Source organism: Heterodontus francisci, chromosome 15 (assembly GCF_036365525.1).
Source record: "Heterodontus francisci isolate sHetFra1 chromosome 15, sHetFra1.hap1, whole genome shotgun sequence".
NCBI lineage: Eukaryota > Metazoa > Chordata > Chondrichthyes > Heterodontiformes > Heterodontidae > Heterodontus > Heterodontus francisci.
The window spans coordinates 31694343-31982700 of record NC_090385.1 but is presented as its reverse complement, the minus strand read 5'-3'; the positions used below and the strand labels follow the sequence as shown (position 1 = coordinate 31982700).

The 288358-nt window shown below is 42.3% G+C and overlaps 1 protein-coding gene across 1 annotated transcript; it reads left to right on the top strand.

Moving 5' to 3' along the window:
- Nucleotides 1-57443: 57443 nt before the first annotated feature.
- Nucleotides 57444-279753, top strand: kdrl (kinase insert domain receptor like). Its single transcript, XM_068047355.1, has 30 exons — nt 57444-57829; nt 94117-94213; nt 121172-121392; nt 141180-141307; nt 156871-157030; nt 158611-158750; nt 161310-161469; nt 165750-165867; nt 175140-175315; nt 180662-180818; nt 181684-181801; nt 190285-190393; nt 204089-204397; nt 211296-211442; nt 222288-222419; nt 223872-223978; nt 225700-225835; nt 227068-227172; nt 230259-230372; nt 232721-232809; nt 233665-233830; nt 234945-235042; nt 236286-236408; nt 236509-236620; nt 247533-247632; nt 248831-248936; nt 253973-254103; nt 254279-254369; nt 264322-264422; nt 273555-279753. Exons 1-30 carry the CDS (start codon nt 57760-57762, stop codon nt 273766-273768), a joined length of 4035 nt encoding a protein of 1344 aa, XP_067903456.1. The 5' UTR covers nt 57444-57759; the 3' UTR covers nt 273769-279753.
- The last annotated feature ends 8605 nt before the right edge of the window (nt 279754-288358 follow it).

Here is a 288358-nt window from a genome sequence, read left to right as displayed (position 1 = left end):
CCGAGTGGATGATCCATCTTGGCCTCCTCCTGAAGTTCCCAGCATTACAGATGCCAGATTTCAGCCAATTCGATTCACTCCACGTGATATCAAGAAACGACTGAAGGCACTGGATACTGCAAAGGCTATGGGTCCTGACAATATTCCAGCAATAATACTTGTCCTGGCACTGAGATGATTGACCTCCAACAACCACAACCATCTTCCTTTGCGCTAGGTATGACTCCAACCAGCAGAGTGTTTTCCCCCTGATTCCCATTAACTCCAGATTTGCTAGGACTCCTTGATGCCATACTCGTTCAAATGCTGCCTTGATGTCAAGGGCAATCACTCTCACCTCACCTCTTGAGTTCAGCTCTTTTGTCCATGTTTGAACCAAGACTGTAATGAGGTCAGGAGCTGAGTGGCCCTGGCGGAACCCAAACTGAGCATCACTGAGCAGGTTATTGCTAAGCAAGTGCTGCTTGATGGCACTGTTAATGTCACTGCAGGAGTTCCTCAGGGTAGTGTCCTAGGCCCAATCATCTTCAGCTGTTTCATCAATGACCTTCCTTCTATCATCAGGTCAGAAGTGGGGATGTTCGCTGATGATTGCACAATGTTCAGCACCATTCGCGACTCCTCACATACTGAAGCAGTCCGTGTAGAAATGCAGCAAGACCTGGACAATATCCAGGCTTGGGCTGATAAGTGGCAAGTAACATTTGAGCCACACAAGTGCCAGGCAATGACCATCTCCAACAAGAGAGAATCTAACCATCTCCCCTTGACATTCAATGGCATTACCATCGCTGAATCCCCCACTATCAACATCTTAGGGGTTACCAGTGACCAGAAACTGAACTGGAGTAGCCATATAAATACTTTGGCTACAAGAGCAGGTCAGAGGCTAGGAATCCTGCGGCAAGTAGCTCACCTCCTGACTCCCCAAAGCCTGTCCACCATCTACAAGGCACAAGTCAGGAGTGTGATGGAATGCTCTCCACCTGCCTGGATGGGTGAAGTTCCAACAATACTCAAGAAGCTCGACATCATCCAGAACAAAGCAGCCTGCTTGATTGGCACACCATTCACAAACATTCACTCCCTCCATCACCGACCCACAATGGCAGCAGTGTGTACCATCTACAAGATGTACTGCAGCAACGCACCAAGGCTCCTTAGACAGCACCTTCCAAACTCGCGACCTCTACCACCTCGAAGGACAAGAGCAGCAGATGCATGGGAACATCACCACCTGCAAGTTCCCGTCCAAGTCACACACCATCCTGACTTGGAACTATATCGCCGTTCCTTCACTGTCGCTGGGTCAAAATCCTGGAACTCCCTTCCTAACAGCACTGTGGGTGTACCTACCTCACATGGACTGCAGCGGTTCAAGAAGGCAGCTCACCACCACCTTCTCAAGGGCAATTAGGGATGGGCAATAAATGCTGGCATAGCCAGTGACGCCCACATCCCATGAAAGAATTAAAAATAAACATTCACGACTCCTCAGATACTGAAGCAGTCCATGTAGAAATGCAGCAAGACCTGGACAATACCCAGGCTTGGGCTGATAAGTATCAAGTGCCACACAAGTGCCAGGTAATGACCATATCAAACAAGAGAGAATCTAACCATCTCCTCTTGACATTCAATGGCATTACGATCACTGAATCCCCCACTATCAACACTATCAATGGTTACCATTGACCAGAAACTGAACTGAACCCGCCACATAAATGCTGTGGCTACAAGAGCAGGTCAGAGGCTGGGAATTCTGCAACAACACCAAGGCCATACATTGTTTACTTTTTGGTAGGGCATAACCCATGTCCACATATCCACTTCATTCTTCTGCTGATCATATGGTTTAGCTGCCGAGAAATTGAAGGGTAATGTTGCGGACAGGTGGGAAGTGGTGTGGGTGGCTTCCACTTTTCACCTCTCAACAGACTGCAGATAGTTTTTTTCAAACAAAAAAGTGTTTAGTCCCTGCATGTTTTAAGGGTCAAATAAACAGACAAACTACAGGATTTCTCATAAGTTCACAAACTCATCTAATCACGCATTCACACACATGCACACACACAAGAAAAGATAGAGAGTAGAGGGTAGCATGCCATTGGAGTTCAATTGTTGTAAAAAGAATTCACTTTGAAACCTTCTTGGCTTTCCGGGAGGAAGTTTGAGCAACGTTGCAGGTCTGAATGTTCCTTGTCTTGGAATTGACGAAGTGTCACAGACTCCTTTGGGTAAACCTCAGTTTGATGTTAGTGGTGAAAGTCCAGGTTCAAATTTCTCGGATAGGGAGTTTTCAAGGTCACCTTGCAATCTACTACCTAAGTAGTTTAAAGATGGTGCTGACAGGGCTCCTTGCTTAGCTGGATCGATCTCACAGCTTCTCTGGCTGGAACAGCTTCTCTGGCTGGAACGGCTTCCCGTCTCCTCGCTCAGAGAAGTCACTTCTTTTAAGGTAAAAACTTCTCAGGTTTTGCTTTTAGTCTGGTGACTCGAGATGCTCTCCCCTGAGGTGTTCATACAATGTTCTGGGATGTGGGGACCATTGATACATAATGGTGTCTGAATGTGATCCATTTTGATAAATAAGTGTTATTTCACACCTATTATCTTGGCCTTGGCTTCAGAGTCAGTCTGTCTGCAAAAGCCTTTGCTGGCCCAATTTTTGATGCTCGGAGTTGTTCGCATGGAATGGACTGTTTTACTTGTCAATATGCCTCCTCAAGGCGATTCCAGATGTTAATAATGATCCTGTCTTCAGCAGACGAACATGTTAATTGGCAGTACAGGAGGGGATCACCTGACCTCTCCCTTCATGTTTCCGGGTAGCAGAGTATCCATTTTCTTGTAGCTTCGTTCAACAGTTTACTTTTATTTCATAATTCCTCCATTTCATTTCATATGTCATCACTGGTCCCTCTGTTAGTGTGACAGTAATCACACCCCGACAATTTATACATGCTTTCTACATTTTCCACAATGGTCACTAGTATTGAAGTTTACTGTCTGAAAAATGTTTTCTTAGTTTACAGTCTTCACTTTTAGGCAGCCATCTTCTACTGCCATATTACATTCCAGAAAGCCTGTTGGTGAAGGATAGAACTCCTAACCCAACAACCACAGTTTCAATCTACGTCTATTTATAGGTACACAAGGGAATCCCCAGGTATTGCCTACCACCTGCAAACAATTAAGCACAGTTAATATACAATTAACAATGGAGAGCAGATTTTTGGATGTTTATGGAGGTATACAGTGTGTACCATCTACAAGATCAATGTGTAGATTTATAGTCTATGTCATGTTGGTACATCCATAGTGCTGTTTGGGAGGGAGTTAATTGCCATTCAAGGGCCTCCTCCCACCACCGATGGAATATTACCAGCAGTGGGTGGTTCAGTAGCTCAGAAGGCCACTCAGTAAAACCTGGCAGCCTCCCTGAGGGCTGTGAAGCAGCCCTCCTGATTGGGCACCCTGTGCCGTCCCTACTGGACACAAGCCGTCCCTACTGGAGCACTTGCCCTCCCCCTCTCGACCCCACCCCCCACCCCCCCCCCCCCCCCACCGCTTTGCCAGGGCCTAGCCGATTGTCCCCGATGAGGCCCCACACACTTACCTGCATTCCGAGGCCTGGTCCATGTTGCCAGTCCTGGCTGGGTGCAGTCCCAGCAGTGGCCACCACTCCTAATGGCGCTGCAGGGTCTGAAGAGCTGCCAGATCGCTGGTTGGCCAGCAACTCGTGGAGCGGGACTTTCTGCTTCCAAGGGGTGGAAGTCCCGCCCGAGGCCAATTAGGGGCTTTGGCCATGTAAAATCACGGCATTACTTCCAGGCGGGGCGGAGGTGGGCTCGCCAACAATATTTCCTGTTTGTGGGCGAGGCCTCTAGCCCGACGTAAAATTCCGGCCATGGTGCAGGAGCGAAGGCTTCATATTCCGAGACAATGGACCTTCATTGGGAAATTCCATGGCAGGAGGAACCTGTTCAAGCTGGATGGGTTGCATCTGAACATACCAATATCCCAAAGGGAAAGTTAACTAGTGCTATGGGGAAGGGTTTAAAGTAATTTGGCAGGAGGTTGAGCATGAAGATATATCAAAGAGTAGAAACAAAGTGCACAGAGGACTGGGACGAACAGTTAAAATTAGAAATGATGCATAATTATGTGGAATCATAGAAAATACAAAAGCGTCTAAATTAGGTTTGAAGTACATGTGTGTCAATTCACAATGTCCAAATAACGAGATTGGTGAGCTGCACTCCCAAAGAGCCAGGTGAGAATATGATGAAGTTGTGATAACTGAGGCCTGGATCAAAAATGTGAGTATTGGATATGAACATACGAATTAGGAGCAGGAGTAGGCCACTCGGCCCCTCGAGTCTGCTCCGCCATTCAACAAGATCATGGCTGATCTGATTGTAACCTCAACTCCACATTCACACCTATTCCCAATAACCTTTCACCCCTTGCTTATCAGAAATCTATCTACCACTGCCTTAAAAATATTCAAAAACTCTGCTTCCACTGCCTTTTGAGGAAGAGAGTTCGATAGATTCAGAACCCTCTGGGAGAAAAATTTCTCCTCATCTTTGTCTTAAATGGGCGACCCCTTATTTTTAAACAGTGACCCCTAGTTCTAGATTCTCCCACAAGGAGAAAACATCCTTTCCACATCCACCCTGTCAGGGCCCCTCAGAATCTTATATGTTTCAATCAAGTCACCTCTTACTCTTCGAAACTCCAGCGGATACAAGCCTAGCCTATTCAATCTTTCCTCATAAGACAACCCACCCATTCCAGGTATTAGACTCGTAAACATTCTCTGAACTGCTTCCAATGCATTTACATCCTTCCTTAAATAAGGAGACCAATACTGTACACAGTACTCCAGATGTGGTCTCACCAATGCACTGTATAACTGAAACATAGCCTCCCTACTATGTATTCAATTCCCCTCGCAATAAATGACAACAATCTATTAGCTTTCCTAATTATTTGCCATACTTGCATACTAACCTTTTGTGATTCAGGCACTAGGACACCCAGCTCCATCTCAGAGCCCGTCAATCTCTCACCATTTAGATAATATGCTTCTTTTTTATTCTTCCTGCCAAAATGGACAATTTCACATTTTCCCACATTATACTCCATTTGCCAGATCTTTGCCCATTCACTTAACCTATCTATATTCCTTTGTAACCTCCTTATGTTCTCTTCACAACTTACTTTCCTACCTATCTTTGTGCCAAAAAACAAATGCAGCAACCATATCTTCGGGCCCTTCATCCAAGTCATTTATATAAATTGTAAAATGTTGAGGTCCCAGCACGAATCCCTATGGCACACTACACGTTATATCTTGCCAACCAGAAAATGATCTATTTATACCTACTTTCTGTTTCCTGTTAGCTAGCCAATCTTCTATCCACGTCAATATGTTACTCCCTACAACATGAGCTTTTCTTTTCCGCAATAACCTTTGATGTGGCACCTTATCAAATGCCTTCTGGAAATCTAAGTACAGTACATCCACCAGTTCCCCTTTATCCACATCATATATTACTTCTTCAAAGAACTCCAATAAATTAGTTAAACATGATTTCCCTTTCACAAAACCATGTTGTCTCTGCCTGATTACCTTGAATTTTTCTAAGTGCCCTGCTCTAACATCGTTAATAATAGCTTCTAACATTTCCCTATGACATATGTTAAGCTAACTGGCCTGTAGTTTCCTACTTACTGTCTCCCTCCTTTTTTGAATAAAGGAGCTACATTGGCTATTTTCCAATCTAATGGAACCTTCCTCGAATCTAGGGAATTCTAGAAAATTAAAACTAACACATCAACTATCTCTCTAGCCCACGACTTGTAAGACGTTTGACAATATTACTTATTTTGTCAAAAAAAGTCTTTATCCTTTCCCAGTTGGTGTAGACCTCATTTGTAGTTCTTCTTGGGCAAATATTATGCAGGTATATCATCATCTTATTGCTGGCTTATTTGTACCCTTTTGCCACCCCTTACAAAGATGGCCGAAGTCTCTGAACCTTTGTCTTTCACCACACCATTAACACAAGGATCAGTGCTAGGGTCTCAACTATTTACTATCTATATTAATGACTTGAAGGAAGGGACAGAGTGTAGTGTATCCAAATTTGCTGATGATACAAAAATAGGTGGGAAGGCGTGTTGAGATGAGGACACAAAGAATCTGCAAAAGGATATAGATAGGTTAAGTGAGTGGGCAAAAACTTGTCAGATGGTGTTCAATATGGGGAAGTGTGAGGTAATCCACTTTGGTAGGAAGAATAAAAAGGCAGATTATTATTTAGATGGAGAAAGACTACAAAATACTACAGTATAGAGGGATCTGGGTGTTCTTGTACATGAAACACAAAAAATTAGCATGCAGGTGCAGCAAGTAATTAGGAAGGCAAATGGATTTTGGCCTTTATTGCTAGGGAGTTAAAGTTTAAAAATGGGAAGTCTTGTTACAACTGTACCAGGTGTTGGTGAGGCCACACCTGGAGTACTGTGTACAGTGTTGGTCCTTGCATTTAAGGAAGGATATACTAGCATTGGAAGCAGTTCAGAAAAGGTTCACTAGGCTGAGTCCCAAGATGAAGGTGTTGTCTTTTCAAGAACGGCTAAACAGGTTAGGCCTTTATTCATTGGAGTATAGAAGAATGAGAGGTGATCTTATTGAAACATATAAGATTTTAAAGGGGCTTTACAGGGTTGATGTTGAGAATATGTTTCCACTAGTGGGGGAATCTCGAACTAGAGGACATAGTTACAGAATAAGGGGTCACACATTTAAAACTGAGATGCGAAGGAATTTCTTCTCTCAGAGGGTGGCGAATCTCTGGAATTCTCTACCGCAGAAAGTTGTGAAGGCTGGGTCACTAAATGTATTTAAGGAAGAAATAGATAGATTTTTGAAATCTCAGGGAGGCGAGGGTTATGCGGAGCAGGCCCGAAAGAGGAGTTGAAGCCTGGGACAGATCAGCCATGATCTTATCGAATGGCGGGGTAGGCCTGATGGGCTGAATGGCCTACTCCTGCTCCTATTTCTTATGTTCTTATACCATTTGCCTTTGCTCCATGACCATCTGGTCAGTTATTCTCTGTGACCTTGTCTATCAGCACTTTCTCTTTGGTTATCTCTTGCCCCAGCCCTGCTTAATATGCTTAAAACCTATTATATTTCTAATATTTTCCAGTTCTGATGAAGGGTCACTGACCTGAAACTTTAACTCGGCTTCTCTCTCCACAGATGCTGCCAGACCTGCTGAGTATTTCCAACATTTCTTGTTTTTATTTCAGATTTCCAGCATCTGCAGTATTTTTCTTTTATCTCACGAGCCACTTCTTTTAACACCTTCGGATGAAGTCCAGCTTGTCAGCCCACAGCTCTAACAATTTGCTCATTACCACTTCCCTGGTGATTGTAATTTTCTTGATATTCTTGAGTGCAAGGTAGTCAGGAAAAATAGGGAAGGAAACAACAGAGGAGGAGTAGCAGTTTTGATGAAGGAAAATATTACGGTGCTAGAAAGAGAGAGACAGTATCTATTTGGTTGGAGTTAACAAATAATAAAGGAGTTATAATGCTACTTCCCATATTTTACATGCGACCAAGTAGCGGGAGGGAGATATGGGAGCAGATTGGCAAGAAAAAAGTACTGAGAGGTGCGAGAACTGTAGAGCAATGATAACAGGAGACGTTAACTAACCCAATATTGAATGAGGCAGTGATTGCAGAGAAGGGGAGGAATTTCTAAGGTCTGTTCAGGAGATCTTTCTTAATCAATATGTTTCCTGCCCAATGAGAAAAGAGACAATGCTGCATCTAGCCCTGGGGAATGAAGTGGATCCAAGGAGAGAATTTCACAGTCAGGGAGAATCTTGGGACTAGTTATCATAGTATCATAATGTTTAGATTTGTTATGAAGAAGGAAAAGAAACAATCAAGAATAAAAATACTTACCTGGAGGAGAGCTAATTTCTGAGAATGGAGGAGCGATCTGGCTGGGGAAATTGGAATGTCAAGCCCAGTAAAGGCATGTCCTATTCATAATAGGATGTTGAGAGTAGTGAGGTCAGGGATAAGGTTACAAGGACGCAAGAGGGCACTGGCAAGCAAGAACTTGGTTTAAAGTGTGTCTACTTCAACGCCAGGAGCATCCGGAATAAGGTGGGTGAGCTTGCAGCATGGGTTGGTACCTGGGATCTCGATGTAGTGGCCATTTCGGAGACATGGGTAGAGCAGGGGCAGGAATGGATGTTGCAGGTTCCGGGATTTAGATGTTTCAGTAAGAACAGAGAAGATGGTAAAAGAGGAGGGGGTGTGGCATTGTTAATCAAGGAGAGTATTACAGCGGCAAAAAGGACGTTTGAGGACTCGTCTACTAAGGTAGTATGGGCCGAGGTTAGAAACAGGAGAGGAGAGGTCACCCTGTTGGGAGTCTTCTATAGACCTCCGAATAGTTCCAGAGATGTAGAGGAAAGGATAGCGAAGATGATTCTCAACAGGGGCGAGAGTAACAGGGTAGTTGTTACGGGGGACTTTAACTTTCCAAATATTGACTGGAAATACTATAGTTCGAGTACTTTAGATGGGTCAGTTTTTGTCCAGTGTGTGCAGGAGGGTTTTCTGACACAGTATGTAGACAGGCCAACCAGGGGCGATGCCACATTGGATTTGGTACTGGGTAATGAACCCGGCCAGGTGTTAGATTTAGATGTAGGTGAGCACTTTGGTGATAGTGATCACAATTCGGTTAGGTTTACCTTAGCGATGGGCAGGGACAGGTATATACCGCAGGGCAAGAATTATAGCTGGGGGAAAGGAAATTATGATGCGATTAGGCAAGATTTAGGATGCGTAGGATGGGGAAGGAAACTGCAGGGGATGGGCACAATCGAAATGTGGAGCTTATTCAAGGAGCAGCTACTGCGTGTCCTTGATAAGTATGTACCTGCCAGGCAGGGAGGAAGTTGTCGAGCGAGGGAGCTGTGGTTTACTAAAGAAGTTGAAGCGCTTGTCAAGAGGAAGAAGAAGGCTTATGTTAGGATGAGACGTGAAGGCTCAGTTAGGGCGCTTGAGAGTTACAAGCTAGCCAGGAAGGATCTAAAGGGAGAGCTAAGAAGAGCAAGGAGAGGACACGAGAAGTCATTGGCGGATAGGATCAGGGAAAACCCTAAGGCTTTCTATAGGTATATCAGGAATAAAAGAATGACTAGAGTTAGATTAGGGCCAATCAAGGATAGTAGTGAGAAGTTGTGTGTGGAATCAGAGGAGATAGGGGAAGCGTTAAATGAATATTTTTCGTCAGTATTTACAGTAGAGAAAGAAAATGTTGTCGAGGAGAATACTGAGATTCAGACTACTAGGCTAGATGGGATTGAGGTTCACAAGGAGGAGGTGTTATCAATTTTGGAAAGTGTGAAAATAGATAAGTCCCCTGGGCCAGATGGGATTTATCCTAGGATTCTCTGGGAAGCCAGGGAGGAGATTGCAGAGCCTTTGTCCTTGATCTTTATGTCGTCATTGTCGACAGGAATAGTGCCGGAAGACTGGAGGATAGCAAATGTTGTCCCCTTGTTCAAGAAGGGGAGTAGAGACAGCCCTGGTAATTATAGACCTGTGAGCCTTACTTCGGTTGTGGGTAAAATGTTGGAAAAGGTTATAAGAGACAGGATTTATAATCATCTTGAAAAGAATAAGTTCATTAGCGATAGTCAGCACGGTTTTGTGAAGGGTAGGTCGTGCCTCACAAACCTTATTGAGTTTTTCGAGAAGGTGACCAAACAGGTGGATGAGGGTAAAGCAGTGGATGTGGTGTATATGGATTTCAGTAAGGCGTTTGATAAGGTTCCCCACGGTAGGCTATTGCAGAAAATACGGAAGTATGGGGTTGAAGGTGATTTAGAGCTTTGGATCAGAAATTGGCTAGCTGAAAGAAGACAGAGGGTGGTGGTTGATGGCAAATGTTCATCCTGGAGTTTAGTTACTAGTGGTGTACCGCAAGGATCTGTTTTGGGGCCACTGCTGTTTGTCATTTTTATAAATGACCTGGAAGAGGGTGTAGAAGGGTGGGTTAGTAAATTTGCGGATGACACTAAGGTCGGTGGAGTTGTGGATAGTGCCGAAGGATGTTGTAGGGTACAGAGGGACATAGATAGGCTGCAGAGCTGGGCTGAGAGATGGCAAATGGAGTTTAATGCGGAAAAGTGTGAGGTGATTCACTTTGGAAGGAGTAACAGGAATGCAGAGTACTGGGCTAATGGGAAGATTCTTGGTAGTGTAGATGAACAGAGAGATCTTGGTGTCCAGGTACATAAATCCCTGAAAGTTGCTACCCAGGTTAATAGGGCTGTTAAGAAGGCATATGGTGTGTTAGCTTTTATTAGTAGGGGGATCGGGTTTCGGAGCCACGAGGTCATGCTGCAGCTGTACGAAACTCTGGTGAGACCGCACCTGGAGTATTGCGTGCAGTTCTGGTCACCGCATTATAGGAAGGATGTGGAAGCTTTGGAAAGGGTGCAGAGGAGATTTACTAGGATGTTGCCTGGTATGGAGGGAAGGTCTTACGAGGAAAGGCTGAGGGACTTGAGGTTGTTTTCGTTGGAGAGAAGGAGGAGGAGAGGTAACTTAATAGAGACATATAAGATAATCAGAGGGTTAGATAGGGTGGATAGTGAGAGTCTTTTTCCTCGGATGGTGATGGCAAACACGAGGGGACATAGCTTTAAGTTGAGGGGTGATAGATATAGGACAGATGTTAGAGGTAGTTTCTTTACTCAGAGAGTAATAGGGGCGTGGAACGCCCTGCCTGCAACAGTAGTAGACTCGCCAACTTTAAGGGCATTTAAGTGGTCATTGGATAGACATATGGATGAAAATGGAATAGTGTAGGTCAGATGGTTTCACAGGTCGGCGCAACATCGAGGGCCGAAGGGCCTGTACTGCGCTGTAATGTTCTAATTCTAATAACTTTAAACATGGACTGTATCCAGCATCAAATCTTCTAATACTTAATTTTCCTTTCTTTAAAATGAACCACAATGGACATTAAAAGAGTTCCATAAGATGCCAACCAAGGGCTAGCTGACCTTTGTAATGGAATGAGCATGGGTAAAATGCCTCCCTTGAATGGCAGACCAAGATGAAACCATTTATGGAATTCACACCTATTTTTTGCAGTCTGACCCAAAACTCACTATCTATGGAATACTGAACTCACTGTCTCTGAGCTCGAAACTTAACAAAGAGAACTCTAAGAAACCAGTTAAATCATAAGTAGATGTGAAGGCCACCATCTATTCCCAATGTGTCGCAATAGCTTTGAACTTCAAATCATTCTGGATGGACAATAGGAATAATGACCAGATGGTCACATGATTGAAACTAAACAAATAACGGATCTTATTACTCCAAACACCAGGGAGAAACTGGTCAGTCAGCATCAACAGCTGCAGAGAAAGCAAAGAAGGCAGTACCATCACGCCTTAAAAGAACTGGAGGCTGTAACATCTTAAAGTCTCCATGCATGCTCCTTTTCAAGTCCACCAGTACAGAAAACCGACCTCTTAGTAATGAGACTGCAAGCAATTAATTTTGTGACCTGCTGAAATTCTGCCTCTTCGAGAGAATCTTGCAATGACTTTGATATGCGATTCTGGCTATCGAATCCACCTAACTACACTTCAAGATTGAAAACGACTTCTTCACTGGGCCCACAATGCATGCCTTTTTCCCAAGATGAGCCAAATCACATGACTTATGATCTATTCCTTTGTTTGCAATTGATAAAAGTGCACTACCTGCTTTAATGGCGTTCTTTCTCGAGAGTGTGTGTGTGTGTGTGTGTGTGAGTGGTGAGTGAGTGACGTAGTGTTAGACTTTCGGGGTGAATGTGTCAATAAAAATAATCCTCTTTATTTAAACCCACGAAAAGTGTGCTGCTGCTCATTCAAATTGGCCATACACTCCGGAGTTAAGAAACACATACATCTCCCTTGTCAAAAACACATTGATTACGGTCAGTAAAGGGAAGAGAACTGGGGTTTCAGTTCTCTCTCAATCCTGTCTGTAACAGGAAGCAAAGTCTAGCAGGCAGAAATTTTTTTTATTCATTCACTGGATGTGGGCGGTGGTGCTGGCAAGACCAGCATTTGTTGATCATCCCTAATTGCCCTTGGGATGGTGCTGGTGAGCCACTTTCTTGAACCACTGCAGTCCACACCATTCTGACTTGGAACTATATTGTTGTTCCTTCACTGTCACTGGATCAAATACCTGTAACTCCTCCCTAACAGCACTGTGGGTGTACCTACACTGCATGGACTGCAGCAGTTCAAGAAGGTGGCTCACCAGCACCTTCTCAAGGGCAATTAGGGATGGGCAATAAATTCTGGCCTTGCCAACAATGCTTACATCCCATCATCCCATGAATGAATAAAAAAAACGTGTTGGACTCTCCCATCATTGAGATTGGGAATATTCATGGAGCCTCCTCCTTCGGTTAGTTGTTTAATTGTCCACCACTATTCACAACTGGATGTGGCAGGCCTGCAGAGCCTTGACTTAATCCATTGGTTGTGGGATCGCTTGGCTCTGTGCTGCTTCCGCATGCATGTTTAGGATGCATGTAGTCCTACGTTGTGACCTCATCAGGTTGACACCTCATTTTTAGTATGCATAGTTGCTCCTGGCATGCTCTCCTACACTCCTCATTGAACCAGGATGGATCCCCTGGTTTGATGGTAATGGTAGAGTGGGGGATATGCAGGCCATGGGATTACAGATTGTGGTGGAATACAATTCTGCTGCTGCGAATGGCGCACAGCGCCTCATGGAGCTTCTAGATATCTTCTTGAGTCTATCCCATTTAGCATGGTGGTAGTGCCACACAACAGGATGGAGGGTATTATCAGTTTGAAGATCGGACTTCTTCTCCACAAGGACTGTGTGGTGATCACTCCTATCGATACTGCTATGGACAAATGCATTTGCAATAGGTAGATTGGTAAGGGTGAGGTCAAATAGATTTTTCCCTCACCTCCTGCCACAGGCCAGGTCTAGCAGCTATGTCCTTCAGGACTCGGCCAGCTCGGTCAGTAGTGGTGCTACCGAGACACTCTTGGTGATGGACATATGAGTCCCCCACCGAGAGTACATTCTGTGCCCTTGCTACCCTCAGTGCTTCTTCCAAGTGGTGTTCAACATGGTGGAGAACTGGTGGGACAGGACATACCCAGGGATGATGATGGAAGAGTCTGGGACATTGGCTGTAAGGTATGATTCCATGAGTATGACTATGTCAGGCTGTTGCTTGACTAGTCTGTGGAACAGCTCTCCAAATTTTAACACAAGTCCCCAGATGTTAATGAGGAGGACTTTGCAGGGTCTGCCTTTGTCAGCTGTAATTTACTGGGTGCCTGGGAGACATACTAGGAGTCGGGGGAGTCCATAGAATTGTGATAGAAGCAGGAGGAGGGGGCAGAGGGCCTATTGCCTTCTCATCACAAACCAGTTAATTGCCTTTGAATCATGCTGGGTGGGGTGCTTCTAAGGGCCAAGGTGGAGTCCCCCTCACCTTTCCAGCCCAGTACCAGAGCCCTGCCAGCATGACTGAATTCAGTCCACCGTTTCCACTGCATACGTTGATGCTGGGTGGTCTGTCCTGTTTTATTCTTTTTTGACATTTCTGTGGTGTTTTGATATAACTGAATGTCTTGCTCAGCCATTTCAGTGGGCAGTTAAGAGTCCACTTCATTGCCGGACCAGGTAAAGATGGTAGATTTCCTTCCCGTAAGGGCATTAGTGAACCAGATGGATTTTTAAACAACAATTTGGTGGTTTCATTACCACTGTTACTGACTGAGACTAGCTTTTTATTCCAGATGTATTAATTAATTAAATTTAAATTCCAACAACTACCATGGTGGGATTTGAACACATGTCTCTGGAGTATTAGTCTAAGCCTCTGAGTTACTAGCCCATTGAAATTGTCACTACAGTACTGTGGATAGTCTTTAAAGGGAAGATAGTTCAGGCACAGTCTAGATGCATTCCCACAAAATGAAAAGGGAAGAAAACCAAAGCCAGAGCTCCATGGATGATGAAGGAGTTACAGAGTATGATGAAGCAGCAAAAGGAGCCATATGACAGATGTCAGCTTGATAATACAAGAGAGAACCAGACTGAATATGAAAAGTACAGAGCAGTGAAAAGGAAACAGAGGGGCAAAGAGACGGTATGAGAATAGATTTGACAGCTAACATAAAAGGGAATCCAAAAGTCTTCTATAGGCATATTACCAGTTATAGGTTCTCACAGGAGCATTAGGGCCGATTAGGATCCAAAATGGAAATCTACTGGTGGAGGCAGAAGATATGGCTGAGTATTTTGCATCGGCATTTTCTAAGGGAAAAGACTTTGTCAAAGCTATGGAAAATGAGAGTTTGTTGGGATATGAGATGAGATAAAAATAGATACAGAGGAAGTGTTAGGGATGCTGGCAGTATTTAGAGTGGAAAAGTTACCTGATCTGGATGAAAGGCTTGCTAGGTTGCTGAGAGAAGAAAGGGTAGAAATTGCAGAGGTGCTGGCCACAATCCTGCAATCCTCCTTAGATACAGGGGTGGTGCCAAAAGACTGGAGGAGTTCAAATGTTACACACCTATTCAAGAAAAGGGGAGAAGGATAAATCAAGCAATTACAGGCCAGTTAGTTTAACGTTGGTGGCGAGAAAGCTTTTAGAAACAACAATCCAGGAGAAAATTAACAGCTTCTTGGACAAGCAATAAAGGAGAGTCAGCACAAGTTTGTTAAGGAAATATAGGGCTGGATTTTAAGAGCCCATTGCCGATCTCGGTGGTGAGCTCACAAAATGGCGGCCCACGCATACAGGCTGCACGCCAAAGAGCCACCGTGATCTTAAGCGCGGCAGCTGTGGGTGGCCCACTGCCGCCCGCCCCCCCTACCCAGAATCACATGAAGGGGGCGGGCTATCTAACCCTGGCAATGGAGTCAGCAGCCTGTGCACAAGCACTGGCGCCCTTTTTAAAGGGCAGCCAGCCCTTCTGGCATATTTAAATTTTTAAGGAAAGATCCCCCAAAATTAAATAAATAAATTTCTTATGTCCCTTTCCCACCCCCTCCAATAACAATTACAGTAACTATTTGCCCTTCCCCCAAAACACTCACTTTTTACATCTGACCTTCCCCCCTCAAACTGCACAAAATTTAAGGTTCAACCCTCCCCACCATCCCCTAACCCCATTACGTTTATTTGACCCCGTTTCCCCCTTCCCCCACTCCCGGGACTGACAAACTTACCTCCTTCCCCCTCCTCACCAGTGAGGCGCTGTGTTTCCCCAGATAGGCATCTGAAGGTGTGGGAGTGCCAGCCACCGCGCTGCGCCTAAGATCATGGTGGGCCCTCAAGATTGAAGGTAAGTGTATTTAAATGTATTAATTTTATTGTTTTGCATATTTAATTTGTGGTCCCATCGCCCAATGGTGGGGGAGCTGCCATGGAGCCTTGCCGCTGACGGGAGGATCAGGCTGGGCCCAGCCCTGTCGAAGTCTATGGTGGCCCTCATCAGGAGCCATCTTCAGGGCCCCCCACCATGGATCACAACGCTGAGGGCTTGTTAAAATCCAGCCCACAGTGACTGACTGAGTTTCTCAATGAGGTAACAGAAATGATGCATGAGTGCAGAGCGTACAGAAAAGATTTACTAGAATGGTTCAAAGGCTGAGAGCTGATATGGATAGACAGAAGATGTTGGGGTTGTTTGAGCAGAGAAAGCTGACAGAAGAGTTAATAGAGTCATTTGAAACATCTCTACATTTCACTTTTGCATGGCTGTTTCAGATTGTTTTATAGAGTAGAGGCTTTTCTGCATTTGTACATAAGATCAATAGAGTTGCATAACTCTCACACCAAGAATGGGACTATCAAATTAGGAAGAATTGTGCAGCCTTTCGAAAAAGGAAAATCAAAATGAGCTGTTGAACATTTTCTATGCTACAATCAGGAGCAATGATTATTGGTGTTAAACACAATTTTTGAAATTATAGAGAACTGCGCCTGAATGAACAATTTCAACAATTAGAATGTGCATCTTTAATCACATTGGCAGTATGTACCATTGCTTGACAACTCATGGATATTTATATTCTTGTTTTGATAGGAGCAATTCTAATCCTTATGCCAGACCTGAATATTTGCTTTGAAACAATGACCGAGTTCTTGTTTGAACTTCCAGTACTATTCAATCCCATCATCCTTTTCTGCATCAACACAGAGCTGCGATCTCAGTGTCGATATATTCTGGGTCGCAAGTCTTCTATCAGTTTTGAAAGTCAACAACGTTGTATAATGTTAAACTCAAAGCCAAACCATGGTGGAGAAGAACAGGTAAAATGTTAACACTGGAGATTCTCAGAAATCACTGAAACCTACTTTACTAGAAGCTGTAAGTAAAAGAATGCCTGGAAGATTAATTAAGATGATACAGAGTCCAACATTGTCACATTCTGTGTTCAATTGTTTCCTTCAATATTAATGATTCTTTTTAAGTGTCTGTATTTTTAGTATCTGTTAATTGTTACCATGTTATACTCGTACTATATAACGTGATGAAATATGCGGTGGAGATCGCAACTTACCAAGGCTCCTTCAACAGTACCTTCTAAACCAGTAGCCTCTACCACCTAGAAGGACAAGGACAGCAGATGCATGGGAGCACTACCACCTGCAAGTTCACCTCCAAGTCACTATCCATCCTGACTTGAAAATATATCGCTGTTCCTTCACTGTTGCTGGGTCAAAATCCTGGATCTCCCTCCCTAACAGCACTGTGGGTGTACCTACCTCCCATGGACTGCAGCGATTCAAAAAGGCAGCTCACCACCACCTTCTCAAGGGCAATTAGGGATGGGCAATAAATGCTTGTCTTGCCATCAATGCTCACGTCCCAAGAACGAATAAATAAGATCAGATTAACCTATAAGCTTGTTATTAGTTCTTCTGTCATGGTATTCCTTCCCTCAAATCCACCTGCCACGAGAAAGAGCAACAGCTTGAGAAGGGGGATAAAATGTAAGACGTGTTGAAGGTCCTCTTTCACAAATCTTTACTGATGTGTTTAAACAAAAGAACCTTTGTAAAAAAAAATCTGCAAGAGCTTTTGAATAAGGTTGTTAATCATATTACTGTTAAAAGGAACCTTCTGTTGACCAGTCATAGAGTTGTACTGATAGGGTTTAAGTGATTGTTATGAAGACACCCATGTTCCAGATCGCCTAGTACCGCCAATTGAAGTAACCAGTTTGGTGTTCTAAATGCATGCATTCTTAAATAACTATTTTAACTTTAATCCTTCCTAGAGCTCAGATGCCCTAAAGTAATGAAGTGAAACTATTAATTTCTATCCTAGGCTCTTCCTGGTAGTTCAGCAGCATTGAACTGACAATTGTTTATCACTATCCACACATATATGAACTTGATCTAACAGATGGCTTCTTCTCTTGGGATTGCTATTTGGTCTGTCATAAGCTGGCGTTGATGGAGCCTCATCTCCTTAACAAGAAGGATGGTTGAGAACAACAAATTGAAATCATTTAAGAATCAGCTAGAAGTTATAATAGAAGGATGGTACCGGGGGCTAAATTGGGAAGTGTACACCCGTTTTATAGATGCTACACAGCCAACTAAGACTCAAACGTGGGATCTGTGATGAGCGCACACATTTCCGATGAGAAGTGCGCAGGATGCCATTTTGATAAAGGGGCTTGTGCGTATGCCTAACAACCGGCAGCAACAAGCAGAGCAGTGAAATGATGATGTGCATTAGTGTGAAAAGCTGGCTTGAAACCCCTGGAGCCATTTTGCATTTCCACACTCTAGCCAATGCTCTGGCTTAACCTTGCACAGCTCAACACAACACTGAAAGGAATAAAGGACCCCCCTCCACTGACATTATTTAAAAGGATCAAGATATGCTTACAGGGTAGTAGCGGGATTATTTCTTCTAGCTAATTTTGTAATTGTACACGTTTTTGGAGGTTTGTTATATTTGGCTTTCTTGCATGTTCAGCCATTTTTCAATATATTACAGCATAGCTTTCAATTCACAAAGGATGCCCACCACTTCTTGCAACAGCAATGCATCTCCCCTTTAAGAGGTGCTGGTTGCCTTTAAGTAGTGCTAGCCACATGCAATATCTGGCCCCAAAGTCGATGCATGCAGCCAATGAACAGCGCAGGAAGTGCAGCAATCATGTAAAACAGCATGCAGCACAAATTTAATGCATTGCTCCAATGCAATAAATGGGCACTGGTAAATCGCATGCCATGATCTCCACACCCATTTTCAGGGGTTATCCAATTTAATTCCCTCGTGTTTAGTATTCTAGAAGGATAAAGTCAAATTGGCCGAAGGTTTGGATGGCGAAGGCCCTAACTTGTGGTTTCATGATCTTCTCCAAAATAAAATGTTGCCTGTTTTTGCCTTTTCATCGGCACTCAAATAACTCGTACACTAACATCACCAAAAATCAGATCTGTTATGCACAGCTCCCATTTTGCCTGTGAAAACATATTTACTTGTTCAGTGAAGTCTCTGGAGCAATCTGCAGATGGAAACAATCCTGGACATAATTACTTTGGTGGTATATGCTTCATAAAATAAATGATTAATCAATCACCAATAACAACTTCTCTGAAATGTTTTGCATTAAATCATCAAATACCTATTTCAAACTCTTTGTCAATTATTTCTTATACCAGTGTCAGCAACTTGATTCTTCATAGCATAGTAAAAGAATTTAGAAATCTGCAAGTTGATAGTCTGCAGAAAGAAAAACTTCCTTTCGCAATTCTGCAAACATAAACAAAAGTTACTGACCTCCTCTGGCACTGCTGAATGTGAGTCAAATGTAGCAGTGGGGAGGTGAGGCTCCTTGAATTTGGTGACACAGGAAGGGAGTCCTGGAATTTGGCAGCATGGGAAGAGGGTTCTTGGAGTTTTGGGAGCACTGGGGCTAGGGAGCAGTTCAGGGAAGGGGAAACAGTGAAGTGACCGAGGAGTATCTCGGTATCTCAGAAAGTAGTTACAGTAGGAGGAATCATAGTGGCTACAGCCACACAAACATGTCAGAAGCTGAATCACAGCTGCAAGAAGAAAAAAGATAAGAACTGCAGCAGAGGGTAGGTACTGAAGAGCTGCAGAATCCTACCAGTAATAGTCAGCCCTTCAGGAGAAGAGATAAAATAAAAAGGGTGAAAAACACAATGACAGGACTATTTATTTTTAATAATACTTGCAGTTAGCAGCATGGTAATGCTGCAGTCATCACTCACCTTGCCACCTTCGGCTTTGTACACAATCATGATAAAGTGGCTTGACTATGTACTATCATAATGTTAACACTCCTTTAATTAAACAAAGTCATTGAAATGCAGTTGCCTTTGAAGACTTGTTCCTATTTTCTGGTCTGCTGTCTCTATGCCAGGAGATTTTTGGATTTTCTGACTTGGTTTCTGATTAATGTAGCATTTTTGCCTTGGCAGCCACACCACTCTCAGTTGCTGTACATTTAGGCACATTTTCAGAGCTCTCCTTTGCCTGAATGCAGAACATTGTAGAACTAGTGGTTTAACTTCAGGCTGTGCCATGGTCCAGAACAGGCACCTGTTACCTACAGTATAAAGACGCCACTTGTATTTTTATCGGTAGTTTAATTTATATGGCTTCTGCCAAAATCCAGTAGCTAATGCAATGGAGAGCAACCCCTCCATTCCCCCCATCTTTTCTGTTTTGTACACTCCCAGTAATATAGTACTATTGGCAGTCTCGGTATATTGTAAACAGGAACTCAATCCTTGCGCCCCGTCAAACATTTCAAAATCCGTCATTGCACAAAGTTACAAATTAGTGCCCTTCAGTGTTTCTTTTTCCTATAACACAACTGATGGAATATTGGGTACAACTGCAACTTAAGTCATACAAATCTCATTCTAACTACTTCTTTTTATGTATCATATGTGAGGTTGTTGAGTTTCAGTTTTCACATTAAAACATACAGAATTGGAGAATGTGATCCCAAAGCACCAATACAAATCCTGTAATCAAAAGGAATTGAACTGATTCAGACATCTTTATTGTTGGCCTTTATTCAGAGCTGTTTTTTAGTTGCAGATTGTTTTCTGAGTTGTCAACTTTTATGGGGCTGAGGCAGCTTTTTATTGAGGCTGTTCATAGCACTTCCGAGTCTCGTAGGTTTGAATGTGGTGATTGAGTATAATATACAACTCAGGGTTCAGGGGGACCTTTTGAGCAAATTCTGGGTTTATATTTCCACAAACTTCATGCCGAGTTAAATTCTGCTATGACAAACTGTTATTAGAACACTGAAGCTGTGATGCACCGACCTGTGATCACTTCAGGTACAGTTCCCTAAAGGGAGCACAGAAGCACTAAATATACCCGATAATTTAGTGCAGGAATCTTCCAACATCCAGTTACATATCATCAAGTATTATCAATGTCAGGTTGTCTGGGATAGTATTACTGCCATCTGTCATAGACTTACTGGGTGGAATCTGAGCAACATTGTACTTAAACGAGGGCTGGGACCCCGATGGTGTCTGAGTCCCGTGTGACTGCACGATCTTCCTAGAGGCAGCCAATTAACAGGCCACGTCCAGGAGCCTCATCCAATTAGGGACAGCGGGCAGTCTATACAAATGGGAGGGCCAAGCAGAGTGCCCGAAGTTGTGGGCGGCTGACAGCTCCACCAGGAGAGGTGGGCAATGCCATTGCAGGTAGAAGACCACAAAGGCGCCTCAAGGTGGAGGTGCCCTCTGAAGACATATAAAGTTGGTAAAAATAATTGGCCACTGCTGCCAAGCCATCACTGTGGAGGGGGCACCCCTCCACAGCATGACCTGTGACCACGGCTGGGGACCTCTGAACCCCAGCGGGAGAGGGGGCTTTAAAGGAGGCACTGATGACACTGGCCTGCCACTGGGAAGCCACCTCCAGGCACTTGCCAGGAGCCAACCTCAGTGGAGGGCCCATCTTCACGGCAGATCACCAATTTGACCCTGAATGGGCACTTAATTGGTCTTAATTAGTTACCTACTGTTGGCAGGCAGGTAGCTGGTGCTGATCGCTCAGAGGCAGGAACGCATCGGGTAAACAACCCGATGTGCAAGTTTCAGAAATTCCCTGTCCTCCCGCCTCTAGCTGTCTCTGCGCAGCTGATAAAATTCCGCCCACTAAGTTCCATAATGATGTTCCCGTATCCTGGAATTACCTTCTCTAGCCATATGTTAAAATAGGAAAGGATAGAAATATTAAGGAGTTCATCATGTAGCAACAAGGAAGGGGAGAGTGAGGAAGGTGTCAGGATGAGGGGTTTCATTTTATGGGGTTTTGGCACCAATTCTGGGAACATGAGAACTACTCTGCAAAGATGGGCTCCATCTGAACAGGAATGGTACTAAGCTGTTGGCATAAATAGAGAAGTGAAAAGTCATTTATACTAGGAAGGAAAGGCAAGAGAGAAAACAAGAACAATTAGAAAGAGCAAATAGAAAAGTTAGAAATGGAGGAAATAAATATACAAAGAAAAAAGGATAGCATGCAGAAAAGAGAACAGGAGGACAGTCAAATCAGCCATTTATAAGTAGGAAAAAGACTAAATATTCAAGGTAAAAGGAATATCTATAAATATGAACATTCTTTGGCCTCCTTGTCTCGAGAGACAATGGGTAAGCGCCTGGAGGTGGTCAGTGGTGTGTGGAGCAGCGCCTGGAGTGGCTATAAAGGCCAATTCTAGAGTGACAGACTCTTCCACAGGTGCTGCAGAAAAATTTGTTTGTCGGGGCTGTTACACAGTTGGCTCTCTCCTTGCGCCTCTGTTTTATTTCCTGCCAACTGCTAAGTCTCTTCGACTCGCCACACTTTAGCCCTGCCTTTATGGTTGCCCGCCAGCTCTGGCGAGCATTGGCAACTGACTCCCACGACTTGTGATCAATGTCACAGGACTTCATGTCGCGTTTGCAGACGTCTTTAAAGCGGAGACATGGACGGCCGGTGGGTCTGATACCAGTGGCGAGCTCGCTGTACAATGTGTCTTTGGGGATCCTGCCATCTTACATGCGGCTCACATGGCCAAGCCACCTCAAGTGAACAAAAATAGATAAATTACTAGAAGGAGTGGGATAACAACTAAAATAGGAAATGCATACATAATCTTGAGGACAGAAGGTAGATACAAGGGGCTATTGATATGATGGCAGAATGAGCAAAAAAAACAAATGAAATTCAACATCAGTAAATGTGATGTGGTATATTTTTGTTCAGAAACGTAATAATTATAACACCGCTGGGCGGTGTGCTGGAAAAATAATTTTAAATAGTAATTAAGTAGGAATTGCAACAAGGAAACAAAAGAACAGACATTATTGGGGTTCAGGTTCACAAGACTTTAAACATAGATAAGGCTATAAAAAATGGAATACTGTCTTTATTTACAAGATGTATAGAATATAAAATTTGAGATTAGTCATGACTCTATTTAAAACCTGATATAAGGCCTCATAAACCCAAAAGTCCAGGTTTCCCCACATGCTGTGGAAATGTGCATTTATTTTTTGACGGGATCTCCGCCAGGGCAGGGAACACTTCAGAGCTGTTCCGGGGGGGTCCAATCCTGGTTGGGGGGCTCCAATCCCTGATCGGCACAGGGATGGGTGGAGGGTGGGGGAGTGGGCTGTATGGATGGCAGACATGGTCTGATATGGATCCTTGCTCCTCCTGGGCCACAAGCAATGCTGTCAGGGCATTTACCTTTATCCCGAAGCAGTCTTTGCCTCCCTTCAGCTGCCTGATTTCCTAAGGCCTGGGATGCCAGGGTTAAACCTGTAAGGGAAGTTACATGTGAGGCTGTCAGCCTCATTATAATATTTAAATGGACAACACGCCTCCTGGGAGTGGGACTGTTAACTGCCCATTGATTTGCCTCCATTAAACCCAAAAATGGGCAGGTTAGGGTCAGGTTTGAGATTTTTAAAGCTTTTACATCCACCTGAGTAAAGTACTTTGAGATGGCCTGAGGTCAGGAAAGGTCAGGCCTTTTCCCAGTAAAAAGGATCTGGTGGCCGCTGTGTCCCTGAGAATCACTATGGACTTGCTTTCCCCACTCGAAGGATATGTGGTTACGTTCCCTTCGAATACAAAGCCCCGATAACCTTCAGGAATCCTATTAACCTTTCCTGCACTGGCCATTGCAAGCTTCCTGGGTTGCATTCTTATTGCAGTTCTGTGTTTTCCAGGGCCTCGTCTTCACTGAGTGGGTGTGCCCTGATTAATCCTACCGGTTTCCCCCTTAGTTTCCAGCAGTCAGCTTTTAAATGCCCTGCCTTATTACAATGGAAGCACACAGGTTTCCGGGTCTCACTCTTGCTCACAGCACCTTCCTTTTTGGCTGGAGGAGGGCCACCTGTGTCTCCTGCTTTCCTTTCTCTTCTGGGACTACCTGGGCGGATATCACCTTCCCACCTTTTGTCCTTTTCAGATTTGTAGGGGTGATTAGGAAAGGTTCTTCCCTTGGAAACCGACTTATAAATTAAGCAACTCATAGGCCAGAACGACCACTTACCAGGCCCCTTGAACCCGCTACTCCTCTACATGGATCTTTATTGAGAGTGGGAGAGAGTTTTTAAATTCCTCTAACAGGATTACTTCTCTGAGAGTCTCATAGCTGAGCTGTATTTTAAGAGCTCTTGGCCACTGGTCAAAAGTCAGCTGCTTACTTCTTTCAAACTCCAGATTAGTTTGATTGGCTTGCTTTGTAAGGGTTCTAAACTTTTGGCGATAGGGTTTGGGTACTAATTCGTATGCCCCGAGGATAGTATTTTTGGTCAGTTCATAATTTGATGAACTCTCATCTGGCAACAAAGAATAAACCTCATGGGCTTTTCCAGTTAGTTTGTTTTGAAGTAAAAGAGACCAGGTCTCAGCTGGCCATTTTAACTGCCTGTCAGTTTCTTGAAAGACACGGAAAATTCTTCCACATCTTCCTCATTGAATTTTGGAATTAATTGAGCGAGTTTTAGCAATCATATACCCAGCCCTCCATATTGGCCATGCTTTCACTCGGGTTACTCTGCCGCCCCTGAGCTAACTCAAGCCGCTTCAACTCTCACTCTTCAGATTCTTTCCGGAATATTCTTTCTCTCTCTCTCTCCTCTCTCTCTTTCCTTCTCCTGTCTTTCTTTCTCTCTCTCTCCTGCCTTTCTATTTCTTCACGTTCCATCTGTTAGGCTCTTTCTTTCTCTCTCTCTATTTCCTCAAATTCAAGTTTCCTTTATTCCAATGTATCTTTGCTAACAATATCCTGTCAGATACTGTTTTTAACGCTGCTTCTGCTTCTTCTGATTCAAGGGAAAAATGGTTGGCCACTAGCCTTGGGAGTTCAGACTTCCTAGCCTTGCCACATTCAGTGATCCCACACTGCTTAGCCATTTTTCTCAACTCCTCCATAGACAGTGCTTTTAATTTATCCCAAGTTACTTCACTCTGGCTTGGAGAGCTACTCACTTCAGCTGCAAACATGTTAATATTCAATCACATACAACCACAAGAAAACCTGTATTGTTATTTTGCCCCTTTTGATTGGGAACAATTTGGCTTCCTACTTCCAATTTCACTCATTCGTCTGTGGGTAAAATCCTGGACGCTAGCACCCAAATTTCAGTTACGACCAGTTGAGAAATATGTCTAGGGTCTGTTACTATCTTCACCTGGTCTTATTGTAAAAGGGTTCAATTTTTAAACACACTGTGTTTTGATCTCCCCCTTTTGTGAATCCTTATTCATAGCTTTCCAATTAGAAGACAAAGAAACCAACACACCAGGTTTTCTCAGGTTTAAAGGAGAAAAGTGAAATTTTTAAAACTTAGATTTAAACTCTAACACAGTTGACATCTACAGATATGTGATGCACCCACGCTAGCATGCACACACAATATACACATGCAGATAGGGACAGAAAAGAGAAGAAAAGATAAAGTGGAACAGTTTGGAGGCAATATCTTGTTACTGTGCTTTGAGCTCACGGTATAGTCCTTTTGTAGGTAGTTCTTGTGTTTTGTTGGGTCTCAGTATTCTGCTTAAACCTTGTTCATGTAGGAGACTTTTCTCTCTTTGAAATTCATGTGTTTTCACAAGATTCAGTTCTGTTGGAAGGAGATGGGAGCAGGCAGACAGGAGAAGAAGTCATTCTTGCTTCAGTTCCAGGAGCACACAGCGCTCTGAGTTCAAATTCTGATTTTCCAGTTTAAAACTCCCCTAGTTGGCGAGCAGGTGGTCATGTGACCGACTGGTTTGACCAGGTTTCTTCTGTGTATTGGGGCGGGACTGGTTCCTTTGTTTCAACACTCTCTGGTACTATGCAAATGTCCTTCCGGCCAGGGGCTTGCAATTTCATGTTTTAATTTTCATGTGGAGAAATAATGTGTGTCTCAGTCTTGGGTAGGTGGGAGGCTTGCCTGACAATGCCCACAGATCCCTGAAGGTGGCTGGACAGGTAGATAATGTGGTCAAAATGCATAAGGGATACTTGCCTTTATTAGCGGAGGCATGGAATATAAGAGCTGGGAGGTTATGCTGGAACAATATAAAACACTAGTTAGGTCACAGCTGGAGTACTATATGCAGTTCTGGTCACCACACTATAGGAAAGATGTGATTGCACGAGAGAGGGTACAAAAGAGACATATGAGGCTGTTACCTGTACTGAAGAATTTTAGTTTTGAGGAATGCTTGGTTAGGGGAGGGTTGCTTTCTTTGGAACAGAGAAGGCTGAAGGGAGACCTAATTGCAATACATAAAATTATGAGGGATATAGATAGAGTGGATAGGAAGGTCCATTTCCCTTGGTTGAGGGGTCCATAACCGGGGGAATAGATTTAGGGTAAGAGGTTTAGAGGGGATTTGAGGGGAATTCTTTTCACCCAGAGGGTGGTGTGGATCTGGAACTCTCTGCCTGAAAGGGCAGTTGAGGCAGAAATCCTCATAATATTCTTAAAGTACTTGCATATGCACTTGAAGTGCCTTAACCTACGAGGCAATGGACCAAGAGCTGGAAAGTGGAATTCAGCTGGGTGGCTACTTATTGACTAGTGCAACCACAATGGGCTGAATAGCCGCCTTCTGTGCTATAAATTTCTATGATTCTATGAACCTTAAATCATAATCCAAAACATTTTACAACTATAGAAAATAGCTAAACAGCATTAATTTACGCAGTTGATCAGACTACAGGGAAAAGTACAATTTGTTTCAATGTTGCATTCAGCAGTAATTAATGGTATGTGGTCAAAAAAACAAGACTGACAGGATTCTAGCATGTCCCATATCTGATGCTTGGATTACATTGCAATATTGAAATAGAAATGCAGGAACTGATGATACCTTGCTGAAGTACTTAGAAGATTACACTTGACCTTTCATCGTGAGAGACAACAATGAGGAAACAGACTTGACACATGGTAAATAATAGTTTGGGTAATGTACAATGCTTTTATAGAGTTATTTAAAGGCAGATTTACGCTTCCTTCATCAAGTGAGGCTAATGATAAATACAGGAGGTTGCTCACCCATTGGAGCCAATTTGTCTGAGCCAGCCAGTGTTAGGCAAGGTTTAGTTGTCTGGAGCCAGTCACATCCGTTTGTTTCTGCAAGCATACGTAGTTAATATCAAGATTTACTCAACCAGTGAACAGGAACACAAATTTCCACACCCAAAGCAGCTCTTGACCTGTTCAGCCCATTTTCTAATTGATTCAGTTATGTATATTATTGTTAAAATACTGACCAAAAGCAGCTTGCTTTTCATTTTTTTAATAGAGTAACTAATAGATACTTTTATTTTCCAGATTCATTTTTTACAAGCCTGCTTGCAACTTTAAAATATAAACAGAAAATACTGTAAAAAAAAATAGTCAGTCAGCATTTATGAAGAGAAAAATCAAGATGTATAGGGATAGAAATTAGTCTGAGCCCAGAATGTGTGCTCAAAGCAAAAGGTTTGAAGATCAATAGAAACTGGTCCTTGGGCCTCATCTGGAGAGACCTGCTGCTTGACGCACCTCCACAGGCAGCTCGCTTGATGGGGAGGTACAAAAATGTACATTGTGTCCACCAACATTAATCCAGTTTAGTAGATGATTGCACCTTTAAGGGATAGACTATTGCTACACTTTAGCATGTTCTTCTACTTGTGCAGATGGCCATGCCTTTAAGAGATAAACTATTATTAAACATTGACGTGTCCATTTAGTTGAGCAGATGGCCATGCCTTTAAGGAAGGGATTACTGTTGCACATTGGACTGTTCTTCTGGTCGAGCAGATGTCTGTGCCTTTAAGGGAGGAACTATTGTGGTGCATTAGTGTGTTCTTCTACTTGAGCAGATGGCTGTGGCTTTAAGGGACAACATCCTCAGAAAGGACTGATCAATTCTAATTGTATCTCAAGCTTGAATAATCCTAAATCTGAACAGAAATTGTGTCCTCAAGTGCCAGCATGGTATTACGTTTTGATATGCAGTGTTAATGTTTTGGTACAGATTTCAGCAAAACGGAAATGTCCATTGTGCTTCCATTATTGTGTTTGTTAAACATATGGAAGAGAAGTGTTCTGTTAATTTCATCAGTGTCAAAACTGAATGCTTCTAAGTACATGGACAGATTTAGTTAACATTACAATGAAACTTTTACCTCAGCATTTTATCCACCCTCATAGAAAAACCTAAGCCATGATTTTTAACTCGTTGTAGAAATTGAGGGCGCGAGTGGCCGAAGCTGGCATCTTGAAGCCCCAGAGATTCTAACTTGCCAGCTCCATTTGATAGCTTTGACAGTTATTCCTGGTAGGAATGATGTCACTGCTGGTGGGCAGCAGTTGAAATTGGCAGAGGGTCAGGCTGCCGCTGGAGACCTTTGGGAACAGTCCCTAGCAAGGTAAGTTAGGAATGGAGAGGATCAGTAAAGCTTACAATCAGGGGAGGGGGAAGCCCAGGGTAGAGGAAGCCTGAGATATCCTTTAAAAAATAACAAGTGCTTAACTGGGCCTCCACCAATGGAGCTGTAGGATGGTGCCTGCCACCAGCTCTCACTGGAGAGTTTGAGGCCGCACAGCCCACAGTCAGGCCCATGTTTAAAATAGCATGCATGTCCCAGCGCCATGACTTGGGCATGAGTACATGCTGGTTCTCCATGGGGCTATCCAGTCAATCCCACTCCCCTGTAGCCCTGCAAGTTTATTTCTTCCAAATGGCCATCCAATTGCCTTTTGAAGTCATTGATTGTCTCCGCTTCCATCACCCTTGTGGGCAGCAAGTTCCAGGTCATTACCACCTGCTGCATAAAGAAGTTCTTCCTCATATTCCTCCTGTATTTCTTGCCCAAAACCTTCAATCTGTGTCCCCTGATCCTTGTACCATTAGTTAATGGGAACAGTTTTTCCTTATCTAACTTATTAAGCCCGTCATAATCTTGAACACCTCTATTAAATCTCCCCTTAGTAAAACCCTTGAAAAAGTTATGTCTTTTTGAATGAGGTGCAACAGGGTTTTTAACAGCATACAAAGTTCGTAATTACTGCTGAACAGTCTCACTGGCTCTGAAGTATAATTTTATGTCTGTTGTATGTCACATTTCTCCATCATGATAAGAAATTCCACATATTTTATTTCTTAAATTTTGTTAATGATATTTTATCTTCTACCTTCATCCTATAAATATGTCCCAATCATTTATTTTGCTTTCTGTAAAATTTGAAAATTCAAAGCAAAGGGATTTATTGTTTTTTCCTTTCTGGTTTGCTGTGTGAATACTTCAGTGCAATTGGCTGATTACCCTGCTTGATGACATCACTGCTGCAGACCTCCTGGTGATCCCCTTGGCTTGGTGCCAGATTCAAACTGATGTCAGGAAAAGGGAAATCAACACCACAGAAATTGCTAGATCTTTGTGGGCCGCTTTCTTTGGTGTCAGGGGCAAACATCATTTGGGGCGGCACAGTGGCGCAGTGGTTAGCACCGCAGCCTCACAGCTCCAGCGACCCGGGTTCAATTCTGGGTACTGCCTGTGTGGAGTTTGCAAGTTCTCCCTGTGTTTGCGTGGGTTTCCTCCGGGTGCTCCGGTTTCCTCCCACATGCCAAAGACTTTCAGGTTGATAGGTAAATTGGCCATTATAAATTGCCCCGAGTATAGGTAGGCGGTAGGGAAATATGGGGACAGGTGGGGATGTGGTAGGAATATGGAATTAGTGTAGGATTAGTATAAATGGGTGGTTGATGGTCGGCACAGACTCGGTGGGCCGAAGGGCCTGTTTCAGTGCTGTATCTCTAAATAAAATATAAATAATCATTGCATTACCGTTGACTGCAAAATCCAGTCCAATATTAAGGAACAATTCATTGCACATCTAACCCTCTCTGAAACTAGTTAAATTAAGTTGTACGTGCAAGTAAGTGAAAAGAGTGAAATAAAACCACTAGAATGTTTGCTTCAGTGTCAATTGAACCTCTTCTCAGTTCAAGTAATTCCAAACTGAACATAATCAGTCTTCTGTTACTCAATAGCAGATATTTGACTAGTAAACTAGTTATGACAATAAGAAGGATCCACCTCAGTTATTGTTTACTTTTGTCTATCTCTACAATGCTTTCTGTATTCAAAGTTGCACTGGTGCACCCTCCATACTTTTTCATTTGGAAAATTGTTCTAGTGCCGAATTCATCTCACCAGTCAAAACGACACAGGCATCTATATGCTAGACATAGTTTCCTCCATTCAGACTGTCTGATCACAAATTCTCTCAAAGATTGTAGTGCTATTTGCAACCACAGCATGTCTGAGCTCCATTCTCCAAACGTATTAGGAGTTCTTTTATATGTGTAAACCTGCAGTCCCATTGGCAGGCTCGATATCTGCCCGTTGGTCTGCTGCTTTGACATATGTCCTAAGGGTCTCATGCAGAGAGTACTAAGATTTCAGTCTTGAGTGTAACAATATAAACTAAACTTGTTTGCTGGGAACAATTTTGTGCAATTTCTCATCATGTCAATTTCTCAGCTGTACAAGCCACTCCTTAAAATCCCCAGACACTTTCATAGTTTCACTTTAAGAATTTTAATCTACATAAACAACCAGACATTCTTTGAAGAAATCACAAAGATCACCTATTAATGTAAAATAAAATGTTAAAATACATACGAACAGATGACCACTTTTTTGAGTTCTGTTAACTCAAAAATCTATGACTTTAGTATTGTGAACATTTCTTAAGGGAAAATCATGTTTACCTCTCTTGCTGGAGTTTTTTCGAGGAGGTAACAGATAGGGTTGTTGGGGCAATGCTGTTGATGTGGTGTACAAGGACTTTCAAAAGGCGTTTGATACAGTGCCACACAACAGACTTTTGAGCAAACTTGTAGCTCATGGAATAACAACGATGGTAGCAACATGGATACGAAATTGGCTGAGTGACAGGAAACAAAGAGTAGTGGTTGATGAATGTTTTTTGGGCTGGAGGAAGGTTTGTAGTGGAGTTCCCCAGGGATTAGTTTGGGACCCTTGCTTTTCCTGATATATATTAATGACCTAGACCTTGGTGTACAGGAGGATAGTGTAGAACTTCAAAAGAACATAGACAAGTTGGATGAATGGGCAGACAGGTGGCAGATGAAGTTCAATGCAGAGAAATGTGAAGTGATTCATTTTGGTAGGACGAACATGGAGAGACAATGTAGAATAAAGGCTACAATTCTAAAGGGGGTGCAGCAGCAGAGGGACCTAGGTGTATACGTGCATAAGTCATTGAAGGTGGCAGGACAGGTTGAGAGAGAGATTAATAAAGCGTACAGTATCCTGGTTTTATTAATAGGGGCATAGAGTACAAGTGCAAGGAAGTTATGTTGATCTTGTATAAGACACTAGTTTGGCCTCAGCTGGAGTATTGCGTCCAATTCTGGGTTCTGCACCTGAGGAAAGATGTGAGGGCATTGGAGAGAGTACAGAAAAGATTCACGAGAATGGTTCCAGAGATGAAGAATTTTAGTTATGAAGATAGATTGGAGAAATTAGGACTGTTTTCCTTGGAGAAGAGAAGGCTGAAAGGTGATTTGATAGAGGTATTCAAAATCACGAGGAGTCTGGACTTAGTAGGTAGAGAGAAACTGTTCCCAGTCATGAAAGGATCGAGAACGAGAGGGCACAGATTTAAAGTATTTGGTAAGAGAAGCAAAAGTGACATGAGGAAAAATGTTTTCATGCAGTGAGTGGTTAAGGTCCAGAATGCATTGCCTGAGAACGTGGTGGAGGCAGGTTCAATTGAAGTATTCAAAAGGGAATTAGACTGTTATATGAAAAGGAAGAATGTGCAGAGTTATTGGGAGTAGGCAGGGGAATGGAACTGAGAGAGTTGCTCTTTCAGAGAGTCGGTGTGGACAAGATGGGCCGAATGGCCTCCTTCTGCACTATAACGATTCTGTGATTCTGTGATGTAACAGGATGGAGACTATGTGACTAATGCTCACAGTGTGTACACATGTTTAGAACCAGGAGCCCACTAAAATCTTTGACATTACACAATTTTCGAAGAGTTTGAATAATTTGAAGAAGTGCTGAATTTGAAAAGGAAATCTAAATATAAATGAGCAGATTCAGATCTATTTAATAAAAATCTAAGAAAGAGGCAAGAAATATTTCAATTTATATAGCGCTTTACCATGTTGTTGTACTGTCTCATAGAAGCTCACATAATTGGGGTGGAATCTCCCTCTGTGATATAGCGTATGGATGTTAATGTATTTGTATGAAATTCCTTTTATCAATGATTTTTGTGCAGCATTAACCTTAATACCTTTCTTGAAATATGGGCAAACAATTTCCATACAAAATTGCTAAGTATCAGTACACATTCACATGAACTCCCCCACCAGGAGAATAAGTTTCTCTCCATATATCCTAACAATTCCTTTCAAAGTCCTAAAAACCTAAAAAAAAAACAGGGAACAGAAACCTAGTTTATGTAACCACTCCTCATAAACTAACCCTCGGAGCCCTGGTAACATCCCAGTGAATCTGTGTTGCACTGCTTCCAAGGCCAATATATTCTTTGTAAGCTGTGGTGGCCAGAATGGTATGCATTACACCAAGTGTGGTCTAACCTGTGTTTTGTATAGCTGTGCAAAATTTGTTCCCCTTTATATTCTAGCCCTGTAGTTTTCGAGGCTAACATTATATTAGTGATTTGTGTACATAGACCCCTAAATATATTTGGACCTCTACTGTTCCTAGCTCTTCAAGATTAAAAAAAAGCTTGGTCCAAAATGGATGGCCTCACACTAATCTACATTGAAATCCATCTGCTACAGTTTAGCTCACTCACTTAATCCATCAATGTCTCTTTAATTTTGTGCACCTGTCTAAATTAATTACTATGACACCAAATTTTGCTGTCTAAACCATTAATAAACATGGTAAATATTTCAGACCCAGCACAGATGCTCGTGGGACACCACTAGTCACTTCTTTCCAATTTGAGGTTCCCTCTCTGCAATGATGGCCTAGCAGCTCAGGCTACGGTATATTTTGTACCATTTACAAGTCTTCAGAGGACACCTCCGTCTTGAGGTACCCTCGCTGTCACCCATCTCGAAGCTTGGGCACTCCTATTGGCCCTCCTGACTGCAGACCCTGCCCACTATCTGTAATTGGACAGGGCTGCCGCAGGCAGCCTCTTAATGACCACCTCCTCGAAAATATCCACCAGGGACCCATGACGGCCACTTCCAGGTTCCCGACCCAGAATTCAGCTCGGCATCGGGATCAAGACCCTGGAACTAAAATTCAGCCTGTTATCTCTAATCTCTGCCTTAAAGAAAGAAAGACTTGTATTTATACAGCACCTTTCAAAACCTCAGGATGTCCCAAAGTGTTTTACAGCCAATGAAGCACTTTTGAAGTACAGTCACTGCTGTAATCTCCTAACCAGATTAACATTTGTCTTCAATTCCATGACCTTTAATTTTAGCTAAAAGTCTCTTATGCGGAACCTTATTGAACATCTTCTGGAAGTTCATGTAAACTACAACCGCAGACATGCCTTTGTCTACAATTTTAGTTACTTCTTCAAAAATGTTGAATTAGGTTTTCTCACCTAGTTCTGTTAAAACCCTAGGGTGAAAACCATCGGGTCCTGGGTTTCTCTAATACTGTATATTAGTATTTTTCGAGTACTGTTTTCTTACTTATGTTAACTTTAGCAAGTTACAGTCCTTTGGTCACCTGCTCTAATATCTCCTGCTGTGACTCGGTGTCAAAATTTGCTTGATAATATTCCTGCAAAGCACCTTGGGACATTTTACAACATATGAAGGTGCAACAAGTTGTTGTTGTTGCTGTTGTAATGTTGATAATATTTTAGTTAAAAACTGAAAGCAGGCAAGCCATGCTAAATTTTCTAGGCGCCTCCCTAAGCAAGGCAAAATCCTGTGAATGCAACGGCCCGTTTGTCAGCAAGATTAGTAAATCACAATTTTTCCCTGGATATAAAGTGTAACAAAAAAGTAGGCATCAGTAAATAAGATCAATGGTGACAGAAATGAATCAAAAACTCAAATTTTAGCTCGGCTGGGAGTCATGGTCCTCATGTAAAAGGAACAAAAGCCATTTTTTCTCAGACTGTGTAATTTGCTGCATTTATTGACCATCCTTTCATGCCCTGAGAAGGTGGTGGCTGTCTTGCTCCTTGAACCGCTGCAGTCATTGTAATGATGGTGCTCCCAGAATGCTATTAGGTAAGCAGTTCCAGGACATTGACCCAGCGCAGATGAAGGCACTATGATATTTATCCATGTCAGGATGGTGTGTGACTTAGAAAGCAACTTGAAGGTGATGGTGTTTCCATGATCACCATTTGGTGTTAGATGTTGCAGGGAAGGGAGAGGCTGTTGAAGTTGGTACATTGCTGCAGTGGATTGTGTAGACAATACATACTGCAACCACAGTGTGTTGATAGTGGAGGGGTGAATATTGAGACCATGGCAGGAGTGATGATCAAGTGGACTGCTCTGTCATGGATGGTATTAAATTTCCTGAGTGTTGTTGCAGGTGTACTCAAGGTGAGTGGTAAATTGAGCCTGTGGATAATGCAGAAACATTGGCGATCAGGAAGTGGACAGCATGCCCCACCTAGCCTCTATTCGTGCACCCCACAGTTTTGATATGGCGAGTGTGGCTAAGTTTCTGGTTAGTGGTGACACCTCCTAAGATGTTGATGGTGAAGGAGTTAGTGATTAAAAACATACGTTTTACTTATCAACCCAAATGCTCCTGGCTGCCCTGACCCAGCAAAACCTCCACTGGCATCTCACCCATAGAAATGAATAAAGAACAGTGGACAAATCAACTACTCTTAATACAGAGAATAAGGATAAATATGCAGTGCTCTTAATTTGAAATTCATTAACCCACATACTAAAGTGCCATGATTTTACGACCAAAGAAAGTACTGTAGAATTGCACCCAGTCATGGAATTTCTCTCAAACCATATCTTCCAATTTTCATTGCAAGGATATTGGAACCAATGACTGCTGTACCAATGCCAGCGTTCTGAGTTAACTTATGCCAATTCACACCAATCATCCAATCTTTATTTATTTTCAGCTCATCATTAATCATGTATTCCATACCTTGTACACGTTAACTTCAGGCAATGACTCAACCCATGGATTTCAGTTGCTTAATCTGCTGCTTTTGCAAAAAAGTAAGTGTCAATTTAGCAGATAAAGTGTGCAGAGTGTGGATGAGAGATAATGAGTTGCAATTCAATGGGAATCAGAAAATTGCTGTCAATTAACCCAGAACACTAGGTATCATATTGCTACATGGATAGAAGTACTGGAGAAAGTTTAGTAATATGTGTTGCCTGCATCTTTTGCGCATCAGCATTATGGGCACCAAGAAACAAATTCTTCTTTGGCTTTGCATCGTTGCCGATGATTGACATCTGCTGCTCATCTTTTGGGAGTCTTCAGGTGGGTATACTATCCAATTCAAGCAAGGCATTACCAGTTGCAATGGGGCATCAAAGGTCATCATACGCTGATGTGGGGCCTACTGCCGCATGCTCCTTCCTGCAATGGTGCTTTTCTGTGGCAATCTGAAGACATAGTTCTTCAAATTTCTGTGCTCCAGTGTGGAGACTTCAGCACCAAGTGCTTTGGTTATGTGCAGACTGTTCCCAGCTGTTTAAATCAATCTGGCATGAAATGATGTCTTGCTTCCATACATCCTTGTATCTTAGCTTTGGCCGCCCAATGGGTCTACTGGCACCATCAAGCTCTCCATACAATGTATCTTTTGGGAGGCGACCATCATTCATTCTGACAATGTAGTTGACATTGCTTGAGCATTGCCAGGATACTTTCTGAATTAGAAAGCTGCAATAGATTTACTAAATTGGTCCCTGGGAGGAGGGGGTTGTCCAAAGATAAGAGGCTGAGTGAATTGGGCTTATATTGTCTGGAGTTTAGAAGAATGAGATGTGATCTAATTGAGATATACAAGATTCTGAAAGGGCTTGATAGGGTAGAAGCTGATAGATTGTTGCCGCTTGTCAGGGAATCTAGAACATGGGGGCGCAATCTCAGGAGAAGGGGCCAATCATTCAGGACAGAGATGAGAAGAAATTACTACACTCAAAGGGTTGTGAATCTTTGGAATTCTCTACCCCAGAGGGTTGTGGATACATTTAAGGCTGGGATAGATAGATTTTTGGTCTTGCAGGGAATCAAGGAATATGGGGAGTGGGCAGGAAAGTGGAATTGAAGCCCAAGATCAGCCATGATCATATTGAATGGCGGAGTAGGCTCGATGGGCCATATGGTCTACTTCTGCTCCTATTTCTTGTGGTCTTGTACTTCTGTATTGGGATTCTATGCTGCCAATGGATCCCAAGGATCTTTCTGAAGCAATGCATATGAAATGAATCCAATCTGTGTTCCTGCTTCTGATCTATAATCCAAGTTTCAACAGCCATATGCAGGTGTTATAGATTCTTAGTTGGGTAGCAATTATGAGTTTGGGACTTTTCCAGGCTCTTTCCTGAAGCTTTCAAATCCTGCAGCAGCTCTACCAATATGAGCTGCTATCTCCTCATCAAGCTTCATTTTACTTGAGACCGTTGACCCCAAGTAACAGAATTTGTCTACATTGTTCTGTTCAGTGTTGATAAGTTGTAATGCTGCTTCGGACTGACCACCTTGAGTCATTGTCACTGTCTTAGGTAGGCTGATCACGACCCCAAATTCCTCTGCAGCAGATGATAAGGCACTTAGAATTGACTGCAGGCCCTCAGCTGAATGAATCACAAAAGATGCATCATTGGGCTTAGGCATTGAGAGAACAAAATTGAAACTTCTTTGTCACTAAATTGGCAAAGATTGATATAAATTGTGAGGAAGATTGCAAAAGTCTGCAGGAGAACACAGATAGTCTAGCAGGATTGACAGACGGTCAGACAGACAGACCCGTTAAGTGTAAAAGTGCAAAGTATTACATCTTGGAAGTAATATACTTTAAAAGGAGCAGCAGGGATCTCAGTTGACTGGGATGTGAAATTGAGGCTGAAGATGAGCCATGATTGTATTGAATCAGAGCAGTCTCAAGGAGCCGTATGGCCTACTGCTCCTATTTCTTATGTTAAAATCTTTATCCAGAAGAGCATAAAAGAGTAGGTGGGAGAAGAAGATGCCAAACAGTATTGGTGCAAGAACACAATCCTGCTTTACCCCACTCAGTATTGGGAATAAATCTGATGTCATTTCATCGTAGATGATTCTTCCTTTCATTTCACAGTGGAAAGATTTCACAATTTCGAGTAGTTTTGGTAGACAACTGATTTATTGAAGAAAGGAGAATAGATCATCTCTGCTAACCAGATTGGAGTCTTTGCTCAGGTGTACAAAAGCAACATGTAGTGGCTTCTGCTGATTTCTGCACTTTGCTTAAAGTTGTTTCAAGGTAAAGATCATGTCCACAGTTGAACGACCAGCTCTGAACCCACATTGGCTTTATAGATCGGTATCATTCACAAGTTTTCGGAGGCGACTGAGCATTGTTTCTGACCATACACAGTAGTGAAATGCCACTGCAGTTGTTGCAATCAGACTTCCACCTTTGTTCTTGTACATGGTTATGATTTGGGCATCTCACATTTCCCAGGGAACTTCTCTTTTTCATCACATGCTAATGATAACCCAAAACAGTTCATAATGCAGACTAGGGCCTCCCAGCTTGTAGAGTTCTATGTCAATCCATCAACATCCGCCGCTTTACCAGATAGCTTTTTTTTTAATGCTGCTGTAACATCTTCCATGTTGTGGGGTGCATCTAATTCACCTTTAACCGGTTGGTCAAAAAAGCACAGTGGTTATTCACTTATTGCATTTTGTCTATTGTACAGATCCAGATAGTTCTGTACCCAATGGTCCATAATTCTTTCTTTGGAAGTGATTATTTCTCTGGTAGTAGAGAAGATCTGGTGATAACAGGGCCCATCGCCTCTTTAAGTCCGGTAAACATTCCATGTGCATCATCATTTTCGGCATACGCCTGGATACGTTAACAGAGATCAAACCAGTATTCTCTCATATGTCTACGACTGGACATTTTAGGTTTATTCCCTCATTTGCAGTTTATTTGTGTTGCTAGAGGTGTCCAAGTACTGCATTCTTGCTTTCTTTTTTGCTTCAATCATTGAGGTAAATCAGCTTCATGAGCTTTGAAACAGTTGGCATTATTTCTTTTCCTTACACCATGATTATCTCTTGCTATTGTGTACATGGTATCCTGAAAGGATGTCCACTCCTCTTCTGAACTCTAAGGTTCACTGGAATAGGTTTTTCAGCAAGGGTGTCAGCTAATGCTTGCTGAAATTCCTCTCTCTTTTGGCTATCCTTGAGGAGTTGCACATTTATCCATGGATGGGCTTGATGTTTATACTTTTTTTTTGAATAAAATGGAACACTTACAATAGACAAGAGCATGATCAGTTCCACAATGAGCACTATGCATAGATTTGGAGAGCTGGACATCCTTCACAACCCGACATCGGACAATAATAAAATCAAGATGATGCCAGTGGGTGGAATGGGGGTGTTGCCATGTTACTTTCCACCTGTGTTTCATAGGAAACAGTATATTTGTGATGACTAAGTTGTGATTGCTGCAGAACTCTTTCATTTGAATTCATAGCTCCAATACCATGGCACCCAAATACAGATGGTCATGAATCAAAGTCTTTTCCAACACGTGCATTGAAGTCTCCCAAAAGAAATATTGTGTCACTTTCAAGTACATTTGTCAACAGTTGGTCAGGCTCATCATAAAATCTCTCCCTTTTCTCTAACTTGTAGGACATAGTTGGAGCATAAGCACTGATGAAGGTACCAAACCTGTTGGATTTATTGGGATTTATATAGACATGAGTCTTTCTGAGTGACACTCATCAATTGTTTCAACCAATTTGTTTCTGGTGGCAAAACATCCTCCATGGTCAAGCCCTATCCCATCAGGCTTCCCAAAGCAGGAGAAGGCATAATAATTTTCACAGAGTGAACCAGTTCCTGTGAACCATCTTTCACTCAGTGCCGCACAATTGATGATCAAATGGGACAGCTCATAGCTGATGTGTGCCGTCTTACAAGGGAGTGAAGCATCTCTAATACTGTCTGTTAGGGTTCAAACATTCCAACATGCCAAATAATGCTTTTTTCAGGAACTGTAGAAGGTGAGGCAAGGCCTTTTTAGTCCTCCTTTTATCGGGCCATCACTGCAGGGGGCAAGCAGGCCATTTCTACAAAGAGCTGCTTGGCCACCTAGGGTAACTGTGCAAGCTGTGTAGTTGTTTCATCTACACGCGAACAGCCATCACTCCCTGGCCGCTTGAGCTAACAGGACTTCTTCTGTTTACAAATCACAGGTAGATGGGCTAGCAAGATGTTTCCCTGCACAGGTGAGATAAGAGCAACAAGGTTAGTGCATGAGCCAAGCTGCTCTCTCTCAGCTAACGCACCTTACCCAGTGGTAAGGGCTAGCAAAGATGACTGACAGTACATCAGCTGCATCACGATGCTGGAGAAGATGAAATGTGCTCCTTTGCAGGTCGTGAAGCTCCAAGAGGAGCAGTAAAGATGATGGGTGCCCTCTTCTTCTCGTGGCGCTCAATGGAGGGTATGGGCACAAGGGCCTCTCCAAGATAATTTCTAGGGGGCTTGGAGCTCACCCATAACCAGAGGTTATTTTTACGAAAACCAGTGGTGACACGAGGATCCAGTGACTTGACTCATGGAGGAAAAGAGATTTTTAATTGTGCTGTTGGGCATTACTTCACTTCTCAGTGAAACCCAGGGGTATTTCTCAAATTCAAGATGAAAATGAGACCCAGCACTAAACCCCTCAATTATGATCCCTACCTCAACATTACCCCCACAATGAGACCCCCACCTCAGCACTAAGCCCCCTCAATTAACCCCACACCTCAACATTAAACCCCTACAATAAAATTCCCACCTCAGCACCAAAACCTCCTCAATAAATCCCCACCTCAATAAAACCACTTCAACAACAAACTAAATCACCTGTATTTGAACACTCTGCACTGTAACATTTGTCCCTCCCTCCCTCAGCTCAGGCTTCATCTCACCTGAGCCCACACTAGGTCACCAGCTCCCCCTCTCCTGGAACCTAGGCCTGGCTCTGCCACTAGCCAACCGGCGAGCCCAAGCCCCCAGACCAAAGGGGATAAGAAAAGACAGCCACAACAAATAGGCAAAAAGCAGCTGCAGCTCACTGCTAACCCCCACCCCCTCAACCCACTATCTTCCACCTCTCAGGCCTTCTGATTCCATGGAAACCCAGGCCTCGCTCAACTCTCTCAATCTCCATATTCTCATACCACACCATTCGGTTGGGTTTGTTGATGATATTGGCTTTGACCTGCTGCAGAATTCCAGGAGCTCTGCATATATTGTTCCAGCAGTTTTAAGTATTAGTCCTTTAAAAAAATTGAATCAAACAAATAAAATACTCGCCCACTGAAATAAATGAACTGACAAGTTGGGTACAAGTATATTAGTTGTTGTATGTTTCATGCTCAAAGCAGTGACGTCTAATCACTGATGTGCTATTTTGAGTTTTTTTTATTTGTTCTTGGGATATGGGAATTGCTGGCAAGCCAGCATTTATTGCTCATTCCTTGAGAAGGTGTTGAGCTTCCTACTTGAACTGCTGCAGCCTGTGTGCTGTAGGTACAGACTGCAGCAGTTCAAGTAGGAAGCTCACTGTGCTGTTAGGGAAGGAGTTCCAGGATTTTAACCTGGAGACAGTGAAGGAACGGCGATATAGTTCCTAGTCAAGATGGTGTGTGACTTGGAGGGGAACTTGCAGGTGGTGGTTTTCCTATGCATCTGCTGCCCTTGTTCTTCTAGATGAGAGGTTGCAAGACTGGAATGTGCTGTCGAAGAAACCTTGGCAAGTTGCTGCAGTGCATCTTGTAGATGGCACACACTGCAGTCATGGTGCACTGGTGGTGAAGGGAGTGAATGCTTAAGGGGATGGATGGGATACCAACCAAGCAGGCTGCTTTGCCCTGGATGGTGTCAAGCTTCTTGAGTGCTATTGGAGATGCACCCATCCAGGAAAGTGGAGAGTATTCCATCACACTCCTGACTTGTGTCTTGTAGATGGTAGAAAGACTTTGGGGAGGTGAGTCACTTGCCAGAGAATACCCAGCTTCTGACCTACTCTTGTAGCCACAGTAATTACGTGGCTGGTCCAGTTAAGTTTCTGGTCAATGGTGACCCCCAGAATGTTAAGGGTAGGGGATTCAGTGATGGTAATGCTATTGAACATCAAGCGGAGCTCACTAGATTCTCTCTTGTTGGAAATGATCATTGCCTGGCAATTGTGTGCCATGAATGTTATTTGCCACTTATCAGCCCAAGCCTGTATGTTGTGCAGGTCTTGCTGTGCATGGGCACAGATTGCTTCATTATCTGAGGAGCTGTGAGTGGAATTGAACACAAAGCAATCATCAGTGAACATCCCCACTTCTGACCTTATAATGAAGTAGCTGGAGGTGGTTGGGCATTATCTGAGGAACTCCTGCAGCGATGTCCTTGGGCTGACATGATTGACCTCCAATAATCACAAGCATCTTCCATTGTGTTAGGACTGACTCCAGACAGTGGAGAGCCTTCCCTCTGATTTCCATTGACTTCAATTTTACTTGATGCCATACTCGGTCAAATTCTGTCTTGATGTCAATAGCATTCAATCACACCTCATCTCTGGAATTCAGCTCTTCTGTCCATGTTTGGACCAAAACTGTAAAGAGGTTTTACAGTGAATCACCCAAGTGATCCTGGTGGAACTCAAACTGAGCATCAGTGAGCAGGTTATTGTTGAGTAAGTGCTGTTGGATAGCACTGTTGATGACACCTTCCATCACTTTGCTAATAATTGAGAGTAATTTGCGAATTGGATTTGTTCTGCTTTTTGTGGACTTTGCTTTATGTTGAATGTTAAGAAGTGGCAGAAAATATCCCATAGTATTTTATGCTAAAAATATTTGGATAAGAACATTAACAGCAGGGAATTTATTCATGCAGAAATGATTAATCCTTCAAAGGAATCTCAGATTCCTTCATTTTCAATGCAAGATTCACACAGGCAGACTGTTCACCGGAAATAGATAATTGTACATGGGATTGGATTTTGCTCAGACCCAGTAACTGTAAATTTTCCATCTGTGCTTAATTACTACTTCACAGTTTTTAAAAATATTTTCCTCTCATAGAGGTTTTGATAAATTTCAATATTCAAATATTACTCAAGCAGATCTTCTGTGTGGTTCAATTCATTTCCCTCACTATCTGACTGCATAAAGTAATAAATACAGAAAAAATATGGGAAATGCATAGCAGGTTGGTCAACATCTGAAAATAGTGTTTAAGTAGACGCCTGTTTCAGAATCTGTCATGGTCCCATAGGGAAATGGGTCTAGGTGGCACAGAGGGTGCTATGTTCTTTCATCACCAAGATATTTAGACAGCATCTCACAGCCCTATGGCCTGTATCACCAAGAAGAAGAGCAGCAATATCATAGAAACATTGTCACATTCAAGTTTCCCTCCAAGGTATATACACTGTCATTTTTGGGTCAAAATTCTGGAATGCCCTACCCAATACCATTATGGGAACATCGAGGATTGCAGTGGTTCAAGAAGGCCTACCAGCACCTTCACAGAGCAATTAGGGATGGACATTAAAAATATGACTTTGATATCATTGCCCACATCCTGAAAACAAAAAAATGTATTGGAGTTTGCACAGAAATCGAGTTCAGACTCTCCCCTTGTTATAAGTAATACGAATTGAATCTGGGGAGTCTCAATCTAATTGCAAATGTATGCAAACTGCCAGCATAAAACAATCCCTAATCCAGCACAAATTTGCACAGATTTGCTAACCTTGCTCAGAATAGAACGATTAAAGATTGTCATTTTTCTAAAAGTGTTTTTTTGCCGCAATCTCAAGAAAATACTTGACTGATTTGAAGTCTAAAGCAGAGCAGGAAGCCTTATTTATTTGTGTTCCTTTTATCAGTTTCAAGGCACCACATTCTTTAAACAATATGCTTCTCACTGTACACACAAGTTAAGGGAGTGGGTTTATTATTTGAAGCATAGGAATACTGAGTTTAAAAATAAATTTGGGAATGCGAGTCTCATCCTGTTCCCACAGGTGGTCAGGTCCCACTTTAAAATAAAACGGTGGTAATTTTCCACTTTTATCTCTGTTTTAAAGGTATTTCATATTATTCTACTTTTATGTCTCCTTATATAGTTTTTCATTCTCTCGTGCGTTTGACAATCTAGCTAAGATGCGAAACTTTGGTAAGAATGGCCTATATCTATATCCTACCATAGCATGGGAGAGCCTGTTTGAGCAGCATCATGATGTGCCTTAAGCTACAGCTGCTTTTGTTAACCTAGGTAACTTGAATTTTTTATGCATCATTACGTGTTCTAAGCTTACCCCCAACATCAAGGTTTATTAAAAAGACATCCAGTATGACTATCCACTATACACTTACATTCATCATCTAGGTTCATGTATAAGTCACTTCCTATTTCTGTGTTTGAAGAAAAAATTATTGTTACTAAAATTACAATGCCTTGCATAATTAATATTTGCAGTTATTAGTAGTATTTTACAAATACCCATCAGAGCTGTCCGTTGTTAGCAATTGCTCTGCCAAGTGTGGAACTGAGCCATAGAGATCAAGAAAGTCTCACGTACAATCCTTGGTCTATGCTGAGTTAGCTGATCTTAGCTGAGGTGATGGTAAGGGACTGGCTGAAGTCTCGCTGGAGAAAGGAGAGTAAAAGAAATCAGCGTATGGCTCAGCTTCTAATTTGACAAATGCTAGCAACCGTATTTATTCTCCCATTATATTACTACTTGTTCTCCAGTAACTGAGTGCAGCATTGGTTGATCTATTAATATTCATGAGTTTCATTTGTAGCCTACTTGCCAGGTGTAATCCATTTCTATCTCTGCATTATTTTTAATCCCTATCTGGTTTCCTACCAAATCAGTTAAGCTCACCTCATCATGTTGAGTTTGGCCAAGTAATGCATCCAAGTCCACTATCTATTGCAATACTTTGAAGTAATGGAATGATTTGCACCACTTTCTCTTGAAAGATTAGCACTTAGCAATCTATCTGCTAAAGGGAAGGTTTTAAAGGTTAGGATGAAGGCTCCTGTTAAGTGTAGTTTATTATCACTACAGTGAAAGACCGTGATATTGCACCGTACAGAGGTTCCAGGAATCAGACAATTTCAGCAATTATATAACTGGGCAACAAACAGTAGGCAGAATGTCACTCTCTTCCTACCCACTCCTCTCCACCGTAGTCTGCCTCCAATGCCATTACATTTTTAGGAAAGGATAATTCAGATTTTTGTTAGATCAAAGCTGAAGCATATTTTACAACATGCCAAATGGACAGACAGCTTACAAGGTAATTACTGATGAGAGAGATCATTCTTAGTTCAGCAATTCTAAAGTACATGAACACTCCACATACCCCACCCCGCACAACCACCACTCTCACCCCACATTCACCTCCACGCCTATTTCTGAAAACCCATGCACTGATCACTTTTTATGTGAGAAACTTCCTTCTGAGTCCTAAAATTGTCTTTTACCAAGTTAAATCTCTGTCCTTGTCTGACCCATGTAATGTATTTTAAAGTAATTTTCTGTATTTACTTTTCCTCTATTTACTTTTTTTCCCATTGTATCAAACTAGAGATCAATGTGCTGGGATCACAATGTAGCATTAACAACAACAACAACAACTTATGATTATATAGTGCCTTTTATGTAGGTTTTAAGAAGTGTCTTAAGCATCAGTTTTGGAACCGGGGGGATCTATACCAATGGGACGGTCTCCACCTGAACCGATCTGGAACCAGTGTTCTAGCAAAACGGATAAATAGGGTGGTCTCTAGGACTTTAAACTAGTGACTCGGGGGGAAGGGAAAGGGAAAGCGACAGGGAGTATGATGGTAAATAAAAAGGTAAGCAGCAGGTTAACATGTGTGCAGGAGGGTTTAAGTTCAAAGCAGACTATGAAAGAAGCAGAAAGGAAGGATAACTCAGGAGTTATTATTAGAGATGTTGGAAATCATGAGGGTAAGAAAGCTAGCATAAAGGCACTTTACCTGAATGCTCGTAGCATCCGTAACAAGGTTGATGAGTTAACGGCACAAATCATCGCGAATGAATATGATTTGGTAGCCATTACGGAGACATGGTTACAGGTTGGTCACGACTGGGAGTACCAGACTATTCGGAAGGACAGACAGGAAGGTAAGGGAGGTGGTGTAGCTCTGATATTCAAGGACGACATCAGGGCGGTGCTGAGAGATGATATAGGTTCTATGCAGAATGAGGTTGAATCCATTTGGGTGGAAATTAGAAACTCTAAGAAGAAAAAGTCATTGATAGGCGTAGTCTATAGGCCACCAAATAATAACATCACATTGGGGCGGGCAATAAACAAAGAAATGACTAATGCCTGTAAAAATGGTACGGCAATTATCATGGGGGATTTTAATCTACATGTAGATTGGTCGAACCAGCTCAGTCAGGGTAGCCTTGAGGAGGAGTTCGTTGAGTGTATCCATGATAGTTTTCTTGAACAGTATGTAATGGAACCGACGAGGGAGCAAGCTATCCTAGATCTAGTCCTGTGTAATGAGACAGGAATAATTAATGACCTCATAGTTAGGGATCCTCTTGGAAGGAGTGATCACAGTATGGTTGAATTTAGAATACAGATGGAGAGTGTGAAGATAAAATCCAATACCAGGGTCCTGCGCTTGAACAAGGGGGACTACAATAGAATGAGGGAGGACTTGGCTAAAGTAAACTGGAAACAAAGATTTTATGGTGGGACAGTTGACGAGCAGTGGAGGACTTTCAAAGCAATTTTTCAAAGTGCTCAGCAAAAGTATATTCCAGTGAAAAGGAAGGACTAGAAGAAAAGGGGTAGTCTGCCATGGGTGTCTAAGGAAATAAGGGAGGCTATCAAATTGAAAGAGAAGGCATACAAAGTGGCCAAAAACAGCATGAAACTAGAAGATTGGGAAAACTTTAAAGGTCAACAGAAAGCCACAAAAAGAGCTATAAAGAAAAGTAAGATAGAACATGAGAAAAAACTAGCACAGAATATAAAGATAGATAGCAAAAGTTTCTATAAATATATAAAACGAAAAAGAGTGGCTAAAGTAAATGTTGGTCCTTTAGAGGATGAGAAGGGGAATTTAGTTATGGGATATGATGAAATGGCCGAGGCATTGAACAGGTATTTTGTATCGGTCTTCACAGTGGAGGACATTAATAACATGCCAGTAATTGACAAAGAGACGAACGTAGGTGAGGACCTGGAAACAATCATTATTACGGAAGAGGTAGTGTTGGGCAAGCTAATGGAGCTAAGGATTGATCAGTCTCCTGGCCCTGATGGAATGCATCCCAGGGTACTAAAAGAGATGGCGGGAGAAATAGCAGGTGCACTGGCGGTAATTTTCCAAAATTCGCTGGACTCTGGGGTAGTCCCAGCAGATTGGAAAACAGCAGATGTGATGCCACTGTTTAAAAAGGGAGGTAGACAAAAGATGGGGAATTATAGACCGGTTAGCTTAACCTCTGTAGTGGGGAAGATACTTGAGTCTATTATCAAGGAAGAAATAGCAGGGCACCTCGATAGAAATTGTCCCGTTGGGCAGACGCAGCATGGGTTCATTAAGGGCAGGTCATGCTTGACAAATCTTTTGGAATTCTATCATGACATTATGAGCAAGGTGGACAATGGGGACCCAGTGGATGTGGTGTACCTAGATTTCCAAAAGGCCTTCGACAAGGTGCCGCACAAGAGGCTGCTGCATAAGATAAGGATGCATGGCGTTAGGGGTAAAGTATTAGTATGGATAGAGGATTGGTTGACTAACAGGAAGCAGAGTGGGGATAAATGAGTGCTATTCTGGTTGGCAATCAGTCACTAGTGGTGTGCCTCAGGGATCGGTGTTGGGACCGCAATTATTTGGAGTTGGGGACCACGTGTAGGGTGTCAAAGTTTGCAGATGACACTAAGATGAGTGGCAGAGCAAAGTGTGCAGATGACTGTGAAACTTTGCAGAGGAACATAGATACATTGAGTGAGTGGGCAAAGGTCTGGCAGATGGAATACAATGTTAATAAATGTGAAGTCATTCATTTCGGTAGGAGTAACAGTAAAAAGGATTATTACTTGAATGGTAAAAAGTTACAGCATGCTGCTATGCAGAGGGACCTGGGTGTCCTTGTGCATGAATCGCAGAAGGTTGGTCTGCAGGTACAGCAAGTAATTAGGAAGGCAAATGGAATTTTGTCCTTCATTGCTAAAGGGATTGAATTTAAAAGCAGAGAGGTTATGTTGCAGCTGTATAAGGTACTGGTGAGGCCGCACCTGGAGTACTGTGTGCAGTTTTGGTCTCCTTACTTGAGAAAGGATGTAGTGGCACTGGAGAGGGTGCAGAGGAGGTTCACTAGGATGATTCCGGAGTTGAGGGGATTGGTTTATGAGGAGAGACTGAGTAGATTGGGATTATATTCATTGGAATTCAGAAGAATGAGGGGGGATCTTATAGAAACATATAAAATTATGAAGGGAATAGATAAGATACAAGCACTGGCAGGTGAAGCTAGGACAAGAGGGCATAGCCTCAAGATTAGAGGGAGCAGATTTAGGACTGAATTAAGAAGGAACTTCTTCACCCAGAGGGTTGTTAATCTATGGAATTCCTTGCCCAGTGAAGTAGTTGACGCTTCTTCAGTAAACGTTTTTAAAGCTAAGGTAGATATCTTTCCTGCAATAAAGGAATTAAGGGATATGGTGAGAGCGCGGGTAAGTGGATCTGAGTCCACGAAAAGATCAGCCATGATCTTATTGAATGGCGGAGCAGGCTCGAGGGGCCGGACGGCCTACTCCTGCTCCTTGTTCTTATGATCTAAAGAAGAAAGCAAGGTAGAGTGGCAGAGAGGTTTAGGGAGGATATTCCAGAGCTAAGGGACTAGGCAGCTGAAGACGCAGCCACCAATGGTGGAGCGATTAAAATCGGAGACGCTCAAAAGATCATAATTAGAGAAGCACATATATCTCGGAGGGTTGTGGGGCTGAAGGAGATTACAGAGATAGGGAATGGCGAGGCCATGGAGAGATTTGAAATATAATGGTAAGTAAGTTATTCCCTTACAGTAATTAAATTCATGCCAGCTTCAATCAATTCCACTATCAGTACTTGAATTTGTGAATCTATAAGAAACATCCAGAAAATAAAAGGTGACAGAAACAATAAACAGTACAGTGTGATGTAGCAAGTGAACTCATGAGAATCATGAGAATCATGGGGGAGGCAGTGGCATAGTGGTGATGTCACTGGACAAATAATCCAGAGCCCAGACTAATGCTCTAGGGACATGGGTTCAAATCCCACTATGGCAGATGGTGAAATTTGAATGCAATTAATAAATCTGGAATTAAAAAGCTCGTCTAATGGTCTAAAGAATGGGAGAAGTGGGATTGCTCTTTGAAAGACTTGACACAGACCCAATAGGCTGAATGGCCTCCTTCTGTGCTGTACTATTCAATAATTCTATGATTTTACTGTATCATAAGATAGTAATCAGAAACTGGTGGTAATGGGGAGGCTTTCAACACCGCTCCATGGCTTTGCAGGGTTGTCAAGAAAGAGCTCAATGTACCTCATACAACGAAAGATAGGTTGCTATAGGGAGAGGAGATAAATTAGGAGAGAAACATTGGGTTGCAAATTACAAAAGACTCCTTGGCCCCAATTCCTCCCTGCTCACAAGCATGAAATTGAATACAATTTATCTGAATTTTCATCCATACAAATGTTTCAAGTTTCTTAATAGACATTAAATGTATATTTAATTGTAATGGTAATGAGATGCATATGCATGCATAATAACAACAATTTTATTACTTATACACAGAACAATCATTCAATTTTCTGCTCTGAAGGTAAGGCATGCTTGCACCAATTCAAAACGTACTTGTAACTTTTATTTAATATAGATCAGGCTTGTCCAACATATGGCCCATGAGCCAGAATCCTACCCACCAATGGTTTCAATCTAACCTGCCAACGATGAGAAATTTCAGCTGGAAATCTGCTATTGGATTCTACCGGCCGCCACAACTTGGCTGACAATGGCTGCAGCTCCTTTCCTGACATAGAGGAGATGCCTCACTGCACGTGTCCTCCTTCACCGAGCTGGCAAACACTCTTCAGTACCTGATGTCCTGGTTCCTTTAGTAACATTTGGCGTCACATGTCTGCCGGTGCTTCCCAAACTCTGTTACCAGTGCAGCCTTGCCACCCTTGAGTTTGGGCCCCAGGCCCAGCACTGGCCCCGCTTGCATATGGACCTGGCCTGGGCCTCAGGCCCCGAGCTGTTCTTTTCCACCACCATCTCTGAGGAGAAGCCACCTGAGGACGCAGCCTGGGAGCAGGGTGCTAGGGTAACTGGGCCCAGGAGTGGGTTGGGGGTCACAAAGGGAAGGGGAAAAAGAGACACACACAGAGACAGAGAGAGACAGACAGAGATAGAGAGAGAGAAAAACAGAGACAGAGAGAGACAAAGACACACAGAGACAGAGAAAGAGAGATACAGAGACAGACAAAGAGAGAAAAACAGACAGACAGACAAAGGAAAACACAGAGAGAGAGAGACAGAGAGAGGCACACACACCCACAGAGACAGACACAGAGAGGGAGAGAGACAAAGAGAGGGAGGGAGACAGAGAGAGAGAGAGAGATGGGAGAGAGAGTGATCAAGATCACTCATGACAGAAGGACATCGACCTGGAATACTCTGCATTGCTACATCAAGTGTGCAGGCAAACATTGTTCACTTCAGCAAGCAAAAACAATGCCAGGTATCTCACTAAATCAGTGTTCAGCATAGTGACGAGAAAGTAATAAATTAGTCTTCTCATTTAAAGCTTGTTCACAAAAATGCACATTTTTTGTTTTGATTAATAGTAAAATAAATTTCTAATACATTTATCTTTCCAAAATTTGCTCACTGGCCTCCTATGCAGGACAAAAATTATAACATAGCCCCTGTCGCGAAAAGGTTGGACACCTCTGATACAGAAGAACCACTTACTCACTGGACTTCAAAAAGCAACATTAAAATGACCTTTTTTGCCGTAACAAGGAGAGGTTCAGGTAGGATCTAATTGCACATAGATTTAGGAGCCCAGTGAAGATCCAAGCTACAGGACTTCAGTGGAGTTCCTGTAATTTTTCATTAAGAAAAGGAATTTCATGACAATATTGATGGCATAGTCAGTCTCCATCTAGCTGTGCCATGATGTCTGTTTGGTGCTCATTGTAATATTAATCTCTCTCCAGAGGTGGCACTGGATCACCTCAGTCTTGCATCTCCCAGCTCTTTGGTCTGCATTGCAAAGAACATTCTACGATCTAACCAACTTTCTCTCTTTCCTCAATTGCCATAAGTTTTGCCATTTAGCTATGAATTTTAATATAAAATTAAAACATTATATAAAATTAAGAACAGAATGTATGACTTTAAAATGGGAACTGAATTGCATCTCTGCATCCTGGACAAATTATAGACCACCCTCCACCCATGCTTCCCCTAAAAACTATACTTGGTCTTAACTCCCAATGTCCAACAACACAGGATAGTATGCATATATAATTCATAATGTATGTTCCAGTTCATAATATGTGAAAAAAATATATTTAATACAGAAATCATGCTCTCTGGTGGCTCAGTGGTTTCATTCATTAAGTTGCTGAGTCATCCAGACCAGAATGGCCAGTTTACCTGTCACCACCAGTAACCACAACCTAGATAGCACACAATAGTAACCAATCATTAGAAGTTACCTAGGCAAACCCAATAGCCAGGTACAAGAAACACCTGTTTACCTTCAACAGCTATCTAAATAACAGCCAGTCAGTTCACCACCACTAACAGTAGCAGCCAACTAGCCATGAGACATCAGTCATGCACTGGCAACATGCCACAAGAATCAGACAAGCTTTCATCAGCAGCCAGCAACAACAACCCACCCATGTACACCCATCAGCCAGGTGCCACCCATTCACCGGCATGCCACAACATATTCAGTTCGTAGCCAGTCACCAGCTGCCTGTCACCAGTTCTTAGTAACTGTCAATGCCCAGTGCACTGCCAATCATCAGCAGTCAGTCTGTCGTCAGCTCCAATGATAGAGCTGGCGGGATGTAGAAGAAAGAAAGTTGGGAGATGGAGATCTGGTGTTATGACTGGCTGAGGAGGGGTCTTAGGCACCCCTTTCCTAGTTTGGCCGTAACAGGGTTTAATTTTTTTTTAAACACAGTGTTTTTAGCTTCACCTCAGAGAGTCCTTGCTCACTGCTCTCTAATTGTAATTGTGAAGGAACCAATCAGACAAGATTTCTCAGGTTTAAACAAGAAAGTTTATTAACCTTAACACTCTAGCTCAGTTAAAACTGCTAAAAATATGCAACGCAACCACGCTAGCATGCATGCGCGATAAACACACACACAAATAGATACAGAGGAGGCGAAAGAATTAAAGGGGGAGGGTTTGAAGTAGTAGATGGAATTCAGTTACTGTTTTTGGTTTGGATGTAAAGATCTTGATTGGAGTTAAGTCTTGCAGTTCTCATTGGGGCCCAGTGCACACTTTTAAACTTTTTTCGCTGGTACCAGAAGGCTGCAGGGGTCTTCTGTCTTGAGGCTTTAGTTGCTTCTGTGGGTCCTTGGAACATTGCTGAAGAGACTAGGAGAGAGAGAGAAATCTTGCTTTTCTCTCGTCTACATAATTGCAGTCTGTCTCAAAAATGTACTGTGATGCACAATTCAATCAATTCCCATGTTGGCCAGCAGGTTAGTCATGTGACCAGCTCTTTGTTTGACACAGCATCGCCTGCGATGGTTGTTGATTCTACAAAGCTTACTAGACACACTCAGTGGGAGGGAGGTGGGTGGAGTGCTGGCTCTTACACAGACAATGACTCTCAATGCTTTTTGATCATCACGATTGACAAAACCCATCTAGCTAATTGAATCAGGGAGCACTCCCATTGTCTCTCTATGCAACTGTCTCTCACAATGCAAATGTGATGCCATGTTTTCAGCCACTGCTTTGTGTTTCTTTCAAATAATTTATGTTCAATGTCCAGGAAACATTCGAATAGTGTCCCATATGATGAAATTAATATGTTTCCATTTGGCAGGTGTGGTTTCCATCACAATTGGAGAGAGAAAGTCTAAAATCACAAGTTGGAAGCTGAAGAAAGCCCAGGGTTTGGAACCTTGAGAAGTGAAGAATTGTTGGACTTAGATGCCTAGCAGGGCAAACATCAACAGCTGGAAGGAATTGGAAACTGATGGGGATATGCGAGGAGAGGCTGTAAGTTGAAAGTCAATTTGCTGGGAGAGGCTATTAAGAGGAAAAGTAGAAAGGTTGGAAGCTGGAGGCCTGTGACTATGGGAAAAAATGTCAGGGCTTGGAAGCCTGGGGGAGACTTCAGTATGCAGAGATTGACCTGTGAAAGAAACTGAAGAACAGTCTTCAAAAAGTGTAATTGCACCAATTATTGTTTTTTCAGGCATACAGAAACAACTAGATTCCATTCACACCCATATGTCACCATCCCATTTATGCTGCCCATGTTTTCGTCCAATAAATTAAGAAATACTGTAAAGTGAGTGGCTGAATCATAGAGTTCAAGAATATCCTAGCTTCAATGTGTGGTCTGTGCTATGTTAGCTGACCTCAGCCACACTATTGGTAGGAGTATTAAATTGTCTTCAAGGTGAGGAAAATTATTCGGTCTTCTAACTTCAATTTAAAGAGGAGAGTAAAGATAAAAAGAGAAAGGACAAATGGAAGAAATGTGTTAGAAAGTAAAGCAGTATAAGAGATCTGAGAAAAGGAAATAAGTATGCAAATTAAAAGGAAGAATTTGAAAAAGAGAAACTCAATGAAAAAAGAGAACAAGGAAGGAGTGATAGAAAAGAAAATGTAACCTAGTAGGATAGATCAAAATTGTGGGGAAAATTACAAAAAAAATAATGAATGAAAGACGAGGCTGAAAGGAGATGGTGAGGAATAAGAAACGCAAAAAAAAGTAAGGAAATTAAATTTACTATCAGTATGGGTATAATGGTATCAACAAACCCAATGCACTAATATATTCAGCTTAGCACAATTGACAACTGTCTCACTCCTGGGTCACAAAGTTGTGGATTTGACCCTCATACCAGGATGAGAGCTCCTAATCTAGGCTGATATTTTAGTGTGGTGCTGAAGGACTGTTGCATTGTTAAAGCTGATATACTTTGAACGAAGCATTAAACTGAAGCCTCATCTGCTTGTTCTCTCCAAAAACCCACAGCGCTACTCAAAGAAGGGCAGGGAATTTTCCTAGCACAGGCCAATTGTCAATCATTGCCACCTAAAAAACAGATTAATAAACTCACAGAGCTGGATTTGAAGAGCCTGCCGCCGAGCTCAAAAAATGGTGCGGGTCACACGGCGAAGAGCCACTGTGATCTCTTGCGCAGCAGCTCATTTAAGGAAGAGACAACCTCAGAGGACGCAATGTCCCATTACACTCCCGCACCTTCCACCAGTGCAGATACACTCACCTTGGTGGGAATCCGTTTGGCTTTAGAGTCTGGGTCACAAGCTGGTGTAAGCACCACACACACACCCGAGCAGCTGGCTGAGGCTGAGAAAGGCAATGCCTCTGACAGTTGGAGGACGGTGGGTGTCCAGGCCCATGCTGAGCCCCAGGCTGATGATCATCGTCTGGTTTCAACATCACAGGACATGCTAGAGTTGCAGGGAGAGGTAAAGCAACATCTGGAGGAGATGCCACAGGCCATGCGCCACTTTGAGTGGACGATGGGGGAGTCCATCCATGCCATGACAGCTGTGATGTCCCAGACATGTGAGCACATGGCTTCCTCCATCGAGAGGTTGGCAACCTTTATGGAGAGCCAGATTCCAATGATCCACACTGACCTGCAAACCCTCACCTCAGCATGAGCTAGCGCAGCAGTGGCTAGGCGAGAGAGGGACCAGGGGCCTGAAAGAGTGTCTCTGCTCCTGGTCCTTCTCAGGAGAGCAGTGAGGTTCCCATGAGCCTTGAGAAGGAGGAGGCGAGCCTGCGCATCAAATCTGGGGGCCCCCCCTTGGGGTGATTCCAATGTGGACACCGCCTCCTCAGTCCCACCGCTGGTGAGTCTAGCTCCAGCAGCCACGACATCTGAGAACAGTCCTGCACTGGTGCAGGATGCCCTCAGGCAGCCAGGTCCCTCCAGGCCTCAGGCACCAAGAGGACGACCGCCAAAGTCATCCAAAGCCAAAGGCCTTTCTGATCAGCAGCCTTCCTCCAGTCAAGCTGCTAATGCGGAAGTAGCACCGCAAAGGAGCACCCGCAAGCGTTTCAAAAAGACACCATGGCACGCTTGGGTTTTCACGGGTGACAGGCCTATATAATAATTCCTTCTCACTAAATGTGCTTTTCTAACATGTGTCTCCTTTTTACTGTGTGATTGACGCATGCCAGCATGTATCGATCATGTCGCCTCCCATGAACATCATGGCCTGACAGAACTGCCAATGTATGGAATAACATCATTGCCATGCCAGTATGTGTGATGTGACACCGCATGGATGCAGTAACGTTAACAATGGCTCAGTCAGCTGCTGCCAGTAATGGTGGAGACACAGATGTCACACATGCAGAAGACTGCAGACCAGATGAAGGACGGTGGTGTGTGGCATGGGGAGCATATAGTGCACTTCAGGGATTATGGAAGCACTCAGCAATAAGGCGTTGTCATGCATCCATTGCTCGCTACTCCCCATGTATGCGTTGCATCGATGTTCTCCATCCTCCCATGCGCGTATGCTGCTGCAAGTCCTCTGTGTCCTCATCATTCGAGGATGTCTCTTGCTCCAGTCTCTCATCAACCTGCAAGGCGTCCCCCCTCTGTATTGCAAATTGTATAGAGCACAGCATACAGCAATGATGCGCACTACCCTTTCAAGTAGTACTGTAGGGCCCCACCCGATCTATCCAAGCAGCGGAAGCGCATCTTCAGTGTGCCGATGGCCTGCTCGATGGTAGCTCATGCCGATCCGTGGCAGGTGTTGTATCTCTCCTCTGCATCGCTGGTGAGGTTTCTCACCAGCGTCAGGAGCCATGTCTGCAAGAATAGCCCTTGTCCCAAGAAGCCACCCCTGGATCTGAGCCAGTGCAGTGAAGAGCCGCGGCACATGGGACTGGCGCAGGATGAATGAGTCATGGCAGTTGCCTGGAAAACGGGCACACACTTGCCTGAAGCACTTCCTGTGTTCACATACTAGCTACACGTTGAGCGGGTAGAAGCCCTTTCTATTTAGGTATGCAGCTGGTTGCCCATCTGGAGCCTTGATGGCCACATGTGTGCAGTCTATGACCCCTTGCACCTGTAGTAATGGACCCAGGTCTGAGGGCCCTCTGGGCCTGACTCTCAGGATCCGTCCTGAAGCGAACATAGTCATTGGCCCTCCGGTACAAGGCATCAGTGACCTCCCTGATACAGTGTTGTACTGCTGACAGTGAAACCCTACATAAGCTGCCGGTGGATCCCTGGAATGATGCGGAGGTGTAGAAGTTAAGAGCCGCTGTCACTTTGAGGGCCACGGGCATAGGGTGTCCACCAAAGCACATTGGCTGCAGGTCATCATTCAGCAGTGCACAGAGATATGTCACCGCCTCTCTGGACATTCACAGTCGCCTCTAACACTGACGCTCCCACATCTGCAGGTATGTCATGCAGGGCCTGTAGACTCACTGTTTTCTCTGACCTCGAGTGTGCCTTGGTGGCTGCTACTGCTCGGTTCTGGGAGCTTCCACATGGGCTGCGCCTGACACTTGGTTCCGCCTCCAGTGGATATGGCTCCTCACGGCATGTGGATCAATAAAGACCGGGTGGAACAGCCCTATCTCTATGCTGGAGGTCAACCTGGTTCCTTCAGTAGGTCAATGACACCTATCAGGGCTGAGAGTGATGTGAATTGGTGCTTCAGCTGTGTTTTAGCATCAACTATATGGTATGGAATGACATTGCCCGTCTTAGCTTTAAATAAGAGTGGGGAAGCATGGCCACAGTCATATTATTGCAGTTGCCTCTATTGGCCCACCAGCAACATGACCTTAGACCGGCTACCATTTGTGACCCCCATCCCACATAAAGGAGTCATGGACAGCCATTTTTGCCCCCTCTCCCAAACATTCATGCACGCAGAGTGGCCCCCTTCACGGAACAAGGGTACAGGGTCGCTCCCTTCAAAACTACTGAGCTGAGACCCCTTCACATCACACAGCCACCCACCTTCACAGGCTCTGACGACTGACGCCTTTGTGCCATCGGTTTTTCACGATGTGAAAATGAAGGTACATGAGTGCCGCATGTCCCGCTGAAGATCGTGAACTGATGGCTGAATCGCAGCGGCATGCATAATAATGTATTCAAATCGGGTGCTGTTGCTGAGCGGCGGGGGTGGGGGAGAGGGCCACCATGGAGCCTCGCCCTGCCAGAACAATCGGGCTGGGCCCTCCCAGCATCGAGCTCTGTGGCGGGCCACTGCTGCAACCATCTTCTGCCCCCAAACCACACCCCACCCCCCCCACACCCCCGGCCCCGGCCCCGCCACGGAGCCCAACATTGGTAAAATTCAGCAAATAGAGTCAGAGTAATTTACGACACAGAAGGAGGCCATTCAGCCCATCGAATTAAACTACCCATTTTATTAGTGTTTGACAATTATTACAGGTACAAAATAACAACCATGCTTACTAACATAACAACAGTCACTGCAGTTCAAATGTAATTCACTGCACCAAGTAACTGAGACCTTACTATGATGTGATAAGGTGTCATATAAGTACAAGAATTCCTTGCCTTCTATTCCCTTAGAAGTACCATGTGACAAAATAGTGCTGTGACGTAAAATATATGGATTTCTTTTCTCAATGAATAAAATGCAAAAGCTGCATGAAAAAAACAAAGAAAAGGTATAAAAGGTAAACGAAAACAAAGTGTAAAGCAGGAAATAAAGTACATCAAACTAGACACGAAGTAAAGTAAGAAGAAGAGAACTAAAAGATAAAAGACACTGACAAACCAAGAGAGTTACTGTAGGAAGTGAAGTTTCTGCTGTGCAATCATATCATAGAGGGTTAGAATGTTAGATTTAGATGAGGAAAGATGGGAAGAAGCTTAAGTGGAGCATAAAAGCCAACATGGACTGGTAGGGCCAAATCTGTGCCATATGCCCTACGTAATATTATGTATATTCAGCAACTTCTTGTCATACTTTGATATTTAAGCTATGGATCTGTGTTTTGGAAGAAAAAAACACAAGAAAAATCACACAGAAGAGCTTGGGAGGTATATTTAAACCCTTTGGGTCTTAAATGAAAGCATCCAAATTTTACTGCAGTGTATTTAATAGTAGCAGCTCGCATTGCTGCTGTTTGAGCTCTGACAGTAAATGGGCTCCCTCTGGCAGTAGCTGACGTAGCTGCCTTCCGCTGTTTTACACTATAAAGGATCTGGAGGCTGAGAAACAGCCCAGCACCACCTAAACTCAGCTCAGATTTCATTGAACTGTGCAGTCAGATAGGAAACAACCAAGCAACTTTTTAACAATGCTCCTATCCCTCAGTGGAATTGGCTTTGTGGTGGAGTTATGATGAAGCATTTGGGAGTTTTAAGAGCTGTGGGAAATTGAAAGTTTCATAAAGTGAGAAACTCAAGATCTGAGACAGAAAAAGACACAGCACCTGCCTCTTGGGATCCTTTTTAAGTGCATAATCTGCACTGCACTGAAATTTCAGTAGGAATCTTATTGGAATTGCACATAGAACAGATCCAGGATAGGAATATCCTTTTCAGCTGGAATGAAAATGTACCCTGGATTTTTCACAGCAGCAGTTTTTTGTATCCAATGGGGATTCATTTTGATCCAAGGTAAGAAAGTAAGGAAAGATTAGAGCTCTGTTTATTAATCACATATTAACGTGGAATCCCTAGTACTTACTTGTTTACTTTATCTTATTGCTTTCACTGCAGAACAGTAAGTTTGTATCGCTATGTAAGCACTTCCCAGCCTCTCGCCTGAAGTGTTGAATTTTTCAGACATATGCATCTTGGCATTCTTTCAGTGGTGAGGGCATTTGGGAAATAGTAAACAATTAAAGTCATAATACATGTGTTTGTTTAAATACAAATAACAGCTTGATTTAAAGGTCCCGTGTGCTTTCTGCCTCTACCAACCTTCAGCCCAACTAAGCTTTTTGTCCCAAAAGTTGGTTTCTGTTAACCCTTAACCTACTAAGCAAGCAGGGCACTAATGTGGTTAACAAAGCAAATGTTGTGACTGACATGCTAATGATTTTGCATTGAGACTTTGATAACTTGCTTCCCCATTTTCTCAGCTATCTAAAACTTTTAATTTGGCAAACAAATTTTTTGAGTCTGGGAAGAATAAAGTAACAGGTCCATGTCATGAAGAAAAGCATAACTACTCAATCTATTCCATTGCTTGATTATATCCATCCAGTGCTAAATCGAAGGAGCAAAAGGTAATGCAAGTCATAACAGCAAGTCACACAAGAGCGTGCAGCTTTTCTGTATCGATTTTCAATTAAGTATTTTCAATAGGATGTAAAGCTAATTCTTTACATCAAATATGTTTCGCTTTGTGTCAAAACTATTTGTATGCAAGGAACACTGACTGTACTTGGAAAAGGATTCAAACCCCTAGCCATATACATGATACAGATTGTGACCTTTTCTTTATATTCAGGTGATACAAATTGGGCTATAAATAATAAGGAAAACTGATTATAGGCAATGTGGCAGAGCGGTCTACAAAGTTGTTTAAAAACAGATATAATTAGTGTGAGGAATGCATGGATAATTAGATAAATTTATTAGGAGATAGAAAGGAAATTTGAAATAAAAGCAGAGAATGTGCGAAGTACACAGTAAATCCATTGAGATTAATGTTTCAGGTAAAAACCCTTTGCTGAGACCAACATCAATCGGAGAGACTGAAGTGTCTATTCTGATAGATCAGCTATGCATTTCCAACTTTTTTCTGATTTTATTGTCTATATTATTTATAACAATACTTGCATTTACTTAATATCATGTTGAAAAACAATAAAGGGTTATATACAGAGTTGTTTCTGGAGTTCAGTGACTATTGTGTGGTTAAGTGCTGAAGCCATTCTGCACCTGCAACATGTCTCAAATAACATCGTACTAATGCTTCATGTGTTTTTGGTGGTATTTATTGGGGGAGAAATGTTGGATAAAACTCTAGGAAAACTCTCTACTTTCTTTAAGCATTGCGATGGAATCTTTAACATGTTCCCAAATCACTTGCGTAGGCAGGTATATCCTTGGTTTATCACCTCATCCAAAGCCCAGGTTATATACTTGCTTCTACAGGGTTTGGATATGAGTATTTTAACAGCATTTTTTTTCTTCAATTTAGATCTATAAAAAATTATGAACCATTTGAATTTGAGCCAGTGTAAAATTAAATATGTTAATACTGTATAGTATTCCCTCCGCAATGATAGTCATCATTAGGAGGTCCCAGTCCCAAACGTCTGTTACCTTACCTAATTGAATGTCTAAGACTGTTGACGGTTTGTTCTCTTAGGCTTGAGGTTATGCTGTGGACCAATAACATATGCATTTGTCTCAAATTCCTCTTTCCACTGCTTTCACATGAGCTTCAACCTTTTTTAACTAAATGGGTAACACCTCCACTAAAATAATGGACAATAGAATTTCAGACCAATGTTAAGTGTATGTATGTCACTATTCTACAACATAATTACTAGGTCATCATTTTGAAAGTTTTCATGAATTACATCATTTGACAAAAAATGTTTCATCTCTGTGCTCTGTGATGCAGTGCAACTAGAATAAACAATGCAAATAAAATCACTTTTATTTCATGCCAGATGCCTTTCTGGAATAAGTTAATGTGAATTCTGTAGACCGACAGCAGGATCTTGTGCTGCATAACTTCACTAACAAGTCCGTTCTGAATGTAAGATTAAATATAACTCATTTCCATTCCACCTTTATTCCACCACCCTATTCTTTGATGACTCTTGCTGAGCCAAGGCACCAAGAGAAACTCATTTTAAGGGGTAACTGTCATATGTTTCGATAGGCGTAGGCTCAATTTCTGGACTCTTCAGGAACTGCTTGTGCCCTAAATGAAGTGACCACGGATGAAATTTTAAACTGGCAAACAGCAGAATTCCTATTAAGTAAACTATTGACAGATTCTGATGAACATTATTGGCTTTGCAAGTTTTTAAATTAATGAAGATAGCATATTGAGCAATATAATTATGTCAACATGCAACAAAATGGCATGGTTGAAAATACCCATATTTAATCTGCTAAATCCTCTTGCAAAACTTTCCACATCCTGGTGGAATTTTCTCTTACTGGACTCCAGTAGCTGTGTAATCACACTCCCACCTAGAATTTTCTGTTAATTTGCAAACTCTACACTAATCAGGTGCCACTCTAAAGAGTATAGTTAGTGATCCTGTGCTCCCAACAGGCAGCCACGCTTGAAGTGGGGATGGGTTTGAGAATTGGAGCTATATTGTAGTAACCTAACCATGGTTTGTGACTCCTTCAAGCATAGCTCCCACTTTGGAGCATGGAGTGCTAAACTTATCCAAAAGTGTTATTTGCGTCCTGGAGTTTTTGTGTTAATTCCCTTTGGGAAATAAAATCAAAACTTATCAAAATGTTCTGCTGAAATAACTGAAAACACTATCTTTAGTTACCTGATAACATTGCGGAAAGCTCCCTGCAGTTTGCAGTAAATAAAATACTGTTTCAGCTTTCTAATTACCTCAATAGCTTCAAAATTCACAAACTACATTTGGCTTTGAGAAAAAGAAAGACTGAAAGAAAGAAAAACATTGAACAAATTGATAATTTCCTCTCAGTACATAGTCACTGCACATTCTGTCCAATTGCTTTTTAAACATCATGAACCAAAGCACTCCTGCTTATATCCAGACAATGCCCATACAGGCATGCACACCAGGGAAGGAACAGGTCTACTTAGCTATGATTTCTACCCTCCGCCCTTTGGTTCAATAGCTGCTGACACTTATTATTCAGGCTCGCACATAATGAGTGTCATGTTGGTGATGCATCAGAGGTTGCTAATGCCTGTTGAACCACATCATAGCATAAATAATAATTTTATAGCATGAACAGCTAGAAGAGGACCAGTAACTGGAGAGATGAAAAGACAAACAATGTTTAAATTACATAGCAAAATTCATCCATAACTAGTAGCAATGAAATCTGAAGGTACATGCATGTTTTAACCAGCTTCCAGTCCTTTTCTAAATAGTACAAAACATGCTGGAGTGTTCATTAGTGCTGACATTGGTGAGACATTTATAGTATGTGTGTGTGCCCTTTTGAGTTTCCATAGAGGCAGTAGCTTTTGAAAGTAAAAATCTACCAGGCCCCTATTCATTTACAGCATAGATACTGATTCCACTTGCCCTTTTCTATTTGCCATGTTGCTGTCTATAAAGGTTAATCTCAGTCTGCCCACTTTTCCAGCCTTCTGTAAACAGTTTTAATTTAAATGTGTCATAAAATGTGACCACTCTCTGGAAAAGCTACTTATAAATGGCATTACTAGTGGTAAGAGAATGTGCCAGACCACTTCCAGCATCTGGGCAAGAGAAGTGAGCCAGATAAATGACCCGTGTAGATAGTACTTAACAACATTTTGAGAGTCTAACTACAGAAGGAGTTCTTAAGTTTGTGCTAAAAGTATCTGACACTCCTTAGGTCAAAAGGGGGCATCATTTTCTGTTGATGGGATTAAGTTTTCAAATAGTCCCAACAGACTGATGTCCAAGCTCATAAAACTATTGCAGAATGACTCTGGTTTAAAGAAATTCCAAAATAAACACTCTCGGCATGACTCACCATAGTGCTGCAACAATGAATTCCAATAACCTAGTTTGAAAAGAGTAGCAAGGCAACCTGAAAGTTAAAAGTTAACAGAAGTATTGTTTTAGATTCTGTAAGGACTTGTACCTTAACCTAGAATATTGAGTTTTGTTTGAATTCTTCAGAACACACTTTTTGCAGTACGTGCCAGTTAATTGACACCGTGCTAGAGGAAATGAGCATTTAAAGGGCTCAGATATTGATTTATTCCTCATGGTTTCTGTAATGTTTGCTTAGTAAGGACATTTGGAAAAAGGTAACATTTGCCTGACATTGAGGTGTTCCTATTAGGAAGCATCTACCACGGTTTCATGTTTTTTTGAAAAGATTATCTATATACACATATTTTTGTAATTGTTGTACAGTTTGATTGTACAGTGGTCGAGGGAGAATAAATTTGTACTTTGACTGTGTTAGCAAGACTGTGTTTTTACTGGAAGCAACATATGTTTATTTGTGACATATTCCCCATAGCAGAGAGATCAATAATGAGGGAGCATAGATTTAAGTTAATTAGTAGAAGGATTAGGGGAGAGTTGAGGAGAAATCTTTTCACTCAGAGGTTGAGGGGGATCTGGAACACACTGCCTGAAAGGATGGTAGAGGCAAAAACCCTCATCACAATTATAAAGTACTTGGCATGCACTTGAAGTGAGGAGAGGGTCTCAGGCTCCCTTTTTGCCCCTTCTCTGGTTTGACTGCAACAGGGTTTATTCTTTTTTAACAAAGTGGTTGAGCTTACCACCTCAGTGAGTGTTTGCCCCATTCCTCTAATGTGATTGCAAAAGAACCAATCAGACAGGTTTTCTTGAGTTTAAACAAGAAAGAGGTATGTTTATTACACTTAACACTCTAACCCGATTTAAAATACCAAAAATACGCGACACATTCATGCACACATTCACACGAGAGCCGCACACACACAAATAGATTTCAGAGGGAAACAGATTTGGTGGTTGGATTAAAGTCCAGAATAAATGGTATTTAAATACAGTACTGAGTCTAATAGCTCTCAGCTGAAAAATGTAGTCTTGAAGTTCTCGCTGGGCCACATGCACGATGGTTGGCTTGCTTTGCTCAGGGCTCCTGAAGGCAGAAGGATGGTGGTTTCTCTTCCCCTGGTTACTGACTGTAGTGGTCTATAGGCTTGGGGGGGGGGGCAGTTCCCAGTTGCAGCCAGATCTTCTCTTGATGTTTTCTGGGGAGAGAGAGAGAGAATGAGAGCCTGCTTCGTTGATGGCTTTTCAGTTACTGCCTGTTTGCTGTCTGTGTGACAAAGTTTACAGTTTCTTCAGAGCTGAGCAGGCAGTCACATGGCTCTATCAAACGCCTTTGTTTTTAATGAGGTTTCTTCCTGGAATTTTCTCAGAAATTCAAGGTGCTATATGCCTCAAGATGTCCAGTCACATGTGGAGGGGGTTGGCTCTTTCAAAGTCAATGGGTGTAGATAGCCTTGACGACATGTTGATAAAGCCATTCTAGGTAATTCAATCACTGAGAGCAAGCCATTGTTCTAGCTGGGCTTGGTGAGACTTTTTGTCTCCAGTTTAATCTTCTGGTGCTTCAAATTCCAGTTTTTTAAAAGTTAACTTGTAGGATTTTTCCGTTAAAAGTCTAAATAAGGTTTCAACCGATTCAATTAAAATTTCCCATTTGGCATATCGGGTTTTCATGACAAGTGCCATAACCTACAAGGCTACGGACCAAGAATTGGAAAGTGTGATTAAGCTGAATCACTCATTTTTTGTCTGGGCTAAGAGGCCTCCTTCTGTGCCATAATTTTCTATGACTCTATGTTGAAAGTCAATGGAATTTTATCTTGGTTCTTGGAGTTCATTTCAAAAGGGAGTGAAAATTGTTTGGTGGGGGAATGGAAACATATGGGCTGGATTTTGTTATCGCGCTACCAGGAGCGGCAGTGCGTATGCAAAATGTCGGCCATCCCGCCTGTGACATTCGCAGCCGCGCCACCGCAATTGCACGATGGGCGGGCACTAGCATAATAACAGTGGCGTTCTCTCCCAATCACATGTCAGGGGTGGCACTGGTGACACCATTTATGGCATCTCCTGATGTTGGACTGCAAAGTTCAACCCCACCACCTCGTCCTGCCCTCACAGTACCCACTTGCAGAGTTCCACCTGTTCCTGATTGTTATCCCCAGTGAATCCTGGTGGAAAAGGCAGATGTGGACATTGGGTGAGAATGGAATTGGGCTTGTTTGTGATGTCCTCCAAAGTCAAATATTCTGATAAAGCTCACTATCTAAGTCAATAAATGAGGAATGGTAATTTAGGTGCAGTAGTGAATAACTTTTGGCATCTGACGAATTGTATCCAAGTTAGCAGCTGCAAGAGGATGGGAAAAAAAAGAGAAGTCGGGGTAAAAGGAAAACTGGGGGTCAATTCTGGCCTGTAGTATAAATGGGTGTAGTGGCTTGGTATTGGGTGGTAGGGACCTTTAGATTAGAGACCACTCTTAATATCCAAATCCGGATTTTATGACATACATAGGAACGTCATAGCAATTGTGAGGAATGTTCCTCCTGGCCCCACAAAAATACATGGCCCTGCTGGCCCCTACATGGATCCCTTCACCTCCATGCATCAGCCCACCCTCCCCTGAGGCATGGACTGTTAGCTGGCTCTGCATAAGACATGGCCAAGTTCCTACCCTCCCCAGTCATTAAGCTGCGTTGCAGCATCATTTCGGCACTCACAGCTTGCAAGATCTATACAAATGAGGCTCGGCTTCAAAATGGCTCAGGCCTCATGACACGTGGGTGATGAGTGCCCTCTGCATCCTGACCTTTGATTCTGCTCTAGAAGTTAAATATGCCAAGTGTTATTAAAACAGACAAATATGCATGTTTCCTATTTTTATGAAGCCACTGTACAAATGCAAGTTTCTTTACTATTGTTGGTTGTTGAAAAGCTAATAGTGGTTCTCTGTATGGATCACTTTTCTGCACTTAGCACATGTAAAATATTTCTGAAAGATTGAACTTGTACAAGACTTTGCAGCATTTTTTAAAAACACAGATTTTAGCAGGGTAAAGCCTATCAGAAAATGATGTATATTTTGTATTCTGTTAGTTAGAGAGTAGACTTATCTTAAAAGGTTGTTTGAAATGAGATGCTGTGGCAAGGAAAGTAGAAGACATCAAATAAAGTTAAAATAAAATGGTACAATTAGAACTATATAGAATAGTTTGCTGATGGTCTGTCCAGTTAGTACTGGATTGAGTGATTTGTAATGAAGTAACAGCAGGACTGGAAGTGAATTAACAGGACTAAGATCATAATTTACTTAGAAGTGAAACTATTTCTAGTTGATGTTTCCATCTTCAGCACTGGCCAATCACAATGTAATCTGATGGGCAGTCTCATTCCTAATTCAGTCTCAGCTGATTCTGTGGCATGTATCTGAGAGTCCACAAAATGTCAGCATAAGAATACAGAATCATTTTGACTCAACTGGAAGCACTTTCAACTCTGAGTCAGAACAGGCATAATCTAAGCTCATACCCCATTAAAATATTGAGAGAGTATTCATTTTGAGAGATTTTGTCCTTTGGATGAAATGTTAACTGAGATCCTGGTTGCCTGCTCAGGGATGTTCAAAAAAACTACAGGTGGTTTTTTTGAATCTTCAGCCAGGCCTATGTTGTGTTTTTGGGCCGACAGCATTAATGATAGGGTCTTTGTTACAAAGAAGTACAATCATTTATATCATTTGGAAATTACAATTTAATATTCAAGATGTAATAAGCACTACTATCCAGATTGGCAAACGTTATCATAGTGCATTAAGATGTTAAACAGAGTAGAGAACTAGTAGGACTTTGATGTGTTAATACGAGATCAAAAAAAAATTATAGGTGGTAGTGCAATTGATAAGGCCATTATAAGGCAGACAGGATCCTTTGTTTTGTGTCAAGAGGCATAGAATGAAAAATCAAAGAGATAATGTTAAACTTCTAAAAAAAATCTGTTCAAACTGAGTTGGAGTATTGCATGTATTCTTGGCTACTACATAGGAAAGATAGAAAAGCGATGGAAATGTTATAGCATAGATTCAAGAATATTATCACAGAGAAGGGTTATAGCTGGTAGAATCTTGAGTAGTTCGAGCTTCTTTCATGACAGCGCAGAAAATTGAGAAGTGACTTAATAGAGATCTTATAGATGATAAAGGATTATGTTAAGATAAATGTGATAGATTGCTTTATTGGTTGGTGAGACAATAATGAGAAAGGTTAAATTTAAAATAAAACCAGAAAGTGCTGGAAATACTCAGCAGTCAGGCAGCATCTGTGGAGAGAGAAGCGTTTAAGGTTAAATTTAAGTTAATCACAAAAATAATTGAAGGAGAGCTCACAAAATGTTAAACAGAAGATAGTCACAATGTGGAATTTCTGCTACATGCAATTGTTGAAGTAGAGTTTTAGAAGGGCCTATGAAAGGAAATTAGACAGTTTCTTGAAAAAAAGAACAAACAGAAGAGATTAGGTAGTTATATGGAGAAAAACACTAGCATAGATTTAATGGGTTGAATAACCCGTTTCTGTCCAGTGAAATTCTCTGATTGTATGATTCTATGCATTTGGTAATTTTGACTGGGGTGTTGGATAATTTCCCAGAACATTAACAAGTAAAAATGGTAGCCATTAATGACTTTATATTGCCTAGAAATAATTTGCTTCCTTTTTTCTACTTCTGTTCAAACTGGAACATTTTGCAACTCTGTTATATTTCAGAAATGAAGCTCTAATGAAAATATAAAAGATGATGATTATATAAAGGACAAATTGATCATTTTTTAATTCATTCATGGGACGTTGGCATTGCTGGCAAGATGAATATTTATTGCCCATCATTAATTGCCCTTGAGAAGGTGGTGGTGAGCCACCTTCTTGAACTGCTGCAGTCATTGTGGTGAAGACACTCCCTCAGTGTTGTAAGGGAGGAGTTCCAGCAATTTGAAGGAGAAACAATAGATTTCCAAATAAGGATGATGTGTGGCTTGGCGTAATGTTGTTCCCATGAGCCTGCTATTCTTCTAGGCGGCAGAGGTGACTTCGAAGAAACCTTAGTGAGTTACCGCAATGCATCTTGTAGATGGTACACTCTGCAGTCACAGTATGTCGGTGGTGGAGGGAGTGAAGATTTAAGGTGACGGATGGATACCAGTCAAGCAGGTTGCTTTGTCTTGGATGATGTCACTTGGAGCTGCACTCATCCAACAAACTCCTAACTTGTGCCTTCTAGATGGTGGACAGGCTTTGGGGAGTCAGGAGGTGATTCATTCACCACAGAGTATCCAGCCTCTGACCTGCTCTTGTAACCACAGTATTAATGTGGCTGATACCGGTAAGTGTCCGGTTGATGATGTCCCCCAGGATGTTGATCATGGGGGATTCAGCAATGGAAGGCAGTTAGACTCTCTCTTGTTGGGATGGTCATTGCCTGGCACTTGTGTGGCACAAATGTTACTTGCCATTTTTCAACGCAAGCCTGAATGTTGTCCAGGTCTTGCTGCACATGAACGTGGAATGTTTCATTATCTTCATAGCCTTCAACAACTACAACCATCTTCCTTGGTGCTGGGTGTTACCCCAGCTACTGGAGAGTTTTCAACCTGATTCTCATTGACTTCAATTTTACTCGGCTTCTTGATGCCACACTAGCCAAATTCTGCCTTGATATCAAGGGCGGTGATTCTCGCTCACCTCTGGAATGCTGCTCCTTTGTCCATGTTTGGACCAAGGCTGTAATGAAGTCTGGAGTCTATTGGCACTGGCAGAAGCCAAACTGAGCATCAGTGAGCAGGCTATTGGTGAGAAAGTTCCATTTAATAGCACTGTTGATGACATCTTCCATCACTTTGCTGATGATTGAGAGTGAACTGATGGAAGGTAATTGGCCAGATTGGGTTTGTCCTGTTTTTTGTGGACAGGACCTACCTAGACAATTTTTCACATTTCTGTTCATGTGACTATACTGGAACAACTAGGCTAGAGGCGCAGCTAGTTCTGGAGCACAAATCTTCAGCAATACAACCAGGATAATGTTGGGGCCCATAACCTTTGCTGTTTCCAGTGTGATCAGCCATTTCTTGATATCTATGGAGTGAATCAAATTGGCTGAAGACTGGCTTCTGTGATACTGGGACCTCAGGAGGAAACCGAGATAGATCATCCACTTGGCACTTCTGGCTGAGGATGGTTGCCTTCAGCCTTAAATAATTAACTAAATGCCTTAGGATCAAAACTGGTAAATACACTATTCAAACTTTATTCCAAAGTGATAACAAATTACTTCTAACAGTCAAAGAGTGAGTGTGTTTTTTTCTAGGTGTTACATTTTCTACTAATTATTATAGTTAGCCATTTTGGAAGATTTTCTTTATTTGACTGGCACTGTTTTGGAGCTTGAGTGAGTTCATTGTATATTTTGTGATGTAAGCAAGCGACATAGGAAAAGTCATTAAAATGCACGATTAAAATTGAATTCATAAACAAATCAAAATGAAGGGTTAGCTAATAAATGAAAAAGAAAAAAGTTCTATTTTTGACTTTTAGGTTTGAAGCACATTTCAGAAATAAAGTCCTTTGTCGTTCCTTGTGGTGTAATAATATTATTTCAAATCATAATGAGACTAGTTGCTGTGGCATGAAATGAATAGGCTGCAGAGACAGGAAATAGTCTCTGACCAGTCTGCACCAATAGATAAGGGAATTCCGCAAATTATTCCTACTGCTCTCAAGCTGTGACAAAGGATTTCCTCCTTAAGTGTTCAATAGATTACTGGGTCAGAGCTCAACATTTTCTAAGATTTGTAGTAGTTTTGTCTCCAATTTACTTAACCTTTAATTCAGTGTTTACTTAAATTTGTCATAGTTCTTGGTGAAATTCAATAGAAAATGAAAAATATATCTGCACCAAGTGATGTTATGACAAATAATGATTTATTCAGCTTCAAGTTATAATGTAAATTATCCAAACTAAAATAAATAACAATGAATGCCAATGCACTGCACTACATCAAAGAACTGAAGAACTCAAACTAAGAATTCTTATGGGACAAAACTATAGTCCTGTCGTCACCTCCCTGTTTTGAACCAGTAAGTCCAGTTTCTGAGTTGACTGTCTGGTAATTTCTCTAAAGTGTAAACTATACACTCAAAGGGGTTGAAATCGAGCTGTGTGACATTAGTAACAAACATGTTAATGCATTTGTGTGAAATTCCCTTAGCCTGCTGTTTTAACAAAAACGTGAACTAATTTATTTTGAATGTAAGTGTCAACTTGGCTCAGTTAGTGGCACTCGCACATCTGAGTCAGAAAGTAGTGAGTTCATGTTCCACACCACTCTACAACTTGAGCGCCTAATCCAGACTGAACCTTCAGCACATATTTGTAGGTTCTGGATTTTGATAGAAACATTAAAACAAAGCCTGTCTGTTGGGTAGTAACTCCTGTAGCATTGTTTGAAGTGGAACAAGGAGTTCTCCCAGTTTCCTAGCCAAAACTCCTTTGTTAACCACTAAAAGCAAATTCACTGATTAGTCATTACATTTTCTGTTTATGCCTCTCATCCATAGTCCAGTTGAGTGAGACTGCCCTCGACTGGTTCAATTCTTATCTATCCGGTGGAAAATCACCTACAATGGCTTCTTTTCCTGCTCCCACACCATTACTTCTGAAATTCCCCAAGAATCTATCCTTGGTCCTCTCCTATTTCTAATCTACATGCTGCCACTCGACGACATCATCCAGTAACACAATGCTAGTTCCACATCTACGCTGTTGACACTCAGCTCAAGCTCACAGCCACCTTTCTGGAACTCTCCAGTGTCTCTGATTTGTCATGCTGTTTGTCTGACATCCAGTCCTGGATGAGCAGAAATTTCCTCCAACAAAATATTGGGAAGATGGAAGCCATTGTCTTCAGTCCCCGCCACAAAATCCATTCTCCAGGCACTGACTCCATCCCTCTCCCCGCTTGCTGTTTGAGGCTGAATCAGACTGGTCACAAACTTGGTGTCCTATTTGACCTTGATATACCCTTTCAACCACATATGGTTCAGTTGGTAGTGCTCTCCCCTGCAACTCAGAAGGTTATGAGTTTAAGTCCCACTCCAAAAGTCTAAGTGGAAATTTCAATGTCAAAGATGATGTTTTTTTGGATGAGATATTAAACTGAGGCCCCATCTGATCTCTCAGGTGGACATAAAAGATCCCATGGCACTATTTTGAAGAAGAGCATGGAGTTACCCTGTTGTCCTGGCCAATATTTATCCTTCAATCAACATCACAAAACAGATTATCTGGTCTTTATCACATTGCTGTTTGTGGGAGCTTACTGTGTGCACATTGACTGCCTCATTTCCTACATTACAAAAGTGACTACACTTTTAAATATTCATTGGCTGTAAAGTGCTTTGGGATAACCTGTGGTCATGCCAGACACTATACAAATGCAAGTTATTCCTTTCATATCTGCTCCATTGGATTGGGGGAGAGCGAATTTTAGTAAAATAAGGCAGGATCTGGCCAAGGTAGACTGGAAAGAGTTACTTGTCGGGAAATCTACAGAAGAGCAGGATATGGAGAGGTTACAGGCCCAACATGTTCCCTCTAGGGTAATAGGTAGGAGCAACAAGCCCAGAGAACCATGGATGACCAGAACATTCAGGGAACGATGAGAAGGAAAAGAGAGGCTTTTAGCAAATACAAGGAGAGCAAATCAACGGAAGCATTAGTGGAATACAGAAAGTGTAGGATGGAGCTTAAGAAAGCAAATTAGGAGAGCAAAGAGGGGATATGAGAAAGCTCTGGCTGGTAAAAGTAGGGAAATCCCAAGATATTCTATAAGTATATCAATGGGAAGAGGATAACCAGGGAAAGAGTAGGACCCATTAGGGACCAAGGGGGAAATCTGTGGGTGGAGCCAGAGGACATTGGTAGGGTGTTGAACGAATACTTCACATCTGTCTTCACCCAAGAGAATGAGGATGTAGATATGGAACTCGGAGAGAAAGACTGTGAGGTTCTTGAGCAAATTGTCATAGGGAGTGACAAGGTATTGGAGGTTTTGGCAGGCTTAAAAGTGGACAAATCTCCAGGTCCGGACAATTTGTGTCCCAGAATGCTGTGGGAGGCGAGGGTGGAGATTGCAAGGGCTCTGACCCAAATTTTTAATTCCTCTCTGGCCACGGGGGAGGTGCCAGAGGACTGGAGAACAGCTAATGTGGTCCCACTATTTAAGAAAGGTTGTAGAAATAAGCCAGGGAACTACAGACCAGTGAGTCTCACGTCAGTGGTAGGGAAACTATTGGAGAAAATTCTGAAGGAGAGAATCTATCTCCACTTGGAGAGGCAAAATTTGATTAGCATGGCTTTGTCAGAGGGAAATCATGCCTAACAAATTTGATTGAATTTTTTGAGCATGTAACCAGGTGTGTAGATGAGGGTAGTGCAGTTGATGTAGTTTACATGGATTTAGCAAAGCCTTTGACAAGAACCCACATGGGAGAGTTATCAAGAAAGCAAATGCACATGGGATACAGGGTAACTTGATAAGGTGGATTCAAAATTGGCTTAGCTGTAGTGATGACAGAAGGCTGTTTTAGTGACTGGAAGCCAGTGTCCAGTGGTGTACCACAGGGATCTGTGTTGGGTCCCCTATTGTTTGTCATTTATATGAACAACATAGATGACTATGTGGGGGGTAGGATCAGTAAGTTCGCGGATGACACAAAAATTGGCCGCGTGGTTAACAGTGAGGTGGAGTGTCTTGAGTTACAGGAAGATATAGACGGGATGGTCAAATGGGCAGAAAAGTGGCAGATGGAATTTAACGCTGAAAAGTGTGAGGTGATACACTTTGGAAGGAGTAATGTGACATGGAAGTATTCAATGAATGGCCTGACACTGGGAAGTTCCGAGGAACAAAGGGACCTTGGCGTGTTTGTCCATAGATCCCTGAAGGCAGAAGGGCAGGTTAATAGGGTGGTGAAAAAGGCATATGGGACACTTGCCTTTATCAATCGAGGCATAGATTACAAAAGCAGGGAGGTCATGTTGGAGTTGTATCGAACTTTGGTAAGGCCACAGCTGGAGTACTGTGTGCAATTCTGGTCGTCACATTATAGGAAGGATGTGATTGCACTGGAGGGGGTGCAGAGGCGATTCACCAGGATGTTGCCTGGGAGGGAATATTTAAGATATGAAGAGAGGTTGGATAGGCTTGGGTTGTTTTCGCTGGAGCAGAGAAGACTGAGGGGTGACCTGATCGAGGTGTACAAGATTATGAGGGGCATGGACAGGGTGGATAGGCAGCAGCTGTTCCCCTTAGTTGAAGGGTCAGTTACGAGGGGACACAAGTTTAAGGTGAGGGGCAGGATGTTTAAGGGGGATTTGAGGAAGAACATTTTACCCAGAGGGTGGTGACGATCTGGAATGCACTGCCTGGGAGGGTGGTAGGGGCGGGTTGCCTCACATCCTTTAAAAAGTACCTGGATGAGCACTTGGCACGTCATAACATTCAAGGCTATGGGCCAAGTGCTGGCAAATGGGATTAAGTAGACAGGTCAGGTGTCTTTAATGCATCGGTGCAGACTCAATGGGCCGAAGGGCCTCTTCTGCACTGTATTATTCTGTGATTCTGTGATCCATCACCTAATTCCATCTCCGTAATATTGCCTGTCTCCCAGCCTGCCTCAGAATATCTGCCATTGAATCCCTCTTCCATGCCTTTGTTATCTCTAGACTTGACTATTCCAATGCTCTCCTAGCCAGCCTCCCATTTTACATCCTATATTAGATTAGATTAGAGATACAGCACTGAAACAGGCCCTTCGGCCCACCGAGTCTGTGCCGAACATCAACCACCCATTTATACTAATCCTACACTAATTCCATATTCCTACCAAACATCCCCACCTGTCACTATATTTCCCTACCACCTACCTAATCTAGTGACAATTTATAATGGCCAATTTACCTATCAACCTGCAAGTCTTTTGGCTTGTGGGAGGAAACCGGAGCACCCGGAGAAAACCCACGCAGACACAGGGAGAACTTGCAAACTCCACACAGGCAGTACCCGGAATCGAACCCGGGTCCCTGGAGCTGTGAGGCTGCGGTGCTAACCACTGCGCCACTGTGCCGCTATATAAACTTGAACTCATCCAAACCTCTGCTGCCTGTGGCCTAACTCGCACCAGGTCCCATTTAACAATCACCCCTTGGCTCCCTGACATTCATTGGCCCCAGCTTTCTCAGCCTTATTTTCAAATCCCTCCATGGCCTCACCCCTCCTTATCTCTGTAACTTCCTAAAGCCTTACAACCCTTCGAGATCTTTGCACTCTTCCAATCATGGCGTCTTCTGCACCCCAATTTTCATCGCTCCACCATTGGCAGCCATGTCTTAACCTAACCTCTAAATTCCCTCTCTAAATCTCTCTGCAGCTATAGCTCTCCCTCTCTCTCCTGCTTTAAGATGCTCCTTAAAATCTACCTCTTTAACCAAATTTTTGGTCACCTGTCCTAATATTTCCTCCATAGTTGAGTGTCAAACTTTGTTTGATAATGCTCCTGTGAAGAGCCTGAAGACATTTCACAATGTTAAAGGCGCTATATAAATGCAAGTTGTTGTTTTTTTGAAACCTTATTAGGTGCAAATTGGCTGCTGCATTTGCTTGCGTAACAGTGATTAGATTTCTGAAGTAATTTTATGGCTGTGAAGTACTTTGGGATATCCTGAGGATGTGTTGTAGCACTATATAAGATTTTTCTTTCAATAGCAAATAGTGGAAGCTCGTTAACACATTTGTTACTGACTTTGCATGCAATTACATTAACTAATTGATCTGTTTTTCTTTTAAAATGTAAGTCATTATGTCCAATGATATTTTATTAGCAGCGTCACAACATTGGAACTATTGTTATAATCCCACCTCCTATCTGTCCATTTCTGTCCGCTATTTAGTTTTACATTTGGCAAAAAATGCTTACCCTATAGAACTATAGCTAGCAAACACAGAAGAAATTGGAAATTTTTATTATGCTTCGGTTAGGCTGAATAGCCTCCTTTTGTGCTTTATGATTCTATGATTCAATGTTTCTCATATGGTTCGGTTAATCATACTGTGAACTCCTAAATAACTTAAAAGGGTGTGACTATAACACTAGCCTTGGCCAAGTGGTTTTCAGTGCTAGGATTTATAAACCAACTGTGGCTCTGGTGGATTACCACAGGATGAGGATGGTGATATAAAATTACACAGTACTTGCTCACTCTCTTCTAGTTATTAATGCATTAAGAGTCTTGTGTACACACACATTTTCTGTCAAATAGCAGTTAATTTCTGCAACATTTTTCTGCCATACTACTTTCTGTCACTCTTTTACCAATTCATTTTACCGACTTGAGTCCTCCAAGGTAGGTGATATTGTTGCTTTCTTTAACTTTAAGGCCTCCCAATTGCATTTCCAAGACAGCTGGTGTGGTTTTTGCTGTGGCATCCATCTAAGAAATACTAAAAACAGTCCACAGAGCTAATGCTGCCAAACTCCTCCCTGCTGCACTCTTGTGGTTGCTGCCTTCACCTCAGTAAACAATAACTTCCCTCCCTCTACTGTGACCTCCAACCTGACCATGAACATCACTGTTGCCACTCAAAGCTGCCTCATGATTGTACTCGCGCACCATTGGAGGTGGAAGTAAAATAAAGCAGCAAAAAGGGTGTATTGTGAAGGAATCCAGCCATAATGAGGGGTTATAAGGTTAAAAGTTATTTTCCTGTAAATGAGGGATTAAAAATTTTAAAATGATTCATCTTCCTAATGTTTAAAAGAATCTTCGAGCTGGATTTTGTTCACCCCCAGGTGTCGGATTCTGTGGCGTGGGGTCCTGAAGATGCCTCCGGTACCCCGACGCCAGGAGGGGCCGGGAAGGCTCGTGGCAGCCCCCCCGCTGCTTGTCAACGGTACCCTAATTTGAATATTTAAATAAATGAGAATGAATGAATTAATGAAACTCACGTTGCCGTCTGATGTCCCACTGCGATCTTCAGCTCGGTGGCTGGCACTCCCGTACCTTCGGATCCCCGTCCAGGGGAACAAGGTGCCGCATTGGTTGGGGGGTGGGGGAGGTAAGTTTATCAGTGCAGGGGCGTGGGAAACAGGATCAAATTAACGTCATGGATGCAGGGGATGGTGGGAAGTGTTGGAGTTGAAAGTTTGGGGGGGTGGAAGTTAACGTTCAACTTTGTGCAGTCTGTGGAGGGAAGATCAGAATTCAAATGTAAGTGTTTTGCGGTGGGGGGGAGGACAAATACTTACTGTAATTTTTATTGGGGGGGTTGGAAAGGGGAGTTACAATTTTATTTTGAAAATTTTGGGGGGGGTTCACTTCAAAAATTCAAATTCACTGGCTGGGCTGGATGCCCTTTAAAAATGGTGCCGGCGCCTGTGCACAAGCAGCTGATGCCATTGTTGACGACGGACAGCCCACCCCCTCCATGTGATTGGGGGGGGGCGGGCTGCCCCGGCTATTTAAATGAGCCGCCACGTGGAAAACTGTGGTGGCGCTTCGGTGTGCAGCCCATGCGTGCGAGCCACCATATTTTGAGCTCACTGCCAGGAGTGACAGCGGGCTCTTAAAGTCCAGCCCATAATCTCGAAACACAGTTAGATGGCTCATGAAAAATTAACCATCACAACTTGCTACTAGCCTGTCTTCCTTAGAAATCAAAGAGGCCAGGACCTTACCTAGAAATTAACAGATATACAGCCTTATTTTGGAAATAAAGGGGGACAAACTTACTTACAGTTGAGTTAACACCCCATATGTAAGAAATTAGTTATGCAACTCGAAAAACAGAATAAATATTGGGAGCACACATTGAATTTTTAGATTTGTTAAACTCGCTGCAGCATCTCTCAGGGTAAAGGTACAACTGTTGGAATAAGCCAATGATAATGCTCCCCTTAACTGGGACAGAGGTATCTTACTAACTCTGTAATCTTCTACTCGGGGATTTCAGATAAATGTTACTTTAATAATTGATGGATATCTTACTTAAATATTTTACAGGCACAAAAGTTGGATTTAAAAAATTGGATTCTCTACTAAAAATAAAATTGTATTTTGTATCTTTTCCTAGAACTATTAACGTTGCGATTGACTGTCTCACCAACTGTGAATTGCATATTTGGTTCTTTAATAAAGTTTTATATAACTTAGAATTTATATTATCTCACATAGTCTTCTGTATTGCAAACTCATGAACCCATCTCCATACACTCTTTGGTGGGGTGGTAAATTACTGAGGAGAGATTCGCAGAGCGTCATAATATCCGGGTTATTATTCTCTGGCTGTAACTTGTTAAAAGGGCTATCTGAAGGGCAGTAGTAGTCACAGCTGATTGCTTTCCTTTAGGGTGAGTTAGATCAGTCCTTCAGACCCATTCAAGTGTCTTTAGGATTTGGCTTTATCAAACTTAAGTTGAAAATGATCATCTGAGAAGTATGCCTGATCCGGGATAGCCTCAAAAAAGGGTGAGGATTGTAATCCACCACAGTATGACAGATGTTAGGTTAATAATACAAGGGAGAACTAGACTGAATATAAAAGTTCAGAGCAGAAATGAAAATAGAAATAATGGAAGCAAAGAGAGAGACTGGCAGCTAACAAAAAAGGAATCCAAAAGTCTTCTAGGCATACAAATAGTAAAAGGATGGTAAAGGGAGGAATAGGGTCAATTTGGGACCAAAAAGGGGATTTATGCATAGAAGCAGAGGGCATGGCTGAGGTCCTAAATGAGTACTTTGCATCTGTCTTTACCAAGGAAGAAGATGTTGCCCACATCATAGTAAAAGAGGAAGTAGTTCAGACATTGTGTGGGCTAAAAATTGATAAAGAGGAGGTATTAGAAAGGCTGGCTGTATTTAAAGTTGATAAGTCACTAGGACCAGATGAGATGCATTCGAGGATACTGAAGGAAATAAGGCTGGAAATTGCAGAGGCACTGGTCATAAACTTTCAATCCTCCTCCGATACAGGGGTGGTACCAGAAGTCTGCAGAACCGCAAGCATTACATCCTTATTCAACAAAGAATGTTATAATAAGCCTAGCAACTACAGGCAAGTCAGTTTAACGCTCGTGGTGGGAAAACTTTTCAAAGCAATAACCTGGCACAAAAATTAACAGTTACTTAGACAAATGTGGATTAATTAAGACACGCCAGCATGAATTTGTTAAAGGCAAGTCATGTTTAACCAACTTAATTGATTTTTTTTAATGAGGTAACAGAAAGGATTGATAAGACTAATGCGGTTGATGTGATGTGCATGGACTTTCAAAAGGCATTTGATAAAGTGCCATATAACAGGTTTATCAGCAAAGTGAAAGCCCATGGAATAAAAGGGACAGTGGCAGATTGGATTTGAAATTGGCTGAGTGACAGGAAACAGAGAGTAACTGTGAACAGTTGTTTATCAGACTAGAGGAAGGTATAGAGTGGGGCTCCCCAGGGGTCACTATTAGGACCACTGCTTTTCTTGATCTACATTAATGACTTAGACTTGGGTGTACAGGGTACAATTTCAAAATTTGCAGATGTCACAAAACTTGGAAGTATTGTGAACCGTGAGGAGGATAGTGATAGACTTCAAGAGGACATAGACAGGCTGGAGGAATGGGCAGACGTGTGGCAGATGAAATTTAATGCAGAGAATGAGGAGAGACAATATAAAACAAAGGACAGGATTCTGAAATGGGTGCAGAAGCAGAGGGACCTGAGTGTATATGTGCCCTAATCTTAAGGTGGCAAGGCAGATTGAGAAAGTGGTTAATAAGGCATACGGAATCCTCGCTTTTATAACTAGAGGCAGAGAGCACAAGAACAAGATAGTTATAGAGAATCTTTATAAAACACAGGTTCGGCCTCTACTGGAGTATTGTGTCCAGTTCTGGGAACTGCACTTTCGGAAGGATGTGAAGACATTATAGAGGTGCAGAAAAAATTTATGAGAACGGTTCCAGGGATGAGAGACTTCAGGTACATGGATAATTTGGAGAAGTTGGGGCTGTTCTTCGTAGAGAAGATTAGGAGGAAATTTGATAGAGGTGTTCAAAATCAGAGTAGATAGAAAAAACTGTTTCAATTGGCGGAAGGGGACACTGATTTAAGGTGAATAGCAAAAAAAAACATGCAGCAAAATTTTCACATAGCGTGTGGTTAGGATCTAGAATGCACTGCCCGGGAGTGTGGTGGAGGCAGATTCAATCATGACTTTCAAAAGGGAATTGGATAATTATCTGAAGAAAAAAAAATTTTGCAGGGCTACAGGGAAAGGGCGGCAGAGTGGAACTATCTGATTTGTGCTTGCAGAGAGTCAGCACAGATACAATGGGCCAAATGGCCTTTCTCTGTGATGTAACCATTCTACGATTTTATGATTCTACCAAAATCACAACCCTGCCTACAGCCCAGCAGTCACTCTCCTGGAATGCCATTCTGTGTTTCTTCCTTAAGGACTTTTAAAGCACTAAAAATAATGAAGTACCTGAAGCTTCTTCGCAGAAATGGCTGGGAACGAGGTCTTTTGGTGCCATGTGGAGGGAGAACCAGTTTCAACTTGAGGCACTCCCTACTGTGACTGGACCTTAAGCCCTGTCACATGATCTCAGGGTGGTTCAGGGCTTGTTTGGTTGTGGCAGAGAGCAAAGCTGGTTGCAGTGAAGAAAGTGGTTAAGGGGATTGGCAGTGGCAGGGTGTAATTAGCTATGCTGCTTGTCACTGTAATAACATTCTTCTCTCTGAATTAGGATGTTGTGAGTTCAAATGCCATCCTAGGATTTGAGCACATAATCAGCAGTCACTCTCCTGGAATGCCATTCTGTGTTTCTTCCTTAATGACTTTTAAAGCACTAAAAATAATGAAGTTAAAATAATGAAATAATAAAGTTAACCATTTGTGGTACTGAGGAACTGCTGCACTGTTAGAGACGAACAGGGTGGTCATGTTTAACTTCCAGGATTGGCATTAACATGAGTTCTAATGAAGGGTCACTGACCTGAAACATAACTTTGCTTCTCTCTCCACAGATGCTGCCAGACCTGCTGAGTATTTCCAGCATTTCTTGTTTTTAATTGGCATTAACATGGCCCGTAGATCAACTGGCCCATTACCACTGACAATCATCCTGGTTTTTCAGGCAGTAGATCCCTTTTAATAAGCAAATTGTAGCACCATGATGTACATCAGATCTCGACTGTCATTTTAGGACGGAGCGATTTGGTGCATTTGCCGTGCAGTTTACATTTGGGGTTTTTCCCTCTCTGAAGCAAACAAGCACCCTAACATTAAAAATCTGTTTTATAAATTATTTTAAGTATAATAATAAACACCATGAAAATGCTTACATTTCTCAAAGTGTTAATGGTATAAATGTTAACCCTGTTGAAGATCAATGTGATGACTAACTGATTTTCCAGCCCCAGGTTTCGATCCTCAGTCAACGTTGAGTAAATTGTTCTTAATCAATTGTTCTTAGTACTATGGAAGGGAGAATGAGGGTCCTGTTAATAATTTCTACCCCAATGACCTCTAGAGAAAATGCTTATGTGTGCACATCAGGTAAAACAATGTTTGGCCTTGGCTGAGATACACAACATGGAATGAAGTTCACACATGAAGAATAGTTATTTGCATGAAGTATTAGAGGGTTAGCTGGCACCTTTGGAAATATATCCTGGATAAATCAACTACCCCAAGTAACCATTCTTCATTTCTGAGCAATGAGAATATCTGAACCTGGAGGCTGTTCCAGCTAAGATCTCTCCTAATCTCATCTAACATCTACATAACTGTACGTTATAGCAGGGCTCCCTTGGAGTAAACCCTGGTTGATCTTCTTTTTCATAATCAAGAGGTACTGCTGTTAATAGTGTCTCAGCTAATTCACTGCAAAGTAGGAATCAAATCAGTCTAGGTAATGTGGCTTGGTACTCTACCAGGCACTGATTTTACCACCAGCCAGCTGAAAGCATACATGAAGACACTTTGTAACAGCTGATCATGTTTTCAAACAGCCATTAACTACCTTGTTGAGGGAGCAAGTATCTATCTTTAGTGGCTGAATTTAAAAAGAAGCATTAATTAACCACTCGTTCCTATTCCGTACATTTTTCCTTACCCTGAGGCTCAGATGTTCTGAGTGCATTAATTTAACATTATCATGATTTAAGATGAGCTGCAATAATTAGCTGTTCCTAACTAAATCAACCTGACAATCATTAACAATTTAACACAAAACAAATCTGTCAAAGGACACACATTTTAATTGCAGGGAAGAAATTCTTGACAGTTTCATGATACGGTTATTTTGTACAAAAACAAAGCCACTGCTATTACTCCGATCAGGAGAGCTCAGTTACTCATAGTGGGTTGAGCTGAATAACCAGAGTTTCAAGTAGGAAAGCAGGTGTTTCCAAAGGATTTGGAACATAGGAACAACTTACATGCATTTGGGATTTGCATAACACTTTACTATCATTTCAATCACAGCCATGTTGTATTGTACATTATTCAAGTTAACATTCATCTTCGAAAGGCATAATATACACCGTGGGGATTCCTAGCTCCCCAGTTCCAACATCAGCACCCATAGTGCCTACTCACTACCCTTGCCTTACCCACATCCAGCAAACCATGACCCAGCATCCCTGTTCATATTAAGCACCTGTCAATGAAGGGAGAGCTCTGGCTTGTCAATCCAGTGGATGTAGAAGCTCACTGTTTAGATCTTCAAGTGCCATACAGCCTAAGTACCAGCAAGCTATAGCTTGAAGTGCCCTATTGTCAATAAAGTATGTAAGTTCACTAAAACTTTTTTTTTTTAAAAGGAGATGCTTCATATCATTGTCATTCAATTATAATATAAGGCTGAAAAACCCAAGGTGCAGGCAGATAGATGGGTGACTGCTACAAGGGGCAGGCAGTCAGTGCAGGAATCCCCTGTGGCTATCCCCCTCTCTAACATTATACCGTTTTGGATACTGTTGGGGGGGATGGCCTATCAGGGGAAAACAACAGCAGCAGCCAGAGCAGTGGCACCACGGCTGGCACTGTTGTTCTGCGGGGAGGGACAAAGCGCAGAAGAGCAATAGTTATAGGGGACTCGATAGTCAGGGGCACAGACAGGCGCTTCTGTGGACGTGAAAGAGACTCCAGGATGGTATGTTGCCTCCCTGGTGCCAGGGTCAAGAATGTCTCTGAACGGACAGGGGGCATTCTGAAGGGGGAGGGTGAACAGCCAGAGGTTGTGGTACACATCGGTACCAGCGACATAGGCAGGAAGAGTGACAAGGTCCTGCAGGGGGAGTTTAGGGTGTTAGGTAGAAAGTTAAAAGACAGGACCTCTAGGGTTGTAATCTCAGGATTGCTCCCTGTGCCACGTGCCAGTGAGGCAAGAAATAGAAAGATAGTGCAGCTAAACACGTGGCTGAACAGCTGGTGTAGAAGGGAGGGTTTCAGATATCTGGATCATTGGGATCTCTTCCGGGACAGGTGGGACCTGTACAAGAAGGATGGGTTGCATCTAAACTGGAGGGGCACTAGTATCCTGGCTGCAAGGTTTGCTAGCGTCACTCGGGAGGATTTAAACTAGTGTGGCGGGGGTTGGGAACCAGAGCAGTAGGACAGCAGGTGAAATAATTGAGGGGGAACTAGTAAATAAGGCCAGTAAGACTAAGAGGAAGAGCAGGCAGGGAGATGTTGCTGAGCACAGCGGGACTGGTGGTCTGAAGTGCATTTGTTTCAATGCGAGAAGTATAACAGGTAAGGCAGACGAAAGTAGAGATTGGATTAGTACTTGGAACAATGATGTTGTTGCTATTACAGAGACTTGGTTGAGGGAAGGACAGGACTAGCAGCTAACTGTTCCGGGATTTAGAAGCTTCAGGCGGGATAGAGGGGGATGTAAAAGGGGTGGGGGAGTTCATTACTGATTAAGGAGAATATCACAGCTGTACTGCGGGAGGGTAAGGCTTCCACTGCTATGTCCAGACTGGCCAAGAGAGTGTGGGAAAATGGCGCACTGACACGGAACACAAAAGTCCGAGTGTATCAGGCCTGTGTCCTCAGTACCTTGCTCTACGGCAGCGAGGCCTGGACAACGTATGCCAGCCAAGAGCGACGTCTCAATTCATTCCATCTTCGCTGCCTTCGGAGAATACTTGGCATCAGGTGGCAGGACTATATCTCCAACACAGAAGTCCTTGAAGCGGCCAACACCCCCAGCTTATACACACTACTGAGTCAGCGGCGCTTGAGATGGCTTGGCCATGTGAGCCGCATGGAAGATGGCAGGATCCCCAAAGACACATTGTACAGCGAGCTCGCCACTGGTATCAGACCCACCGGCCGTCCATGTCTCCGTTATAAAGACGTCTGCAAACGCGACATGAAATCGTGTGACATTGATCACAAGTCGTGGGAGTCAGTTGCCAGCATTCGCCAGAGCTGGCGGGCAGCCATAAAGACAGGGCTAAATTGTGGCGAGTCGAAGAGACTTAGTAGTTGGCAGGAAAAAAGACAGAGGCGCAAGGGGAGAGCCAACTGTGCAACAGCCCCAACAAACAAATTTCTCTGCAGCACCTGTGGAAGAGCCTGTCACTCCAGAATTGGCCTTTATAGCCACTCCAGGCGCTGCTTCACAAACCACTGACCACCTCCAGGCGCGTATCCATTGTCTCTCGAGATAAGGAGGCCCAAAAGAGAAAAAAAGACTGCGGGAGGACACCTCGGAAGGGTCATGCAGCGAGGCAATATGGGTGGAGCTCGGGAATAGGAAGGGTGCAGTCACGATATTGGGGGTTTACTACAGGCCTCCAAACAGCCAGCGGGAGATAGAGGAGCAGATATGTAGACAGATTTTGGAAAGATGTAAAGGTAACAGGGTTGTAGTGGTGGTTGATTTTAACTTCCCTATATTGACTGGGACTCACTTAGTGCTAGGGGCTTGGATGGGGCAGAATTTGTAAGGAGCATCTAGGAGAGCTTCTTGAAACAATATGTAGATAGTTCAACTAGGGATGGGGCCGTACTGGACCTGGTATTGGGGAATGAGCCCGACCAAGTGATCGAAGTCTCAGTAGGGGAGCATTTCGGGAACGGTGACCATAATTCCGTAAGTTTTAAAGTACTTGTGGATAAGGATAAGAGTAGTCCTTGGGTGAAGTTGCTAAATTGGGGGAAGGCTAATTATAACAATATTAGGCAGGAACTGAAGAATTTAGATTGGGGGGGGCGGCTGTTTGAGGGTAAATCAAAATCTGACATCTGGGAGTCTTTCAAACGTCAGTTGATTAGAATCCAGGACCGGCATGTTCCTGTGAGGATGAAGGATAAATTTGGCAAGTTTCGGGAACCTTGGATAATGAGGGATATTGTGAGCCTATTCAAAAAGAAAAAGGAAGCATTCGTAAGGGCTAGAAGGCTGGGAACAGACAAAGTCCTTGAGGAATATTAAGGAAGTAGGAAGGAACTTAAGCAAGGAGTCAGGAGGGCTAAAAGGGGTCATGAAAAGTCATTGGCAAACAGGATTAAGGAGAATCCCAAGGTTTTTAATACGTATATAAAGAGCAAGAGGGTAACCAGGGAAAGGGTTGGCCCACTCAAGGACAGAGAAGGGAATCTATGTGTGGAGCCAGAGGAAATGGGCGAGGTACTAAATGAGTACTTTGCATCAGTATTCACCAAAGAGAAGGACTTGGTGGATGGGAAGGGAGTGTAGATAGTCTGGGTCATGTCGTTATCAAAAAGGAGGAGGTGTTGGGCGTCTTGCAAAGCATTAAGGTAGATAAGTCCCCAGGGCCTGATGGGATCTACCCCAGAATACTGAGGGAGGCAAAGGAAGAAATTGCTGGGGCCTTGACAGAAATCTTTGTATCCTCATTGGATACAGGTGAGATCCCAGAGGACTGGAGAATAGTCAATGTTGTTCCTTTGTTTAAGAAGGGTAGCAAGGATAATCCAGGAAATTATAGGCCAGTGAGCCTTACGTCAGTGGTAGGGAAATCATTAGAGAGGATTCTTCAGGACAGGATTTACTCCCATTTGGAAACAAATAAACTTATTAGCGAGAGGCAGCATGGTTTTGTGAAGGGGAGGTCGTGTCTCACTAACTTGATTGAGTTTTTTGAGGAAGTGATGCAGATGATTGATGAAGGAAGGGCAGTGGATGTTGTCTATATGGACTTCAGTAAAGCCTTTGACAAGGTCCCTCATGGCAGACTGCTACAAAAGGTGAAGTCACATGGGATCAGAGGTGAGCTGGCAAGATGGATACAGAACTGGCTCGGTCATAGATGACAAAGGGTAGCAGTGAAAGGGTGCTTTTCTGAATGGAGGGGTGTGACTAGTGGTGTTCTGCAGGGATCAGTGCGGGGACCTTTGCTGTTTGTATAGTATATAAATGATTTGGAGGAAAATGTAGCTGGTCTGAATAGTCAGTTTGCGGACGACACAAAGGTTGGTGGAGTTGCGGATAGTGATGAGGATTGTCAGAGAATACAGCAGGATATCGATCGATTGGAGACTTGAGCAGAGAAATGGCAGATGGCGTTTAATCCAGACAAATGTGCGGTAATGCATTTTGGAAGATCTAATACAGGTGGGAAGTATACAGTAAATGGCAGAACCCTTAGGAGTATTGACAGGCAGAGAGATCTGGGCGTACAGGTCCACATTTCACTGAAAGTGGCAACCCAGGTGGATAAGGTAGCCAAGAAGGCATTCGGCATGCTTGCCTTCATCGGTTGGGGGCATAGAGTATAAAAATTGGCAAGTCATGCTGCAGCTGTACAGAACCTTAGTTAGGCCACACTTAGAATATTGCGTGCAGTTCTGGTCGACACACTACCAGAAGAACGTGGAGGCTTTGGAGAGGGTACAGACGAGGTTTACCAGGATGTTGCCTGGTCTGGAGGGCATAAGCTATGAGGAGAGGTTGAATAAACTCGGATTGTTTTCACTGGAATGACGGAGGTGGAGGGGCGACATGATAGAGGTTTACAAAGTTATGAGTGGCATGGACAGAGTGGATAGTCAGAAGCTTTCTCCCAGGGTGGAAGAGTCAGTTACTAGGGAACATAGGCTTAATGTGCGAGGGGCAAAGTTTAGAGGGGATGTGCGAGGCAAGTTCTTTACAAAGAGAGTGGTGAGTGCCTGGAACTTGCTGCCGGGGGAGATGGTTGAAGCAGGTACGATAGTGACGTTTAAGAGGCATCTTGACAAATACATGAATAGGATGGGAATAGAGGGATACGGTCCCTGGAAGTACAGAAAGCTGTAGTTTAGACAGGCATCAAGATCGGCGCAGGCTTGGAGGGCCGAGTGGCCTGTTCCTGTGCTGTACTGTTCTTTGTTCTTTGTTCTTTGATTCCCAGCTTTCTTTTTTCCGGAGGTAGAAAGCAGGAGTCTTGCACCTATTCTGTCTGCGGTGCTGACCCTGCAAAGGGGAAATGCTTTGTATAATGAGTCCAAGCTCTTCAAGGTTAAGAGTATTGTGTGCTATCTTGCTTGGCCATTTCCCTTTCATAATGTATAAATTAGGCAAGAAATTTAAATAGAAAGCATATTGTTTTCACTAAAGGCTCCATATGAAAGGAACTGAGCTGCCAAAAAATAAATAATACATGTTGCCGCAGCTGGAGGTCCCTCCAACTTGCACTCTTGTGCAGTGTTATCAGAAATGATGATAAAGGGGGTGGGGGGCTTTAGTATAAGCAGTCGACGGACCAAGTGTCCTTAACTATCCTATGATTCTTTTAGAATGAAAGATTCTACAATTGGTATTTTTCAAGTAAACTGTTACACTGATTACAACCTAACTCAGTTGTAGGAAATTTCCAGGAAATCAAGCTGTATGCCAACAGAGAAGGAATAGCTTGTCACTGATCATACTGTTCAGAAGTTCCTTGGGGATTGTCCCAATCAGTTGCCATAACTTAATCAGTTGATCAAAGGAAACCCTTTCTATTGGTGTATCTGCGTTTCTGCCCAAGTTATACTGGCCAATTGGAAGAACCCCCAAGGAATTTTCTGGCACATATCTCTTTCTTGAGAACCTTCTAAATGTTGACCTCCAAAGTCCATTAGATCACAAGAGATGCTTCTTCCTTTCCCTCTTTAAAATAATTCAAGAACGCATACACTATGTATGATTTCAAATCTGCATTATCATTTGGTGATAATCTCATTTCGACCTGACTTTTGCCACATATGAAAAAAAATCTTCTGTTAACTTGAGATATGTAAAGCAGGATAATCATAATGTCTTGCATCAACAAGTTCTGTAAGTTTAAAATCAAAATAGTGAACTGGGTGATGCAGTGAGTTAGACACTCACCTTCACCTTGGAGACACTTAAAGTCCAGCCCAGAATGATGGAATGAAATGTTCTCCTTTCAGATGATTAAGAGGATTCAATATGAAATGAGTTTGGGCAAAAATAAATTAGAACAATATCATCCCAATTCCCAGGAGGCATGTCAGAAAACTGTTCTTAATTCTGAGTAATTGTCAATATTTCACTTGGCTCAGTGGTCATATTTTTGCTTCTAAGTCAAAAGTCATGGGTTGGAGGACTCCTGGCACTTTAGCACAAAATCTGGGCTGACACTCCAATGCTGTGGTGAAGGAGTTAGTATTATTGGAGGCACAATCTTTTGGATGTTAAACTGAAGTCCGATCTGCTTGCTCAGATGGATTGAAAAGATCCCATGGCTCTATTTAAAGAAGGGTAGGCAAGTTCTCCTGGTGTCCTGGCCAGCATTTATCTCTCAACCAATACCACCAAAAACAGATTAACTGGTCATTTATCTCGATGTTGCCTGTGAGATCTTGCAGCATGAAAAGTGGATGTTGTGTTTCCCTGCAGGGTCTACATTTCAAAAAATTCAGGAGCGACCAAATATTTCGAGGCATCCTGAGGACTTGAAAGACACTATATAGAGGAAAGATCTTTTTTCTTTCCAAATTGGCAAACTCACTCAGACCACAGAACAATGGATTGGAAAGAGGAAAAATGTCTCACTGGTTTAACAGATGGTACCCTTCTGAAGTTAGAACTGAGGCATGTTGTTGAAACAGAGTTATGGGAGCTTTACTCTGCATTTAAATTCTGCTTTCCTATTTTGCCTAGCCCATCAAGCCAAACGTCCCAGCATCGCCGCTCCCCCAACCTTAGCCCTGAGCCTATGCCTTTCTCCAGTTTCTCACCTATCTCCTCTCATGCTCTCTTTCAACTCATCTTGCCCATGACATCCACCTCTTGCTTTCTCGACCCTAAACCCACAAAAATGCTGACCACCCAACTTTCCTTCCTGGACATCTCCCAAACAGCAATGAGATAAATGGGTATTGTTTTTGATGTTGTATATTCAGTTTGGAAAGAACATTATTCAATTGTTTTATGAATACCTTTTAGTATCTAAGGCAATGAAACTCACAGTGCACAAGATAGATGAGCTAGTGCATAACAATTATCCATCCAGAGTATAACTCTCCTCCTCCCCAGTAAAAATCTTAAAAACACATGTTGCTGTTGCCAGAGAAAATAAAGGAAGTTGAAATCATTTGGTCAACCCAAATATTCATTTTGTTACCCCCAATATTGTGCTTGTATTTGTTATGACTGAACAAGAGTTGGACACATGAGTTATTTATCTCACTATGGCAGAAAACTAGAGGAGAATGTTTGATTTTCTTCATAATTAATCAGCTAACAAAATTACTAAAGCACTTTTAAATGAGGGAATTCTGAGAGGCCATTTAATTTGCAAATTGTGCTAATGGAGAATGAAAACAATATGCCATTTTTCGTTAAAAGATTAATTTTGCCTCCATATGGTCTCAGCTGTGACAGGATATGATGAATAATGGCATAGGGACACATTCTATGCAATTATGTGGTTTTGGAGTCCTTATATCATTCTCTGATAGAAGCTCATGTGCAGCATTAAATACAAGGGCAGAGTTCTGACAGTGTTGTTCATTACAGTGCTAACTTCCTATAAAAGCCTCACGTCACACTATAGTGTATGATTGCTATAACATTCAATTTAATCTAAGCTTGTAATGTGATTCCTCATGCACTCATCGTGAAGTCGCCATTTCAGACAGCAGAAAAATATTAGGGAGTCGGTCTCTTAAAAAATTATACAGATAAATGCAAGTGAGGCAGGCTATTCAGCCCATCCAACTTCCATTCAAACATATTGGCTTGGCCTACTAGGTTGCATACCACGTTGTTCTGGTTTTTTCAGAGCAATATGGCTGTTAAGGGCTAAACCAGTACAAAAGATCAAAGAATTTCGAGCATAAATGCCATCCAGTATATCAATTTTCTGCTATATCTTGCACAAGTTTAAAAAACATGGCACTCAAAACCAGACCTGAACATCCTGCAAAACTGGCCAAGCCCCCAGAGCATATTAATCACCGTGGCATGTTTCTGCTAATTGTGCCCAGTTGCAGTTCTTTGAGGAAGATCTTAAAATTAAGCCTCTTTTAGGTGCAAGGACACAAATAGAAATGTTTTAAAGCTTTCTTTTTAATTTACTAAGAAACTGACTACTGTACACGAATGTAACTGGCCAAATATACATATAGATTTTAAAATTGTTGCCAGTTATTTAATATCAGGTTACTTGCAGGTCGTGGACTAGACAGTCTGATTAAAAATCCTTATTTTTTTGTGATAAAACCATTTCCAGCTGGATGAATAAATCTGCATGTTAAATATATGAAGGAATATTTTTTAATGCAAAATATTTTAAAAACATAAGGTTATAAAATGCAGCTTGATTGCTCTGGTTAATGGAAGATTTCACATTCAGGGATACACAAATGAGTTTGAGTGGAAACTTGAGCAAAAAGAAAACTTCTTAAATCTGGCGCAATTTTGAATAGAATTTGCACCCAGATCGCCGATTGTGCCCAAAACGGAAATTCATGGCCATTGTCTCCTTTATCACAACTTCAACTTGTTTTTTTCCGGAATCTTTCCCTCTACAATCCTACCTAGAAGGCTATTTCAGGTAGTCATCACCCTTTGTGTAAAGACGTGCTTCTTGATATCAGCCCTGAACCTGCCTTTAACCGATGTCACTTTGTACCAATGTCACTTTTTCTTGTAGTTCTGAATTTATATTTTCCATTCCATTTTGTATCTTGTATATCTCTACTTTACCTCCCTTCATAACTAGACAGTATTGGATCTTCTATTTTTTTCTTGTAAGTCGTAATCAGCCTTGTGGTCCTGCTTTGCACAGTCTCCAGGGCTTAGATGTTTTTCTTGTGACTCAATGACTATACCTGATGGTACCCGATCCACCACCTTTAACATTCACTCCCTTCACCACCGACGCACAGTGGCAGCAGTGTGTACCCTCTACAAGATGCACTGCAGCAACTCACCAAGGCTCCTTCGACAGCATCTTCCAAACCCGCGACCTCTACCACCTCAAAGGACAAGGGCAGCAGATGCATGGGAACACCACCACCTGCAAATTCCACTTCAAGTCACACACCATCCTGACTTGGAACTATATCACCGTTCCTTCACTGTCGCTGGGTCAAAAATCCTGGAATTCCTTTCTTAATAGCACTGTGGGTGTACCTACACCCCAAGAAGTGCAGCAGTTCAAGGAGGCAGCTCACCACCACCTTCTCAAGGGCAATTAGGAATGGGCAATAAATACTGGCCAAACCAGCAATGCCCACATGCCATGAACGAATAAAAAAAACTGGATAGAACAAAAAACTGAATTGGATAAATATTTGAAAGGAATAGTATTGCAAGGCTATGGGCAGAGAGGAGGGGAATAGGACTAATTGGATGGCTCTTTCAAAGAGCTGACACTGGAACACATTGGGCCAAATGGCCTGATTCTGTGCTGTATGGATCTATGATTCTATGAACTGAACAAGTATTCAAGGTGTGACTAAACAAGATCTCTGAGCAGTTTCAGAATGATGGCCTTAGACTTGCAATCTAATGATTTGACAATAGTGCAAGGTTCTCTGTTAACTTTGTTGATTGCTGCTCCACACTCACTGAACACGCAATGTTGTTATCACTCCTAGATCTTTTCAGCCTCCCCACGGTTAGTTTGATATTTGTCCATTTGGTATCATTATCCTTTATTATAGAGTCTTAAAAGGGGATAATAAAAGAAGCACTTCAGTAAAATAGGACTAGTCTCCGCATAAAAAATAATATTATTCACTTGAAAGCAAAAAGGTTTACAGCATAGAGAAGGCCATTTGGCCCATCTCTTTGTTAGATCTATCCAAAACTAATCCCACTACCCTGCTTTTATCCTCCTGGCTTCGTATCTTTCTCAGATTTCAAATTTTTATCTGATTGTCCTCTAAAAGACCCAGTAGTCTCTGCTTCAACAATTCCCTATTACAAAGCATTCCACGCTCCAAAAACCTTCTGAGTAAAGCCATTTCTGTACACTTTTCTCCTAACTACCTTAGTGATCATTTTAAATTGATGCTGCCTTTGGAAAAGATTTGTGATGGTTAAAAGCATATAAAATATGGACAATTCAAATCCAGATCCTGCTGCAAGTACCACAATATGTAGTTGGTGTTTTTGCATGATTTGTAATGAATAAAATTTGCATTCCGGATAGGTGGAAAAAGAAGTATTTTTCTGCTTCTGCTTTGAAAGGTTAGATTCTTCCCCCACCCCTCCACTTGAGAGGTGCTTAAGAGCTAAGGCCATGATTATAGGTTACACTCTTATCTACATAGTGTTTGTTTCATCAAAGCTCGACATTCACTTGAAATTTTGTTGGTTACAGTGCATTCCGAGCACTTCAAACAGTAATGAAAGAACACAGAAAGGATACAAAAGTAAGAGATGCAGTTACTGCAATCTTATATAATGAATGTAATTTTTGTTCAAGCATGCCACAAAATAATTAAAGGGACAGGGTACTGTTTTTCTGCTCTATGACCTGAAGTTCATGCTTGTCAAATGTAGGTTCTTCATATATCCTCTTATGCATTCCAGGCCTCTAGGTGTATAATTTATAGGTGGGTAGTTTCCATATAATTCAGCTAAAAAGCTGCTGTTCATTCCTAAGCCCTTTCAAAGGGCATGATAGGCAAAACTTTTGCACTGATTTTGCAGTGTTTGCGGCAATATATTGTTATATATTGCATCCAGTTGCCGGATTTTCCTCCATCTCTTGAAAGTAAAATGCAGACACTGGAAGAGCAGCCAAGAGCTGATTTTATCACAGTACAATACAGAATTTTTAAAACTTATGTCGTAAAGTACCCATGGTCGTTTGGCGATTACACGTATTTTTACACACAAAAGACGGCAATGGCGTTGGAATAAAGACTTCATAAACTCATTTCACAGAGACAAATAGTGCCAGAACCACCAGCTACTTTGCGTCATTTAACATGACAATTTACAATGGTAAATGTCGACAGAAAAGTGTAATGCAAAATGATAACAACGGGTAGAAAGGCTTGTGAATAGCAAGTGTGTGCCCTATGCAAGATTTATAATAATGTATAAATACTGTCTCCTTATCCCTGGAGAAGCGATGCAAGTTAGAATCTACTCTTATGCTCAAAGAAAATTTCAACAGTGATTAAAATGGGAGAATGTCAATTTTCTGATAGTGCTGTTTCTTTATCCAGTATTCAACTGCTTCCAAAATCAATAATGACAATTAACTCAAGTGGTAACACTCTTGACTCTGATTTGGAAAATTGGAGTTCAGGTCCCATTCCGTGTTCTGAGTACATAATCCTGACTGGCATTGCATTGCAGTACTGAGGAGTGCTGCATTATGTGAGGTGCCACCCATTAAATGGGATATTAAACCAACATCTTGTCTGCTGCTTCTGGTGACTCAAATGGATATCAAAGGTCAATTGGCAATTTTCAACGAGCAGGGAGTTCTCCAGGTGTCCTGACCAACATTCATCCCAAAATTGATATGAGTCTATTCAAATAATCTCAGATCCCATATACTGGGTTACTTTAGATTAGATTAGATTAGAGATACAGCACTGAAACAGGCCCTTCGGCCCACCAGGTCTGTGCCGAACATCAACCACCCATTTATACTAATCCTACACTAATCCCATATTCCTACCAAACATCCCCACCTGTCCCTATATTTCCCTACCACCTACCTATACTAGTGACAATTTATAATGGCCAATTTACCTATCAACCTGCAAGTCTTTTGGCTTGTGGGAGGAAACCGGAGCACCCGGAGAAAACCCACGCAGACATAGGGAGAACTTGCAAACTCCACACAGGCAGTACCCGGAATCGAACCCGGGTCCCTGGAGCTGTGAGGCTGCGGTGCTAACCACTGTGCCACTGTGCCGCCACTGATGGGGCAGTGCACAGAAGAATGCTGATGGGTATTCACAGTGAAATGTTTGGTGCATTGGCAGACCTGCCAGAAAGCCTGTGATCGATGACAAGGAGGATAGAGGAGACTGGCACCAAGTTGGCACAGGGCTTTGAGCAGAGTTTGGAGCCCATCCTGTCCAGTGTGGCCAACTCCAAGAGAACACTTGTGGACCCAACCACAAGGCGGAGTGTGATATCTCTGTACCCATTGTCCACTATTTCAATGGACATATTAACTCATTTCATATGGTTGGACTAAGGCCATCAGTGAAGTAGAAGACAAAGGAATGTCACATAAATGTGTTAAGCATTCATTTGCCCAGAATATAAACAGTAATTTCTACCCTCTGGTTGTAAAAAGAGAGTGATAGTGGTAAGCATGTGTTAAATGCATGTTTGATATCTGATGTACACTTAACTAAATTAATATGTACTTACTTATCAAAGGTAGAAATTGACAATAATGCCAAGCAGAAATATTTGCTAAATGAGCAATCTAGTAGCAGGGTGTGAGAGAAACTAGAGTCATGATTCTTGACATCTAAGCAGAAACATTTTTCGACGAAACTTGAAAACTTTCCTTCTATGCCTGCATCTGCTATAGCTTGTAACATAAGACAAATTGGTTTTGAATATAGCTTACATTAATTTTGTAATTACTGAAGTTAGTTACATAGATAATGTAAAAGACTTTTACTGATTCAAGGCCACAGATGAACAAAATAGAATTCAGGACTATAAGAGAAGTGATCCAAGTCCGGTGGGGGTGCGGGGTTCTCAACAGGGCTGCAGTGGGCTGAAGCTTTTTGTGGAGCACTCCTCAAAGTTTTCTGGACCATTTTTCTTTGAGCAACGTACTATGATTCCTGTAAGAATCGCTAGTTAGGCTGCGCAGCACCTGCTATAACTGAGTTAGAATGTGCATGGTGCACGCTCCACCTATATATGCCTTAATTTTGCTTTTGAATCCCCAGTTTGCATAGTTAAACAGCCTTATGCCTTTTTCAGGCATGTGGGCTGCTCGTCCATTTACAGGCCTACCTGAATATTTCTCTAGCTAGACTTTGGGTGTCAAAGCAGCGGCTGAAGTGCCCTCTAATTTTCAACTCCTGGACGCCCATTTTCTCAGGCACAAAATGGGCAGTGGTGTGTTCAATTTCTCCCCTATATAGTTTGCAGACACATATCATTGATGGGACATCTCACAGTGAGACATTTCCTCTTCAACAAAAAAGGGAAACTGGTCACAGCTCCCTGTTTGAAGTGTGCTAACCAATGATACTTCACAGGACAGAAGTCCACAGTCTAGAGCCCAGCCTACTTGATAAACTGAAGAAGATCTGATGGCAAGTGATGTCGCTGAGAGATAGTGGGGAGGAGAGATAATGAAAAGGGTTTTTGCAAGTTGATCCTCCATTCTCAACATTAGGATGGTTGTTTAGAATTACCATTGTTTAATCCACTTGATGGCACTTTGGCCCTGGCAAGTTTATGTAGGTTTTGGTCTATTTGAAATCAGTCATCCACCTTTTATTTTGCTTTTCTATATGGATGACTGATGTTAAGTATCAACAAAAACAGTAACTTGATCATACCAATGAAATGTGTGAAACTCACCAGTTGATGCTATCAGTCACTTCTTGTGATCTTTTTAATCAGCGCTCCACTAGGGTTGGCCCTTTTTGAACCACATGGCAAATGGTATGTGACTAAATGCATGCTATGGTATTTCTTTGTTCAGGTTCAGCTCCTCGAGTCAATCTGATCGCACCAAAACTGAATATATCGGATGAGCAGCTGCTCATTAAAGTAAATGGAACAGTCACGATCACATGCAGGTGAGGTTACTTTTTTTTTAATCAGGTACTTCTTTCTGTTCACCTTTTCTCTCTTATCTACCTCCCCTCCTTACAGAATATCATCATTCTAACTGGCATTTTAGAGATTCCATTGGTGATTCTACCCAATAGATCAATTAATGCATCCAAGTAGGTTAGGTTAAAGTGATTTATGACTTTAACCCCTTATAGGGACTAAATAAAATCAAGAGTTCATCCCTATGAATCTCCTTTAATTAAGTTCAAAGCAGACAAATTCTTATAGACACTTATTTGGGTCCAAAGAATTGAATTAGCTTTCCCTCAAAAAAATTACCATCTTTCGGATAGTCTATTTTTAATAATTATGGCTGAGTCATAAATATCCCAGATATTATAAGGGTCTGGGAAACTCTCTTCAATATGTATCTCTCCACTTAAAGAGACACAGAGAGGGGTTCTTGTAGTTGTATACAGAATACTACATGAGATGATTTATTAACTTTTATATATTTATTTAAGAATTATTATGCAATACACTTCTAAGTGGATATGTAATCACAATATCAACTATTTCTAAGAGATGTAACACATAATCTTATTTCTGACATAGAATCCAAAAGTTTAACCTTGCTAATGTTACAGCAGAATATCTTAGAATATCCATCAAAATTTAAAGGAAACTTTTACCTTAAATTCCCCGATAAAGGCATAGGGTGAGAAGCATTGTTTGAGGAATTCAACACTTCTAATCATTGCTTCAAAAACTCTCATGTGTATACCATTGCTAAGGTGTCATATGACCTCTTAACATATAGGTGTTACCTTCTTGTGTGTGTTCTAATTGCTTTCAAGATCCATATTTGGTAGTATCATTAACTAACATCGCTACTTAATGTTTTGCTGGTATTCCCCTGCTCTTGAAGTTGTGAGCATTTATCTGGTCAAAATGTTTATAATTTTGCTTACTTGACGTCTTGTTCCTGTAAGTCCATTCCATTTATTGTTTTATTATCTATAATTGCCTTTTTTATGGTACCATAATGCAACCTTTTGAGCCGATCTGTCTGCATCAACAACCCCATAAACTAATTATGTTTATTGCTACCTCTTACTGATGTCACACAGGATATTTCAATGTGTGTGTTTATCTTCCAAGTCCCTGACAACAGAGACACAAATGGATTGCCGAACTTGTTTCTGGTTCATAACAGGGACCTTGAAAGACCTTGAAATTTTAACTCTATCTTCTTAAAGGGGAATGTCAGTGAGTCTTGAAAACTGACCATTTATTCAATCTTTAATTCTGAAAGGTATAATATATTAACTATATCTAAATGCTACCTAATTAAGCCTATTATACCTATATTCCATCAAAAACCCCTCTTGACCCTATAAAGGCGAACAACAAAAATAGGTTGTTTAAACTAAACAATGCCTAAAATATAAACATAACCTATTATGTAAAACAGTGCAATAATACAAAAGACTACATTGACAACAATCATAGTCTACGTTTTACATGGATCAAAATTCTCCAAAAATAAATCTTTTAATTCTATCACAAAGTTCAGAATAAAACTATGCGAAGCATCCACGATCTGAGGTCGCAAAATGTTCAATAAGATGACTGTATCTCGACAAGTGGAACATCAATGATCAATCGATTAAACCATGTGATGAGGTAGAGAAGGAAGGTTCCATAGCTGCCACATGATCTTGAACCAATAAAGTTCTGTTGATAGAAACTAAAATGTGCTTTAGTCTATTTTCAGTCGCATTCCAGCCAACATCCTCACACCAGGGATAAAATGAAAAGAGCTTAACATCAGGGAATTCTGAGGTCACCTGGATAGAAGTGTTATTCAGAACCTGATTATCTTTATAACAGGTGTACTTTCCATCAGAAGCTAACTTGGCGATACAAAGAACAGCCATTCCGCCATGTTTTCCTTAGTACCATCACACACTCTTCCAATGTTATGATGAATAAGAACATCACTTACATCACCTCCCCTCCAAATGTCACTCAGGATAAATGCAGTAAAATGTTTTATTTCTGCTTCTCTGCAAGAAATCGCATAGTGTGAGGTGTTCAAGCAATAAGACATCCCTGGCATGTCACATGCACTGCCTGCAGCTGGAAGACCTGGAACAAAGAATCCTCCAGTACCTTAATCCTTGCTGTATGTGAGAGCAAGTCCCATCACTGCGAGTCTGCAGTACTTCATTCCCTTCGCATAGTGTTTCCTCCTTCAGTCGTTGTGACTTGACTATCACTCGTTGCGCCCAGTGTTGTTCCCTGTGAAACCAACGTTTGAGGCACTGCGAGGTCCTACACGGGGGAGAAACAGTTATTGACGCAGTTAGTTGCAGTTTGATTAGCGTTGTTCCAGATGCCATCCTCCAGGCTAGGTCCTGAAAGATAGTGTAAAACTGCACCTTGTACTGTTCCTCCATTCCTGTACCCTTCAGGAAACCTCTTCAGGTTGTCCACAGAGACACTTTTAAAAGAGTGCCTCCCATTCGGCTAGTTAGCAAATATTTTGACAGTTCTTTCATTAATAACAGAATGTATTTGAACAGGTTTCTTCCATTTAGGTCTCAAATCTGTTCAAACTTTCTCAACTTGAACCCACCCCCTGGTTACAGGTTGCCAAGCTTTGTTAGCTACCTGTTCTTGTCTATTCTCCTCTCTGATCCTTTGATCAATTTCATGAATTTGATCTGTTATTTCTTGTTTCAAATCTAATTGTTGCTGTCAGGTCAAGGAGTCAGAAAGCATAGAGGCAATAAAAGAATTGCGAGTAAGTGGTATATGCATTTCAACACCATACATTAAATAATACGGTGTTATAGGGAACACTATCCCTGATGCACAGATAGGCACTTTATTTAGTGATAACTGTACCTCCAGAATGATGGCGGCCCACTTATTCTCTCTGCTTCTCAACATTTTGGTCAAGAGCTTTTTTACTTTCTGTTTTTTATGTTCCACCAGTCCCGCTGACTGCGGATGACATGGTGTGTTGTGCTCTAACTCAATCCCCCTTTGCACACTATAGTCTTGGAAACCTTGGAAACAAAGGCTCGGCCCTGATCAGCATGTAGGATTTTGGGTGAATCAGCTACAGTAATAATGTCAGTAATAGCATTAACAAGTGCGGTTTACGAAACAGTTTTTATGGGGATCCAACAGCAGAAAGAAGTGCAGCCATCAACACAAACGAGAACATGTTTATACCCTATTGATGGGGGTAGTGGTCCAATGAAATCAACAAAAAATGTCTCCATCGATATATTAGGCTTCACAGGAGCCAATGGTGGCAGTTTAATAAGTGATGAGTTGTTGATCAAATTACATGTCTCACAATTTGCCACATATGATTACAGGCTTTAAGCATGCCTGGCCACCAATATAAAGAGTCAATTTGCAGAATGTTGTTCAGGCACCACTATGTGCCTGACCTATACCCTCGTGAGCTTCTTTTACAAGCTGTTCCCGTTTGTGACTCGGGAGCACCTCCTGGACATCCTTGGGCAACTTAACCAGTACAATACCAGTGGGGCTCTGAATAGAAGCACTTTGATGGATATTCTTTTGGATTTTCTTTCTTTGAATCTATTAGCTGAATCAGTTCCTCATCCTGATGAGCTGCCCATTCAGCTCTAGTGATTATATTAACTATGGCAGGCCCCTCTGAAGGGGGTGTATTGCAGACTGAATGTTTTGCCTGTCCATCTGCAAGACTGTTGCCCTTTGAATGTACTGAACCAGTGGTATGCCCAGGTACATGAATTATCTGACAATTAAGTTTCTCTTTTTGCAAATGGAGAATATCTTCCCACAACGACTTGTGTTTTCTGGGTTTACCTTTATGATTGGTAAAGCTTGTTTGCTCCCAGAACACAAGGTCTTGGTTGTAAGCCCGTTTACGATAGTCACTATCTGTACAAATTAATACGGGCTTAATAGGGTCTGCCTTTTCTAAAGCATAGTGTAATGCTGCAGCTTCAGCATACTGTGCTGTCCGTTGGCCAAGGGACATGGACAGCAATTCTTCCGGATAGAAAGAATAAGAATCCCAAAAGGTACCTATTACTATCCCCATCCCAGCTAAGGATTGTTGCGATATCCCTTTTTAAATCATCATTGATGACCCATCACAGTAAATAACCTGATGAAATCTGTAAGTCATTTCAGATGTACTTGTTTAACTCCCTCCTCGGTATCATCATGGGATTCGGCAATCTACTAAAACAAGTTGATGGATCACCCAATGGAAACATTAAGCCAATAGCTTCTTCAATAGCCATTATATCAGAACCGAACCTGAACTAGGAATTAAAATACGTCAGGACCTCATTTCAACTAGGATTTAAAGTGAACTTCAAAGGAAATTTCCAAACCTCAAAAGTAGAATGAGGAAGTTCTGATTTAAGATCCATAAACAGTGATCAAGAGTTTGCCATCTCTAGATTCTTAAATCGGGGTCTTAATACCACTGACAGTAAACATTCCTTCCGTACTTACAAATCTAAAATAAACATTAAAGACTAACATATAAGTACAGGATTCAGATAACAGCAAGACACATTTTTGTGCGCCAACTGAAGTGATTTATGACTTTAACCCCTTATAGGGACTAAACCAAATCAGGAGTAAATTTTTATGAATCTCCTATAATTAAGTTCAAACCAGACAAATTCTTAGACATTTTTCTGGGTCCAAAGAATCGAACTAGTTTTCCCTCAAAGAAAGAAAACTAACAGAGAATATTACCATTTTTCGGATAGCCTATTATTAAAATAATTATGGCTAAGTCATAAATCACTTCAAGCGAACCAGATTGCTAGTTTTATCATAGTGGTCCATCTAATCTTGCAGCTTGATTGAAAACTGACTGATTGAAAAAGTGTGACTGTATCAACTACCGCTGAAGCTTGACTCCCTCTTCTCTATTCATAACCAGCACAAAGCAAATGGTTATACATTACTGTGAGTTCAGCCAATATGTTAACATTAATAAATTAAAACCAATTAGTTATAGATCTTAATACAAAAGCAAAATATTGTGGATGCTGGAAATATGAAATAAATAGAACAGAAAATGCTGGCAATACTCAGCAGCTCAGGCAGCATGTGTAGAGAGAGAAACAGAATTAACGGGCGGAATTTTCTGCATTTTGTCCCTGTTGGAATGGCGGGATTATTTGTAGGTCAGAAACCGAAATGGTGAAGGAACAGGCTTTGCCGAAGCTCTTCCCCAGAGCACACCTCTGGGTACCCCGACCAATCAGGAAGAGTGGGTGGGATGATGCGTCTATGCTGTCAAAGGAAGGATTTTTAATTAAAGGGACCATGGCATGGGCTACAAGGGTTCACCAGCACTTGGATTTTTGTGGCTGCAGCAACCACAGGAATGGAGAGGAGACCTCGGAAGACTGCTCCCCCATTTTCTCAGTCTTACTGGGAGGCTCTGCCTGTGAGATCTGAAGGGCTGCAGTGAGGAGAACTTTCTTAAGGATGAGAGGAAGAGGACAACCTCTCCAACCGAGCAGACGTGGATGGAAGTGGCCGAGGAAGTGAGCAATAGGAGTGTGGCCCCTCCAACCAGGAGCGAGTGCAACAAGAAGATCCATACCTCACAGTCTCCCTTCACAAATGTTGTCCTTTCCTCCTCTCTACATAAGCTATTATGATCACTCACCACTCTCACCTCTCTGTTTTCTCTCCTTGCAGTAGAGATAACATGACTTGACGAGAGCCAGAGACCTGGGATGGAGGTGTCTCTCCAGTAACAGGCACCTTGACAGCCACTGTCAATGCCCTCATGCTTCACTGGGAAGGAGGTCTTGTTCCAGAACACTTCAGATGTCAGCATCAATCTACCATGAGTGCCTGAGCTTCCTAAGGCACTTGTGCTCAGATATGTTGAGATAGCTGATCCTGTGCCCGTAAACCCTGTATTGGGGGTCTCACCTCCTTCCAGCAGTGTCCATCCCATCTGCCCTGTGGAGGGGTATGCGGCTGAGGAGAAGGCAGCTGGTGCTGCTGCTGGTGTTGCTCCTGTTGCTGCTGGTGCTGATAGTGGTGATGTTGCTCCTACTCTTGCCCATCATCAGAGGTGCAAGGTACAGCTGCATAAGCTGCTCCCATGCCGTGGTGAAGGCAGCAGCAGGGAGTGCAGCTGAAGGTCACCAAAGTGCTAGACAGATGAAGTGCCTTCCAAGAAGTTGGCAATCACCTGTCATGCATTGAGAGAACTCTCTTAGAGAAGAAGTGCTTTGAACAGCAGCCTTTCACCTGGCCATGGCTGGAGCCCTTCAGTTTCATTGATCAAAGCTTTCCCAGCTTAGTAGTTTCACTGAAGAAGCTCTACCCACTGTGCACTCACCTCAGTGATCCTGGCGAGTTGCTGACAGGTCAGAAACAGATGCCGTGGCTGGGAAATTAAGTGGCTTTTTAATTACCTTAATACCCAGCAGATTCAAGGGGGCTCCAGAGTCGCCTTCAATCCCACCCAGCAGAAAGCCGGAAGGGGGTGGCATGATGTCAGGATCCTGACCTGATTTCAATTTCAGGGGATTTAACTTCCAGTGCACACGCATGCCCACATCTTTTATCCATCTCCCCATTCCTATTAGACATTTCATAATACATTTGTGTTACATCTTATCACATCAAAATATTTCAAGTATTTCACACAATTTAATTATTTTTGCAACATTAGAGACATATAAGCAACACAGCCATTCTGCATTAGCAATATCCCACGAACAGCAATGTGGTGAATGACCAGTTTATTGTTTTTCTGGTACTATTCGTTAGGAAAGGAATGTCGACCAGGACATAGACCTCCATATTCTTTGAGCAGCGTCATAAGTTCTTTAGCATTCATCTGAACCACAAGCACAGTCACAGGGCACTTTGGATTAACAGTGAGAGTCAATATTTGAGTCTATTTTGCCAGATTACTTTTTAAATTATTTTTATTGCACATCAGTCAAGAAATGTCCAGTTGTCGAGCATTTTCTCAATTTTGGCACTTCTTTTGTTCACTGTTGCAGATTTTACAACAAAACATCAAAACCAGACCAATTCAAACTTATTCCCACCTTTGTAAAACCATTAAATCCTTCACATGAAGTTCAGTGCTGCCTACAGAGCAGCAGCTTGTCCTGGTTATAAAAGTATTGACAGAGGAAGAATCCATGACGATACCTTACATGATAAGATTAGATTATAGATACAGCACTGAAACAGGCCCTTCGGCCCAATGAGTCTGTGCCGACCATCAACCACCCATTTATACTAATCCTACACTAATCCCATATTCCTACCAAACATCCCCACCTGTCCCTATATTTCCCTACCACCTACCTATACTAGTGACAATTTATAATGGCCAATTTACCTACCAACCTGCAAGTCTTTTGGCTTGTGGGAGGAAACCGGAGCACCCGGAGAAAACCCACGCAGACACAGGGAGAACTTGCAAACTCCACACAGGCAGGACCCAGAATCGAACCCAGGTCCCTGGAGCTGTGAGGCTGCAGTGCTAACCACTGTGCCACCCTAATAACCATTGGAATGGCTCCATATATATAGGAAACTAATACAAAACTGTATAAAAATTGATATTTAAAAAATGATAATGAGCACTACAAAGTGACCAAAGGGCTGGCAAACAGGTAAAAGCCAGGAAATGTTTGAAGTACCTGCCTATTAGATGCTTCTGACACTGTCGTCTACCCATTTTGGGAAAAGTATTGCAATCTAGAAGGCACCTCCAACACTTCATAGGACTATCCGTCCAAATTATGTGAGTTACCTACAAACCTGAAGGTGTTACCAAGTGGTTTAAGATGATACATTTTCAGTGAGTTCATTTCAAACTTTCCTATTTCCCAAAAAGAACAAGCCAAAATTCCTCAAGCTTTCCTGAAATCAGTTTGGTTCCTCATCTCTTTACCATCTATGAGGCATAATATCTTTAAGCAGACACAGCTGAATGCATCGTGAATTACTCAGTGCCTATGCAACTGTTCTACCTAATTGATGAATTGCCCAGCATTGAGTGTTCTTTCATTGCTTGCAAGACAAAGTATTTGTTTTACACCAAGCAATGCTCACACCTGATCAAAATGGACGAAGCAATGCATTATTCAGGAGATCCTGTCAGATAAGTAATACTTTGCACAAAGACATCTCAGAATGTAAAAGCAGAATGTAAAAGGGTTAAAAGAAAGTCAATTCAATGTTTGTGAGGTTGGTCAATGACTTTTAGTTAACCTTTTTAACAACACAAACTACAATTTGAACCTAACTTTTAAAAAAAAGACTAGGGGAAGGAATAAGGTTAAATAAACAGTGTACAGGACTGGGACAGGGTGGGAAGATCTTAACATAACAGGGAGCAGGATGGGAGAGATGAGATATCCTGAAAACAGGATGATTAACTACCTACATATATGCAACCTGACTTGATTTAAATGTGCAGTATCTTTTCAAACTGACAGAGCAAATATTTATCTGTGGCCCACTGATTTGGTAATCAGAATCTTAGAACATTTCTCGCTCAGTCATTTCAGGTCTATGTTAAAAACGACAGAGCTGACTATTTTATACATTATGTTTTATGTTGTTTCTGAAATAAAAGCAAATATATTTATATCAGGGACAAGATATGTCATTTTGTTTTGAAAGTTAGATACACCTCTGAGTGATATCTAAAATAAACTTACAAAAAATTCTTGCAATTCATGCTAAATCATACACTTAAAGGAGGCATTTCAGTCAATGAAAAATATACTTCAGATAGGAATTGTACAAAATTCATCAAGCTGCTTTGAGGTCAGAAAGCCAAAGGTTCATATGAAAACTGAGAGATACAATAATGAGGTCTAATGGCTTATGGACATCATCCAAACCCAGAGAATGTGTTTTACTCTAGAACAATTCACACAGTATTTTATATTCTTTATAATAAATCATCTTCCAGGAATGGTAAAATCATTGGCAAGTATTCCCATTTGAATTTCCCATTGTGCCCAAAATATTAAAGAAGCAACTGGAGCGATTCTCTGGTGACAACATTGGAGAATGGGGCAGACCCTGGTTCAACCTGAACTCTGTCTCATTTTTTTGATTCAGTTGGAGGCAGGACTGCATCTTTTGTACACCTCCCTCATCATCATTCGGGCAGGTGAGGGGAGATCCTGGGCTACCCCTGGAATTCAACCCTATACACCCTTAAAAGGCATCATGTCATGTTATGCCATGGAGATCATGTCAGCTGAGAGTTGAAGTGAATTCCACTTAGACCCCAGAAACAGATTGTGGGGGATGGGCGGGTCCCATGGTGATAAAGAGGATCCGAATCAGCAGGGCAGGCGGTGGTGCATGTTGGATGGTAGACCATGTGTTCCAATTGCAGTGGAGGTGGTTTCCATGGTGATCCAAAAGATCCCAATAATGGTGGTGGTGGGGGGAGGTGTTGGATGGTGTCCCAGGATTCCTGATTGTGGTGGGGGAGGGGCAGATAGTTGTCCAGGGGATCTGATGGTGTGAGTTGGAGAAGGCTGATCTCAGTGGTAGGGGTTTACTGGGTAGCTTTTTGAGCCTGGGGCCCACAAGCAGTGCTATAAAGACACTTGGCTCATTCATTCAAAGGAATGACTGTTAAAATGAAGGTAAGCATCCTCATTAGAATATTTAAATGACCAGCCCATTTTCCAGGATCAGATTGGTCGCCTGCCACTCATCCTACCTCTGTTGAGTTCCTATTTTCAGACTAATTGCATTTTAACTTCTGACATGACCCCAACAAACCCATTGTTGGGAGTTAAGGTTCAGCCATGCTGTTTCCTGGATTATGCTATGCAGTAGCTGCCGTTAAGGAATTTATTTTGGGGATTGTTTTGTGTTGTGTGTCATGACCAATAGAAACTGGACTGAAGCTGTCCATTCTGGAAGGAGAAGGCAATAATCCAGGGGGTATATTTCCATTGTGTTATATATGTAACAAAATCATAACCCTATTTAGAAATCTGCATTTACAATTTTGCTGCACATAGTGCACAGAGGAAATTTTGACCCTATAGGCTGGTTTTTAGTTCCAAGGTCCCGATCCCGACACTGAGCTGAATTCCAGGTTGGGAATCTGGAAATGGCCATGGCGGGAACTGGGAGGAGATTTTTGATTAGGTCAATTAAGAGGCCACCTCTGGGAGCCCTGTCCAATCAAGGGCAGTGGGCTGGTTCCGCAGTCGGGAGAGCCAATGGCAGTGCCTGAAGCTCCGAGCGGAAAGGTAGGCACTGCCGCTGTAAGTGGAAGAACGAGAGGGCACCTCAAGATGGAGGCACCCTCTGAGGACTTTAGAAAGTTTAAAAATAAAATGTGGCCACTGCCGCCAGGCCGTCATTGTGGAGGGGAAATCTTTCCACAGCGTGACTTGTGACCATAGCAATGACCCTTTGATTTGCACTATGCTGGGGCAGGGGAGGAATTAAATAAGGCATTGCTCCCCACCACCCCACCCCTAGTCTGCCACCAGGAGGCCTCAACTATGTGCCCATCTGCTGTCTGGAAAATTCCAAATGTCATGTGATGAATGCCCTCAATAGACACTTTAATTGGCCTTAATTGGCTACCCACTTCTGGGGGGGTGGGTAGCTGTCACCCCACAAAAGTAGCTTCACTTGGTCAGGGGCAAGAACATGCTGACAGACCAGCACACTGGCCAGTAGCACAAAATAGCTGGCACACCCGCCTCCAAGCCTGCCTCCTTCACTGAAAGAAAATCCAGCCATTTGGTGTTTACATTGGAAATTAAAATGTCTGGTACTGTCATGTGACAAATAAAGACATTTTATGTATTCCTTTTACTGGATAATAATGTTCATGAGTATACTCTAACATGTCTTGTAAAACTCAAAATGAATTTAGAATAACCATGTGTTCTGCCTGCAGTAAAAGCATTGTATCTATGACTGTTGTTCATTGTTCAGTATTTTATAATTTGATATTTTCAGAAGGATCACTTTTAAAATTATTTTTATTCAACAAAACTGCCTTTCTGACCTATTTTGCTCATCTTTCCTCCAAGTGTAGGTTATAGCTTGAGAGAGAATATTCAGTGAACTTTGTTTCTTGCTTAAAAAACTTTCATCCCTTACAAACTGAGTTCTATTTAAATAAGTATATCCTTAAATCAGAGAGATTATTATAATTATTAGCATAAATGGAATGTAATGGGATGTCCAACTTAGCTCGGGGAATTCACTGCAATGTAGAAAATAGTTTTATTGATTTTTTTAATGACTGCCCTCATATTTCATTTTATTTGTCACTACTCACCAAGGCTTCCAGCTCACTTCACAAAGCACAATCCTTACTGGGTGGACAGTCTCTATGTGGTGAAGCTGTTATTAGTCAAAATAGATACAATATCCAATTGCTTGGTGGGTCTTAGGCTGGAAAACTCCATTTTCAGCCTACCAGGGGAAATTAATTCCCATACTTTGGTGAGTTGAAAAACAAAGCAGCAGTCTGTGTGTAGCAGTTTATGTTAATCCCTCCACCTCTGATCTCCCATTGTTCCTTTCTTTGATTTATTTCTGATCCTTTCTGATCTGTTGCAAAATTACAATAGTACGGTTGCAATTATATAGCAACCCAGATTTTGCTGGAGAAGGGCACCTTGTTAGACTTTAGATGTTAGATGAAATCATAGACTCATTTTTTTTTTCCAAAATATACTTTATTCATAAAAATCTGCAAAAATTACATTCCCAAACAGTTTAAAACAGCATCAAGTCAAAAAATACAAACAGTGCAAAGGTGATCAGTTTCCTTCTATACAATCATGAGTTGCCTCACAACCCTTCCATTTCATTGTCATGCCATATACATTTTTACATTTACAGCACACAAAATTTTCCCGATACAGTTCGAGGGGTTTCCCATGAATCCAGCCCTTCAGTTCAGCTTGGTGGGGGGGACCTTACACTGTGGTCTTTCCCCATTGAGCCTTTGCTGTGGCTGCCCCAAGCTTTAGTGCATCCCTCAGCACGTAGTCCTGGACCTTGGAATGTGCCAGTCTGCAACATTCGGTGGTGGACAACTCTTTGCGCTGGAAGAACAGCAAGTTTCGGGCAGACCAAAGGGCGTCTTTCACCGAATTGATAGTCCTCCAGCAGCAGTTGATGTTTGTCTCGGTGTGCGTCCCTGGGAACAGCCCGTAGAGCACAGACTCCTGTGTTACAGAGCTGCTTGGGATGAACCTCGACAAAAACCACTGCATCTCTTTCCACACCTGCTTTGCAAAGACACATTCCAGGAGGAGGTGGGCAACCGTCTCTTCCCCACCACAGCCACCGCGGGGGCATTGTGCAGAGGGGGCGAGACTTCGGGCGTGCATGAAGGATCTGACGAGGAGGGCCCTTCTCACCACCAGCCAAGCTACATCTTGGTGCTTGTTTGAAAGTTCTGGTGATGAGGCATTCCGCCAAATGACTTTGGCGGTCTGCTCGGGGAACCATCCGACAGGATCCCCCGTCTCCTTTTCCTGTAGGGCCTTGAGGACATTCCGTGCAGACCACTGCCTGATGGACCGGTGGTCAAAGGTGTTTTCCCGCAGAAACTGCTCCACGAAGGATAGGGGTATGGGCCAGACCTGCGCCACGTACAGCAACAACGTGAGTGCCTCGCACCTGATGACCAGGTTCTTACCCACAATGGAGAGAGATCGCTGCACCCACATGCCCAACTTTTGTCGTACCTTGGCTACTCGATCCTCCCAGGTTTTGGTGCACGCCCCGGCCCTTCCGAACCATATCCCCAGCACCTTCAGGTAATCTGACCTGATGGTGAAGGGGACAAAGGATCGGTCAGCCCAGCTCCCAAAGAACATGGCCTCGCTCTTGCCGTGGTTAACTTTGGCTCCCGAGGCCAGTTCAAACTGGTCGCAGATGCTCATCAGTCTGCGCACGGACAGCGGATCCGAGCAGAAGACGGCGACGTCATCCATGTACAGGGATGTTTTAACCTGAGTGCCTCCGCTGCCTGGGATTGTCACCCCTCTTATGCTCGCATCCTTCCTAATAGACTCAGCAAAGGGTTCAATACAGCAAACAAACAAGACCGGGGAGAGAGGACAGCCCTGTCTCATAGAATAGTTCAACTGCTGCTACAAGTTGCTGGACAATTTGAATGTTGATAATGGTGAGCACCATTAAACTTGTGTTAATTTGGCTGCAAAATACAGGCCAATGATTTATCATGTCAAAACATCTCAAAGTGTTTGACTTAAAGCATTACTTTCAAATTACAATGACTGTTGAGGAAAGGGTTTTAGTTAGAACATTGGGCCAGGCCTTGCTCTTATACAAATAGTGCAATGAGATCTAAAATGCTACACTTATTTTTCAAGATTAAGTTTCCCAATTCTAAGTTCTGGTAATGCCTTGATAAATAATTCAGGTTAGTTTAGGAAAAGTTCTGCTCACTATAAAATAACTGCATTCAAGCCACTCATTATTCTGAGCTGGTATCACTGATCCTACAAAAGCACTGTAATTATTTCCATTGAAGGGAGACTACATTTATTGTAACCCCTATTATGTCTTCATTTGCTCTTTTCATGATGCTACCTTTTCCTTTTTCTGTTGAAGGGCTGAGGAAGGGTATGGGCAACACATTTCTCTAGCAAAATGTGAATCCAATTTGAAAATAAAAATTTGGGAAAAAATATAGAATCATAGACTCATAGAATAGTTACAGCACAGAAGGAGGCCATTCGGCCTGTCATGTCTGTGCTGGCTCTCTGCAAGAGCTACTCTGCTGATCCCATTCCCCTACCCTTTCCCTGCAGCCCTGCAAATTTCTTTACATTCAGGTACTTATCCAAGTCCCTTTTGAAAGCCCTCCACCACATTCTCAGGTACTGTATACCTTAATATATCTTAAATGGCATGATTTTAAATGGAGTAGAGTAAGAAGACATCAGTGTGCAGAAACAGAGCTTATTAAAAGTTGCAGCGCAAGTAGATAAGGAAATAAAAAGGCAAACAGATTCCTTGCATCTAGCAGTATGGGAACAATTTTCAACTGGAGCGCACATTGTCGAGTGATTTCAGCAAGAGACCCAAAACAGCTTTGTGCTCATGGCCTCATCTAAATATTTTGGAAAAGCTCAGCAAGCATATGTGGGCAGCTCACCACTAGCTGGTGTGCACAGGAAATTTGGTGGCTTCTCCGTGGAACTAAGCCAGAAGTCAGGTGCTGGCAAGTGGAAGTAATCCAGGGAAACATCAACTGAAGAGTTAGCAGTGACCCCGAAGGCTTTTGTGCGGCCAGGATGAGAATTCATGCACAACTGGCCCATTTGCTGCTGAAAACCTCATTCATGCCTTTGGTCGCCAGTGTTATAACAAAGCAATCACTTTACATGTCCTTGGCTGCTGGTTTAACTCTCACCACTGGGTGACACTCCGAGATATCTGCACTCCTTTAATTCTGGCCTTTTCAGCATCCTTGATTTTAATCAATCCACCATTAGTGGCCACACCTTCAGTTGCCTAGGACCAAAGCTCTGGAATACCCTCTCTACACCTGGTTGCTTCTACACCTCGCTTTCCTCCTTTAAGACACTCCTTAAAACTTACCTCTTTGGTTATCTGACCTAATATTTCCTTATGTGAATCGATGTCATATTCTGTTGTATAATGCTCCTTACATTAAAGATGCTATATGAATATAAATTGTTGTTGCTGTTGTTATCAGACACAGACTGAAACTGTGATTGTGGGTTAAGGGGTGCATGTTTGGAACGTGTTTCTCTGTAAATAAATGCTTATAAAAGTGTGCAAATATTGGCTCCAATTCTATCCTTCACCATCTGGCTTTCTAGAATATAACAGTTAGAATGTGAATTTCTCTTCCGACAAACCATAAATTCTTTTTAAAGGATTGTTGTTTGGAAAAAAGGAATATTAAAGGGACTGAGCAGCAAAAAGATTAGAGTCTGAACTGGAATAAAATGTTGGCACAGACTTGATAGGCCAAATGATCTGTTGCTGCATTGGAATATTCATAAATTCTACAGGTAGATGTCACTCCCTGTGAACAGGGGGACATACACATTGTAAAAGCAGAACAACAACTTTCTGCTGAATCGCTGTCTTGTTCAAGGCACTACTGGATATTCCGACTGAGGACTGGCAAGAACACACCAGTAGAGGTTAGCCAGTCAAGGCTAAGATTCAAATTCCAGCCCAATGAATGCATGTCAAGGAATCTGCTGCCGGATGATCTGCAGACAGCATTAGTCTCATTATTGTGCATTCATTACTTAGCTACTTCATTGTCTGAGTTACTCCCCCCTGCAATTTGCATTGGTTAGTTATTTACCTCTTTTTCCATTTTTCATAACAACAGTCCAAACATCCTACTTCCAGCTGAGAATTTGACATATGTGACAAACTCTTTGATGACATCTGACACCAGTGATGATCTGTAGTACTTTGGAGAACTCACCCAAGGGCCAATAGCTGCGTGCAATCACATTTTTTTCTCATAGAAAGATCCTGCCAAATATATGATGTGCTTCATCACCTAAATGGTGAGTGGACCCAAGAGTCACCCAATGGTGAGAATTAATACAGCAGCCAAGGACATGTAAAGTGATTGCTTTGTTATAGCACTGGCCACTATCCCACACAACCCACATCATTTAAATTGTAAAGTGGTTCCGAAGAAAGATGGTAGCAAGTTTCTGCACTTCAACTATCATTTCTGAATCTTTTGAATCTTTGAAGTACATGCCAGGGCTGAGAGAGCTTGAATTAAGAGCATAATGTGTTGGCCTGGCATATTTCAGAATTCAGCCTATTCTTAGCAAGAAAAGAATTACAGTTATTTCACAAAGCATTAAGGTTATTTTACCCTGTGTGCTTACACATCTATCAGCTGAAGAGTGCAAAGTGGGATATGAGAAGATAGTGGAGCGTCCTGTCATACTGTTTAAAGGAGCAGTGGTTTTAGGAGAATATATTGAGAAAGCCTTTTAGTGCACACAATTGCATTGTATTTATAGCACAAAAACAGGTTATTCGGCCCAACAGGTCCATGCCAGTGTTTATATTCCACACGAGCACCTGCTCACCCTTCTTCATTTAACCCCATCAATATATCCTTCTATTCCTTTCTCCCTCATGTGTTAAATGCATAAATGTTATTTGCCTTTATTATTCCTTGCAGTAGCAAGTTCCACACCTAAACACTCTCCAGGTAAAGAAATTTCTCCTGCATTCCCTGTTGGATTTATTAGTGACTATTATATATTTATGGCTCCTAATTCTAGTCTGCCTCCCCACCAAGTGGAAGCATCTTCTCTATGTCTACCTGATCAAAGACTTCCATAATCATAAAGAATGCTACCCGTCCACTCTTTTCTAGAAAATAGATCCCCAGCTTGTTCAACCGTTTCTGATCAGTGTAACTTCTCAGTACTGGTATCATTTTGGTAAATCCTTTTTGCACCTTCTCCAAAGCCTCTATATCCTTTTTATATTAGGAGACCAGAACTGCCCGCAGTACTCCCACGTGTGGACTAACCAAAGTTCTATAAGAGGGCAAAAGTGGTAGAAAAGCATTTTGGTCACAATAGCTTCATTAGTCAGTCTGAAAGGCAGAGCAAATATAGACCTGTTAAGGCACAAGTGAATAACGCAAGGCTGGATTGCATCTATTTTAATGCAAGGAGTCTTACTGGTAAGGCAGATGAATTGAGGGCAATGATTAGCACATGGGATTATGATATTATTGCTATCACAGAGACATGATTGAGGGAAGAACAGGACTGGCAGCTCAATAATCCAGGTTATAGAATCTTCAGGCGTGATGGAGCGTGAAAGAGGAGGTGGCATTGCACTATTGATCAGGCAGTCAATTACTGCAGTAAGCAGGGATGATATCTTAGAAGGTTCCTCAAATGAAGCCATATGGGTAGAACTTAAAAACAAAATGGGGGCATTCACTTGGCTAGGAGTGTACTACAGGCCTCCAAATAGTCAGGGAGAGATAGAGGAGCAGATATGTAGGCAAATCTCAGCGAGGTATAAGAATAATAGGGTAATATTAGTAGGAGATTTCAACTTCGCCAATATTAACTGGGATAGTCTTAGTGCAACAGGCTTAAAGGGGGCGGAATTCTTAAAGTACATACAGGAGAGCTTTTTGAGCCAACACTTAGAAAGTCTGACAAGTGAAGGGGTGGTACTGGACCTAATCCTACAGAATGAAGCCAGACAAGTGGTAGAAGTGTCAGTGGGGGAGCATTTCGGGGATAATGACCATAACTCTGTAAGATTTAAGGTAGTTATGGAAAAAGACAAAGATGGATCGGAAATAAAGGTACTGAATTGGGGGAAAGCTGATTTCAATATGATAAAACAGGATCTGGCCAAAGTGGACTGGGAAAGCTACTTGTAGGAAAGTCTACATCAGACCAGTGGGAGTCATACAAAAAGGAAATAGTGAGAGTTCAGGGCCAACATATTCCCGTAAGAGTGAAGGGTAAGATCAGCAAGTCCAGGGAACCCTGGAATGTCAAGGGATATAGAGGATTGGATAAGGTAAAAAAAGGAGGCTTATGGCAGATTCAAAGTACTGAAAACAGCAGAGGCCCTACTGGAGTATAGAAAGTGTAGGGGGGTACTTAAAAAAGTAATTAGCACAGTGAAGAGGGGGCCTGAATAAACACTGGCGGGCAAGATAAAGGAAAATCCCAAGGCGTTTTATAAGTATATTAAGGGCAAGAGGATAACCAGGGAAAGAGTAGGGCCCATTAGGGACCAAAGTGGCAATCTGTGTGTGGAGCCGGAAGATGTAGGTGAGGTTTTAAATGATTACTTTTCATCTGTGTTCACTATGGAGAAGGACAATGAAGGTGTGGAGATCAGGGAGGGAGATTGTGATATACTTGAACAAATTAGCATTGAAAGGGAGGAAGTATTAGCGGTTTTAGCGAGCTTAAAAGTGGATAAATCCCCAGGCCCAGATGAGATGTATCCCAGGCTGTTACGTGAAGCAAGGGAGGAGATTGCAGGGACTCTGACGCAAATTTTCAAATCCTCTCTGGCCACAGGAGAGGTGCCAGAGGACTGGAGGACAGCGAATGTGGCACCATTATTCAAGAAGAGTAGCAGGGATAAACCAGGTAATTACAGGCCGGTGAGTCTAACATCAGTGGTAGGGAAACTATTGGAAAAAATCCTGACGGACAGGATTAATCTCCACTTGGAGAGGCAGGGATTAATCAAGGAGTGTCAGCATGGCTTTGTCACGGGGAGATCATGTCTAACAAACTTGATTGAAGTTTTCGAGGAGGTGACTAGGTGTGTAGATGAGTAAAGCAGTTGATGTAGTCTACATGGATTTCAGTAAGGCTTTTGATAAGGTCCCGCATGGGAGATTGGTTAAGAAGCTAAGAGCCCATGGGATCCAGGGCAATTTGTCAAATTGGATCCAAAATTGGCTTAGTGGCAGGAGGCAGAGGGTAATGGTCGAGGGTTGTTTTTGCGATTGGAAGCCTGTGACCAGTGGTGTACCACAGGGATTGGTGCTGTTTGTAGTATACATTAATGATTTAGACGTGAATATAGGAGGTATGATCAGTAAGTTCGCAGATGACATGAAAATTGGTGGTGTCGTAAATAGTGAGGAGGAAGGCCTTAGATTACAGGATGATATAGATGGGCAGCTAAGATGGGCAGAGCAGTGGCAAATGGAATTTAATCCTGAGAAGTGTGAGGTGATACATTTTGGGAGGACTAACAAGGCAAGGGAATATACAATAGGTGGTAGGACCCTAGGAAGTACAGAGGGTCAGAGGGACCTTGGTGTACTTGTCCATAGATCACTGAAGGCAGCAGCACAGGTAGATAAGGTGGTTAGGAAAGCATTTGGGATACTTGCCTTTATTAGCTGAGGCATAGAATATAAAAGCAGGGAGGTTATGATGGAGCTGTATAAAACGCTAGTTAGGTCACAGCTGGAGTACTGTGTACAGTTCTGGTCACCACACTATAGGAAGGATGTGGTTGCACTGGAGAAGGGGCAGAGAAGATTCACCAGGATGTTTCCTGGGCTGGAGCATTTCAGCTATGAAGAGAGACTGGATAGGCTAGGGTTGTTTTCCTTAGAGCAGAGAAGGCTGAGTGGGGACCTGATTGACGTATACAAAATTATAAGGGGCGTAGATAGGAAGAAAGTTTTTCCCTTAGCGGAGGTGTCAATAACCAGGGGGCATAGATTTAAGGTAAGGAGCAGGAGGTTTAGAGGGGATTTGAGGAATTTTTTTTTCACCCAGAGGTTGGTTGGAATCTGGAGCACACTGCCTGAAGAGGTGGTAGAGGCAGGAGCCCTCACAACATTTAAGAAGTACTTAGATGAGTATTTGAAACACCATACCATACAAGGCTATGGGCCAAGTGCTGGAAAATGGGATTCGAATAGATAGGTGCTTGATGGCCGTCACGGACACGATGGGCCGAAGAGCCTGTTTCTGTGCTGTATAACTCTATGACTCTATAACATACTGATGCTTTTTGATGTAATTTAATTTTAAAAAGGCCTGTGAAATGCTTTTTCATGAAGGCCATTAAGCCACACCATCTTTTCCTTTTATGATGTAACTGGAGATAGTGAGAGCAATAGAAGTGGCACTTCATAGCAACTGCATATCTTTCAAAATGCTACTGCTCAACAAATATTGAAAAATACAACGATGTGAGATAAAGCTTTTTTTAAAAATGAATGATCATGGAACATTGCTGATCCTTGATAATACGACTATTTTTAATCCCCACCTCGACCAATCACTCACCATCTCACTATCTTATGTTCATTTTTTCTTCCTTCTCATTCCATCTTCTCCTTGATGAAATCAATATTTGCCACCCATCCTCCTCCTCTGCAGGCTTTTAAAAGACAGTTTTACATCATCTATTCATTACTTTTTAACTTTCTTCATGTCTGTTCAACATTGATAGAAATTGCATTGATTTAAAAATAAAGCTACACCAGCTACTGATCATCTCACCAGCATTTTGTCCCAAAATGTTACCTGCTATCAACTTTATTAGTTCTTGTCCCAACAATTTCAATTCTGGAAAACTTATTCTTCTTGTATGACAGGAAATTAAATTAAATACCATAAATGTGTTTTGTTAATGTAGCTTACACAGTAATTCAAGAAATAATACAGGTTCAATTTGAACACAGAGAAATGGGTTCAATCTATTTCTATAGTCCTATATAATTGGAAGAATAAATTGCTTGTTTCTTTGTAGTTTATACCTATGTCATAAAGTATACTAATCATTCACCTGCAAATTCATTTATATATATTACAGGTATTATATATATTATTGTACCACCATATTACACTGCTAGCTGTTGCTTTGCAACAGACAGCTGGGCAGCATTTGTTATCAGTAGAATCCTCTATCAGTTTGGAGAGCCCACCCCATGGGGCGATAGGTGTATAAAGTTACACTCTACCAATTTAGCTCAATTATTCACACTCTCCCCTCTGAATAAGCTTGTAGGTTTGAGCAGTGAGCCAGTGAAGGGGGGAGGGTTTATGACCCACCCACCCTACCACAATCCTCCTCCCCATCCTATCTCAAACGGTTTGGGGTTGGCCAATTTTGTAGGTCAGGACTCAACCAAAAACCCTAACTGCAAATAATTTATTCACTTACTCTGCTGCTGAACCCCCCATCCATGCCATTGTTACCTCTAGACTTGACTATTCCAATGCACTCCAGGCTGGTCTCACAGATTTTACCCTCCATAATCTTGAAGTCATCCAAAACTGTAATGAGAAGCTTTTTATGTTGTCTGATGCAACATAAATGAGATGCATGGAATCCAGGTTGTTGAAGATCTCAAACAGGTTTATTGAACAGCTAAACTATATTACAGTACAGAGCTCACTACAGGACCTGCCTCTTGGTGTGAGACTGGCATGTAGTCACATGACTGCATTCTGGAACATAGCTCATTAGCATACTAAAATCTTAAAGGGCTATCACTCTTAAAGCCAATTACACAACAAAGTTTTCTGCCCATGTCCTAACTCGCACCAAATGCCATTTACCTATCATCTTTGTGCTCACTGACCTACATTGGCTCCAGGTCAAGCAAAGTCTTCATTTTAAAATTCTCATCCTTGTTTTCAAATCCGTCCATACCCTTACCCCTCCCTATCTCTGTAATCTACTCCAGTCCTACAACCCTCCAAGATATCTGCGCTCATCTAATTCTGATCTCTTTAACATCCTCGATTTTAATCACTCCACCATTGGTAGATGTGCCTTAAGTAGCCTAGACCATAAGTTCTGGAATTCCCTCCCTACACCTCAGTGCCTCCCTAACTTGCTTTCCTCCTTTAAGACACTCCTTAAAACCTACCTCTTTGACCAAGCGTTTGGTCATCTGACCTAATATCTCCTTATATGGCCCAGTGTCAAATTTTGTTTCATAATGCTCCTGTGAAGCACCTTGGGATGTTTTATTATGTTAAAAGTGTTAAAGGTGCTATATAAATATGTGTTTTGTAAGATGTTAAACCAAACTCTTGTTTGCTGTTCAGGTGAATATTAAAGTTGCCCTGGTTCTATTTGGAGAACATGAGAGAGCACTCCCAGTGTCCTGGCCATATTCCTTTCTCATCCACTACAGATTAACTGAAGACCTATCTCATTGAAATGTGTGCGATGCTGTTGAAGCAGATTGTCTGCCATGTTTGTCTCCTGTATTCAAAAGTATTTCATTATGCGTAATTCCCCAAACCCATGGTTCTAGCCGGGAGCCACACTTTCAGGGAGCATAGGCCAGAATATCAGGTCCGCAGTGTTGTAACTCTCTCTCCAACCTGCATTTTCACAGATGATTCCACAATCTGTGTAAGTGTTAGGACTGTTGATAGCGCTCACCTACTTCAGGTAGTTCCTAATGTGTTGGGAGATTGGCTTCATGACTGACAAATGAGCTATAACCTAGATAAATGTATTTTTATGCATGTGGGCAGGGCAAATACTCAACATTCATACACTATTTATAGAAAAGCATTAAAGAAGGTGCAGAATTAAAGAAGTTTAAGCGTTCTAGTTCTTATACCTGTTACAACCAGGTGAGAAAGGGGTCTAGAGTTCCCTTTCAGCCTTCACCTGGTCTTACTGAAACAGGGTTTAATTTTAAACATACTTTGTTTTTAGCTCCCCCTTGGTGAATCCTTGTTCACCACTTTCCAATTATAAGGCAAAGAAACCAGCACAAACAGGCTTCCTTAAGTATAAAGAAGAAAAGTTGAAATTTATTAAACTTAAACTCTAATTCAGTTAATGCCTACTGATACACGCCATACCCCACGCTAGCATGCATACACAATACACACATGCAAGTAGAGACAGAAAAGAGCAGAAGAAAAATAAAGTTGTCGTGCGAGGGAGCCGTGGTTTACGAAAGAAGTTGAAGCGCTTGTCAAGAGGAAGAAGAAGGCTTATGTTAGGATGAGACGTGAAGGCTCAGTTAGGGCGCTTGAGAGCTACAAGCTAGCCAGGAAGGATCTAAAGGGAGAGCTAAGAAGAGCAAGGAGAGGACACGAGAAGTCATTGGTGGATCGGATCAGGGAAAACCCTAAGGCTTTCTATAGGTATATCAGGAATAAAAGAATGACTAGAGTTAGAGTAGGGCCAATCAAGGATAGTAGTGGGAAGTTGTGTGTGGAATCAGAGGAGATAGGGGAAGTGTTAAATGAATATTTTGCGTCAGTATTTACAGTAGAGAAAGAAAATGTTGTTGAGAATACTGAGATTCAGGCTACGAGGCTAGATGGGATTGAGGTTCACAAGGAGGAGGTGTTAGCAATTTTGGAAGGTGTGAAAATAGATAAGTCCCCTGGGCCAGATGGGATTTATCCTAGGATTCTCTGGGAAGCTAGGGAGGAGATTGCAGAGCCTTTGTCCTTGATCTTTATGTCGTCATTGTCGACAGGAATAGTGCCGGAAGACTGGAGGATTGCAAATGTTGTCCCCTTGTTCAAGAAGGGGAGTAGAGACAGCCCTGGTAATTATAGACCTGTGAGCCTTACTTCGGTTGTGGGTAAAATGTTGGAAAAGGTTATAAGAGACAGGATTTATAATCATCTTGAAAAGAATAAGTACATTAGAGATAGTCAGCACGGTTTTGTGACGGGTAGGTCGTGCCTCACAAACCTTATTGAGTTTTTCGAGAAGGTGACCAAACAGGTGGATGAGGGTAAAGCAGTGGATGTGGTGTATATGGATTTCAGTAAGGCGTTTGATAAGGTTCCCCACGGTAGGCTATTGCAGAAAATACGGAAGTATGGGGTTGAAGGCGATTTAGAGCTTTGGATCAGAAATTGGCTAGCTGAAAGAAGACAGAGGGTGGTGGTTGATGGCAAATGTTCATCCTGGAGTTTAGTTACTAGTGGTGTACCGCAAGGATCTGTTTTGGGGCCACTGCTGTTTGTCATTTTTATAAATGACCTGGAAGAGGGTGTAGAAGGGTGGGTTAGTAAATTTGCAGATGACACTAAGGTCGGTGGAGTTGTGGATAGTGCCGAAGGATGTTGTAGGGTACAGAGAGACATAGATAGGCTGCAGAGCTGGGCTGAGAGATGGCAAATGGAGTTTAATGCGGAAAAGTGTGAGGTGATTCACCTTGGAAGGAGTAACAGGAATGCAGAGTACTGGGCTAATGGGAAGATTCTTGGTAGTGTAGATGAACAGAGAGATCTTGGTGTCCAGGTGCATAAATCCCTGAAGGTTGCTAACCAGGTTAATAGGGCTGTTAAGAAGGCATATGGTGTGTTAGCTTTTATTAGTAGGGGGGTCGAGTTTCGGAGCCACGAGGTCATGCTGCAGCTGTACAAAACTCTGGTGAGACCGCACCTGGAGTATTGTGTGCAGTTCTGGTCACCCCATTATAGGAAGGATGTGGAAGCTTTGGAAAGGGTGCAGAGGAGATTTACTAGGATGTTGCCTGGTATGGAGGGAAGGTCTTACGAGGAAAGGCTGAGGGACTTGAGGTTGTTTTCGTTGGAGAGAAGGAGGAGGAGAGGTGACTTAATAGAGACATATAAGATAATCAGAGGGTTAGATAGGGTGGATAGTGAGCGTCTTTTTCCTCGGATGGTGATGGCAAACACGAGGGGACATAGCTTCAAGTTGAGAGGTGATAGATATAGGACAGATGTGAGAGGTAGTTTCTTTACTCAGAGAGTAGTAAGGGCGTGGAACGCCCTGCCTGCAGCAGTAGTAGATTCGCCAACTTTAAGGGCATTTAAGTGGACATTGGATAGACACATGGATGAAAATGGAATAGTGTAGGTCAGATGGTTTCACAGGTCGGCGCAACATCGAGGGCCGAAGGGCCTGTACTGCGCTGTAATGTTCTAATGAAAAGTGGAAAGTTTGAGGCAATATCTGAAGAGTTTTTGTTACAGTTCTTCGAGCTCACTGAAGAGTCCTTGATTGCAGGTAGATGTTGCTTTTCGTTGGGGCCCAGCATTCTCCTTAAACTTTGTTTGCTGTAGGAGACTTTTCTCTCTTGGGGTTCATGTGTCTTCAGTGGATTCAGAGGCTTGTGAGAAAGAGATGGGAGCAGACAGGACAGAGATCTTCTCAGTCCAGGAGCAAACAGCTTTCTGCCCAAAACCGTTAGTACAAATTCAAAAAACTCGGGTTGCCCAGCAGGTTAGTCATGTGAATAGCTGGTTTGACCATGTCCGTTTGTGTATTCGGCCATCTTAGCAGTCAACTTGGAATGCGAGCTCCTTCACCTTCAACGTCTGGTGATAAAAAGTCCATCATGGGTTGAATGTCAGGGAATGGCTGCTTTGTCCTTCCAAACACCATCTGTTAAAATGCAAATGTCTTTTCCAGCCACAGCTGGTCTGTTCAACAAGTCCTCCCCTCACTCCAGTAACAGTTTAAAATCAATGTTCATGACAAAATTAATGTGCCTCATTCTTAGCAGGTGTGGGGGCCTAGAATGACACACCTCTAAAGGTACATAAACAGTGCCATGAAGTAATAGCTGGAGCAAATAGGGTGTTGGAGTGCATTCATGAACAATAAGACAAGATATACTATTTTGTCTTCATACAAGATCTTGGTCAGGTTTCACATGGAATACCATGTCCAGTTTTGGTCTCCTCATATGGTGAGTGATATTGAGGCTTTGGAAAGGGTGCAGAGGAAGGCCAGTAGACTAATTCCCAGTTTAAAGCAACTCAGCTATCAAGATAGGTTGAAAGAGTTGGGACTTCACACTATAGAGAAATGTAGAATTAGGGGTAATTTTGTTTGAGGTTTTTCAGATGACAAATGGAATAGATTGTGTTTCAGTTGACAGTTTGTGCCAATCAAATAAGTTCATGAGGAGCGGGATCACAATTTTAAGTTGTATAAGGCCAGATCTAGGTTAGATGATAGTAGATGGTTCTTTTCTTAGAGAATATTGGACATCTGGAACAGGCAGCTGGCTCATGCAGTGGACACCAATTCATTGAATTCTTTCAAGCGAGTGCTGGGGCTGTCTTTGCTTGGGTCAGAGATCACCTCTTACAAAAGATAGGTATTCAGGGAATTCAGGGCCAGAGTGATCTTCTGGACTAATTTGATTGTCCAGGTGGTTTGGAAAGGAATTTCCTTTTCTCATATTGGCCTGTGATTTTATGAGAATATAAGAAGATAAGAAACAGGAGCAGGAGTAGACCATTCGGCCCCTCGAGCCTGCTCCACCATTCAATACGATCATGGCTGATCTTCTACCTCAACTCCCCTTTCCCATCTGCTCCCCATATCCCTTGATTCCCTGAGAGACCAAAAATCTATCAATCTTAGTCTTAAATATACTCAGTTATGGAGCATCCAGAACCCTCTGGGGTAGACAATTCCAAAGATTCACAAATCTCTGAGAGAAGAAATTATTTACTCATCTCAGTTCTAAATGATCAACCCCTTATCCTGAGGCTGTGCCCAATGTTCTAGATTCCCCAGCCAGGGAAAGCAACCTCTGAGTGTTTACCCTGTCAAGCCCCTTCAGAATCTTTTATGTTTTAATGAGATCACCTCTCATTCTTCTAAACAGCAGAGAGTATAGGCCTAATTTACTCAGCCTGCCATCATCGGACAGCCCTCTCATTCCGGGAACCAATCGAGTGAACCTTTGCTGTGCCACCTCCAAGGCAAGCCTATCTTTCCTTAGATATGGAGAACAAAACTCTGCATGGAACTACAGGTGTGATCTCCCCAAAGCCCTATATAATTGTAGCAAGACTTCCATATTATTGTACTCCAATCCCCTTGCAATAAAGGCCGACATGCCATTTGCCTTCCTAATTGCTTGTTGTACCTGCATGCTAACTTTCTGTGTTCATGTACAAGTACGCCCAAGTCTCTCTGAACATACGAGTATACCCAAGTCCCTCTGGTTTTGTCTGTCTTTTTTTACCTCCCCAGAGGATCACATGGTTTCAGATGGGTTGTGGTGATATTATGATACACAAGGTATCGAAACTGCGTGTGATAACCTGAATGGTACAGAGAACCTTTATCTGTCCATCATTGTTCATATGTTGATACATCCATAGGCACGTATCCAACCCACTCTGAGTGCTGGATCACAGAATCTCCACTATAGTGTGATGCACTTTGAGTTTTGAGGTGATAAGAGCTGTATAAATTGAAGTAATCAGGATGTATTTTCCCATAAGAGATAACCTAGCTGAGGAACTGATGAGCTTATAATACAAAAGGTTGATCACAAGTTTGTGTCATTAGTGAGATAAAAAATGGAAAACAAAGCAAATAGAACTGTACTAATAATGTAGCTCTTATGTCTGTGATTAATTGTAGCCATTATGGTTTATCAACAGGGGGCAGGCATCCTTGAACTGGTCTGGACCCAATCATCCTGATGCTGCAAAAGACAGATTAAACATAACCAACTACAAGTGTAATGACAAGCAGAAGTATTTTTGCAGCACCATGACTTTAAGCAAGGCTCACCGCAATGATACTGGATACTACACTTGTGAATATGCCACTTCTGCAGCCAATGAAAACCTTAAATCCCAAATCTATTTCTTTGTCACAGGTAAGAAAACCAGTTTAAAGTCCCCTTTGTCAGTAACTGTGAGCCTTGTCTGTCTGTATATGGTCCAAACAAATAACCCTATCAGGGAAAGCCCCGAATGTGATACAATGGGGCTTGGTGACCCTTCAGCTGTAAAATACAATAAAATAACACAGGGAATGTCTAAATGAGTTTACTACTCAATGAATAATGGCTTAATTGAAACAATAGTTTCTTATATAATAGAAAACATAGTCTACACATATTGAATAATAGTCTGATTGAGTTAATAACTTATTGGCAAATCAATTTTCCTGCAAGCATGAATTTTGAATTGTTAGGTTGGTCTTTTGGGATGCTGTGGTGTGGAGAAGTAGGGCACATGTTGGCACCTGTAATTCAAGGAAAAATGCAAACTGGAAACTCGCTACTCCCTTAAAGAGAGAAAGAATGTAGCAGTGAACAAGTTACTCCAGTCATCTCCCGCACACCTGCTAGTGGTACTTTTCCATCGCAGAATAGCATTTTGTAAGAGGAAACCAACCTATGGGAAAACAGAAGTAAAAACTGGAAATGCTGGGAACATTCAGCAGATCTGGCAGCATCTGTGGAGAGAGAAACAGTGGTAATGTTTCAGATCTGTTATCTTTTATCAGAACTGGGAAAAATTAGAACTGTAGGCTGGGATTTTATCTGGGCGACGGGGGTTTCAACATCCAGAAAATACCATGCAGAGAGCCCCGCGTCACCTCTTCTGCAGGAGGCCCGCCGAATCTAGAATCAATTAGGCACTTAAGTGGATCGTGGCAGGCCTTTGACGGAATCAAGGACCTTAGCGATGGCAGTCCCGCCCTCTGAGAGCTGCCAGCCAATCAGAATCTGGCAGCTCTTTAACTGAGCGGTGCCACCATGGAGGCGGTGGCTGCTGCCAGTGCACACCTACCCAAATCCCAGGAGTGGCGCTGGACCCAGGCCACAGGGAAGTCAGGGCAGGATAGGTCTTGAGGGGTGGGGGTCATGTGGAAGGGATTGTAGAGGGTTGGTAGCAAGGGCATGGGGGTGGCTCGCAGTGGCCCCTCCTCTTTCCCAAAGATGGGTGCCTTGTTCAGGCACTGTGCCTTTTAATGAGGTACACTCCACCCTACCCCTGGAGCTGGCAAGCAGCCCACACAGTTCCCCGTGTCATCCTTCCCGTGCGGCCACAGGGCCGCCCATCAGACAGCTAATTGCAGCAGCGGCAAGATGAGGGCCTTAATTAGGCATTGGGAATTAATTTTGGCAGAGGTGGGAAGGTGGTGGGGTCTCCTAAAATTCCCACCGTAACAGGTTTTGGGAAAGTAAAAAGGGGAGAATAGGAAGAAGAACAAAAGGGAAAGTTTGTGATAGGTCAGTGGGGAGGAGAGATTACATGTCAAGAGGTTTCATGGTACAAAGCCAAAGGGAGTGGTGATGGGACAAGTAAAGAAACAAAAGATGTATCTAGAAGAGGTGTGAATGGTAGGATAGCAGCTGTCTGAAAGCTAAGTAGAGAAATTAAGAAAGAAGCAAGAGAGAAAAGCAAGCCAGCAAAAAAAAGAAACAAAATGGGGGCAGAGGTTATTATCTAAAATTGTAGAACACAGTGTTGAGACTGGAAGGCTGTAAAGTGCCCAATCAAAGGTGTTCTTTGAGTTTTTGCATGTGATTGTTAGATGGGTGCACTGGTGGAACCTAACAAATCTTGCCATAATCAGGGTATCCCACGCAGCAATATGCACCATTGGTGGTGCATTGTCCACATCACCTCCACCATCTCCTCTCCCACTTCCTCATCTTCCTCCTCGTCCTCGGCATCGTCTGAAGAGGCTCTGTACTCTGGGACCTTGTTCCTCCTGCAGATCCAAAACGTGCCACTATGCAATGTTGTGTAGAGTGCAGCACTCCACGACCATTCTGGAGACCCTGGTGGGTGCGTGCCGAAGGGTGCCTCCAGATCTGTCCAGGCACCTGAAGCACATCTTCAGAATGCCGATGGTTTGTTCAATGACACATTGGATGGTTTAATCGCTCCTGGGCCTCATTCCTTGAGCATTTGAGAGCTGTCATCAACTAGGTTTTCAGTGGGTATCCCTTGTCTCCAAGCAGCTAGCAGGTAACTCTACTTCCAGGTGTGAAGCCGTTTGGGCAAGTGGGCTGCCGCAGGACACAAGCATCATGGCAGCTGTATGGGAATCTTTCACACACCTGCATAAAGATCTTTTTGTGGCTGCACACCAGCTGCACATTAATTGAGTTGAAGTCCTTAAAGTTGGCGAATTCTCATTAGAGATCTATGGATGCTTAATTGTGACATATCAGTGATGCACTGCACCTGTGGAAGCCAGCCAGAGCTGCTTCCAAGCACTCATTCTGACCTTCAACATCACAGGTGAGGTTGACATCATTGCCAGCCCTGGCAAAGAAGCTGTCTTACATATTTGTGTCTCCAGCAGAAATCTAGAAGGATCCAGAGGCTAAAAAAGTTAAGGATAATGATGGCATTGACAGCCACTGGCAAAACATGGCCACCAGGTCCAACTGGCAGCAGGCCTTGTTCCACAGGCTCGAAATGTCTTCCACCACCCAATGCGACACCCTGAGCCTCCTGATGTTCCAACATGTTGATGAAGCTTATTCTCTGGCTATAGACCGTGTATGCTGCATATGGCCTCCTGCAAGCTGCACGTCTCTGCTCATCCCTTCTGTCCTGTGGAACTGCAGGCTGTTTTTGCTGCAGGCTCTAGTGCTCCTACTGCTCCTGCTGCTGCTTGTGCTCATCTTGGTCCTCAACAGAGGTCCATAATAACACAGCATAAGCGGCACTCATGCTGATCTGATAGGTCAAAGCTCTAAAGTGCAGATCTGATTGTTGCACCTCCAAAGTGTGAAAGGTCACCTCTCAACACAAGCACTGTGAACAAAGCCTTTCAGCCAAGCAGGCAAGAAAGCAATGGTCAGTACACAGTACTCATTGGCATATTTCCCTGTATGGCTTCCACCCCTTCAGTTGCCACCTTATTCTCGCCTTGCTTTCACTGGCAAGTTCCAGCAAGCCCGGGAAACCTGTAGAGCCAAAGTTAAACTGCAAACCCATGTTAATATTGTACTAAGTGAGCAATTAACATATTGAAATTAACAATCCACCTCTCCCATCGGATTGCACACAAACATCCTAATGCACTGGAGTAAACATCCCCCTAGCCAAGCTAATCCAGTAGAGCTACAACACTGGCATCTACCCAACAATGTGGAAAATTGCCCAGGTATGTCTTATCCACAAAAAGCAGGACAAATGCAATCCGGCCAATTACTGCCCCATCAGTCTACTCTCAATCATGAGCAAAGTGATGGAAGGTGTTGACAACAGTGCTATCAAGCCCACCTGCACCTAAACCCATGAGCTCACCAACATTAAAATTCCCCCATAAATGCTGACGAATGGAATATTTTTCCACTTTTAGCAATCAATATGAATGTAAGGCAATCATGCTCAGGTATTGCAAGAGGAGGAAAGAACAATATAAGATTCCACTGCTTTACCTCAATAAAGTGCCAATGTGGTTTTCATCCATTTTCTACACCAGCCTTCCTGAATGAATCTACTAGCTGCTTGGTGGTGCTGTAATACGACTAGTTCTGTGCCATGAACCAAACCTACTAGGAGCTGGGTTAAATGATCCAAAATCATTTCAGTTATTTCCTTTACTACCATAAGAAAAAGGAAACTTCTACTTGCTCATCTGGTCTAGATACAAACCCGTCTTTCAGGTAACTTCACAGCAACAAATGCAAGTAAGGGCCACTGAAAAGTATTGTAAACCACCTTGCCAATCTTGAATTACTTTATTTGAACCTTACTTCAAAAATCATTCTCAGAACTTGGCAATCACATGTAGCTGGAATATGCAAACCAAATAAGAGGTGAACTCTTAATCTATAGTAGGTTTCACAAGAAAGGATGTGTGATGGGGTCACATAGTCTAGACTCAAAACCACTGTTTCTCATATCATGACAGTTTTAAACAGAAATACAGGAACATATTTAGCAAAATGCAGCAAGGGATACTGGGACATAGGACATGGTGAGTTGAGTTAATTTAAGTGCAGATTACTGAAAGGAAGTGTTTGCCCCCCCCCCCCCTTTGTATTCTCTTCTACTTGGGAAATGAATTCCAAATGTTTCGGAAATGCTGGCCATTCTCTATTATTTCCTGTTCCTCCTTTTTTTTAAGTTCCCAATATAATATGACACATCAGTGTCAGGATCTTTCAAAACTGACTGACTAAGAAGTTCCAAGAGAAGTGATACCATGTAACGTCATTTAGTTGTACATTTATTTACTGAAAGTCAGTCTTTCTTCCTCTTGATTTACTCTTGTTGAAGTCATTTGATAATTAATAAGTAGATTCAAAGGTCACTGTACGGTAACAATAGCACATTTCCAAAATTTCCAAAGCTGAAAGAACCATTTTAGGTGTATGCTGTCAATTTCACAAGCCATTTGTATCAGAGCTAAAGTGTTAGTGACATAACCATGAAAAGGAGGATAATATAAGTACCAAAGTTCAACATCAGAGAATGAAACTTTGGGAAAATTCAACAACAACAACAATTTGCATTTATATAGAGTCGTTAACATAATAAAATATTCCAAGGTGCTTTACAGGAGCAATTATCAAACTATTTATTTACACTGAGCCACATAAGGAGATATTAAGGGAGGTAACCAAAAACCTTGACCAAAATGGTAAATTTTAAGGAGTTTCTTAAAGAAGGAGATGGAAGTAGAGAGGCAAACAGGTTTAGGGAGGAAATTCTAGAGCTTTGGGCCTAGGCAGCTGAAGGCAGAGCCATCAATGGTGGAGGGAATAAAATCTGGGATTTGATAAAATCAAGATAGAGTAGGTCCTATTAGGGACCATAAGAGCAACCTTGTGCGGAGACGGAGGACGTAGGTATGGCTCTTAATGAATACTTTGCATTTGTTTTCACAAAAAAGAGACATTGAAATCAGGGAGGTGGAGCGTGAAATATTAGAAGAAATAAGCATAGCAACAGAGGAACTTTTAAGGAGTTTAGCATCTTTTGAAGTGGATAAAACCCCAGACCCAGGAGAAACCGAGTAATTACAGGCCAGTCAGCCTTAGCCTTAGCGGTGGGAAAATTATTGGAAAAAATTCAGAGGGAGAGGATAAATCTTCATTTAGAAAGACATGAATTAATCAAAGACAGTCAGCACAGATTTGTTAAGGGAAGGTCGGGTCTAACTAAAATGATTGAATATTTTGAGAAGGTAACAAGGAGGGTCGATGGGGGTAGTGCATTAGATATAGTCTCTGGATTTTAGCAAGGCTTTTGATAAGGTCTCTCATGGAAGATTGGTCATGAAAATATAAGTCCATGGGATCCAAGGTGAAGTGGCAAGTTGGGTCCAAAGTTGGCTCAGAAGCAGGAAGCAAAGGGTAATGGTTAATGGGTGTTTTTGTGACTGAAAGGCTATATCCAGTGGGGTTCCGCAGGATTCAGTACTAGGTCCCTTGCTCTTTGTGGTATATGATTTGGACTTGAATGTAGGGAGTCTGATTAAGAAATATGCAAATATTACAAAAATTAGCTGTGTGGTTGATAATAAAGAAGAAAGCTGTAGACTGTAGGAAGATATTGTGGATTAATCAGGTGGGTGGAACAGTGGCAAATGGAGTTTAATCCAGAGAAGTGTGAGGTAGTGCATTTGAGGAAGGCTAACAAGGCAAGGGAATACACAATAAATGGTAGGATACTGAGAAGTGTAGAAGAACAGAGAGATCTTGAAGTTCATGTCCACATATCCTTGACAGTGGCTAGGCAGGTAGATACGGTGGTCAAGAGGCATAAGGGATACTTGCCTTTATTAGCCAAGGCATAGAAGAGCTGCGAGGTTATGCTGAAACTGTAGAAAACACTATTTAGGCCACAGCTGAAGTACTTCATGCAGTTCTGGTCACCGCACTACAGGAAAGATGTGATTGCACTAGAGAGGATTTATGACAATGGTGCCTGGACTGGAGAATTTTAGTTATGAGAAAAGATTGGATAGGCTAGGTTTGTTTTCTTTGGAACAGAGGAGGCTAAGGGGAGAACTAATTAAAGTGTATAAAGTTATGAGGGGTCTAGATAGAATGGATAGGATTGCCATATTGATTTTAGTTGAGGGGTCCATAACCAGGAGGGAATGGTGGGGATCTGGAACTCACTGCCTGAAAGAGTGGTAGAGGCAGAAAGCCTTGTCACATTTAGAAAGTACTTTGATTTGCACGAAGTACTGTAACCTACAAGGCTACAGACCAAGAGCTGGAAAGTGGGATTAGGCTGGAGGGCTCCTTGTTGGCCGGCATGGACATGATGGGCTGAATTGCCTCCTTCCCTGCTGTAAATTTTTATGATTCTATGGATGCGCTAGAGGCCAGAATTGGAGGAGTGCAGCTATTTTGGAGGATTGTGGAGCTGGAGGTCACAGAGATAGGGAGAGATGAGGTCATGGAGTAATTTGAGCACAACTATGAGAATTTTAAAATTAAGGCATTGCCACACTGGTGACTGTGATATACCCTAGAGCAGAGACTGGATAACAGTGTGTACAACTTTGGTAATTCCATCCCAAAATGCTAGAATCACAGCCTCATTTCTCTGTTGATTCTAACGGTTCATTCTAGAATCTGTGGTGCTAACTAGTGATCAACAGCCCACAATGCAATACTGCACTAATTGGCAGTAACATTGCAATCTCACTCAGAGAGGCTGTAGGATGATTGGATTATTGGAAAATGCCACACTTTTGCAATAGGAAATGCTCCTCTGAGATGAAGACTTAATGGAGCTTTACTATGCATCTGATTGTTCTATGCCTCACCTGGGAGTGCTTAATGCTGATCCTGGATATTCTAAATATGAAAGTGTTCCAATTCCAAGCACGAATTCCCCTTGCCTTAACCAGCATGGAAATGCAACACTTCAATTTGTTCGAATAAACTAATGAATTTCTTGTGGCATTGCTCGCAGTAAGTTGGACAATAATGGCATTTTGTAATCTCAAGAAATTTATACCATGAACTGTGCAATGTTGCACTGATGCTAAGGTGCAGCTGTGTTTAATTTGACCTATTCCTTTAATATCACAAGGTATATTTGTAAAGAGGCACATGCCTAGGTTAATTGTAGGTTAATTACTGGTGGTGAGAAAAGTTCACAGATTGGTAGATTCTTGCAAGTCAGCAGAAGTCTGTTGTATCAAAAGTTTAATAAAACAGTGATATCTAAAATGTGACAGTTGAGTATGATGGGTGCACCAAGCCTTTGAGTGAATATTTTGGAGCATTATCAATATGGATCGAGAAGTGTGCAGGATAATCAAAATAGTATTATTTGCTGTGTATGGTTTCAATACAGGCAATCCCAAGATCTGAGTAAAACTGCCAAGAAGAATTTAAAACCATTTCAATGTGTTCACATTGGATATATAATTTTATCTGCATGACTAGTTACTTATTCGGTTCAATCTTTTCCAATTTAATTAGCAGTTTGCATCAAACCTAATGTAAAATTGTTATAGTTTATGATGCATCTGTTGTGACCTTCACAATCTTTCCTTTAGAACAGTGAGCACACAAATTACTGAGTACTGTATTTTTCTTGAAGATGTGAGGTGATGAAAAACAGGTTCCCAGTTTTAAAAAGAATCAAATACATTCCACAGTGGACAGCTTTATGTATGACATGAATGTGTTCACTGCAGACCCTCAAAATTCCAAGCACAGGAACAGTATAAAATAGTTCCAATATGCCATGAATTATATAGCAAAAATGGAATGACACTGTTTCATTAAGAATATGATTTTGGTTCCTGTATCAGCTAACCATGCAGGAGGATGTTTAAGGTGTAACAATACTAGAATTGTTACCCTGAGATGAGTACTGGTGTCATGAAGACCTCCACCTTCCAAGAATGAGGCATATTAAATTTTGTCATATGGACATTAATTTTAAACTGTTGCTGGAGTGAAGAAATGACTTGTTTTACGAGAGATCACCGGACACTTGGCTACAGGATATTTGCATACTAAAAGACAGTGCTTGGAGAGACAAAAGAATTGCTCACTTATTCAATTAGTAGAGATTGGGCTGGGCAATGGTGATCCACATTTTGTCGGGGTGGGAGACAGCATTACACCACCCCCACTGAGAGCTTTGGAATCTGCAAACACAAGAGTGGTTAAGCCATCTGGTCACATTACTAACCTGCTGGTCCAGGCTTTTTGAATGAGATACAGGGCAGTTTGAATTTAGACTGCAGATTGCAACTGAAGCTGGAACAAGACAGCCTCTCTCTTGGCTGGCTCTCTTTCGCTTTCTCACAAGCCTCCAGACCCAAAGAAGACACGTAAACCTCAAGAGAGAAAATACTCCTATATTGAAACAAGTTAAAGCGTGCACTGGGCCTCAATGAACAGTAAGACTTACCAGTAACCAAAGACTCCACATTGAACTCAAAGGACTGTAAATACCTACCAGATATTGCCTCAAACTTTTCCCCTTTATTTTTTCCACTTTTTCTGTCTCTATCTGCGTGTGTGTTTATCATGTATGCGTGCTAGTGTGGTCACGTCGCATATTCATAGTTGTTAACTGAATTAGAGTTTAAGATTAATAAACTTCCACATTTTTTGTTTAAATCTAAGAAAACCTGTCTGACTTCTTTGCCTTACAATTGTAAAGCAGTGAACAAGGATTCACTGAGGGGGACCTAAAAACACGATGTTTCTAAAATTAAACCCTGTTACGGATAAAGCAGGCAAAGGCTGAGAGGGAAGCCCTAGACCCCTATCGCACCTGGTCATAACAATTGGGTATTGGATGAATCCCTAACACTTTCACCATAACTCCTTGTCAAGAAACCTTTCCACTTAGTCTATGCCTAGGAATGAATAACATAGGCTTGCTGAACTGTCCCACATTACTAGGTTCAGATTATATTAGCATTCACACTACCAACTTCCCATCAGGATCTGCACAAGCTACTGAGTGACTAAATTAACCTTTTCTTGACAACTATCTAATAGGAAGTCAGACCATAGTCATAAAGTAACAATAATTTATTAGCCCTAGAATCATAGTTAGCAGTAATTAGGATTAAAAATTGGGTATGTAAATAATTAGTAGATATGGTTCATTTATGAAACAAAAGCGATTACAAAGGCAATTCAGTTATGTCACACTATCTCAGCATTAACTGCATGCTGATAACTTTACATCTGAGATCCATGTCAGAGATTGAAATAAATTTGTGAGGTTAATTTAGGATTAGACTCTTTAATAGCTGAAAGTTAACTTTAGATGGCTAGTCTATTGATTAGATTCAAGTCCATATGTTTGTAGTTACAAATGTTTCCAGAACTTGTATAACCTCGTTGTTATGTGATGTGGATGACTGGTTGCTTTGCTTTCCTCTGGGAAGATGAAGTTAGCCTTCTGAGACATCAGAGTGATTAACTACTGTCCTCATGTTAAAGATGCTACATAAATGCATGTACTTCTTGTTGTAGAGGTTCTATCTGTTTCTCCTGGATCCTCTGCTCCTGGATAAATTCACCTTCCACACAGCTAGCTGCATCTGAACAAGCTGGCTTAAATCTCACCTCCCTTGATTTCAAGGTGGCTGGTACATCTTGGTGTCATACCTGTATCTGGCTAGTATCTCAGTACAATCTTAACTTCTGTAACCTTTTTGTCATGTTTTCTTTCAAGGATGCACTTTCCAACATTGCACTTCTATAATAGATTGACAAAGATCTCCCACACCTTCTACTACAAAGACTACAACAAGAACTAAAACTAAACTTAGAACTGATAACTGAGACTTCAATGTCAGGAAAGACACCTTGTATAGCTCTGATTTCCAAGGAGTCTCCCCAGTTCTAAAGATCAATCTGAGGGGCACATGTTAAAAGAGTTTGGCACTTCTGGTGTCCATCAGCTCAAACAACCCTTGTTTTTTTTTTATTCGTTCATGGGATGTGGGCATCACTGGCTAGGCCAGCATTTATTGCCCATCCCTAATTGCCCTTGAGAAGGTGATGGTGAGTTACCTTCTTGAACCGCTGCAGTCCTTGGGGTGTAGGTATACCAACTGTGCTGTTTGGAAGGGAGTTCCAGGAATTTGTCCCAGCAACAGTGAAGGAATGATGATACAGTTCCAAGTCAGGATGGTGTGTGGCTTGGAGGGGAACTTGCAGGTGGTGGTGTTCCCATGCTCTTGTCCTTCTAGGTAGTAGAGGTCATGGGTTTGGAAGATGCTGCCGAAGGAGCTTTGGTGAGTTGCTGCAATGCATCTTGTAAATGGTACACACTGCTGCCATTGTGCATCAGTGATGAAGGGAGTGAATGTTGAATGTAGCGGATGGGGTGCCAATCAAGCAGGCTGCTTTGTCCTGGATGGTGTCGAGCTTCTTGAGTGTTGTTGGAGCTGCACCCATCCAGGCAAGTGGAGAGTATTCCATCACACTCCTGATTTGTGCCTTGTAGATGGTGGACAGGCATTGGGGAGACAGGAGGTGAGTTACTCACTGCAGAATTCCCAGCCTCAGACCTGCTCTTGTAGCCACAGCTTTCATATGGCTAGTCCAGTTCAGTTTCTGGTCAATGGTAACCCCCAGGATGTTGATGGTGGTGGATTCAGCAATGGTAATGCCATTGAACATCAAGGGGAGATGGTTAGATTCTTGATGACCCCCAAATCAATGAAACATCAGTACCTAGACATACCAGGTCACTCATTTACCTCTCAACTTCAGGCCTTTTCTTATTAAAGGGTCATGCACAGTTTCCAGACGTCTTTATTTTCCCCTTACTAAGCATGGCTTATGATCTTGATAGCTTGTTTTCTATATTTGGTAAGGAATATTTTGTTTGTATAAAGCTTCATGCTTAGATTAGCATTGTCCCTTTCCTTTCCTAGTATTTTGACTGCTCACTCCATTTAGAGGACACAGTTAGGGCAATTCTTTGGGCATTTCTCCTACAAGCAAAAGAGAAAGGTCAGAGTCAAAAGTTCATTTTTTTCCAGCACAGCCGTAAGATTTGTCAATCTGGCTCTCATCAGGGTGAAGAATGTGAATGTTGCAGAGTGGAAAGTTCAGTGTTAAATTAAGGGATGTTTGGTAGAGTAGACTAATGGAAGAAAAAGAAAAGCAAGACTTGCAGTTATATAGCACCTTTCACAACCTCAGGATGTCCCAAAGCATTTCACTGCTGTAATGTAGGAAAGACAATTGATAATTTGCACATAGCAAGGCCCCACAGACAGTAATGTGATAATGACTAACTTATCTGTTTTTAGGTGTTGATTGAGAGATAAATATTGGCCAAGGCACTGGAGATAACTCCCCTGCTCTTCCTCTAAATAGTGCCATGGGATCTTTTACGTCCACTTGAGAGGGCAGATAGGGGCTCAGTTTAACATCTCATCTGGAAATGGCATCTATGACAGTACAGCACTCCCTCATTATTGCACTGGTGTGTCAATCTAGATTTTGTGCCCAAGTTACTGGACTAGGATAGTGACTCAGAGGTGAGAGTGCTATCACTGAGCTCAAAGAAAGACGAGAATTTGGGCAAACCAAATAATTTTACATCGGGCTTTTTTCTTTAACCAGCAGAGAAGACATTCAACCCATCAGACTGAGAAGCATTTGTATCCAAGTCCCAGAGTTGAAAGGCAATTGCACCATTCAGTCATGCTTGCCACCTTTCACCACATGCTGTAACTAAATCCAAAATATCAGGGCAATATGGAGTTATGAACTATCAGAATAGATCCAAAATGAGCCAGTTTGCATTGATCCAGTTTCAGGAATGATTTGACAGCAAATTAGTAACAGTAGAAAACTGATAGTTGTACTATACTATCATTATCCTGCCAAATATATTTCTGCAGGAATGTAAATTGAGCCTAAAATCATGGTAGAGAGCAAGGGTCTGCAACCATTTTTACCTGAAAAGCCTTTTTTAAAGAAAAATGCCCAAAATAAAAACTATGGGCTGAATTCTATAGGCCCGCTGCCCAAATCACCAGTAGGTGAAAAAAATGGCAGGCTGCACGCCAGAGAGCCGCTGCGATTCCAAGCACAGCGGCTCATTTAAATAGCTGGGGTGGGTTGCCCCCTGATCAGGTGGAGGGGGCAGCCTATCTGTCACTGGCAAATGCTTCAGCTGCCTGTGCACAGGCGCTGACACCACTTTTAAAGGGCTTTGAACACTTTTGGGATTTTTAAAAGAAATCAGGAAATATTAATTAAAAAATTAAAACTGGTATTTTTGCACCTCTTCCCACCACCCCCCACCCCCCCCCCCCCATAACTACAATATTAAACACTTGCCCTCTCCAGCCTAAAACACTTTCCTTTTTCAAATGACCTTCCCCCCCCTCAAAGTGCATCAGTTATAAACTTTACCCCGTCCCACCATCCCCTCCACCAATGAAAAAACTTTATCGCTGCTTCCCGCCACCCACCCCCCACCCCGCAGAGAAAAACTGACCTGCTTCCCCCTCCCAACCAGTGTGGCCCCTCGATTCCCCAGACGGGGATCGGCAGGTATGGGAGTGCCGGCCATCCGCACGAAGATTGCAACGGAACCAGAGGTGGAGGCGGGCTTGCGATTAAGTCAGGTATGTAGATCTATTTAAATATTTAAATTACGGTCCCATCACCAAACGGTTTGGGGGCCGCCATGAGGCCTCTCTGCCTCCGTGGAGATCGGGCTGGGGCCCCGCCGGAGTCGGGGTCCATGGCAGGCCTCATCTGGGGCAATCTTCATGTCCCCCCGGCCACAGTTCCCGACGTCGAGGCCTAAATCCAGCCCTATTGATTGGGAGGTACAAGATGAAAATTTGGCATTTCTAAACCAAATATTTGGAAAATTGCCAGTGTCCCTGGTAGAATCCATAATTTGCATATAGAATAAATAAAATACCAGCATTGAATTCATGTTCCAATAGAAACAAATTGAAATTAAAATAGACCTAACTCAGAATGATCGCATTTATTGACTTTTTTTAACTCTAATTTTGTCAGTAAAAGTCATCTTTTAAATAAACTTTAAGTGTAGAATTAAGACAATTTTTCAGCTATTGATTCTCATTGTAAAAAAGGCTTCTAATTGCACATTCAAAATAATTTATCATCTCACCTACATTAGAAACAATGATGGTTGCAACCATAAAACTGGTTCCTTGAATCAAAGGCAGTATCTATAACTATGGTGTAACTATACCATTCAAAGAGGTTTATTTAGAGGACGATGATGTTTTTCATAAAGATAATCATTTGAAACTGTAAAATGCAGCATAATGATTATCCCCTCAATAAAAACACAGCTCTTACTTTTCTTGACTTAATTTTCATGTTAATGCAATCCAACTGGAAAAAAGTTGGGAGCCGCAAATGAGATGTTAAAGAACCTCATACTTCTGCAGAACTGCAGGTTGCAGACGCCTGGTGTGGAGCAACTGCATCACACTTGATTGATCTGTTCAGTCTCTAATTGAGATTCCCCAAATTTTATTCTTGCTCTTATAGTGCAGGAATGCACAGAACTGAAGATAAGTACAATACAAATCACAAAAGAAACATTATGTAGTTTGTTCACCAAGAAAACAGCAAAAATAACTTGCATTTGCATCGCGTATTTAGCATAGTAATACTTCCCAAGGTGCTTCACAGAACTGTTATCAAACACAGTTTGACACCAAGCCACTTAACGGCGTATTAGGACAGAAAATATATAGTTTTTAAGGAATGTCGTAAAGGAGGATAGAGGCAGAGAGGTTGAGGCAGGGAATCCAACGGTTAAGGCCTTGGCAGCTGGGGGAGCAGAGGAAAGAAAAGGAGAGGAAATATAAATATAAAAAGAAACAATAGTAGGCTGTGCTATGTGATAACATCTCATTTTGCAAGATTTGTCATGAAAAGTCGGATTGTTAACCAATGGTGAATGAGAATGTGGAAAATGAATGTTGCATTGAAAAACAAGGGGGGTATTTCATTATTTTGTCACCAAGTCAGAATCTTTATATCTAACCAACTATTCCTCTTTGCCTTTCTACTATCTCCCTATTTATGCATCACGCATTTTGAGACTTTGGACAGTCAGGAGACTTTCAGGCCTCTAAATTCTGACCCGACACAAGTTTGGAAATTCCAGAAGTGAGGGATTAAGGATAAGAATCTGTATCCCATAATAGGATATTATGTTGTGACTCCATTATACTGCATTACTCCATATATAGAAACATAGGAGCAGGAGTCGGCCATTCAGCCCATTGAGCCAACTCCATCATTCAATACGATCATGGCTGATCATCCAGTTCAAAGCCTTTTTCCCACACTATCCCCATATCCCTTTGTCATTGGTATTTAAAAATCTGTCTATCTCTGCTTTAAACATACGCAATGACTGAACTTCCACAGCCCTCTGGGGTAGAGAATTCCAAAGATTTACAACCTTCTGGGTAAAGAAATTTCTTCTCATCACGGTCCTAAGTGGCTTCCCCTTATTTTGAAGTTGTGTCCCCGGCTCTAGACTCTCCAACCAGGGGAATCATCTTACCTGCATCTACCCTCTCTATCCCTTTCAGTATTTTGTAAGTTTCAATGAGATCACCTCTCATTCTTCAAAATTCTAGAGAATACAGGCCCAGTTTTGCCAATCTGTCTTCGTAGGACAGTCCTGCCATCCCAGGAACAAGTCTGGTGAACCTTCGTTGCACTCCTTCTATGGTAATAATATCCTTCCTAAGGTAAGGGGACCAAAACTGTACGTAGTACTCCTGATGCAGTCTAACCAAGGTTCTATACAATTGAAGCAAGACTTCACTACTCCCGTACCCAAATCCTCTTGCAATAAAGGCTAACATACCATTAGTCTTCCTAATTGCTTGCTGCAGCTGAATTTTAGCTTTCAGTGACTTATTGATGAGGACACCTAGGTCCCTTTGTACATCCACACTTTTGAATCTCTTACCATTTAAGAAATACTCTGCACATCTATTCCTCCTACCAAAATGGATAACCTCACATTTTTCCACAGTATATTCCATCTGCCATGTTCTTGCCCACTTACTAAGTCTGTCCAAATCCCCTTGAAGCCACTTTGCATCATCCTCACAACATACATTCCCACCCTAGTTTTGTGTCATCCATGAACTTGGAAATATTACATTTGGTCCCCTCATCCAAATCATTGATATATATTGTGAACAGCTGGGGCCCGAGTACTGATCCTTGCAGTACCCCACTAGTCACAGCCTGCCAATGTAAGAATGACCCATTTATTCCTACTCTCTGTTTTCTGCTTGTTAACCAATCCTTAATCCACACCAGTATACCTCCATACAACCATACCTCCTATCCCATGTGCTTTAATTTTTCTAATCAGCCTCCTGTGGGGGACTTTATCAAAAGCCTTCTGAAAATCCAAGTATACTACGTCCACCACTCCCCTTTATCAATTCTGTTAGTAACATCCGCAAAAAACTCCAATAGGTTCATCAAACATGATTTCCCATTCATAATTCTATGTTGACTAGGCCCAATCAGATCATTATTACCCAAGTGTCCATTTATCACATCCTTTAGAATAGATTCTAGCATTTTCCCTACTACAGATGTAAGGCTAACAGGCCTGTTAGTTTCCTGTCTTCTCTCTCCTTCCCTTCTTAAATAGTGGGATGACAAATCTGCAGGAACTGTTCCAGAATTTATAGAATTTTGGAAGATGATCACCAATGCATTCATTATCTCCATAGCCACCTCTTTCAACACTCTGAGATGTAGAATATCAGGTCGTGGGAACTTATCAACCTTCAGCCCCATTAATTTCCCCAATACAACCTTCTTACAGATATTAATTTCCTTCAATTCCTCATTCTCCCTATTCCCTTGGATCGCTAATTCTGGGAGATTTCTTGGATCTTCCTCAGTGAAGACAGACACAAGTCACAAAGTAATCATTTAGCTTCTCTGCCATTTCTCTATTCCCCATTATAAATTCTCCTGACTCTGCCTGTATTGGACCCACATTTGTTTTAGCCAAATGTTTTATTTTTACACACCTATAGAAGCTTTTACAGTCCATTTTTAGGTTTTTTGCTAGTTTACATTCATATTCTATTCTCCCTTTCTTTATCACTTTTTTGGTCCTCCTTTGATGCATTCTTAAATCCTCCCAAACCTCAGCTTTACGACACAGTGGCGGCACAGTGGCGCAGTGTTTAGCACCGCAGCCTCACAGCTCCAGCGACCCGTGTTCAATTCTGGGTACTGCCTGTGTGGAGTTTGCAAGTTCTCCCTGTGTCTGCGTGGGTTTCCTCCGGGTGCTCCGGTTTCCTCCCACATGCCAAAGACTTGCAGGTTGATAGGTAAGTTGGCCATTAGCAATTGCCCCTAGTATAGGTAGGTGGTAGGGAAATATAGGGACAGGTGGGGATGTGGTAGGAATATGGAATTAGTGTAGGATTAGTATAAATGGGTGGTTGATGGTCGGCACAGACTCGGTGGGCCGAAGGGCCTGTTTCAGTGCTGTATCTCTAAACTAAACTATTTCTGGCAATTTTATAGGCCTTTTCATTTAATCTTCTACAATCCTTAACTTCCTTTGTTAGCCACGGGTGACTGACTTTTCTTTTTGGGTTTTTGTGCCTTGAAGGAATGTATAGTTGCTGTCAACTATGTAACAATTCTTTTAAAACTATCCATTGCCTATGTACTCTCATACCTTTTTAATGTATTTTCCCAATCCACCTCAGCCAATTTGCCCCTCATACCTTCATAATTTCCTTGGTTCAAATTTATCACCCTGGCTTCAGATTGAACTACCTCACTTTCAAACATAATGTAAAATTCTATCATATTGTTCTCACTCATTCCTAAAGGTTCTTTTACAACAAGATTATTAATTACATAATACTAGATCTAAAATAGCCTATTCTCTCATGGTTCCTCAACATACTGCTCTAGAAAACCATCCCTAACACACTCCAGAAACTCGTCCTCCACAGCATTAGTGCTCATTACATTTACCCAGTCTATGTGTAGATTGAATTCACCCATGTATTAACCATGCTACATGCTTCTCTAATCTCCTGATTAATACCATGACCCAAACTACCACTACTGTTTGGCGGTCTATAAACAACTCCTACCAATGTTTGCTGCCCCTTGTTGTTTCTTAGCTCCACCCAAACAGATTCCACATTTTGTTCTTCCAATCTGAGATCCTCCCTTTCTAATGTACTGATCCCATCCCTTCTTATCAGCGCAACACCACCTCCTTTTCCTTTTTGCCCATCCTTCCTAAATGTCAAATATCTTTGAATATTCAGTTCCCAGTCTTGGTCATCCCGTAGCCACGTTTCCATAATGGTATTTAGATCATACCCATTTACCTCTATTAGTGCTTTTAAATCATTTACCTTGTTATAAATTCAAGGTAGATCCTGGCAGGCGAGAAAAATAAATAAATACATTTCTGTATGCACAACTTTCTTCACACATGTTTCTGATTAAATATAAAAATAGAATAGCCATTTCTATTCCCAGTTCCCTGTACAAAAAATTTTCAAAACAAGTGCGAAGTAAAAGCAAAACCTCTCAGTCATTTAACATGCCTGTGGTTTTTCTGTGAAGTAAGATGTGCGTCACTGAATCCATTGGACATCAGGCTACATTCAACTCTTACTTACATCTGTTTTCTCTGGTATCAAGCTATGTGACAGTGGCTTTGCTTAAAATAACCATTGTTCACCATTCAACCATGGAGAGTAGGAAGGAAGAAAAATATTCCTTATTTCAGTCAAATTGGAATACAGCACCTTTGCTGAATTCAGCGTTCTTTCTACAATAGTTTTTCAGTCTCAGTCCTGGCATATACCTCACATATGGATATTTAAATTGAATTATGCTATTAAAGGCTAGTGACACTGTTGTTGGTGAAAGGACTCCTTAAAGCTTTTGAAGGGCTATTTTTTGTGAATTAGGAGTTTGCCATCGATGCAGTCCTACCACAGGTTTTCATACAAGAAAGCAAAGAGGATCAAGGAAGATGGGCTCGAGAGATGAGCTGAGACCAGAACTGGACTTTGCACACCTGATGTTATTGCAACAACCATAGCTGCAGGCTGCGGCACATCTCTCTGTTAATGACTGGCGGGAACTTCCTGCGCTGTTCAGCACATAGATTGTTACGGAACTGTGCCATCTGCTGTAAGGAAACCTGAAGCCCAATTTCACTACAAGGGTGACATTGCCAGTGGCAGCCAACTGTCTCCCTCAACCGTCATGCCTCTGTTCCCTTTCAAGATAGCTACAGATGTATCAAACAAGTGACTGGTGCATTTATGAGCAGGGTCAGTACTTACAACTCCCTTCCCACCAAATGGAAACAGTCATATGACATAGCTGCTCACACTGCTGCATTTCAGAAACTGCAGGAACCATCACTGATATGCACACAAGCCCCTTGCAGAGCTCCCCCTGTTCACATGCAAGGCCCTTGCAGAGTTCCCTCCATTCATGCACAAGCCCCTTGCAGCGATTTCCATTCCCACACCCCCCCCCCCCCCCCCGTTCACACACAAGCCCCTTGGACACTCAACATAGTGGCAATGGTCGCTGTAAATGCCACTTCCCCATGCCACTCTGGTTAGGTTACCTTGCTTTTAGCAGCACTCAGGACTGTTGCCTTGGTGGTGCCAGCTTTTCAAAGTTGCAAAACTGAAGGCATGTGCATGCCGCGCGCCAACCAGAAAATTGAGAAACCTTCGTTGGATTGCAGTAAATTAAATTTAAATTTATTTAAAACAGCATTTACAATTTTTAAATGATGCTGCCGACACGACAAGGCATCAGTACCACCATGGTACTTCCGCACCTCCAACAAAATTGGCACACTGCTGAGATTCTCCACTCCCCCAGGCCACCGAACCCACCTGCGACAAGAGAACAAAATTCAGCCTAAATGCAAATTATTGATGCTGATTCCAGACTCCCAGCACAGAACCCACATTCACAGGAAGTGCTATTGGGAGATAGGGTTACAATACGGTAACCCCAATTCCCTGATTCATGTTCCCTGCAAGTACAACTCGCTATTGAGAATATGGAATTGACTCAGAATACTCAGAATTATTACAATGCAGAATGTCTCAGCTCACTGTGCAGCCTTGTGATTTATTATACTTACTGTAGGTAACATACATTCACTTGCCTTGTCTGTGCACTTCCTATCAAACTGTCCGGTCTTTCAGCTGCAATTCCATTTTTAAGTTCAAAGCTATAGTTTCATTCGTAAATTCACTGTAGGAGGAAGAGAAAGAAAAGCAATCAGCAATTTAAATTACCACAGCAGTGAAGGGGCCAGATTGGAACATATTGTGTGAACAGTCTTGCAAAGTATATCAGGCCATGTCCTGGTGCTCCTTGTTCCCACCCTGGGAGCTTACATTACAGAGCTTCTACCCTACATAGTAGGATCAGTACATCCTGTTTGTGATTACAAGAATCAAGTTGAAATTTTAAAACTTGCAAAGGAGATTCAGCATTTAAGGGGTTAAAATCCTCTTTCATAAAACAATGATAATATTGACCACACTTGTGCTGGAATGTTTTAGGAAACATCTGTGCCTTTAAAGTATTATAAATTAGTGTCTAATGTAAACCTAACAGTGTGTTTTGTACGTGTGCTTCTCTTTTAAAAAAAGATCATCAAAGTCCATTTGTGGAAAGCAGTGCAGAATATCCGAAATTGATAAAGTTTGATGGAAGCAGTGAGATTGTGGTGATCCCCTGCCGAGTCACCTCGCCAAACCTGCAGGTCTCCCTGCTGATGGTAAGAGACTTAAAAGAAAAGTTTTTGTAACTGCTTCAGATCTGGAACAAACAAGTTATGTAATGTAAAGTGTCCTTCCAAGAAATGTTATATAAAAGCAGAAAAGGCTGGAAATGCAAAGTAAGTCCGACAGCATCTAAAAAAGAGAAAAGTAGGATAACATTTCATGTGTTGACCAAATCATTATTTGCCATTTCTCTTTTCAGATCCAGACTGATCTACTGTACAATTTTGTCATTTTCTGATTTTATTCCAGATTTTCATCATTAACTTTCTTTTCTCTCCAAGAAATGTTGCTTGTTGCACCAACAAGTGTTAGTAGGCACATATTCTTGCTATGTGATTGCTTTCTAAATATTATCCACTGGTATACTGAAATCTCTTTGAAATAGTAACATTCTGATCATTTGTGCCTAAATATTCCTGAGAAGCATGAAAGTTCCCTGGTTCTTGGCCTGTACTAAATTAACTGATCTCAGCCTTGGTGGTGATAGTGGTGCAATAATCAGGCATGGCACCTCTCCCAAGTCTGGCAGGAGTAGAGGCAGAAAGTTGTAATTTCACACGTGTTAACTTTGCCTAAGGTTTCTCTTGCTTTGTCTGCCTGAAGAGTGGGAGAAAGTACTGGAAGCAGGAGCCATCATTCACAGTAGCAGCAAGTGCCTTCTATAAAACATTTGGCCCTATGGTTTTAATGGGGAACATTCACCAGTGCTATGAATGGTGGAATACCTCTGCTTCCATGGCTGTATTTTGCCTCATCTCATTCAAGAGGAAGCACTTACAAATCCATTAGCCAGATGAGTTGTGAAGGGAGGAAGAGAAATGCAGAAAAGAGAGACAAAGGAAGAAAACAGAAAGGTCAGAAGGAGAGATACATAAATATCATATAGTCATTGACTGTAGTCCATGTGACAGATACAGCCTGATAATTTAATTCATGTTTATACTTTTATCACAGTAACACCGATAATGCCTGAAAATTGTGCACCCAGGATTGGTCCAATATCGACAAATGTAGCTACAATTGGCCTCCATTAATTTGTCTAGAGAAGTGGGGAAACCATCATTTCAGCTGCTACCCAGTTACCAAAACTGGAAAGTGTGGCTGTGAACATTAATTGAGAACAGGATTGAGCTTGGTTATCATGCCCTCCACAGTCAAATAGTCTATCAACACTCACCATCTAGGCTCATGCATAACATAGTGGTGGACTGCCAATGCCCATGATACAATACCCCAGCATGTCATCATCTCTAGGTCAGGAGAAGAGGAAGTGGAGGCAAAGAGGAGAAATAGCAATACAATGCAAACATTGCATTGAGAAAAAATAGGTTCTCTACGTTGATAAAGGATCTAATTTTACTAATTTATTATCCAAATAAATTAGTTGTTAATTCTGACTTATTTGGACTTATAGGGATATACAAACAAGACTGGAAGAGACCATTACAGTTCCTACATCAAGTCTGAACATTTGAAAAGTGGCATGCAACACAGTATCTGACATACTGTTCAATCCCTTACTGCTCAAATGCTTACTCTGCCAAATATCTATTGAGTTCCTTTCTGACTTTGCCAACATTTTTCACTCCAGTACCTCATGAGACAGACAGACTGTTCCATATATTCACCATCCTCTGAGTATAGCAGTTAAATTTAAACAGTGTTCACTTCCCTTTTTCTGAACTTGAATTCAAACCACATGCCGCAGAGTTTATGATTACAGAAAACATATTATTAGCTTTCAAGCGACCTGTAACCCTTAGAATCTTGGATACAACAATAAGGTTTCCCTTGAGCTGCCTTCTCTCCAGTATAACATTTTCCATTTCTGTAGCCTCTCTTCAGAGCCTACTTCAAAATATAAATGCAGTTGCCTTTCAGTGTGCCTTTCCCAATGACCAGATCTTTCCACAATGATGCAGTAATCAGTATAACACTTCCATACTCTCATCATTTTGCATTTTTCCAGCAGTTAATCATTTTTGATGATGTTGGTTGAGAGATGAATGTCGAGAGAATCCTGCATTGTCAGATGGGGCATCTTTTGTTTGAAATTAACCTGAAATCCCATCTACCCATGCAGATGGACATATAAAATTTCATTGTATCTTTTTTGTGAAAAATGGACAGTTCTCCTGATTATCCTGGCTGACATTCATCTCTCAACCAACATCATCAAAAGTCAACCTTTTGTGGTAGGTTTGTGGTACCTTGCTCTGCACTCGTTGGCTGCTCAATTTGCCTGCAAAATAAAAGTGATTACATTCCAAAATCTAACTTATTAACTGTAAGTCACTTGGTTGCCTTGATGATGTGAAAAGTACTATATAAATGCAAATCTTTATTGTGTTTGCACTCTTTACTACTGCTGCATGCAGCATGATATGCTCAGTGAGTTATTCTCGCGGATACCTCTCTCTTGTAGACAGGTTTCGTTTATCTTGTATGTCAGATCTTACTCTCCTTCCATACTCTCATCATTTTGCATTTTTCGGCAATAAATAGTATCTTCGATTTGTTAACAAAGCTTCTTAATCTATAATGGTGAACAATAATGGCCCAAGGACTGGTCGCTGCTTCCTTTCCAATGTGGCTTCATGTACAACTCTGCAGTTTTCTCTGATGCAGATGCTTCAGAAGACTCCCTATTCATTTACTTCTAGCTTTGTGTTTCAATCTCCTGTGTAGAAATGTTTCAAAAGCTTTGTTAAAATTTAAATATAATAACATGCACTGAATTTCCATTTGCAACTCACCCCACGAGATTTGTCAGGCATGACTCCATCTCCACCAACTGCAACCCACCAACAAGCCATACTGACCTATTATTCCATATTTCTGTAGGTTATTCATTATTCCCTCCTTCAGGATGCCTTTTACTCCATGTATTAGGTTCACCTGCCTATATTCCCCAGGGCAATCTTTATGCCCCTTTTCATAAATTGGTTTATTCACCTTATTGCAAGTTTACAGGCACCATTCCTGTTTCCAATGATTCCCGAACAATACCTACCAATATGTGATTGATCTAATTAGCAACTACATTAAAAGCCCTATTGCAATCCATGTGGGATTGGTGCCTTGTCTTCTTTTAATGCTATCAGCAATCCATTATGCCTTTACTGATAATTCTTATTTTTAACATTTCCTTATTTTGCCCTGGAAATACTATATGTTTATTTAAATACAATTTATTTATCACATCCTCAGACCGCTCCAAATGTGTAATCATTTGTGGATGTTTACTACATCCGTATAGGGCTTCAAATATTTGTTAAATTTGAGAGATAATCACATGGGAACGATAATTCTGGCCAAAGAACAGTATCGATGTCATAAATGTCTGTGAGGTGGAATTTCTCAGCCCTCTGACTGATGCAGGAAATGAGGGAAATTATTTTTAAATAAATATGTTTAATATGTATCTTTACCTCTCCTGTGGTCACTTGTTTCTGGGTAATAGAGACATTTGGGTTGGTTCCCAAGTCCCAATGTCTGAGTGTCGCACAGAGACAAGCTGTCTACTTCCTGCTTTGCAAGAGGAAGTGACACGAGAGTTTCATAGTCCCATTTACAAACATCCTCTGCCAAGCCTTAAAATTTTACCAACTTTAAACAAGCCCTCTGTTCCAGGAAAACGGGAAAAAGTGTTTCCGTTCTGCTTGGCCTTTTCCTTTTGTGAACGTTTCCCAAAGGTGTATGGAAAATAATTTCAAGAAAGTTTGCCTAATGCCCTCTCAGTGTATTGAGTCATACAAATGAGCAGGTCTCTTGTATGATTCCCAGTCCTATGATTCACAGTTAGCTGATCTCAGCTTGCGCCACAGTTGGGAGCTAAAAGTGTCCTCAGCATCACCTGGGGAAAATTCACCTGGGTGTCTGCTGCTGATCACTATTCAGTGATTCTTGCTGTAAGACATAACCTTCTACCCTTGACAGGTTACTCTATGGTTCGAACAGGATAATTACGAGAAATAAGGAGAGAACATTCAAAGCTCAAATTAAACACTAACGTCTTTACTAGGTTTGGCAGGAGTACTAGTTAGAAATACAATATACCATTTAGTAATACAATACACACATTAATCACAAATACGTTACAAGACGTTATGCATATGATCACCTGGTGAGCAGTCACCTCCCATTGATCGTACTCTTCAGCAACTGAAAAGGTTGCTCAACGGCAGCACCAAATCATTCTGAACAATGATCTTTATACCTTTCTCTACAAGCTGGGCATGAATATTTCATTGACAGGGTCATACTGTCCTATGAAAATCCACCTTAAGCTTTGATGTCCAATAGAATGTTGGGTTCTATGTTTAAGCTATGGGGTTAAATCCACTAGTGGGGGAATCTCGAACTATGGGACATAGTTACAGAATAAGGGGACACTCGTTTAAAACTGAGATGCAAAGGAATTTCTTCTCTCAGAGGGTAGTGAATGTCTGGAATTCTCCACCCCAGATAGTTGTGAAGGCTAGATCACTGAAAGTATTTAAAGAGGAGGTAGATAGATTTTTGAAATATCAGGGAGTTGAGGGCTATGAGGAGCTGGCATGAAAGAGGAGTTGAGGTCTGGGGCAGATCAACCATGATCTTATTGAATGGCCTACTCCTGCTCCTATTTCTTATGCTCTTATGTTCTTGACAAGTTCCATGTTTCTTAAACTTTATTTTCAGCAAAACCTGCTTGTGGAATTAGCAGCTCTACATTTCAAAAGAAGAGAAACCCTGACATCATCAATCAATGTCAGCTTCTGTCATCTTCTTGCGGCCATCAAGTAAACTTCACACCACTTAAATTAGCTGAATATCTGTGGTTGGGTATAATATCCCCCCAGAAGAAACATCATGGGCTGGATTTTATCTTAGGCAGACAGGAATTTTCTTCTGCCTAGCCCGGGGATCTGTCCTGTATTTTACGGGTCCCCGGGCTTTAATTGTCCCAAGATGGGACTTCCACCCGTTTGAGGGAGGAAGTGCTGCTTCAGTGAGCTGCCGGCCAATCAGTGGGCCAGCAGCAATAAGTCCCAGCAGCACCACCGGGAGCGGTGGCCACTGCTGGGATTGCAGCCTAGCCAACGACATGGAGCCAGCAGGGAAGGTAAGTTGGGCATGCCTCACCAGGGAGATCGTCGTACCCTGGTGAGGCTAGAGTGGCTGTTTGTGGGGAGGTGGGGAGTGTCTTGGGTCCCGGGGATGGGTTGAGAGGTGGGGGTGGCCCTCAACAGGGCAACCGGTGCCCGACTGCCATGGCAACCCGTGGCGAACGGAAAGGCCAGCAGCTATCATTGGGCAGCCTTTCACGTCCCCAGCACGCCTGCTTGCCATGGGTAAAATACCCATGGAGGCAGGCGAGGGCCCTTAAGTGGCCATTAAGTGGTCACTTAAGGGCCTTGATTGGCCTCAGGCGGGCAGGTCATTTTCCCCCCGCCTGACCACCGTAAAGTTGACTGGAGGCGGGAGCAGGGTGGGTAGGCCTCCTGGAGCCTCCCGCTCAATTTTACGCCATCCATCTGCCCCCATGCCACCATTCGACCTGCTGTGGCGCGTAAATTTCAGCCCCATGTCTCCATGTTCTTTGTGTCCAGTTTCATTTCTTATCAAACTTATCGAAACATAAAGGGCTGCATTTTTAATTCCACCGCTGAAGTCCGGTACCAATGCGCAGGCGACGGCACCATTTTTAAAGGGCTTATTGCCCTCAATGGAGATTTAAAAATTAAAGGGCCAGGTAAGTTAGAGTTCCACAAAACAAGATTAAATAACCTTTAAATGCATTTCCACCACCCCGCCCATGGCATTTCCAGATATTCGTGTCCTTTCCGCCCCCCCCCACAATTTGAATATTGTGAATTTGACCTTACCCCACCCCCCGCCACAGTTCAGCAACTTTGCCCTTTACCCCTTCCCATCACCCCCATCCGCACCCTGCTTGCCCCCCCCTCCTGCCCAGAGAACAAATACTCCTCCTCCCTTCCCACAGGTGTCGCGCCACGTTTCACCGTACTGGGAATCAAAGGCGCGGCATTGTCAGCCCCCCGAATGAAGATCGATGTGGCAATTTAGGAGGCGATGGGATCCTCATGAAATCAGGCATGTCAATTAGTTTACATATTGAAATGGAGGTCCTGTAGCCAAGCAGCGGTGCGGCCACCACAAGGCCTCGCCGCCGCTGCCGCCGAGATCGGCACGGGGCCTGCCGCCGTCAGGGGTCAGTAGCGGGCTTCCACCACACCGATTTTCATTGCCCCGCCACCGCCATTCCCGGCGGAAGAGGGGCTTTAAAATCCAGCCCAAAGTTTCACTAAGGTTCTTACTTTGCATCAAAGCAAAACACAGCTTTGAAGTATGGCTGTTTGCTGGTTTCAGCCCTATTTTATGACCCTTGGGCCTCTTGGTCATATACGCCATGGTTTGAAAGTGTTGTTTTTCATCACAATCCAGTGATCTTGTTTATCTGTGAATAAACAGCCTGCAGCTTTTATTAGGTTTTATTTTGTTTCAAAAAGCCTCTTAGCCTTGCAAAGCATGCTGGTAAGGTTTGGTTGGTTTTCTGTACACCTGCATACAACAAGCAACATTTTGTATTTCATCTAAACTATCATGCTCCTGGATTGGATAACCTTGCAAGTTTCAACCACAAGTATTAATTAAAATAATATTATCATCTCTTACACTGCTGTAAAGTGCCTGTGTGGGAGCAACAGGTGAGGATATGGTTGAACTAGAATGCAGCGTTACCCATGCACACACCCACAGACTACTAATACTCACTGTTTAGGTTCATCCATAAAGAGGCATCACTTGATTGAGGTACAGAGGTCCATTACCGCTCACACACCTGAAGCCTAGAATGAGTCGGTACATAAGGAAAGAAAAGAAGAAAAATTCACAATCCTGCAATTCAAATCTAAACCCGTATCTGAAGTCAAATCCTAATCCAGATTGGAATCCAACTCTGAATCTGTAAATTGCAATCGCATCCATGTTATTTAATATTGTTGGTAGGTTGATCTGGATAAATTTAGCAGTTTAAAGTATTGAAGCATTTTAATGGCTCAGTCCCTAGAGAAACTTTAATGTGAAAACTATACCGCTTGACATCTTCAAAAATAGCTTTTTTGAAAAGATTGTGACAGACTTTTAATCTACTATTATGCTGAATGTACTGTTATTTCTCAGGAATTTAAATCTGTCCCCTGAGCCATCACACTTCCACGAATGACACCTTTTTAAAAGCCCAATGAACGGGCCTGTTTTGGTGGGTGGGATGATGTTGTTTGCAGTGCTGATTGTGGGTTGGACTGTTTCAAGACCACAGATCGGCTAATCGCTAGTTATTACCCAAGCGATAGGAGGGCCGATTTTAACTCAGCCTACCCAGTGGAAACTAGGCTGCAGCAGTTAAAATTGCTGTGCGCCATTTACCGCCCCATTCCTGTTCTGCCACCATATTTGCTGGACCCTGGGCCTTCCGGGAAAAGCCCCTTTACTATATGCAAATTGGGGTTCTGTGACATACCTAGACCCCCAAATGCATTTTAGAGGGACAACTGGGTGATGAAGAGGAAGAGGTCCCAAAACTGTAAGTAAATATTTTTCTGAGGCCAGAAAGAGCAAGAATGCTTCACTTCTGACTATAATCTTCTACTGGCTGAGTAGGCCCATGGGCTGCACAATGCTGTACTGGCCTGAAGCCAGTGAGCTGCAGCATGATACCCAGTTGAGACGTGCAGCCCACTGGTGGCAGGATAATGAGTTACATATTCTCAAATACCTCCAGATCAATTACTGTACAGTTGATGCAATTTTCTTACATTTCATTTTTAAGTCGATCCCTCTTTGCATGCTAAAGTGTCACAAAATGCCCAAGATTTTCCCCATCTATTTTGCTAAAGGAATTTTATAAAATCCCTTTATTAATTATTCAAGATGGAGCAAATCCTCTCTAACTGAAACGCTACACATTTTCAATCGGTTGTCATGCTGCTAAATACATTTGTCTCCTCAGAACAGTGTTTTACAGTTCTGGCACTGATTAGCACCTATTGACAAATACTGAGGAAAAATCATAGCAGTAATGCCAAATAGGGTAGATCTTGGCGGAATAAAGAATTGACATTAACCAAGAAAATACTGGAAATACTCAGCAGGTCAGGCATTATCTGTGGAGGGAGAATCAGAGTTAACAGCTTCGGCAGGCAGTGGGACCCGGAGCTGCATTTTACAGGCAGCAGCCAATTAAGTGGCTGCCACCAGGCCTGCCATCCAATGTAGCACAGTGGCCCATTCCCAAGAGCTGCCAACCCAATCAGAAGGCAGAAACTCAACAACCTCAGCAGCACCACTGAGAGCGGCGGCCACTGCTGGGGCTGTACCTGGAGGAAGAGGACTCAGCAATGGATATGTGCCCTCACAACCAGGTGAGTGAGATCTGGGGTTGGGGTCATGGAGGGCAGATGGCACCAATGTCATGGGGCAGTCATTGCCACCAAGCGGCCCCTTCGTAGGCCAAAGAGTTCCCAAAAAGGAGCTCCCCACTGCCCCCCCCAGAGCCCACTGGGAGGCCGCCAATGCCAGTGGAGGTGGGAAGGGTCTTACAATTGGCCACTTAAGTTTCTCAATTGGGCTCCAGGCGAATGGGCTATCTGCCATCTTTTCTGCTGCTGGCAAAATGGCATGGCAACAGAAAGACATCAAGCATACCACCCTATGCCTCCCCATGCCATTTTGCTAGCCTTCCCACCTTTGACCCCATCCTCAAAGGGCCCAGAAAATCCCAGCCTACATTTCAAGTCGATGATCCTTAATCAGAACTGGGAAAAGTTAGAAATGTAATAGTTTTCAAGCAAGGGGAGGATTGGAAAATTAAAAAAGGGAAGGCCTGTTCTTTTCCCCACCATCTCATCACCTAAAACATTAACTCTGTTTCTTTTTCCACAAATGGTGCCAGACTTGCTGAGTATTTCCAGCATTTTCTATCTTTATTTCAGATTTCCAGCAGCTTTTGCTCTTGATTTGAACCCAACCTGCCTGGCAGTAACCGGACAGTTAAAAACAAGCAGCTGACTTCTCTTCTCAGAATCCAACCCTCTCCAGCTGCCTTCTCTATTAACCTGCAGGGCTCTGAAGGCAGATGAGCCACCTGTCTAAAGCAGGTGGAGGCCTAATGAATTTATACACATCAGGGTTCTATTATGTTAATTGAATCCTGATGAGATTTTAACCGGTCCCTGAGCGGTGTTGATGCCACAGCTTTCCCGCAGGCTGCAGCAGATCAGCAGCTGGTGGGAAGGATGAAGAGGCCCTTCCAGGTAAAAAAAAACAAAGAACGTCTTTCAGTTATATAGTGCCTTTCATGACATTCGCTCATCCCAAAGTGCTTTACAGGAAATTATTTTTGAAGTGTAGTCACTGTTGTAATACAGGAAAATGCAGTAGAAATTTGTGCACAGCAAGCTCCCACAAACAGCAATGTGATGCATGACCAAATAATTTGTTTAAGTTTTTATTAATGTTGGTTGAGGGATAAATATTGGCCAGGAAACTGGGGAGAACTCCCCTGCTCTTCGGAATAGTGCCGTAGAATCTTTTACATCCACCTAAGAGAGGCTCTGTTTAGTATCACATCTGAAAGACAGCATCTCCAACAGTGTAGCACACCCTCAGCACTGCACCGGAGTGCCAGCCTAGATAATGTGCACAAGTCTCTGGAAGAAATTCTTTTGTAAGCATGGAGCAGGAGGAGTATCAAGAGTTCTTCTGCCCCAAGTTCCCATTCTTTCCTCCCGCAAGTCACTCCGGAAACCCTATCCGGCCACTACCTGGAAACTGGTGAATGGCAAACTGCCACCCAGTCTTCTTCTGCAGGCAACTGCTCTGTGCCCTCTTCTTGCCTGGCCCAGGCAGTAAGTGGACTGGCAGATTTTAAACAAGGCCAAGTAGTTAAAATTGTGGTGGCTTTCTTTTTCATTATCTTCAGAGTTGACGTGAATTCTGTTCCAATGTGACTTTCAGTATTGCAGACTTAAACTCAATTTAAGTAGTCACTCTGATTGGTGTGCATCCAGAATGTTTGCTTACTGTTCCCGATGTCTTACAACTCACATCTGATGAAAGAACAGTGAAAAACTCATCAAATTTATGACCAATGAGCAGGTTGTGCCATTATTCTGTCAACTCTCTTTTAGGCAATGATGCATCATTTAAGAAAATTGTTAATTTTGATGTTCAATGTATTTTTCTACTATAATAGGCTGCAAAATATACTTCTCAAAATAATAAAAATGTCAGACACTTAATTTCAGTTTTTTTTAATGTGATATGGAATATAATTTACTGTAAAGAGGGCAACCATTAATATTTATCACATATTAACATTCAGGTATGTATTAGCTCTGGTGCATCATTGCAACAAGTGATGATTGCCAACCTAAGCAGTCAACCTAAAGTTGTTCATCTCTCTACCTTTTGTTAGCTAATGATAACCACTGACTTGTAATGGAGGAGTTGATATATTTTAGATTTACCTTGCCAGATGTCAGAGAAATTTTGTTGTTAACCATTAGCTCACAAGCACAAAATTTTATTTCCAGCAACTTAAATCAGTGGCAGAAATAAGAAAAGAATTTGTTATGTCAGTAAGCAGATCTTTAGAATGCTGTGAAGTAAAGATGGCATAGATAAAAGCAGTCTGTTCAATTTCGGTTGTATGTGCAGAACTAGAGTAGTCAAGTAGAAAAGTAACAAGCATCAAATGAGGATGAGAATTTTTCCCCATAATAGTGGATATAAGGAACAGATTTCCAATTAATATAATTAATTCCTGACTAAAGGCATAACTTTATAGGAGCAGTGTTGAAAGCTTGATTGATAAATAAGGACAGAGCTAACTAAACATGGAAAACGGTGGACGTGTATCGCTGCAGCAGAAAGCAACCAACAGGTTTGAGTAGTAGAAATTTGGGGAAGTATTGATCTTCTGTGGTTTTGCTTGATTACTTTAGGAAAGGTGGGCACAATTTTTCAGAACTTTTCCTCAAGATATTGGACCTTGTTAGACCTTGTCAACGTAACAAATGCTAGTGAATGTGTTCTATGTAACATGAAATGAAATAAAACTCAGTTTCACATGGTTCAATAGGAGTTTAGTTGAAAATTCACAATTCAGTAGTGGGCCGATATCATCTGCCTGTTTCACTATACAATCAGCAAAGCAAAAAGCCTGCCAGAAACCAAAATAAACTCAAAGGGCTGAATTTTACCAACCCCTCGACGCCGCGGGTAAGATAAAATTCTGCGGGGGGAGGCCCGCCTCGAACCACTATGTAGAGAAGGGCCCGCCGCATATTACCGGCGGCGGGGGGACCTTGGTGCGGCTCCCCCGCCGCCTGGCCAAAGAAATCAAAGTAATCAAGCAAAACCACAGAAGATCAATACTTCCCCAAATTTCTACTGCTCAACCCTGTTGGTTGCTTTCTGCAGCAGCGACGCACATCCACCGGTTTCCATGTTTAGTTAGCTCTGTCCTTATTTATCAATCAAGCTTTCAACACTGCTCCTATAAATTTACACCTTCAGTCAGGAATTAATTATGTTAATTGGAAATCTGTTCCGCATATCCACTATTATGGGGAAAGAACTTCTCATTCCCATCCTCATTTGATGCGTGTTACCTTTCTACTTGACTACTCTAGTTCTGCACTTTCAACCGAAATTGAACTCCGTATGGAGGTCCGAGGCGCAAACCTGGTGGGGAGGGGGGAGGAATAAAATTTTCAGGGCAGGAGGGGTGGAGGAGCGAGGAAAACAATTTTGATTGGATGTAGGGATGGTGGGAAGGGGTTGAAGGGCAAAAGATTGAAGGTTGGGGGATTAAGTTTGGGTATTTGAAAAATCTAATTGTTGGTCATTCGGGCAATGAAATGACTATTGGTGGAGGTTGGGGAAGGGCCTCCACATCTTCATTACTTCTTCATAAAAATTGCTCTTACGTACCTTTAAATATTGAAATTAATTGTAAGGGCTTAAAGCCCTTTAAAAATCGCGCCGGCACTGTTGCCGGGGATGCGGCGGCTGCCCTCTCTACATCATCGGGGGCGGCCGCTCCGCCCCCTCCATTTAAATGAACCCCGCACGTAATATTGCAGGGGCTCCTTGGCGGCACTTCTGTGTCGGAAGGCCGCCGAGTTGTAAGCTCGCCGTCGCAGAGCACACCGTGTGATTAAAATTCAGGCCAAAATGTGTAAGAGTAACACACAAATAGTACTTGTGCATAGTAAGGATGTAAAATATCTATGGATTAAAATTATATTGGTAAATTGCTGAAGTTTCATTCTTGAAAGCAGTGACATCTCCTGAGCCTTTCAATATGCTTCTGTCCTGTGATGCACTCTAACCTATGTGAGCACATTGTAGGATGGTAATGACTTTTATAAACCATGAGAAGCTTACTGTTGGTAGGTAAGTCCTTGTCATATTCTTATTACATTCCACTACCCACTGTTTTAAAGGCAATATTAACCCATTTATTTTAATATGTTAATACCACTATTAGAGTATAGCTCATTCGAATATGCTAAGCATTAAACAGCCTATACCACAGACAGTAATTTTCAGCCATCTGACCTCTTTAGTTCAGTTACATCCTTCACAAATCCAGAAATTGAACTGAGTACACCTTAAATCCAGAAGACTGCCCAACACATATGGTAATAGACTGAACTCGGGTTCTATTTAAAACATGCATGATGGGGTGCCCAGCAATGCAAAGAGTTTGGAAAGAGTCTGGTGAGAGGCATGCTGATGATTCAAGTGCTTAAGCAGATTTATGAGACAATTTCATGGAGGTGTGCAAATAGCTAAAGAAATCAAAGTAATGATGCTGCCAACAAAAAGACATTGTAGTCCAGTTTGGAGAAAAAAGGAATGTCATGTCTGTAATGACATGTTAATTTGAGTATGCAAATTTTTGGATGTTCTGGACATTCCCTTGATGTTTCAGTTTGAGTATGTTCTCACTATGCTTCACTTAAAACAACTAGTTAAGAGTAAATTGAAAAATAGGTCCACTTTACAAGATGAAACTTATAAGTAGAGACTGAGTTGCTAAACTTGGCTTGAATGTAAATATGGTATCAATCATAAAAAATCCTAGTTTCTATTGGTTTCTATTGCTCTGTCCTTCAATACTGGATTACTGAGAACCCTACAAACAAATTACCTATAGAATTAAAAGTCTTGTGTCTTATGCATAAAGTATTAAATTTCCACCATCCTTCAAAGCATTGTACTAGAAAGTGTCATGTAAATGTTACACAAACACTTGTACCTGATTTGCTCAAAGATCATATTTATTAAAAGTTACAAATTTCTACGGAAAGGCTTCAAATTTACTAATGAACAAGTGACAAGCATGTTCAAAAATTACTAATTGAAAGTGGCAAGTAGATATGAAAACTACCAATCAAAAATCAACAAAGAGCTTCCTATAAAACAGCTAGTGAGACAGAGGAGAACTCAATGAAATTACTCAAAATATTTTGGAGAATGCATCCAACATGAGGAACTTACAAGGTTATGGACAAAAAGCAGGGGAATAAGCACAACTGCTCTTTCAACATGCATGGTGGGCCGAGTAGCCTCCATCTGTGCTGTAATTTTCTGTTGTCCTGTGATGCTACCTTGTCTTATCAGTAACCATTAAAATATGGTTTTTAGCATAACAAAGACATAATTCACAAAAACCTTCAAATTTACTCATAACATTGTCCATGCTCTCTTGAAAATGCATCCTTCAACTTCTGAGTTCAAAGGCCTACCCTCGCTTAGGAGCTCAGGGCTTGACTCTCACTTTAGTTGTTCAGCTTTGTCTCTTGATTTTTTAGACTGCCGTGCATGTATGAGTTTGATAGAAACATAGACAAATTTACAGCACAGAAGGAGGCCATTCCATCCATCGTGTCTGTGCCAGCTGGACAAGAGCTATCCAGCCTAATCCTACCTTCCAGCTCTTGGTCTGTAACCCTGTAGGTTATAGCACCACAAGTACATATCATTTTGTAATTGTTTCATGTGCATACATTTTTAATGTATTATGAATGGTTAGAACAACTGCATTTCTTTTATGTATGTATATACCTGAAAGAATACCATCAGAGAGTGAAATTTTGGATGATGGTTTCATTACTCAAGTTTCAAAGAAGCTATGAACATGGGGGGAAGCTATCAGTTACATTAAGTATTCGTACGTTTGGAAAATAAGGGAAAGTTTAAATTAATTTCATTTTCTCAAGTTATAAAATGCTTTATTTTCACTGTAAAACTCCGGGCACTAATTGAATGGGACCTCCGGTCCTTTTTTAACTTTCGGTAGGGAACCGCTGTGATCAGTTTCTCGCAGAAAACTTTTCAAAGTAAATATCATTCATATTCTATTTTCTCAAGACATATTTGTACTTCAAGAGAAGGAATACAAAAGGAACTAAAATATTAATGTTTAAAACTGTATTTCAAATTGAAATAAAAACTATCAGTTAAAATGTGATTCCTGTATTTTAGTTTATGTAACACTGGTCAGATAAATGTTTTTCACATTATGGCTGTGACTAATGGATTCCCAAAAATGTCTATTTTCTGATGTGACATCTTTTAACCTGGGTATTCTAGTTGACAGTGTTGGTATGGCTACACTGAAATAATCTGTGCAGCTGAATCAGGCAGATATTTTAATGAACTCAAAGCAGGGTACCTATATGGAAGGCCATGTTCCCACTTGCACAGAAGGAAACATAGACATATTTACTTCCCTCTATGACACATGTGCATGATTTCAGTCCTCTCCACATACTTCAGCATCCAGCAAAAGTCACCCCTCCAGAGGTCATTCCAGCTCTTCATCCTAAAAATAGTCTGGTTACTTCCTGGAGCTCTCCCTTAAGTCCTCCTGGTCCACCAGTACTGCCACAGGATGTCCCGAGTATATGAGTACGCCTCTTCCACATCTCCAAGAATGTCTAGTGGGCACAATCACAAGCTATAAGAGAGTCTAGGCATTTTAAATTGACCCTAGAACCCAATGGAGGACTTGACAATGTACAGAAGATAGTGAAGGGAGGAAGAATATGGTAGACTAGAAAAGAAAAAAAGGTAGATTTTCAAGATTCTGTATGCCAGGTAGCTATAATGAAACTGAGCATCAAATGAAACTCATACTTTTATATTTTTCTCTCTTTTCTTTGAACAGAAATGTAAAACAAGTATAAATTGAAAAGGTTATAACTTTGCCTGAGTACAAACTTCTATAAATGTATTGTATCAAAAGTTATTGATCTACTTATATCCAATCAAAAATTTAAAATTATTAAATTGTGCATTATCCATTCATGAGATATTCCTGAATGGTACCCTTCAAAAAGTTCAATTCTTTTCACATGATAATTCATACCGAGAGCATATATATATATATATACTGGATATCCTAATAAAACCACTGAGAGATAATGTTTATTTTGAGCTTCAGTTAACAGATGATAATTTCTGCCTGATACAGGATCACACCATCCTTGAAATTGATGGGGAAAATAGCACATGGGATCCTAAGCAGGGCTTTATTATTCGAAACCCAGAACATATCCACTCTGGCATGCTACGATGTAGAACCAAGATCGATAATCAAACTTTCCAGTCTTTCTTTCTGATGCATAAAGAAGGTAAGTACTTCCTTCTGAATTTTGAGAGTTAATTCAAATCCCTGCAAGACACCAATAAGAGTGGACAGTTACCCCCTCTGAGTCTTTGTCACAGGCCTGGTTAATTTTAACTGCCAGGCCTCATTTGAATGGCATTGGTCGGCCACTTGCCTGTTTTGGGTGCAAAGGCACAGCTCACCAGTTGGGAGGGGATCATAGATCGAGCCTGCACAGAGGCCACCCATCGGCATCAAGGGAAGGCTGCTGGCAGCAAGGTGCGTTCAGGAGAAAGTGTGTTGTGAGCGTGTTGTGGCTGGGGCTGGGGAGTCCATGACAGAGCATTCTTGCTCCTTTCAGCACCACAAAGGAAAGATTTTTAACTTGCATTAGAGAACCTCACTGGCCTGGTGGGGCAGTTGCAGCTCAGGAACAGGTTAAGATGCTGTTGGATTATAATATATGTCAAGGACTCGAGGGGAGACTCATCCGCTGCCAAATCAGTGAGAACAAAGCAGGAAGTGGAGCCATTCCATTTTAACTGCTCCCCAGTTCCTTTCCTGCCAATCAGGGAAGAATTAAAGTTTTCCCTTATCATTTTGATGCACTTACACAAAGTATTTTCTCTTCCCCCTGTTGTCGTCGTGTTGAAATCAAATCTGTTGCGCTGCCTACTAATCTAATAAGCAACACCTCAAGACTATGTATCTCCCTATCTCCTTCAATCTTCTCTTCTCCTCACAATCTACATGCTTTTAAAATGCAAACTTTTCACGGACTAACCATTTAGTTCATCTTCCCTTCCAGCCCTCTCAACCTTAGTGCTGTTTGCAGTATGTGCTTCGGCTGTTCAACTAACTTGCACCAGGGTATCCACACAACAACCAGAGCCTAGGGGGAAGGAGAATAGTTTGTAGCTCTCCAAAGAGATTCTGTACCAGAATAAAAGGAATGCTGCATTGGCAGTAGGAAATGCTCTTCTACATTTAGGATAAAAGCACATTGCTGAGAAGGAGTGGAGGGGAAGTTATTTAGCACCTGACCATAGCTCTACTTCAACCTGAACGTGCCTCATCCTGACACTGCTTGGAACACATGTATCTCAAGCCTCTTAACTAACATTATTTACCTTGATGACTACAAAAGTTCACTAACAAAAGCGTCTACTGTTCTACTCCAGAAAGTGGTGAAGGGTAGAACTGGAGCCAATCTTTACACACTTTTAGAAGCAGATATTTACAGAGATGCACATTGAAAATATGTACCTCTTCACCCAACAGACACAGTTTCAGTCTGTTTCTATTTATAAGGGCACAAGTGAATCCCCAGTTAATGCAAACCACCTGCATACAATTAGATAAAATGAATATACAATTAACATCCACTATCTCACTTCCAGTTTGTTCAACTAAATATTTTCAGCAGTACAACTGGAACTTGATGGGTCAAATTGCCACCACAGCAAAGATGGAAAATGCCATATCGCTCCTTTGGCATTTGTGTTATAACCCCTGAAAGCTTTTAAAATCCAAGGCCAAGTGCTTGATTATTGTACTTTATTAGCATTGCTTATTATGATATATTATATTTGACCTTTTCTTCAGTTGAAGGGGTGAAATATGTTCACCTTAATACCAGTGCAAAAATCAAGGTGCTATCTGGGCATACACTGTCTATTAAGTGCATAGTGAAGATGCCTTGGAATGCCAGACCTGAATTTCAGTGGGAGTACCCCAGCAAAGCGGTAAGTTCTGACTCTTGTCATCTTGAACTACATTTACCAGATTTTCTGAAAGCTTTTATGAATATTTCGGTGCAAAAACTTCAAGATTACTGCTAACACAATTTGCAGGTGAACACTTTAACATGTTCATTTGACATTCCTCCATGTGGTACTTTAGCAAAGGGATAATCCGTTTAAAATAAGCGTGTTAATATCCGCATTAAAATATCAGAGGAATGCAATCTGAACATGTTGAGCCTTCATCTACTAATAAGGCCAATAGTAAGTTTTGAGTGAAAACCTTCAATTCCATACAATCTGGAAACGTCATAATGGCACAAAATTTCATTCAGATTTTTTTAACAGAAGTCTTTTTGACATGTTACTACAGTTTGTGTTGATAAGCTTTACAGATAATAAAAGACTAAGGGCAGTACGCGCTCATACTTGTGTTGCAAGATGGGCCAGATGCCATTTAGGTAAGGGTATCAGCAGGGAGCATTTGCTGGAAGTATGCAGAGTAGGAAGATCATGATGTCAATCAGCAAATAACACTGATTTGACACCAGCACTGCAAATTTGGAGCACAACACTCCATCTAACGCCCTCTCTTAAACACGCACAGCTGAACATTTATTCAGCAGCAGAAAGGATCCCCCATCAGTGCTCTTAAAATGGATCATCAGCTACTTTCAGATTAGTTGCTGATTAATTTCTACTGACTGTTGCTGCAATTGTAGAAGTGTTTAGTGGTTTCTAGAGTTCTTTAAAGTTGCCAAAGTCTACAGGGAGAGGTGTGGCACATGCTGAAGGATTTTGTCCTGACTTCAAGGACTCTGCACAAACCACTTGTTCCCAGACATGAGTGCACTAGTATACATTCCCCTGGGTCTACAGCATGGAAAGAAGAAGGAACAGAGGCAACACAGAGCAGGGAAAGTTGCTGGAAGAGGAAGGAAGAGAAGGGAGGAAATGGGCTCTCAGCAGGAGGCCATATCAGCCCAGGGTGTTCAGGGGGCAATTCTCCTACCTGAACCTCAGCAAGGAGCACTGAGTCAGACACCTGTATTTCACTGAGGATGTCTTCACTGAAATCTGCCAACAGTTGCAGCCATACCTTCAACCTTCGAACAAAGTGAGGACAGCATGGCCAGCAGCTGTGAAGGTGACCATGGTGATGTGCATTGGGCTCCTTCCAGGCTGGAGCAGGTGATAATCGCAACATCTCCCAATGTGCCATCCACTATTGCACAAGGAAGATTACTGAGTTTATGAATTCCAAGAGAGCTGAATACATTTCATTCTTTCTTGCAAGAGAGAAGCAGACAGAACGAGCACATGGCTTTGCAAGGATTGTATGCTTCCCCATGGTGCAGGGTGCCATTGATTATACACACATCATTTTGCAAGTGCCACATGACAACTTTGAGATATACCACACGTGACAGGGATTCCATTCCCTCAATGTTCATCTGGAGTGCGACCATATGCAGAGAATCATGCAGGTCAATGCTCAGTATCCCTGGCAGCAGTCATGCTCCGCCTAGTCCTGCAAGAGACAGGGAACTGTGTCAGTGAGTGTGGTGCAATGTGTTTTGGTGATTTGTCTGTCATGATTGAATAACTTGCAGTGTGTGCAAGCCATGAGATGTGGATGTGAGCCTTGCAGCAGTGCTAAGTGTGTGAGGGTGAGGTGAAGCTATAAATGTGAAGTCTGAGTGATGATTGATAGGGATTAGCGGTAGGTGAGTGATGGGTGTGCAGTGCATTGAGCAGTGTGTGAGGCTACTGGTACAGCTGTTAAGATATGGAATGTGAATGCATTCTCTGACCTTGACCATTCACAAGGTCATTGAACCTTTTGTGACACTGCATCCAGGTCTTCAGGACTTGACCACTGGGAATGACCACAATGGCTATCTGGTTGCACTGCTGTGCCAAAGTTTGCTTGGAGGGTTTCCTGGCCCTCATGGATAAATCACATCTCTTCTCCTCTCCACCTCCTCCACCAAGACATCCAGAACAATGGCAGAGAACCGAGGAGCATGCTCTCTCCCCTGTGCCATAATTCACTCTTCTTCCTGCTCAGAATCTCTTCTCCAGCCACTTCCAACACCTGCTCCAGCCAAAATGCATCCCCATTTAAGATATGCAAGATGGCTTGACGTAATGCAGGCTAAGTTTAATTCATGCTAGCCTCTCACAATTTTAGCAGCCCCCCTGCTGAGACATGCAGTTATCCAACAGCACGTTTAGTGCTGGCTGCACATAGCAATCATGCAAATTGGTAGGCAGCATGAAGTTGGCATCAGAAGCCAACTGGCACAAGTTAATCGCACATCGTGATCCCTGCAATCGTTTTCAACAGCTATCGAGTTTTACCCAACAAAATTAACGCATTCATAAACAGCAAGTATTAGTAATTAAATATCTGCTGATGCTTCTATGCTCAATATGTGGCTCAGGGAGGAAGGCATATCAATGTGTTAAATGAATCCTTTTAAAGGCAATGTTTTCATGAGGAGCGTTATGCACTGGGTAATGGGATTATAATGCATAACTCTTTTTATTAATTTGCAGACTAATCGGCCAATTTTTATTGACAAAATGCGTGAAACCCCACCTGTATATCACAGTATTCTAACCCTGAAAGACGTTCAGCGAAGTGACAAAGGAATCTACATATGCAAAGTATTAAACAAAAATATATCGCAAAACAGGACTAGAGTTATTGTCATTGGTGAGTTATTGTCATTGGTGAGTTATTGTCATTGGTGAGTTTTGTCATTGGTAAGTTATTGTAGATCTTTTAAATACATTTCATTTGTATGACTTGGAATGGCATTCACAGAGCTGCAGTGAGTCAACCTGTTCCGCACTTGGGTACTTCTTGGTATGTCCTGGTGACCGGTTATACAATAAGCTAATAAAGCAAAATAAACCTATTTTCCACTCTGACTCAGCCTTGGGGAATATTGAATGGCTCGTGTCTTCTAAAGTCTCTAGGCAGCTTGTCTTTTTTTGCTTTACCATTTCATATTGTTTTCAATTATTTCATCTTGACTTGATACTTAATATTGGAGACAACCAATATAACAAAAAAAACAACAATTTGCATTTACATAGCACCTTTAACGTAGTAAAACATCCCCAAGGCGCTTTACAGAAGTGATTATCAGACAGCAGTTTGACACCAAATCACATTAGGAGCTATTAGGACAGATAACTAAAGGCTTGGACAAAGAGGTAGGATTTAAGGAGCAACTTAGAGGAGAGAGAGGTGGAGAGGTTTAAGAAAGAAATTCCAATGCTTATGGCCCAGGCACTTGAAGGCATGGCCACCAATGGTGGAGCAATTAAAATTGAGAATGCACAAGAGAATTGCTGAAGCACAGAGATCTCAAAGGCTTGTAGGGTGGAGGAGGCTACAGAGATAGGGAGGGACAAGGCTATGGAGGGATTTGAAAGCAAGGATAACATTTTTTAAATGAGGGATTGCCACACCAGGAGCCAAAGTAAGTCAGTGAGCACAGGACTGATATGTGAATGGGACTCGGTGGGAGTTAGGACAGGAGCAGCAGAGCTTAGAATGAACAAATTTATGGAGGATAACAAATGGGAGGTCAGCCAGCAAGCATTGAAATCATCAAGTCTAGATGAAACAACAGCATGGCTGAGGTTTTCAGAGCAGAAGAGCTGAGGCTTTGGCAGAATCGGTCAATATTGTGGAGGTGGAAGTAGGCAGTTTTAGAGATGAAACAGATATGTGATTGGAAGCTCATCTCAATGTCAAATACGACACCAAAGTTGCAAATAGTCTGGTTCAGCCTCGGACCACCACCCCCCTTTCCACCCCGCACTGTGCCAGGGAGATGGATGGAGTCAGTGGCTAGGGAATGGAGTTTGTGGCAGGGACCAAAGGCAATGGCTTCAGTCTTCCCAATAATTAGCTCAAGGAAATTTCTGCACATCCAGTACTGGACATGGAACAAGGGCTGGGATTTTATCCAGGTGATGGGGGTCTCGACCTCCGGCAAAAGTGTCATCAAGAACCCCGCGTCTTCCCTTCTGTGGGAGACCTGCCAAATTAAGCACCAATTAGGCACTAAACTGGACAATGGTGGGCCGTCCATGGGATCAAGGACCTCAGCGATTGAAGGCCCGCCATCTGAAGACTGCCAGCCAATGAGAGGCCAGCAGCTCTTTAACTGATAGATGATTTAAAGGCACAAATAGAGGCAAATGGGTATGATCTAATTGCCATTACGGAAACATGGCTACAGGGTGACCAAGACTGGGAACTGAATATTCATCGATATTCAACATTTAGGAAGGACAGGAAAAAAGGAAAAGGAGGTGGTGTTGCACTGATAATAAGGGATGGAATCAGTACATTAGTAAAAGAGGATCTCAGATCGGAAGAACAGAATGTAGAATCAGTTTGGGTGGAGCTAAGAAACAGCAAGGGGCAGCAGACATTGGTAGGAGTTGTTTATAGACCACCAAACAGTAGTGGTAGTGTGGGGCATGGTATTAATCAGGAGATTAGAGAAGCACCTAGCATGGGTAATACAGTAATTATGGGTGACTTCAATCTGCACATCGACTCGGTAAACCTAATGAGCGCAAATGCTGTGGAGGATGAGTTTCTGGAGTGTGCTAGGGATGGCTTTCTAGAACAGTAGGTTGAGGAACTCACTAGAGAACAGGTTATTTTAGATCTAGTATTATGTAATGAGAAAGGGCTAATTAATAATCTTGTTGTAAAAGAACTTTTAGGGATGAGTGACCATAATATGGTAGAATTTCACATTATGTTTGAAAGTGAGGTAGTTCAATCTGAAGCCAGGGGAAAGCATAAAATTCCTCCCAAGCAGTGTGACAAATTATAGGCAGTGGAGGGGTTAAAGGGAGGTGCTGGTGAGGTAGAGCTGGGTGTTGTCAGCATATATGTGGAATCTGACATTGTGTTTATGGACAAAGTTGCTGAGGGACATCATTTGGTTAAGAGATAGATAACTGGGGACTCCAGAGGTAACTTGTTGGGCTGCATTTTGTGTCGGAAATGAGGCTCCTGGTGCCGGGCTGAAAAGGCGGAGAGAACCCCGTCTCGGCCTTTTCATGCTCCCTCCTCCATTGCTTTCTGTCTAAGTCCCATTAAAGAAGGGGATCCCGCCTCCAAGAGCTGTCAGCCAATCACAGGGCCAGCAGCTCAGCAATATCGGCAGCACTACTGGGAGCCTGCTCTGCCATTCAAATTGATCATGGCTGAGCTGTACTTCAACTCCATTTAGCCATCTTAACTGCATGTCCCTACCTAACAAAAATTTTGTAATTTCAGTATTGATAGCAACTTTCCCAGTCTCATTTGCGAACTCGCAGAAAATAATCCTGCTCCATCTATGCTACAACTAAGATACTAATCCATGATCCACTCCAGCAGTTGATTTCCCCTGCCAAATCGTGTTCCATGCCCCATTCTCCATCCAAATGCTATGCAGTCTGTCATGTGAGCAGCATCATGGGAGATGCATTTGCAATAGTTATTATTTATGAAATGAAAAGGAAATTCTGGGTTAAATGCCTTCTATTCAAAGTAGTCTACCAGAGTCTGTGCAAAATATGTGTTTACTACTTAATTCAACTTAAATTTGCCTTATCAGTCGGGGGCCACTTCTATCCACATGTCAGATTCACTTTGACTCTGATGGTTACACCAGCACGCCGAAGCAGCTCCATTTATTGAAATAAAAACAAAAAAATTCTGAAAGTGCTCGTTAAATCTGGCAGCATTTTTGAGAGCGAAACTAGTTAACATTTCAAGTTGATAACCTTTCGTAAAAACAGCATCCATAGTGAATTGTCCAACATCTACCGTATCTTGCTTTTCTATTCATTGTAATATGGGCCAACATACAGAGCAACCTGGGAACTGATCTGGAGCTGTTTCAAGTCCAGAATGAAAGCCCCTCTGCAGGCTTGATATGGCTATATGCTCAGTTAGTAGACAGCTTCCCAGAATCAGACAGCAATCAATCAGTTGACTTCAAACCAGTGCAAAGTACTGATCCCTTCTGAAATGAATGGAACTGCTTGGAACTCTCCAACCTTCCCTCTCATCAAATCATGTCAATGAGGTGCCTGAGGGAAAGACATTCTAGATTGCAGCACAGCACCAACCTGGTTGTACTTAATGCTGCTATTGGCTGCCTGAAACAGGAAGTATTCCATTTTCCAGTTTTTACAACCCTTACCTTTGTGAGCATTCGGCATGGTGCGACTCACAAATCAGCCCAGGCATCACTTGTGACCAAATTCCCCTTAATATTTGATCCATCCAGATTTGTTTCATGTGCCTCCTTGATTCCAAAACAGTCTACGGATATTATCAGTGCCAGAATTCAGTGCTATTTACGCATCCCCTCATAGTGTCCAGGAAGAGAAAGCAAGGGCTGCCAATCAGCTTTTAGGTCGCGTAATATTTATTCTTCCTTTCAGGAAGTACTTGACCTGTACTAAGCAATTGTCCATGCAGCCTACCATATGATGAATTGGGGATGCAGACCCTTCCTTTAAGCATTCCTCAGGCAAGAGGCTGCTTGCAATTGTGTCCTGAATATAATAACAGAGGTGTAGAACTTTCTGCTGGCTTACGTATGCACATCATCTTCTCTGTTGACATGTTATACATAAGATGAAAAAAATCACAGTGGAGTTGCTCAAAGTTCTATTCCTTGCTACACTTTTAGGTGCTTTAGCTGCTGTAAAGTACATTCCTGAAAACAATAAAAATGATGAACATTTTCAAATTACTGTAAAACTAAATGTAAACACCTTGGCATTTCTGTGAGGGTTGCCCAGATGTCCAACATAACCTCGGCAGAAACCCCAGAGTGACAGCGTCAGTTCTACCCCACATTATCTGCAGTACAACTGGTTTCATTCAACCTAAACTTCATTTATTCAGCAACATATTATTACTAGTTTCCTCATAGTTTTGTTTTTCTCTTCCCATTGCAGATAAGCCTTTTATTAAAGCAGAATTCAAAAAAGGCAACGCTTTGGACATATTAGCTGGAGAAAAGCCTGTGAAACTATCTGTGAAAGTCAACGCATTCCCGATTCCAGAAGTGTCCTGGTAAAGTCCATCATTCTGATCTTTCCACAAATCCCACTTTTTCATTAGCATATTGATTTAAGAGTTTTTTTTTTACTTTGCCAATTTTCTCTCATCTTTTCCTGAAGGTGATGATATACTTGGATATAGTTCCACAGTGGCATCTTTTTCCAAATGACTATTCTTGATGTTTAATTCTAGATAACGTAGATCAACAGGCTGTTCATAAAACACTACTAGTGTCAGGCAATACTCTCTCCACCCAACTCGCTGCATATGTACTTTCCAGCTGGAATCACTGGACAATGATTAGAAGCTGGACCCCTGGTTGATTTTTCATCTACCTAGCCCAGATTGCTGAGGCTATTCATAGCCATTTACCAATCTCCTGACAGGAAGCAGTGAATTCAGCACAGGCCAGGGATTGAACTTGTGAGCCTCCTGATCTGTGTGGCTTAGTACCACACTAGTTGAAACGTTGTTTTAATTTTAAACTTCACAACCTAAGAGAGTTGCAGCTTGTTGCCATGTCTGTTGCTGGACCAAACAGTACAGTTTTTTGAGTGGGTTGTCAAGACACTTACGAGAGGTAAACAGATACCAACAAAAGTCTGTTTTTAAAATAAAAGTCTTTTTTTTCCACACAAGAGACTGAGGATTATCTTCCCTCGACATACAGTTCACCTCTGGAGATTTACGTCACGCATGGTTGGCATGACGAGCGCTGGGCTGACACTTCATAGAACCACTCGTAAACATATAAACAAAGCCATCTCGAGACATTTGAGGTTTCACGGGTGTTTGAAATTTGACATTTGCTTTATCATATAAAGTTCTTTATCATATAAAGTTCTTTTGTTCTTGAAATTAATTTTCATTGTGTAAAAGTGATTATTCTATCATGCGTTAATTGTGAGCTGCTGACCTCACCCTTCCCCCTTAGTGGAATGCCAATGGAGGCATAGCCCTCATTTGAATAGTCTCTCCCATGGGCCATAGCTCGTGGTTCAGCTGAGTGCTAGGCATGGAACACAAATGGAAAGGAGGCGACAGACTGCATTGAGTTGAGTCTATATTGTTTTCACTCTGGATGGCCATCATGGTGGCTTGAAGCGGGTAAGCAGGTAAGTATGAGATTGTCTTTTTCCTCCTTGGCATGTCACTTGATCTGCCTAGCCTCTGGTGCAAGGACTTCAAATCCAGTGCTGCTTGCTCATCGCCCTCCTCTGCATCTTCCTCGTTGGTGGAGGGGAGTCATTCAATCATGCCCTCGTTATGCAAGGCCTCTCCTATGCAGTACTAGATTGTGCAGAGCACAGTAGACAGCAATGAAACACAAAACCCTCGCTGGGGCATAAGATCTATGCAATGGAATCTCAACTTTACTAGCCCGGTGGCCTGCTCGATGGGAGCTCAGGTGGAGCCATGGCAAGTGTTGTATCTCTCCTCTGCTGCATTGCAAGGGTTCCTCACAGGCATTAGTCACCATGTCTTCAATGGGTAGCCTTTGTCCCCAAGAATCCATCCTGAAGGCGCGCAGGAGACCTGAAAAACTTTGGCACCTGGGACTGTCGAAGTATGTAAGCATTGTGGCTGCTTCCCAGAAAGCAGACACAGACCTGCAGGGAACGTTTTCAGTAGTTGGGTGAGACAATAGTGTAGTAGTAATGTCACTGAACTAATAATCCAGAGGCCCATGCTAACGCCCTGGAGGCATGGGTTCAAATCCACCATGGCAGCTGGCAGAATTTAAATTCAATTAATTAAACAAATCTGGAATTGAAAGTTAGTCTCATGAAACTATTATCGATTGTAATAAAATCCCACCTGGTTAATTAATGTCCTTTAGTGAAGGAAATCTGCCGTCCTTACCTGTTCTGGCCTACATGTGACTCCAGACCCACAGCAATGTGGTTGACTCTTAACTGCCCTCTGAAATAACCTAGCAAGCCACTCAGTTGTCAAGGGTAATTAGGGATGGGCAACAAATGCTGACCTTGTCAATGTTACCCACATTCCATGAAAGAATTAACAAATGTTGCATGTTGTTGGAATGGAAACCCTTCCTATTGATGAGCGTGGCTGGCTGGTTCTTTGGAGCCTTGGTGGTCACATGCATACAATCAATCACATCTTGCACCTGGGGGAATCCAGCGATGGCCCTGAATCTGATGGCCCTCTCGGCCTGACTGTCAGGGTCAGTCCAGTAGTGCACATAATCGCCGGACCTGTTGAACAGAGCATTGGTCACCTCCTTGATGCAGCAGTGGGCCGCTTCCTGGGAGACACCACACATGTCCTTCGTGGATCCCTGGAAAGTTCCAGTCGAGTTAAAGGTTTAACGCCACTATGATCTTCAGGGGCACTGGCACAGGGTGACCCCCAAATCCCATAAGTGGTCACTCGTCCTGCAGCTTGCACGTGTCAGTGATGGCCTCCTTGGAAAGCCATAGTCTTCACTGACAATGCTGCTCGGATATTTGGAGGTAGCTGATTCGAGTCCGGTACACTCTCTGGCGCAGGTCGGCTGCTTCTGCTCTCATCATGAAGCTTCATGGGCAGGCACAGTTGCCTCCTGACCTTCCCTCTGTCAGAGGCGCCGCATCAGGCCAGGGGGTTCCAAAATGACAGGGTGTATGAGGCCAGGTGATCAGTGGGCTTCCAGAGTGCTGTCGATGCAGAGATGACCCTGCCTTGGCAGCTGTGCCTTTTCTACTTCTCCCAGCGGACTCTGGTGACCCTCAGTGCCCACCCTTGCTGATTGCTGACCCTCTCATCCAGCAGTATGGGTACCCGTCCCTCTCAACCAACAGTTTGGACAGCTGATACAGCTACCCAAAACCAAGCCCCCACTTGCAGACCACCTAAGACTCTGCTTGGCTAGCACTCCCACCCGAGACCCTGCTTAGCTGACACTCTCACCAGAGATCCTGCTCAACTGGAACTCCCAGCCGAGACCCTGCTCAGCCAGCACTCCCACCAGAGACCTTGTTCAGCTGACACTCCCACCAGAGACCCTGCTCAGCCGACACTCCCAGCAGAGACCCTGCTCAGCCAACACTCCCAGCAGAGACCCTGCTCAGCCAACACTCCCACCAGAGACCTTGTTCAGCTGACACTCCCAGCAGAGACCCTGCTCAGCCGACACTCCCAGCAGAGACCCTGCTCAGCCGACACTCCCAGCAGAGACCCTGCTCAGCCAACACTCCCAGCAGAGACCCTGCTCAGCCGGCACTCCCACCAGAGATCACGACCGCCCCTTGCAGACCACTCGAGACTATGACCTCCTTGCAAAGCGCACAGCACTATAGGCCGATAATGGCCTCCACATCCCCCTCTTCCTCAGTGCAGTCCTGGTCAAGGCTGCCTACCTGTCAGGGCACTGAGGCTTTGCCTTGGCACTGCCAGCTTTCAATGGCTGGGAACCTGAAGGCATGCGAGGGCCGCAATTATTTCCAAGCCCCCCACTGAATCACAATGAATTAGATGTTAATGTATTAAAACTAAGGGTTCAGCAATTTAAATTGCATTGCTGTCACGTTGGGGCGGCTATGCCAGCTTGATGCTTTCCCGCCGCTGACTAAATTGAGAACTGACGTCACGACATCAGATTTCTGGACGGATACTTCTGACGCAATTCTCTGCGTTCCCCCCCCCCGCCGCCCTCACACCACCATTCCTGCCCCAAAAGGCCACACTAAATTCAGCCCACTGTGTGCACTTTTGGTCTCCTTATGTAAGGAATGATATACCTGCCCTAGAGGGAGTGCAATGAAGATTCACGAGACTAGTTCCAGGGATGAGGAGATTGTCCAATGAGGACAGATTGAGTAGACTAGGCCTATATTCCCTGGAGTTCAGAAGAACGAGAAGTGATAGAACTGAAACATAAAATTCTTAAGGGACTTGACATGGTAGATGTTGAGAAAATGTCTCCCCTGGCTGGGGAATCTAGATCACGGGGTCACATGCTCAGAATAAATGGTCGGCCTAGATGAGGAGAAATTCTTCACTCCAAGGGTTGTGATTCTTTGGATTTCTCTACCCCAGAGAGCTGTGGATGTTCAGTGATTTAGTATATTTAAGCCAGAGGTCAATAGATCTTTGGGTAGTAAGGGAATTAAGGGATTTGGGGATAGTGTGGGAAGGTGGAATTGAGCTAGAAGATCAGCCATGATCATGTTGAAGGGCGGAGCAGGTTAAGTGGTCCAAATGGCCTACTCCTGCTCCTAATTCTTATGTTCTTATGTTATAGGAAGCCACAATCTCCCCACAATCATCACAGCAGAAGCCTCAACTTTGCCCTCAACAACCTTACCTTGAATGTTAATTGTGGATTTTAGTGGAAAAAATGCAAAACCAGCCTTGAAGGATCAAAAACAGGATGAGTCTTGGCAGGTGCACCTGGAATTTTTTCCAGCAGGTGATTGGCAGAACACCTGGATAAAAATGGTCACCGATGCCAGTTCTCATGGGGTTAACCAAAATTCCACTGGGAGATAAAAGAAAAAAAAAGACTTGCATTTATATAGCACCTTTCATGACCTCAGGTATTCCCAAAGTCTTGTACAGCCAATGATGTACTTTTTGAAGTGTAGTCACTGTTGTAAGATAGGAAATGTGGCAGCCAATTTGTGCACAGCAAGCTCCCACAAAAACAAATGGGATAATGACAAGATAATCTGTTTTTTAGTGATATTAATTCAAGGATAAACATTGGCCAGGATGCCAGAGATAAGTCCCCTCATTTTCTTCAAAATAATGCAGTTAAATTCTTTACATCCATCTAAGAGAGCAGACAAGGGTCTTAGTTTAACAACTCATCCAAAAGATGGCACCTCTAACATTGCAGCACTCCCTCAGTACTACACTGGAGTGTCAGCCTAGTTTTTCATGCTCAAATCTCTGAATTGGGACTTGAATCCACAACCTTCTCACTCAGAGGCAAGAGTGCTACCAACTGAATGAGCTGACACTTGGGTGTTATGTGAAACCACAGAAAAATTCAGGGACCTGATCGCTAAGTTGTTCCAGCTGACTACATATGTACTTTCTTATCCAATATCTTTCTGGTAGGGTTTCCACCTTTTGCCAAGCCCAAATGTGAGATAGGTTCACGGTAGTAGGATCATGACTTGAGTTTTGAGACTTGCTTTGTTGACGATGAGAATTAATCAAAAAGGTTGACCAGCTCATTAATATCCTCTGCAATAATGGATTTTAATTTTTAAAAAAGATCTTTCAGACATCAGACAGCCTGCTCAAAAAATAAATGGCCTCTCCAGTTTCAAGCCAGAAGGGTAGTTATCCGACGACTGTTGAAGGAAATTCTTCCAGACCCATCATCATCCCAGTTATAGATAAAGTACAGCTTTTAGCCACACCGCCAATTACTGCCAAAATCACTAATCATAGTTACAAAATACCTGGTGAAATAATAGTTGATACGTGCTGAATGGTAATTTTTTAATGTTTTTTTTGGGGGTTTCTCACTGGGCAAACGGTCATATTTCCCAAGTGGCTTTATTAAGCAGAGAAGATGGTACTGTCTTGTAGCGCAGGCATCTTATCAGAGTAGCTTTGTGATTGGCAACTGGTAGGTGTACTTTAATTGGTTAATTCTGCAAGTATTCCCAATATAGCCTCTCAAATACACAGTGGACCATCAACATGTAGCTTCCCATCCAGTTTGTTGATATTGAGAGCTGTTGAAACTCACTCAACCAAAGTGGCCTGAAACTATAACCAGGAGCACCTGACTGAGAGTCAAGCAGCACTGCCACTGAAGCTACCTTGCCCCTCATTGGCCTTTCTGCAAGTATTTTGTTATAATGGAAGCAATGGTTCACTTTTTTCGGTTTTTTCCACTCCTCTCCAAGATGTGTCGACCAATGATGGGATCTGTTTCTACAGGTGTCCAGAGCCCTCTATACATCACCCCACTCGCATTTCTTTGCATGTTGGCCCTGAAAGTGATTGTCAACAGACTATTTAAATGTGGAAAGCACTACAGCTGACCCCGCTCGGGCCATACGTAACATCCACACATAGGCGCATTCCATCAAGGATCACTGGATACTGATCCGGAATGGAAATTTTGACCAATTTTTCCACTCCCTTTAACAGTTAAGGAAGCAGGCCTCAAAATTCTTAGGGCCCAAGAGGGCAGAAGGGGTTATTTCTGCCCAAAAGGGCCAGGAATTTGAGGTACAACCCTCCTAAGTCACGTTTCTGCCTCATTTGTAATGTCCCTTTAAAATCTACCCTTGGCCCATCACATATCAAGAAATTCTTCCCATCCTACCCTTATGAGTCTACAGCAAATTTAATGCCAGCTGGTGTGCAGTCTGCTGAAACCCAGAAAAAAGGCTTCAGAAGCTCCAATAATAGGGAAGAATCAATCAATTACTTTTGAAATGCCTCCAAGTCAGTCTCTAAGAAGCAAAACTTCCACTTACATTATCCTTTATGTGAGCCCTTTCCCGACTTTGGTGTCCTATTGTCAGATTGTTTTTTTTGTGCCGCTCTGCTATCCACTAGACAATTGGGATGGGCATCACTGAAGTACCTTTGCAAGTGCAAAACACCCACTCTGGACTTGCAAATAACCAGCCACCCAAGTAAGGAATAGTGTCACCGTCAGCCAGATGGGGGTTCCACTCTGCTGGACTTACACTAGTGGTGCAGTCCCCATCCTATGTCAGGGCCACAGTGTTTTTATACATAGAGGCAGGCACTGTTTTATACAAGATGAATATGAAAATATAAACAGGACATGTTTATAGCATGATTTCTCTACCTCTATGTAGTGTACTTTTCCAAACAAGAGATTATTGCAGTTGCAAGAAATGATTATGCCCACAAACACCCTAAATCAATGAGACTAGCACTTTAGCTAAAACCTACAGAAGGAAATTGCGATTTGAAGTCAGTTTCCTGACTATAAGTAAACTCCTGAGATTAAGCACAATAGCTTTGAAAATCAAAAATAAAACAGTATCAGTTAATAAAACAAAAAAAAACTGAGTCATACTTGAGAAGTTTCAGAAGTTCCTTTAAGGAATCATTCAGCATTCGCAGTTAATCAGAACAATGGGCTGGATTTTAACTTAGGCAGACGGGTATTTGCCACCAACATAAAAGTCAGTGGCGACCCCGCTTCCACCTAGCCCGGGGATCAATCCTGCATTTTACGGGTCCCCGGGCTTTAATTGTCCCGAGGCGGGACTTCTACCCACTTGAGGAAGGAAGTCCTGCCTCGGTGAGCTGCCAGCCAATCATCGGGCCGATCATCCACTAGGAGCGGTGGCCACTGCTGGGACTGCAGCCCAACCGACACCATGGTGCCAGGAGGGAGGGTAAGTTGGGCATGCCTCACGAGTGAGGTCGGTCGTGCCCTGATAAGGCTAGAGTGGTCATTTGGGGGGAGGGGGGACGTCTTGGGTCAAGGGGGTAGGTTAGGAAGTGGGGGCGGCCCTCAATCAGGCTCTCTGTGCTCAATTGCCATGGCCCGCCCCCCCCCCCCCCCCCACCCCACGGTGTGCGAAAAGGCCAGCAGCTATCACTGGGTGGCCTTTCACATCCCCAGCACGCCCGCTTGCCACAGGTAAAATATCCGTGGAGGCAGGCGAGGGCCCTTAAGTGGCCACTTAATGACCTTGATTGGCCTGGGCGAGAGGGCCGTTTCCCCTCCCCCCACCCTCGACCACCGTAAAGTTGACTGGAGGTGGGAGCAGGGCGGGTAGGCCTCCTGCCTCCCACTCAATTTTATGCTGCCGACCCTATCCTCCCCCACGCCACCATCCGCCCCGCTGAGGCGGCGTAAAATTCAGCCCAATATATCCACTCCTGCTGCCATTTATGTACAAAAACAAGATCAATTCCAAGATACTTCAGAAAATATTTAATTCATTTTCCAGACAATGAATTGTAAGAAAAACAAAGTCATGTGTCAGTATTAAACACTTCTTAAAGCTGTGTATCAGCTTTGCTCAGTTATTAATTCTGTAACAGGGGTGAAGGTAAATTAGTGTCAATGTACTGCTGTGAGTAACTCGATTTTAAATTCCCCTTAAAACACTTTTGAAAAATATACAAAATTATTTCCTAGTTATATTGGGGTACAGTTGTCAGTTTCTTAGTGAATTAAAAACCTTTCAAAAGGCCAAATGATCCAGCTTAATTTTTGGATCCTCCTTAAAGGCCTGCAAACAAGTGCAACAGCAGAAACTCCCAATGGTGATTAATTTACCCTTGAAGGGTATCCAGTTTTGTGGTGGGGCCTGCTTCTACCACAATGTTTTTAAAACTAGTGCAAAAGATTGCCGAAATTCAATTTGCACTGAATATAATTTGCACTTAAAATTCTACAATCTTTTGCTCCCGTTATGCCAACATCAGGCAAATTGCGCCAAAAGAAGCAATGCAATTGAGCAGAAAGTCCAGGCCATAATCTGGGCTGACAAGAACAGGAACTGTGGTCCTAATAGTTCACCCGATCACTGGACTGGCAGAGAGCAACTCACTCAGCACAAGTCCAGACTTGAGTCTAGGCTCTTGTTGGTTAGTAAGACTTAGTATCACACCTGAATGATTTTCAGCATTTTCTTTCTGATAACTATTAGTGATGGTCGCCCAAATGCAGGTTTATGTGCATGAGGGGTGGGGAACATGTAGTATAAAGGCTTTAACTGCAGCCAGCACTCCACAGCTGACAAACTACCCTTGTACCAGTAGCTTTTGTTTCACTGGAAGGTGAAAATGAGGAAAGAATAGTAATGGTGTTTTATCATATCATTCAGTCACCTCAAAACATTTTATATACACAATGAAGTGCAATAGCTACTGTCAGTAGACAAATGCAGTAGCCATGTTGTGCACAAGAGAATTCCACAAATGGAAATGTGATGAATAATCAATTCATCTGTTTCTGGTGCCAAACAATGTTGGTCAGCACTTTGGGAGAATGCTCTGCTGTTCTTCAAATTGTGTTGTTGGATCATTCACATTCACATGACCCATCAAAAAACCATTGGTGTAAGTTCCTATCTGAAGAATTGCACTGTTTGACAATGCAACACTCCCTCTGTATTGCACTGGATTGTCAGGATCAATGAAGAGCTCAGATCCTGGGGCATGAACCTCTGATTCAGATGTGTGAATACTACCAACTGAGCCAATAAAGTAGGTTAAATTTAGACTGTAATTATTGAAAATTATATGTTTCAGTTGGGATAAAATACATGAATGTTCATCTGTATTTAATCCATCTAATCTGTAATTTTGTATAACAGGTACAAAAATGGAAAACTCATTACACAGAATCAGACTTGTTATATTCAAAACCACTATTCATTGAAAATAATGCAAGTGTCAAAAGATGATGAAGGGAATTACACTATTTCACTGAACAACAAGCTGCATAATCTGCAGAAGAACCTCACCATCACACTAAGAGTGCATAGAAATGGTAAGTCAGTTACAATCTATTTACGTCTAACAGTGCATAAATTAAAAACAAAACATCTTTGAAACACAAATGTTGGTCAGGACTTGAAAATAAAAAAGATAAGTTAATGTTCTGCGTACATAGTCTTCGTCAGAACTCTTCATCAAACTACACCCAAAACATTAGCCTGTTTTTTTTCAGACTCTGATGAATCCGCTGTGTATTTCGAACTTTTCTGTTTTGATTTCAGCACACATAATGATCTGGATCAGCTGGAAGAGCCTCGGGGGGAGTGCATGTAATGCAAAAAAAATCATCCAAACTATTTTGATTTCATTAGAGGCAGCAAGCATTCCTTTGGGGGTCAGATACATTTTGCCAAAAAATTCAGAGCATGCAATGCAGTTTCTTTTTGTACAGCAGAGTTTCCTTGTAGCCTACAAATGATATATTGTTTGCACATTGTGTTATGTTTAGTTTTTCTTTGCTGTCTTGTCAAAGTAGTTTTCTTGAAGAAGAACAAAAAGCTAAGCCAGACACAGTTAAAAAAAAACAACAGCTTTATGACAAAGGAAAGCTGGTAATAATTACATGCAGTACTTCAACCAGCAAAATTCCTTTTGAAGTAAGGTTGATCTAAAGCTCCATGACCACAAAAGCGATTGTCTGTCAAGGGAATTTTAAAAATCATGAGGTGATAGCTCGCGAAAAGCCCCATATTTTTTTCTTTCTTACTGGGGAGTGGTAGGAGTCTGGACAGACAGATCTGATTGCTCCCAGATTTTCTCTGAAAGTATTAACAAGCATTCACTTTCAGCATTGGAGGCAGGAGCGTAATTTACAAGTGGAAGTCGGACATTAAGCTGTACATTTGGTTAAGCAGGGAAGAGCAGCGGAGATCAGGAAGAAATGGATAGTGTAGAGCTATTTAAAAGCATGAGCAAGAACCTACTAACCTGGACAAACGGGGCAATTAAAGAGAGATTTTCCAGTCAAACACAGTGTAAAAACTCAATCATTGAAAGCTCCTCTGATGGTTCATGCTGGTAATTGCACTGGACAGTGTAAGACTGTGCCCTGAAGACCAGAAGTCAAAGGTTTGATGCCTGGTTGAAACTGAGTTAGTGATAATGATATTACTGTTGGACTCACTATCCAGGAATGGTTACTCGAAAGTGTGAATTTGGGACCAGCAGGTATGGTCAGCATTGGGTTTGACTTTCAGATAAAATATCTTTCTTTTTCCAAAAATATACTTGATTCATAAAATTAGTAAAAATACATTACATAACGATTCAAATTTGACATTACATCAAGTGAAATACAAATCAGTTTCTTTCAATACATTGCCTTATTACACTTGCCTTTACAGATTATATTTACAAAATTCATTTGCTTTCCATGTCAAACATTCTCTGGTGCATATAACCCAGGGGGTTTTACACGGGTTCCAGCCCCTCGGTATGCTATGGTGGGAGGGCCTTACACAGTGGCCTTTCCCCATTAAACCTTTTGTGGCAGCTGCCGCAAACTTTCGTGGTGAAATGTCTTGTTGATATTCACACATGGTTATTTGGTGAGATTCTGGGTGCAGGTATCCGTGGAGATATTACCTTCAGGAAAGGCTGAGAAAAATGTGACAGGAATTTAAAAAAAAATTGTGTGCAGTATTTTTGTTACAATAGCAAATGCTTGTGAATGAGTTACTGGAGCAGATTTTTATTTCACTGCCTGATGATCTGGCAGGTTGGAACACCAGCCCATGCTAGAACCAAAGATGTGTGGGAGTTGAATTACCATTAATAGCCAAATGATGCTTTAGCATCACTTGTGTATGTAATTCAACTTGCTGACAATGTTGAAGTCAATAGCGCTGTGAAGCATTTGTCCCTAATAATAAGCACTCACAACTTAAACATTCTTCCATCCAAACGAAAAAGGTGTTGCAATTAAATATAATTATCACTGTTTAATTTCGGCTCAGTGGACCATATCCTACATTAGCTCATTCATTGTTAGGAATTCAAAACTGTGGAACTCCTTATCTCTCAGTCTTTTCATCCTTCTACTCGGCATCCACCTAGGCTCAATGGTACAATACTCCCCTCTAAATTGGAAGATTGTGGGTTTAAGCCCCATTCCAGAGCATTGAACATGTAACCTTGGCTGACACTTGAAGTACTGCGCTATTGGAGGTGCCATCTTTCAGATGAGATGTTCATTGACTGTAAAGTGTTTTAGGACGTCCTGAGGATCAGAAAGGCGCATTTAAATACAAGCTCTTTCTTTAATATTATACATTCAAAACCTAGGCTTTTTATCACCTATTTTTAAGACAAGACAAAAATACTGCAGATGCTGGAAATCTGAAATAAAAACAGAATATACTAAAAATACTTAGCAGGCCTGGCAGCGTCTGTGGAGAGAAACAGAGTTAGCGTTTATAGGTTCTGATGAAGGTTTACTGATCTGAAATGTTGCGCTCGATTTTTGTTTATGGGTCCTGATTGTGCCTTCAGGTGAAAATGCAGATCGGGAAGCCACACATGCTGGCACCGGGACCCAGTGGGCAATTTTCAGGAGGCAGCCACTTCCAGGAGCCCGGTGTAATTAAGGATGTCGGGCGGACTGCCAAGGTTGGAGGGCCAACATGAGGCCCTCTAGCATTGAGAGATTGGCAGCCCCACTGACAGTGATTGGAGCTGGCGATGGATGTAGGTGAAAGAGAGGGTGCCTCAAGATGGAGCTGGCCTCTGCAGAACTCTTACAAATTTTTAAAATCAAAGCGGCCACAGCTGCGAGGCCACCATCGTGGAGAGGCAACCCCTCCACTGGGCAGCCTGTGGCCGCAGCTGTGGCCCTATGGCTATAGTAGGTGTGGGTTGGGGTGGTTTACTAGTTGGATGAAGCACTGGCACCGCCTCTGTCTGCCACCAGGAGGCTGCCTCCATCCCTCGGCCATATTTCCATGCCAACTGGAAAATTCCAATCAGTGTGTGCGTGGCCTTAATAGGTCCTTTAACTGGCCTAATTAGCTACCCGCCACTGTGGACAGGTAACATTTACACCCACCCACCCCCCAATCCATTTCTGCCTCCATGAAAGGAGGCAGGTCCATGGTGGGAGACCGACACCCTGACCAGTAGCGGGAAATTGTGGGCCCGTCTGCCTCCGGTCCCACCTCCACAGCTGAATGAAAATTCTGCCCGTTAACTCTGTTTCTCTCTCCCCACATGCTGCCAGACCTGCTGAGTAGTCATTATTTTTGGCATCTTCTTCCTATCCTGCAGCAGGTTAGTGGTGTGCTGCTCTGTGTTCTTTGACCTTTTAGGTTTTTTTCTCCATCTTCATATAGAAGCTTTATATAAGTCTGTCCTTTTCATTCATTTACATATGACTCAATTACATAAATCTCATAACAATAATTCTGTTGTCTGTCTGTAACGTGATCATCTGCTTTCTTCCAAACAAATTAACAAGATTGTATGACTACATTTTAATGAAAGATTTTGATAACGAAATTTGTTCTTTAAAACTCTCAGAAGGTTGGACTGCATCAATATATAGAGCTGCAAAACATCTAAAGTACAATATATGTTATACAGAAATGCAGAACATATGGTGTGCATTGTATGTTATATAGAATCAGACAATATATCACACTGTATATATTACAGAATTACACATATTCTGTACATTGTATATTGTACAGAACTACAAACCATATACTGTATGTTATATAGAAAAATGCAACATATACCCATCACTATATATTGTACAGTTGCATAACATATATCAAACATGGTACATTATACAGAGCTATCCTCTAGTAGTTAATTCTCAACACTGATTCAGTTCAAAGTGGATATTCTTTGCTTGCCTCTCTGATTTGGACTAAGCTATTGGCAACAGACGATGGTACTCATGAGGTTTCAGCTGTTTTTAACTGATATAAACTGCATACAAACCTAGGAATGTTAATATAGGAGGCTTCTTATTTGGTGATTTCATTGAACAAGCAACGATCTGTGCTCCAGAACTTGCCGCGCCCCTAGACAAGCTGTTCCAGTACAGCTACAACACTGGCATCTACCCTGCAATGTGGAAAATTGCCCAGGTATATCCTACACACAAAAAGCAGGACAAGTCTAATCCGGCCAATTACCGCCCCATCAGCCTACTCTCAATCATCAGTAAAGAAATGGAAGGTGTCATCGACATTGCCATCAAGCGGCACTTGCTTAGCAATAACCTGATTAGTGACACTCAGTTTGTGTTCCGCCAGGGCCACTCAACTCCTGACCTCATTACAGCCCTGGTTCAAACATGGACAAAAGAGCTGAACTCAAGAGGTGAGGTGAGAGTGACTGCCCTTGACGTCAAGGCAGCATTTGACCGAGTATGGCATCAAGGAGCCCTGGCAAAACTGTGGTCAATGGGAATCAGGGAAAAAACCCTCCGCTGGCTGCAGTCATACCTAGCGCAAAGGAAGATGGTTGTGGTTGTTGGAGGTCAATCATCTGAGCTCCAGGACATCACTGCAGGAATTCCTCAGGGTAATGTCCTAGGCCCAACCATCTTCAGCTGCTTCATCAATGACCTTCCTTCAATCATAAGGTCTGAAGTGGGGATGTTCGCTGATGATTGCACAATGTTCAGCGCCATTCGCAACTCCTCAGATACTGAAGCAGTCCGTGTGGAAATGCAGCAAGACATGGACAATATCCAGGCTTGGGCTGATAAGTGGCAAGTAACAATCGCGCCACACAAGTGCCAGGCAATGATCATCTCCAACAAGAGAGAATCTAACCATCTCCCCTTGACATTCAATGGCATTACCATCGCTGAATCCCCCACTATCAACATCCTAGAGGTTACCATTGACCAGAAACTGAACTGGAGTAGCCATATAAATACTATGGCTACAAGAGCACTACAAACACTGAAGTGACTTAATTCAACTATTAATCCCATATGCAAGAATCTGTTGCATCAAATTAAAACAGTAAAAGTCTGTTTGTGCACAACACCATTGGAAAATTTGAACATTGATCAGCTCTTTTTTTCTGTTGATTCAAATCGTGAAGCTAAGAAGTCATAGCAGCTACACTGAATCAGGTTATATTGGAGGCTGAGATTCCAACTCTACTCCAGTTACCAGCAGATAGTTCAGAGGGACTGATGGTCACATTGGAAAGCAGTCCAGTTCCTGCAATTTCAATAATCATGCTGTTATTGGAATGGTGATACAGTTCTTTCCACAGTTCCCTGAACACATTTGTATAAATGGTGATAATGCTGTCAAGCAAGGTATTATCTTTTCTACCAGAGTATTACAATCGCACTTTCTACCATTTTGCCTTTCAGAAAAACCACAGATCTATGACAAAGGAGCAGTATCCCAAGATGAAAGGTTTTATCAGCTTGGGAAAAGACACAAGCTAACCTGTACTGCCTTTGGAATTCCAGCTCCCACGTTTCAGTGGGAATGGCAGCCCTGCATCATCAGGATGTCCTATACATGGTTAGACTTATTGCCTCTTCTTTTCCCACAGTAGATACTGACCTATGGCAATACTTATGGCTCAGGGTACAAAGGTTAAGGGTGGAATGATTAAATCAATGGCAATTAATCTGACATACTCAGGAACTAGCAAACATATTTCTGTATGCTCTTCATAAGATTTATATAAATATCATTGTACTTCCGATCTCTTTGTTCCTGTCCAATAGTTTATGCTTAAACTGGGTCAAAGGAAAAGGTTCTTGTTTTCTGGTCTACAGTTTATAAAGTATACAGATTTTCCCTGCCTGGCTTTTAATCTGTAATCTTTCAATGCTATCACATTTCTCATTGAGGCTCATTGCAGTCAATTTACTTTATTTAGTTTACATGATAGATCTGTCAAGGAGCAGTAGGAGGTCTTATTCTGAAGGTGACATTAGAGAGAAGAGTATGATAGCTGTGGCCTTCACCTATGTGAGCCTTGAGAGCATTCTTATCTTGGCCTAACAGAAGGTGAAGCTGCTTTCCTGTGTGAAATGACGCATGATTTGCTTTCCTGTTGTTGTCTGGCTTCCTCCCTCATGGAAAGCCATTCCCAGTAACCCAATTGTTCTCTTCTCTTCAATTGCAGTGTGGCTGATTTCCTCTAGGTTTCAGATTTGTATTGCCTGCCTAATCTCTCACTGGCATCTAGTCCAAGAGACTGTAATCAAACATGGGGAAAGCCATTATTTTCTCTTTGAGCATCCATCAGCACCTATGTTTCTCTGAGTATATTTCTCTGGGCATTTTCTCTCAAAATGTTATTAATCAATTGCAGATGCTTTCTTCCTTTGAAGCCATTCAGATCTGTTTGTAACCATTTCTTATCATCTGTTGACAGGTGTGAAACAAACATTGAAATTAACATTCCAGAAAATACGACATTTTTTCAGACAAACCTAAGCAACAGAATCGAGAATATTATTCAGAAAGTGGAACTATATGAAGATAAAAACAGAGTACGTATGTGATCTATAAAAGTAAAATACTGCAGATGCTGGAAATCTGAAATAAAAACAAAAAGTGTTGGAAATACTCAGCAGGTCTGGCAGCATCTGTGGAGAGAGAAGCAAAGTTAACGTCTCAGGTCTGTGATCTTTCATCAGAGCTGGCAACGGTTAGAAAATAATTCTTTTCTAACCTTGGCCAGTTCTGTTGAAAGGTCACAGACCTGAAACGTTAACTTTGCTTCTCTTTCCACAGATGCTGCCGGACCATTATGTATGTGATCTATCTGGATTTGGTACATTTGCAATGTAAGGTTAGCATCATTGCCAAATTCTGCACACAAAACCTGAGGATGTTACAATGTAGGACATGTAACAGAAAAGATGGTAGCATGGTGGTTATGGTACCAAACTAGGCAACCAGAAGCTGTGGGGGTAATTTTAAAATGTGGGCATGGCAAGAAAAACTGGAGATTTCAGATTGACTACCCATATAACCCACTCAATTTGCCTTTCAATTTGAAGACATCAACTAAAACCAGGCAGCGTCACCAGTTTTCTGCCCATGGCCAAAATAAAAATTATCCCCCTCCTCCTGGAGTTTAAATCCCACCATGGCAATTTGTCAAACTGAAATCAATAAATCTGATGAGCTGTGGGCTGACAGCAGAAAAGAATAAGCATGAAAAAAGCTGCCAGATTGTCATAAAACCCCAACCGGTTCATTATTATCCTTCCAGCACTGCCTACATGTGATTAATGCAATTGACTCGTAATTTCCTCTAGCAAGGCACTCAGGTTTACAATTGCACACCACCACCTTCTGGGGGCATCTAGGGATGGACAATAAATGAAGCCTTGCCAGCACTGCCCACATTCCAAGTACATTTTTTTTTAAGTTAAGCCTAGTCTTGTTTTATCCAGTGCACAAATATAAACAATTTCTGCAGGATGCACCGAATAGAAATCAGAAGTATGGATATGTGGAAGCAAGCAGGTATAACGAAAAACAGCAAAAAAATTGGTTTAAAAAAACTCTATGCAAAGCATAAAGTTCTACAGCTTTTTGGGGACAAAATGTCCAGTAAATTCTGATATGTTCTATACGGCTTTTAGATAGGTATATGGATAAAGGAGAATGATGGGGTATAGATTAAATTGTCCTTGACAGAGGACAAAGGATCGGCACAACATCGTGGGCCGAAGGGCCTGTTCTGTGCTGTATTTTCTATGTTCTATGTTCTATAAAACCCAATGCTCAACTTATGGAGGTTCAGAGTAAAGCTATATGAAGTCCTACAACTTTATTTGAGATGTTAGGTGGGAACATTCTCACTCTGGAGTTTGAAGTACTATGGGTTGCGTCACTGAATCTGGAACTTGCTGGTATAACTTTTTTTTCATCCACAAACACAATATAATTTAGAGCACTGGAGGCTTAATTCGACCCTGTTTTCCCTTCTCCACTAGGTTTAAGCTTGAGCTTGAAGGCTCTGTGTGTTTCTATATCTCGAAGCAACAGAATCTTAGGCCACAGCATTTCTAAGAAAGTAGATAAATCTCCTGTCTGTCTCTTCCAAATAAATTCTGAATTCATTCAAAACAGATCTCGAGTGCCAGTGTTAAGATGTTTTTTGATCTCAAACACTTTTTTTATTCTTTCTTGGGATGTGAGCATCGCTGGTCGGGCCAGCATTTATTGCCCATCCCTAATTGCCCTTAAGAAGGTGGCTGTGAACTGCCTCCTTGAACCGCTGCAGTCCATCTAGTGTAGGCACACCCACAGTGCTGTTAGGGAGGGAGATCCAGCAACAGTGAAAGAATGGTGAGACAGTTCCAAGTCAGAATGGTGTGTGGCTTGGAGGGGAACTTGCACGTGGTGGTGTTCCCACATGTCAGCTACCCTTGTCCTTCTAGGTGGTAGAGGTCATAGGCTTGGAAGATGCTGTCAAAGGAGCCTTGGTGCACTGCTGCAGTGCATCTTGTAGATGGTACACACTGCTGCCACTGTGCATCGGTGGTGGAGGGAATGAATGTTTTTTTTGGTGGATGGGGTGCCAATCAAGCGGGCTGCCTTGGATGGTGTTGAGTGTCTTGAATGTTGTTGGAGCTGCACTCATTCAGTCAAGTGGACAGTATTCCATCACACTCCTTATTTCTGCCTCTTACATGGTGGACAGGCTTTGGGGAGTCAGGAGGTGGGTTACTGACCACAGAATTCCCAGCCTCTGACCTGCTGTCGTAGCCACAGCATATATGTGGCTGGTCTAGTTAAGGGTCTGGTCATTGGTAACCCCCAGGATGTTGATAGTGCAAAATAGTTTGATTTTAAAATAAAATCTTTCGTGCTTTGAAGAGTGGCTGGCACCATTCTGATTGTAATCTCTTCTTGTGTCTAGTCAACCTACTTGTATTTAATTTATCCAGGAAAATAACAATCTAAGTTGTCCGGACGAGGTAATGGAGATGCCTTCAGAATAGCTAAACTTCTGCTAGCCACTTACTTTATTTCAGTTCCAGCCTAAAATTGGATCACATGATAGTTTCATCAATTTTAATGTTGGTAAATATTTTCCATATATTTTACCTTTTTCCTTTCTCTCTCTTTCTTCTCCTCAAGTCTTCCTCCTTTGATAAACAGAGCGGCCACACATATCTTCCCAGCTCTGGCGCAATCGTGGCTTCACAAAACATGAAAGTCAGAGGTAGATTTTCATGGAGCAATGGACCTGGGTTTTCCTCCTGATAGGCAGAGGTCAGCAGGGGAACTTCCTCCTGCCACCCTGGCCCTGTCATGACTCCAGCCTACTTTCCTCCAGTACCAAAAGGAAAGCCAATGTTGCTTGGCAAGAAAGTTACAGTGGGATACTTATTGCAGCCCCACATCAGACAAAAAGAGATCACTTTTAAAAGGGACACAAGAACCCAAAGGCTGTAGCAACTTTATTTTGAAATGAAGGTCTTGCAGTCGGCAAAGTTATGTTTCTGGCACCATTATTGTGGAAGACTAATATGCCCTTCCCTCCATCCACTGACCTAGAAAGTTTGCCACTACTACCCCAGAGACTACCACCACCTTATACCTTGCAGTTCCTGGGGTTTGCTAGATTGTACCATACATAAGCAACTTCCCATCTGTTTCAAGCAGGTGGGCTGTTGCCCATATCCAAAACCGTCTGATAATTGCATCAGATGAGCTTTGGGTATCGATGGGGTGCCAAGATGCATGATCTGGATAACTACCCTCTCCAGAATCTCACACAGAGTAGAAATCACATGGTTCATTACATCATTTCCCTTACACTGATGTAAATCAAAAACATACACCTTCTTAAAGGTGTACCACAGCACAGTCAAAGCAAATTCCACTTACTTAACTCAATTTCACTTCTCCCTTCAAAAATAAATCATGCACCCTGTGCCTTTTGTGGGCTGACTTTCTTGTTTTTGGCATTACCTTTCTTTCCAACTATTTCTAATTATAAATATTGTCCTGTTGCATTTTATCTTCCAGCTCTATATTTCAGGTTTACATCCGACAGTTTCATTTTTAAGGCATAACTATCCATGTGCCTTTTGTTCTTTTCTCTGCGTTTAAGCCAGTGGAAACTCTGTGATATTGACTTCCTCCTTTGTCAGTGGTTCACTCATAGTTCTGTCAATAATCCAGATATCTCTTCTCCCACCTTGGGTATGGGTTTAAACAAACCATCTCCTAATTTTTTAAAAAATGGAGGTCACCTTGCTTAATGAGTTACGAATGAGACAATTGGCCCTCAGTATGTTAGTTTGAAATAGACTATGAATTTCCACAAAACAGCCCATATTGCTTTAATGCACAGCTTCAATGTTTACAGCTTATGTGTTTTGAACTCCAGGTTACTCTACTTTGCTTTAAAGCACAACACTTAAACATAACCCTATCCCAAAATCATTCTTTTGAAGGCAAAGGTGATCTAATGAAAAAATGAAGGTAGGCACCAGGCCTCAATGTCTGATTTGATTTAACAGCCACAACCAGGCCTCAAAATGTCATTGAAGAATTTTGGACAGCTCCAGGAACATTTGTAAGCCATTAGTTACATAGCATATGAAAGGTAACACACAGGGGGAAACATGTGGCATTGTGTAGTAGGTGCGTGACATTTATGTAGCTTCTTTGAGATACTACATAAATCAAAATCACATATTGCACGAAATGCACAGCAGGCTAGACAGCAACTGAAAGGTAAAGATGGATTAATATTTGGGAGGAAGCTTATACTAATTCTGGCATTTCATCTGCAATGTTAATCTCTTTTAGAGGCTGATGGAAATGTATATTACTACAATTTTACTTGAGCTATCCAATATTTATCTTTTCTCTTTTTATCTATGCCAAGTAAATATGGCCAATTCCATCATCAACCCAGCCCTCAAATGCAAATTCCTGCATCACCAGCTCCACTGTCCTGACCACACTACTGTGGTGAACACACAGCTTTTGCAATCAGCAAGTGTGTACAAGGAGTTGAAAATGCAAAATACACTGAGGTAAAGTTTCCATTTTGTGCGCAATCAGCGATATGGATGCAAATTGTGCCCAAAATTCCGCTCGTTTTGAAAAGTGCTTTCTTTCCTTAAGTTCCAACTCAAACTCATTTGCATATTGCCAAACACAAAATCTGCGTAATTGGGCCGCATTTTGAAACCTCATTCTTTAAAACATAAGTTTTGCTTTAAAAAATATTCTTTGATACCTTTAAGAGCGGTAACTTGATGCAGTTTAATTAATACAGCTGAAAATGTTTTTATAACATAAAAAAACATTTAATAAGTGTCAATCGACCAGCTGTGGGAAACCTGATTTTAAATTACTGAAAATGACTTTTAAAACATCTATAGAATATTTTGCTAGTTCTTTTGGTGTACAGTAGTCAGTGTCTTAGTAAATTAAATTAAATACATTCAAAAGCTTTGAAAACATGCCTAGTAGTGTCCTTGCACCTGAAAGAACCAGGTTAATATTTACAGCCTCTTAAAGGCCTCCAAACAAGTGCAATTAGTGGAAATTCCCAATGGTGATTAATTCATCCTGGGGCCGAGGTCATTCTTGTGGGTGGGGATGGCTTTTAGCACAATGTTTTTAAACTCATGCAAAAGATCACGGAAACTCAATTTGCACTCAACATAATCTACACTTAAAATTCCACAATCTTTTGCACTGGTTCTGCTGATTTCAGGCGTATTGTACCAGAAAAATGAGCACAAGTGAGTAGGAACTCTATTCCCACTAACTACAGATGCATTTCAATTGTGCAAGGTGCATTATATGACTTACTTCTGCATTCTGTAGTCTTCTCTTCTAGGATCTAGGACAGGATACAAGCAAAAGCTTGTCATTTGCTGGATGATCCTTCCCTTACTTCTAATCTTCCAAACTCTCTCCATCTTAACCTTTCTTACTTTACATCCATGTTGCTATGGTAACGTGAACTTTCCTATCTGTTTTTCCCAAGCTTTAAATATACAATTTTGCACTCCCCCTTCCTTCTAACCTCACATTTTGAAAACAAATGACTCACTGAATTATGTCCTATTCTAACTCATTCTTTCCCAGGACTTCAAGCTTATCTCCCTTCACCCAAACTGGGTATCAACTAACCATATATGTCAACCATCTGAGTTGTATATGGACAGGCTGAATTTTGAGGTCAGTGTCTGTTTGCCTACGTTTGTGGAAGAAAAGGAGTACTACATCTGCTTCCAATCCAATGGTGGGCCTCCTTCTGTTCCGGGGATTGGAATGCTACAATGGATGATATTTTCATGATACATTTGCGAGTTCTGGAATTTCCACAGCAGAGTTCCAAAGTGTTTTCAAAGAAAATGAATTCATGCAGCTATGTCACTGAGACAAGCAGATTTTAAAATTTTAAAACCATTCAATAATCAGATTGAACAACCAAGAGTACTAATTGTCCACAATTTAGGATATAGCCCTGCAATTCCTGCTGCAAGTTTCCACTATACAAGTGATGCAATGTTGGGTATATTTGCGACTTAATTAGGACAAGATTGTGTCCCACTGTGCTCTCAGTGTCACTATATGTCATAGTTCTATATTTATGGCTGTTTGTGAAACTGTTAATTAGCTTCTGTTACTTTTCTAAGTTAGTATGTATGTTTAACCGCTACTTCTTTTATTTATCTCCTCTTCTCTCCCATTACTTTTCAACCTTGATGACGTCCTGCTTTGTGGGCCTTGTCTCTTCACCTCAATTCCTCAAGATTTTTTTTTAATTCTCCTGATCAGAATAATCAGAAATTGCTATCATACTCATGAATTCACAGGTGCCTTTTAACAGTAACATGTATCTTATTGTTTAATTTTTGCAAGCATTATGTAGCCATTTCGCTTTGTTACTGCTAAAGAAATTAAATACAAGTGGAGTGTTTAATTCCTTGGAGGGTGGCAGTGATGTGGAGCCATATTAATCTCATTATAATCCAGGAACAAGGGTGTTCACACTGGAAAATGACTCGATGGATGAGGATGGACTAAAATCAATTTTCATTCAAAGATACTGCAGTACTTAGGTTCTGTGTTGAGTGCAGAGAGTCATTTAATGAGCAGCTGTAATGCACAGCGTGTACAAGCCAGCAGAAAAGAATCTGTCTCTTGATACTTGGACCAAACCCAAATTAATCTGATCCTTGTCAAATTCACAAAGCAGTTTAATTTGGATCAGCATTTAGCATGGGATCAGTCTGTGCTGCCTGCAAGCACTTCTACTTAATGTTAGTGCTTTGCTTTCTGCAAAGATAAGAAAGGGAGAGAAAAGACGTTCAATCATCTTATTTTAAGCCAACTGTTCAAAACATATTTTATATATCTTAGGTCCTAGAGTCGGCAAAATGTTTGCTATCAGTTACCAGAAATTAGTACAATTTTAGTTTAGATATGGCCCATTTAAGGGATGTCTGTCCTGTTTATGTTTGTCCTGATTTCCTTCGCCCCATAATTGGTGGCTGTATCTTCAGCGGCTAGGCCCTAAGTCCCGGACGTTCCTCCCTAAACCTCTCTGCCTCTCCACCACTCTGTCATCCTGTCCTTAATATCTCCTTGTGGGAATTGGTGTCAAATTTTGTATGATAATGCCCCTGTGGAGGACCTTGGAATGTTTTACTATATTAGCAGTGCTATGTAAATGCAAGTTGTTGTCATGTTTCCAAGTACTGCTAAATAATTACACAATATGGTAAAAGCCTCCTGATGTGAACAATTCCTCATACAGAGTTCTAAATAACTATACAATATGGTAAGAGTATTGATGGGGACATTTACAAAGTGATTGCACTCTGCATTCAGTCCTCCTGTGGGACACACACTGTTGAGTGGTTGGCCAATATATTGAGTGACTTGAGCAGATATTCTTTTGAAATCAATGGATCTATTGGCAGGGGGTTTGTTTTACAAAATCATTATGTTGCACAGATGGTGGGATGCTTCAGCATGTTCGTACACTCAATTGAACCTTGAAAATATTCAAATATTAATATTGAAGGAACATGTTTCACCTTTCCCCCAGGTTTTTTCCCACTTCTGTTTCAAATGCACTGACCCATACCTTGTTACAAGTTATACAGGTGTTGGCAGATGAGTGGTCGTTCTTCACACCTGAGCCTTGTCAATGTATGTTGGCCAACTATATGATCGTAGGGAACATAACAGCTTAGCCAAATTATGTTCCCATCCAATGTACATGCACATATACTTCCAGCAGAAGTCATTGGATAATATAAAACAGGAACCCTTTTTTTATATAGGAGGGAGAGAGATCTGTTAGGTATGAATTGCCGACTGTGCTGCTATTTCCAGTACCAAACGGCCACAAGATTCCACAAGTATGTCAAGATCTGAGGATTCCCAGCAGTCCTGTTTTCTCCCCTTAACCTGAGACGGAATTTTAAAATCCTGGTAATGGCCCCACCCACCGGCTCAAAATTCAGGGGCGAGCCCATCTCCGATGGGCCTGGAAGCCATGCAGTAATTTTGCACGGCCCAGGCACTTAATTGGCCTTGGGCAGGGCTTGCACCCCTCTGAGGCAAGAAGTCCCGCCTCCAAGAGCTGCCAGCCAATCAACAAGCTGGCAGCTCCTCTCAATCCCAGCAGCACCACCGGGAGCAGTGGACAATTAGTTATCACTTAAGAGCCTCCTCCCACCACTGGTGGTATATATAATTGTCCACTTAAGAGCCTCAATTAGGCTGGGGCAGGCGGGCTGTTTGCCATCTCCTCCGCTGCTGGTAAAATGGCAGCGGGGCGGGTAGGTGACAGGCATCCTCACCTCCCACTTGATTTTACACCCCCCTCCTCCAGCCCACTCCTGGGGTGGGGGGAAGAGGAAGGTGTAAAATTCCAGCCATGGTACCAATTTTATCTACTTTTTAAAGTTGAAAGAGTGTGATTACTATATGGCTAATACGCAGAAACTTTTTTCTGTTGTTTCAGACTGTGAGCACTCTGATTGTGGCTGAAGCCAAGGTGTCCGGGATTTATCATTGTGTAGCTTCAAACAGATATGGTGTAGACAACAAAGGCATCAACTTCTACGTTACAGGTAAACAATTGTCTGCTATCAGGAGACATTGCATGATAAAAGTAAAGATTTAAAGCTGACCATCGGCATTTCAATCCATTTTACCAACTTGTTAGTATTTTACAAAGGAGGAAAAATCAGATTCTTTCACTGTGATTGGAAGTTTTCCATTGTCCTATAATCATGTCAGTCGGAGGACAGACATAACAAATAAGCTGCTACATGCAGCTTCTGTAGGGGTTTTAGCCTAAAAATTGTTTCCCGATCCCAGGTCAGTGCACGTGTCAAGTGAAGCCAGCAACAGGATCATGGCATATTGGGTCCACCTACCTGATTAGGATAGTACCAGCTTGGAGGCAGCTGGACACAAGGGCCTGGATTTTAGGGAGCCTTTGATGTCGGGATCCATGGTGGCGGGGGCCTGAAGATGTCCCCGGGTGAGGCCCGCCACGGACCTCGATGCCGGCAGGGCCCAGCCCGATCCTCCAGACGGTGGCAAGGCACTGTGGCGGACTCCCTGCCACTGGGCGATGGGTCAACAATTTGAATAGCCAAATCAATTAAAATAATTAATTTAAGTACACTCACGCTTCCTCTTGATGGCCCACCATGATCTTCGACCCGGCAGCTGGCATTCCCATGCCTTCGGATACCCGTGGGGGAAACAAGGCACAACACTGGTGGGGAGGGGGGAGGAGGTAGGTTTATCAGTACGGGGGAGGGGCAGGGTCAAATACACTTCATGGGTGTAGGGGATGGTGGGAAGGGTTGTACTTTAAAGTTTGTACAGTTTGTGGAAGGGATGGTGGAAGGTCAGGTGGTAAAGGTAAGTGTTTTGGAGGGGATAGGGCAAATAATTAATTAATTTGTTATTGGGGGGGAGTGAGAGAGGGGAAAAAGAAATGTATTTAATTTAATTCAATCTATCTTTAAATATTTAAATAAGCCATTAGGGCTGGTTTTGCTTTAAAAATGGCATCAGTGCCTGCACACAGGGAGCTGACGCCATTGCCGAGAACGGAGATCCTGCCCTCTCCGTGTGCTCGGCGGAGGGGTGGGGGAAAGGGCGGTGGTTGCAGGGGCGGCCCGACCGGCTATTTAAATAAGCCACCGCGCTTGAGATTGTAGCTGCTGTTTGGCGTGCAGCCCATGGGGGTGGGCCACCATCTTTGAAGCTTGCCGCCGAGCTTATAAAGCCAGCCAGGGTAGGTCGGCAAGATCCATTGGCTCAGAAGGCAGTTGAGGGCCTTGAAAGAGTCTGAGTACGTGAAAGGCAATCAGGAGGGGGGCAATTGTTTAAAATAATTAAGTTAACGTACTCAGTGCAATAAACCCTGCCTGACTCTTGGCTGCACTGGGGTCTGGGATTGGGATAGGGATATATCAGTTTTATATTCTTCACAAGCTCACCAGATAATTATTATTGAGGACGTCTTTGCCGACAACATTAGTTTATCTATCCAGAGGTATCCTACAGTCGCCCCCAATGCAGCATCCAATTGTTTCTCAGAAGTATCCATGGCTTTTGGCTCCACCACTCTGCTGGGAACATTTAAAAAAATCCTAACATCAGTGTTTAATTACCTTTCACTAGTTTGAATCTATGACTACTGGTCCTACTCTCAAAATGTTATTGAATATAATAGTCTGGATTTTAATTTTGGATACCATTATATTATCTTAAGTACATTTCTCTGATGTTTCCTTTCATGGATGTAAAGCCCAAGCCTCTCCATTCTTTCTCCATAACACAAATGACTGGCATCAGAGAGCTAGCTGAGCCTTCCCTGACAAGCCACCCAGTAACTGCTCTGAGGAACATTCCACCCCTTGGGCTGGATTTTACTGAGCCCCCAATGCCTGGCTCCGTGGTGGGGGGGCGCAGGAAGATGGTTCCGGCAGAGGCCCGCCACGGAGGTCAACGCAGGGAGGGCCCGGCCCAATCCTCCCAGCAGCGGCGAGGCTCCATGGCGGCCTGCCCACCGCTGGTCGATGGAAACAGCATTTCAATATTTAAATCAATGACATGAATAAATTTAAATAAACTTACCCACAATCTTCTGGGCAGCAGCGATCCTCAGTGCGGCAGCCGGCACTCCCAGGCCTTCAATTCCCGATCTGGGGAAAGCCGGCGTGACACTGGTGGGGAGAGGGGAGGAGTTAAGATTTTCAGTGCTGGTGGGGAATGGAGTCAAGTAAACATCATGAGTCTAGGGGATGGTGGGAAGGGGTGAACTTTAAACTTTGTGCAGTCTTGGGGTGGGGAAAGGTCAGATTTAAAAGCTAAGTGATTTGGGTGCAGAATGGTAAATAGTTAATGTAATGGTTATTGAAGGGTGGGAAAGGGGTGTTAGAATTTTGTTTGATAATTTTTGGGGGTGGGTGTATCTTTAAAAATTTAAATCTGCCGGCAGGCTGGCTGTCCTTTAAAAATGGCGCCAGCACTTGCACACAGGCAGCTGACACCCTTGCCGGGGACGGACAACCCACCCCCTCCACGTGATTGGGTGGGGGGGTCAGGCTGCCCTGACTATTTAAATGAGCAGCGGCGTGGGAGATCGCAGCAGCTTTACGGCGTGCGGCCCGCACATGCGGGCTGGCATTTTTTTGAGCCCGCTGCCAAGTGGCGGTGGACTATTAAAATCCAGCCCCTTGTGTCTCAAAGTGACTGATATTTTCACTGACATGTTTACCTCTCAGGTCTGCCACATGGTCAGAGGAAGTCTTTATAGAGTGACCTATTTGTAGCATGGTTGCTTGAAAGATTCATTCTTGCTCAACACAGAATGTAAACTCCAGCCCTCTGGACATGGGTTGGGAGGCAGGAGGCTTCATAAAATGGCAGTGGAAAGCATCAGGAGAGTGAGCCCGACGTCGTCACACACCACGGGATATTCTGATTGGCAGGAACAGGAGCAGCAAGACTGCCCGCCGGCCGGAAAGAGGTGGCCAATAAAACCACATTATTGGGTCATTAACAGCCACTTCTCACCCCACTGCTGGCAGCCTCTCTTGGTGACATTGCTGAGTTTGCTGAGCTGAAGGCTTTCTGATTGGGCTGGCAGCTCTGACAGGCAGGTTACCATCCTCAATATGGCAGCTCTGGCGGCAACCTCTTAATTGGCAACCGCCAGTAATGTCCCACCTGGGGTCCTGCCATCTGTCTGCTTGGGCTCAGGACCAGTTTTTGGTCCCAGAAGCAGAGCAAACTAGGATTTGGAAAATTCTGGCCATAGGAAATATTCATTCTCATTCCATGTTTTCACATCTTTTTTAAGCGCAATTAGACTTATTTAATTTATCTTGCATTTCTCTTTACTGTTGTTTCTGTTCCATCATATGCCAACAATCTAGCAAATACCAACCATGCCAATGTTTTACTCACTGAGCAATGCCAAGTGAGATCAAATCATACTGTTATATTTTCAGCTGTGTAATTGATGGATCTGTTGTCAGGGACACTTATTCAGTGTACTAACTGCTTCTGTTGTGTTGTGTGATATGTTGTGATAGTATGTTAAGGATTAAACTCCTTATATGTGAATTTGTTCAGTGTAAAGCCCTGTGCAGTATGTTATGACCAGGTGAGGAAGACGGCTAGGGGTCCCTCTCAGCCTTCACCTGGTCTTACTGTGACAGGGTTTAATTTTAAACACACCATGTTTTTAGCTCCCCCTTGGTGAATCCTTGTTCACCGCTTTCCAGTTTAGTTTAGTTTAGAGATACAGCACTGAAACAGGCCCTTCGGCCCACCGAGTCTGTGCCGACCATCAACCACCCATTTATACTAATCCTACACTAATTCCATATTCCTACCACATCCCCACCTGTCCCCATATTTCCCTACCACCTACCTATACTCGGGGCAATTTATAATGGCCAATTTACCTATCAACCTGCAAGTCTTTGGCATGTGGGAGGAAACCGGAGCACCCGGAGGAAACCCACGCAGACACAGGGAGAACTTGCAAACTCCACACAGGCAGTACCCAGAATTGAACCCGGGTCGCTGGAGCTGTGAGGCTGCGGTGCTAACCACTGCGCCACTGTGCTGCTCCAATTATAAGGCAAAGAAACCAGCAAAACAGGTTTTCTTAGGTTTAAAGAAAATTTGAAATTTATTAAACTTGAACTTAAACTCTAATTTGGTTGACGCCTACCGATACACGACGCGCCCACATTAGCATGCATACAGGATAAACATGCAAATAGAGACAGAAAAGAGCAGAAGAAAAATAAAGTGGAAAAGTTTGAGGCAATATCGGAAGAGTTTTTGTTACGGTTCGTCGAGCTCACTGTAGAGTTCTTGACTATAGGTATTTCTTGCTTTTCATTGGAGCCCAGTATTCTTCTTAAACCTTGTTCAATGTAGGAGACTTCTGTCTTGGGGTCTTCAGTGGATTCAGAGGCTTGTGAAAAAGAGAAGGGAGCAGTCAAGAGAGATTTTCTCAGTCCAGGAGCAAACAGTCTTTCTGAGTTCAAACTCTGTGGCCAGTTCAAAATAAACCTCTGAAACAGCCAGTTAATCATGTGACCATCTGGTCTAACCAGTCCTGGCCCTTGTGGATTGTATCCTCCTTAGCAGGCCCTGGAATGCGCTTCCTCACCTTTGATGTCTGTTAGTATGTAAATGTTTATTTCCAGCCACGGCTGATCTGTTTAACAAGTCATTTCCTTGCTCCAACAACAGTTAAAAAATCAATGTTCGTGACAAAATTGATGTGCCTCATTCTTGGCAGGTGGAGGCCTAGCATGACAAGTATTATTTGGGAAGTAATTTTACTACATCGCCCTTAAGACTGAGTTTTTTTAAAAATGAGTCATGCAAGTTGATCTTAACCACCTAGTCATGAACATAGCTGTTCACAACCATAATCGTGGGGGAGAAATTCCACAGAAGAATAACGCTCTCTCTTTGGATAAACAGGTCTCCACAGAACTGTTCAGCTAAAAATTAAAAGACTGGTGTATAAGTGGCAGCTGTCACATAAGCAGCGGGTTAGGGATGCATTCCCCAATTTAAAATTTTTAACCAAACCCAATTCTATCCTGCCTGTTGGGATTTGGGGTAAGGGAGTTCATGTCTGCCCCTCTGTGCCTGCATCTAGAGCATATTTATACACACAGTACTTTCCACACTATTAAACAGGGATTTCATCCTGGTTGTCATGGTTGATGGGAGTAATGTTTTTTTGGTAGACGCCCTGCCCACTCAAATATATCCTGTGCACGCCTATGTATGCCTCCATATCATGATTATGTATTGTTCTTATATATTTAAAATAGCAGACAAAATTATATTTTCAATTGAATCAAAACCGTCTTCAGGGTTTTTGGGATTTCCTATTATACAATTCTACCACATAGCTCCTTTAAGCCTATAAAGGACTGACTTCTCAGCTGATGTGCACCATTGTTATCCTGTTGGACTCTGTTCAAAAATATTATTTGAAAAGCAAGGATTGCTGGCACCATAGTTGAGAAAATATACTTTAAGTTGCTAGTTCTGAGATTTATTCTGTTTTTTATGATGAGTGGCAGCGCTTTTCTAGGGAGGTATTTCGAGGTACCTTAAAATTCAGATCCTGGTCAGATGCAAAAAGGATCACTCAATAAAATGAATGCTAATGTGCTCATTCACTCACATGTCAAACCATAAACAAACAGAATCAATGTTCCCCTCACCTGCAACATTAAGCTATTCAAACTCAAAAGTTCCAGGTTTCAATTCTTGGTTTCCTTGGGTTAGCTAAACTGAGCTGGGAAACTGTTAGGTAGCTACAAATGGTTTCCGAACATGGGATAGTGAAGGGGCAAAAATAATCAATCAAAATTCCTACTGATTATCATTATCCAGTGATTAACGTTGGAAGATGAATGCCAGGTGAGGTCAGGCTCAGCTGTCAGCACAATCAGATAATCCACCATAACACCTTTACAATTGCAGCCTCAGGAAAGTCATAACCCATGGGAAGAAAATTGGCAAAGAAAAATAACACTAATTTCATTCAGCATTTCTTTTGCTGTTCCAGATTATATCTACATAAACTAGTAAGTCGAGTTTGAAAAAAAAAATCAGTAAGGAATTGGATGGAAACGTGTATTTCAAGCACAATCTTAGGACCTCAGGGTTCCAATCTAAATATAAGCACAGTCTAAAGTGTGCAGCAAAGAGCATAAATAAAATAATCTTTTCCACAGTAAATATATGCTTTTGAAGACATATTCTTAATTAGTATTTTGGGCAGTGGCAGTGAGTCACTGGCAACATTGTCCCCAGATATTACAGATGAGTAAACGTTGAGTCGAACAATAATTCTATGTTTCCACTACAATGGTAATATTTGCCTGGTGGCATATTTGCTTGTATCTCTGCTCATTTCCTGTCAGTTGATAACAGGGGTAAAGAAACTTATAACCAAGGCCAGTGTAAACCCCTGGTAAAAGGAGGCTGCACTAGGGTTCTTCCAGAGACGTTTCTTTGTTGTGGCATGGGTAGATGAAGAGTAAAGCTCCATCTGTTCTGTCCCACCATCAATACAATCCCTCTTATAGCATCAGTGTGATATTTTCCTATTTCCCAAAGTAGGCATCTTGTAGCCTAGCTGAGTGAAGCTGCCAAAGTATCAGCAATTAGCACCAAGTAAGGTACAGTTTTATTTTGTGGCAACTAGTAGTTGGCTTGAAAATGGTTTGGATTGGAACCCAGATCCCAAAGATGAAAGGATAATTTCTAGCCCATTGCTTCATTCACTCTTCTGTTATATTTTAGTAGACAACCTTGAAGGTTCTAGCACTGAGCACAATTTTCCATAGATTTTGTCCTAATTATTGTCTAAAATACTGACTTACCTAATGCTTGCGGTTTTAGCCTCTGTGGACACTACAGCTTGGATCTTCTCACTTTTGAGTTCTTGTTTTAAGGGCCAGCTGTGGCTCAGTTGGTAGCGCTTCTGAGGTCTGAAATTTATAGGTTCAAGTTCCAATCCAGTACTTAAGAATAGAAGTCAAGGCTGATGCTATAATGCAGTACTGAGGGAGTGCTGCACTGTTAGGGGTGCTATCTTTCAGAGGAGACATTAAACTGAGACCTTGTCTGTCCTCTTAAATGGGTGTTAAAGATCCTATGACACTATTTCAAAGAAGAATAGGAGACTTATCCCTGGTGTCCTGACCAATATTTATCCCTCAATCAATATCACAAAACAAATTATCTGGTCACTATCATATTGCTGTTTGTGGGAGCTGCCTTTGAGCAAATTGGCTGCTGCATTTTCTACATTACAACAGTGACTACACTTCAAAAGTAGTTCATTGGCTGTAAAGCACCTTGAGAGGTCCTGTGGTCTTGAAAGCTGCTCTTGCAATGCAAGTCCTTCTTTTTTGTGTCTGCAACAAATATTGCACAGATGCAGTGTCACCAGTGGATACATATTTAGCTATATCCTATTCTCTGAATACCTCGGCGGAGTACAGAACACAATGGACATAGCGATTGAGAGAAAAAGGGAAAGTGAAGTCGTGCTCCCTCATTCATTCTGATTTGTGAATACTGAATTATGATCAGAATATAATGACAGTTATAACACATGCCTATGCTTGTGGAAAAGTGTGTTTCAAAGAAAACTGAGCACTGCCTTAATTCTCAATTTCACTAAAGTTACTTTGAATTAAAGGGGTATTGTTATCCCTTTAAGAAACTTTAGTTGAACCCCTCTATTGAAATAAGGGGCAGAATTTTTAGGCCCTGCCAAGATCAGGAACGGAGGTGGACTTGACCCGAAAATACAAACACTGGCTGGCATGCTGATTTCCCAACCCCATTCCCGACGCTGGCCATTTTTGCTGAGGTGCGATCGAGGCCGGCAGGCCTCTCCACCCCATGGAGGCTGAAAGCCAATTAGGTTCATTAAGAGCATTGTTAACAGCATGTAAAGGAGGCCAACTGGGATTTTTTCAGCTTCCCAACCTGATGGGGCGATATTTAACTTCCTGGAGACTGGCATCCAGCAGCACATCAGGGTGCCAATGCTCCACACAGGCCTCCAGCCTTTCACAGTCTTCCTGGGTGCAGGTGCAGCCAAAGGCAATCCTATATCCCTCCCCCTGCACCCCGCCCCTTCCCCCATCACCACCACCACCACCACAGTGGTGGCCTGACTGCCTTTTCTGTTTTTTAATTAAATTGTTAAAAAGGTCAGTGAGAGGGTACCTTCATGTTGAAGTGCCCTCTCAGTTACTTACCCTTTACTGCAGCCTGCTTCTCCTCTCAAACTTGAGGGCCTCTGATTGGCCCTCCTGCTTTGAGAGCCTGCCTGCCACCCTGTTTTCCTGGCTCCTGTTTCCTGCCCCCAAAGCAAAAATTCAGCACAGTAGTTTGATCCAGAAATGTCTCTGCTTCACAAATGAGAAGCAATCAGCTTTAATGAGAACTTCTACGATGCAATGTTATAAATTAAAATGTAGGGTAAAAATCATTTATTTGTAGCATCAGACATGATTGCAAACCCTCTGTTTCTAACACAAATATTTCCTTTTTAAATTAATTTTACAAGATAATGATGTGCCATTAACTTCCTTGTGTGTATTATGACATTAGAAGCCATTAACTTTTCAGCAAGTCATTAGGATGACCACAGGTTCGCTGTCAGTGCACAGTAGGTGAATTTGGGGATGTTTTAAATTATCTGCAGTAAAACAGGAAATGACAGAGCTTTTCACTCCCCACACTGCAAGGCACTTTTTCATTTCTTTTGTTGAAGCTTTGTGGTGTGAAGCTGGAATCAACCTTACTAACACAAGAGGTTACAAACATAATTACCATCTCTTGGAAGGAGCAGTTCTCATTTATGATTGAACATTGGGGATTACATTTGTGACTGATATATTAGACAAAACAGGAAGTATTAGTGACTGACGATGACACATTTAAATCATAGAAGACTGAATCACATCAATAAATCTGAATTTCCCAGCCCTGCCTTCCCAGTCTAAAACATTGTATCATGTATTTTGAATTTTTAGAAAATATAAGCACTGCTCAGCCCTATTGAACATATTCCTGACACTTTTAACAATAAATGTGACAGTCTCACTGTTTATGCCTCTTTTAAAAGCTATTGTTTCAATATTCCATGTCGTCTGCTCTGCCAAGTGTGGTGAAGAAGAATTCCCAGTTGCCCATTGACTAGGATGCAGATCTGATCCCAAATTGCAGGGACAGTATTATTTAAATACTTGTGGTCAGCAGCCTGCGCCTGTAAGAACACATAAAAGGCACCTACTCTGACAACAGCCAGGAACATTGCAGCAGCTCCAACACATTTCAAGAGCAAGCCTGAAGCCTGGGAAAGGCCAAGGAGAAACCTCAGTTAGGTTTTTAAAAGCTTCCTAAAGTCAGCACATTGCTCTATTGGGACAGGTAATCCATCCCCTCTGGACTGGATTAATTCTCCCCACTACAGATCTGGGGCCCTTACTAGGCCCTTCCTGGAGAGCTGGTGCCATGTGAATGAATCCTTGGGGTAGACTTGCCTGTTCCCACAGCCCTTGCCCCTGACCTTCCCCCTTCCACCTCCTCCAAGTGGAATTTTCTGGGCTAGTTGCACAAGACCGAATCCGACCAGCACTGGGTTCTGTCCCAAATTCTGGTCTTAGTTGATACACCTTGGCACCCAATCCGAATTTCAGGTCTTGGGTTCCAAAGGATTAAGTTCTTTTGATAGTTTGATATTATTGGAAAGATTCAGAACAGTAATACCACATCCAACACACAGAAGAATGATAAAATTAATAGATCTACAGCAATAAATTTTATTTTAAAGTAATAAAGGAGAAAAATGTAAATGAAAGGCACAGGCTTTGATGCAAATCAATCTTTCCAACAGTGATATCAGTGCAATCTGATATTGTGATTTTTTTTCAGCTGCTTGCAAGGGCTCATTTAACCTTAATGTTACTTCATAATATTTCCTCCAGTCTTATATTTGCATTTTTTATTATTCATACATCAAGGTTTAAATAATACTGGAATGTCTACTCTGACAAGAATAATGCACAAACAAATCCTTACCCTTTCACTTTAACTCTGTTAGCTATCTGGGTTTCACCTAGTTTATGCTCGGGGTTATTGATGCTCAAATTTGGCTTGTTGAACTGTCTTACAGTAACCAGCTCAGATTATATTAATGTTTACACTACCAACCTCTCATCAGGCTCTGCACAAGCAAATAAATTAAGCCTTTCTTGCCAATTATCAAAGGAGAAATCAGACCATAGCCAAGAATTAACCATTGTATATTGACCTGACAATCATCATTAAATTTAAACATTCAGTGTATAAATAATTCAGTGTATAAGTAGGTTAATTTTCAACATAAATATTAGCGGTTACAAAGTCAGTTCCATTATGTTAAGGTAATTCAGCAATAACTACTTGCTGATTCTAAATTTATTGCTGAAATCAGTGTTTGAGATTGATATACATTTTGTAATTATTGAGGTTTAGACTCCTTAGATAGCTCCAAGGAGACTCCTTAAGTTAATAGCATTAAATAGCTAGTCCATGGAACAAAGCCTTTGTGCTTAATTTTATGCCCCCCCCCAAAGAACGGGAAGGTGCCAGGGGGGTAAAATGGAGCGGGAGGCTCGGGCACCCTTCCCAACCCCCTCCCACCTCTGCCCCCACTTTACGCAGAGCTGCGGCGGCGAAAAGCGGCCCGCCTGCCCCAGACCAATCAAGGCCCTTAATTGGCCATTTAAGGGCCTCCGGCCACCTCCACAGGGATTTTACCCTTGGCAGGCGGGCGTCCCAGGCCTGAGAAAAGGTGCCTGACAAAAGCAGGCGGTTCTGTGATGGCCTGGTGGGCAGGGCCTCCTGAACAGGTACCCTGTGCCCGATGAAGGGCCGACCCCGCTGCCCCAACCACCCCCAACACCAACACGCTCCCATCTCCCCAATCGACCATCCTTACCTCGCCGGGGCCCAACAGATCACCCCCTGGCGAGGCAACAAAAACTTACCTTAGTTCCGGGGTTCCCCAACATCATCTTCTGTTGGCTGGGCTGCAGTCCCAGCAGTGGCCACGCTCCCGGTGGCGCTGCTGGGACTAAGAGCTGCCAGCCCGCTGATTGGCCGGCAGCTCTAATAGGCGGGACTTGCTGCCTCAAGCGGGTGAAAGACCCGCCTCAGAACAATTAAAGGCTGGGGACCCACAAAATACGGGTCGGATCCCCAGGTTAGGCCGAAGCAGGTTCGCCACTGATTTTTCAGTTGGTGGACGGCTCCTGTCCACCAAGGGTAAAATCCCAGCCTATATATTTGTAATTAGCAATGTTTCCAGAACATAAACAACATTACGAGTTGTCTCTGGGACAATGGTATTAGCATTATGAAGCATCAAAGTGATGAACTTCCATCTTTTGAAGTGTTATCGATTCCTTCCTGGATCCTCGGCTTATGGATAAATTCACCTCATGCACTCATCTGGCTTAAATATCACCTCCCTTCATCTCAGTGAAACTTGTACATTTAAATGACACACTTATATCTGTTTATATCTGATTGGTATAGCCATGTCTCTGTCCCTGGTTTGTTTTGCTTGTATAAGCCTTAATGTTAAATTAGAAATAGCCATTACCTTTCACATTATTCAGTCTGACCAAATTTTAAGGATGCATTTAAGACAATTCTTTGGACATTTCTTTACAAGATGCAAAGTCAATGCCTGTAGTGAAGAGTACTATCAAGGCTGGAAAGGGTAGAGGGTTTGATTTTGTCTGGTACCTCACTGGTTAAAAATTGGCATAACATTATTTTAAAAGGGTGAATGAATGCATTAAAATAGAGTACAAATTTTATGTCAGCCTTGGTTAAATGGTAGCATAAGCTTCCATGATTCAAAAGATCCAAGCTGCACTCCAGAGATTTGAGCACATAATCTCAGTTGCCACTTCAATGTCATACTGAGGGAATGCTGCACTGTCAAAGGCACTGTCCTTTGGTTGAAATATTGAACTGAGGCCCACCTGCCCTCTCAAGTGGATGTAACAGATCCCATCATTATTCAAAGAAGAACAAAGGAGTTGTCCTGGTGCCCTGGCCAATATTTATCCTTCAACCAACATCACTAAAGAAAAAATTATTTTGTCATTTATCTGCCTGATGTCAGTGAGAGCTTGTTGTGCGCAAATTGGCTGCCATATTTCATTACATTACACGTTACGATATTTCAGAAGTAGTTCTTTGGCTGTGAAGTGCTTTGGAATGTCCCAAAGTCATAAAAAGTGCTATATAAATGCAAGTTCCTTATTTCTTTCTAAATGCATTAAATCAGTACATGACCAGAGAAAATCTAATCCCAAAGAGAAACAACAAGATAAATCAAAAAATCGTGATTAGGCAATTTCAAGATTGGGTTTTAAAATAAATCTGAATATTCTAAGAAAAGAATGAAGACTGAGAGAGGTAAGGATTGTTACAGTTCTGTGGTCCTAGGAATGAATACGTCAGAACAGGAGTCAGTACAATAAGTACAATTAGGGCGGCACAGTGGCGCAGTGGTTAGCACCGCAGCCTCACAGCTCCAGCGACCCGGGTTCAATTCTGGGTACTGCCTGTGTGGAGTTTGCAAGTTCTCCCTGTGTCTGCGTGGGTTTTCTCCGGGTGCTCCGGTTTCCTCCCACAAGCCAAAAGACTTGCAGGTTGGTAGGTAAATTGGCCATTATTAATTGCCCCTAGTATAGGTAGGTGGTAGGGAAATATAGGGACAGGTGGGGATGTGGTAGGAATATGGGATTAGTGTAGGATTAGTATAAATGGGTGGTTGATGGTCGGCACAGACTCGGTGGGCCGAAGGGCCTGTTTCAATGCTGTATCTCTAAAACTAAACTAAAACTAAGTCTTGATTCCAACACAGTGAGAGTACAGGGTGGAAGAAGAGCTTATAGGATTCAGGATTTGTTTGTTCAGGCAGTGAAGCAGAATGATATCATTTGAGAACACATGGATGAATTGCCAAACCTAATACTGTGAGGGAGCTGAATAAAATGCATACATGAAGCTGGATTACTGATGGTATTTTTAAATTACATATTTATTGTATTTAATTATATGCAGGTAGAGGGCATTAATTGGGGTTTCACTTGAGCACATATAAAGAGACAGTTATTGAAACTATGGTATGGTTGAGTTAGGAGGTGTATGGTTGCAATGTTTCATTCTGTAAATAAATGTAAGAATGAGTAAAGATTGGCTCCAGTACTATCCTGCACCAAGTGGCTTTCCAGATTAGACAATATCTACTGATATTAAATCAGTTCACATAAATCTTAAAGTCAATAACCCTGGATAAATTCATGAACATTCAGTCTTCAGACAAAAACATTTTATAATTCATGGGAACTGAAAACAAAAAGGAAGTTAACATTAATAATAATGCCTCATAATTGTTTTTTAAAAGGGACACTCAAGTGAAATTTTATGTTTATGGTTTTGTAAGACTATCGATTTGAGACTGACATGTTTAGAGTGCCACAGAGTTGTCAGGCCCAAATTATATTCCAGTTTCATAGGTGTTCTTTGTGTAGGAGGTTTTTTTTTTACTGGAGTTACATGGATAATTCTATCTCTTGTTAAAAACCACTGAAGACTTTTTTGCAGAAAAGCCTGTAAGATTCTATGTGTCACTTTTGTTTACTGCCTTTGTCTGTTTTTAGATCAGCCAGATGTCTTGCAACTCAAAGCAAATGTCAATGAATCTCGAACTGAGGGAGGCGATCTAAATCTCACCTGTCTGGTTACAAAGTACTTTGTGAATGAATTTGCGTGGTATTACCAATCCGTGGTGAATTCATCAGAGGTTGAACTGAACCATTACACCCAGAAAGTTTATGGAAACTACTCAAACACATTGTTTCTGAGTATCAGAAATGTGACTGAAAGCAACACCGGTATCTACAAGTGCAAAGCAATGGACAGGTCTTCCAAGGAGCTGTACGAGAAACACACTATGGTCTACATAAAACGTAAGTGAGTCCCACAAGAACAAGTTAAGTTATTTAGATCTGCTGTATGTTTTTATTTTGACTCAATTAAGAAAATTTTAAATCTGCCTCCATGGCTTAGCTGCTTACTCTTTAGTAGCTGTGCCGTACCAACCGAGAAGATCCCTGGTCTGATCCCTCGTCTGTCCTAAGTTAGCTGATCTCAGCTGAGTCAGAGTTATAGAGCTCATAACTTGCATGGATTCCTGTGGATAAGGGAAACAGAAAAATGTCACAGTTCCTGAAAATGATAACAATCCAGAAGCCACTGCTGGAAATGCAAAGGTGGCTGGTAGATGTGGAAAGTGCTGAGCTGAGCTATGATTCATCTTGCAGTTGAACAGTTTACAGACACTCTCGTACATGAAGAATGGCCTCTGGGGTGAGGTATCAGAAATCTACTGTCCCCTGTGGAGCCCTATCCCAGCAAAGTCAGTGGAGGGAATAGTCGGGGAGAAAATTAGTAGAAAAAGGCTGAAATTGAAAGAAGGAAGATGTTTATTATGTAACTATTTCGATCATAGGGTTATCCCACATCCTACCGGAACATAACTCCACCCATTGCATCTAGCATTGCACAGTTACTGAAATAAATACTTAGTAGCTATTTTTAACTTTTATGTTCATTAGGAATGTAAATGTTAAGGCATGGAATGCTTCCCATTTCAGCCACCCAGCAGCATCAAAGACTCCCAGATTACTATAGTATGACCAGATGCAAAATAAACCTCCTCTGCTGAAACAGTGGCCAGGATTTTGAGCCCTCATGCTGGGACTGAGAACGAAAGTGGACAGGAACTAAAAACAGCCACACCTGCTGGGTCCCCAACTCCATCCCATCTTCTTATCTCCAGGCTATTTTACAGAGTCAGGATGGGGGTGGGGGGAGGAAGGGCTGGGGTGATGTGGCAGGGCTACATGGCTTATTAAGAGCCTACTGAGGCCAATTAAAGAAGGCCAACTGGGGGCCAATTCAGATGCCTGGAGGCAGCCTCCCAGGTGGCAGGCCAGGGAACTAGCAATCCAGGCAGGCCTAGGGGCTCTCCCTGTCTGCCTGACTGCAGGAGCTGTCATAGATTGCCCTGTAGAGGGGCTCTTCCCCACAGAGGTGGCTTGGCTGCAAGAACCATTTTTTTCTATTTAAGATTTTAAAAAGTTGGAGAGAGGGCGCCTTCTTATTAAAGCACCCTCTCCATTACTTACCCTCTGTTGAACCTACTGCTCCTTTCAAACTGGTAGTCCTCAGATTTGCCCTCCAGCTCCGAGAGCCCGCCAGTTTCAGTGCTGTATCTCTAAACTAAAAACTAAACTAAACCATCCTAAACTGGACAATGAGCCCGTCTCCAGGTCAATTAAGGAGGTACCCTCCCCCCCCCCACCCCTCACCCCACCCCACCCCAACCCCCCATGAAAATCCCAATATGACTGTTTCCGTGCGGGAACGGCTTTGGGACCCGGAAACAGTCCCGAACTTTGTTTCCCACCCGGAGGGAAAATCCTGCCCAAACTGTCTTAGCCCAACTTCAGAAGGACACCCCCTAATTCTACAGTGTGACACTTTTCTGTTTTCCACACCAGCCATCTTGTGGCCTCTCTGAATGAGATTGCCAACCAGTTCCAAATTAAGGACAGTTCTGTGTGCTGTAGGCCCACAAAGAACTGGATTGAGACTATCCAAACTCATTTCACATAGGACGTTTACAGCCAGCAGACACACAGGGAGACTTTCATCCATTGTGTGGGCTGGATTCATAACCTGAAGTGAAAGGATAACTTCTAACCTACTACACCATCCAGTTTCCATAACTGTATATTAAAAAGGAAGCTAAGTGGAAGATAGTAATGTAAGCCAATTACATTACAGAACAGATGAAATATTTTGAAGCTTTATTTTGAGGGGAGATGGAATAGCATAGTTGAATTATATTATACTATCATGTTAGCATAACTGACTTAAAGGTCATTCAAGTGTTACATAGAAGTACATAGGACTTGCAACATGAAAAACAGGACATTTGGCATAACCAGTCCAGGTTGATGTTTATTCTTTACATGAGCAAAAGTCCTAATCCCACGTTCCTGCTCTGTTCCCATATCTCATTATACCCGCTTTCCTCAACTATCAACAGAAGCAATCCTTAAATGTTAACTCAGGCTGGGAATTTCCTTGAAGCTGCTCCCACTCTTCGGCATAGCTTTACTAGAATCGTGGAGAGAAGCCCTGCTTATCGACGTTAACAGAGTTTCTGCCACAACTCCAGTGCAGCAGCCCCAGGAAATTCACAGCCACTGTCTCAGCTTCATTCATTAACTCTGTTAGTACATTCCAGAATCTCTCAAAACCTCATTTGTTCTATGATCTAAATCTCTTGCCTTTAATCTTAGGTCTATGTCCCCTTTTTCTGGACTTCTCAGTCACTGGAAACAGTCTTTATCTATCTGCCCATCCCTTAATAATTTTAACCACCTCTGTCAAATCATCCCATAATTTCCTAAAGAAAACAGCTCCAATATTATTGATATTGTTATTGCTGTATAGCTGTAAGGCTATACTGAATGGCCTAGATATACTGCAGCTTCTATGTCAATGTGATTTAACATTCATACTGCATTAATGGAAAAAGGACAGGAGAACTAGAGAGTGAATTCTGGTGAAAATATGAAATGGCCTCAATTTGGTAGCCTTGTGACACTTCAGCTTCATACCAGCTGTGTTACAGATTTTTAAAGTTATCATTAATTTGCCAGTGGGAGGCACATTGAGGGTATGGTAGTTTTGTGGTTATGTCACTGAACCTGTACTGTAAAGATGTGTAACTAAAAATGTGGGTTCAAATCCCACCAAAGCAGTTTCGAAATTTGAATTTGGTTTAATAAAAAGCTGACATCAGTAAAATCTGCCCATGAAGCTGTTCAATTATTGTATCACAACCCAGCTATCCTTTAAAATAGTACAACATAGAAGCAAGTCATCAAGTCCTTGCCAGCTCTTTCAAAGAGAAATCCAATTAGTTCCACTTCCTTGTTTTTCCCCATAAACCTGCAGTTTTTTTCTCCAAGTATTTATCCATTTCCATTTTGAAGGCTACTGTTGAATCTGTATCCATTTCTGTCCACAACCCTATCAGGTGGTGCATTCCAAATCCTAACCACTCATTGCATCAAAAAGCTTTTCTTCCTGTTGCCTCCAGTTCTTTTGCCAATCACCTTAAATCGGTGCCCCCTGGTTATCAACTGTTGGAAACAATTTTTCTTTATTTACTTATTTATTTAGGGAAATAAACCTCCCATCCTTGCCTGGTCTCTCCTATACGTGCCTCCAATCGCACGCCAACATGTTTGACTCTTAACTGCCCTCTGAAGTGACCTAGTAAGTCACTCAGCTGTGTGAAACTTAGGGCAACTAGGGATGAGCAATAAACACTGGCCTTGCCAGCAAGTCCCACATCCCAAGAATGAATAAGGATAAAGAAACTTAGGTTTCAGGTTGAATTTGCATTGATGGTTATTCATATTCAGAAGCATTTCCATATGATAGCTCAGCTTTAGTAGACAATTACACTCTCTTCTGATTAGATTTGCATGCTCTGCCTATCCACATTAATGTTAGGCCAAAATCTTAGTTTAAAAATTTGCTGCCTAATATGGAAGAGGAAACATTCAACACAGAAAAGCCAGCAATAGAGGAATTTCTATTGGCCAAATCTTAAAATATGTGGGCCTACTCACTGTGGGAAGCCTTTTTGCTGCTCTGTAACAAAAGTCAAGTTCTCATCTTTTTGAACAGTTATTACATACACCCACATAAGGTTGGTGAGCCTGCACAAAGGATGAGTCACTGGTTTCCTGGAATGGTGAGGTCACCTGATTCTGACAACTTCAAGCTCACAGTATGTTTTACTGTTCCTGAATTAACAGCCCCTCCATTGTTCCTGGCCCTTTATTGCCTGAACAATTGAACCAGAACACAAGAAACAAAATAAACACTATTATTTTGAAAACTGCTGAATGACATGTTGGAAATGTACAACGTTGAGAGGGAGAAATTTCCACTTGCTCTGGTAATAGCATGTTCTTTATAAATATTTTAGTCTGCTTATCTCATTTGTATGGATGGTTTTTCACCAGCATTGTAAAAAACAAACTGTTTAATCAATTATCATTAATTGATCCATCCTTTTTGTTCCTGTCTTTGTGTAATCCCGTTCTCCTATTGTTTAAAGTATTAGGGGTGATTCTGTGATCCGAATACAATGGGGAGCTGTTCTCAACAAGAGTGTGGGTCAATTGTAACAAAAAATACATTTTAAAAATGACTTCCCAGCAAATGTGCCACACCATAGAATCAAGCCACGGAGATGTGAGAATTGACACCCCTCTCCTTCAAGCTAAGGAAGTATTACGGTCAAGTGAGGAGGGGTCGAAGGGCTTCCCTCTTTTCTCTCTCCTTGTTTGAGCACAACAGGTTTAATTCTTTCTTAAAGTCGATGTACTGGCCAATTCAGTATGTGTTTGATCGCTTACTTGCTATGATCATAACAAGAACCAATGGGACAGATTTTCTTGAGTTAACAAAGAAAAAGGTTAACTTTATTGTACCAAAACCGAACTATTAGAATAATAAACAATGCACCGACTGTCACTCACACACACACTTTGGAGGTTTATACACACACAAATAGGTTACAGAGTGGGGAAAGGTAGATTGGTTGAGTTAGAGGCCATAAAAATAAAAAGGTGGCATTTGGTGATTCGACTGGCTTCTAGCTGAATTCAGTGGTCCTGAGGCTTTTAGTTTGAAGAGGTAGATGACTGGTTCAGTGAATCTCTTGGAGATAGCAATGCAGATGATTTCCTCCAATGGGGTTTTTGATTGTAGCCAGAGCATGCAAAAGTGGTCAGTCAACAAGCAGGATTTGAAAGCTTTCAAACTGGAATAGAGAGAGAGAGAGAGATGGAGGGACCCCCACTTAGGATCTGCACATGTCAGAGTCCAGTTGCTTCTCTTTTGCTGCAGACAAAAACATCAACTTAAAACCACAGATGTGGAAGGGCTTGTCACATGACAGTCACTCAGTGATTCAAACACATCAATTTTTCTCTGCTTGTTGTAAAGGAAAGAATCAAGCAGTTCCTTTAACTTCCTGAGTCTTGCTTCTTACTGGGATATACAGCCATTTCATCTCCCTCCTCACAGTCCTTTGCAATGTAGGTTACAGTGTTGCAATCTAGGTGATCATCTTAAGCTGCCATCCTTTCTTAAAAAATGTTCTTTTTAAATTTCTTCAAAAAAATATAAAGTCAAATATCCAGTCAGTGGAGCAAAAATCATTCAACAAAACACATCGGTGTAACAAAGGGAACAATCAGGTAGGGTTCCTATACTTGATCTTTGCTCAAATATTCTTGCTGGAGACTGTTCCTATTGTGGAACTTTATTCAGTGCCCTGCAAGGGTTAATTCTTGGTGAGACTCACTACCTAGGCCCAAATATGGAGAGTAGTCTTTTGGGAGAGGTATGAAACCATACCTACAAGAGTTAGGCAACCATACAAAAATGACAGGAGGAAAAGACCAGCTGGTCTATCAATGTGGTCTCACACACGTGATACCTAGAGCTTCATGACTAGACACTTCTTCCCACTCATCCACTCCCCAAAACCCCTCATGGCCATGTAATCTCCTGGAAGAGACACAAAAAAAACAAGTCCAATATGGGGAAAAACTCTGCTTTCATCTCAATCAAAACCGGTTTAGGAGATCATATTGAAATTGTTACGACCGAGGCGGGAGTAATGCACTGTCAATTCAGTCCCATTACTCCACAGGTCACAGCATATTATTAAAGTTTTCCACCCTACTGGAAATTAGCCAAGTTAAACACTTTATTTACTCCCAGAATAAAACAGACCAACTGGATATCTTTAAACAACAACAAACTAACTATTTATTAATAAACTAAATCTTAAATAATATTGAGATTAGTCTATGTCTAAAAGTCTTTATAACTTCTTATTCCTTCTAACCTTCATGCACACACACATACATTCAAAAACCAACAGTTGACCAGTTTTAAAAATGATATTCTAAATTAGAGCTGTTTCTTAAGAATAATAAAATAACTGGGTTGTAAGTCTTTGTGGGTTACGTTACCAGTTCGGTAAGGTGTCCCAGAGTCAAATAGTCAGATGCCAGTCAAAGTCTCCAGGCAAATTTGACAAACAGGCTTTAATGGACAGGAATTCAAAGCACTTTGGTTGCAGCAGGCCATGTAATCTCCTGGAAGAGACACAAAAAAAACAAGTTCTTTCAACAAGGAGTATAGCAACAGGTCTATTTGGATTTTTAAATTGGCAGTCTATCAGTAGAAACTTTACTGAGAAGTCCAGAAAACACAAACAGGCAACAGAGAGTCGCTCCTGAGGCAAAGACTTCTTAGAGATTAGAAGTAAAAAGGAATTTGCTACCTCCAACAATACCAAAGTTCTTTGTCAGTTTTTATTTTCTCCTTAGGCAATAACAGCTTCTAGGTCAAGGTAGATTTTTCTGCTGCGAGAGAGGCAACTCCTTCCTTCAATGAGGCATGCTTTTCTGGTCTCCAGATCAAACTGGTTCCAGACAGTCTTTAAAAACAGTTAACTTATACAATACAGCAGGTGGCCTCTCTCTCCTGCTGTTGCCTAGGAAACAGGCTTGCTGCAGACACACACCCAGAGAATGTAAAAGCCTTAAAGGTACACAGCCCCCCTTAGTTTTTAAACAGAGGGGGAAAAAACTTCAATGACATAATCAAGAGAGGAAAAGGAGGCAAGAATTAGAAAAAATAATAATAATAAATAGATAAACCAAAAAATTTTGTATTTTCTCTATCTCTTTGCAGCTAAGACCATCCCAGTTCTACAGAAGAACCTGACGAACCTGGAGGTCAACAGCAGCAGTACTGTGATCCTAAACTGCGATGTCAGTGGGCGACCGCCTCCCAGCATCACCTGGTACAAAAATGAGCAACAGGTTCTCCCAGCTTCAGGTGCATTACATGATATTTACTATTTCTTTGCTGTTTTTTGGACAAGGTGCTCAGGATAGTAGATGAGCATGTCAGTTATTCTGAGAGGTAATAGTCTCTCTTTTCAAATATGGACATTTTCCCATACACTGGGCCTTCACCTGGGTTTCTCAAACTGAAAAAAAATAAGTTCCAAAGTAACAAAAGGATGTTTCAAAGCTGATTTTTTTTTAAAGATATATTTATTTGTATCTCTAAACAGTGTTAGCTGTTAACAATTTTTTATCATCTCCATCTTTTGTCCATCTGGAAATGGTATTCAAGACATGTAGGGCAGCTGTCAGGAGAGTAACAGCCCTGTCACATGTGGAACATATAGACAAAATTTCTTGGCAAATCTTTTAAGGGTTTATAGTTCAGACTGTTGCCTTATTGGTGATAGTTTATATTCTAAAGTCACGTTCACCATGAACTTTGACAAACATTCCCATCTGTCTGCGTAACAATAGTCACTGTACTCCATGTTGCACAAAGAGCTTTGAAATGCATTGACATGAAAGATGCAATTATTATTCATGGTATTTTTAAACAATTTTGATGCATGCTAGTGCATAAACATTCTGTTTATATCATTATTTCAATGTGCACAAAAATTCAGAGACTCAGAAAATGTCCTATCTTTCCCAGCACCTTGTCTTTGTCCAATTTATTCTCAGCAACTGATTTTTATTTATTTCCACTTGTTGCATTTTCTTCATTTTTGTTTAAACTTCTATCTGTATTTTTTTATTTATCTGGCTTATGTACAATAAAATCTAGAAAGCGAATCGGTGCAGTTATGTGAGTAGCAGCATTGCAAACATGTTTGCTGAGTCACTGACAAAGCAAACACATCTTAATTGCCAAATAAATTGCATCAAGTACATAAATTGCACCTTTGTGACAATGTTTATGTCTTCAGCATGCAGCTTCGAAACAAATCTGCTTTGTAGGCAACCATAAAATAAGGAGTACAACTTATAAACCAAATTTAATGGAGTTTGCTTGAAAACAGCTACAATTTGCTTTTGCAAATCAAACAGTTAGGTCTCTGTGGTAATGAGGCATACTGATTAGGATGGCCTCAGATTAAATCCTCAGTCTGTACCAAGTTACCTGATTTCAGACAGAGTTTGAGTGGGGATGCAATAAGTTGCTTCAGTAGCCCTGGGTTAGAGAAAGGAAAAAAATCAGCAAGGTTACCTGTGTTTGATGGCTGGAGAGTGTGCATGTTTGGAGGTTTAGATGACAGCTAGGATCAGGCTGAGCTATGATGCCCTCCATAGTTAGACTGCTTGCTGACACTCACTGTAAAATCTCAAACATAAAAAAATTACCATGGACATGCCACCCAGCATGAACCACTGCATACAGGAGAGAAGAGAAAACTGGGGGGAGTGGACGGGAGTTTGGGGTGTGGGGGCGGGCATGGGGGTGGGGAAATCAGTCCAATCAATACAGGGTAGGCGGTGGCGTAGTGGTATTATCACTGGACTAGTAACCCAGAGACCCAGGGTATTTCTCTGGGGACATGGGTTCGAATCTCACCACAGCAGAAGGTGGAATTTGAATTCAATTAATCTGGAATTAAAAGCTAGTCTAATGATGGCCATGAAACCATTGTCGATTGTTGTAAAAACCCATCTGGTTCACTAATGTCCTTGAGGGAAGGAAATCTGCTGTCCTTACCTGCTCTGGCCTACATGTGACTTCAGACCCACAGCAATGTGGTTAACTCTTACATGCCCTCTGAAATGGCCTAGCAAGAAACTCAGTTGTACCGAATGGCTACGAAGTCAATAAAAAGGAATGAAATCGGACAGACCACCCGGCATCGACCTAGGCACCGGAAACGACAACGGCAAACCCAGCCCTGTCGACCCTGCAAAGTCCTCCTTACTTACATCTGGGGGCTTGTGCCAAAGTTGGGAGAGCTGTCCCACAGACTAGTCAAGCAACAGCCTGACATAGTCATACTCATGGAATCATACCTTACAGACAATGTCCCAAACACTGCCATCACCATCCCCGGGTATGTCCTGGCCCACCGGCAGGACAGACCCACCAGAGATGGCGGGACAGTGGTATACAGCAGAGAGGGGGTTGCCCTGGGAGTCCTCAACATCGACTCCGGACCCCATGAAGTCTCATGGCATCAGGTCAAACATGGCAAGGTAACCTCCTACCGATTACCACCTACCGCCCTCCCTCAGCTGATGACTCAGTACTCCGCCATGTTGAACACCACTTGGAGGAAGCATTGAGGGTGGCAAGGGCACAAAATGTACTTTGGGTGGGGGACTTCACTACTGACAGAGCTGGCTGAGTCCTAAAGGACATAGCTGCTAGACGGGTCTGCGGCAGGTGGTGGGGGAACCAACACGAGGGAAAAGCATACTTGACCTCGTCCTCACCAATCTGCATGCTGCAGATGCTTCTGTCCATGACTGTATTGGTAGGAGTGACCACCGCACAGTCCTTGTGGAGACGAAGTCCCACCTTCACATTGAGCATACCGTCCGTCTTGTTGTGTGGCACTATCACCGTGCTAAATGGGATAGATTTCGAACAGATCCAGCAATGCAAAACTGGGCATCCATGAGGCTCTGTGGGCCAGCAGCAGAATTGTACTCAAACACAATCTGTAACCTCATGGCCCGGCATATCCCCCACTCTACCATATTATTACCATCAAACCAGGAGACCAACCCTGGTTCAATGAAGAGTGCAGGAGGGCATGCCAGGAGCAGCACCAGGCATACCTCAAAATGAGGTGTCAACCTGGTGAAGCTACAACACAGGACTATCTGCGTGCCAAACTGCATAAGCAGCATGCGATAGACAGAGCTAAGCGATCCCATAACCAACGGATCAGATCGAAGCTCTGCAGTCCTGCCACATCCAGCCGTGAATGGTGGTGGACAATTAAACAACTAACTGGATGAGGTGACTCCACAAATATCCCCATTCTCAATGATGGGGGAGCCCAGCACATCAGTGAGAAAGATAAGGCTGAAGCATTTGCAACAATCTTCAGCCAGAAGTGCCGAGTTGATGATCCATCTCGGCCTCCTCCTGAAGTCCCCAGCATCACAGATGCCAGACTTCAGCCAATTCGATTCACTCCGCATGATATCAAGAAACGACTGAAGGCACTGGGTACTGCAAAGGCCCTGACAATATTCCGGCAATAGTACTGATGGCCTGTGCTCCAGAATTTGCCGCGCCCCTAGCCAAGCTGTTCCAGTACAGCTACAACACAGGCATCTACCCTGCAATATGGAAAATTGCACAGCTATGTCCTGTACACAAAAAGCAGGACAAGCCCAACCCGGCCAATTATCGCCCCATCAGCCTACTCTCAATCATCAGTAAAGTGATGGAACGTGTCATCAACAGTGCCATCAAGCAGCAGTTGCTTAGCAATAACCCGCTCATTGACGCTCAGTTTGGGTTCCGCCAGGACCACTCAGCTCCTGACCTCATTACAGCCTTGGTTCAAACATGGACAAAAGAGCTGAACCCCAGAGGTGAAGTGAGAGTGACTGCCCTTGACATCAAGGCAGCATTTGACCGAGTATGGCATCAAGGAGCCTTAGCAAAACTGAGGTCAATGGGAATCAGGGGGAAAACCCTCCACTGGCTGGAGTCATACCTAGCACAAAGGAAGATGGTTGAGGTTGTTGGAGGTCAATTATCTGAGCTCCAGGACATCACTGCAGGAGTTCCTCAGGGTAGTGTCCTAGGCTCAACCATCTTCAGCTGCTTCATCAATGACCTTCCTTCAATCATAAGGGCAGAAGTGGGGATGTTCGCACAATGTTCAGCACCATTTGTGACTCCTCAGATACTGAAGCAGTCCGTGTAGAAATGCAGCAAGACCTGGACAATATCCAGGCTTGGGCTGATAAGTGGCAAGTAACATTCGCGCCACACAAGTGCCAGGCAATGACCATCTCCAACAAGAGAGAATCTAACCATCTCCCCTTGACATTCAACAGCATTACCATCATTGAATCCCCCACTATCAACATCCTAGGGGCTACCATTGACCAGAAACTGAACTGGAGTAGCCATATAAATACCGTGGCTACAAGAGCAGGTCAGAGGCTAGGAATCCTGAGGCGAGTAACTCACCTCCTGACTCCCCAAAGCTTGTCCACCATCTACAAGGCACAAGTCAGGAGTGTGATGGAATACTCTCCACTTGCCTGAATGGGTGCAGCTCCAACAACACTCAAGAAGCTCGACACCATCCAGGACAAATCAGCTCGCTTGATTGGCACCCCATCTACAAACATTCACTCCCTCCACCACCGACGCACAGTGGGCAGCATTGTGTACAATCTACAAGATGTACTGCAGCAATACACCAAGGCTCCTTAGACAGCACCTTCCAAACCCGCGACCTCTACCAACTAGAAAGACAAGGGCAGCAAATGCATGGGAACACCACTACCTACTAATTCCCCTCCAAGTCACACACCATTCTGACTTGGAACTATATTGCCGTTCCTTCACTGTCGCTGGGTCAAAATCCTGGAACTCCCTTCCTAAAAGCACTGTGGGTATACCTACCCCAAATAGACTGCAGCGGTTCAAGAAGGCAGCTCACCACCACCTTCTCAAGGGCAATTAGGGATGGGCAATAAATGCTGGCCTGGCCAGCGTCGCCCACATCCCATGAATGAATTTAAAAAAAAATACCGAGCAATATTTGAATAATGCTGGGGTTCAATACTCGTCCAGGAAAACTTTTTTAAAAATTTGAAGACAATAAACGTGCTTAATATCTGGCACCAGCATTAGTGAACAGTATAAAAATATTTGGATTGCAGACATACAATTTGGTTTTCACATCCGCCTCAGCTCTGCGTACCCTTTTCCCTCGTATAATTTCCTTTTTGTATAGCACCTTTATAAGATGTCATGAAAGTGTTATGCAGCCTCCATAGTGTAATAAATCATAACAGAAAAAAAATTAAGGAGTTCATTACATCATTTCATTAAAATAAAATCAGGGATGAGTGCATAAGAATCAAGGTTATTTCCATTGCCTTACCAGAATACCGAGTGCTGATAACTTTGCCAAGAAATATCCCATTTGTCTCAGGATTTAAAGTGTAGATTTAAAAGGGCTGATTGGCAGATTTCCACAGTCTTCTGTATTTGCAGATGTTTCTTTCTCTGCTCTTCTCCTGAAGTCAGTGAATCTTGCTGAGGTGCATTTCCACATGCATTACCAGCCCCCGTGTTGCCCCATCCAAGTGGCCAGGTTTTATCTCTGAGCCTGAAACGTGAGTGTTAGCAGGATGTGAAGGACATCGGACTCCCACTCCTGATTGCTCTCCACCGATTGTTGTATCTGTCACGGCCACGTGATGAGGTTTTGGGTGGTTCCCACTGTTCAACTCCCACCTGACCACAGCAAGTGTGTTTTGTTATTAGGGTTTAACCCCTTGGTGTTTTATTTGTCAAATAAACAGATAGCAACAGGTTTTCTTGTAGGTTTTAAACAGAACATCAATTATTTATTGCTCAATGTGCCTCATCCCGAAGTTGTCGCAACCGCATCCATTCACACATTCGCTTGCACACACACACAAGAAGAGACAGATAAAGAGGACAAAAGGGGTAGGCAATTATAAGTGGGGGAGGATAAGTTTTGGGGGATCACAGTAAACCTGTTGAATTCTCTTGGAAATCAAGTTCTCGCTGGTTGCAGGCCTGAGGTGATTGTAGATTTCTCTCCTGGTTGGAAGTTCAGTTGAGGTCAGTGAATGAATTCTAGTTCATTGCTGTATAAAGTGTAGATGTAGAATTCTACAGCAGGGCATGTACCTTGTGGTTTGCTGGAAACAAGCTTCTTGGATGCTACTTTCTGGGTGTCCCTCTCTCCCTCTCTCTCTCTAGGCTGCTTTTTGAGGTAAAGCTGTGTTACATCTCACCACCGGGTAGGATACATTTTGGTCTCACCCCCATGGTGATCGCATAAAGGCCCAGGACATCATTACTTCACACCTTCTTTGTTTCAGAAGAACCCATTCAATTCTGGAATATTTTAGGATGGGTACAGGATGGATGCAATTAACACCTTTTAGCTTTGAAGATTTTTCTTTGTCCCTCTCAGACAGTTGGAATATACAAAGGCCAAGTTCCTTTTCCTCTTTTCCTTCGGCCGCTATTTTGGAGTATTGTCCACTTTTTAGATAGGTCCATTTTTTAAAAGCCAAAGTCAGTTTTTATAACTCTTCAGATTTTGTCCATAATTTTTGTATCGTCGCACTTCTTGTGCAAGTGACACACTGTATAGAGGAAATGCAGATATTGGGTGAGAACAGGATCAGAGTTGACTTCGATGTTCCCCTATAGTCTCATACTCAGTGCCAAAGTGAGGATTCGCCACTTGAGGAAGGCATCAGAAAGTGTATCCTCACAAACAGTCAATGTTATCAGAAAAGGAAGCAAAGGCAGAAATTTGGTCAGAAAAATGGTACAGATTAAGAAAATTGGACTATCTATGATAGTTCTGGACTGCAAGTGTCCATTGACACTTGACTGAAATGTTACAGTCTAGAAATTATTATTGAAATGAGCATACAAATGCAACACATTCATCTGGTATTCCTATATCTGCTATTTTAATTTATATAGCACCTTTAATGTGTAAACATGTCCCACAGGGGTGGAAGGGAATAAGGGAGATGCCAAGCTTTGGGAGACAGAAGGAAGGATGACTAATAGATTGATCAAAGTGATCAGTTTTAGGAGGGGTCTTAAAGGAGAAGAGCAAAGTGCAGAGGCAGGGAATTCGGGAGAGTGGGACCTAGGCAACTGAAGGCACAGCTGCCAATGGTGGGGTGAAAGGAATGAGAGATGTGCAAGAGGCTGGAGTCAAAAGAACAGAGAATTTGCATGAGTTGTGTTGTTGGAGTGGCTTATAGAGGTGGAGAGGAGCAAGCTGATGGAGGAATGTAAACACAAGGATGAAAATTTTATATTGGAGGCTTTATGATGGAGAGGATATGGCATTGGATGCTCAACTCATGGTTCAATAGAGCATCAAGTTTGTGAACTATGGAGGCATTAACCTATTTAAAATGAATCAATTAGAACCTCTGTTAAAATAATAGACATGGGAATATCAGAAGAACACATGAAGAACTTGTATGCTAATATAGTACTAAGTAATTTCCAGCCTCATGTATATTGAGGAATTAAAGCAAAACCTTTTGGGAAATTTTGTAACTTAACTTCCATCTAGACTAGGCAATGTCAATCAATAGTGATTATAGTTCAATAGGTGTGTAGAAGATCTGTACCAAAGACCATTATTTATTTATAATTTAGAATCATTCTATGATTCTAACTAAGTTTAATTTGTACCATATTTAGCCATGGAAACATGACTTGAAACAGGAATGAAGATTTTATCTTTGGCTGTTTACTTAACAATTTTGCAGACCTACAATCGCAAAACCTCTTTAAAAAGCAAAATTCTTAAAATGCATTCAGGAGAATGTTTTTAGGAGAACCTTTTTAAATATTAAATAGAAAGAGTAGGGCCTATTAGAAGGTCATAAGGGTAACCTTATGCGGGGAGGCAGAGAACATTGGTATGATTCATAATGAGTAGTTTGCATCTATTTCCACAAAAGACAGGGACGATACAGCCATTGCAATCAAGGAGGAGGAGTGTGAAATATTCTTAAAATGCATTCAGGTGAATATTTTTAGCCAGTACGGAGCCTAGCCAACAAGGGAGGAGACGGTTCAGGACTTCGTTTTAGGGAATGAAACTGGGCAAGTGGAAGGGGTATCAATTAGAGAGTACTTTGGTGGAAGTGATCATCATGCAGTTAGATTTAGGGTAGTTATGGAAATGGACAAAGATGGACCAGGAATAAAAGTTCTCAATTGGGGAAAAGCTAATTTTACTAAGCTGAGATGTAATTTTGCCTAAATGGACTGGAAACAACTACTTGAAGGTAAATCAGTACCAGATCAGTAGGAGGCGTTCAAGGAATAGAGAGCGATGGTTCAGAGCAAGTATGTTTCTTTAAAGAAAAAGGGTGGGACTAACAAATCCAGAGGCCCCTGGATGGCAAGGGGCTTGAAGGAGAGGATAAAGAAAAAAAGGGAAGCTTATGACACTCAATACTGCAGAAAATCTAGAGGAGTATAAATCGTGTAAGGGTGAAATTAAAAAAATAAATTAGGAAAGCAAAGAGAGGGCATGAAAAAATATTGACAAGTAAAATCAAGGAAAACGCAATTTTTTTAAATAAATACATAATGAGTAAAAGAATAACTAAAGAAAGAGTAGGGACTATTAGAGGCCATAAGGGTAACCTGTGCGTGGAGGCAGAGAACATTGGTATGGTTTGTAATGAATAGTTAGCGTCTGTTTTCACAAAAGAGAGGGACAATACAGACATTGCAATCAGGGAGGAGGAGTGTGAAATATTAGATGAAATTAGCATAGTGAGAGAGGAAGTATAAGGGGTTTAACATCTTTGAAAGTGGATAAATTCCCAGGCCAAGATGAAACGTATTCTAGGCTGCTAAGGGAAGCAAGAGAAGGAATAGAGGAGACTCTGACCATCATTTTTCAATCCTCTCTGGCTACAGGTGTGGTGCCAGAGGACTGGAGGACAGCTAACATTGTACCATTGTTTAAAAAGGGAGAAAGGGATTGACTGAGTAATTACAGGCCAGTCAGCCTAACCTCAGTGGTGGGAAAATTATTGGAAACATTTCTGAGGGACAGGATAAATCTTCATTTAGAAAGACATGGATTAATCAAAGACAAGTCAGCACAGATTTGTTAAGGGAAGGTCATGTCTGACTAACATGATTGAATTTTTTGAGGAGGTAACAAGGAGGGTTGATGATGTTAGTGCATTTGATGTAGTCTTCTTTTGGGCCTCCTTATCTCGAGAGACAATGGATACGCGCCTGGAGGTGGTCAGTGGTTTGTGAAGCAGCGCCTGGAGTGGCTATAAAGGCCAATTCTGGAGTGACAGGCTCTTCCACAGGTGCTGCAGAGAAATTTGTTTGTTGGGGCTGTTGCACAGTTGGCTCTCCCCTTGCGCCTCTGTCTTTTTTCCTGCCAACTACTAAGTCTCTTCGACTCGCCACAATTTAGCCCTGTCTTTATGGCTGCCCGCCAGCTCTGGCGAATGCTGGCAACTGACTCCCACGACTTGTGATCAATGTCACACGATTTCATGTCGCGTTTGCAGACGTCTTTATAACGGAGACATGGACGGCCGGTGGGTCTGATACCAGTGGCGAGCTCGCTGTACAATGTGTCTTTGGGGATCCTGCCATCTTCCATGCGGCTCACATGGCCAAGCCATCTCAAGCGCCGCTGACTCAGTAGTGTGTATAAGCTGGGGATGTTGGCCGCTTCAAGGACTTCTGTGTTGGAGATATAGTCCTGCCACCTGATGCCAAGTATTCTCCGAAGGCAGCGAAGATGGAATGAATTGAGACGTCGCTCTTGGCTGGCATACGTTGTCCAGGCCTCGCTGCCGTAGAGCAAGGTACTGAGGACACAGGCCTGATACACTCGGACTTTTGTGTTCCGTGTCAGTGCGCCATATAGATGTAGTCTATATGAAGTTAAGCAAGGCTTTTCATAAGGTCCCACATGACAGACTGGTCAAAAAAGTAAAAGTCCATGGGAGCTAAGGCAAAGTGACAAGTTGATCCAAAATTGGCTCAGAGCCAGGAAGCAAAGGGTAATGGTTGGTGGGTGTTTTTGTGATTGGAAGGCTGTTTTCAGTGGGGTTCACAGGGCTCAGTACTAACCCCCTTGCTTTTTGTGATGTATATCAAAGATTTGGACTTGAATGTAGTGGGTATGATTAAGAAGTTTGCAGACAATACAAATATTGGCTGTGTGGTTGATATTGAAGAAGAAAGCTGTAGACTGCAGGATGATATCATTGGACTGGTCAGGTGGGTGGATCAGTGGCAAATGGAGTTCAATCCAGAGAAATGTGAGGTAATGCATTTGAGGAAGGCTAACAAGGCAACGGAATACACAAAAAGTGGTAGGATACTGAGAAGTGTAGAGGAACGGAGAGACCTAGGAGTACATGTCCACAGTTTCCTGACAGTGGCTGGACAGGTAGATAAGGAGGTCAAGAAGGCATTCAGGATACTTGCCTTTATTAGTCGAGGTATAGAATATAAGAGCTGGGAGGTTATGCTGGAACTGGCTAGGCCACAGCTGGAATACTGTTTGTACTTCTGATCACTGCACTCTAGGAAAGATCTGATTGTACTAGAGAAGATACAAAAGGGATTTATGAGGATGTTGCCTGGACTGGAGAATTATAGTCACGAGGAAAGGTTGGATAGGCTAGTGTTGTTTTCCTTGGAACAGAGGAGGTTGAGGGGAGACCAAATTGAAGTTTATAAAATTATGATGGATCTAGATAGAGTGGATAGGAAGGCCGTACTCCCTTTGGTTGAGGGGTCCATAATCAGGGGCATAGATTTACGATAAGAGTAGGAGGTTTAGAGGGGATTTGAGGGGAAATTGTTTCACCTAGATGATGGTGGGGATCTGGAACCCACTGCCTGAAAGGGTGGTTGAGGCAGAAATTCTCATAATATTTAAAAAGTACTTGGATATTCAGTTGAAGTGTGGTAACCTACAAGGCCATGGACCAAGAGCTGGAAAGTGGAATTAGGCCGGATGGCTCCTTGTCCGATGGCACGGACATGACAGAATGAATGGCCTCCTTCCATGCTGTAAATTTCCATGATTTCTATGATTGGTACCCAATGATGTGATTTCTTTCCTAAACCCAGGCATTTTTCTGGAATCAGGAAACAAAACTTTGATCATTGAAAGAGTCAGATATGATGATGAAGGAGAATACAAATGCAAAGCCACCAATGAGCAGGGAACTGTGGAAACCTCAGCATACATTTCTGTTCTAGGTATGGATCTGCAAGTCTGTACTTCCTCTTTTTAACAGAACTGGGGGGTAGTGGGTCATGGCAGTGAAATGTTCCTCCCACGTCCTGTTCACAATTCTCATTCAAATGGTCGAAAGAGGGATAACGCATAAACACACGCAAATGCACACACGCGCACTCAAATGTATTTATCTATCATTTCTGTAAATAATGCTAGCCTACACATTTATATCTCAATACTTTTCCTTCAATACAGCCAAGACCATTGTTTTCTGAACTTCATGGACAAAAATTAATACACATCTAAAAATTTCAGAATCTCATGTATTAAATAAAGAATTTTATGTATTCAGTCACCATAAATAAATGATCAGTGTTATAACGGGTACCCATTCAGATCAGTTTTGCACTGTCTGGGCAAAATTTAATCCAGCCTAGGGGAGTGGGTAGTGAGAAGGAGGGGTGGGGGTGGGGGGGGGGGGGTTGTAGAATCAGGAGGGAAGGCAAGGGCTGGAGTGTCTGTCACTTTCCCAACTCCATCCAATTCAGTCAGGAGTGGGAAGGTTGAGGACGGCCTCCCTGCCCAGAGGGCATTTGAGACCCTTACGTGGCCAATTAAGAGCATTGCTTCTGGTATTCTATCACCGGTGGGGGGCCCTCTACCACATGAGAAGCCCACCCAGGAAAAGGTGGCCATCGTTTGGGCTCGGGAGGATTGGAGGGTGTTGTGTCCTCCTGTGCCCCACAGTGGGCCGCCTTGGTGGCCAGTGCTGCCCCCATTGAAACTCACTGCCCCCCACCCTGCCCTCACCAATGACTACTCCCCCACCACCAACACCCACTGCCAGAGCCTGCCTGCCTGATCTCACTTACCTGGGCCTGTTTCAGCTTGCTGGTCTTGACTGGGTGCAGTCCCAGCAGTGGCCACCACTTCCGATTGGCTGGCAGGTCTTGGAGGTGGGTGCTCTGCCCTTAAAGGGACAGGAGCCCCGACAGCAAGCAGTTAATTGCCTAATGGGTATAGAATTGCATCAGGACCCCCGAAAATGGCCTTAGCCCTGGCTTTCAAGCCCACCATTGAGGCCACCACCACTGCCATCAGCATTAAATTCAGCCCTCTATCTTCTCAGTCATTGCATACATAAGTGTTTCTGTCAATAAGAGTTTTTTTTGGTACCATGGCAAGGGCTGCACCTCAAGTATTCTATTGCCATGGTAAATGTAAATAATGGTTTAACAAGATTTAATAGTTATGGATTAAAGCTCTCCCCACAACACACACATGCACAATCAAAAGTCTGAATCAGGTAGATAGCAGTTTTATGTCCCAGTGTAGGTTTCTCATCACATCAGAGGTGATCAGTACCATGATAAGCTGTGTCTGTCACCATTAATAAATTTAATTTTGGGTATATTAAAACCTATTCCATGAACAGTGACAATTTTAAAATGTCTTTTAATATCTTTTTTTAGGGTCTGAGGAAAAATCCAACTTGGAACTGATTATCTTGGTCTGTACTGGGGTAGCAGCCACACTATTCTGGCTTTTACTCACACTTTTTATCCGTAAACTCAAGAAGGTAAGGTTGTAAATTATCGTTCTTGTTGCTAAATTTATGTTGCACCATGAAACAAAGAACCAAAATGTCAGATGAGGAAAAAATGTACAGATTTATGGCATCTTGGAGGCGTCATTGCTTTAAACTGAATGACTAAAGCATCCACCTCCTTTCTTAGTTTCCAGGTCACAACACCTGAAACATTGCCAGGGCCATTACATACATCACTAGCTTGTTAATGATGTGTAAGCCCTGACCAGTATTCTACATAACGTACTTAGTAAAAATTGAATTGTTCTTATCTCTATTCTGTCAGTTTTCTCTCCACATTTCTTAAAGGGTGGAACCTGTCTCCATGGTTTAAATCTAGGTGCCAGCAGTGATTCAGTGGTAACACTCACCTCTGAGTCAGAGGATTACGGGTAAGAATCCCACTCCAGAGACTTGAGCATGTAATCTAGGCAGACACTCCACTGTTGAAGAAGCCATCTGCAGGATGAGACTTTAAACATCTGCCTTCTCAGGTGGGCTTAAAGATCCCATGGAACTAATCAAGGAAATGAAGGGGAGTTCTCCCCAGTATCCTAGCCAACAGTTATGCCTCAATCAACACCGAAAACAGAATATCCTTTTTTATTTAATTGCCATGCACAAAATAGCTGCCCTGTTCCGTGCATTACAGCAGTGACTACACTTCAAAGGCACTTAAATTGGCTGTAAAGTTCTTTGGGACATCCTGAGATTGTGACAGATGCTTTATAAATGCATGTTCTTTCTATGGTTGCTGGGATCCCTCAGATACTACATCGAAATTCTCAGTCTTCATACCTGACCCTCAATGACGACTCTGATATTATGCCTTGCTGGAACTGAGTTCCTTTGTGCCGTTCCTAACCTTTCAACCATCGCAAGATGTGCCCTGACACTTACAGATTTACCAGCCTCACAGTCAGTGAAATATTTTTGCCAGGTCCATTGACCGCTATCAGGAGCCCACAGGGTCTGAAGAGGCACACGATTGGCTGCGCTAAGTCTGTCACAGTATAATATTGCCAACAGCTCTTGTAAATCCATCAGAAGATAATTTAAAAAAAAATAATTTTTAGAAATCTCACCCTGTAATTGATTGTGCAAGTTTTCTGAATTTGAACTTGTAAACATTGCCCCCGACTCCCTACAACTAATTAAAATATTGTGATGCTCTGCTTTGCCGTGGTGCAAATAATGGAAAATAAATCAGATGACATATTTCTACTATTTGAACGGCATTGCAACATACCAACCCATAAAATGGGTGGAAATATCGCATGTTATCCATTACTTTAAGCAGACAATTGGAAGGACATTTCCTGTTTCTGCCCCTGCCCACTTCAGTTCCATTGTAAAGTCAAATCTATTTCAGCTGACGTTGACAGCCTATTCAGCCATGTGGGGAAATCACATTCGCATTCGCAGGTGCACAAACTTCCAATAGGACTCACTAATTCATGATTAGTGGCAGGAACCCTGGCTAATTTTGTTTTTAGTCCAGGTGCGTCAAGGCCTATTGTGATGATCCTACCAATGGCCGACTTAGATTAGCTAATTCAGCAGAAGACAGAGGTAAAACCTGGGACTTTCCAGAGTTTGTGATGTTTTTGCCCACTAAACCATCAAAATACTGCCTGAATAGATATTTTGATGGTAAAAGAAGAATGAGTTGCATGGGAGTGAACTGATAATAACCCATAGTATCTTTGCAGCCAAGCTCTGTGGATGTTAAAGCTGGATATCTGTCAATCATAATGGATCCAGACGAAGTGCCACTGGATGAGCAGTGTGAGCATCTCCCATATGATAGCAGTAAATGGGAGTTTCCCAGGGACAGACTCAGGCTTGGTAAGTAGAGCAGATTTATAGATACGACACATTACAAAATGTAATAATATAACTAAAGGCATGAATTAATCTTGGGATTAAACATTTCTTTGTTTTAACATTTTAATTTCAATCTGTATTCACTACTTCAAAACATTCACCCAGTTCTATCAGTGGCTGGATTCAAAGTAGCCTTGAAATCTTGATTCAGCTCACCATTTCACCATTTCCTCCTCCTTTCCGAGGACCTCAAATTCTGCAACTCCTTCTGTTCCCCCAGCATTTTCTGCAACCTACAATCCAGAAGCTTTTAAAGGCCAAGCTTGAATCACCCAACCACTACTTGTGGTGGCTCATCTTCCCTCCTACTGTTTTGAAGTTTGGCATTGTCCTGAATTATGGGCCTTGGTCCTTTATCTAGATTTCTCAATAAAAAAAACCCTATCTAGGGCCACATTAACGCACCGACCCTAGAGGGTCTGGGCCCAGCCAAATATGGGGGACCAGGTGAACACAGCTCATTATAAACTTAAACTGTGCTGCCTGCCAGTTGTGTTACTTGCAATGCACAGAGACAGTAACTGGAACATGAGTGCCTGGAGCAGAATGTATACTTAGGACCCCAACTGTCATTTTTCCAATGAAGTGGTCAGAGTGTCCTCTGTGTATGCTCTAACTTGTAGCAGCTGACACCACAGCTGAAGAGGATCTTAACATTAAGTACCTCTTTATTTGTGTGGAGTCTGGTGGAGCCGGAGCAGTCCTCCACAAAACCAGCCTGGGCCACTGCCATATTAATCCACCACCACATCCCCAGAGATTAGCCTTCCCCTCACACAATGGCCAACCTTCTTCCAGCCCAGAGGCAATGGCTGCCCCAGTGGCTGCTCAAACGCTGGCTGTAATCCACTGGGCTGATGCTAATGAGGCTCAGCCTTCAAAATGACCAACTTCCCCAAGTCTGCTGAGGGAGAAAATCCACCTCAAACATTCACCTCATTCCTTGGGCTTCTACTCTGTCTTCAGTAAGGCAAGGCAGTGTGTATACAGTATTGTTTAGATCGACTAATTAATGAACTATTATCGTGAATCAGTTTCAGAAACTTACCATCATTGTACAGAACTCACTTCATTTCAAATGTTGCCAGATCTTTCATACTAAATTGTATGTTTCTGCTGGTACATGTTGTACAGGCTGATCTAAAAAAAAAACTGCTGTGAACTGAAACTATTTCTCTTTGTCTAATGCACAGGCAAAACTCTGGGACTTGGGGCATTTGGCAAAGTGGTGGAGGCATCTGCTTTCGGGATTGATAAATCTTCAACCTGTAAAACAGTGGCTGTAAAAATGCTCAAAGGTACTTTTCTGCACCCTCAATAAATATGGATTTCATGGAGATGCAGCAGTTATTAAAATCAGCTGCCTGTAAAGTACTGTGTAGCCAACTATAGACATTTTCTGTGTTTAACTTGGGGTTGTGTTGTTGCAGCTTTCAGACTCACATTGGATACTTCTCAAATAAGTAATTCACTGATATATATATATATATGCACACACAATGCTAATCAATTTTCAGTCAAAATTAAATGTAGAGGCCCAACCCAATGTAAAAAGTTATGGTAATTGCAGAATTTGGAGCTGGGGTAAGAGAAAGGCAAAATCCATGCAATTAAAATTTTGGAGGATACATCAGGTGGGGGAGTAATTTTCCCAGTACCTGGGAAGTAGAGGAAGGGCCAGGAAAAATGTCCAAAAAAATGCATTGGGCCGGCTCCCTGACCTGCTCCTGCATCCTTGCACTATTATTGGAGGTGGCTTCAGAGCGGTGATGGCAGCCCTCCTGTCAGTGGCAAGAAACCAATTAAGGTAATTATGGAGGCAATTAGCAGGCATTTTGGGAATTCTGCTATGAAATTTTGACCCCAGCGTGTGAGTCCCCACTGCCTCTGCAGCTCGTCTACCCACAGGAGGCGAGAGCAGAGCAGGAGGTCTGAGCACCATGTGTTTCATATGCAGTGGCCACTATAAAGGACATAATTGGCAATCCTGAGGACATTGCAGGCAAATGCTTGCAATTGTTCGTTTGTTACCTGCAGACAGATCCACCAGATAGTGCTGGGCGTGAGGAATTTGCTGCCAGTTCCATCAGCAAAATGGCACCTCCGTCTTACTGCCAGCCCCACCTTCACCATTCACCTCAGCAGCACACAGAATTCACAGTGGGTCTACCAGCTGCCCTTCACTTCGGGCACTCTGATTAGCCCTCCCGCATTCCTCAGGCCGCCTGCTGTCCCTAATTGGACCGCGCTCCTGGAGGCATCTTCTTAATTGGCCTCCTTCAGGAAGATCGCACCCAATGTCCCGCCAGGTCCGCGTCTGAGATCACAGCCTGGAAATCAGCCCGACTCGGCTCGTGAGTCGAACAGGAAAATTGAGCCCATTGTCATCTGATCTCATCCACATCCCCCACCACAGTTGCACCCACAATTAGGTGACATTTTATATTATTATTGTTATCATTGTTAAAGAATTGCTTAATGATATAGTATTAGTCTTTTGTGCCAGGGATAGAAAAGGGGTGAAATTAGACTTGGACAGGGAAGCAAAACAGGCAGAATCACTTTTACTGCTCGTTATATCACACACCCAGCATTCAGTTTTATTGAAGTCAATGGAACTGAATTAAAAGTGGTGCATACAACAGGTGACGGATGCAATACCAGCTGAGTTAATCTGTTCTGGTACTGTTGGTTAAGGAATAATTGTTGAGCAGGACACTGGGAGAACCCTTTGCTCTTCTTCAAAAAATTGCCATTGGATCTTTGACATTCACCTGAAGATATAGATAGGCCTCATTTTAACATACCATCTGAAAGATGACACCTCTGACAATCCAGCATTCACTCAGCACTACACTTAAGTGTCAGCCTAGATGCTGTGTTCAAGTAAAAGAATATTGCTTGAAAACCAGTTTCTGACCCAGAAACGAGAGAGCTACCAATGAGCCGTCTTGGTATATCAGGTCCTCTACCTGTCAGCTCAGTGGTAGCACTCTGACCTGTGAATCAGAATGTTGCAGGTTATAATAGTTGCTACATTAACAAAAATAGTAGTTCATTGGCTGTGAAGTGCTTGAGGTGGTCCTGCTGAGGATGTGAAAGGTGCTATATAAATGCAAGTTTTTTCTTTAACTCGTCAGGAGAACATGGCCTTTCCTATTTGTCCTTTAAAAACTAGATATATAAAAATTGCAGTTTAAATTTTTGTATCAGTATTAATCACAGAATTACAGATTTCACAATGCAACAAATAAAACATAAAAGCAGTGTTAAGATTTCTATAATAGTTTATTTTAAAATATTAATTCTACTCAATAATTCACAAAACAGGATATATTCATTTGGAGGTTTATGGCTTTGTGTAAAGTCTTAAGTATGGCCTTCAATAAATTGTGACAATACAGTGCTCCTGCAAATGATCAAGCTCAAATTTCAATCTCATTCGCTTTCAAATTTGTCTGGAAGGGAAGTGGCACAATTTGCCAATTTGGCAAGAACTGTCTCACAGAGACAAAATCTAACCTAACAGATTAACTAACCTAGGAGTGTCTCTGATGGTACTTTTAGACTGAAGTCATCAATATAAAAGTGGAGGAGGGGTAAACTAGAAGTGCAGAGAAAAGAAGAAAAGATCGCTCCCAAGCGCTAGCTAAACGTATTCTTGTTATAAAGATTTTTTCAACAGCCAGGTGTCACTGAGTTTTCCAACATCAGTGTCTGGTGGTATATCAATGCAGGACAGAGGATTAATCTAAAGCATCCCTGACACCCCAGCACCACCCCCACCAACCCCCCCACCGACCCCCGTGTATTTAACTCATGCACTCTGCCATGTGGTGAGGGCAGCCATCCCTCCACAGAGGAAAGGAAAATAAATCAGAGTATCAGTCATTGCTGGCCACTGTGATCTGGAATCTGGATTATGAGCCTCTAGTTAAGACAAGCAGAGGTTGGGTGGTAGATTATCCCTTTCATATCCCGGCCACATTAAGTACATGTGTCACACGGTCTGTGAGATCAAGGGACAGGAAAAATTGAGGGATCCAAAACTATCAATTTTTTTTTACTACAAACAAGAAAACAAATAATCTGGTTGCTCCATATTCCACTGTAAACTTATTACCAATACAACCACTTATTGTTAATGTAACATTTGAAATTTATGACCATATAATCCATATAATCTGTTTATAACAGTAACTCAGATGTTTATTATTAGAAAAAATGAGATCAAGGCCAAATCTTGAGTTAATACCTTATCATTTCCCTGTTCTGTTCTCCTTCTAAAAACAACATTGCAACCTTGGCTTTTTAACCCTGCTTTGTAGACAGACCAAACACATTTCCTATTGTATTAATTCACTTCAATCTCACTCTTTAACAGAGGGGGCTACCACTAATGAATGCAAAGCACTGATGTCAGAGCTGAAAATCCTCATCCACATTGGCCATCATCTGAATGTAGTGAACATGCTGGGAGCCTGTACCAAGCCTGGAGGTAAAGACTGAAGACTGTTCATCTGCTAGAGTACACAAGAATTTTGATGGATTATTTGAGCTACCCACCTTTTCACAAAATCCCACCTCTCTCCAAAAACATTCCTAATTTTCTCTTGAGCCTTTTAATATCAAATACTTTAATGGCCACCTCTGCTAACTTACTCCACAAGTCTATTCCCTTTTATGTCAAAAAAACTAACTTCCTTTTTTGCTGTTTACTTCCTAATTTAGGATAAGATAACATAAGGGCTTTCTGTAGCGAAGGTAAAATTAACCAATTGTATGCATTGTATTGTTTGCTTCACTGCAGATCCATATAATGGATGTCCCTGACCTACCAACCGTCAAATAATTGAAGTTAACCATGTCAAGGGATCGCAATCTAAGTTTTATATTCAGTTTCAGAACATTGCTTTCTGAGTCTCTGGCTCCAATGTTTATTTTATGATTGATTAAGAATATAATTCAGAGAGAGGTTCAGTATTATATGTTGAGAATAGCAGAGATAATGGTGTAGAAAGTGCTGTAAGACACATGCAAAGCAGATCACTTTAGCTTTAGGACAGCCTGCACCCAATCTGTGCAGGCGTTGGGCCCACTGTCAAAATTGTGAGGCCCATTTTTTTTAGGCGTTCCTTAACAAATTGGTCACGTCATGAACAGAGTAGACTTTGGGCCGACCGCACTCAGGGTTCTTCAGCAGTCTCTGCGGCCACCAACCAAAGATAAGTTTTTGACATTTTTTTCTTCAAAAGCACCTTCTTATGGAGCCAGGATGAACTGGAATGCTCCCCGCACTCCACAAGAGTTGGAATCATCCCCACCCACCTCCCGTAATCCACTCCAACCCTACACTTGAAAATTATCTGAGGGCTGCTGCTGCCGAGGGCAGGGTGGGGACAGCTCATTCAGATGAGGCCTTCGATCTGTGCCTTCTTGCTTCAAGCGCAGACTGTCTCCACAGCTCGGAGTCATGGGTCTGAAAACAGCCCCAGAATAAATTCTACTCCAGCGTCTGGAACTTGCATGAATCGAGATAAGAGAATTATAGCATCATAGAATGGTTACAACACAGAGGAGACCATTTAGCTACTCAAGCCTGTGCCGGAGCTAATTTTTTTAAAAATTAAATATATTAAGATTATTCATGTTTTCTTTATGGTTACTTTAGTGTAATAATCAAATCGCAATCAATTACAATAACGAAAAAGTATTTTTCTTACACGTTCAACCTTTTCTATAATAAATATGTTTCCTTACTGATAAGGTTATGAAAACAAACTGAAAAAGTTAACAATGGTATCTTATTATTTGTTCCACAAAAGAAGTCTGCCCAGTGTGGCAATAAGCCACATACACCAGGAAAGTTTCAGGTTTGGGTCCCAGTCTGTGCTGAGTTTGCTGATTTCAACATGGCAGGAGGAATGTTACAACTGGCCAAAGAGCTGAAGTTAAGGAGAGGAAAATCAGCCAGGGTTCCCATTCTTAATCATTGTCCAGTAATTCCAGCTGCAAAGTGCTAGAGTGCAGCATCAAGTGAAGAAAGGATTGATGTTGGTTGTAATCCTGCCCTAGTACAATCATCTTCCACCACTCAGTGTCTCAGCTCAAACATGAAGGATGATCACTTCTGAGTTCGGACGAAAGGTCATCGACCTGAAACATTAGCCCTGATTCTCTCTCTACCGCTGCTGCCTCAGTTGATGAGTATTTCCAGCAATTTCTGTTTTTATTTCAGATTTCCAGCTTTCACAATATTTTGCTTTTGGACTAGATGAGCAGTCCACCTGCTCACAGGCCTTTTCAGTGGCAATTTGCTGCACTGTATTATTTTCTTTCTGCCATCTGGGAGAAGGCCTAATCTTCAGTAGTGCTTACCACTGTCAACTCGGCAAAGAAAGCAAACCCACCACGTGGCGATCATTAGCTCTTCTTGGGCCTCTTTCTGCTACTTATGTCAGTACTAAAAGGTTTATGCTGTGTTATTAGTTGAATGATGAAGCCTGTCACTACAGCTAATTATTTATTGTCTAACTTGTGCCCACCTCATTCTGATTGATGAATTCTGAAAAGCATTGCCTTATATATCGCTCACTATCGGCATTATGAATAGTAGGTTCTTGTGGGTGTTTCCTCAAGCAAAACCTGTCACTTCAGAAGAAAGAAATGTTTCCAAGAATAATAAATCCTTTGTAAAAATTAACTTTTTGTGGTCAAGTCCCCAGTTTTAAGCCAATTTTCCTTTTGCCAGTGTGCTTGTACAAACAAACACAGTGTTCTATGTAGATTAAAAATAGGTTTCCATGGAATAGGTTCCCTAAAAGTTGTTTTGTTGGTTTTCACCAGGCCCTCTGATGGTAATTGTGGAATATTGCAAGTATGGAAACCTATCGAATTACCTAAGGAGCAAGCGGAATGACTTCATTTTAATCAAGGTAAGGCCAAAAACTGAGAACATGCTCGAATGTTCAAGGTTATTTTGGTAACCTGAGGGGTAATGGTCTATCTAACGGTCCAAAAACTGCAATCAATACATCTACCTTTATTATACTCTTAGGAATACAATTTTGTCTAGCAGCATGCTGGCTAACTGATTTGCATTCAGCAATATTCTAATGCAGTCATTAACTGGTTTGGAATAAAATGGATTAACAACTGCATTGGAATAGCTTGCAAAGGAATTTTAACTGAATGAATTAACAGTGCACTATCAGTCAAAATGAAACTTCTTGTACTTAAAGTTCCTGTTTTAAAAAGGAAGCACACACACGAACAAACACACCACTTGGGGTGGTACAAAATCATAAAACCAGGAGGAAAGAAAAAAATAGTAAAAAGAAATGTTTTGATCATCTGAATTATGAGTCTGCAAGGTCTTGTCTTGTATATGTCACTGTTCCATTCAAGACAAGCACAGTCACTGCACAGAAGGATATTTCAGCTTTTACACATCTGGACAGTATCAACTCATTATGGTATGAAAACAAGAAATGCTGGAAATACTCAGCAGGTCTGGCAGCATCTGTGGAGAGAGAAGCAGAAACTGAGTTCTGAAGAAGGGTCACTGACCTGAAACGTTAACTCTGCTTCTGTCTCCACAGATGCTGCCAGACCTGCTGAGTATTTCCAGCATTTCTTGTTTTTACTTCAGATTTCCAGCATCCGCAGTATTTTGCTTTTATCAATTCATTATGGTCTTTGCCATTGGCCCTGATCATGCATGGTCCCATCGATTGCACGCACTGGCCTTCCTGGTCTCTGTAAGTTATAAACTTGCTGTCTATTTCCAGTGTCAGAAAAATATCAACCAATCTGAGACACTTGTCGATGAGACCAGCCCAGAAGTAATGGAAGGTATAAAGCGAAGACTGGAGAGCGTGGCGAGTACAGGAAGCTCAACAAGCTCAGGCTTTGTGGAAGATAAGAGTTACAGTGATGCGGAAGAGGAAGAGGAAGGTACTTTCATCTTCCTTCCTTGTGTGTATTACATTGGGAATAATTGAATTGCCATGATTGTTCTCATTAACTTAGCAAGACTATTAAAAATCAATTACAAGAGTAATTTATTGTATGAATGGGAAATTTCCTTTCAAACTAAACTCAAGCGACCCTCTGAAAGGCTGTAAATAGACCTGCCAAAGGATCAAAACATCCTGTTGGACTTTGCAATATCATTGGGCCACTTGTACAAATCCGATCGCATTGTGTACTTTACATTATCATTAATAATCACATTACCATTGTCAGCAAATGTAATGATATCAGAATCAAACAACCCTGATAAGCTTGTAAGCTGATAATACTGTCCCACTAATCCACAAAGATGTTAACCCTTTGAGGGCTGCAATCTTATTCCAGCATCCTAGTTTGTGTTCATCAGGGTGAGGAAAGTCAATGCTTGGGAATGGAACATGTTTCCATTTCAGCATCTAGCACTCTCAGGTCAGCTACACCACATAACATATAGTTTAATGCCAGTTTTGTGCTGCAGACCCATGTCCGCTGGGAACTGGATTTTCTAGCAGTTCATTTCATGTAGAATCTTCAGAGCAGGTAGACAGAGATGATTTTTATCTTAGCTACCCATCTGGTTTCCAGACCCTTTTAGACTCTCCCTGTCCTGTTACCAGCAAACATGCAAGGGTACTGCTGCTGATGGCATACAGTGGAATTTTCTTCCAACCATAAACTCTCAACCGTAAGCTCTGTCAGTCAGTAATGAGGGTTTTACATGGCTGACCTGTGTAGACCTCCCTTTGGCACTGAGGAAGATCCATTGCCAGAAGCCAAACATTATGACTGTGACTCGGAAGCAACTGCACATATGTGAGATTGCATTCGCATAGTAGCTTTTAAGCAGCAGTTACGACTTTTTAACAACTACCCACGGACAATCCAGTGAATGCTCCAGTGCTTCTAGCAGTGTTCTGAATTCCACGCTATAATAGAGAGGGCAAATCCAGACACGAGCTGCTGACTACAACAGAGATAAGATCTATTTAATAGAAAGAATTGTCAGTTATGATACATTTACATCCATCCTGCTACCCACAATTGATCTGTTTTGCAGATGCTGAAGACCTGTACAAACGACCACTAGCTATGGAAGACCTGATTTGTTACAGTTTCCAAGTAGCAAAAGGCATGGAATTTTTGGCTTCGAGGAAAGTAAGTTGATTCCCAATCCTTGCAGACATTAGGTTTTACTCTCATCAGAAATTTTCATTTTTCACTACTGGTACTGACTCAAATCTTCATATACACCAGTACATCATACAGTGACACCCTGGTCAAAATTGTCTTAATAAAGTTGAACAATATATAAGCATTGGAGTTCCAGAGTCACCAGATGGAAGGGAAAATTTTAACTTCAGGCAGAGAATGGGCAAGGCGTCATGAGCTCATACTTGGAGGCATGAGATCCGAGCCATTTTGAGGCCTGGGCTGTTGTGTGACTGCCTTTCAGAGAGATGTCCCTTTAATATCTTAGTATGCTAATGAGCTAAGTCATGTGACTACATACCAGTCTCGCTCTGTAACTGTAACACATGGAGGCAAGACCTATAAATAGTTATCTCTGCACTGTCTGTACTTGTTAGCTGTTAATAAACCTGTTTGAGATCTTCAATCAACTGAACTCCAGCATCTTATTTATGTTGCATCAGACAACATAAAAAGATTCTCATTACATGGGCCTGGTTAGAATGTGGAATTTGCTACCTCTAGAAGTAATTGAGGAAAATAGCTTAGATGCTTTCAAAAGGCAACTAGATGAGTACATGAGAGAGAAGGAATTAGAAAGACATGCTGAAAGGCTAAGATGAGGTAGACAAAATAGGAGGAGACTCAGGTGGAGTATAAATGCCAGCACTGACTAGTTGGGCTGAATGACCTGTTTCTGTCCTGTATATTCTATGTAATTCTATGTAGTGCTGTCATTTGTGTGCTATTGGCAAGCTGCGAGCATCAAGCAATTGCCCCGCTGCACCACAGCTGGAGGGCAGTAAGTCAGCCGACTCCCGTGCTGATCTGGCCGACTGTTGGATGCTTGCATCAGGGGTTGGAGGGGATGGTCTGGTGATCCCTGGCAGAGCCTTTGACAGGCCTGTAGCAGGCCAAAGTTCTCAATCTCAACTAAGCCACCCATGTAAAAGGCACTCAGCAGAGCCCACAGGGAGGGAAAATCATCATGCAAGGCAAACCATGCTATTATTGCACACTTATTGGAGGCCAGTGAGAGATGATATTTACAGAGACCTGAGGGTTTTTCGTTTCCACTTTCAGTGAGGGTAGAAGGTAACATGACAAAACACGGAAAAATGAATATCAGTGTTTATTTATTAAAATGTACAATCAAAATAATATAAATAGCTTTGTTTCTAAGCTTCCAAATATTGCGTTGTAATTCCAGTGTATCCATCGAGACTTGGCAGCACGCAACATCCTGTTGTCTGAGAGCAACGTTGTGAAGATCTGTGATTTCGGCCTGGCTCGCGACATTTACAAAGACCCAGATTATGTACGGAAAGGAGATGTAAGTTTACAAGATACCAGCTTTCGATCGCAGAAGCTGAATTACTAATGCTTTGTGCTTCTCTGTCCAGTAGATTAAATAGTCTTGTGCATCTTTGCAGGCCCGACTCCCACTCAAATGGATGGCACCAGAATCCATATTTGATAAAATCTACACAACTCAGAGTGATGTCTGGTCTTTTGGAGTGCTGTTGTGGGAAATATTTTCCTTAGGTAAGTCTAAAAAGAAAAGGAATAATTAACATCAGGAAGCAATTTTGAATTCACATTTAAGCTCTAAATGTTGCATAAGGCTGCACGTCAAAAACTAGGATTAGATGCCAATTTTGAAATTATTAGACAGTCTTTAGAAGATACATCCAATTGCTTTTTATCTTTGTACAGAAATAAATTGTATACAAATCTCTATTTCTAGGGATTAGCCTTTACATTAGATTTACTGATGTGTGGATTCAAAGAATATTTAATTAAATATACTAAAAATGAAATTGGCTTCAAATTGTGTTGTACGAAACTAACAAAGCTTAATGTGTGTGGGTTAAATGCTGTTGTCTTTAGCAAGTCAGACTTCACTGATCTATCAAACATGTAATTTATCATAAATCTTTACTTTTGGAGAATCTCAAAGGCAAAGACCTAGAAATGAGTTGCTCGCTTAATCTGAATTGAAGATTTGTGCATGTTGTTCTAATTGAAAGAAATGATTCTTGAAAGTATTAAGAAAATCCACAGCAACTGCACCATAATGAAACTAAAAATACAGTAGTGGATTATTTCTTCTGGTTATTACGTGTTACTATCATTGGAAATTTTTTTGATTTCTTTTGCAATGTTTTTACAATTTTCCTATAATTTAAAAAACATAGGACATTTTTCTGCTACTTTTGCACATAGCAAACAAAGGAAATATTCCCACCCTGCTTGTACTTAGCACAACCATGTAAATCTACAATATCTGGGATCTTCATTGGCTGAAATTCATCCATGAAAACCTCTCATCCAATGAAAGCTCTTTGTTGCTCCCACTTCTAAATTGGGCAGTAGAAAGTTAAGCAGTGACAGATAGAAGGGCATCCTAATCTTTACACACGTTATAAGCTTTTATTTACAGTGACACACATCACAAACATGCACCACCTAACCTAACAACCACAGTTTCAGTCTGCTTCTATATATAGGAGCACAACTGAATCTCCAGTTAATGGCCACAACATAAACTCAATTAAATACTAAATTACTATACAATTAACACACAGCAGCTTAAGAAGAGAGGTAAATAAAGGATTATGGAGATGCATTTAACTTCAAAGATGCGAATTGCCTATTCACTATCACCAATGTTGTGCTTTCATCAAAGAAAAAGTTCACTCCCTATAGGTTTTAAAAAGAAAGAAAGCATGGTTAGACTAGGTAAAGAAGAGTAAAATCAAAATTAATATGAAAATGGTCAGAAAGAATACAAGAGAATACAAATGGATAAAATGTATAGTAGGGCAAGCACAAATGTTCTAACCGGGTATTCAAACCACCAAGTCTACTTTTTCTGTATTTTCAAAAGCCAACGTATTCCATTTTGTTTGGTGATTTAGAATGCAATTTTGAAAAGTTATGAACGGAATCTATTCAGTGTACATTTTAGATATTGCAGATCCATGGGATTTCAGTTTAATTTGCTTCTCTGCTACGAACCTCTTTTCAAATCTCATTTTAACAGATTTTTGCAGTGCTCAGGACAGTACTGGTATTTCTCAGTTTGTTGAACATTTTTTCCCCATCTTCTCACCTCATTTCCGAAAGGATACATGCGGGTTGGGTCACAGTTCCAAGGGCATTTCCTGCTTCTGTGGACCTGACCATGATGGCCAATCTTCATGGCTATGCCAGGTGCTGAGTACCAGAAGGCTATTGAACCATGGAGGTGATGTTGGGTGTGGGGGCCTTTGCAGTCTAAGCTTATTCCTGCCCTCACCCAACAACCACATGTGATCATTCTCTAACACGGTTAGCCGAATACCCATCAAAGAGAAAATCTTGACCAACTCATTTTCTCTGCTCTTGCTCAAGGCACTGAGGCCCATTTGGTACCTTTAGTGCCTTCAACTGGTGTCAGCCAATTCAGCATGGTGCTGTAATGGAAACTGGATCTTACTACCTTCGTGATTTGCGTGTCACGATTCCACAGCTGTCAGTGAATATTTACTGAGATCTTCCAAATTCCTTCCATTCATGGCCATTACCATCCTTCATGGCAAAAGAATCTTCCCCAACTAGTATTGGCATTGTTTGAGTGAATTGCTGATGCTTGCTGCCTCACCTCCCATATTTTAGGAACCCTCAGAGTTCAATGAAATGCTCCTATCAGTGAGCAAAGTTAAAACAAAAAAATTCCATTGCTATTAGGATGTTATGGGCATTACAGAATCACAGAATTATTACAGTGCAGAAGAAAGACATTCAGCCAATCATGTCCACACCAGCTCCCCGAATGAGCAATTCACCTAATGCCATTCTCCCACCTTCTCCCCGTAACCCTGCACGTTCTTACTTTTCAGATAACAGTCCAAATCCTTTCTGAAAGCCTCAATTGAACCTACCTCTACCACACTCTCAGGCAGTGCATTCCAGATCCTAACCACTCGTTGCGTGAAAAGATTTTTCCTCATCTCGCTTTTGCCAATCACTTTAAATCTGTGCCTTTTTGTTCTCGATCCTTTCGAGATTGGGAACAGTTTTTCCCTATCACTCTGTCCAGACCCCTCCTGATTTTGAATACCTCTATCAAATCTCCTCTGAGCCTTCTCTTCCCCAAGAAAAGCAGTCCCAACTTCTCCAAACTATCTTCGTAATGGAAGTTCCTCATCCGTGGAACCATTCTCGTGAATATTTTCTGCACTCTCTCTAAGGCTTTCACATCTTTCCTAAAATGCAGTGCCCAGAACCAGACACAATACTCCAGCTGAGGCTAAACTAGTGTTTTATGCAAGTTCAACATAACCTGTTTGCTCTCGTACTCTATGCCCCTATTAATAAAGCCGAGGATACGGTATGCTATATTAACCGCGCTCTCAACCTGTCCTGCCATCTTCAATGACTTTTGCACGTATACCCCCATGTCCCTCTGCTCCTACACCCCCTTTAGAGTTATACCCTTTATGTTATATTTTCTCTCCATTATCTTCCTACCAAAATGAGTCACTTCACATTTCTCCGCATTAAACTTCATCTGCCACTTGTCTGCCCATTCTACCAACTTGTCTATGTCCTTTGAAGTTCTACACTATCCTCCTCACAGTTCACAATTGTTCCAAGTTTCATATCATTCACAAATTTTGAAACTGTGCCCTGTACACCAAGGTCTAGGTCATTAATATATATCAGGAAGAGCAAGGGTCCCAACAATGACCCCTGGGGAAACTCCACTACAAACCTATCTCCAGCCTGAAAAACATCCGTAAACCACTACTCTTTGTTTCCTGTCACTCAGCTAATATCCATGTTGCTACTATCCCTTTTATTCCAAGAGCAAATACATAAAATTCAATAAAATATTTCTGTTTCTTCAAGGCTGCTCCATGTTGTGAAATGATTGGCATCACAGAAGGGACAATATTTTGAATTAGTTTCATGTGAAGTGTGGCTATTACTGGAAAAAGGATAATGTTTCTGCATAGTGAGTTATGAGGAATGGGCATGGCTTTACATATAGAAAATAAACAACAGATAATGAGGAATGAACCACAGCATATTGGCCACCCAGTCAGGACAGCTTTTCAAATCTAATTGAATGTATTTACAGCTTACAAACACCTTCTCCACCAGATATCACAATAGATTAGTTTAGCTTAGCAAAAGCACGAGCCACAGTTTTCACTTTGTGCAATAAAGTAAGAATGAAAGCTTAAGGAATGCAACATTAAGGGCTGAATTCTACAGACCGCACCCCCCCCCCCCCCCCCATGCTGAGGGTTGTGGCGGGGTGTGGCTGGAATATGCCTCCAGGAGAGAGCCACCACACACCCCAATGCCAGGAGGGCCCAGCCTGATATTGCCGGCAACGGCAAAGCCTTGTTGCAGGCCCCTCACTGCTTGGCGACGGACCACCATTAACATATTAAAATAAGTTCAGATTGATGAATTAATTACCTTTAGTTCCTGCCGTCTTACCTGCTGCGATTTGTGTGCCGCTAGCCTGCACGCCCACGCTCGTAGATCCCCGCCCGAGGAACCGAGGCGGAACACTGGTGAGGAATGGGGAAGAGGTACATTACTCAGTGCGGGACAGTGGGGAGCTGGGTCAAAGTGACGTCAGTGGTATAGGGGATGATGGGAAGGGTAAAGTTTATGCACTTTGGTGGGGGGGTGGGGGGAAAGACAGGTGGACAGGTTTTAGAGGGGAGAGGGCAAGTAATTAATTCTATGGTTATTGGGGCGGGTGGGAGAGGGGCAAGATAAATTAATTTAATTTTTTTCAATCAATATATCTTTAAATATTTAAATTGAATGGCAGGGCTCGAAGCACAGGCAGCTGATGCCATTGCCCACCCCCTCCACATTATCGGGGAGGGGGGTGGCGGTCCACCCCCCATGCTGAGGGTTGTGGCGGGGTGTGGCTGGAATATGCCTCCAGGAGAGAGCCACCACACACCCCAATGCCAGGAGGGCCCAGCCTGATATTGCCGGCAACGGCAAAGCCTTGTTGCAGGCCCCTCACTGCTTGGCGACGGACCACCATTAACATATTAAAATAAGTTCAGATTGATGAATTAATTACCTTTAGTTCCTGCCGTCTTACCTGCTGCGATTTGTGTGCCGCTAGCCTGCACGCCCACGCTCGTAGATCCCCGCCCGAGGAACCGAGGCGGAACACTGGTGAGGAATGGGGAAGAGGTACATTACTCAGTGCGGGACAGTGGGGAGCTGGGTCAAAGTGACGTCAGTGGTATAGGGGATGATGGGAAGGGTAAAGTTTATGCACTTTGGTGGGGGGGTGGGGGGAAAGACAGGTGGACAGGTTTTAGAGGGGAGAGGGCAAGTAATTAATTCTATGGTTATTGGGGCGGGTGGGAGAGGGGCAAGATAAATTAATTTAATTTTTTTCAATCAATATATCTTTAAATATTTAAATTGAATGGCAGGGCTCGAAGCACAGGCAGCTGATGCCATTGCCCACCCCCTCCACATTATCGGGGAGGGGGGTGGCGGTCCACCCCGGCTACTTAAATGAGCAGCCACACTTAACATCACGGCGGCTCTGTGACGTGCAGCCCGCGTGGGCAGGCTGTTATTGTTTTTGCCCGCTGCCAGAGTATAAATTTCAGTGACATCTGTCTTGTAGAAAGAGATAGATTGAATGATTGCTTGTTCTGAAGGCCTTTTGCGGGTCTTATAAATTCTTTTGTACTGCTTCTATCACAACTATATGGTGGCAAATAGAACTAAGTAAACACTTAGTATGCTATTGTTTACTGTATATGTTTAGGTGAAAATTCATCTCGGTCTACACCATCCGAAAATACTGTGTAAACTATGTTTGTAGAGTAACAAAAATAACAATTTGATATTAAAACAGTACAGCAGATTTTCCTCTTGTTCTTGGCATAAAGGATTGCCTGGATAGTGTATAGAGGAAATTCAGCAGGGGAGGATTCCACACCTGTGATGGATGGAAAATCAGATAGACTCCATTGTTGGCATGCAATCCTTCCCACCCGGTTTTCCTCTATGTGTTACACCCAGGCAACCTTATATGTCAAGTTCAATAACAGGATAATCTGCCTTAATAAATCATGGAATTATGAAGTGATAGCCAAGCTATCTAATTGATGACAAAGTTCTCTATTCATTTCGATTACTGAACAGCAGTTATATTACTAACCATGGTAGGAAGCCAAGTTCCTGTGGTGGAAATTTTATTCCATTTTCATGAGATGGAATTTAGGCTGTGCCCATGTTGCTGAAGATTCACAAGTGTTAGTGAGCAAAGTAGGGGCGGTAAGTATTTCAGACTTCTGACCACTTTTCTATATTAATGTTCCAGTTACCTTAAAGCACTGCCACTGACACCAGCCATTGGAGAAGCTACAACACCTGGAAATCAACGTTGCAAGTAGTAACTTTAAAAGACGTGAAATTGTTCTTTGCATTCCTGTACAATGGAATCTGTCCTGCAATGTAAATAGGGTGGGTCAATAGCACCAGGAACTGCAGGCACAGTTACAGTGCTGCTTCTTGAGGAAATCCTATAATGCAAGTACAGATTGAATGCCTTTTATTGCACTCTGAGCATAACCACCTCAATCAGAACACATAACAAAGTGCATGCATCCACTTGTTACACTCTAATGCTGACTGAACATATATCATTTGTGAGTCTTTGTTGTTACCCTTTGAAAAGAAAATCCTTCAATCAACTCTCAGATTGACTGCAGTTTTCAGTTTATATCACAAAAATGGACCTCTCACATATTTTGCATTAACAGTATCATTGATCACAGATGTACAGTACTCCCACAGTGAATAGTACTCAGTAAAGATTCACTTTATAGAGATTCCATAACATCACAGAAACACACACAGATCCCCTCTCTTTTAACAATGGGAATGGTAGATTTTCAGTCTTGACTACGAGTAGTGGCAGATAGAAAAGTAAATAAGTGAGAGTGGTGAGACGTCTCCAATTAAAAGTCGATTCCCCAAGATCACCTTGATCGAATGTAAAGGGGGAATTAGATCAAAGGATCGTGTGGCAGAATGAGAAAGATGATCATTCTAGTGTGATCATAAACCTACCAAAGAACATTATCACATTCAACCAGGCTTCTCATTGCTCTGAGAATTTGGAGTACTGTGTACAGTTCTGGTCGCCGCACTACAGGAAAGATGTGATTAAGCTGGAGAGGGTGCAGAAGAGATTCACAAGCCTGGTTTGGAGGGCTTGAGTTATAAAGAGAGATTGGATAGGCTGGGTCTGTTTTCCCTGGAGCGAAGGAGGCTGAGAGGGGACATGATAGAGGTATATAAAATTATGAGAGGCATAGATAGGCTAGATAGCCAGAGTCTGTTTCCCACGGTAGGGGTGACTAAAACTAGAGGGCACAGATTTAAGATGAGAGGGAAGAGGTTTAAAGGGGATCAAAGGGGTAAATTTTTCGCACAAAGAATAGTGGGTATCTGGAATGAGCTGCCAGAGGAGGTGGTGGAGGCAGGAACAGTAGCAACATTTAAGAGGCATCTGGACAGGTACTTGAATGAGCAAGGCATAGAGGGATATGGAATTAATGCAGGCAGGTGGGATTAGTATAGATAGGCATTATGGTCGGCATGGACGCAGTGAGCTGAAGGGCCTGTTTCTATGCTGTATGACTCTATGACTTTATGACTGTTGACTCTATTTACTAACCCACATTAGTAAGGCTAGATAAATATAGATAGGGCTGGCCTTTGTTTGGTTTTCAGAGTCTAATAGTTAGATGTCCTTGTTGATTATGTTACACAAAGGAATATCTATGTCTCATTGTAATCACACACTCAGTTGGCCAGTACTGGTTGGACTCCCTCACTCTGTAAGATATATTGGCTGTACCATATTGAAATGCAAATGACTGAAAATTAATCTCAGGAAGTAAAGTGGGTGCAGAGTCATTTACAGTACAGGAGGAGGCCATTCAGCCCATCAAATCTATGCAAGCTCTCCATGGAGCAATCCAGTCAGTCCCATTGCCCTGCTCGATCCCCATAGCCCTGCAAGTTTATTTCCTTCACGTGGCCATCAAATTTTCTTTTGAAATCGTTGATAGTCTCCGCTTCCACCACCCTTGTGGGCAGCGGGTTCCAGATCATTACCACCCACTGCATAAAAAAGTTCTTCCTCATATTCCCCCTGCATCTCTTGCCCAAAATCTTCAATCTGTGTCCCCTAGTCCTTGTACCATTAGTCAATGGGTTTTTCCTTGTCTAACTTATCTCTGCCTGTTATAATCTTGTACATATCTATCAAATCTCCCCTCAATCTCCTTTGCTCTAAGGAGAATAACCCCAGCTTTTCCAACCTAACCTTGTCACTAAAATCCTCATCCCTAGATAGCTTGTTTATGTGATGATAACAAAAGAACAGACAATGTGTGGAACAGCACCCAGGTGACCCATTAAGTGAAGTCAACAGCATGGCATCTTTCTTTCTCTAACACTTCTGTGGAGTGCTCCCCTGTGGCAGAGGATCAGGTGGAGGCAGCCTGTTCCTGGGTTTCTGCCTCCGGCTGAGATGTCCGTGGCCTCCGTCATCATCTTGGAGGTTCCCATGAGGCTCCTCCACAGGCTGCCGCATTTGAGTCATTGCAGCGGCTGCCTCTGTCACAGGCCCTTGGCACACCAATGGTTCCTGAGTCCGAGGGGCCGAAGGGTGATGCCGGTGCCACCTGGGGGGTGGCCCCTTCATCTTTCACTTTGACCAATTCAGCCCTTTCCAGGTACAGCTGACACCCACTCCAAGCATCTCTGCGACATTAGCACCACTGATGCTACAGAGAGTCTAACTCTTCCTGAGCATATCAGGGTACAGCTCCTGCAGCCACTCAGAGTCTTGCTGCATATAGCTCTCCAAGAGTGAGCCCTGTCCCTCAATGGAGGAGTTTATGCAATCAAATCCCTGGGTCATGACAGAGCACAGTGCTGCATTGACTCCTCTATTGCCTGCCCATGGCTCCTCAAAGCCTCAGGGATCTCTAATAAATGGGAACTTATCTGCCTCTGGTTCTCAAGGCAAATCCTCCTTGTTTGTGACACCCAAGGCCCAGCATCTTCACCCACTGACTGTGTCTGTCCTCTGTCCTCCAAGGGGGACTGCTCACAGCTCACTGTGCCTCGCCCTCCCCTTTCTACTCATGCGTGATGTGAGGTTCACCCCGTGTTCCCCTTTTTTACACTATTCTGGAGCCCAACCGAGGTGAGTATGTCTGCACTGGTGGAAGGTGCCGAGGTATGATGTGACCGTATTAGTTCCGTGAAATCTCCTGCTGCCAAGGATGGCAGCGTCGATTGGACAGGTGCACCCAGCTCCCACTCTGCAACTGGCCCTGTGGGAAACTCAGGAAAGTGGAAAAGAGGACGTCCTACTTAACAAGTGCCCCATTAAACCACCCCTCGGATGACTGTGGTCAAAGATCCACAGCGTGCATTGGGCAGGAGTCTCCTCCATGCCCTTCATCTCAAGAAAGAGCTAACCAATGACCCTGTTGCTCATGGCCTTCCAACTCACCATCTGTCACCAACTGCCTCGAGGGTACCTTGACGATCCCCAGTGCCACCTCCTCCATCAGCGTCAGAGAGTGGAGTTGGGCCGCACCACCACCCGTTCTGGCCATTTCCTGAGCGTTGTGGGCTCTCTTCTTCTGCAGGATTAGAGGCAAATGATTCATGAGTAGGCTGACCTCCCTCATCTCTTCCAGCAAGACACACATGTGGGCTGATGTTCCCCTCAGTGATGTCTCCATCTGACCGTTGCCCCATATGTGAGGGTGGCTGCCTGTGAGTGTTTCAACTGGACACTTGATCTGATAATGTTAGGGAGAATTACAGACATTCTGTGAGGTCAGCTCACTTGTATACTGGTGCTTACAGAGTTGGTGACCAATCAGCTGGGTGCAACTGGCCACTCACCTTACCAGACCGTAAGAGGTCATTGAAACTCTTCCTACAATGGACCCATGTCTTTCTGGTGAATACCCAGCTGCTGACCTCCGTCACCACCTCCATCCAAATGCTCTCTGTCTCTCTGGGTGGATTTCTCCTTCCAGATGCTGGGAAGAACACCTCTCTCTTCTCTGCCACTGCATCTGTCAATGCCTCCAGGGAGGCATCAGAAAAACATGGTGCCGCCCATGGACGCATGCTTTTGCCAACACTTGCCTCCTGATCTCCCTGCTTCTCCATCTCTGAAGGCAACGGCAAGCCCAGTCATGGATGTCGCTTGCCTTTTAAAATTGCCCTCCATAACCTGGACCTGCCAACACAATGCTTCTGATGCCTCTAATTCGGTGCCGGGCTCTACCCCAGAACTGGGCCCCTTACATTTGAAAATTGTGTTATGTCACTGACACCAGCGCAGCACGCATCGCAACCTGGAAATGTTCCAAGCATCGGGTTCCCGACCCCAGAGCAAAAATTCCAGCTAAATTGTGACTTACAGCAATATGGAATCTATAAGCCCTATTTTTGTGGATTTTTGTTATTTCATTAGTCTACTGATAGAGTAGGCTTATGTTCCACAAATGAGTTGCTGCAGAGATTTATCAGCACATCATATCTTCAAATGTGTTAGTGGGAGAGGAGACTCCATGTGGGCTTTTCATTCTTCCATAGCTAAGTTATATGGAACATTAGTCGGTGACATTTATTCACAGATCTGTAGGTTTGGCAATAGTTTACTTAAGGTAGTTTCCTACAAGCCTTTTAAAATGCTTTGAAATGTTTTTGGTTATTTCACAGAAGATTGCAAAGAAAAATCATGACAAAATCTCCTACCTTCTCCCCAAGCACTCTGCACTTGGCTACATTAGTAATAAAAATGAAGCCTCTTTAATGATATTGGCAGACATTACTTACTTCCCAGATGTGGGATTGGGATGATGAGAATGACTCTTGCAGCTACCCTTTCATTTCCATATGAAATGCATTGAAATTTTCCTTGTGGATCCTGTTTTTGCAGGTTGTTGTGGTGACTCTGAAAATAACATACTGGTAGAATGATATAACAGGAGTTGTTAGTCTCTCTTGATGGTTCAGCTAGCTACAGTATTGAGTAGTATGCTTGACAGAACAAGATGGTCCAGATTCAATCCCTGATCTCTGTTAAGTTAGCTGATTTCCATAGAAATTATGGTAAGGAGTGCTACAATTACCTGTGCCTCCTGAAGGCGAGAAGGAAAAGTTGGTTAAGGACAGGATGGAATTGATTGCATTGCCTACCATGGTCAAGTGGTCTGCTGATGGTCATTGCCAAAGTGTACCCATTCTTAATGTCCATTTGGACAAGGTACCTGAAGTAAGCCAATACCTGTGGAGTCAATGAATGGGAGAAAGTTGGTGGGAAAGTAAGTAAGTGTTATCTATTACATTCCCTTTGCTATAGGTGCATCTCCATATCCAGGAGTCCACATAGATGAAGAATTCTGTCACAGGTTGAAAGAAGGAACAAGGATGAAGCCCCCTGAATATTCCACACCAGAAGTGTAAGATTTTGCTGCTAATCTCATGTTTCTTTGAACCAGAACTATTCAAATTACAATCGTAAATAATCAAAACCAATCATTTAGTTGTGCCTTTGAAGAACCAAGTAGGTGTGACAAAACTGGAGATAAAATTTAAATAAAGTCTGAGCCCAGAAATGGGGAGCATACAACAGGTACATAATTCCAGTGGAGCGGAATGATTTGTGGCAGAACCCAGATCCACCAATTTTGCACTTCATTGATGAAAAATAAAGTTGGGCTTTGAGGTGAAGGTGAATTATTCATCTATCCACCCCGCTCCAGCAGTTTAAGGATATGTCCGAGGCATTCCTGATTTGCCCTCCCAGGAATCCTACCCAAAGTGCCCCTGGTATGCGCGATGAGACCAGTGTCTGCTGAGAGATGGTCTAGGTGGCCAATATGAGCCTGAATTGGGGCCTGAAGATGAAGGTAAATGCCAGTTAGTCACAGAAAGGTTGATTGCCATTACTAAAGAAGGTGTAGAGCTTTGAAAGTTTTTTTTAAATTTTTGTCTCTTCGTCTTTCAACCTGTCTCATCTGCACTTGTCAGAGCACCAGACGCCACTCCCAGATCCACCATTTCCATGGGGTGACTTCCTCTGTCACACCACTACAGACATGGGTCAGCATCTGTTTGACTACAGTGGCTGGAAGATTTTCCCCATCAAATTTCCACCAGCTTCAATGCTGCTGTGGGATTTCTGCCCCCTGATATATCAACAGCACTTGCGCAGGTTTTATGACCAGCAGATCATGGGCTATATCCTGCATTTGAGATAAATTCTGTCATTTAAGCTTTCAATGTAAAAGATAGCAGTGTAAATTCATTTTTTTGCCAGTTTGACTCATTTGCATACTGCTTTTCCCTACAGTATGATGGAAGTCCAAAGTTGCGACCTTTAAAACAGTGTAACTAAGACACCATTTTACCACAGATAGAATTAACAAACAAGTTGCCATACGTATCTGTCCATCAAACCCTGTACAAAGTCTAAGCTGGCTTGTAAAGTGTAGACGCAGATAGATGCAAGTTTAGGCCCAAACTCACTTGATTCTGCCTGAAAACATGTCTGAATTTCTGCGAAACTCATATCTCTCTCAGAGCTTGTACTATTTTAAATAGTTTAATGCATTGCTAAACAATGCAGCTAATATTCTTGTTGCATTTCTGTTGTAGCTATCAGACAATGTTAGACTGTTGGCTTGGAGAGCCAGGAGAAAGGCCTACCTTCAGTGAGCTGGTGGAACAGCTGGGCGATCTTTTGCAGGCCAATGTTCAACAGGTAGGAGAACCTGAACAGGTTCGATGTTATCAGGGGAGTGGGGGAAGGGGGTGAGTCAAAAATTCCCAAAGCAGAAATGTCTGAAGAAATTGTACACTTTTTTTAATACTCCCTCAATGACGGTTCTGTTTATTGTGTTTTATACAATGGAAGTGGCATTATGGGGGAGGATTTCCCCTGTATGTCAGCTGTGGTGAAATAATAAGCCCATTTACAAATAACATGTTTATTACTTTAGGGACAGAGGTGAAGTCTGGAAGAAGCCTGGGGGAGGGAAACAGATTAGGGACTGGAGAAGTGGGACAGCTCAAGACCTGGAGAAGGCCAAATCTAGAGTTCAGGATTTGGAGGAGGCCTGGGAGCATGCTCAGGCCTAAAGGAGAGCACAGATCAAGGAGATGATCTCATGAAAATTTGGAAATCAGTTCCTGGAAGTTATAGGGAAATGAAAGGCTGAAATCTGCAGCTTGGTTGCAGTGGGACCCCAACATTCAGAAGATGTTAATGAAATCAGAAAAAAAAAGTAACCCACTGTAATTATTATAATACAGCTCTCCAACAAAACAGACATCTGAAATTACAAAAATGAATTTCAAACAGAGACCAGATTACGGTGCACAGATGCATTGACAAATCTATATAAACCAGAAAGAGCTTTGCAAAGAGATGCAACAAGCACAAGCTCTTCATTGTCTCTGCACCAATTTCAAATTCTGCAATGACATGACCAGTGTATGCTGCCACTTTAAACCACTAAAAGGCAAGCATACTTTTGTCAACAGAAATTGAGAATTGGTATACGCTGCAAACCTACGACCACTACATCCCTGCATTCTACGCTTAACAATTACATAGAACTTACAACATAGAAACAGAACGTTCAGCCTAACTGGTCTATGACAGTGTTTATGCTTCACACGCCTCCTGCCACCCTATTTCATATAAACCTGAACTAACAGGGAAGTTAATGATAAAGAGAGCCATTAAATCAGTGAAAGTGTTTCCTTCAGAGATTGCTTTCTCATGATAGCACCTTCATGCTTACTTTATAAAAACTCATACCATCTCCACTTGAGTTACTTGAATTGGTTGCTTTGGAAGTTCAACTCCTACATGCTTCTTGTATTTTTATTGGCACCAGCTGCAGCAAGCTTGTGCACATGGTAGTAAACCTTTATTATTTAGGTTCTGTTCTTTTAACATAACTATATTCAGTTAAGTTACATGCAGTTAAGTCAGCATGACTTTGCAAAAGATAACCCACCAAGTTCAGGGTCGACCAACAAAGATTTAAATTTATTATAAATCTCCAAGAGCATAGCTATAATATTGTCCTTTTTCATGTTTTTTTGACCTGTAAAGATAGGGCCGACTTTTCATTCTGGGCTCAGGAACTCGATGCCCAGAACATTTCCTGGTCCCAACTCCATATCGCATCATCGTCAGTGACGCAATGCAGTTTTCAAAGTGTGAGTCCGGAGCTAAGTTCGATGCTCAATTAGGGAAGTTGGGCACAAGCAGGAGGCGGGAGCTAAGCAAGGAGGGATATTTGAAAGTCTAATGGCAGTCATGACTGAGCTTGCTGTTGCCTTTGAAAATGGATAAGCAGGGAGAGCAGACTGCCAGTGGTGATTTGGGTAGCCATCTCCAAGCATGCCCACGTTTTTCTGTTGCCTCCCTGGAGGCCCTGATCGAGGCTGTGGTAAACAGGAGAGCTGTACTCTTCCCTCCATCTGGAAGGAGAGCTCCAGCAAGCCAGACCAGGAAGGCATGGTTAGAGGTGGCCGTGGATGCCAGCAGCCTCATGTTCCTCTTAAGAGTCCAAACGTGCTCTCCTCACAAAATCAAGCCTCTGAGCTCGAGCAACTCTGTGCCACTGCATGAACAACTGAGTTTAAATGTCCCCTTTTACACAACTTTTTCACACTGCAGTCGTAATTAATAATGGCTCCCTGCTGTGTTCCCGACACCTATGCTCAAACGTGTCCCAGAACCTCTGTGTTCCCCATGCTTGCCATTTGAAAATTGCTAACTGTTGCTCCAGATACTCCTAATGAGCTCCATAATGAGCTCAACAAGCAATTAATTGAATGTGGGTCGGCTCCCCCTCTCACAACCCCTTTGAAAATCTAGTCACGTCACTGAGACATTGGGAACCAATGACGCCTTTTGAGTGCGTGATTTTCCAGGCCTGTCTGCACCCAAACTCGCCCCCATGGGCAATTGTAATTTCAGCCCATATGGCAGGGGTCATCAGTAGGAACAACCAAAAATTAGCCAATTAAATTGTACCTGTAATACTGATCTTGTAATGCTTTTCTCTTCCTACATAACCACTTAACTGGCCTAATTGATGAAATGTTCAGTAATCCAGATGTGCAGTGCACAACTGTGTACACAGTAAGTTAATCCTGTGGAAATCCTGATTGATGCATAAGGCTCTGCATATAGTATGAATTCCAATAGAAATATTATCCAAGATAACATGGTTAATCCCGAGATTAATTTATTCTGAAAGTAAGTAGATTAAATAGAAAAATAATTTGTATTTCCATGTATAATAGGATTTTTTTTAGAAGAAATAGTTTTTATTTTTCACAGATCATGCGAACATGAATATATCAGAGTGTAATATAATAATTACAAAATTGGTAATTCCAAAAATATTTGCATTCACCTTCTAAGATAGTTAATTATTTGTGCCAAGGACATTACAGCCCTCACATAGAGCACAAACAACTAATGTGAAATTTAATATTCTCCTGTCTTAAAGAATCATGGTGCTCATTTACAGAATTGCACGTTACACATCAGTTTGCTTTAAAACAAAACCGCCACTGTGCACACTGTTTACAAGATTCTCAATTCATAACTGTACATCAAGACGACATGAATTGCGCAGTAATGTTTAAACTGTTATTCAGATTTTAGTCACAACCTACTGCAATGCCAGCAGAATGTGTCCCACCTGTTTTCAACCATATCAACAATGATTTATGAAGAAATAAGAGTTTTAGCAAAAAGCTCATACCTTGTTATCTCAGGCAACTCCCAAAAGTAGATCTTTTTATAACTGGTCTATCGACATCTGAAACTTTCATATATTCATTTTCTCTGAGCAAGATGAGAGTTATTTTTAAAATTCTGTTTGAATTTGCCTGGGCAGACATCGAAAGGGGTTGAAAGAGAGATGCAGATATATTCTAAATATTACTATTAAAGGAAAACAAGTAAACATCAAGCTGCCACTCTCAGATGGAAATTGTGTATGTGGCATTAATAGGTATCTATTTGAAATTATTTTCTCTAATTTAAAAGGGGTATTATTCCATTTGTTTTCAAATGGTTTAGTGCCTTCATTAAAATAATAGTAGCAGGAGTTTCATACATAAGCATTAGCACTTTATGTTACCAAGATCACACAATGGAATTAAACTACTTTCAACATGTTCCAAACCAAGTGTTGTGATGGTGCAACAGTCATCCTCTGTACCTGACTGAAATCTCCTTCTGAGTATTTTCAACAGAAATATGTAAAAGTAGAATCTCACATTCTGATAAACAATTCCAAGAAAGGGCAGCTGGCAACATTAATTCATTATCTTGCATGGGTTGGCATTGCTTGGAATGTTTTGCTAACTTTTTGACAAGAACTCACAATTCCATATGTCTTGCTTATGGTCTGCTCTCAGGAAGGTTCCAACATTTTGAACCATGGAGTACTGAGATGTGGGTCCTGGACCACAGTTCCCCACGTGGTAAACTCCTGACTTGAAATGTGCCACCCTGAGTAATTACTAAATGGAAGCCAGGAGCTTCCACTTACATGAACAATGATTAGGACCTCAATTAAAATGATAGATTTTAATAATTGCATTAATTGCTGCAGAAGGTCACTTATGGAGGCTTCAGAATGGCCGATTTAGGAATCGGAAAAATGTCATAGTGCAACAGTTGGGGTGATTTTGTAAAATTGGAGATGAGTACAGTAAGTATTACTTCAGATCTAACCATCTTATAATGATTTCAGCATGCTTAATGCTGACACTGAGTGCCTAAAATGGAAAGGGTCCACTCCTAGCATTAAGATCCTTTGCCTTAATAAGCATAAAATCTTACTAACAAGAAAAAGAAACAATCTTATTGATTCTATACTTTGACAGACCCTTTCACTTTCTCTGTGGATGATTGAATAGCCCCTCCTCCTGTCGCATGCATTTTCTTTCTGTTATTGGACAGGAAGAGGTAGAAATGGGCCACCACTGAATTCCCATACAAAAACAAGAAATGCTGGATTCACTCAGCAGGTCTGGCAGCATCTGTGGAAAGAGAAGCAGAGTTAACGTTTCGGGTCAGTGACCCTTCTTCGGAACTGAATTCCCATGTCTGGCAACACATCATGGCTGGACAGGCCATGGACACAGATTAAGAAATACACAGAGCAACAAATCTGCCAAGGGCTTTGATGAGGGAGAGGTGAGCCACAAGGGGCACTTCTTTAGGCTTTATTGCGAGTGCCATTTCTCTAAACAGTTGGTGCAAAAATAATTGCACAAGTCAATTTGTAAGGCCGCGTTGCTCCCTTTAAATGTTGTATGTACTTTTATTTTAATCAAATGAAAAAGATGTGGGGTTTTTTCATTCTATCCAGGATTGTGAAGGAAAGAATGGAAGTGTTGTTCATTCTCCACCTAGAACTAGGGCCCATCCCTGAAAGATCACTTGTCACAAGCTCCTGCCATCACCTCAATCAGCCTACTTGAACTGCAGGGGCTAAGATAAAAATCATATTGTCTAATTCCTCAGAAATGCATGTCTTCCAACAGAGCTCTGGCATACCAAAAAAGTTAATGTACTTCCCCTGCAAGCACACAGCACTCAAAGTGTAAAATGGGTTAAATAAATGTGGCTGATTGTAAATGTTCAAAAATTCACAGACCTTTGAGAGAATGCATTTGGAACTAGCCAGTCTCCTGTGCTGAATTCTGAGCACATTTCACATTCTCTGACTTGCTTTCTTTTCTTTTTTTTTGTAGGATGGAAAGGATTATATTCCTTTGAACACTATGTTGCAAACAGATGGTGATTCAAGCTTCTCCGCAGACCCCAGCCTCACAGAAGACATAACAAATCCAAAAGTTAATTACAATTGCACAGGACTCATTGGGTTAGTTAGTTATTAGACTAATCAAGAAGTGCTCATTCAATTGTACAAAAGAAAACAAAATTCTTTTCCTGTGTAGAAGGTTCTGGAAAAATACCCTGATGTTTGTATTATTGTGTCATGTCCTGTTCTAAATTACCAACCTGCCTACATTAAGTTGTGTTCCTTTTTCTGATAGACTCAACTGCAATAATGCAAAGAAGAGGCCATTGAGTGTGAAAACATTTGATGAGGTTCCTGTGGAAAATAAGACTACAGTGATACATGAGGTAAGTTTTTAATATGGACCAGTCACTCTAGAATTGAATGATATCTAAAATTGCACACTAAATTTAAGAATATGAAGCTTGAAATAAGAAATAGTCATTTGACTGATCAAGAACAATCCTGCCACTGCCATGTGGGACCTCAATCAAAGACTATCACATTCCTTCCCACTTCACCCAAGATTTCTATCCTCTCTTTAACCTCCATTTAAATCAAACAGACCTATTAATTTTGCTATCACCCACAATCCCTTTCCTTGACAAGGGTTGATCCAGTTCCTTTTTAAAGGTATCAGCTGACCCAGATATAACTGGAAATGGTTTACAACACCACCTCTTCTGCACAAAAACATCAACATAATACTACATCACACAAGGAAGTGCAACCTCTGTAGAATCCTCCCAAAGTTCCACTCCCCACACCTCACCAAGAAAATATCCTGATTTGTGGAGCATGTAGCATAATATACCAATGGGTACAACTTTGTTAATAGACTCAAAACTGTGAAATATTAGTGTACATATATAAATATGTTCACATAAAATTACTTTGCCCATTGTTTAAATGTACATGTCCATTAAATCCATTTAAAATAACAAGTTAGCAACTCCAATAAATAGCAGGGTAATTTTATACACACTCATTAAACATTTGCAAATCATATTACACAGGGTAATATATATGCTTTTATATTCTCGTTTAAATTTTATGTAGGCAAAATGTACAACTGTACCAATCTGTAAGCTACTATAAAGTTATGAAAAAAGACTTTTTCAAAAAGATTACAAAGGAAAAATACTTGGTAGTTTAATGTAGTGGGAACTTTAAGCATTTCTCTGCCCCTTATCTGGGGAGAATAATTGAGGTAACTTAGCTCCTCGAATGCTAAGGCATTGCAATATATATTCCTGCAGTTGCATAAAAAGTCAGTAGAGGTCAGACTAAATGCAAGTCATCCGTCTTATTGTTGTCCAGTGGGTTATTTTGACAACAGATTCAGACTGCTGTCCATGGTGAACCAATAGTTCACAAACAGACCACATAAAGCTCTTCTCAAAGTACAAATTAATACCAAGGATAACCAAACAAACATGCTTTTTATTTTTACATTCCCACAGCTAAAATACCAGTGTCTATTTTTAGAAATGACAGCTGAAGCCTAGTAAAGGAGTTGACAGTAAACTTGTTTATTTTTCCAATGCAAGACATAACTGATCACGCAGGTAATGCTGGGGAATAATTCTTCATTTCTTTTGTTGGTTCTTCTGTAGATGTATGTTGCATCTGGGAAATTATAAGTACTACTTGGTCACATTAGTTAAGCGGTAAACTGTGTCACAGATAGGAGTTCACCAGTTTCCTAACAATGCCTGATCTTATCCAGTGCCACCATGGGGAGCACACAAGCAAGGCACTTTCTGACATGGGAATCGGAGGTTGAGCTATTTGCCATCCTGTTTGATGTTATGCCAGCATGGGAGGTTTATACAAAATCTGCCAGAACTTGAGTTCAGAATTAAAGCTGTTTAACGCATCCAGGTACGCTGGATAACCCTGGTGCATTCTGGGTTCTATATGTACAGATCTGGTTAACATTCAGTGTAACTTAGTTGACTCCACGAGCTGTACAATTGACATATATTACATTTTTCATCAGCTAATGCCCCACATTGTGCAGGTAATGGACATCAAATTACAGAGTATCACTGAATGTGTTGTTTGTCCATCCTGTTAATGGGCAATGAATGAAAAATAATTTTTAAAAGGAAGATTTTAAAAAGTCCTGTTTTAATTTCTGTAACTAAATTATATTTAAGAGTAGAAGCAATGATTCTGTTCAAATGCATTTTGTTTACCTACTACCACGTCTCCTAGGTAATGTAACAGTAGAATTCAAAAACATCAGAATTTCTTGGAAAACTACCCACGCAGAACCTTACAAAACATATATTGTCCAAATGTGGCATAGTACCAATAAATGGGCAGGGACAAATCTAAGTAATAAATATGTCATAGTACCAGTGAATGGTTAAAGTTTAATCTGACAGGAACAGCTAATGTGTTATATTGGATCAGTGCATGGATGAAACCTAATCTGCTATGAATCACATAACTGGGATTCTTTCCATCTTGACCAGTGGAGGATAAATAATAGGAAATAGTCTTTGAAATAATATGTACGGTGACTCAGTCAAGCTAACAGCAAACGTTTGTGTGTGATAACCTCATCTGGTTCATAAGTGGTGGATTAGGGCATCGTGAAGGTGGTGCCCAAGTAAAGACCTCTCCTGTATGAGTGCTTCAATCACTGCTTTTTGTATGTAAGAACATAAGAACAAAAGAACTAGGAGCAGGAGTAGGCAATTCAGCCTCTCGAGCCTGCTCCGCCATTCAATATGATCAAGGCTGATCGCATCTCAGCCTCAAATTCACTTTCCTGCCCGTTCTCCATATCCCTTCGACCCATTACCAATTAAAAATCCATCTATCTCCTTCTTAAATTTACTCAATGTCCCGGCATCCACCGCACTCTGGGGTAGTGAATTCCACAGACTCACGACCTTTTGAGAGAAGTAATTTCTCCTCATCTCTGTTTTTAATCTGCTACCCCTTATCCTAAAACTGTGACCTCTCATTCTAGATTGCCCCACAAGAGGAAACATCCTCTCTGTCTATTTTGTCAATCCCCTTAATCATTTTATATACCTCAAATAGATCTCCTCTCATTCTTCTAAACTCTAGAGAGTAAAGGCCTAAACTGCTCAATCTCTCTTCATAAGACAAACCCCTCATCTCTGGAATCAATCTAGTGAACCTCCTCTGAACTGCCTCCAATGCAACTACATCCCCTCTCAAGTAAGGGGACCAAAACTGTACGCAATACTCCAGGTGCGGTCTCACTAATGCCTTGTACAGTTGCAGCAACACTTCCCTACTTTTATACTCTATTCCTTTAGCAATAAATACCAAAATTCCATTTGCCTTCCTTATTACCTGCTGCACCTGCATACTAGTTTTCGGTGATTCATGCACGAGGACACCCAAATCCCTCTGCACCGAAGCACTCTGAAGTTTCTCTCCATTTACATAATAATTTGCCTTTCTATTCCTCAGACCAAAATGGATAACATCACACTTATCCACATTAAACTCCATCTTCCAAATATGGGCCCATTCACCTAACCTATCCATATCCATTTGTAAATTTCTTATTTCTTTATTGCAACTTACTATCCCACCTATTTTAGTGTCATCTGCAAATTTGGCTATAGTACCTTCTATCCCTGCATCTAAGTCATTAATATAGATTGTAAATAGTTGGGGCCCAAGGACTGAACCCTTGAACATCTTGCCAACCAGAAAAAGACCCATTTATCCCGATTCTCTGTTTTCTGTTTGTTAGCCAATCCTCTATCGAAGCCAATAAATTGCCTCTAACCCCATGTGATCTTATCTTGTGTATTAACCTGTTGTGCGGCACCTTATCAAATGCCTTCTGGAAGTCCAGATATACTACATGTACAGGATCCCCATTACCCACTTTGCTTGTTACATCTTCGAAGAACTCTAGTCAATTAGTCAAACACTATTTACCCTTCATAAAACCATGCTGACTCTGATGGATTGCGTTTTGACTTTCTAAATGTCCTGTTATTACTTCCTTAATAATGGATTCTAACAATTTCCCAATGACAGATGTTAAACTAACTGGTCTATAGTTTTCTACTTTCTGCCTCCCTCCTTTTTTGAATAAGGGTGTTATATTAACATTTTTCCAATCCACTGGAACCTTTCCCGCATCCAGGGAATTTTGGAATATTATAACCAATGGATCCACTATCTCCGCTGCCACTTCCTTTAAGACCCTCAGATGTAGGCCATGAGGCCCTGGGGACTTGTCTGCCTTCAATCCCAATAGTTTGCTCAGTACTTTTTCCCAAGTGATGAAGATTGTTCTAAGTTCCTCCCTTTCTATAACCTCTGCATTACCTGTTACTATTGGGATGGTACTAGTGTCCTCCACCGTGAAAACTGAGGCAAAATACTGATTTAGCGTCTCCGCCATTTCTATGTTCCCCTCTATTAACTCCCCAGTCTCATCCTCCAAGGGACCAACATTCACTTTAGCTACTCTCTTCCCTTTTATATACTTATAGAAGCTTTTGCTATCCGTTTTTATATTTTGCACTAGTTTTCTTTCATAAGTTACCTTTTACTCTTTCTATTACATTTTTAGTAACCCTTTGTTGATCTTTAAAAGTTTCTCAATCTTCCAGCCTGCCACTGGCCTTTGCAATATGGTATGCCTTAGTTTTTGTCTTTTTGTTATCCTTAACTTCCTTGCTCAGCCCTGGATGCTTTTTCCCCCTCTTGCAATCTTTGTTCCTCTCTGAAATATATTTTAGTTGGGAGGAATTGAATATCTCCTTAAACATCCGACACTGCTCATCGACTGTCCTACCTTTTAGTCTTCCTGCCCAGTCCATTAGGGCCAAATCTGTCCTCACGCCTATGTAATTACCTTTGTTTAACTCCAAACGCTAGTGTGGGACTCCAGTTTCTCACCTTCAAGCTGAATTTGAAATTCTAGTATGCTATGATCACTCTTCCCTAGAGGATCCTTAACTATGAGATCATTAATTAATCCCACCTCATTACACAATGCCAAATCTGGAATAGCCTGCTCCCTGGTTGGTTCCACAACACATTGCTCCAAAAAACAATCTCTAATACATTCAATGAACTTTCCCTTGAAGCTACCCTTGCCAATTTGATTAATCCAGTCTATATGCATATTAAAATCACCCATGATTATTGCCGTACCTTTCTTACAAGCCCCCAGTATTTTCTGGTTTATACTGTGCCCCACTTCAGTACTACTGTTTGGGGACCTATAGATTACTTCCACCAGGGACTTCTTTGCCTTGCTATTTCTTATTTCTACCCAGACTGATTCTACGTCTTGATCTCCAGTTCCTATATAATTTCTCACTGCAGCACTGATCTCTTCCTTTACTAGCAAAGCTACACCACATCCTTTTCCTTCCTGCCTATCCTTCCGAAACACTGAGTACCCTTGGATATTCAATTCCCAAACCTGGTTTCCCTGCAACCACGTCTCAGCAATCGCCACTAAATCATACCCATTCGTCTCTATTTGCACTGATAACTCATTTATTTTATTCTGAATGCTTCATGCATTCAGATACAAAGCCTTTAAGTTTGTTCTGTTATCAAATTTCCCTACTCTTGTACGATTCCTTGGCGCAATAGGACATTCACACGTTCTGTCCCTACCTTTTATTTTCTGGTAACGATCAGCCTCATCATTAACCTGAACTCCTACCTTCTCCTTTAACTTTGACTTCCTAATTTTCCATGCAACTGAATCCTCCACCGCACCCACCCCCCCCCACCCCCCTCACCGATTATTTAGTTTAATGCCCTATCTACAGCCCTAGTTATGAGATTCGCCAGGACTCTGGTCCCATCATGATTCAGGTGGAGCCCATCCCATTGGACCAGCTCCCTCTTTCCCTAGTACTGGTGCCAATGTCCCATGAATTCGAACCCATTTCTCCCACACCAATCTTTGAGCATTTACCTCTGTAATCCTATTGACACTGTGCCAATTAGCTCGTGGCTCAGCTAGTAATCCGGAGATTATTACCTTTTTGGTTCTGCTTTTTAATTTAGCCCCTAGCTGCTCATCTTCCCTCAGCAGAACCTATATCCTGATTCTACCTATATTGTTGGTTCCTACAGGGACCACGACAACTGGATCTTTCCCCTCCCACTCCAAGTTCCTCTGCAGCCCAGATGAGATTTCCTGAACCCTGGCACCAGGTAGGCAACACAGCCTTTGGGACTCGCTATCCTGGCCACAGAGAACAGTGTCTATGCCCCTAACTATACTATCCCCGATTACGACTACATTTCTCTTTTCTCCCCCCACTGGAATGGCTCCCTGTACTATGGTGCTATGGTCAGTTTGCACATCCTCCCTACAGTCCCTGCTCTCATCCACACAGGGAGCATGAATCTCAAACCTGTTGGACAAGGACAAGGGCTGAGGCTCCTGCAACACTACCTCCTGGATTCCTCTACCTGCCTCACTCATAGTCACACTCTCCTGTCCCTGACCACTGGCCGAATTCAAGGTAGTTAATCTAAGGGGTGTGACTGTCTCCTGAAACACAGCATCCAGGTAACTCTCCCCCTCCCTGATGTGTCACAGTATCCGAAGCTCAGACTCCAGCTCGTCAACTCTGAGCCGGAATTCCTCGAGCAACCAACACTTGCTACAGATGTGGTCACTAGGAACCACAATGGGGTCCACCAGCTCCCACATCATGCAGGTAAAACACATCACTTGGCCCTGCATCTCTATTTTATTTAATTAGATTTTAATTTGTTTTTAAATTTCCGATTGGTCTGTAGTTTTTTAATCCGCTTTAGTTTTTAGTTTATATACTAATAAATCGATTAAGTCTTCCTCTGTATTTGATATCAATTAAATTAAAAGCTTACCTGAATACTCACCCCAACTGCTTTCTGTTTCCCTGCTCTAACTGTTGAATATGACGTCACTCTGATGTCACTTTTCGAATTTTTTTTTTCCCTCTGGCTCTGCTCCCGCTGTGTTTTCACTCTCTCTCTCTCCCTGTTCTCCGAGTTCTTGACACACTTTTTAAAGCTCTGCTCCCACTGTGTATATGGTGTGGTGCCAGTCCCTGTTGGTCCCAATGGAGACTACACTTTGTGCTGCCTCCAGTGGGTTTCTGAAAATCAGGTTATGGGGACTTTCTAAATGCAGAGCTTAGGTTACTTACTCAAAAGCGGACAACAATGGAAATAACACATGAATATTCTCAAAATAAAACCATCAGCATCACAAGCTTAACACTCAGTTCACACTGCACAGGCTCCTGAGTTACACATGGTTTATAGTTGAACCTGGAAATGACTGAGAGTAATGTTACCATTCAAACATGTTTGCATCAAATTCCTCTCTCCACTATTTTAGCTTATTAATTCATTTGAATTAAATAGATTAATATCTCCAATAAGACAGTGGAGAGAAAAGTTTGATGAGAGTACACTTTTTTCTCATCCTGGACCTCAGGTTTTCTTTGGGGTCAAATGGTCTACTCACTCAGTGATAATGGGCTAGATGTGCAAAAAGGGTTGGAAACCCGACGCCCAGATAATTTCCAGGTCCCAACCCCATGCCTCAATTGCGTCGCTCACGTGCCCTAATTGGACAGGAGGTGAGCTCAGTGCCCAATTAGTGGCACCAAGCATTTCCAAAAGATGGGAGCTGCCTGCAGAGTGTGAACGACAAAAGCAGATGGCAGCCATGATGGGCCTGCCAATACCTTGCCAAAGTGAGCAGGTAGCTCCTTAGAGGGTCTGCAGCACAAAAGAAGACATTGTTGAAAGATCCAAATGTGAGGTAATTCCTATGATCCGGTGCAAGATCCCCGAGGGCCCCGTAATTTGTAGACTGAGAGAAAGGGTTTCCCTTTGGCCCACTGTGAACCCAAACAGACTATGCGGGTTCTCTGGAATCCAAATTGAAAATGGCAGTCCAACCTCCCCAGGTCCTTAACAAGCTCCACTAGGAGCTTAGTGGGCCATTAAATGGTGGCTAGTGGGTTCCCTGTTACCTCCCCCCGTGCCCTCACTTTAACAATTTGAGTCTGTCGCAGAGGTGTCAGGATCCAGAGACACCCTCCAGGACGGCTGGTTCCAACCCCAATGGCATTTGAAAATCTGGCCCAATGTGATAGATTGTTTTCACATTCTTATTTACTTGGTCTTTTAATTAATTAAAAATAATAAAAATATTAGCACAAGGTATCAGCAAACCATTTCCTTGGAATTCCTTGGAAAGCTCCCCACGTGAGGTGAGAGTGACTGCCGTTGATATCAAGGCAGCATTTGACTGAGTATGGCATCAAGGAGCCCTAGCAAAACTGGAGTCAATAGGAATCAGGGGTAAAACTCTCCGCTAGTTGGAGTCATACCTAGCGCACAGGAAGATGGTTTTGGTTGTCGGAGGTCAATCATCTCAGCTCCAGGACATCACTGCAGGAGTTCCTAGGCCCAAACATCTTCAGCTGCTTCATCAATGACCTTCCCTCCACCTTAAGGTCAGAAGTGGAGATGTTCATTGATGATTGCACAATGTTCAGCACCATTCACGACTCCTCAGATACTGAAGCAGCCGGTGTAGAAATGCAGCAGGACCTGGACAATATCTAGGCTTGTGCTGATAAGTGACAAGTAACATTTGCACAAGTGTCAGGCAATGACTATGTCAAACAAGAGAGAATCTAACCATTTCCCTTTGATACTCAATGGCATTACGATCGCTGAATCCCCCACTATCAACATCCTGGAGGTTACCATTGACCAGAAACTGAAGTGGAGTAGCCATATAAACACAGTGGCTACAAGAGCAGGTCAGAGGCTAGGAATCCTGTGGCAAGTACATACAAGCATACTAATTAGGAGCAGGAGGAGGCCACGCAACCCCTCGAGCCTGCTCCGCCATTCAATAAGTTCATGACTGAATTGATCACTCCACATTTCTAACTACCCACAATAACCTTCCATCCCCTTGCTTATCAAGAATCTATCTACCTCTGCCTTAAAAATATTCAAAGGCTCTGCTTCCACTGCCTTTTGAGGAAGAGAATTCCAAAGACTCACAACCCTCTGAGAGAAAAAGTTTCTCCTCATCTCTATCTTAAATGGGTGACCCCTTATTTTTAAACAGTGACCCCTAGTTTGAGATTCTCCCACAAGGGGAAACATCCTTTCCACATCCTGACTCCCCAAAGACCAGTCCACCATCTACAAGGCACAAATCAGGAGTGTGACTGAATACTCTCCCCTTGCCTGGAAGGATGCAGCTCCAACAACGCTCCACGAACATTCACTCACTCACCACCACCGATGCACAGTGGCAGCAGTGTGTACCATCTACAAGATGTACTGCAGCAACGCACCAAGGCTCCTTAGACAGCACCTTCCAAACCTGCGACCTCTACAAACTAGAAGGACAAGGGCAGCAAATGTATGGGAACACCACCACCTGCAAGTTCCCCTCCAAGCTTCCTCACTCGGAACTATATCGTCATTCCTTCATTGTCGCTGGGTCAGAATCCTGGAACTCCCTTCCTAACAGCACTGTGGGTGTACCTACCCCACATGGACTGCAGTGGTTCAAGAAGGCAGCTCACCACCACCTTCTCAAGGGTAATTAGGGATGGGAAATAAATGCTGTCCTGGCCAGCAATGTCCACATCCCATGAATGAAGTAAAACAAAAAGGCAGAACCTGACGAAACATATATTGTCCAAATGTGGCATAGTATCAATAAATGGGCAAAGCCTAATCTAATAGAAATAATAAATGTCATAGTACCAATGAATGGTTAAAGTTTAATCTGACATGAACAGCTTATGTGTTATATCGTATCAGTGCATGGATGGAACCTAATATGCTATGAATCACATAACTGCTATTCTTTCCATCTTCACCAGTGGTAGATAAATAATAGGGTGTTGCTTATATAGAATGAGTTCAAATAAATAATTTTACTGTAGTTTAGGTTGAGCAAATTAAATGGAGAGAATAGAGCAAAACCCAGGAAAGCTTGGCACCTCTCAGCTCACTGCAGGACCTTGTGTCCATGTATGTTTCTGATTTTCCCACCTTACAGCAGTATAAATGCATAAAAGTTACTGGCTGGTTGTAGACATCCGAATTGTCCAGAGATCAAAACAAATTGCTGGTTTCCCAAGACTGCCACTGAAATTCTCTATTTGTTGTGCATCCCAAAGATCTGGATCTAGTGAGACCTTGTGCATCGACTCATGCACAAAAGTAGCCTTTTGCCCTTATTTTAGCTCAATGTTGACATAAAATGGTTATGGTCCACAGGAAGGTGAAAGTGACAGTGGAATGGTGCTGGCCTCTGATGAACTGAAGTCCCTGAAGCGTCTAGAAACCAGATCCCGCCCTTTTGGAATAATTACATTAGCGTAAGTACTCCCAGTTCTTTAACGTTAATTGCAGGGACCTTTCTGGAATAACCAGGATGCATTAACACATTTGGTACATTAATAATCAAGGCTGTTGGTTTGGAAAGGTGTTGTGTTTGGAAATTTATGAATTATGTTCTCCCCTTTCTCTTAATTCGCCCCAAGAGCAAAGCAGGAAGTTATAGTTTGAGTTCTCCATCATAGACATCATAGTTGTCCAGAGATCGAAACAAATTGCTGGTTTCCCAAGACTGCCACTTAAATTCCCTATTTATCTTGCATCCCAAAGATCTGGCTCTATTGACTAATGCACAAGAGTATCCTTTTGCCCTTGTTTTAGGTCAATGTTGACAAAAAATGCTCCACAGAAATACTCAAACTAACTCTGAATATGTGGACAGAATATTAAAATGGTGAGGTGGAGGAATGAATGGCGATCTATCTCTCAAATGGGATTTTAAAATTTAAGATGTCAGTGACCGGAAAGAGAAATAGGAACTGGTCTATGGTATTACATCCCCAGTAAACCTAGAGAGAAGGAAATGTTACTGGTAATATAGATTAAATATCATAAACTTATTTGGACATATCTCAGGATATTCTATTTTAGCTGATGACTATCAGGTGGTCAACTCGGCAGGACAGCAAACAGAGCTGCTGAGATCATTTGCTCAAAAAAAGGCCAGCTACTCTGTCTGTCCCATTTGAGAATCACAGCAAAGGGTGCTTTGCTGATAGTAAAAATAGAATAGAGAGGAAGATAGAGACATGTTTGGTTTGATAATGTCAAAAGGGGTCATTTTAACCCTACCCTTCTGGGTGGCTGACCTGTGAACATCCTGCATGGTTCCCTTCATCTTTAACCTGCTTTTCTGAGAAGGCAGCCAGAGCACCCACCTACAATTTTAACTCTGGCCTGAGCAGGGAAGCTGTTATGACTTTACTGCCAGGTGAAGACAGCAGGAAGAGAATCTGGGACCAGAAGCTGCAAGTCAAGACAAGCTTTTTTTAATGTGTGCCAGGCCCCACGAGAAAGATTTTGGTCAATAAATATGTAATCTTCTGCGTTAAACTCACAAAAAAACCTGTCACTGTCTGTTTATTTAGCAAACAAAACCCAGGGGCTGAAACACTTAACAAAAACAATGGCTGGAATTTTACGCACCCCTCCCCCCACACCCAGGAGTGGCTGGATGCAGGTGGTGGGGGGCGGGGTGGGTGTAAAATTGAGTGGGAGGCGGAGACCACCATTCCCATCGCCTGCCTGCCCCCGCTGTCATTTTTCCAGGCCAATTAAGGCCCATAAGTGGCCAATTACTTGCCATGTAAGGGCCTCCTCCCACCAGCGGCCGGGAACTTCAGCACCTGAGGAGGCTGCCTAATTATACCAGGCGGCTTCCTTGCAGGCCCAGGGGGGCCCTCCTGATCAAGCACCCTGTGCCCTACAGAGGGGCATCCTGGCAGCACAAACTACCCATGATGGAGCACCTCCCCCACCCTCCTGAACGACCCCCACCCGCTTCGCTGGGGGCCAGACGATTGTCCCCAGCAAGGCCAGAAACCCCACTTACCTTTATGGAGGCTGACATCCATGGTTCATTTCTGGCTAGTCCCAGCAGTGCCACCAGGTGCAGTCCCAACAGTGGCCACTGTTTTTTCTCCTGTGGTTTCAAAATAACTAATATTCCCCTCAACTGTGCATCCTCATATATGAGCAGGAAAGTCATTTTCCTCAAATTTTGCACCTCTGATATTAGATAGTCATTGTTCTGCTGCAATTGTGATGTGAACATATTCATGAGTTTTCAATGGGAATGTTTTTCTGACCTGTGTTTTCAGCTCACTGTTACTCATTGAGATTTAATTTTCATAAACAGGAATGCTATGGGATAGAATGCTTCAAATATAGTATACAACATAAAAAAATAAACAAAGAAGCACAAGGATTCTGCAGGATCATTTGTTGGTTTTCAATTTTTATATTTCCCATCTGACTGGCTCAAAACTAATTGAAACAGTACACAGACTCATAATTCAAATAAAGTCCTCTAATGTTCATTTCCCACTTTCCCCAAATAGGCACCAATGCTTAAGGAGTTACTTGATTGAATTCTTTGAAATAATATTCTGAATTTTCCTGCCCCAATAATTTCACTGTAGTCTGCATGAGGTTAATCTTGGAGGTTAATCTTGGCTGCATTAATCAACCCGATGAGCTGCAAGGATATCATTAAAAATATTAAATGTCAAAATCAACAGTTAAACTTTGGTTAGGAGTGTAATTTAAGTGATGGACAACCCTTCCCAGACAGCAATTCCTGCCCTTAGGCCAAAGTACAATTGGACCACTGGCTGTGAATCTCTTGTTGTGTGGTCAACTATTTCTAATGCTATGTCTTTTATCTCACACTCCAGTCTTCTGGATATTTTCCAAGAAACACAGATACTTTCATATTTTCCCTTGTATCTCTTGACAACCTTAATACATGAAAATTAAAAACAGAATCAGATGAAGTTAGTTGTCGAGAGTCAACAGAACTTTGAATGAAACCCAATTTGCCAAAGAAATTGTCGTCTTTTCATGAATGACCATTTTGTTTGAAAATGTCACTGTTTCTCCCCATTTCAGTTTAATGGATAGCATTTTGGCAAAAAGGTGGATTCTTGCAGTTCATATGTAAGTTGCAACATCGAGGATTCAATTACTATTTTATAAGGTTCATATCTGAAAGGCCATGTTTTACCCTGTTGGTGGTTTTGGCCAGATATGTGAACTCTGACACAATTAAAGCTTCTTCCAATCTACATGGCAACTAACTGCATGACTACACGGCCAGGCATCCCCAAAAGCTGGTGTGATTACATCAACGCTCAGTGAGGTCACTGAAATTAACAATTGCTCAAAGCTACCAGTTAGCAAGAAAACAAGTTACTACAACCAAATAGTTATTCATTACAACTTCACTCTGCACTTACAATGTACATATTTTTGGCTTGTCAATTGACAGATTAGCTTGATTGCTATTACTTCAAGTCAGAAGGTTGAGAGTTCAAAGTCCCAGTGCTGGACTTGAGCACATAATTTAGACTGACAGTCCAGCATTGTACCAAGGAAAGTCACATTGTCAGAGGTGCTGTCTTTACTAGTGGATGTTAAAGATCTCGTGGCAATATTTAAAGAAGATAACAGATTATCCTGGCCACCAAACCACCTCTCTCAACCACTGCCACCAAAAATGGATTAATTGATTATTCATCTCATTGCTAGGCTCTTATGCACAAATGGTTTCCATATTTTTCTACATGCCATTGCACTTCAAAATAGTTCACTAAATGCAAAGTACTTTGAAAAGTTTTTGAAAGAAGGGATATAGTGCAAGTTTCAAAGTCTCTTTTTAACGCCGATTCACAGTCTACTGTTTATTTGCTTTGCTATTGTTTCTCTTCAAGTTTTAATAATGGTTGCATTCATTCTTTTGGTGTTCCATCTCCAAACCTTATCACGAACCATTTCTAACAGAATATTCTCATGTTTTGCCAGTACTCTGGGACTGGCCATTGGATCAACATGAGGGTCCTCCAATATTCTTGCACTGCCTCCTCACTTATACCAAGGATCGATCTACAGATGTCTTGGCTGGCTTCAGATTTTTCTGTTGTTTTATAGTGCTGCACAGCATTATGCAGTGCATTAGTGCACTGGTCTCCTTGTTCCAGCTTTATAATTACACCTTGAAGGAAGCTTTGGATTCAAAATAATTACCAGCCTAACCCAAAGACAGTGGCCAGAATTTTACCTACCTGAATTGGGTCAGTTCGACGGCGTCCGGGTGGTAAAATGGTGTCCGTTGATGTCGGGTTGGGTACCTGGCGTCATCACACACAGGCGCCATTTTACGATTCAAGAAGTCGGGCGCGATCGAGTCAATGCTTGCGCAACCGACTGCAAGTAATTTAAAGGCACTTAAAGCAATTGAGAAGCCAATTGTTTGGAAATTTATGTGGCCATTTGATTTTACGGCCGTAAATTGGGTCAGTGATCATGCTGGGGACCCGGCAGCTTTAAAATGTTGGAAGACAGGCAATCAGTGTGGGTGTTGCAGGTAAAGCTTTTGGTGCTGCTTAGCTGTGAACGTTTCTGTGTTTTATATAATTTGTACACATTTGTAGCTTGTGTGTGGAGGAAAATTCCTTCTTCTGAAGACTTGAACGCATGTGAGAGCAGCAGGGAGAAAAAAATCCCAAAAAGTGTGGGTGCGAGAACACAGCCCTGTTTCACGCCACTCAGGATAGGAAAGGGGTCTGATGAGGTGCCGCTATGTTGAATTGTGCCTTTCATATTGTCATGGAATGAGGTGATGATACTTAGTAGCTTTGGTGGACATCCAATCTTTTCTAGTAGTCTGAAGAGACCACGTCTGCTGACGAGGTCAAAGGCTTTGGTGAGATCAATGAAAGCAATGTAGAGGGGCATCTGTTGTTCGCAGCATTTCTGCTGTATCTGACGAAGGGAGAACAGCATGTCAATGCTTGCCCGTCTAAGAGCGAAGTCCAAATTATGGAAAGTCCTCATCAGGGAACTCCTCTTTGCTGACGATGCTGCTTTAACATCTCACACTGAAATGTGTCTGCAGAGTCTCATCGACAGGTTTGCGGCTGCCTGCAACGAATTTGGCCTAACCATCAGCCTCAAGAAAACAAACATCATGGGACAGGACATCATAAATGCTCCATACATCAATATTGGCGACCACGCTCTGGAAGTGGTTCAAGAGTTCACCTACCTAGGCTCAACTATCGCCAGTAACCTGTCTCTGGAAGCAGAAATCAACAAGCGCATGGGAAAGGCTTCCACTGCTATGTCCAGACTGGCCAAGAGAGTGTGGGAAAATGGCGCACTGACACGGAACACAAAAGTCCGAGTGTATCAAGCTTGTGTCCTCAGTACCTTGCTCTATGGCAGCGAGGCCTGGACAACGTATGTCAGCCAAGAGCAACGTCTCAATTCATTCCATCTTCGCTGCCTCCGGAGAATACTTGGCATCAGGTAGCAGGACCTTATCTCCAACACAGAAGCCCTCGAGGCGGCCAACATCCCCAGCTTATACACACTACTGAGTCAGCAGCGCTTGAGATGGCTTGGCCATGTGAGCCGCATGGAAAATGGCAGGATCCCAAAGACACATTGTACAGCGAGCTCACCACTGGTATCAGACCCACCGGCCGTCCATGTCTCCGCTTTAAAGACGTCTGCAAATGCGACATGAAGTCCTGTGACATTGATCACAAGTCGTGGGAGTCAGTTGCCAGCGTTCGCCAGGGCTGGCAGGCAGTCATAAAGGCAGGGCTAAAGTGTGGCGAGTCGAAGAGACTTAGCAGTTGGCAGGAAAAAAGACAGAAGCGCAAGGGGAGAGCCAACTGTGTAACAGCCCCGACAAACAAATTTTTCTGTAGCACCTGTAGAAGAGCCTGTCAGTCTAGAATTGGCCTTTATCGCCACTCCAGGCGCTGCTCCACACACCACTGACCACCTCCAGGCACTTACCCATTGTCTCTTGAGATAAGGAGGCCAAAGAGAAAGTAGCTTGTGTACAGATCTCAGTGAGTCTGACTCACTGCAGCTCGGGACCTATCTGTTCTCAGTCAGAAATGAGTGGAAGGAAGGGGTTTGTGTGTACCTGTCCTGACAGCTGGAACTTAAGAGATTTTGTCATTGAATCTGGTAACCAGTCAAACGATGGGGATTGTGCATTCTGGAGGCAGCTCTGCAGAGGAGGAGGACTATGCCCCAATCAGCAGCAGAAGGACAGCTAGGCATGGGCATGCGCAATCGGCTGGTCAAGTGTCTCCTTGTTATGTGGGAGGGAGAGCAGGTGGCAGAGTTGGGCGAGAGCAACCACATGTCAGGAGATGCGTCTACCCAACAGGCAGGGTATACCAACCATGTCTGAGCTACCTGCACCTGTCGGAATGCCAGTGCAGAAGAAGGCTGCGTCTGTCACGTGAGACCGTGACATTTCTATGCGAGATGGTCACAGTGGATGTAGCTTCAAACTGCCTTGGTGGCCATCCAATGCCAGTCGCTCTAAAGGTGACAGTCACCCTTAACTTTTATGCGTGTGGCTCTTTCCAAGCATCAACGGCAGACCTGTGCGGAGTCTCCCAAGCAGCTGCGCACCACTGCATAAAGGTTGTGACTGATGCACTGTTCAGACGTGCTAACAATTTCATTAGTTTCAAAATGGACAACACCAGCCAGGCTAAAAGAGCAAGAGTATTCAGCGCAATAGCTGGGTTCCCAATGGTTCAGGGCGTGATAAACTGTACTCATGTGGCAATTAGATCACCAGCAGGTCATTCAGGGGCATTCATTAACCAAAAAGCCTTCCATTCATTGAATGTCCAGCTTGTATGCAATCATCGCAAGAGAATCATGCAGGTTTGTGCAAGGTACCCAGGGAGTTGCCATGATGCATACTTTCTCAGAAACTCTCAGGTGCCTGCTCTTTCCAGTCCCCCAGACAGACTGGAAGGTTGGACACTTGGCAACAGAGGTTATCCTTTGAAGACATGGCTGAGGACCCAACCCCTCCCGCTCCCCCCCCCCCCTTACACCCTCCCACCACATTATGGGTCACTCACTCTGACGACCAGGGCCGCCAACTTCGCCATCTGCCATGGCGCATCCTCTGTCCTTCCCTGCCAGCATCAAGGCATCCTCCTCCATAGTTATGCCTGATTTCCCTGGCCACCATCGGTCCAGGACCTCTCTCGGGCATTGTGAGCCCTCTTCTCCTATTTAAACACGCACACCTAGTTTAGAAATATGATTTGGTCTCTCACACCCTCATCCATTGGGTTTGTTGTTCCATTTCAGTGCGACTGCAATGCAGTGTCCAATTTGAACACTATTGGATCACCGTGCATCCCAGACCTGCCCATCCTGCATCCCAATACAATGCAGCAAGCAAGGACTGCTCATTTCTGGTTTCCACCTTGCATCGTTGGGACAGACTGACCCTTCCCTGACACATTCACAATGAGATTCATGAGGGGTACCCCTTACCCGGGCAGAGTGAAGCAGGTCATTGAGCCGCTTGCAGCACTGGAGCCATGTCCTCCATACCACACAGTGGCTGCTGACCTCCTTGGCGACCTCCAGCCAGGCCCCCTTGATCACTTCAGCGGGCCTGCTTTGACCTTCAACGCTGAATAATATGTCTCGCCTCACCTCCACCACCTGGAGGAGCACTTGCAGAGTTTTCTCTTAGAATCTGGGGGCTGTGGTGAACCTTCTCTCCTACATCGCTCTGGATTTTGTCTGCAAATGTTGCCGCCTTTCCTGTCCCTGGGCACTGTGACTGTTCCTTGACTTCTTCACTTTCCAGTCAGCTGGTCACCTCGGCAGTTACACTGACAACTCCTCCTCCACTGTATTCCCCTGAACTCTGTTTGCCTTTTTTAGTGCTGTCATTGGCCCCACCCCCAAATCTTTGTCCTCCTGTCTGACCTTTTAAAGTGCCGTCATTGGCCCTGCCCCCAAATCCACTGAATCAGCTGGCCGTGCGCGCCCTGTCGGGTGCCAGATACGCCAAGGAGCTGCTAATAGGCAGCCCCATGCTAAAGGCCTGCTTGGGTCTGCATATGAGACCCAACCAAAGCCCAACAGAACACCATCCGAGCCCAGGCCCGACCCAACCCGAGTCCTTCCAATTTTTCCTGCGCCCGATGCAACCCAACCCAACCATCAGTTAACTTGCCTTACATTTTGCACTTTGTTTCTTACCTGCACAAGCTTAAAATAACTGTAACAAAAGCACCTTTAAAGTCCAAAAAGTAAATTAACATTAAAGTCACTTACCTGAAGTGGTGGTAGAGAGTGTCTGATCTGGCCCGACCCGACCCAAACCCGAATGCCGGACCCAGAAGTGCGACCCGACCCGACCCGACCCGAACCCGACACATGTCATCGGGTCCCGTCAGGTTCGGGTCGGGTAGCAGGCCTTTACCCCGTGTGTGATTCTGGTGGGCGGGCGGCGTGGAGTGGATTTGGAGTTCTCGGCCGCTTCCGACGCGGCTGGCCCGGAGTTGGCGGGAGCCAAAGAAATCAGGCCAGTATCCTTGGCAGGATATGGTGTGGGAAGACAGTGGCATAGTGGTAATATCAATGGATGAGTATTGCAGAGGCCCAGGCAAATTCCCTGGGGACATGGGTTCAAATCCCACCATGGTAGCTGGTGGAATTTAAGCAGTTAATTAATTAAAATTTGGAATTGAAAGCTAGTCTCAGTAATGGTGCCATGAAACTATCATTGTTTGGTTGTAAAAACCCATCTGGTTCACTCATGTCCTTTAAGGAAAGAAATCTGCCATCCTTACCTGATCTGGCCTACATGTGAATGTGGTCAACTCTTAACTTCCTCTGAAATGCCCTCGCAAGCCACTCAGTTCAAGGCCAATTAGGGATGGGCAACAAATGCTGACCTTGCCAGTGATGCCCACATCCCATGAAAAGCATAAATACAAAAGCAAAGCTATGCCATCTCTATGGTGTCATTTACCAATATCAACCCTTACACTGGCATGCCAGTGCATACCAATAAACATATTCCTCTTTCAACAAATACAAATTAAACTGATTAACTGATCAGTCTTCTTACTACTGTGTGCTATATTTGCCTACATCACAGTCATTGCATTCAAAAATATTTCATTATAGAGTAAATTCACCAATCCCACAGTCCCAACAATGTATGTTAAAGATAGGACTACAACAGTATTCTACTGACTCTCTGACACGTGCTCTCTTTGACATTAACTTCTTGCTGGGGAGTGCAGATCAGTTAATGCAACCTTATATGTGAACAACTTAAAGGTAATTCTGAGTAACATAGTATAGTGCTATAGGTTTTTTCATTTTCATATACACTAAATTTAAAGTGCCATATAAAACAGTGATATCCTTCTTAAAATGTTACTGGTTTGACCACATTTGCTTTTAGAATTTATCTTTAAAAATTGCAATAATTTCTTCACAAGGCCTATTGATCACTACCTCTCTTCAATAAGCTCAGGTTGAAAGGTTTCCTCAAAATTAATTGTTTTTATTTCATTTTCTCTTTCTTAAAACAGAATGAGAGCTGTGAGTAAAAGCAAAGAGTCTGTATTGTCTGAGGCTGAAGACCACGCTAACCCACTCCAGCCCAATGTGTGTGGTACAGAGGATGAAGGCCTGGATTTTGCACTGGAAGATTCAGTTCTGTTGCCTATGGATCAGACTTTGGAATGCCACAGTCCACCACCAGATTACAACTCTGTTGTTCGCTACACCACACCACCAGTGTGAATAAACTGACTTTTCCAAATGTCACCACACCACAATTGTCAATACAGCCTTTGAATGAGGAACATACAGCAACAGAATATCCTGAATATTGTAAATCAATCTCTTGTTTGGCTAAAGGGATATAGAGGGAGCCATATAATCGTGGGTATCAAATCTACCACAAACACTTCTGTTAAAACCCCAGTATTCATTCACTGCGAAGTACATCTGCAAGTAATATTCTTAAAAGCCCCAGGTTTGAGGAAGAACCCCAGACAGTAACATTACTGCAATGCTGAGTGGATGTGGGTATATAAGGGATCACATAGATGTGGTGTGTAGTCAGTGAATCAGATTGTAACAGTGAAAAATTCAAAACATGTCCAAAGCTTCCTAGTCAATCATGGGAATGTTGCTTAAAAAAAAAGGATTTTTATGTGTATAAAGCATATTTCTATCAACCATTTTCTTAACCGACACATCGGAAGAAGGGTCAGCACCTGAAACATAAACTTATCGGTTCTCTGCACAGGTGCTGACTGACCCGCTCTTTGTTTCCAGCCTTTTCTGTATTTTTACTTAAATGTTCTGATTCCCTTGTTCAAATGAAGCTATTGTTACATATTTCCCAATATTCAGCTCTCACATAGTTCAGTCAGTAGGAGATGCAGTATTGATCCCCCACCAAAAGTTAAGGTGCCCTAGTTTTGTATCTTCTCAAAATTGCTTAGCTCTTTAACTTTTAAGCAAAATTTCCCACTGTATCTTAGCCAGTACTATCACATAAACTGACTTCAGTGAAATGCTGAATACTAGAAGAGGTGTATGAAATTATATGACTTTAATGATGTCTTAGTGGTCTAAGGTCCCCGACAAACAGTTCTGAGTTCAGTTCCCATGATTTGCATGTCTCAGCCAGGTTAATTTGAGCTGGGCCTCCAAAATGAAGTATGTCTTGCAGAAGACTAGATAAGGAGCAACAAGCTGAACACAAAAATTGTATTGATGTAGATTATAAATATGTGGCACAGAGTTTCTGATTCCAGTGAAGGAGGTGGGTGTGAGGAGCCTTTGAGGAGATAATGAAGGAGAAAATAGGGGGAAAAGGCAAGAAGATGGCTAATTGAAAAGCAGTGAAAGAACCTTGTGCTGGTCACAAACTCTGTTAGGATTGATCCTGTAACATTGTTGGTAGATGAGCTGGAAATATCATTACACCACTCCAGGCACGATGAATTTCCATTTTAATTAATTTCAATAAAAACATTAAAATCTTCACCAATGTGATTTTAACAATTGCAGCAGATAATTAAAATTTGATTATTCCACATCTAACTGAAAGCAATGGAAATTAGAGCCATATAAACTGTAGGATTATTTTAATGTGAGGATGTCTCTTCTATTATGTGCCCATATTCGGATGGCTTTCCAAACAAGAATGACATTCAAACAAGCTTTTCTTTTCCATTAATGTTTGTTCATCATGGCATTTTGTGCTGGAGGTTTTCTGGTATCAGGTTGTTATTCAGAAGTGTTAACAACGACTCACCCTTCCCCTGAAGCAAACCCCCACCCCACCCATTGCACAATGTGGAACACATACAGCATTGTTATCACACCTGCAATAACTGACTTGTTCTAACCTCATGACGATGAGTGTAAGTCCTGCACAATAATTACATGGTATCCACCCCTTCCAATTATGGAGATTGAGACAGTTCCTACTGGGGCACAACTTAATGTCATCTCATTTGACAGGGGCATATTGTGTTTTGCTATGTTGAACAAAGTAGTTATATATTTTAAGAAGGAGAAAATCCTGATCTCTCAAAGTGAGAATGAATGTGTCAAATGCTTCAGAAACAATATTTTGTAATAATCTGAAAAACTTTTAGAAATATTAATAGCCTATTTTCAGGGGTATCACAACAACTTTAAACAGCAGGAATGAAGCTGATTAGCAACGACATAAAATACAATTTCAATTGCTTTAGAAACTCAGAGTATTTTGTAAGGATAATCAAAAATTTAGATTCTTTCTCCCTTTAAGAGAGGGTCATTATTGGACATTAACTTTAAATAACCAAAGTGCACTATTTTCACAAATAGATTTACTACTTCCTTAATCTTTTATCCAAAAAAATTTGTTGCATTTGATGCAAGAATGAAAAATTATCTGGATTTTAATCTTGGGAGCAGTGGTGAGGGCTGGGAGAACAGCACAACCATCTAAATGAAAATTTTCCCATGGCTTTCCCATTCAAGGAGACGTTTTGAATCTGAACATGTTATATCCAGCTGATTGGTTTTATTCCTTTTCTAATATTCTACAAATTCCAGTATTTATTTCAAAATAAACTTACTAATTTAAAGACACCTGGTGTTATAATTCCAATGCTGAATTTAGTCAAACAGCAAAATAAAATATCAAAAATATAGCTTTGCAATTAGTTACTAAAGCAAGAAGTAATTTCAATATTTCAAATTACCCATACACCTTACAATATTTCTAATACTGAATTTATATATATTATAAAACAATCTGATGGCAAATGTTTTTACATCTTCCTAGTCTACGGTCAGGATGTTACCAAAAGATGTATTCAGAAAGTCTAGGAAGAACTGTTATGGCTGTAATCACTCCATGCCTTTATGTCAATAATTGTAGTTAGAGTGAAAAAGGTCTCAGGTAATCTCATGTTGCTGTATCCCTTTTTTCTAGACCTTGCACAGGAATTTGTTGTAGCTAATTATAAGCAATTAACTGTCCAAACCATTCCAAGTATGTTAGGGATGTCCCTAGATGACAGATTGTGAATGGCTTTTTTAATTAAATGGAAAAGGGATGCTGCAGCCTAAAACAGGGAATACTTTGCTTACTGTGAATTTACAGTGCTTTAAAAGAACTCTGGAATTGGAGTTCTTTCATTAATATGTGAAGACAAAATAGCAAAAAAAAGTTATTATTCACTGCAACTCCCAGAGTGCTGTAAATCCCTCACAAGTCCGATGAACAATTGAAAAAGATCAGATTCCAAAGGGTCTACTGTGAATGTTACAAATATAAAAAATACCCATTATTGTTGTGTTATCTTATATAATGTATAGTTACAAATCTAGTTATTCAATATTGCAGTATAAGAATTGAAGGTATCTGACATCCCATCATCCTATGTATTTTCTAGTCCTTTATCACCCATCACCTTTATCACATTGTTCCTTCCACACATCATGGCCAAATAGAATTGAGGGTGTAAAGAAATTAGCAGCAGTATATGTTCTTTTTCAGGGGATTTTGAATGAGGAACTTTGCCTTGAAACTATATTGTAAGAATATAGCATAATGGAATATAAGAACAGGAGTAGGCCATTCAACCCCTTGAGCATTTTCCACCATTGGCTGATCTGTACCTCAACTCTATTTACCCAACTTTGCTCCATAATATCCTGAGCTAAAAAAATGCATTCATTTGAAATTCCTCTCTCCGCTACTTTACAGAGATGTTAACCCATTTAAAACAAACAAATTAATGATGCTGCAAAAATAGTGGACAGAGAAACATTAGACAAATCCATTAAGCATTGGTGCACTTTTATCACACAGTGTACTTTCAAAGCCATGAGTTTTTTTTTAAAAGTAGGGGATCAAAAAGGTTGTAGTGAATGTCTGGTTCATGACCAGGATAAAATAATCATAGATGGGCTCAAGATGGAGCTAGCCTGATGGGTCAAATGGCCTTTTTCTTAATTCCTTATTCAGAACTTTAATTTTAAAGCAAAAGCTATACACTATATAATATAAAGAATATCCAATATCTGGGAGTGATCTTCAGGCAGTAATTGAATTTGTAATCCTGTTGATGTTTATTAATACTTGAGTTATGATGTCATCAGGATCACTCGATTGGATTCCTGCCAGCCACTGATTATGCTATCTGTTCAGTTGCACTTATTTGTAGCTTGTTTTTGTTTACGTACAATTAACTGGAAACATGTTTATTTTGCATAAAGTAAATAGCAGTGAATAACATTTAAGTAAGAGGCTTATATGGTTTTAAAATGCAATGAAAGACTTTTGTCTACCAAACAGCTAGTATTAATTATTATTTTACACATGCAGAACAACAATAACAAACTTATAAGTCTCCTTGCTTCTTTTAATGACTCAATCAATGGATTAGCCCGTGATGTTTTCCTTACATCTTTATGTCTGTGCAGAGTTTATACAGAATGTAATGGTCAGCTTCAATGCCAAGGTAGTGAAGTTGCATGTCTAGTTTGCCAGCACAGATATTTCTAATGTTCATTTCAGTAATTTCCAGTGTTCTGAAATTAAAATAAATGTAATTCTCCTGGATATTGAATGAAAGGTCTTAGTGAGTACACACAAGTTTCAAATTGTATTCACTTCGCCTGTTTACAATGTATTAATATTGTTCCTGATGAGACTAGGCTTCACTTATTATACATGCACACATCACCAAGCACCAGAATTTTGTATCCATAGAACCATAGAAACTTTTTGGCACAGAAAGAGGCCATTCAGCCCAGCATGTCTGCGCCAGCTGAAAAAAACTAGCCGCCCATCAAATGGGGTAGTATAACAGTACACTTAAAGAATGATGCAACTTTAGTTGTAATTCCTATGAAATGTTCACATAGAGAGTCCTAAAAATGTGATTCAAATAGAATATTTTCATTCATGTTAATTTTTCATTCCTACTATTGTTTTTTCTTCTGCTAACTCTCGTGAGCTATTCATTAACATCTTTTACAACAATGGTCAGAGGTGCTTACTCCTATGTGTACAGTCTCCCCTCATGAATTCTCTCCTGCCCGTGGAATTGTCAGGCATCACACAAGTGGTTGTATAGTATATGAGAGAGTTGGCAGAGACTACAATCAAAGCTCTCAAAATTAGAAATACCTACCGATACTCTGCATTTATAATAAGTCATTGTTACCAATTAACTTTAAATATTAACAAATTGTATCAAGCTGGTCATTGAAATATTCCCCTACTTCCCCTAAGAGTTGTTGGAGATGGCAGTTACAAGTGGAAGGTGTAGTACGAGGTTATTTCAGGGAATATTGGCTACTAATTCTCATCATGTGTCTCATCAGCTGAGGTCTTTTCAAGCAGGGGACAATGTCATGCATGATGTAGTGATTTGCAAATCCTGTTATAAATGAGCTCCAGTACATTTGCAGACACATGCACAGACTGCTCACAGACTAGTTACAAATATAGGAGAACATAGAGAAGCAGTCAAGTGGATTGTTGGAAATCCCACTTGGATACCAGCTTTCTGTTCGAGATGAGAATTTTGACAGCCATTAAACTGGAATGCTTGCTCAGCATCAGAGTGTGAGGCTGCTTCTCTCACTTCTTGCACACAGAATTTTTTTTAATAACATTATCGGAGAAAACTAATATTAAAATAATAAATGAGAATATGCCATATAACAAATTTTCAGGAAGCTAAAGTAGTCTTCAAACAGTCCTCAAAAAAGTTCCTTTTCTACATATTTTACTGACAGATTTTGAATAAGGAGCACAGGCATTCCACAGAGAACTGGAACTATTCTAAAGCTTAATGTACATATTATAAGCTTGCAAACCCATAAATCAGGGTTCTTTTCAATGCTCTAGTTTATCTTTACTTTTGAACTGAAATGTGCTGCAGCATAAAAGGTTTGTTTCTGAATCCGACACTACTGCTTGCAGGACAGGCTAATCCTTTGTATTAAAAATGGATATCTATTCATATCAAGGCAACTTATTTCTCTAAGAACCACTTGTTTTAAAGTGCCCATACAACTGATTTTAGAGGATTTTTTTTTCTTAAGGGACAGCGGAGAACTGCCATTTATTCTGTGGGAAAGTAATAAGGAATGTCTATGTATTATCTGTGTAAGAATGTATGCACTGGAGAACTCTGTATTTCATATATAACCTAAACTCTACTGGAGCTATTAACAAAAAATAAAGTTTACATATATTTATAGCATTGTTACTTATGTGTTTCTGTCTTTTTCAATGTATTCATTATTTTAGAAAAAACATTGCTCAATGGTTCATCAAATAAATTCACCATGTGATGCGGTCATTAGCCATTCAGATCAGGGGTAGAATTTTAGGTTTTGGGTCAGGACCCTGACATTGGGGTCAAATGGGGGTCCCATCCCCGCACTGTGTGGGGTACAGTCACCTGGTAGTAATTTTCCATGAATTGGCCAATTAGTGGCCTGAGGGTGGGTTCACCATCCAATTAAGATGGTGGGTGGGCTCAAAGCTGGAGGGCCAATAGGAGGCGCTCCAGCATGGAGGGACCTGCAGCCTGTGGTTGCAGGTAAGGAGTGAGAGGGCACCTCCATCTTGAGGCGTCCTCTCATAAACATTAAAAAATTTTGAATTTAAAAAAACGCTGTTGGGCCAGCATTGTGGAGGGGGAGCCCCAGAAGGCTGCCTCCAAGCAGATGGCCTGTTCCCAATGCCACAAGAAGGGCCACAGGCTGACTGGAAAATTCCACTCGGCCTCTGATAATTGGCCTTAATCTTACCTTAATTGGCTACCCACCACTTGCGGGTGTGTAGCCCTTTCGCCCCCGATGCCACGTCCAGGAAAATGGCCCAGGAGCAGGATGGTGCTGGCAAACTGGCACGCTGGTCAGCAGCATGAAACTCCAAGCCCCCTGCCTCTGTTCTCACCACCATATGAGGGTGAAAATTCAGCCGTAGATGTCAGGTCTGTTGTGTTCAGGATTACCAGGTTCACTGGTCATTAACTGATTTGCTCCTGCCACTTGCGACCATACCTGTTCAATGCAGCTACACTGATGATGTCCTCTGGTGTTTTCACTGGCAGACCAGAAATGGTGCTACACAACCAGTGCATGCCCAATCACCTGGGTGCAAGTAGGAAGCAAAATTGGGGAGGGAACCTCATCATCATAAAGTAAGTGGGCTGGCACACTACTAGATCTAGTGATTGTTAGCTTACCTAATGGGACCTACACCTCTTACAGCGGAGATGCAGTGTGGCTGCAGACAACTTACATTCGATTCAACTTGCAAAAGTGGCAGGCAGAAGAGAGGTAGGGGAGGCCTCCTCCCGCCACCTGGTTTTTGGATGCTACTTAGATGTGTTGCTGGAGGAGACAGGCAGGAGGAGAGATGACTTCTTACCAGCAGGTGGCAGGAAGGTCTTGAGACAAGCTGCTTGGCAGCTGTGGGCAAAGCAGGTCAGCACTAACAGCAATACTCCACATGCCTGGTTGCAATGGTGCAAGAAATACAATTGTCTGACCAGGGTTGCTAGCTCAATTCAGATGCCTGGTTTACCTGTTGCAGTTCTCCCTGGTGTGGCAGCCTAAATGGCAATCTCAGCAACGGCACTAAACTTCTGAATATCATGGAGCCAATGAAACACAACTGTGCAGAAGCAGACAAATGTCAACTCTATACTCTTAAGAGCTGCCAATACACAGACAAATCAGGTGCAAAATGACTCTCAAAAACTCCAGCAGCTTAAGACAACTAGCCAGAGACTTGTGCTAAAGAAGGTGAGCATCCCTTTAAATAGCATTGCCCCAGCCTACTTCCTGTACATTCCTGCCATAATTTGCTGCATAGGCCTCAGGTACCAAATTCCCAAAAGGCTCCTAATTCAAGTGCAGGACCCATATTTGCACATTATAATCAGCCCAGGGTTCATTTCAAGTGCCATCAAATATGCCAAAGGAGTGCCTTAACCAATATGGTAGGGTTAACACTCATTTTATGCCCATAAACTGGTGAAGCACAAACAAATTTTCTCCCCAAAGCCTTCAGGACAGAAGAAAAAGGAAGAAACATTGGCAGAGAACATTGTTGAGAAAAAGTAATGTAAAAGTACGTGACTTGTACTGAAAACTGGTATAGGAAATGAAAATGCATGTTTCTAATCATGACCTTTGGACTGGTCCCCACTTCCCATTTTGCCTCCTGATTTTCAGATACCCGAGCAGTCCAATTCTGACCTCCTTGTTTTCTGTCACTACTCTACCATTTCAAATTTGGCATTCGATTATATTTTATTGCTTGTGAGCTTTTCTTTTCAGAATCATAAAGAGAGAAGCAGTCCAGTATACAGCCAGGAGCCAACCAAATGATTTGGCGTTTATTAATTGACAGCTATGATAAAACAAGCAATTGAAATGTCAAATGGGGAGCATGAGTGTAGCTTTTTGGTGTGCTGCAACATATTGTGCCACAGATCATTGTGTCTGGACTCCAGCATTACAATTCACAGCAAGGAGAATTTCAAAGGGGTTAAATTGGCTACCCCCCAAATATGTGTACGGGAATTACGGTATGTTATTAACTTGCGTTGCAGGCAACACGTTAAATTGGTGCTGCCTGCTACCTTACTGTGTGTGGGCAGTGCACCCACACTGTTTGTTGGCTAGCGCTACTTAAATACCCATTGACCATAACCCTTTTCTTCCTGCCACTGAGCCAATTTTGGATCCAACTTACCACTTTGCCTTGGATCCCATGAGCTTTTAATTTTCTGACTAGTCTGCCATTTGGGACCTTGTCAAAAGCCTTGCTGAAATCCATGTAGACTACATCAAACATGCTGCCCTCATTCACCTTCCCTGTTACCTCCTCATTAAATACAATCAAGTTCGTCAAACACAATCTTCCCTCAACAAATCCATGCTGATGTCCTTGATTAATCAATGCCTCTATAAATGATGATTTATACTGTCTCTGTATTTTTTTCAATAATTTTCCCACACTAAGGTTAGACTGACTGGCCTGCAACAACTCAAGCTATCCCTTCCTCCCTTTTTAAACAAGGGTACAGCGTTAGCTGTCCTTCAGTCCTCCAGCACCATGCCTGTAGCGAGAGAGGATTGGAAAATGATGTTCAAAGCCTCTGCTATTTCTTGCCTTGCTTCCCTTAGCAGCCTGGAATACATTTCATCCAGGCCTAGTTATTTATCAATTATTAAGGTTGCTAAACACCTTTCCTCTCTCACTACGTTTATTCCATCCAATATCTCACACTCCTCCTCCTTAACTACAATGTCTGCTTTGTCTCTCTCTTTTGTGAAAACAGACGCAAAGTATTCATTAACAACCATGCCACGCGTTCCACCTCCACGCACTAGTTCCTTTTTTGGTCTGTAATTGGCCCTACATTTTTCTTAGTTATCCTCTTGCTCCTTATGTATTTAGAAACTATCTCTCGATTTTCCTGATTTTATTTGAAGATATTTTTTCATGCCCTCTTTGCTTTCCTAATTTCCTTTTACTTTCACCCCTGCACTTTTTATTCTCCTCTAGGCTTTCTGCAGTATTGAGCTCTTGATTTGTGGGCAGGAATTTTACACCCCCCCCCTTGGGAGTGGGCTGGAGGCGGGGGGGTGGGCATAAAATTAAGTGAGAGATGGGGGGTGCATTCCAAATGCCTTCCCACCCCCACTGCAATTTTACAAGCAGGGGGAAGTTGATAAATGGCCCACCTGTCCCAGGCAATTAAGACCCTTAAGTGGCCAATTATTTGCGACTTTAGGGCCTACTCTCACCGCCACTGGTATTTTACCAGCAGCAACCAGGAATTTCAGCACCTGAGGAGGCCGCCCGGTAATATCAAGCAGCCACCTTGCAGGCCCAGAGGCAGGGCACTCCTGATTGGGTAACCTGTGCCCCTTGGAGGGCACCCCCAGCGGCACAAGCCGCCCCCGCTGGAGCACCTCCCCCACCCTCTTGACTGACACCTCCCTCCTCCCCACCGCCCCGCTTCACCGATTGTCCCCGGCGAGGCCCACATACTTACAGCAATTCCAGGGCCTCCTCCATTGCTGCTCATCTCACTGGGTGCAGTCCCAGCAGTGGCCACCACTCCCGTGGCGCTGCTCGAACTGAAGAGCTGCCGACCTGCTGATTGGCCGGCAGCTCTTGGAGGTAGAACTTCCTGCCACAGGGTGGCAGAAGTCCTGCCTGCAGCCAATTAAGGGCCTGGGCCACGTAAAAGCATGGCGTGACTTCCAGACCCGGTGGAGGTGGGCTCACTCACAACTTTTTGCCCAGTGGGTAGGGTCTCCGCCCTGATGTAAAAATCTTGCCCTGAATCCCACCCTTTTTCTTCGTGCAAGCATATTTGTTCTGAACTCTCTTTAGCTCCTCCCACTGCTCTGACCTTCAAGTAGCTGTTTCCACTTCAGTTTTTCCAAATCACAATTTCCACTTATTAAAATTCACCAATATAAAACTTTTACTGTTGGTTTACCCTTATCCTTTTCCCTAACTACGCTAAGCTGAATTTTACCGGAGATGTTACCGAGATCGGCGGCGAGCTTCAAAGATGGCAGGACTGGCGCGCGTGATTTATTCTGCGGAGCCGCTGCGATATTAAACGTGGCGGCTCATTTACATGGCCAGGGCTGACCGCCCCTCCCCGATGACGTGAGAGGGGGCGGGTGGTCCATCCCCGGCAACAGCGCAGGTGCCATTGCGCAGGCACCGACGCCATTTTTAAAGTGCTTCCAGCCCTTCAATGTAATTGACATTGTTTAAGATACATGAATGTTAAAAATTAAATAAAGTTATCCCCACCATCTCCCACCAACCCCCAATTACCATCAAATTTATTACATGCCCACTCCGCACCAAAAAAACTGACCTTGTGCTCCCAACCTTCCCCCTCCAAAGTTAATAAACTATGCACGTTACCCTTTCCCACTACCCTCTAGACCAAATGAAAACGTTTAACCCACTCTCACCCACCCTCCTGCTCTGAAAACCTACCTGCTCCCCCCTCCCAATCAGTGTTCTGCCTCAGATCTCCGAATGGAGATCCGAAGGCACAAGTGTGCTGGCCGCCACCAACAATATGGAACCAGTACTGACGTCAGGAGCAGGTAACTATTTAATTCATTTGTTTAAATACATTAGCATATTCAAATTATGATGCCACCACTGGGCAGCAGGGAGGCCGCCACTAGGGCCCTCCTGGCATTGAGGCCCATGGCAGGCCTCTCCCAGAGCCATTTTCCAGGTCTCCCTGCCATGACCCCCAATGTCGGGGGGCTAGTAAAATCCAGCCCTCTATATCTAACTGAATTATGATCACTACTACCAAAATGCCCCCCCACTGATACCCCTTCCACCTGCCCAGTTTCATTCCTATAACTAAGGCTTGAGTTTTATTTCTTCCACTTGACTGTAAGTTGATCAGCACCAATGCATCTGGCTAAGTCCCCCCTACAACAGCCCAAGTTAAGAGACTGGGGAGAAGATTCATTGACTTCATTGGGCTGCTCTCATCTACTCCCTAGTGGTCAGCACAGATCAACATTAGTGATGCTAAGGGAACAAACTGCCAGCAGAAGATGCATAACACTAGAAGGACATCAGAAGCAGTTCAGTATGCCCTGAAATCATTAAATATCTTATTCTCTGCTTTTGAAAGCAGACCTCGTAACAATTGCAATATTCAACATAAAATCAGCAAAACTTTGCTATGTGGCCTGGTGTGGGTGTGGATTATAGCTTCAGTAACTTCCTTCTTCCCAGTGGAAGGTGAACCTGAAGTCCTTTTGTGGCCTCCCCACCAACAGCTTACAACTTAGGTCAGCAATTCACTGTGCAAGGACAAAAGGTTGACATTTTACCATTCCTAGATATACTGTACAACAAAAATAACACGCCAACTCAGCTAATACAAATCTGAATTTATAAACAAACAAGACGTAGACAAGCAAGACAAGAAAGAGAAACACCCTGTATATGCAGAGGGGCCGGAGGTTCTTGAGACATGCAAGGAGCGTCATAGGTCAATGCCAGGAGTGTAGCTCCAAGAACATGGATGCAGTGCAGGAAGAAGTTTAATGATTGGACACGAGTTGCTAAAGATCAATCTTCAAAGTGGCATATCCTGCCAACTATACCAATGGCCTCATCCACTGCTTAATTCACTCCAGCCCCATCATCTCTATCATCTATTTGTATCAATCAGTACAAAACCCTTCAATTCATATGCTTTACCTCATGCTTAGTCCTCTTACAAGCTTCACACAGCCATGGAACTGGTAGCTATTTTGACCATGCCACCCACATCACCCTAACATATTGCAGGATGGACACTGATACAATTCCCTCTTTCTTGGAGGAGAAGGCAGCACATAACTGGAGGTAGGAGGAAAGAAGTAGAGGAGGACAAGCACACCTACTTGTTTTAACCCTCATGGAGGAGACAGTGTTGGTCATCTTGGGAAGGGACATTGATGAGACTGTGAGCACTGACAGGACTGGAGGGATCACTGATTACAGTATTTGTAGATTAATTCTCCTTTTCTCTTCACACTTTTCCCCCATCTCATAATCTGTTCTGACTCACAAATTGCAGATAGACTAACATGCACTTGTTATTTTCTCCTCTCCTCTCAACACAACACAACCTTTGTTCTTTTTTCATTTCAGATACCCAAGAACTGAAACTTTCCCAGTTAGTGGAGTGTTATGACTCAATGAGAAAGAGGTCTAGGGTTCCCTCTCAGCCTTCACCTAGTCTTACTGTAACAGGGTTCAATTTTAAACACACCGTGTTTTTAGCTCCCCTTTGGTGAATCCTTGTTCACCGTGTTCCAATTATAAGGCAAAGAAACTAGCAAAAACAGGTTTTCTTTGGTTTAAAGAAGAAAAGTTGAAATTTATTAAACTTGAACTTAAACTCTAATTTGGTTGACACCTACGGATACACGAAATGCTCAGGCTAGCATGCATACGCGATACACACATGCGAATAGAGACAAAGAAGAGAAGAAAAATAAAGTGGAAAAGTTTGAGGCAATATCTGAAGAGTTTTTGTTATGGTCCTTCGAGCTCACTGTAGAGTGATTGTAGGTAGATCGTGCTTTTCATTGGGGCCAGTATTCTTAAACCTTGTTCGCTGAAGGGGACTCCTGGGGTTCATGTGTCTTCACTGGATTCAGAGGCTTGTGAGAAAGAGATAGGAGCAGACAGGAGAGATCTTCTCAGTCCAGGAGCATAACAGTCTTTCTGAGTTCAAACGCTCTGCGGCTAGTTCAAAAGAAAACCCTGGAACAGCCAATTAGTCATGTGACCAGCTGGTCCAACCAGTCCTGGCCCTTGTGGATTGTAATCCTTCTTAGCAGGCCTTGGAATGCACTTCCTCACCTTTGATGTCTGCTAGTATATAAATGTTTTTTTTCCAGCCATGGCTGATCTGTTAAACAAGTCAATTCCTCGCTTCAAAAACAGTTTAAAAAATCAAAGTTCATCACAAAATTAATATGCCTCAATCTTAGCAGGTGGGGACCTGACATGACACCTCCACACCCAGCGGAATGAAATGCAATTTGAGAAAAGCGCATTTCATTCAAAGGGTCGAGAGAAAATATAAGATTTTTTTTAAAAATGCATTTCTCTCATTGATTCACAAATCCTAAAACTTATTAAAATTGCCCCTTTAGGCATCCCAATAAACATGTGGTTCTTTGGGAAAGTTTTTCTTCAGTTTTCCCATTTCCATGGCTGCCTAGGGTCTTTGAGATGGTTAAGTTTAATTAGCCCTGAGTTGAAACTTTTTTTTTTCCAGGTGATTCAGTAGGGGGCGGGTCTCTCCTGAACTCTCTTTCAGTGCTTTGCTGCGTCATGCAAAGGCTTTTGACTTTAGGGGGATGGATGGATTTCTTTTTTCTGACTGTGGGGAGGATTCTTTGCTAATCTGCCCTTTGTCCTCTAGGAGACTCCTGCCTGCAGGTATTTGTGCAGACTATACTGCACTCCTCTGTGGCACTCCAACTAGGTGAGGCATTAACCTCATGGTTTCCCTGCCCCCTAGGGGGTCTTTTGTTGTCTCTGCAGGTTCCTATAAATGCTGTTAGCAACTCTGGTGGGTTCTAGTGTCTGCATTTACATAGGAGGATGTGGGGTCTATCTTTTCAAATTTTTCGGGCTTGGTTGACCGGACAGTAAAGGTTTTCATCCAGGAATCCTCCCGGGCTTCCTTTAACCTGCCCTCTTGGTCACTTTTTCCCCTTCCCTTTCTAAACTATTGCCATCCTTGTGCCTGCCTGTCCCCTTTTGTTCTCAGCAGGGGTCCCTTACAGTTCACTAGCCCACTGCTGGAGGGTCCTCCTAACACCAGTACAGGACTTAGGTGTGCAGGTTTCACTGTAGGTTGGGGTTTCCCCTCAACCTGGCACATGTGGCAACTCCTGCAGTATTCCACCACATCTTTGTGGAGTTTTGGCCAGTCACACTGCTGTCTTATGTGGGCTTTGGTCTTTCGTGTACAGCTCGTGGACCTTTCTTAATATTTCTCTCCGGTACCTCTGCGGCACCACTAACTGGTGAACTACTGTCCACTCCTTGCTCTCAGGTCTTTGAGGAGATCTCCATTTCCTCATCAGTACCTCATTATTTAAATAGTAGCAATCAGGGACTCCCTGGGCTTCACTTTCAGACTGGGCAGCCTGTGCTAACTCTCGCAACACTGGGTTGGCTTGCTGAGCCTCAGTTAGGGAAAATCCATTTAATTCATTCCCTGGGTCTCCTAACTTTCCAAAGAAAGTCTCAGACAGGCAGACCTCA

Bases quoted from the DNA above. Each gene is read 5' to 3' on its own strand.
- kdrl (XM_068047355.1), top strand. From the start codon at position 57,760: ATGAAAATGTACCCTGGATTTTTCACAGCAGCAGTTTTTTGTATCCAA. The intron at 225,836-227,067 runs GTAAGTAGAGCA...TCTAATGCACAG, and splicing joins CAGGGACAGACTCAGGCTTG to GCAAAACTCTGGGACTTGGG. The intron at 230,373-232,720 runs GTAAAGACTGAA...GGTTTTCACCAG, and splicing joins AGCCTGTACCAAGCCTGGAG to GCCCTCTGATGGTAATTGTG.